At 42.0% G+C, this 288,358-nt stretch overlaps 3 protein-coding genes and 2 long non-coding RNA genes across 12 annotated transcripts in view; 1 reads left to right on the top strand and 4 right to left on the bottom strand.

Annotated features, from left to right (window-relative positions):
• Window positions 1-4,080, bottom strand: part of LOC139747622 (uncharacterized) — a 212,106-nt gene extending 208,026 nt beyond the window's left edge. For both annotated transcript variants that reach the window (XR_011712424.1, XR_011712423.1), the window contains exon 1: window positions 3,893-4,080. This is a non-coding gene — a long non-coding RNA (uncharacterized lncRNA). The remainder of the gene's footprint in view (window positions 1-3,892) is intronic.
• A 6,313-nt stretch (window positions 4,081-10,393) lies between these two features.
• LOC139747650 (trehalase-like) lies at window positions 10,394-119,483 on the bottom strand. The gene is made up of 12 exons (XM_071660215.1): window positions 119,340-119,483; window positions 56,546-56,667; window positions 50,590-50,755; window positions 47,992-48,071; window positions 22,932-23,105; window positions 21,599-21,823; window positions 21,098-21,238; window positions 20,703-20,836; window positions 18,804-19,035; window positions 18,376-18,501; window positions 17,791-18,001; window positions 10,394-15,494 (listed from the first exon to the last, which is right to left on the bottom strand). Exons 1-12 carry the CDS (start codon window positions 119,349-119,351, stop codon window positions 15,270-15,272), a joined length of 1,848 nt encoding a protein of 615 aa, XP_071516316.1. The 5' UTR covers window positions 119,352-119,483; the 3' UTR covers window positions 10,394-15,269.
• Window positions 119,484-142,696: 23,213 nt separating this feature from the next.
• On the bottom strand, window positions 142,697-148,858 carry LOC139747558 (5-hydroxyisourate hydrolase). 2 transcript variants are annotated; one of them, XM_071659967.1, is made up of 4 exons: window positions 148,707-148,858; window positions 146,833-146,981; window positions 145,010-145,145; window positions 142,697-143,436 (listed from the first exon to the last, which is right to left on the bottom strand). In XM_071659967.1, exons 1-4 carry the CDS (start codon window positions 148,764-148,766, stop codon window positions 143,347-143,349), a joined length of 435 nt encoding a protein of 144 aa, XP_071516068.1. In that variant the 5' UTR covers window positions 148,767-148,858; the 3' UTR covers window positions 142,697-143,346. The 2 variants fall into 2 exon arrangements, with proteins under 2 accessions (XP_071516068.1, XP_071516067.1); XM_071659966.1 differs by lacking the exon at window positions 148,707-148,858 and adding an exon at window positions 148,561-148,684.
• Window positions 148,859-152,073: 3,215 nt separating this feature from the next.
• Window positions 152,074-269,250, top strand: LOC139747631 (uncharacterized). Of its 6 annotated transcripts, none has more exons than XM_071660128.1 (16): window positions 152,074-152,377; window positions 212,521-212,595; window positions 226,859-226,936; window positions 234,025-234,086; window positions 236,051-239,272; window positions 239,533-239,730; window positions 243,701-243,875; window positions 244,297-244,555; window positions 244,693-244,842; window positions 246,465-246,644; window positions 247,526-247,668; window positions 248,916-249,051; window positions 250,511-250,678; window positions 251,743-251,966; window positions 265,803-265,962; window positions 266,437-269,250. In XM_071660128.1, exons 4-16 carry the CDS (start codon window positions 234,032-234,034, stop codon window positions 266,488-266,490), a joined length of 5,124 nt encoding a protein of 1,707 aa, XP_071516229.1. In that variant the 5' UTR covers window positions 152,074-152,377; window positions 212,521-212,595; window positions 226,859-226,936; window positions 234,025-234,031; the 3' UTR covers window positions 266,491-269,250. The 6 variants fall into 6 exon arrangements, with proteins under 6 accessions (XP_071516229.1, XP_071516227.1, XP_071516231.1 ...); XM_071660130.1 differs by lacking the exon at window positions 212,521-212,595 and having other exon boundaries at window positions 152,076-152,377; window positions 236,051-237,367; window positions 239,084-239,272; XM_071660127.1 differs by lacking the exon at window positions 152,074-152,377 and adding an exon at window positions 206,147-206,383.
• On the bottom strand, window positions 268,560-285,889 carry LOC139747633 (uncharacterized). The gene is made up of 4 exons (XR_011712426.1): window positions 285,749-285,889; window positions 284,746-284,867; window positions 284,325-284,376; window positions 268,560-273,095 (listed from the first exon to the last, which is right to left on the bottom strand). It is a non-coding gene; the product is annotated as an uncharacterized lncRNA (long non-coding RNA).
• Between the last annotated feature and the right edge of the window lie 2,469 nt (window positions 285,890-288,358).

Here is a 288,358-nt window from a genome sequence, read left to right as displayed (position 1 = left end):
TGATAGTGGTATGATTAGGGTTCGTTGGTTAGTTGTACGACTAGGAAGTGTTCGTTAGAGATGCGATTTGGGTTCATTAGTTAATAATAGGATTAGTGTGCATTAGAGTGCGTTGGTTGAATGTATGGGTAAAGTATATTTAGTGACAGTATAACTTATGTGAGTTGGTTGGTGCTATGACGTAGGTTGCGTTACCTAGTGGTATGCTTAAGGTAGGCTGAGATGTGGTACGAAAAGCGTTCGTTTGTTGGTTTGGGCTGTGGTGAGGATGGTCGTGTGGTGGCGGTACGGCACTGGTGGTGCTCTTGAACACGTGGTAGTATGGTACTAGCGATGGTCCGGTGATGGTGGTCGTGATGATATGGTACTGGTAGTGGTGTAGTATTGGTGCAGGTGGTGGTGTGGTGTGGTGGTGGATGTGGCGATGGTGGGTGTGGTAGAGACGACGTGGTGGTTGTGGAGGCAGTCGGGGGATGATGCTGCCCAGCCCAGCGCCTCCCTCACTCCCCAGCCAGGTCCTGCTCCCCGCCGCCTCAGGGTGCCGCTCTTCCTCCCTCCCTCCCTCAGTCTTCATCTCCCTTACTATTATATGTATATATGTGTGTGTGTGTGTGTGTGTGTTTGTGTGTGTGTGTGTGTGTGTGTGTGTGTTGTGTGTGTTTGTGTGCGCGCGCAAAGAAAGAAAACTGTAAGATCATTCGTATATTAGAGCTTCAGAACAAAGTACCTCGAGTTAGGCAAATGAGGGCTTGATAAAGCTATATAAACAGCACATTAAGATAAGTCATCCCATGAATACATTCAGGACATGAACGCAAGAAAAATAGAAAGCAATTTACAATAAAAACAAACTGAATACATAATGAGAAATAAGTGCAATGAATCTAAGACAAAATATAACAAGTAAAAACGTTTGAATTCCGAGGTCATTTATTAGTGAACCTGTGATAAGGTTTTTCATGAGAACCATGACTATAAGAAGGTAGGACTGTATAGATCAAGGGGCAAAGACATGTGTGAGGCGAGTTGTTGCCGTCAATGACTGTCATTCTACTAACATGCAAACATACACTGGCTGTGTGACTTGCATGTGTGTACCTTGCATGTTAATGTGCCCAGCACTCCATCACATTTATATGTGAGAACTTGCTCGTGAGCATCTTTGTATCAGCTGAATTATATCTTATGAAAGACCCAGATCATATAAGACGTAGAGATTAGATTATTTACCGGAAATTATCATCATTTACTTATATCATTAATTGCTATATATAGTATAAGGTATATGTCCTTAGATGTATAAGGTAATATATCCTTAGATGAGACCTACTCTAGAGTCATGAGCAACACTCGGTAATGTGATCAAGATACCCACAGTTCCATCCATGGAAGAAGCGAGTTTCCATCCCTCACTGTGGGCTGCTCCCTCCCACAGGGGAAAAAATATTAGCAGGAAAATGCGGCAGTTCGGTCTCCATCTACTTCGATTACGAGAAGTCTAGCTCACTGATGACCTGCCATTGGCTGGGAGGGGAACTGATGCTGCCTTTATAATGCCAATTAACCTTTTCCTACCTGGAAAAATATATTTTTATTCCTCCCTAACTTTCTCTCTCCCTCTCGTCTCATGATCCGCTTAACCGCCATCTTGCGGGGCCTATGATCCAAGATAAACGTCTGAAGCTCATTTTTTTCCCCAGTGTAGGTACGGCGAAGTCCTCGTTTGAAGGGTAAAAAAAAAGACTAAATCTGTCTATAAAACACAGTGGGGGTCAGCCGATGTGAGTCGCATATTTTTCCACGTATTAGTCAAAGCAGAAACATAATCATCAACGTCATGTCTCATTTCTTTTTTCCCAGTGTCAACCTTTTTTTTCCAGGGTTAAATTCACCCACTCCAACGTCCACACTGACCTTTCTGACCTTATCATTCTCGTAATGAATCTTATTACTATACTCTTTCTCTTTTTTCTTTTCACTGGGAATTATATGTTTCACTGCATGACAGTGTCTCCCTGTGCAACGAAAGTAACACAGGGGAATTGTTCCCCTATGAGACCATTTTTCACTGCATGATTGTTTCTTTATATGTTTCAGTATATGACGGTTCCCTGCATGACTATATGTTTCACTGCATGATATGCCTCCCCGTATAACTGTATTTCACTGTATGGCTACGCTAATCTGTTCGACTACGTTCACAATATGACTATATCACTGTATGTTTCACTGAATTACTGTATGTGTTCCTCTACGATTGTTTCACTGTATAGCCATAAGCTTCTAGCTTGAGTGTGGTGCTTCACTGTATATTTCACCATCTTCATATTTTCGTTGTGTTCTAGATTAGCATCAATTCTATCCATGGATTAACTCAGAATCTCTTGTTCACTTTTCTTTTCCTCTAACTTTCGTTCACTCTCCGATAAATATGTTACACGATTTTTTTTTTGATAAATAGAAAACCTAAATGAACGCTTATGCATCATCCACGTTCACTTCTTATTAAAAAATCTCATAATTGAGAACGTTCAATAAAGGCTGACTATCATGTACCGACCATCCGCCCATTAACGCTAACAATCTGCCCATCATTGTTAACTATCTGCCCGTCACTGCTAACTATCCGCTTATCAGTGTAGATCCTCCTCCTGTCAGCGCTAACTGTCTACTCGTGAACGCTAACTATGTGCCCGTCACTGCTAACTCTCAACCCAACGACGGTAACTATCCGTCCGTGGACGCTAACACCGCTAATCGTCACTAACTATTCACCCTTCAGTGCTAACTATCCACATCGTCGAAAGTAACTTTCCGCCCATCGATGCCAGCTGTCCGACTATCGGCGCTAACTATCCTCCCATCACCGCTAACTATCCATCCACCAACGCTAACGAGCCACCCACCGACGCAAACCACATTTCCATCTACACAAACCGCCCGACCACTGTCGCAAACCACACTCCCATCAACGCTAACCACTGGCCAATTGACGCAAACCACCTGCCCATCAAGACTGACCACCCGCTCATCACTTCTAACTACCCGCTCATCACCTCTAACCACCCGCTCATCACCTCTAACCACCCACCTATTGACGCTAACAACCCTCCCACCATCAACTTGCCAACCGCCCACCGCCGCCCATTGTCTATTAACCAGTATCAGGTACTCGCCGCCCGCCACCCACCTACCACCCATCCATCACCCTCCCTCCTCCCGCCCACCCAGGCCGGAGATATACCAAGTCCCATAATTAACAAATTAGGTGAAAAGCGGATTATATATGAGTATTTCATTACAAATTGATTGGCAAGCAGGTATTTTTCCCCCGACCTGATGTACCGAGCCCAAAAGAATACTCTTAATAACTCTGAATTAATTAAGTTATAAAGGACAATGAAATACCCACTGTTACGAATGGTAGAAAAATATATATTGTATTTTATATGACATTTGGGATACTTTGAGCAGCATTAACCTTTTTTTTTCCACAGTAGTTAGATGCTGGGCTGTGAAAATATTGCTTCCGCTCCATATCAACAGCAGGACGTAAAAAGCAAACGCTATATAACGTAAGTCAGCGATAAATATGGCAGTGAACGAGTAAACAGGGCGATATGTGGGGTTCGGGCGAACCCACCGAGTCCCCCCTGCGTCCGAGGGGTCGCGCACCTCTCACAGAAAACGCGCATCGCCGGCCTGGAACTGGACGGTGGCCAGCGTGCGTATCCCCCTTGCAACAAAATCAATATGGTCAGAGTAAGGGGGCAACTGCCGCGCTCACCACATACCCCTTCACATCATCCACAACCAAAAAAGTCATAACTCTTGCTGCTACAACCCCTGAGACTTAAAGGATAAGAGTATTCTAAAACTTACTTGAACTTACCTTCCTGGAAGGCTGAAGAGTGGGTGGCGGCGGGTGACAGCGAGGCGGAAGAGACGGTACGGAACAAGCGGTAATTCAACTGGACTTCAGTTCGGAGATCCAGCTCTGCCGAGCGTCAGGTTGAGGGCGTGACGTCACCCAGGGAGCTGCTGGTGACGTCACGAGATGTAAGGTGGTTGAGGGCTCGGTCTGGCAACGACCGCTGGACTGGTCTCAGCGGCCGGGGACCGCCTGTGCCTGGAACCAACACATGCGTGGGTTTGTGCACCTCCACAAGAAATTTATAGGTTTTTTTCCTCTCTCTCTGTCTCTCCGTGGCTCTGTGTGTTCAAGCTTCACACCTCAATATTTCCTTCTTCTTGATCATTGTCTTAAAAATGTCTTAGAAGGATGACAGACGACGACCCGGCATCATGCATTATCACCTCCACTAATGATAATACTTGGTCGTATGATCCATCACTGACAGACAGACAGACATACAGACTAACAGACAGACAGACAGACAGAAGATGTTCAACAACTTCTCGTAGGACCAGGAAGACGTTGGGGTGTTCGCCAGTTCTCAGAAGCCACGTACCGAACAGGTAACCTAAATGGTCGACAAATTCAAAATATTTCTTTATTGTTAACTTGACCAACAGTGTCGACCTACCCAGCCCCACCATCCTCCACACATTCCCAAGACAATGTCTACTTTGAGTCCTTGTGAGAGTGTGCTTCTCTATCACCGTGGGTTAGTGAAGACAAACCATACAGATGGTAATTTATTGCTCAAAATAGTCATTTTTTCCTTAGCAACTGAGAATTCGATCTTAGGTCACTAATAAGAAAGTAGAGTATGTCTTAATTATGAAATTATCGTCTCTCGCTTGCTGGTAATCACTCCTGGTGTCTTTCAACCATCTCACCACACTGATGAAAAGGTCATTTTCTCCAACATGTCATTCTGGACGCCCAAGATGGCGCAATTTTTTGGCGGGAAGCAGCACGTGGGACGGGAATTTTCCGAGTGGAATCCTGCCGGAGATTTTAATGCTGATATTTTTGTCGGCTGCCTGATGAGGTGGCGGTAATGGCCTGCGATATAATCATTTATAATTAGCATGTATTTACTCTAAGGCGAGCTTGGTTTCTTTGATGCCTTTTGAAATCAGCCTGCTATCAATAGAGGCTCTTTGATGTATAATTACCTGATATAATTAGATGTGACACGCTACTTGCTCATAGAAAATGTACGTAATGACCGTTTTCTCTGATGCTCGATAAGCCTGGGGATACTCCAGTATCTTGGCTGCATCAGCGCCAACGTCGCAGACATCCTTCTGTTGAGGAGGATCCTTTTAATCTAAAATACGAAGAAAATGTCGTAACGGAAATGAAACACAGAGTTGATTACATGATAGAAAATGATCTTGTAATATTTGTAAGACAGCGTTGACTGATCAAAGTTATACGTTGTATGACATGGGTTATGATTTGATCTGACGGGAAATACATATGTGTAATTTAGCCTAAGTAAAATTGCATTTCATGAAAGAAAGAAACTGAACTGCTTATTCCAATGATACGCATTTCAGACAATACACTCAGCCAATGAAAAGCAGACAGAAGGAATTAGTTAAATTGATACCAAATATTTTTCCCTTCACCCAAAAGCAAAAAATTCTTCTATAGTTTAGTGGAGACAATCATGTAAGTCCCTTAAGTATTCATAACATTCTTTAAAATCAGAATCTGATCCTAAGATGTTTCATCATTACCAGTCTTATCTAGTCATCTATAGATATAAATCATTATTTTTTTCCTTACACGTTTGTCGTATATTTCCTTGTTACGTTTGGTTGTATTTACATAGGAAGTATCTATCGTCGTGGAGTCAGTGACGTTCGTTAAGGAGATAACTTACCGTAGATTTCGTCATGAACTGTCGTCTGCAGCAGACATGACTTGTGTGTCATACTTATAGATATATAGTAAAAAATAAAATGTTATTACTATCTTAGTGATGAAGTTGTACCTGTTGTATGATACGTGAGTTAGATCAGAATGATTTCTTCCTCATCTACGAAATTCATGATTTGGTCAATATGTTGAGATGCTGCATGGCACGAGTCTTCCAAGGTAGATGTATGATATACATATTCATGTATGCGTCATGTTCACTGGCATGACTCTTACCCACGAGGGTGAGCGTGAGAGTCTGAGTTGTTAGTCAGTCACGATGAACAGAGGGAACACGTTGGAGTCATGTCCACCAGGAGGTGAGTGGTGACGATACACTTCTGTGGTGATGTAGATATCTCGTTGCTCGCGTAGTCTTGCGACGCAATCATGAGGTCGTCTGCATGAGAGGTCGTTCACATGGTGTCTTCCTCGGGGTTGAAGGAGGCAGAGGGTGGTATACATGCAACCCACCCAGCCCCCACCCACCTCTCCTTCTTCCCCATCACCTCCACCCATCACTCCCCTAACCTCACTCGTCTTCCACCTTGAGCGAAAGGCCCCTCCAGTAGGATTCTTCCCTAAATATTCCACAACCTCGTTGTCTCGCCACATTAATAAATTTCTCAGCAATAACTGGAGCTCCAGGAGGCCTCAGTAGCTCTCAGAATTCATGAGGGACAAAACTTAGGGGCTAATTGGAATTTTAGATCGACCTTGGTGTCGGGGGAGCCATATTATTCGTCAGAGGATAAGCTTGTGGGTCTGGGCCAAACGTCCCTCCATTACGACGAGGTATGAACCACCTTATCGCCAAGTTATCGCTCGAGTTGTGTTATTTTGGTGATTCTGTGTCTTTATCTGTCACTCGGTAAAGGAACAAGAAAACAATTAGGTGGATGTGAGGTCAGGTCATTCCCCAGTAGGTTCGTCAGGTCTGCTGGACACAAGTGTCTGAGTTCTGTAAGAACCTTCAAGAAATGGGAATCTGCAGTGTAGAACTCCCTCCCCGTACAGAACACGAGTGCACTTACAAATAGGTAAACACACACACACACACACGCACACAAAGAGAGAGAGAGAGAGAGAGAGAGAGAGAGAGAGAGAGAGAGAGAGAGAGAGAGGAAAAAGAAACAAACAAGCATAGACACAACAGAATGTATCAGCAGTTTGGAAACGTCACATTAGTAGCTGAAGAATCCTGCCGAACCTAAACCTAAAGATCAACTACAGGAATCTACGGTAAAGTAGGTTAGATTCTGTAGCTGTGTTTCTCTTTCCTAAGTTTCACTGACAATGGATCCTGAGTGCTGGAACTCTCCAAGAAACTTTTGTAGATCTTCAAGCTTCCCTGGTGGATTTTAGAACCTTACTCGTCAGGTGTTCAGCCAGAAATTCAAGTTCCTGTTCGACTTATGTCTTACTTGATTTGTTCAGCTGATCTTTCTTGGTTCATATACCGCCCTGTTTACTTGGTTCATTAATTTGTTGGTTGATTCCATGTGTCCCCGACCCTATCCCACACGAATCACTCAGACACGTCAGATGAACCCCAAATATGGCTGAGTCGTGTCACACAAGTTGTGAACAATCATATCACGTCTCTTATACCAGTGTTAAGTACGCACGATGTCAGAGTGAAAAAGAGATGTAGCACTACATCTACAGTCATCCGTTGCTCCCTGGTTGTAGAAACATTAATACAGATTCCAATATTTCTCTATACTTTGCATCCTTCCACATAAACACTTGGAGAGTCCAGGAGAATCACCTTTTTTTTGTAAAGTTGTGGGTATTCAGTTCATATCATGGAATGCCAGTAAAACCCCAGTGAAAGAACAATTGATTTCAACACTTCTGTTCTTGTAACTCCTCGTCATTTATTTTGTTCCTAATCTTTGAATGTGAACATAAAAAACTCGGAGAGACTGATCTTGCATTAACAAGAATTATATCACATGATCGAGGTTAATGGCTGGTCTATACATTTCTCTATAAGCGAGAAATGTATAGCGTAGGTTTCATCAGGTAAACTTTGTTCATTCGTCTTGAATAATCAAGAGTTGATAAATGAAACTGGACATTCAAGGTTTCTGTCATTCTTACTGACAGTCATACACGTATATGGAAGGACCTTGACAGTCATAAGAAACATCACCAGTGACCTGAGACAATGATGCATTCGTTAAAGTGAGACGTGGTCATCTGAGGCTCGGGAAGCAGTTCTTGTTATTGAAATTTTACTTGAATGATTCCTTGGTATAAAGGTCTTACGTCAGTTGGTATACCATGCATGGGGCAGATAGTGGGACAAATGTTGGTAAATACTACATTGTGAAAGGGGAAATGTTTGCCGAAGAAATAATGTGCATTTGATGTGAGAGTTTGAGAAAAATGATAGTTAGCAAATGGTATTAGTGACAGATGCGGGAAACGAGACAACATATGATGAGTAAAAGGAAATAAAGATGATAAGGACAGTTATTGATATATCGAATCGAAAGTAATCAATGTATTTGATATGTCGGTAGGAGAATAGATGGATTGGATCTATATTTTCGTGTCTAATGAACTAATTGGACACAGACATCACTCCAACCATCGAGGTAAAGCATAAACCTCTTGCCAAAATTAAAACTGGTACTGAGATAACATGAATGTACAATCAACAAACTCATTAGTATCTGCTTATTTACTTTATTATCTTCATAGTATACGAAATGCCTTAGTAAGTAGTATGCGAAATTATGTTAGAGTTCGAGTAGTCGTGTTATGCCTTTTTGAATAGTTAGTCCTAAAACCATTTTCTATATCAACATTTCGTTCATAGAAAATAGCTTTTATGAGTAACTTAGGTAGATGTCTTTATCTACGTATTATCACTTAAACTTATTTTACATGATCCTTAATCTTAAAGATTTGATATGATATCCACCCTAATTATCATGATGCGGCATAAATTGTATTTAATTTGTATTCAGTACCACTAGATGAACGTTTTCATAACACAAACAGTTTTGTCATGCAGTTGGAAGATGATGAAGTAAATAAATACCTTCACAGTTGCCCATAATCATTGCAAATTGAACTTCAGAACCTCACGCTACTGTCGATTTAGTTCATCAGGCACTGAAATTTAACACAAATTTGCATAACAGATTGTATGAACTGACTTCTTCGAAAGTCTAATTCATGCCGTACTCAGCAAAGCTTGTTACTGGACACCTAAATTGAGACAAATCTATCTTCGAAGGTATTTGAACTGACAGTTAATTGTAAGGGCAATTTAGTCATTTTTGATCGAAATCCCATGTGGTTTAGCACTGCTCAAGCGAGTAAAGTCGTGGAAGGAATAATGAGAGCAGACCAACTCACTCTTTGCACCTGAGGTGAGACTGGATGCAGTGAAAATATTTCTCAGTAAATCCAACAAGATTTTAGCAAAACAACAGGAAACTTGTTCATGATGGACGACGGTATAGTATATGGGGCGATGCTCAAGACGTGCCGAAAAGGAAGAATAGTAGAGAGGGTTAATACCTAATGTGTGAAAGGCAAGACGTAGGTTATGTAATCATTTTAGTACATATCGCCTGTTTGTCGTCCATTGACCTATTCCTGGCGCCTCCCACTCCCTCTCTTATAATGTTATGCCATGAGGATCTCCCTTGCTCCCATTCACATGTGGTGTCAAGTGGTAAGAGGCATTTTGTGCCCTTCACTTGTGGTATCAAGTGGTAACTGACTGTGTTATTGCCTTTCATTTGTGATATCAGGTGGTGGGTGGCTTTGCTGCTGTCCTCCACAGATGATGTCAAGTGTCAACAGACATTGTTGCTATCTTTCACTCGCAGTGAGTAGCGCCACTACGGCAGGTTTGGCATTACTCAGGTGCAGTCTGAACATGTTCTCATCGTTGGTTGTATGTTTATGGTGCATATAAGAACGTCAGGAGTACCATTAGCTGAACGATGGTCTAGACGGCCTTGCATGGGATACATATGTCCAGTAAAGACCTTAAAGCGTGTTAGAAATGTCTACGTTTATGATTCATGATTCACTACATACAGTGGTAATCTTCACCAGAAGGAAGAGAGAGAGAGAGAGAGAGAGAGAGAGAGAGAGAGAGAGAGAGAGAGAGAGAGCACCATTGACAAGGTTTGCCAGAATAGCAGGGTTAACGTGTGCTTAGATAGAAGAAAAGAGGGAATGAGAATGGTTTTTCTGTTAACAGTTTACTGAGGATATTGTGTTTAAGTTCACTTATCTTTCCGACGTCCGTTTGTGCCTCCCTCAGGGTAACTGGTCATCCCTAACCTTCGTCAGTCTATCGTTTTGGTTTCAAGAACACCTCTTGCCCATATCAGCTCCCACGGGCATTGTGTACTTGCATGTACTTGCATGGCAGCAGAGTTATTGATAATGTAGGAAATAGATATCTTATTCATTATAACCAAACAGCTATATAATCATTTTGATCTGATGCATCCTTATAGAATAATTTGAATATATGTTTTATGGTACTACTTTAGTCAGGGGTTAATTGAAAAACGAAGCCAGAAAATTTAATATTTCATTCTATATTCCTCTTTCCGACATACACATAATATGATATACTGGTATACTAACAGTCAACATAAATCAGATATACACACACCTCAATATATCAAATAATATGTCAACTTCACTAAAAGATAAGCAGTGAACAAGTACCTTCATCATTACTACCATAATCTGTTTTCAGGGAAGGAGAATGCTTTTGCTGCGCACGTTACAACAGCTATCTACAGTAATATGAATTATATAAAGCCAATGAAGAACGAAATCATTTTATGGTATTGTAATAGTGAAGGTCGCGTATCACTGCTGCTAGCACACAGACGTCATCATACACCGCACGACCACAACATCTTTAAGAAGTTATAATGTACAGGACATAGATACACTTATATGTAGAAGGCAAACTCGAGTCAAACCTTGTACTCACATGGCAGCACCACCGACCAAGGCCCTCAAGAAATTTATAGGAAACGCTACTTTGTTTTCATAATTTAGGTGAATACAGACGCTTCCCTGGTACAAACTTGAAGAATTATCTATACATAGCATGTGTAAACATGACATGACATATGAAATGTGAGCTATTGAGAGGATCGGTCTGTAGCCTGTACTGGGTCACTGCACAACTCAACTCGAGCATATCTGCTGCATAAAAGTCATTTTACTATCACACTTTTACCTTTCAAATAGGAATCCCACAAGATATCACGATTTTAACCTCATGTTCAATGGTATAACAATAATAGTTTTTGAACTATTCAAAAGAATTATACTGACTATGACTTCAGAAGTACACAAAGATAAACTTTCTAAGCCAGACTGAAGAATCCATGGCTTGGTTGTTAGTGTAGAACAGCAAGTCCCTAACACAGCTACCTTACATATACCAACCAGAGCTGTACTATACCAACACATGAGGACTCCAGTCACCCATAAAGCTACATTACATATTTTTCATTGTTACCACATAGAATAATGAAAGACTACACACACACACACACACACACACACACACACACACACACATACACACACACACACACACACACACATACACACACATATATATATATAGTTCATCATAAATTGCACCTTCTTGATATTCAGCGTTAGTGCGGCTCTTGGACATGTTCAGCTGTAGATACGAGTTTGTTACATAAATGAAACGTAATACTAGAATGGTGGTTGGTGCCTTAACAAGTGTGTTGTGAGCACTATACTATCCTCCACGACCATTTACTTATCAGAGCACCAATAACCAGTCTTAAATTCATTGCAAATAGTCAAGATCTGATCGTGTGTAAGCACTTCAAACCAGATCCCATAAGACAACACTACATTTTTTCTGATATCTTCTGTGGCGAGAGGCTTTCTGCACTGGAGAGTGTAGTGTCTCAGCTCTCACAATGAATGAAGAAAATCAGTCAACCAGACTTAATCTGATAAGTCTAACTTAGCATAATTTGTTTTAGTGAGTTAGATTTGAGAGGCAGTCCAATATCAAAACATTAGCAACACTAAAAGAAAATACAGTATGCCAATGATTGATCATTGAACCCTTGAACATACAGCCATCATCAACTTTCAAAACGCTCTGCGTCTTCAATGACCAAAGGCTTTACTATCCTGGAGTTTGAAAAGCCTATGCCACATTCCTGGAATGTCCGGGATAGCCATCACTGGCGCTACCTTGGCTTGGTTATCAGTCATCCAAATTATCAAACATCTTCAGTGTTGTATGCATATGACGAACTATAAATGCTGCTCTTTTCAACTTCCGTCAAAATAAGATGCTGAATACATCTTCCACTGGTATCAAACAATTGGTCTGTGACATGATTGAGAGACAGAAGGAAACAGTACATCATACTCCAACCTGTCATTTGCTTACAACACTCAAGGTGAATGAATCAAGCGCAGTAACATCAAAATATATCATACAGTAATGAAACCCCACTAATATAAAATGTTAGAGTCTATCAGAGACTATGACAACGATTTAGTCTGACTAGGATCACAATCAGTGTTTGATGATGACCCGGGATGAATCAAAACATTGCCTAATGCATGTCGGTTTTTTATTTGTGGACTCTGTGGTCCATTCCGAGGGTATTGAAATCTATGGACATCTGACTTGAATGTTATACATCTTTTAAACTACATTTGGTTCTTTTCGCCTTCCAATGAAAAGCTCTTTGGCATGTCGTGAATCACCAGGTTGTGAGAGGATTGGTCCTAACCTCACATGGAAGGTTATATCCTATTAAAGTACCAATTATCACAAAGTAACTAAGGAATCATCTGTATGTGCATGTGCTTGGATGATGCTGCTTGTCCATATGCAAATGCACTTATCTGTGTGTGTATGGCTTCATAATCAAATGGATAGATAGGTGGTGAAGTGGATAATATATCAATAATTGTCTAAGTTTCTGAATAAATGCTATGCTTGTATAATATACACACTCTAGGGAATTAATGCGCAAATTAAAGAAAAATCAGAAGTTTCAGAGACAATAAAAACAATGTTATTTCAAGTAGCTCTCAGTAAATTCTACCTGGAAAGTCAAGGAAAGCACTTGAATGGTACGCTTTTCAGAGTCATCAACTGGAAGTCAGAATATCATCAGCAAAACTCTGGAAAAGACTTTCGAGGCTAAAAAAGTCATCAGAATATGTGATGTCTCATCATAACTTCTCCAAAATCTTTTCAACAGATATTCACTGATTTTGGCCTTTTATTAAGAGAATAATTCAGCCAAGTATATGATCAACAGTTGTTTTCATCATGTCTGGCTTTCTTAAGTACTGAAAAAAAATTGAATTCATTCAAAACAAAAATCGAGAAAAGTCTCATTCAAGAGTCATTATCAACAAAGTGTAGTGAACTTTCAGGTTCTACCATGGCACTTACTAGTGGGTAAGTGATTTCCTGTGACTTAAAAGACTCTCAGCTGATTCCTTGGCTTGAGTGGTGCCGTTTAGATGAATCCTGACATCTAGTGTGAATCGCCTTAACAAGATCCAGATGACGAGAAAAAGACTTTCATTTGTCATCCAGAAGGCATTCAGAAAACATATATGTGGAGAAAAAGAAGCATCTCTACTACTCTGGACATTTAGCTCTTAACAGCAAGAGATCTGGACTTCAGTATTACATTCCCTCTCATATCAGAGTAAATGTGAGGTCGTGCTCCTTAATTAACATATGACTCGTATATAACTGAAGGATAATGATTGCCTTAATTCTAACATAGTACAGCTTAAAATCATGCTGGAGTGTTGACATAGTCCCATAATATAATCTTCTATAAATTATGAACTTAAAAACATCACATTTAGAGATCATACACGACTGAATGAAATGAGAAGTGAGGTATGAAGAGGGGGTTAGAGAGCATCATAGGTAGTATTCATACGACTGGATCAAATGACAATGTGCAAGATGACAATGCATTTTACCATACAAATAAGTATTTCATTTTCTCACTACCATGTTTCCATTTAAAGAAACAGAGATGAGAGTTTGATCTTCAAGAGAAGGCAGATTGTCACACATATTCCACACTGAAATATGATGCAATATGAATTTCTGTCACCTGCTGTAATGGTTTATATGTTCATTATCTTGGTTCAAAAGAATCCTAAAAGTCTTCTGTGTTCATTGGCGACCAAGGAATGGGGAAAGCTGGAGAGGTAGAGGGATAGGAATTCCGTGGACGAGGACTGTGACCTGTCCAAAAGTTGTATGGGATGTAGTAGGTGTTTACATCCCACATGAGGAGGAAAGAGGCTTACTTTCCCAAAATATTGACGGGTGTCTCTCAGAGGCCACAGATTCATATCCCGAAGTAGAGAAACTCGTAATGAAAGACACTGATTAACTTGAGATAAGAACAGGTATCGTGCATCATTTACAGCGTACACAAGCACATACATATTAAAAGTAGTTTCAAATTTACAAAGAAAATTAAAATGTACATTAAAGCCCATCCTTAATACTTTGAGAACCACTTTTTTTTTAAACACCATCATCCCCTCACCTCTACAGGAATACCATATATTGTAAGAATTATATTCTTTTTAACTTAATGCAGATAAGTTTACATTATGAATCCACGGTTATGTGTATAATCCCTTAAGAGAGTTTAGGAGATGGAGGAAATAAGTCACATTTATGAACAGTGGAAGCTGAGATCAAAACTTTGGGCCACTCTCCTCAACACATCACAGAACGCTTGGCTCGGTATCAAGCTGTCTTCAGTGTTAGGAAAATAGAATGAAAATATGATAAACACGTCAAAAGAAACTGAGTTTCAAGCGTTATTTTGTCACTGTTAAATACATAGTACCATGAGAATCGAATTATTTTCATTTTGTCTGATCTCAGATTCCCTACATAGTAGAGTTATGAATAATCATCCTTAAAGTTATCTAAATTCCATTCTCCCCCAAGTCTTATCCAAAACAATGGAACACTTGGTTAGCAAAATAACCTGTAAAGAGGGTTGAGTCCACCACTACAATCTTTGATTTTGAGCTGATGTGCCTACTCGTGGATAAATAAAATCTTGACTAGTTGTAGGTAGTAAGTGAGAGGATGGAAATTGAAATAATCATTACCTACAGAAGGCGGCTCATTTCAGATGAAATATAATTTCGTTACCTTTACGCATCTCGAAACAAGTTCTTCTAGCATACCCACCCACAAGAATCATCGTTGACTGAGGCAGGGTAACCACACCCACTGTCCTCTGCTTAACTGCATCACACACTTGAGCATCATCACTTCTACACTGAGGTCCAAGTGGCCCTAATCAATACTAGAAGAACATCATCTGAGGGACAGATGCAGTCGAATGAATCACTCCTTTTATGATGAACCAGAAAGATGTCGAATCCACAAGGGCAGCAGGCTCACAAGGAGCATTACCCCTAAGGAGGCAGCCTTAGGTGCTGCAGATCCTCCAGTGGTGGCGGTGAGGCGATCGCCAAAGACATCCAGGAGACGAAGAGCAACCCCATTGCTCCAGCCAAATCCAAGTTGGACATCATACTCTCCACCACCTCCTGGTAGGCCCACTATGGTTACATTATACTGGGGAGAGGCAAAACATGCAAGAGTTTAGAATATCCTTGCCATCGCCTGTTAGACCATCTCTGGTACACAACCAATACACTTTGCACATTGTATGTCTGTTGTAATGATTCCTGTCACAATTATGTCTAGGGGTGCATGGGTGAACAGTAAACCACCTGTTTGATAAGCAGGTGATAAGTCATGTCCCTATCAAAGTTGTCTTCTTGATAAGTCATAACATAACACAACTATGTTAAGTTATACAGAAACATAAACATTCTCCATTCATCCACGAATTTCTAGATTTGCTCATTATTTGCCGGAGATACGCTGAGTTTCCATATCATAACAGTAGCATAGATTCATCACCCATTACTTTGGACAGCCTGTATCTGTACTCACATGTTCTCCCTGGAAAATGATGATTAGTAATTTGGATATTTGGTATTAAAGAAGTGACTATAAGTAAACATCCTCATCCCTCGACCATATCAGGCCAGGCTTAAGATCAGATTTGAGAACTTGAAATATTTGTATTTACTTTATCTATAGCAGCAACTCGATGCCCTAGTCATGGTCATCACTTATACAAGAGTCTCTTGCCGACTACGGAATTATGTTAGCGGATGATTATGTGGCTGACAAAACACTGGTTAAGAAGGTAAATGGCTAGTGGGAAATAGGGAGTTAGAGGGCCTATTCAGATGCCCAATTCAAAACCAGAGGGGATGAGGAGAAAGGGGAGACAGAATTGAAGATGGAAGGACAGAGTGGAGAAGGGTTTGGGTACTGAGGTTGAAGATGCAGGAAGGTGCAAGGCATGAAAGGAAAAGTGTGAATTGGAGCTATGTAGTGTATAGGAAAAGACACGTTTTCATTGAACTTTACCAGAGGGATCAGGGGAAACCATGGAAAGATCTTTGGGGCCTGGTTGTGGCTAAGAGGCTATGGTTTAGGTGCATGACACATGACAGCTAGAAAATGGATGTGAGTGAACGTGATTATTTCCTCGTCTGTTCTTGGCGCTAATACTTACCTAACTATCTATACATACATCTAAACCTCTCACTCAAGCTGCCGGAAGTTAGTCGAAAGATAAGATTAAAAAAATAGAAAAAAATTGGTGATATTATTCATGGATGAATTATGGTGTCTTGTTATTAATAACTGAAGTGTTGTAACAGTTGATCCTACATTTTACAGCTGCTGATATTGCTACTTTAGCTGCTTTTATAACTGCTAAGGTGGTATTGCTTTTGCTGTTATTGCTGTCATTGCTTCTGGTGCTGTTACCAGTGTCTCTGTTGATGATCATCATATTCTTTACTATTGATGATTATTATTCTCGTGATGCAAGAGTTGCTGCAGAGAGTAAGTGTTGCTATCTATGGTCGCCGGTCGCACCAACACATCTGCTACTTTATGATAGCAATAATGTTGCTCTTGTTGTTGCTTTAACTACTTGATATCATTTTTTAAGTTTTACGAAAGAGGTTTTTGTTATCCTTTGATGAAAGTGACTGTGAAGACAGTTACTATGCAATCCTTAGCATTTTAGGGCCCCCTAAAATATTTCTGATACTTGGAACTGATGTCTGATTTTACCAGAGAAAATGCATTTATGATGATTAATATAAAGATTTTATACATCTCTGTTTACACTCACCTAATGTTTCCAGTACATCTTTCATAGTTAAGATTTTCTCCTTCAAGAGATTAATGGGACTGATCTTGTCTGAATAACAATGCCGACTGGAGAAACTTAACATCGAGAAACTCTAAACTATCAGAGCCTTGATCCTCATTGTCACTAATGACCACGAGCGGCTTTTCCTTAGAATCCAACAATGCTAACAATAAACCATATCAATATCCATGGGGCAAATGATCAATAGATGCCATTATGATAGCCTGGAGAAGACTGAAATATGAATAGTTGTCTTCAACCCCTAGTGGAGGTCCCATGTAGAATGCTTCTTATGATACGACACCCCACCTCGGATGTCTCCTCATAGAGACTTATGAGGTGTGACTTCTAGGATGTGCCCTTTATATAGGGAATGATTTATGATAATGTGAGTTTGATTCAGTTTCTGTTGCCACACAAATGTAACATGACAGTGAAGTACTGAACGAGTATTTCCTTTGTGCAGGTACAACACTAGTCTATGTTTTCTTCCATGAGAAGCTGATCCAAATAAATGACTGAAGAGTAAAGAGATGATACTAATGCCCCTTAACGAAATCCTTGTCCATGTGTGGCAGCAGAATAACCAAAGATTCTTCACAAAGATTTTTCAAAAAGTATACTTACTTTCTCAAACATGGCATGGGGCTTGGACTGCTGGTAACCAAGCCAGTTGGTCCTTATCCATTTCTCGGCCAAACTAAAAGATAAACTATCAGCCTCATGATGAATGGAACGTGCTTCATAAAGTCCCATGATGGTTATATGTTGCAAAGGAGCCCAGGCGTTGGGGAAGTCCCACTGCTGTCCACTGTTCTCCAGAGACGTGGGCACGCCACTGGAGAAGGAAAAGTAATATTCATATAATCATATACGTCTGATAATCCTAACTAACAAGACAACAAAAATGGCCCATCTTATCACTGCCATTGTATCATGCTACTTAAATCGATGGCAGAAGTATATCATCATAGTATTCACACTTCAGATATTTACATTAAGCAACAGAAAGGGAAAAACAGTAACTTCACTAGAAACAAGTTTTCGATTTAGATTTCCATCCTATACGAACACTGTCCAATATATATGAATAAAGGTGTGAGTTAAGGGTAAGATAATGACTAAGGCTTTAGATCAGGGGATAGGCCTTGAGTAAGTGGCCTGTAAGATCTTCGTAGCTTGTCAAGTTACAGAATCAACTTCGCTGCTCACCCATCATAGTTGATGATGCTCTTCTTTTTCAAGTAGTTGATCACCTTCTCGACAGTGTGGGCACGGGAGTCCTCCTGGCCATAACAGCCACTCCATATGGGATGAATGTTGGACAAGTAGAAGTACCTGAGCAAGAAATGTTGATCGGTATCATGAGTATCACTGTCCTTCACTTAGTGTTGAAAGTCTGACATGAAGTGAGACTGAGAATGTGATGATAAAGACTCATGCAAGAACCGAATATTGGAAATGTTTATCTTTACAGCTTCACTTTGGTATCAGAATTTTGAGAACATTGCTCGATACTACAAACACATTGGTTTGATCTATATTCTAACTCATTGCTTCAGTATGGAACCTTGAATAAAGCAACTTATGCATTCTCTAGTTTTGACATCGATCTTAATGTCTACATATTGTATGTTTACCTTCTCTTTCCCTCTGCCTTCAGGTCATAGTCATACCAAGTTCCATCAGTTTTATCCCAAAATATTTTGGCCATGGTATCATTCTTCTGGTCAGCCACATCTTCATAATGCTTTTTCTTCGTGTAGTTACCCAGCCGACTGTAGAACTGGCTAAGTGTGCGTGCGTTCATGCACAGAAGGCTGTTGAGATCCACAGGTACAATAGACGTCACTTTCAAATCCTTCATTGTACCTGAAAGTGAAGTCTGGGTTAGGAGGAATATTGGAAACCAAAGAATTTTTTAAAGTTGCAGTAGAGTGTAAGGAGACACCAGCATGTTCAAAAAAAATCTTTTTATCCTCTTGAAAGACAGGAAATTACTCCCTCAAATGGGAGATAAGTTCAAATGAAATATAGTTTTGCTGATACTTATTTTGTATTGACTCGATCATAGCCTACTTCTCTCTAGTAAATGAATTCTTCTGAAAATCTACGACTGAGAAATATTGAACTCACAAGACGTTGCTGTGTGGTTAAAGTCGTTTTCTTAATACTTATTTCATCAGTAGAGAAATATGACGAGTTTCCTTATCTCGCTATTTCTTTGTAAATCGGCAAATGGGAACACTTCATTTATATTCTTTTTTGTTGGTATTGAATCCAAAATGGAAAGAAGAAAATCCAAAGTTGTATCAGTGTAATATAATCATATATAGGGTCATGAGGAATCCTGTAATATAATAAGATAAAAAGCTTCACTTACTTTGAGTGATATTTTATGTTCATAATTCCACAGATACATGGACGTATATTTTCTATTTGGATAATAACAAGTTAGAAAGGATGAACATATCAATACTTTACCCGAGTTCCTTGGAATCCTGTCTGGGGATAATTCCTCCTCACAAGCCCACACGATCAATATTAATATTATCAGTAGAGAGGATTTGGCTTGCATCAACCACCGACACAAAAGGGAAAGTGCTAGTATAAACACACCAACTGTAATGAGTGCAGGCATGCCATAGGTCAACACGAGCAGTAACAATCCAAAAGATGGTTCAGAAGAGTCAGTAAGGCATAGGCTACTCTAACTGGCAGGTAGGAGGGTAAACATTGACAACTAGTGCTTCAAATATTATATATTTGTACTGTCTGAATCTCTGTCATGAATATATTACACATTTCTTATTGATTACATATCTTTTGCTGTGTAGTCAAAGTCTTCCCATCTGCCTGCCATACCCCAGAACAATGCATTCAGTCATTACACATATCGTTATAGAGGAAGTTAGAGTATTTACAGAAAAATTAAGATGTGTTAAATACCAAACTTTTACATCGACTCTCTCAGTTCTCCATAATTCATACTGATCTGATTAATGAAGATGGCATATCAATAAGTGGAGTAACTTTAAACTTCTTACGTCTTGTAGTAATTGAATAAATTAACATGAAAAGGAGTGGCTGAGGAGTGGATGCTACAGACACAGCAAATGTGAAAGCCATACTCACAAAATACATGAATCTTGTTGGTGCATTGCATGCAGAGACTCTTAACCATTGAACAAATGATTATTACTGTACTGTACAATAATTTGTATGTTAAACCCTTATCTGCCCTTGTCAGAGCAAATTATTTTCTTAATTTATCAAAATTTCCAACTTAATTTCCAATTATAACCTTATCACTGTTAATATTTTGAGGTTTGTGAAGTATATCATCGTTAGTAAATCCATATTTTCAAAACATGCAAAACATGAAAACAATTTTCTGAAGTAAACTTTTCCCACAATGCCATTTCCAGCATATGCAGTAAGCTGAAATGATTACCTTGTTAATAAAGTAATATGAAGTCAAGCTGACACCCAGGAAGTTTTGAGTTATCACAATGTAAAGACTGCAGCCAGAAACACACCTTTATTTGTGTTGTTCTTGACAATCCAACGAGTCGAGTAGTCCCAACCAGATTCTGCACCAGACTTCAGCTGCACATAAATATCCTCCTTCTCCTCCTCTGAAACCAGTTGCTGAGCAAGATGGTAGTCCTCTCTGAAAAAGCCACTTCAGTAGCACCCACAACTCATTTTCTAATGAGACGTAATAATCTAGGACACACACAAGTATGCAGCATACAACCTAAGTTGTTCTACATGGGAAAAATAGATCATTATATATAAACATGTGAAGTATTTCACACGTTAATGAGGCCTTCGTACATATAGTGGTAACCTAGCCTAAAGACTCTGGAAGAGGGAGTCATATACAGCTAAGGTGGCACTGAACACAAACTCAACCTGGTATGAACTCTACCTGTATGACTCTGGTCTGGGCTCCCCAACATCGACTCGATACTGAGCTACGGTGTGAGATTTGCCCTCGCGATCCTTAATTTCAATGGAGCGTTTGTTTTCCCAGAACAGAAACTCTCGTTCTAGTAGATCAATATTTCCCCTGTAAACATGCAAAATGAAGATCATTTATTGTGGGCAGAGATCTTGATTCTAGAACCCCCGGGGTATTGTTGTATGCTAAAGGAATTCGACAAGTTCCACAGCCAGACTTCTTAACGTTAGGCGATGTAAGACATACGTGTTAGTTTGAATTATTGATTGTATTATGTAAACAAAGGTAACAAACCATAACATCAAGTCAAGAAGCTTTGTGCTTCGCGTCCTGTTTGCATATTTTGAAAGGATTTGTTTATCTTATTGTCAACAGAATTTTCCGCAATGACAATTTTCCAAAGTTACTCTATAATTATGCAGACTTTTACATAAGCTTTTGCTTTATTCTTATCTCGTCGTCACCCACCTGAGGAATTCGAGATCATGCGTCTGGTCCATGTAAAGCTTGACCATGGGAATGAGGTAGGGTGGCTGACTCCTACGAGTATAGTACACTCGGCCACCATTGGGAACCATGCCGTACGTGTCAACCATCTTCAGGAAATTATCCAGCATTCCTTTCACTGTCTTTGTCATCCCTGACAGCATCAGTCCATCAATGGTCCAGTAAGAATCCCAGTAGTAGAATTCCCTGAGAAAATATTCATCGTTACTATATAGTTTTCCACCGAAGGAAGAAAAATGAAACTGAAGAACTGATGTAAAATATCACGTCTTAAAAATTTCAAGAATATGTTGTACACACTTCAGGAATCTCCATCTAGAAGAGAGGGACAACTCATCCTCTTCATAGAATACCATTCATTATGAGATAATAGCTCCACAAATGTGATACACGAGTTTTGAAAAGAGACTATGTTCCCTAAACCTTTATGAGGGTAAAACTTGAAGGTCATTTGTGGTAGGATTGTCATAGAAAACTCTCAGCGAATAATTTCTGCTGCAGACACCCATAACAGGAGAAATGATTTGCCAGAGAACATTGTAATCAGCAACCAGTTGTGATGAGACAGTCCATGAGTCGTTGATGTGTATGATTCAGAATCTTGAGGGATAAATGTATGTGTGTGTCAGGGAGTTGAGGGATATGAATATGTTCAACAATCTTAAAGGAGTTGAATTGATGTATCAGATGATTACCAGAGGGGTATGTGCGCATCATCGAATTTAATCTGTTGAATGAACTCTTTACAGGATACATGTGAACTGAAAGTCACTTTGAGGGATATAAAGTTTTTAAGATCTTATAAGGTGTTTGAATATGTGTGGATGTAACCAAGGCAAGAAGAAGGTAGAGATAGGTAGTATGTTTGAGGAAAGGCACCTGGTTGTTCTGGCTCTGAGTGAAAGAAGGTTCAAGAGTAAAGGGGATGAATGGTCAGAGAATGTCTCGGGGCTACAGTCAGGAGATTGTGAGAGGGCGAGAGCTTAGAAAGGCGAAGCATTTCTTCAGAAATTGATATGTGAGAAAGAGTGTAAGGAAGTGGACTGCAGAACTGGCTTCAGTAAAAATGAAAGATTATGTGGATCATCTTTTCATCTTCCCATGCTGTTATCCCCTCATACATTTGACTCTTTCCTTTATCATATAGCTTCATCGTTTCCATCATTCCATCTCCAACAACACTTATCTACTCTTTCGTCAGCCAGTCTTTCACTGAATCATTTTCTTCCTTTACTCCAACACATCCTGCTCTTATCAACCCTTATCTCTTATCTCCCCACATCCTTTCCCCCACCTGAACCTTCCTCCTGGAATGATGACTGGGTTGGGCACGTAGATCTGGGAGAACTTTTCTGGTTCTTGTGACACTTCCAACGAGATCTTGCGACCCAGCTTCTTCCAGAGCTCATGCAGGCTACGACCCCATTCCTCCAGGTTTGGATCTTCCACATGCTTCAGAAACTCAGGGCTGGAATGTAGAAAAGTGTTACTTGCATTGGTATAAAGTGGGCATGATAGCGTATGGAGACGATACACAGATCACAAGCAATGGAATATTTGTCATATTTTATTCATAATAGAAAGTGCAATGGTGTTACAAATGAACGAAAACATTAGAGATGTTAATTATGGTGAGAAAAAATATACATTATGACTCCTGAATACACACAGGATAGAATCATTGTTGATTTTATGTTGTGGGAGAGAAATGTAATTTACTGATTCTTTGGGATAACCAGAATACTTTTTTTATTGAGATTAATCCTTATGGAGATCCACAATATGTCGTGTTTCTTAGCTACACATCAGGGAGAACCAAGGTGGACTGTGCTTCTTATGTATGCACGAGGGATGGTTATTGTAAGTTGTACTTCACGGATGTCCGTCAGGTGAAACCATGATGCATCCTGTTCCTTAAAAGTACAACAGAGAAAGCCATGATATATGTGTCTCATGCACGTATGTACACAAGGGCCAACCTTACTAAACTCTCTCTCCTGTATGTGCACCAGGTGGAACCATGACACATCGTTTCTCTTAGACATATACTAGAGAGAGCCAAGATACACCTTGCCTATTGGATACCCTTAAGAGAGAAGAGATAAGATGTGGTACAGTGTGTCCTCTGGGTGTACATAAGAATATTCAGTAATGTGCCATGTCGCATGGATGTTTGAAAGAACATTCTTATGAGGATGTACGTCAGGTAGATCCATGATATATGGTTTCCTGGAAGTATGTTGAGAACCATAATATGTTGTTTTGATTAGATATACACAAGAGAGGGAGTGTGTGTGTGTGTGTGTGTTCGTGTGGGGGAAGAGAATAAATGCCCATGTATCTCCTGCGTGTCGTAGAGGGCGACTGAAAGGGGCGGAAGCGAGGAGCTGGAAATCCTCTCATCTTGTATTGCTTTCCAAAAGAAGGATTAGTAGAAGGAGGCAAGCTCATTCGTCTGTTCCTGACACTACCATCTGCAAACTTCAGATTTAAGCAAATGTATCACTGCTCAGCACAATCTTTCCAAACTTATGTTAGGTTACGTTAGGTCACTCTACACCTATTCAAACTTCACTTCTGCATGAGTTCTCATTTATCAAAAATATAAAGAAATAGATTATATTCACTTGTCTTCACACATCCAGGACAGTGTCAACATACGTTCAGTAAACGTTTCACCAACGACAAAAACGTTCATTCACGACGACTGACGCGCACACACCGTGATCAGGCAAACATTGACAGCAAACATTCATAAACATTTACAACAAATGTTTTGGAAGAGAAAATGAAATCCTAAACACAAGCATCCTACGCTCACCCAGAAACATCAACATAGTCATATGACAGATATATGTGTATCATACCAGCAGTTGAGACAAGAACAAATAAAGCATAAATAACGACAAGAAACTTCCGGACACCATCATCAGCTGGGCTAACATTAAACAAAAACAGTCCCAGCAGAAAAACAGACGTGAATGATAACACCAAACCTTTTTGAGCGATGTCAATAAACAATTTCAACTATGTAATTGTTTCAAACAAACAATCGACATGTTGCACAAACGTTCGAATATAGGTATATATATATATGTGTATGTGTGTGTGTGTGTGTAAACGTTCAGGCACTGATTGTATACGTCTGAAAATGTCATCATACATTGTCAAATTTTGAAAACGACTCTCATGACACTGCTGAAACATTCACAGTGTTCATCTTCTCTTCGTTGGTTTGACATCTTTGAATATATCTGGACGACGACCCAAGGTCTTGACTGACCAAAGCTCTTGTAGGTGATTTTCTTCCTGTCATGGAAGAAAACATCTTGAGTCTTCGTCGTGGACGTACACTTATGGTGTGCATGTCTAGTGTCAACGATTGAAAATAAAATCATTTCTAGATTTTCTTTTTTTTGGAATGTATGGAAACAGTTGCCAGTTCGCTACAAGATTTATTCGGTTGGCGACTGATATACATAAGTGAAATATCCGGCAAAATTCGCTTGGATGGTGTTGTACCTAGTATTGACAAAATATGAACAAACCAGTGTGAATGTTTGCTCGAATTCTGACATTGCATAATATTTCCCTGTTACTGTACACATGTGTTGACTTAAAAACATCATTTGACTTATCTGTTTATTGTTGTTGGTGTAAACAAGGAGGTGGAACAGGGAATCACAGGTGATGGAGTGTTATGGATTTAGTTTCAGGAATAACGATGAGGCCACTGCTCGTCTGCCTTGTGAACAGTTACATTGTTTTTTCTATTTTTCTGATTATGTGTCAGCTGATGTGGCTGACAACGGCATATTATGCGTGAAGGATGAGCTATGAAATATTATTCGTGTGAAGTCAAAAATATCATGTGATTGTGGTTGACGGGATATTTGTAAAAACAGACAAACTATAAATATATATATATATATATATATATATATATATATATATATATATATATATATATATATATATATATATATATATATATATATGTGTGTGTGTGTGTGTGTGTTCAGAGAAGCTTAAACCGATTTTCCTATCAATAAGTATAAAGATCTGAGCTTTAAAAAGGAGGTTTGATGCTATCACAATGTTATCATAATTATTTGCGTTTCTCTTCTCGTTTATTTATATGCCCAAAAATTCAATTTAATACATTATCTGAAGGTCAACTGGCTTTGATATACATCAATGGGAGTCTGGGCTATTGCAAATAACATTCCACGTCCGGATTCATGCTAAAAATGAAAACACCTCATGCATATATGTATATACATATATATGCAGAACATCTCATTATAATACAACATTGCGATATATTGTAGGACACAACCACTCAACCATTCGAAAGTTTTTGCGACGATCTATTGTTCAAGAACGTCGTTTTCAGTGCAGGCAACTCCCAGTTGTACGTTCTCTCACGTTCAGGTCCTCCTCTAGAGCAAGTCCTCTCCTGAAGCAGGTCCTCTCCTGAAGCAGGTCCTCTCCTAGTCCACAATGCTTCCCTTGCCTCATGCCATGCTCCAGTTTCAACAGGAAATATCTTCCCATAAACATATCTTCTTCTTCAAAAAAAAATGATCAGTCCAGTTTGTATACAGTCACTATCATCTATCCTGAGTACACAGACCATCCTGTAGCATACACAGGCCCCCCTGTAGGTACACGCAGACCCTCCCGTAAGTATAAAAGAACCATCCTTCCTGTATACTATGTCCATCCTCTCTGTATACAATGCTCAGCCTAACCAGTATTGATTTCCAGTAAACTATATTAGTGTCAATATCGGCTGTGTCAATACAGCTTTGTTAGCCTCGTTAGCTTCGTAGACTTCGTTAGCTTTTTTTTTTTTTTTTTTGCTTGAAGTGATTCAGCTGGGAGGCCAGAACGTTTTCCTCTCTCATGGCTCAGACACCAAAGAGGATTTATATCAGTCATCCCCAAGTGGGGCAATGGTCAACGAAAGTTGTGTTTAACTGACTTATCGCAGGGCCTTGGTTGACGTATGTATCGTAGAGCCGAGGCTTGCAGACATATCGTACAGCCGTGGCTGACGGACGTAACGTAGGGCACTAGTTAACGGACGTAACGCAGAGTCATGGGAAACGAGCAACGTAAGATAGTAACTGACGGATGTAAGGTAGGGCCGCTGCTAATGGATGTAGTAGAAGACCGTAGCTAAGCGGTGTAACGTAGTAGACGTAAAGGGAAAGATGTAACGAAATACATAAAACGTACATTCCTTATATGACATATGTTCAGTAACTGTGAACTTGAAGCGTGTTGAAGTCGGGGCTCAGCTACAGTCTTGTGCTGAGAAAAACGTGTCAGCATGTGTATCTATAGAGGTACAAGGGGTCAGCAGGAACACGAGGTGTCAGAGGTGTTCAGGAAAGAACACAGGGTTATGAGAGTGTTCAGGAGGGAACACTGGGTCAAAATGGGCGTGGTCCTGGAGACAGAGGAGGGGAAAGGGAGGGAGAGAGTGGTCATACACCAACAAAACTTTCCTACACTGCACCCAACACACTTCATAACCACCACGCTCGAACCACAGCGTCCTACATCTGCCACAGCATCTCTCTTCCACACCACTGCCGCCATACTGACCAACCAACACCACAGTGTACTCTATCCTCATTATGCCCATCCCCATCATACTTCCCCAACACCGCCACCACACTCTCCACCATGCAAACCCACCACTCCCTGACCACATAAAACATCAATACCAAACTCCTCGCGTTACCTACCGAAGGATGTTCATCAGGGCAGAACAACAGCATCCTGACGTCATCTGCTTATGTGGTCTGACAAGTGAGTTATCACTTTACCACAACTGTCTTGTTAGCCGCTCCTGGTGAGACCCTCTACCACCTCCTGATCGACATGTGATACAGTAAGTCGAAAGGACTTTCACTCTGCAGCTGATATGAAGGAATTTTGCAGGCAATATATATATATATATATATATATATATATATATATATATATATATATATATATATATATATATATATATATATATGTATATATATACAAGGAACAATCACGTTGAATGGTGACAAGCCTACAGAATTCACTTGCTGTATGATGCATTTCAGATGAAGTTTGATGGATAAAACTGCAACAACTATGTGAATGGCCGAGTTTAAAGGATCGTTGCATTATGATATTTTAACAATGAACATGAACGAAATTCAAAAAGTTGAAATTCGCTGATAAAATGTCTGGGTAAATGGTACAGTATTACGAATGACGAATATATATATATATATATATATATATATATATATATATATATATATATATATATATATATATATATACTAATCCCCTATGGATAGGGGAGAAAAAATACTGCCAACATACTCCCTGCGTTTCGTAGAAGGCGACCTAAGAGGGGCGGGAGAGGATGGCTGGAAATCGTCCCATCAAGTGTTAGTTTCCAAAAGGAAGAACAGAGCAAGGAACCAAATGAGGATTTTTTACCTCTATCGCTCTGTCATCTGATCTTTACGCTACCTTGCTCACGCGGGAAATGGCAAGCATGTTTATAATATATATATATATATATATATATATATATATATATATATATATATATATATATATATATATAATAACAATAATAATGATAAAGATTTCAGCAATAACAATGCTTTTGGAGAAAGGCAGTACGTGAAAATGTTTTGATAGGAAAAGGCATGTCCCAAGAAATCATTTACAGTGTTAAAGTGGAATTATGTGAACACAATATGGTAACATTTGTTCTGAATGGGCGCCTCAAGATGTGGCCTAATGAGATGCAGTATTTTTCTTTTCATCTATTTTGCTATCGCTTATTGTTGCCTTCTGCATATTTTCTCTTTATCAAAAGTATTGCACGTTAAAGAATGATAAAGTATAAAGATAACAAAATTGTTACAAAGATTACTTACCATAGTTTGATGAAAATAAAATGTAAACTATTTCCTTAAATAGTGGAGTTTGGAACATTTTCCATGAATGAGTTTAAAAGGTGGATTGATACTACCATGTTTATATGATGGCTTTAATAAAAGTGTTGAATGGCAAAATTGAGGTCAATAAGTTTAAACCTTTATTGTTTACATTATATTTTCTCAACAATAGAGAATGTAAAAGGAGTTCTAGAGGTGGAGTGCTGGAGGTAAAGTTGGAAGGGTGATGGAGATGTTGTAGAAGTTGTTGAGCGTGGATGGAATTTATACTATTGGAAGGTAAGTTGAAGAGATCACAATGTAAGAGGAGTGGCGATATATGAAAGTACTGGAGGTAGAGTGTTAAAGAGATGATAGAATTGTATGAGTAGTATTGGGAGGAGTATTTTGGAAGGCGAAATATTGGAAGGGGGGCGTTATTTGCCATTCATGTGATGCCACAGGGGAAGATAATGTTTAGATGAGAATTTGATTCATGCAGAGACATAGAGTATAGTGCGTTATTAGGTATGATGAACCTATATATATATATATATATATATATATATATATATATATATATATATATATATATATATATATAGATAGATAGATAGATAGATATAGATATATCTTAGTTGAAAGTTGTCTTGATTCACCGTAACACAGTATTCGATATCATCTTTTTCTCCAATCTTTGAATAATGATGCTTTCTGTACTTACAGTAGTATTCAGAGAAGCTCTGTAAGTGATAGCTTGGTTTAAAGGCAATGAGTATCAATGTCACCAAAATTACCCATGCTATTATCAAGAATTGTTTGAACTTAATATGGCAACACTTAGTTAAATGGGCGCCAAAATACGCAGCCTGACGAGCTGCAGTAATATAAGTGCAATGTTCTTCCTTTCACTAATTTTGTAATCATTCATAATTGCTTTTCGACCATCGCTTTCTTTCTAAAACCATTGTATTTTAAAAATAATGTTGGTAAGAAAGTGATTAACATAAAGCAATGCTGAATTATTATAAAATTAATGAAAAGAGAAACGTTGCACCTCTATTACTGCAGCTCGTCAGGCTGTCTATTTTGGTGTCCATTGACGAAATGTTGCCATACTACGTTCACGTAATTCTTCTTAATAACAAAATTAATCTGTAGTTTTGATATCAATAATACATATTTCCTTTAAAGCAAATTATCTGGTATAGAGCCTCATAAACAGTAAACACAAGAAAAATAAATCATAGCCATTACTTTTTTGTAAATCAAAAGAAAAAAGTTGTAAACACGCCTCTAAGTAAGTGATTTGTGGCATGTTTTTTAAACACCTTTAAAAGGCGGATTTACTACGTGTTTACATCAGGGTATTTAATAATGATGTTGAATGGCAAATTTAGGATGAATGAATAAGATTAGATTTTAATGTTTTTAATACGTCTCCTTATAGACATCTTGAAATCAAAGAATGATAAAGGAGTGATGGAGGGAAAATGTTGGAGGTGATATTAGACAGAGTGTTGGAGATGTTAGAGAGGGAATGTTGGAGATGTTGGAGAGGGAATGTGGGAGATGTTGGAGGAGTGTTTAGAGTGTTGGAGTTATATTTTGGCAACTGAATGCTAGAGTGATGAAGCTGGAGTGTTGGAGATGTTGGAGAAGGAATGTTGGAGATGTTGGAGAGGGAATGTTGGAGATAATGAAGGAGTGTTTAGAGTGTTGGAGTTATACTTTTGGAAAGTGAATGCTAGAGTGATGAAGCTAGAGTGTTGGAGGTTGGATGTATCATGTCTTTACTCTTAACAGTCAGCCAGGAACATTTTAATCTATCAGTCCTGAGGGCAGGATGAACAACAAGGTTGATTGTGAGCCGACTGCTGCGCCCAGGAATCGAGCTCGGGCGGGCCCGCGAGTTAATTATGGTCTGTAATGCTAACCACTTTGTTTGTTTGTGTGTGTGTGTGTGTGTGTGTGTGTGTGTGTGTGTGTGTGTATACGTGCGTATACATATATAGATGGCGGTGTTTTGACGCTGTATTGACTTAACAGAGCCTTGGGAAATTTGGCTCGAATGTAAAATGGATGAGTATACGCTGCAGACCTTGCAAAATATTTTCAAGGAAAAATCTTGTATGGGTCGATCATTTCCAGTATAACTAAAACTAATGATATATTGCCACGATAATGCTTGAAGAATAAGTCTCGATAATAGCCCGATCAAAGTGACCCTAAACCAGTAACCCGAACCCAACACCAAATGAACTTTATTAAAATCAATTAAACTTAACTGGAACCAATTAAACTTGAACCAATTAAAAGTAACTGGATCCAAAAGGGACCAATTAAAAGTTGTTAGATCCAACAAAAGTTTCCCCAAACTAGGCATTTTACATTTTTTTTTTTTAAGGAGATAGATTTGTCATTACAATAGATATATAAACTGAGATCTCACGCTAGTGGAACGTAGTCATAACTGCAGAACTGTAGATGGCAACTGTCAGATGTAACTTTTAACTACAGAAACGAACAGTAACTACTACTAGTGAAACATCATTAATACAATCAAATTTAACTAATACCAATGAAACATACCGAAAACTTGTTACTAATCAATTGAAAACTTAAAGTTTAGGAAGTGTAAGTAAAGCCAATCAAACGTACTTAGAACTAATTCAACCTACAAAAAGATAATTGACACTTATCTGAAACAACTGAAACCGTAATAAAGTTAGTAAGGTACTGTTAGAGACCAATAAAATCCTGATGAAACCAGGAATTCTCTGAAGCCAGGATAACGAAGCAGAAGCCAATGAAACGTATCTGAAGCCATTGAAACGTAACCGGAATCAGTCATACTTGGCCAAAGGCAATAACCGTTCACAGTGGGGAAGTAAGGCGACGGGAAGAATGTTCATTGGCGTCAGATATATAACACCACGGCCACTCAGCAAGCAATGGTCTCACTAGGCCACTCATTGAGCAATGATCTCACCAGACCACTAGGAAAGCAACGGTCTTGCTAGGTCACTCAGCGAGCAAAGTCGTATCTGGTCTATTTGGTTCATTACCGAGTTTTAATCTTGGGTTAAAATGGTCCTCCAGACACCAGGGAACACAGAGAATAAAGGTTTCACCAAGTCACTCAGCGTACATATGTTTCACTTGATCACTCAGCAAGTAATTATCGATGATGTGATATCTTATTTCGCTACTAACTGGGCAAATATCGAATCAGACGAATAACAGGGAAATTCTTCATTTACCCGACCATTCAGCAAGCAACAAGTCGACTCACCCAGCCACTCAGTAAACAAATGTCTTTACAAGTTTAATGAGCGACAAAAATATTCCTCCCAACGACCTGATGCCACAGTAACGACACGACCCTTGGGTATGATGATCTAGCCTTTCATCTTGACCCTTAATGGTCAGGGAAAGGACCAAGCCATGATACCCAAAGATTGTACCGTCGTGCTCGAGGGTGGTACCGTCATGTTCAAGGGTGGTACCGTCATGTTCAAGGGTGGTATCGTCATGTTCAAGGGTGGTACCGTCATGTTCAAGGGTGGTACCGTCATGTTCAAGGGTGGTACCGTCATGTTCAAGCGTGGTACCGTCGTGCTGAAAGTCTGACGCTTAATTCGCGTCCTTGCACTTTATATTGTGGTATTCTCTCAGAACAAATTTTTTCTTCCTTGTGGTTTACGAAGATTAGTCTGAATAGAAGTGTTTTGGCCGAGTGTCTGATGGTCTGCTTGTCAAGCGTTGCATCCGCGAGGGACTTGGCGGACGCGGTAGCTGCCAGGTGTTCCCATGTGGAGCCTGAGTGACATGCATGACTCAACCGACGTTGAATTAACTCGAGACGTAAAGGGACTTACAATAGTCTTAGAAATATCGGGAGTAATACTCTAAAGGGAAACTGACAGAGAGAAAGTTAGTTTAGATTTTGGAGAGTTTGTGCAAAGGTTTCCATGTGTTGAAAATAAGGATCACCAAACGTGCTGGTGCCACATATGGCAATAAGATGATGTTTTGTGACGAAGAATATTTACTGGAAGGCTGATTACAGTTCCTGACTCAGCTGAGGAAGGTTGTGTGCCGGACGTTCACTTCTTGCTTTCCTCATCACATCATACTTATGAACCCAACAATTTTTGACGCGAAGCAGAAATTCAGCAGAAATCTAAGACAGAAGTTGACAGCATAAATATCCCACGGAGGACTGAGGTACAGTCTACCACTACCTGTACAGCATAACTGATGCGTCTTCATAATTCATATTCACTAGTGATTCTCAGGTATCCTACAGCAGGGAACGCTGAGCGTAAACAAAAGCATATACGAGCAATATTCTTGGTGTTGCTTCCAGTATAGGAATACAATATATTCCCTTGCCACCCTGAGAGCTGCTCTATAATCAAAATGAATCGTATCGTATCTGACCGTCTCCTGTATGAAAATTTGATATTACATAATTGATTCTATGATAATGAAATGAGGAAAAAAAAATAATGTCTTCTCAGAGATGAAAATCATGTCAGTCAACAGTGGGCGTCAGGAGTGATGGAGAACCAACTCGCTTGATATAGCTTGACGCTAAACGTTACGAACCTAAAATGACTTTTTATTCCCTGGAAAATATAATTCATAAAATATAATTCATGAAATATAATTCCTCAAATATAATTCCTGAAATATAATTCATGAAATATGATTCATGAAACATAATTCATGAAATATAATTCATGATATGTTTTGATAATGATTTTGCGGTGTGATTAGTTACTGTTCTATTGATGTTAAACGTCGATATAATTGTCTTCAGACAAAAGGCTTCCGAGTCACATGTTCTACCTCGTCTGTAGCGGAAATTGCTCAGCAGGCAATAAACATTTTCCTAATTCATATTCATGGGGAAATCAAAAGCCAGCCAAGCATGAAATTCTCGTCTTTTTATTTCTAAAGTGAAATTCAACAGTCCAATTAATTACGATGCACTTCCATTCATTTCCTCCTTTGAAAACTTGGAATTGATATCAGAAAAAATATTCTTTACCGTCAGACAGACAGATACTGACTTACAGGTGTGTACTCCGTTATCTTCAGGTACATATTTTATTGATTTACAGGTCCATGCCTCGTTAACATACAGGTTCATGCTTCGTTAACATACAGGCCCATGCCTCGTTAACATACAGGTCAGAACTAAATCATCTTACGGCTATTTTGGTTAACTAACAGGTGTGTACTTCTTTAACTCACAGCTCCATACTTCGTTAACTTAGTGGTACGTTCTCCATTAACTTGAAGGTAAGGAATTCATTAACTTGCAGATACGTTCCAAGTCAACTTAAAGGTTCGTAAAGGGAATGATCAGAAGTCTTCAGGTAGAACTAAGTATCATTAAGACATGTAGGTACTGGAACTTGGTCATAAGGAGAGAGTAAGACTTCAAGATTTCTAACACCTACTGAGGGTAGAGGGACCCGGAGTTCCCTTTGGTCTGTGGAGGAAAGTTAATGAATAGTTTGAGTTTAACTCTGTCGTTTGTCGTCTGTGGTCAAGCACTGGAACAAGAGATATCGTCCTGTTGGTTTCCATCTGCAGTTATGCGTTGATCTTCGTGTCTTGTATCCTACATTCCAATGTTTCTCAACCAGGTTTCCCCGAAGCCCGAGGGTACCACAAATTTCTATGATGAGAAAAGAAAAGAAAATTGAAGCTCTTTCACCTTCAACAGAGTTGTTGGTTGCCACAAAGTCAGTCATAAACCTACGAAGCTCTTGGTCAAGAAAGAGATGGAAAGGATGTTCTCAGAAGATCGGGAGTCCACAAAATATTACAAGGTTTCTCGTCCAAGATATTGTTGAAAAACGTTGCTGTTTACAGAAACCAACACACACACACACACACACACACACACACACATTCATAAAAAAAAGATTTATCAAATCACATATATCATTTCATCAAAAGATCTACAAAATTCTTTTATAAAATGCTAAAATACTTTTAATTATTAAATTTCGTTTCCTCATCAGATGTACAAAAAATTTCATTAATTGTTTTCCAAAATGATTTTCACTATCATCATTTTATGCCACTTATTCTTTTCCGTAATCAGAAGAAAATTCTCTCTCTCTCTCTCTCCCTCTCTCTCTCTCTCTCTCTCTCTCTCTCTCTCTCTCTCTCTCTCTCTCTCTCTCACAGTCTGACAGTCTAATGATTCCATTATCTTCTCCTGTTGTTTTGATCGCCACATTGCAGCAGGGGACAAGTTCTGTCTGGCATATATGATCCTACGATGACAAGTCTACATCATCATCTGTGATCCTCAGACCGTAGCACTGATCATGCTGTACGTTGTGTCGGAGAGGAAAGTCGTACCCTTACGCTGACTCCATCTGGCCTGTGTGTGTGTGTGTGTGTGTGTGTGTGTGTGTGTGTGTGTGTACGGCAATAAAGCATCATAATAGGAAGCCAGTCGCTAGCGGCAGCGATTAAAACGAGAATCACGTGCAACAGATGCCATTCAGTGACCATGATGGAATGGAACGAGATGCCATCAGTAGGAGGCTCAGGGGGTGGGGGGACGTGGTGGTAGTGGCAGGTAGTGGTGATGGTAGTAGTGGTTGTGGTAGGTAGTGGTGGTGGCGGTAGTGGTGGTCTATTTTGGTAATAGTGACGGTTCTTTTAGTGTCAGGAATAGGTGAGAGAGGGAAGAGTTTGTGTACGAGTGGTGATGGGTGAGGTAGATGAGGTAGATGAGAGGGACATTAGGGTTGAAGGTATAGGAAGGAAGGAAGGGGGAGAGAAGGATGGGGGATTGGGCTTGAGAGATGGGGGCTCGTACGGCGGAAGGGGAGGAGGTGGTGGCAGAGCAGTAGAATGAAAAAGAGGGAAGGAGGGAGAGGCTCACTGAGTGCAGCGTGAAGAGAATGTTAGACACATATACGACTCTTACACATAGCTACGTGGCACATTTTAACACACACACACACACACACACACACACACACAATATTAAAACAAGACACGAATGTTTGACGCCAACAATCATTTTCAAGAAATCAACGTCTCACGTCTGATAGTATTACCAAGTGTAAACATTTAAGTTTCCTGGTATTGGCAATAACGCCAGATTTATCCCATATCTGAGGTTCTCTCGTCGATCTCAGGCTTTACCACGGGAACATTTCGTTTTATTGCAAAATGTGCGGAATTCTGACTTTATCTCCTCCATGATTAAGATGTCCTCGGCCGCCCAGAGTGTGGAAGGCAAAAGTTTTTTTTTCGGGCAATGTGTTGTGCGTCACTGATGTTGTCAACATTACACTGAGTCTGTAAGTGACGTCATGTGTCATTATGGTTATCGTGCGCAATACACAATCATCAGCATCGTCATCATTATGATGGGCGTCAGCAGGAATCATCATTATCATTATCATCATTATCATAATCACTATCATTATCATCATTATCATAATCACTATCATTATCATCATTATCATAATCACTATCATTATTATCATTATCATAATCACCATCATTATTATCATTATCATAATCACTACTAATTCTTTATCATCCTCATCATTTCATCATTATTACTATCGTTAATATTATCATGTTATGTTATCATCATTATCATTATATTTCCAACATAAATTCAGGCACGTCCTATCATCCTGACCTGCGTCTCTGGGTATTCGCTCAAACGTGACCAACGTGGAATTGCATTCCAAAAATTCCTAATCCGTTATTCAAGAAATTCCTGATCTCGGTAAAAATTTTGATAAGCATAATTTTTCTGTCTGGAATCATTTACATATTCCTGTTTCTTTGGAATAGCAAAAGACCACGTCAGGGCAAAAACTGACGTCATGGTCAAAAACCTTCTTCAGGGACCAGAAACTTGCGTTTGAGTCAAAGCTCCACGTCAGGCCAAACCCCACCCACGTCAGAAGAAACTCACGTCAGGAGTTAAAAGAAAATGTGAGACAAAAACCTGTGTCATGGACAAAAACCCACGTACCTGTAAGATCTGCCCACGAGGTACCTCCAGCCCTTCACTAAGAGGTACCTCCAGCCTCAGGCTTTTGAGGTAACTCCAGACCACCCATCCTCCCCAGAGAGGTAACCTCAACTTCTGGCCACAGATCAACCCCAGGCCAAGCAACCACAACAAACACATCTAATAACTTTTAATGTTGATGTAATTACATTATCATGAAGGCTATTACCCCGATACTTGTCAAATTCAAGCATTAAAAGATGGTATGAATATAGCAGGAATTACTATGACCTGCCCTGGGACCTCTCATTATATTTTGGCCAGGTATTGTTCTCTCTCTCTCTCTCTCTCTCTCTCTCTCTCTCTCTCTCTCTCTCTCTCTCTCTCTCTTCTCTCTTCTCTCTCTCTAACTAGAAGAAGCAGGCGCAGGCAGCCTATAGGAAATCAATGCACGAAAGAACAATGTCAAAGAAGGAGGGAATCCGGCACCAGCTGGGAGATAAATGCCGTGTATTTCCTGTATCGATTCCCTCCCTCTTTTTCGGCGGAAGGGAGCGAAGAAAGGAGGGAGGAGGTGGGAAAGAGATGTGGGAGGGGACGTGGAAAAGATGCCACTACAGAACCGGGAGGGTTGCGGTCTTGTCAGAAAAAAAAGGGTCATCGGCGATGTCTGAGGGAGAGAGAGAGGGAGAGAGAGAGAGAGAGAGAGAGAGAGAGAGAGAGAGAGAGAGAGAGAGAGAGAGAGAGAGAGGAAAGTAAAAGGCGAGAGCAGGGGAGAAGGACAAGAACGGGTGAGTAGTAGAAAGAAAATGTGCAGTGAGTCACCGGAGGAGTGAAGGTATTGAAAGGAGTAAGAAGGCAATATATATATATATATATATATATATATATATATATATATATATATATATATATATATATTCAATGCAATGTCAATGTATTTTCAGATGACAATAAGAGAAATAATGAAATGATGAACATAAAGATTTTCCAACAAATGATATAGGTGTTATGACTTAAAATATCTTTAGGATTTATATCTAGAAGGTAAAAATTTCTTGCAGTCTAAAAATAAGTTACTTAATATTCATAGAATAATATAACAGGAAACGAGATATCAGAAGTAGTTTGAAAATATTCTTAAAATTTTCTTTTTACCTAAAATTCAGAAAAAGTCTGAAAAAAGGTTTTAATGAATATGATTTGTCTACATCCCAAGAAACGCTAAGCATTCTTTATGGATCTAAAGCCAAATATATGTATGTAGAGAGAGAGAGAGAGAGAGAGAGAGAGAGAGAGAGTTAGAAAGGCAAACCGAGAGACAGCACAGAATTTGAAATTACTTCAGATTCATAGTCTATGAAAATTTTATGTAATCTTTCGATTTTTCTCTGATGATAGACAGCCTATTTACCTCCTGGCTGGACCTGGAAGCCCTTCCAGAGCATAACCACGAACTTCCATGATTTTTCCAGCAGAGCTTCTCCTGTTTGCAGAAACTTATAATTCATTCTCTTGTCGTGTTCTCCTGTGACGTATTTGACCTAATTTCTTGAGAATTATGACCCAGCTTGAGACACGATCTCTGAAATCTTATGAAAATAAACAGAAACATCACGTTTGTGTGTGTGTGAGAGAGAGAGAGAGAGAGAGAGAGAGAGAGAGAGAGAGAGAGAGAGAGAGAGAGAGAGAGAGAGATTTAAAGCAACTTTCATGGACCAAAGCTGTGTAAAACCTGCATAACAATGCATACCAACTTTTTTCTTTGTTCTGCGGCTATAACGATACTAATTCCAGGTGTATCACATACGAGCACTGGACACTGATGATAATAATGAAGCCAACTGGAAATAACATGAATGAAGAACCTTTCTTTGGTTGTTGATAGAAACAATAATGATGACATACTTCTAGTAAGGTTCCAGTTATCAAGAACATTTCAGGAACAAGTGTCTGTAATCAATGATGCATAAAAAGCTATGACAAGAGAAGATTCCCACCAAAAAATGAGTCGACATGCTGTCAGCTCTCTAAGATTTTCGTTCTTTCTTTGATTTTTCGTTTGGCCACCGTAATTACAGACGCTTCCACGTCAGCTGGCTGATGCTTGTAAAAAAGAAAAAGGTTTACCTTGCGTCAAGGTCCTACTCAGCTTTGAAATGGAGAAGAAAAGAGTGAGGAAAGTAAGAGGGGATGTGAGAGGGCAAGTTAAAGAGTGGCGGAGGCAAGATGATGGTTAGGGAGGTAAGACATGGAGGAAGAGAGGCCAGATAAGAGGTGAATGGGCAAAAGAAGGAGCCGGAGGAAGGAAAAGTGGTGGAGGGAATGGAGAGAGAGGAGGTAAGAGGAGAAGAAAGCGGGTGCGGGGGCAAGTTAGGTCAAAAGAGAGAGAGAGAGAGAGAGAGAGAGAGAGAGAGAGAGAGAGAGAGAGAGAGAGAGAGAGAGAGAATCACGATATTATGAACTAGGAAGATGGGGGTTACTGGAGGAGTGCTGATACTGTTCACTGAGTGAAAAAGAAAGATAGAGGGATGTAAACGATGGGCGCTCTTGTTTTCAGAGGGGTTGGCATCCGTAAAGCCTTTGTTTACAGAGGGGGTGTGATCGCAAGCCTTTGTTTACAAGGGGGAACGATCGATGAAAGCAATTTAATGAGGGGAATTGGTCAGCAGAGTTGGTCTGTATGTACAGAAGGAGTAATCAATGACACCATTAAGTAACAAGCGAGGCCGCTGTTTATACATCGACGAGGCCGGTATCTACAGTGTGGATATGATCAGTTAGGAACCATTAACGGATGTAAGGAGACAAGGACCATAACGTAAGCAGGTACATGTGGGGCTCCATGATCCATCCGACTCACTGTAGTCACGACTGCTATGTTAATCTTTCACTGAGGATCTTATGCCACTTATCCTGAAACTGTAAGAAAAAAATCTGAATAGAATCAGTAAAGATGTAAAACCATTTGATTAAGACACCGTTAGGACGATTTTCTCCGAAGCCTTCCAGGTAAAGACCTAATGACTACATGCTGACGAGCCTCGGTGCTGATGAAGACCCGCACAACGAAGCTATATGCCTCTCATTACAGACACATTTACCTACACTATATACGCTTCAGTAAAGTAAACACTGTAAAACACATGAGGCTAATTACCTGTCGTAAATCCATTAAGGTATATTGTCCGTGATTTACTACGTAAACGTTTTCATTTAATTAGTTGTGAAATAAAAGTAGTCTAGATCCGGTGCCATGACCCAGCATAGACCATAACCCCACACCCGACACAACCATAACCCCACACCCAACACAACCATAACCCCACACCCAACACAACCACAACCCCACACCCAACACAACCACAACCCCATGCCGCATACATCCCCACACCACACAAAACCACAGCCTCCCGATAAACAGCGAATCTCGCAAACGATACAAAATTCTGGAAACCTCACTGGGTCATTGATTCCCGTCCCTGTGACAGTGGGTCAGGGGGGCGCCTCCCCATCCTCCCGCTCCCAACCACTCCCCCTCGCATCTCCCCTCCACTCTCCTCCCACAACCACCCTCTCCACACATCCCCCACCACTCCCCCCTTCCCCAGTCCGCCCTTCCAACCCTCGGCCATTCATAAAGTTGCACGTTTCGAAGAGCAGGAGCGTAGGTGTTGGTGTGGTCGAGGGGGTAGTGGTGTGGTGTGGTCGAGGGGGTGGTGATGTGGTGTGGTCGAGCGTGTGGCCGAGGATGTAGTAGGTCTGGTCGAGGGTGTAATGCTATGAGTCGGTGTTGTGTCTGAAGCTGATGTGTCGTGGACAAGATGTAGACATCTGGTCGACTGCGTAGTATTATCAAAGTCTCTCCTGGTCGAGCATTTAGTCGAGTCCAGAGTTTTGCCTCAGTTGGTGTGTAACTCCACGGTCGAGGGAGTAATGAGGTGTATTAAATGAGCTTGTTACTCGTTACTCCATGTTAAGACAAGTAGTTAGAACAACAGGGAATAGTAAATGTATTAAATGATGTTATTACCAGTTATTCCCTTGTAACAAGTAGTGCAAGCAACGGTAACAACCTTTGCATTAATAAAATTGGAAGAACTTGTTGACCTCCTCTTCCTTAATAGTTTGGATCCACCTGGTCCTACGTTATCACTGGAACAGGTCAGGCGCCAACGACCTGACAAGCAATCAGTCAGCTTGGCGTCTCACGTCTTCGTAACCATATGTCTCAGACATGCACCAACCACCTTTACTGGAATATAAAGCAAGACTGACACTGTACATGTACCCTCAAGTCTTCCCTGCGTCGTTAGAGCAGAACTTTCCTAATACAACGGTGCGTTAGGTGGGTAATTCCCTAATTCACCACAGCAGCCGTCATGGCGCTACAAACTAGTAAACATCAAGGAAATTACCCAGAACAAAAATCCCTCTGAACGCAGCCATCAAGCCATTCTCTTTTTTTCCAAGGATCCCAAAACTTATGTTTCTAACACAGATCGTGAATATACTGACCATTAAACACCCCCAGTGGTTTTTTGTGGATGAGACAAAGGCTCTTTCTTTTTTCTTTTTTTCTTTTTTGATGATGATGATCAGAAGCCACAGTTTCACAGTCTATGTTCTCCACTCACTGCTCGGCCAACCCTTGATGGAAACCTTGAACGATCAACGACTATGTAATTACACATCTGGACGACAACTATGTGTCCATGCGGCTGGTTAACGAGACAGAGTACTGAAGGGTGAAGCTCGTCACTCTACGACGGTAGTTCTGAGAAACGCTAATATGTCGAGGGTCCGTCATTCATTAGTGGTTGAAAAAACAGGAACGGCTAACCACCCTGGATCATTAGTTACGCCAGGCTGTCAGTGATTTAGTACTGACCAGGTGATGTAATTAGTGTAGTTACGCTCAGGTGGGAGACTACTCCGAGGGTATTTTGGGGATAAAGGGTGTTAAGGGAGTTAGAGAGAGCGCTGGGGTTAAGTAGGTGAAAATGAAATTCAAATTGGTGTTAAAAAGGAAGTGCCAGAAGGTAATGTAGAGGGGTTGCAAAAGTGATAAAGGGGTGTTGGGTTGAACAGCAATGAGGGAGGTAGTGTTGGAAAAGGATGGAGAGGTGTTGGTGAGGTATTGGTGGGGGTGAGGTCTTGACAGGTGTTGATGGGAGTGTTGAAGGGCTGACGAATGGGCTGGGAGGATGAGTGCTGAGAAGGTTCGTGCTAATTCTCCATAACTCGTTTAGTTTTTACTTCCATTATCGTATTAAGTCTTATCATAAGCCATGGGAAAGTACATCTTGTCGCGGTGCCGTCACCGAGATCAGGGAGTCGAAGGAGGGCGTATGGGTGGCATGGTCCAGGAGACCATGAAGAAGGGGAGTGTTGTGGTAAGGAAGGCCTCCAGCAGATGGTCTGGTGGCGGCAGGTGGGCTGCAGAAGGATGCACTATATCATAACGCAGCTCAAGAGACTGCTGGAGGGTGGAGGAGGTTATAGTGTGGAGTGCGGATGCTGTTGTGGACGGCGGCTGTCGGTGATGCAATGGAGGAAGACAGTGACTGGCAGAGAGGGTGGCGGGTGACAGAGTGGGTGGTAGAGGGGGAGGCGGAGGGTGGCAAGCCGCCCTCTAGCGGTTGGGAGTGCGGCTGCGGCAGCGGTGTTAGCTCTCAGGATGACGGATGCTCCCGGACACGGGGCCCCCGGGAGGTGTAGTGGCCCTCCTGCATATGGGAGACTCCACATTACCCCATTATCAAGAACCATTCCTCTTGACTGCCCATCTGCCGTCCCTAACCTCTCCTAACACGTCTCCTACAACCTGTGGCGGCTTGAAACATCCCCACCCCTTCCCCTACAACCACTGGCTATAACCCCTGCAACACCCTCCCCCACAACTGTTGGCTCCACCATCTCTCTGCCCTCCCCCACATGTGATTCAGCCCGTCAACTCCCTCCTCCCTGGTTTTCCCCAGAAAAGCTCTTCAGCATTTCTCGGTTTTCCACATGTGCAACGAATGGCCACGAGAGGCCGGAAGTTCTTCAAACTGGGGCACACCGACCCCCCTCCGGCTCAGATCATGGAAGGTCTGCTGTAAGTCTTGAGATAATACCAGCAGGAGATAATGAGAACGGAAACCTCCTGAGATATACCAAGGAACCTTGTTTTAAAAGACTGTTAAATACTTGAAAAGAACTCGGGGGTAATTAACAGACCGTAGTAACAATCATCGAACTAAACCTCTTTTGATCATCTATTAACAGTACTGGGCTGCTGTCTGAGTAACATATCTGTTTGATAATGACTACAGCATAATTGCCTTTATGGCCATTATAGAGCAATGAAGTCAAGAAACGTAGTGACCCCAGTATGTCTTCCCAGCGCCCGGGGAGTTTATGGTGAGGAGGAGACCCCTGCTGTGGGGAGTCTCGCTTGGTATGATGATCTAAGCCCCCCCAGGCACAGGCCCCCAGCTGTGGGGGGACCGGAGTCTTGCAGGTCTCGTCTGGAAGTCCCGAGTCTCTGCAAAATGTTAATTGACCCGGTATACAGTACTAAGTAGACGCGCATACAGACACAAGGCATCGCTAACCCGTCTTGCCTACACTGCTGAATGCACACGTACACAGCCGTACACAGATGGATACTCGAGAAGTTGATAAAACACTCGTAAATTCACAAAGATACGCAAGAGAGCACACACACACACACACACACACACACATATATATATATATATATATATATATATATATATATATATATATATAAGTGTGTGTGTGTGTGTGTGTCAGTGTGTCTAAGTATAATGATACGATCATAGATTGTTCAAATATGTAGCTGAACTGTAGGAACATATATTGAGTTAGATATAAATAAAGATTCATCTTTTTACGCACACACACACACACACACACACACACATACACACACACATATACACACACACACACACACACACACACACACACACACATGCAGACATTGACAATACTGAAATACAATTAAGTCCTGAAGAATGCCTGTATTCAAGAGGACAAGTACCCTTGTGCTGATATGAAAGGCCGATAAGAGATAGAATATATACTTAACATCCCGACTTATAGAACTACCTTATTCTTCCCTCTTGGCTGTGAGTCTCTGGCATACAGCAGACGTTAAATTGCATTAGAGTAATCTCCTCTTTCATTTCTTGGTGTAACCCAATAAGGTATTATGACTAGATATCCTCTCTGGTATCTTTATCTCATTCATGTCAGATGGTTTACCTCTTACGATGGAGGGAGGCTGAAGGCTGCCTCCTTCTTCGTTAGATTAAGAATTCACTAAATTTCGGAATATTGCTGAGGAGCTCGACACGAAAAGAAAGCAAAACAAAAAATCAAAGTCACTGCACTGTAACAGAGTTGATTAACAACATGTCTTTTCCTCCATTAGTCTATTTAGTCCATTAAGGTTTGGTTCCAGTGTCTTAATGGGGTGTGTGTAGGAGGTTCCCAAGAAAACCTTAGCCGCCCTTCCTCCATCATTCTCCATCAGACGCCGTCAGCTGCACTCACCACTAGGGACAACCTACACCACATCATACCTCCGCAATTTTCGCCTTGCACTGTCTCGTCCTCCTCCTCCTCCTCTACCTCGAGTGAATCATTGTTCAAGAGTTTATTGAGGTGTGTGTGTGTGTGTGTGTGTGTGTGTGTGTGTGTGTGTGTGTGCGTGTGTGTGGTAACTTTGTGTAAGTGCACACAAAAAAAAAAACATGAAATATTTGTGTACCTACGTTCAAGGACTCTAATTAATGGGAGGATTCCTCATATTTTTCAGAAGGATCCTGAACGTCAGAAAGGGATCTCGAAATTATTTAAAGTGGGACTACCCACTCTGAGGGAAGACCTCAACTCCAGCAAGATGATCTGGAAGTCTGAGTAATACTCGTAATTCTGAAAACCGTATGAGTCATCTTGATTTTCTCGGGGTCGGGGAAAATAAAAGAGATTAATGTTCACGAAGGAACATTTACGTCGGATATCTTTTCCTGGTGCCTTCCTTTCCTCTTAAGTTACCCATCGCAAGTGACCCTCAACACATCAGGTTAACTCCTGGTCAGCCTCCACCGCCTCCAAATTACCACGGGCTGTTCACGCCAACTTTTCGTGGACAGTGCGAATCGCATTTCCAGCCCGACTCTTGCGAATTGATTAGAACTTTGAGCCCAACACCCTAAGGCACTTTAGGGAGAATTGGCACTGTCGCTGGGGCAACTGTGCCGGATGTTCTAGAGGGTGGAAGTCCTCAGTCGTGAGAGAACTACGGAGTCAGGAGAGTTACTCCTTTATAACTTGTGCTACCACCTTTCCCTCGGCTCGCAAACCTCGAGAAAACTCCTCCGCGAGTCTGACATACCTGTATGGGAGGCACAGGAGAAACATGTTTAGCTTCCATTATCGTTCGTGTACTCGAGTCTCCTGGGGACCACCATTACAATGTATAGATATTGACTAACCACGAATGAACTCACTTATTGTAAACTTGAAATAGTCGAGGACATAGATTAGATAAATTAACTGCTTTCTTCGGCCGGGGGCTCACGTGTGCGTATAAGAAACGATGGTAAATTTCTGTGAGTTTTCCGTCCAGTCTGAGCGTCAGCAGGAGTCTGTAGGAGCCACTAGGGCAAAGCAGACGTCCCTAAGTGGCGACAGTTTCCCTGCTCCTCCTGCTCCTGCTGGCTGCTTCCATCTGGATAATGTTCCCGCGAGGACGCAACACTCGTCTGCACTTACTACCTCATTAAGTATATATTAGTTATTAGGTCTGGAAAGAGCATTACATCTGCATACACCGAGGATATGTTTACACATGTAAGTCCTTGTCTACATAGACGAAGACAAATACATGCAAGGACACACATATACGTGTAGATATTTAAGATACACACACACACACACACACACACACACACACACACACACACACACATATAAATGTAACCAATAAAGGCTGAAGCCACACAAGTTGCTGCCTGACTCTCTAAATACAAGAGATTATTTGCAGATCAGAACTTCCTAAGTCTCCCTGATTGGTGCCGAGACTTTCAGGATTGGGTCTCCGTCTGGTTCTTCCCTCCAAGCCTCAGGTTTCCCAAGACCCGGGTATATGGCGAGGAGGATCAACTTCTCTTAGTCTTCCCAGTTACTGAATTATTTGACTTGCAAAATCTCGCAGTAACGTAGCAATATGTTCTTACGACATAAATGCAGTTACTAAAGAACAGAGGAGATAGATATAATAGATATCAGCCCATGGCAATACCTTATCATTATAAGTTTATTGTGTTGCCTGAGCATGGACCGTTCTCTACGGCCACTCGTAACTCTCACTACTAATACCGGGTTGAATAACAAATCTTGCTTCAATTTCGATAAAAATATGTCTGACAGTTGAAAACACACCCTTACGGCTGGAGGATAGAAGGGCGTTATTACCCTGACCCGCCCAGGAGTAATGCATCCATTTGTTGGTGGTTGCATTTGTTGACTGTCAGGGAATAAGAGAAATAATAATACAGGATAAGGAGACTACGAGGAGGCAGATCCTGCTCTGGTCTCTCGTACCCTTCGCCTAGACGATCCGATCACCCTTAGCATCGACCCTCTGACGTTCGTCTGTTATTGTGGCTGATTCCACACCTTGCGTGGTTTCTGATGCTTCTCGCTGACCCTCGGGGTTTCCTCTCGCGTCTCTCAGCAGAGGAAAAAGTTTCTCTCATGTTTCTGTTTCATGTTATGGTTTTTCTTTTCCAGTTTATTCGCTAGTTTCGAGTTTTACTGTTTGTGAACTCACTCGTCCTGTCTCAAATTCTTCTTACTTCATCTCGTTTTACCTAAAACTTTAATACTCTCTCTCTCTCTCTCTCTCTCTCTCTCTCTCTCTCTCTCTCTCTCTCTCTCTCTCTCTCTCTCTCTCTCTCTCTCTCTATCGTCCTCTCTCCTGAACCGGAGTAACCCCAGACACGACTCCCTATAACCCTACATTTTTGGGGGGGTTCCTGACAAGACATTCCCTCCCCCAGTATCCTCCAGTGGGGCTTAATGATTCTTGTGAGCATAGTTAGAGGGAGTCCAGTGGTCTCAGCCGTGGCCAGGGCTTTGTGCAATGCACGACCGGTGTTGGTCAACGTACCCTCTCTCTCTCTCTCTCTCTCTCTCTCTCTCTCTCTCTCTCTCTCTCTCTCTCTCGACTCCTTAGGAGTGTGAAGTTCCTTGATGAGTGTGTACCACTATTCCAGCAACAGACGATGATACAACCTCGCTGAAGGTGACTTTTCACTCGCGGCGTAACCATAAACAGGAGGAGTCTGGTAATGCCTTTATATATATATATATATATATATATATATATATATATATATATATATATATATATATATATATATATATATGTGTGTGTGTGTGTGTGTGTATGTGTGTGTTATTTATCTATTATATTTATCTTCATGCTTGAAACGAGGGTAGAGCTATTGACCCTGAATCTACTTCATAGATACCTACTCTACTTGTTCTCCGCAACCCACGAGTCGGGGAAAAAAAAAGGTGTTAAGGATATTTCGCTACCACATAATGCAAGAGAGAGAAGCAATGACCCAAGATGTAGGAGTTATCCTGTTGAGGCGGAAGGACCGTAGGATACCAAGTTCAGAGCCTGCAGCTCTAAGAGTGGAGGATGACTTTGCAAGATGCGTGGCGCTTGTTGCAGTGGGAGGATGAGAATATCAAGCAGACACGCCACGCAAAAACTCGAAAACGCTCATACTTTATGGACGGTTGAGAAGGCCACAGACTGGGCTGGGCTAGGCTTGGGGTAGACACCCGTGGGTTGGGCTGGGGAAATACCCGTGGACTGAGATGGTGGAGACGACCACAGGCTGGGCTGGGTGAACACCTATAGGTTGGGTTGGGAGAGAGAGAGACGTGGGCTGGGCGTCTCTTCACTCACTACCATCAGAGAAAATGTTGCTAAATCACCAATCAATCAGACGACGTGTTCTAAACTATAGAACCAAATAGCACGCAGTTGTATCATAAATCTATCAGGAAATGATAATCATATATCAACGTATCATACAAAATGCTCTGAAGTCATTAAATGATCAAAGCAATTGCTCTGAAATCATCAAACAGTCGAAGAAATTATCCTGAAATCATTAGACATTTAGAGAGAATCTCCTGAAACCATCCAATAGCCAAGGAATATGTCTTGAAATCACAAATCCAGCGAGAATGTCCTAAAAACCAACAACCAATCAGAGAGAGTGTTCTAGAAACATCAGCCAATCAGAAAGAGTGTTCTAAAACCACCTGCCAATCAGAGGGAGTGTACTTACTCGGTGTCCCAGTCCTCGGGTACCCAGGGTTCGAATTCAGCTCCGGGGTCGTGGAAGTTCTCCGTGACGAAGTCTTGAACCTGAGTCCAGGAGAAAATATGTTACTAGACACAGGGGAGCGACGAGGGAAGGTCTAGGAACGTATAAGAATGATGAAAGCTGGTGAAAGGCAGGGAATAGAACGAGGAACAGAGATAGAAAACAAATGGAAGGAAGGAAGACTATGAGAGAAGACAAGAGGATAAGGAAGAGTAGAAAGCAAGAAAAAAGAGGAAGTAAGATAAATGGACATCTCTATGATGAAGGAGGCGATCTTGGGTAAATACATTAAAGGTAATGCACATCCAAACAAATTATTTGATAAAGTGGGCCACAACCAGCATTACAACGTTGCTCCACCATTGTTAAATCGTTGTATGTCTTGGTGGATGGCAGTATCATGCAAATGTTAGCTGTACGCCAGCTCACGGGGCACGAGCAGTAGAGTAGCAATATCTAGCTTGGCAACACTAACGCCTAAGCACAAGAAAGGTTACACACAAGCGTCCAAACTTTGGCCTTTATAATGATGATGTCATGATCTCCTACGATAAGACTCAACCTACAATTACCTATTCAGTAGCTGTACCCGCATGATCACAGCCTGATAGATAACTGTGAGCCTCATACCTCATGACTATGACTGCAGCAAAACGACTCTGATCTTGGGGACACTAATCTCAAATACGAATGTGCTCGTTAACCTCAGTGTAGTACCGCTAGACCAGTAACTTTGATTCGTCCAAAATCTCCTAGATTTTTTTACCTTCAGTGTGCAGAAACATCCCCGTCTTGGCAACACTAGTCCTAAAACTGTCGCCTAGACCCTAACTTGGCAACACTGGCCTCACAACTGGCCCCGAGACTCAGTTCGACACCACCACAAAACAAGGTGATCAGACTGCTAACGAGGGAAGAGCCAGCGTCTCCCCTTGTTTGTTACTTATACAGTCAACGCAACCATTGGCAATTAAAGCAATTAGCGTTTGTAATTGGTCTAAGTAGCTCATTAACTACTGACACTTGCCGCGCGCAGATGTGACACCACCATTTATACTACGACAGACTGGGAAGAGGAGCGCCAAGGGTAGCACCACTGGGGAGGGGGCGCTGGGATCAGGAGGGTGATGCTATAGGATCAGCGGGGAGGATGTTATGATCACTGGGGAGCGTGCTAGAATCATTAGAAGGGGCGCTAAGATCAGGAAGAAGATGTTAGGATTAGCGGGGAGAACGCTAGAACCAATGAGGGGAGGCTGAGATCAGTGGGGATAAGTGATGACTAGAGAGGAGGGTGCCAGGATCAGTGGAGAATGCTAGGATCAGTGGAGAGATGCTAGGATTTGTGGTAGGATGCTAGGATTAGTTTGAAGGGTATAAGGATCAGTGGAAAGTTGATAGGATCGTTGGAAAGGATGTTAGGATCAGTAAGGAGGATGTGATGGTAGTGTTAGTTCACAGGCACAACAGTATATTGATATACGACGTGTTGTTATCTATTTACTACATCCGATAATGTATCTACGGTGTATTTATTTCCCTAACATCAGTTACCTGTACACCACTAATGAGTTCCTCACGGTGCATACTCTTAGCTTATTGGAACCTAATTAACTATTCATTTGCTTCATTATGCCAGTGAACATCGCTTATAGTAATACTGATCCTTACTCAGTGACTTTTAAGTCCATTCTAGTGGAGTATCTTATCATCCTCTATCTTATCTTAATATAAACTCGTAAGGTGGTGTAACGCTGGTTCTTGTTTAATCATCTTTATTTCTTCGTTATAATCAATTAACACTTTTCCAGAAACAAAAGCTATCATTTCTTAGCACCTGTTTCGGATGGCTTATCACATGTGCTGTGTTAATCAACTGATATAAGTCATCTCAGTTAATTACTCTCACTTTAAGCTGTGTTGATCTGGCTCTCCCCTGAACCTCTCCCTGACTTCTTCCTGACCCCTTCCCTGACCCCTACATTACCCCTTCCCTAACCCTTACCAAAATTTTCCCCTTCCTAATCCCTCCTTTTTCACCAGCCTAACTCCTTCCTTCCCCCTCCGTGACCATTCTCCTACTGCCACTCTCCTGACTCCTCCTTACTTCAGTGATCAACAGTGATCATTCCCTCACTATCATCACAGGTTTGATAACTTCACGTTCCCTGTCACGTGATTTTTGTTATGCTTTCCCTTAATTACCTGAACTTCATCCTAAGATTCTTTATCACTGATCTACTTAACCGAATCTTATTCTCAGTATCTTTATCTCGAATTTGATTCTCTAAACCTAATGTTTCGTATCTTTTTGACTGGTTTAATCAGTTCCCTCTCTTGTTTGAAATTGCATATCTCCCCAAGACATATTACGAGTTAATGACTACAGTATTGTTACCCTCTTTCTACTGTGGGAATCTAAAGCTACTTAGACATCATTTGAGTTCAAGTTTAACTCTTCCTAATAATTATTTTCTTGAGTTAATATCTCACTTCTTTCTGGATGTTGCTATTATTCTTTTTCTTACCTGGGCCCCTCTGACCCCAGATGTATCTTACCTCATCTTTGCTTGGCGTGTTATCGGTGCGGTTCATCAGGTCCTGGAAGGCTGCGAGCGTCAAGTTAGGTGAGTTCTTGAGGGTCATGTCAACGAAGTGCTTCGAGTCGTTGTGGATGTGGGCCATCTGGATGGTGTGCAGAAGGCTCCCATGGCAGTAGATCTCACTGAACGAATGAGAGGAAAGAAGGATCAGTCATAATGGTTTAGGACGTTCGTGAAGGAGAACGCTTTGGGCTGCGAAACAAGACAGAGGAAAGGAGAAAAAACATTAGGTTCTCAGTGTGAAGGATGATAAGAAAGACGTAAAGAGGGAAGAAAAAACTTCGAGAACGTAGCAGCTCCTGTAAGAGAGAACAGATTCCGATTGTTATGATCGGCAGGAATGTATGCATGGCATATGAATGGCATCCGAAGGACGCCATCCGAGGTGTATACGGAATGATAATCATATATCAATAGATATTGTTCATAAAAGATGACATTTATACTTCTAGGATTAACAGAATGAGAATCACTAAGGATAATCCTTCGAAAAGAAAGGATCCGAACTCAAAATCCTCCTCCATGACATAACTAAATTTATGTTTGTTTGAATCTTATATTTTCACAATAAAGCTTCCATCAGCTCAGCAACGAGAGCTACTCTGAGATAACGCTAACGCAACAAAATGAAAATACTTTCATTATATAGATATTCCAGACCTAACACTCGTCCTGCGTGCGTCGCAAGAATACAGCGTCTAGCGTGAAGACGTGATGGTGAAGATTGCCTCAACTGAATAATATAGTTACCCTGACGCCTACATCACAACGGTATATACATCCTGGACCCTGTATTACCATGACACCTGCTACACTCTGGCACCTCTTACTTCCCTGCATCAACACCGCCATGACATCTGCACCACACTGGTACCTGCACCACAATGGCACCTGCTTCCCTGTGGCACCTGCATCAACCCGGCTCTCGTATTGCCTTTAGCGCCTGCATCACCCCTAGCTACTGCATCCCCTTATGTAGGGCGACGACCTAAAACTACAGTGATGCTAGAGAAGGACAGATCGAATGACTGTTTCAGCTTAAGGCTCCGTTCATAACTACCTTCCCCAGAAGACACCAAACCGGTCCATAAATTTATGATGGGTAGAACATTGTCTCTCTTGCTTCGTCTGTGTGTGCGCTGGGTGGCCGGGTGTGTGAATGTTTCTGGTATGTGCTGGACGTATACGTGAGAGATGCGTATTTCAGTTTGTATGCCAGTTTGTATGTGAACGTATCCCTGTAAGTTATTCACAGACGTATGCCTGTCTGTATGGTCATGTGAGGCACTTGGACGCCCAGAAGGGGGTCCAGTCCAGGCCTCCTCCTACTTCTTCTTTGTGAGAAAAATCCTCCGTTATCAACTGACTCTTCCTCAGTCACGGGCAAGGTCTCAGCAACCACTATCTCGCAAAGTTAGTCTCAGTCACCTCTCTCTCTCTCTCTCTCTCTCTCTCTCTCTCTCTCTCTCTCTCTCTCTCTCTCTCTCTCTCTCTCTCTCTCTCTCTCTCTCTCACACACACACACACACACTCCTTCCCTTGTTGTCCTCATGTTTAGTTTTTAATAATTGAGATAGTTTGGAAGATGAAGACAACATCCAGAGAACTGGTTTGAAACTGAAGCTAATGATATAACCACCACGATACGAACCTTACCCAGCCACATGATGGTGTAATGTAGGTAACACACACACACACACACACACACACACACACACACACACGTACACACACACACACTTACACACACTTACACACACACACACACACACACGTACACACGCACACACACACGTACACACACACACACACACACACACACACACACACACACACACACGAACCAAATCCTATGCCGGCCACGCGTTGTACAGACGGGAGGAAGTTGTCAAATATTTCTGTAAACGTCCCCAGCCTGAGGTTATCGTGGTTGTAGTTTTTCATGGGCAACGTTAGGGAATGGCAGACAGAAGGTTGTAGGGAAACCGTCCGTGTTCTAGGAAACGAAGAATGGCGATTCGATTTTCATGATACGCGCATTATCCTTGTGACCATCACTCTCCGTTGCCACAAAACACCTGTAAGATGAAAGCTAAAAGGATGTTATATTATCGAACGACCCTGACGGATGAAGGGATTACACAGATGTGAGTTTGATAAGGTGAACGCAGATCAGTTGAGCCGCGTCCTCTGGCCGGGGATGCATAGCACTAGTTAGAACTGGTGATGATAATAAGCATTACAGTGTGTTATATCCATCATCCTTAGGTCATGTGTTGGGGAGTTATGTCCCTTGTTCATGAGTAATGAATTAAGGACTTGTGTCCTTCATCCATCATGGGGTTTCCCTTCGTCTATTGGTCATACATTTCGGACTTATGCTGCTACATGTTATGTTAGATACAATGGTAACCGTATGTAGCATTATACACTGTAGAGCTGTGGTGTTATCATCTGGATCACCGCGGAGTACAGTCTTGATACCACCCAGAGCAACACGTCACATAGCAGTGATCCTATCGCCCACAGCATCACGTGTGGCATAGCCGTGATATCTACAAGAACAGGACGCACTGCACCACAGCCGTTCTAGCATCGGTATTGCCACGCATGGCGGGGCCGTGGGACCATGCAGAGCACCGGGTATTTTACTGGGAGGGAGGGAAGGAGGGAGGGAGCGGGTATGTGCCGGGACGGGAAGTCGTGCAGGGGTACCAGTTGGCGGGGAAGATGGTCCCGCCCCGGGGAGACATTCTTCGTCTGGCGGAGATGACAGTGTTTGAAGGAACGCACGACCGGAGCGCTGAAACGCAGACGAAACAAAAAGGTAAGAACGCATTAATTAGGATCTCAGACGTGCACGCACATAGACGTCTCACATCAGCAGCGTCACTCCTGAGCGTCGAATGGACGTATATTTCTAGAGATAAAAAGAGAAGAACGCTATCATAGACGCTCAAGAAGTTGCAAATCTTCAAGTGAACACAGACGCTCATGAGGATAGATTAAATTCATGGGAAAAATGGGCACGTAACTCAAACTACAACGCAACAATCAGACGCAAAGACGAAATATGTTTTAGACGACACGTGAAGTTTTCCTGCTCCTCTCATCATGCAGAATTACCATTATTGTCAGGGAGGCGAGTCTTGCAGCCCCCCACACCCCAACACTGCTGCTCCTCATGACCTATTCCGACACTGTAATTCAAGTTTTTCCCCACCTCACTTTTTGGTCCGTCTGGTCTGATGGATGAATGTGTCGGGGTATAGCGTCAGAATGATGGAAGGTTGATTTTATATAATTGTTAGCTGGAGTTATGGTTCATCTTGATCTTACATTCTTATGGTCCGCTTGAACTGATTCTACTGTTTGAATGGAAAGTTTCTTTTTCGCTTTCCCACGTTACCATTCACAGAAGCTTCTGACCTGAAACCCATTATATATATTGCGTCCGAGGATCTCTGCCAACAACCAATCAATGACTTTTTGACAGTTAACCTCATCAGAACCAATAATCTACTTGGGCTCTAGTGGGTATCTTATCGCATGGGAGACAGTGGATGTAACCTGAGAGGCAGCACCGCGATGCTGAGAGACAGTAAAACAATAAAACAAACCATTTTATAATTACTCAGAGGAAACCCTATCAGAGATCAATCTATTACTCCGAAAATGATTAATGCCAGTAATTTTGAAAGTAAATGTCGACAATTTTTCAGATCAAAACAAATTGCTAATTAATCAGTCGATTTATTTATGGAAATGTAGGAAATCTCTCACTCCGGACATCCCCTCTAAAATTAGGTAATTTTACAGATTTGTTTTGTTGTTCCTTCTCCACTCCAGTTAAGTTTGGTGATTTTTAACATTAACTGGCAAAGTGTCGGGTCAGGGTTTATGATTCCTCGGATCCAGTGTTGTCAGCTGTGAAGCAAACCCACATTAGCAGCAGCCGAAAATGTTAGTCTCGTTTAATTAACAAAATTCCATTTAATTAACTCACTGAGCCGGCGTCTCCAGCGCCAACGTAATGTTTTCAGGAATTAATAGCGGACTCTTGCCTGGTTTATGTTGATGCTGGTGCATTATCTCCGTCCTCCGGGTCCGCTCAGTTCCTTTCGACACCGTGAGAGGAGGTTGTCTCAACGTGATGAGGTTGAAGTCGGGTAGATGCTACGAAGCTGAGGTCATTCAGATGTTGCAGAGCTGAGTTCATGCAGATGGTGCGTGAGGCTGAGGTAGTTTAGATCCTACGAGGTTTGTTTTATCTAACTACTTGGAGACTAAGATATGAAACGAACTCAGCGTTTCAAGGATGGGAGATTAAGCCAACTCTGACTCCAAGGATGAAAGATCTCCCTCCCAGCCATGGCTGAGAGATAAGACCGTCTTCTCCCTTACCAAGACTGAGGAATAAGGTCGCTTCCAGAGCGAGACACTGATACCATCTCGAACACGGACGTATCGAAGATGAGCTCCAGAGGGTCTTTCTCCCTCTCCACAGATTTCCTTCAAGATAAATGATTCTTGCGGTATTTTGCTTTGATTTTCTATCAACCTTGTCTTTCCCTTCCATCTATAAGTCCTATGGCATCTCTTATACTGCTAGCCACATCCTCACATCTGCATTCATGTCGTTTAGTTCATTTTTTTTAATCATAAACTCTACTACCTTTTCTCTATTCATCGACAAGGTTACTGTTTACCTATAACTGCTCTGTTAATCCGCTTTACCATCGTGGATATTGTTAACCACGTTGTACCCTTTCATTCTCATTTATTCATCAATCTTTCTATCAGTTATTCATGAAGTGATTTTGCCATCTCGACTCATTCCATCAACTTTCCTATGACTTCCAGTCATCAGCTGTCCCGTCAACTACCTGGTCATCAATAGCACCTTCTTCTCGTCTAACGTCAGCATTGTCTTCAAGTTCCTCGACGAGACACAACTCCACCTCCACTGACTTGAGTCAATCCTTCTCAAGTACATCCAGAACCCTCCATGAAGAGTGCCTCACGCTCTCCTCTCGAACCTTTGTTCCTGAATCAATAATCTCCCACAGTGGTCTTGGTCGAACCACTCAGCCAGGAAGTACTTGACCGAGCCCATGATGTAAACATCACTCCCCTTGAGTCACTCATGGTCATGCCACAACGTTGACCAGTGAGCCATTCTGAGGGCGGCCTCAAGCTCTAGTTTACGTAATACTTGGGAAGCTGTCAGGCACTTCATCTACTCCATTAGTGCTGAGGAAGGGTCCTTGACGACCTGTACATCAGAGGTTCACTTCACCTCGTCAAGATAACCAGATCATGTGCTACTGGCTCCTGTATAGATGTACGTGCATCACAATCCCGCGTGACACTGCTGCCTGCAGGACATTTACTTTAAGATACGTCATGTTGCCATTCAGGTAGCTAGCTCATGCTCTGTCAGGTCCCCGGGGCTGTATGTGGAAAAAGGAAAACAGAAAATCTTGTCTATTCTTTCTATCTTTCATGTCTTTGTTTGTCTAGAATGTATCTTTACCCCTGCTAGCATTTGTTGTCACCTCCGTCCATATATTTTCCAATAAAACTGTCTGTCCATCTAATGATATATCTATCTGTCTATATATGCATATCTGTATCCACAGTTATATGAACAAACAAAAATATGGAAATCCATATATATATATATATATATATATATATATATATATATATATATATATATATATATATATATATATATATATATATATATATTTTCTGGGAAAGAATAAGATCCTCCTCACGGAACTCACAACCTTACACATCCTTCACAACATCAGCCCCTCACCAGGGAGGGTGTTGCCAAGGGTGTTGTGTGTGAACCCCTGGCTCAGGGGTTTCCCCGGAGCTGGGTGGAGGAGAGGATGCCTTACCTATCGCAGGGTGGAGGGAGGTTTTGCGCCAACACCGGCGGCACCATCACGAACATCGCCACCGCCAGCACTCCAACACTCCTCCACCACCTGGCGCGTGGTCTCTCCATCGCCAACACTACCTGCAACACAAGACACACATCATCTGAAAGGTCGCTTCTTGCGTCGCGCAATTTTATTTTCACATTGGGTTCGACCCCCACCTTATTTGTTCTGCATTTATATACCGCGTGCGTTTGTTTTTCACTTGTTTACCCCGCATGTTTGACTTACAGTATAAAGCAAAAATACACCAACAACATAGAGGACAGAACTGTGTTGTGTCGAAACCCGGAGGAAACTTTGAAATATCTGCCCAATAGAAACCTGCGGTCTCTTGCGAGGTTTCTAGTTAGTTCTCCAGATTAGATAAGAGCAGTAGGAAATATCTGTCTGAAAATCTGTCATGGAAAGAATTTTGTGAGAGGGTTTTGGACTTCGAAAATTCCACCAAGGAAAGAATGTTAAGAAAGTGTATTGAATTTCAACTGTTTTGATACGCACTTGTTCATAAAATTTGTCTAACACTATAAGTCAAGGTTTTAGAGAAGCTTCTTTTCATATTAGTCAGTTACAAATAGATATTTTAGATCAGTTTAGACATAGATGTTTTAGAAGCGTAACCAGAAATTTATTGTTTACTAGCCCGACGAAAACCCACAAGTGGGTCAGGACTGGCGACTTTAAGATTAAGGACGAAAAATTTTGAAATCAATTGTATCTTCTTATCTTCCAACAGAAACATTAGACGAACCAAATATGTATACGTTCAGATGTTGAGACATATTGTATGTACAGATACATGAGATCAGTGTAGGAACTTAGGAAAATAAGAACACACACACACACACACACACACACACACACACACACACACACACACACACACAAAAGCCAGAAGATTGGTAAGTGTGAATGTGAGATAAAGGAAAGGAGAGAGAGAGAGAGAGCAGTTCAGAACAACTTTTTGCAGCCTGTACTATGTTCTTTCATACTCTACAAACTAAAGCGTTGAGAGGTTTCTGAAACTAGAAGGTTTCTAACTTAGAAGATGGCAGGCATCTTGAACATGAACCTTGCCTTGAGTTACTCTACATCAGATAATCGAGAGTACCAACACGTTTATAGCTTACGTCTAAATAGTTATTTACCTTATTACGAGGAAGGATTTTAGTATCACCCAGAAAAAATTTCTTTAATTCATGGATGGTCTCTAATGTCGTCCAAGATGGGTTCTCTATCCTCATTCATGATAAGATTTTCCTCTAATCTTGACAAGGTTTCTATGTTGATCCATGAAAGGTTTCGAGTAGAATCTACAGATGGTTTCTACTCTGACACATGGAAGATTTTTTTTTCATATTTGACATGAGCGATTTCTTTGATCAACTATGTCTCTTCAATCGATGATTCACCTCCTTTTCTGTGGTCTAACGTTTTCTTCAACGTTTCTGCTGCCGATCGTTTGTTTACATATCTGAAATTGACGCTTTTTCATATATCTATACGTTTCTCTCGTGTCCTTACAAACCCCTTGTCCTCTCCCAATTTCCCTCGTGTCCTTAGAGAGGCCGGTGGTGGAGCCACAACGTCTGTGAATGTCCTTGGGTCACGCCTCCCGCCCACCACACAGACCTTCAGAACGGAAATATTCTCATCCAGAGATCCAAGTGTGGTCGTGTGCGTTGTCTGAGGGTGGCTGTGTTCTCTTAAGTGACTTTGTTAAGTTGCTATACAGGGATCTGTAGTCTGTTAAGATGCTATACAGGGATCTGTAGCTCTGTTAAGATGCTATACAGGGATCTGTAGCTCTGTTAAGATGCTATACAGGGATCTGTAGCTCTGTTAAGATGCTATACAGGGATCTGTAGCTCTGTTAAGATGCCATACAGGGATATGTAGCTCTGTTAAGATGCCATACAGGGATCTGTAGCTCTGTTAAGATGCCATACAGGGTGCAGGGTATCTTAGAATATAATATGCAGCATGGGGTGGCTATGTCCTTTCGTTATGCATGGTATCGCTGTAAGGTTGCTATGTAAGGCTCAGTTATACAGCTGTGTAACTGTGGTTGTTCTACATACTGACGGTGCGGTGCTCTGCTCGCCTGCTGTTGACAGTTTGCGGCGTAACATCTGTGAGTATGTGGGTGTGGCTACGTAAGGTCGCAATATACATTTGTTTGATTCCGATAGTCTATCATGTGGATATATCTGGTCCTTTACCAGAGCTGTGCGTGCTGCAATGACACTATATTCTCCCTACAGACTGTTGAGGGGTAGCGCTTACGTCACACTATGTAGGTTATAGCTCTACACGTCGTCTGTGCACGATAGTGTGACTGTTCGTTGCCCATGCACGGAGTAGCAGCTTTCTGACGTCATAATGATGTGTCCCTTTAGGTGCGCCATGCTCAATAACACGACCGTAAAGCCCTTGAGCACGACAGTGCGACCTTTGTGTACAACGGTACGAGCCTTGACCATGACGGCGTGATCCGTGATCACGTTGGCCTATGATGTGGCTCTCAAGCGGTTAGCTTGGAATACCAGATCATCATACCCAAAGGTCGTACTCCATGCTCAAGGATAGTACCCTCGTGCCCGAGGGTTTTAACAAATATTGACAAAAAACAATGCTTCTCTTACGTAGAAAAACGTCCCTTTCCCTCACACACACACACGCACACACACAAACACACCCACGCTCACACAAACGCCATAAAATAGTTTAGTTACAGAGTTACTGGAGAAAACTTGTAATCCAGGAAAATTCATAACAAATAAAAAGACAATATCCCTGCCCTATGAATGGCCACTGAATGACGTAATTTCCATGGTAACATGGGAGGCAAACACGCGTTTTCTATTGTATTGTGGTCGTTGCAGGGGAAACTATAGCATTAGCCGACGCCCATTGCATTTGTCGCAGGGAGTTACGTCCTTAACCTTAATATGAGTTTGGGCTCCTTCCAAAGCCTCGGCATAACAAGAGTGACCAGTTTTGCGCTTAACATAGTACGTGACACCCTGACAAACCTGCCTAAACCAGGAATCAAACAGGAAAACCCGGGTTGTGCAAGGTTCCACAATGACGATATGAACTAGGAAAACTATTGTCCAAGACCTCGTAAAGAGTTCCGCTAGAGTTAATGAAAAACTCTTTATACTATCTACCTTTAACATATTTCATTAATCTATCTATCTGTCTCCTTTTAGAGAGAAGGTGGTTTGGATAAGTCTAAGAAAGATGACGCTCTTAAGTGGACAAGAATGTGATCCACTTATAAGCAAAGTCCCGTAAGTGAACGACTGTAATAAGAACTGGACTTATTACGTTTCATGCTTTGAAGATACTATGTACATGCGAACAACATTTATTACTCTTTCGTTAAATATATAATGAAATTCCTTAAAAATATCTTCATTCATTAATAGTCTCCCCAAGCCCACTTGATCTGATTGCTTAGGTTTAGCAGAAGTTTACTTCTCAGAATTCATGAGAATTAGCAAAGAAAAATACAAGCAAAAAAAAAAATTTAGTCGAGGCAGAAAAAAGAAATAGAAATGAAGAGGAGAGGAGCGGAATAGATGTGAGATTAATTCAGAAATTGTCGTAAGCAATGGAAGATGGTATGATATGTAAAGAAATAAAGAGAAAGGAGTGGAATCAAGTGACGACAACAAGCCTACATACACGTCCTAGAAACAGTCATACAGTCATCAATGGAAAGGTGAGGTATAGGTAGTCAACACGTGCATCAAGAGGAGAGGGAGGTGAGGTAAAGGTAGTCGATACGTGCATCAAGAGGGGCGGGAGGTGAGGTAAAGGTAGTCAAGACGTGCATCAAGAAGGGCGGGAGGTGAGGTAAAGGTAGTCAAGACGCATCAAGGAGGGCGATAAGTAATAGAAACTCTTGTCTCGGCTCGGGAGTGTCAGGCGTGACGTTGCAGAAGACAGTAGTGTTGACTGATGCTAATGTCATAATTTGAGTGGGTGACTATAGCGCAAATACAGGAGGGAAGAACAAATAAAGATGATAACAGCGTGTAGATGACAGCTGTATGGTCTTGAAGAAGAAATGAAAAAGAATATTGAATAATATGGAGAAGAGATACTTGGGAAAAAGAGAATAACAGATAAGACAGAGTTCAAAGGAAATGTGTGATGCGGAAGGAAATTATAAAAAGACAGAAAGGACAGAATGAATGTCTCTTTTTGTTTGCTTGGAAAAAAGAGGAAAATAATCAGCGAATAATTCAAACCAATTGTGCCGAACAACTGAGAATTCATCAGGAATAATCAGCCAAGAAGTTACATAATATTGTTCCCTTTAACCAATTAAACTTAAACCAAACAATATTGGTGTGCCTCATCTTAGCTAATGAGGGAGGGCAGGTCACATCTCCGGGGTGACAAGTGTGATGCAAACCCCTGTTTCTTGCTGACGGAGCCAGGCCAGGGAAGATCTGGTCATATCCTAATCAGGAGCCTCAAACTGGGACAAGGGCCTTGGAAAATGGTCTGACGTCACTGCTTTTAGAAAGATTTCATCGTGTTCAGAGTAAAAGTAATCGAAGTTCAAACTCCGTTGATGAAAGGTTATGGAAGGAGAAGCAATATTACTTCCTGGTAATAGTTTATATTTTCCAGATTTTGAGCACACAGAACATGCAAATTATATCCAGACTGGCTACCGTTTCGAACAAGTATGAGATCCGATACTTAGTAAATCTAATACTTCTTCCCCAAAACTTGTCCAAAATTCAGATTTAAAACTTGTACAAGTATTCAGTCGAGTTTTAAACAAATCGCAATCAATTTGAATCCATTTCCTGGTAGCAATATGTTGCAGTATTCACTGTATGTATTACCGACGAAGAATGATCAAGACTTTGTGTAGACTTCGATGTGTGTTGATAACATAAAGAGAACTGTCACCTTAGCTTTGCCTCCCTAGAAACCGGATTCTATGAGTCTAGAGAACCCAAAACCATTCCCTAGATGAGGAGCGTATCTTGGATAATCACATGTTTGCCAAATGGCGTCCTAGCTACGTCTCTTCGTTGTATATCAACTGACTGTTATATTTCTCTCTTGTGTCTCGCCTGATGATATGACTATTATACGAAAGTGCAATTGGGAACTTATCGTGTTTCATTTTCCTCGTGGATTCAGGAATATACTTGATCACGCGCAAAATTGTGATCCTTTCCAGTATATATATATATATATATATATATGTATATATATATATATATATATATATATATATATATATATATATATATATATATATATGTGTGTGTGTGTGTGTGTATGAAATAAATCAAAATTACGTAGTATCACCATGTCTGACTCACCAGCTCTTGTCACGCGCTCCTTGTCAAGCTCCGTGACGTCACGGCATACGTCATGCCACACCCTACTCTCCGCCAATCAGCGTAAGGGGAAGTCTTAACCTCGGTACAGTATCTGGATTTCCTCACCAAAGACAGCTTACTCAAGGCTCTGTTTTTAGATGATACAAAGCCTGTTATTCTCAGAAAAAAAGAAAATTAGCATTCATTCCATTTTTTCCCCGGTCTTGATAACACCTTTGGTCAATGCGTTGCACAAGAATGGTTCTAAAATTCTTGAAGAGCGAACTTTTGTGTTACATTACGAAAGACAAAAACAACAATCACATCGAATAAAAACTTATAGATTTTACCCAAAGAATTCCCCTGGTTTTCATTTTCTGACTCATATTAACAGTAGAACCTCCATATGTAAATATACTGCAAACCTGAGGTAGTCAATAGGTACAGAAGTATATTTCAGAGGAATACCATTTAACTGAACCAAACGTTCGCTCCCAGCGCAAGTCTTCCACACCCGCAGATGTAAACAATAATAGCGACTGTGTCCTCGGGGATTAATCTAGCCACTGTATCTCGTCAACAGGGGTTCGGATCCGTCCATAATCTGATTGGCTCAACACCTCCAGTGGATGAGGTAATACTCCTGAAGCAATAAAGAAAACTGGTTTAAACCTTCGAGTTACTAGAGAGCTTGGGATAAGTGGATAAATCATTTACTTGCTGGTGAGTCTATGTGACACCTGAAAGTAAATGATTAGGTGTTGCTCAGTCTTGAACGTCGAGGAGGAAAATATTTTTTTCACATGAGTCACGATGACCGGGAGCAACGGAAGGAGTTGTAGACGCACCTAAGTATTTACGTTATCCTCCTCAGCGAGGGACAGCGTCGTCCTCAGAAGGTGAGACCCAGTGGCTACTGAGATCCCTGAGTTGACGCTGTGAGGGTGGGCGTCCTCTCACCACAGCCTGTTAATATAGGAGCGCTGACCCGATTATTCCAGGTGAAGGCAAGATATAATTGCTAGAGTCCTGCCAGGCGCTGGGAGGGAGAGCTGGGAGTGATCTCTTCCAGGCACTGGGAGGGAGAACTGGGAGTGAGAAAGGATAGGTTGACGTGTGGACTAACATATATATATATATATATATATATATATATATATATATATATATATATATATATATATATATTATAGCCATTATCTGTCAGCACTTACTCTTGTATTTGTTGATGTTATCACCTGCTTTGTCACTATTATCATTTTGATAATACCTTACAGTGGTTCCGTGGGCTTCTCTCTGTCCCCACACCACGGTCTGGGACCAAGCTCATTTTTTACTGAACCAAAATTGCTGCAATTATTATAATCATGAGGCACAAGTATGATATTCTCATAACATGACATTCAGAATTAGTATTTGAGTAATATGTAAAGAGCAAGTGTGATGACTGCACTGTGAGTGTATTAGTAATAATGATAGTAATGATAATGATAGTATTATTCTTGTACTATTATCATTGTCGTTATCATTATCATTGTCATTATTATCATTAGTCATTATTATTATCATCATCATTATTTTCATTATTGCCCTTTAGATTCGCAAACAATACCAGCATAACTTCGCTAATTTCTCACTTCCCTGCGACATACCAAACTACTGCGCATTGTATAACTCCCTCCTGACGCTTGCACTGAATTTATAACAGACGCCACCAGGAGGCGCTTGTCAGGTCAGCTCTGGTACCAGGCTGTAGACAGACGTCGTATACAGTCTACATTATTGCATTCGCGTTTGCGCGAACACAAGGGAACGAAAAGAAATTTAGCCTACATCAAAAGCGGAAGTTTAATCGATATTAAGTTGACAAAATATTTCTTACCTGTCTATAACGCTATGAAAGCTTAAGAGTTTTACATATGTGAATATCTTATTACTTTTTTCTTAAACAACCACCTATGGCAGGTAAACACAGCGTCAAGGAATCTATCACTGGAGCGAGAATATATGCAGCAATATTCCCTCAGGGAATTTTGGCGCGCGGCCATGCATTGATGCTGTCCCGTACAGTCCAACGGGTGGGATAGTGGGAGGAGAAGAGGAGAGAGGGCTGGGAGACTGTTGTGATGTGCGGGATTTTACTGTTACAGTTAACATTCACCTCGGGTCATCATCCTTGCTGTGTCATCACCATCACCAGCCAGCACTCCCATCAACCCTCACCATCACGATTCATCACTATCATGAACCATCGCCATCACTCATCACTACCATCATCACTATCATGAACCATCACCATCACCCATCACTACCATCATCACTATCATGAACCATCACCATCACTCATCACTACCATCATCACTATCATGAACCATCACCATCACTCATCACTACCATCATCACTATCATGAACCATCACCATCACTCATCACTACCATCATCACTATCATGAACCATCACCATCACGCATCACTACCATCATCACTATCATGAACCATCACCATCACTCATCACTACCATCATCACTATCATGAACCATCACTCATCACTACCATCATCACTATCATGAACCATCACCATCACTCATCACTACCATCATCTCTCACCACCAGTCACCACACTAGGTGAGGGCAAGCTCAACACCGCCTACTACTCACCTCGGCTCAGAGAAGGACGGGGCGAGGGCGGAAGGAGGGAGGGAAAGATAATGGGAGGGAAGAAAAACAGAGAAGGAAACAGGGATATATAAATGATAGGGGGAGAAGAAAGAAAAAATAGATGGAGGAAAGAAGGGAGTGATAGATAGATAGATACATAGATAGATAGATAGACAGACAGACAGGTGGAGGAACCGGAGGATGGATACTAAACCTGGCCACATCTGACCTCTTCACTCTCACTCGCCATAAGTAAAAGAAAGAAAAAAATAGTTCCACATCGTCGCTTCAGACGTCGGGAGGGGATGACGTCTCAAAATATCTCCCACAATCCAGAACTGTCGCCCGAGACGTCTTCTTCCCCACGTCCTATGAAAATCCAGGGAGATTTACGTTTGCCAGGAGCTCTGTAAGGGACGCTCGGCCAAATAAACAGACGGAAATAAAAACGCGACCTTTTGTAAATCCATCCAGCGTCTACTACCATCCCACACTCTGTTGAAACGTGACCCGTCCATGTTCGTCTGGTCTCCTTCAGATCAACCACAACACAAACAGGACTACGCATCTATTCAGTGTTTTCCTCAATGGTCGTTATCATATCAAAAAGAATTGAGACTTTATTACGTAGCACGAATGAGGTATAATGATATCTTTCATCTTTGATAGGTTTTTATACATCATGAAGCATATTGCTAAAAGATAGAAAATAGGGAAAAAAATTCCCTAACTTTCAGATCTGTAAGCGACGCGTGAGGGATTTGTTACGGATCCTCAAGATCGGTGGTTGGATTTAAGGTCAGTGCAGCAGAAACTAACAACTACATTCCAGAATGTGAATGGTTTACAGCCTTTAATAGAGCCTTTAACTTATATCAACGTCAATGTTTATGGACAATGATAAACATCTATACTTTCACACGAATATAATTTTGTAGAACACGTTTTATTGTTTTTTTTTTTGCATTGCTTACAAACGCATATACATGTGCTTGTACATATTACACAATACACACATCCATGAAGAAGAGACTAGAACACTACACATACACACGGGCCGACCTGTGCCAGTAATGGCAACCAGAGACCAGGTGTAAACTGTGTCCTCGTAACACATAGATAAAGATAAACACACACACACACACACACACACACACACACACACACACACACACGTGTTCGCATGCATCGGCAACAATATAGAGCATTGGTTTACCTAATAAATTATATGTAAATAAAACTATTATTATTTATAACAGGAACGCTCGGAAAAATTTCCACATGGACACCATCGCTGGCATTGCCAACACAGGAGTTTCCGGCTAATGACCACTCCCTGTGGCAACTAATTTTATGCTACAATGAAATGTTGTTTGTACGAATCCTGTTGATATTTATGGCAACAAGGATAACAAAGCCCGTTTTATATGGGATTTATCTGTAGAGAGACTACTGTGTTGAGTGGGACGTTGTGGTGTGTGTGGTGGTGTGGGACGTTGTGGTGTGTGTGGTGGTGGTGTGGTGATCGTGGTGGGTGAGGTAGATCTGGTGATGCGGTGGATATGGTAATGTTGTTGTGGTAATACATAGTGAGGCTCTCCCGTCCAAATGAACTATGGTTCCGCTCTTATATCTGAGACCATAGGCAATCACCAGACGTACCGAATTCTTCTTAATTGTTTTAATATTCTACTAAGACTCTCGGATTCGCATATATTCACTTATGTAAAAGGATTCAGGTTCGTTTCCGTTGTGATGGGTATTAGAATGTTCGTCTTTTATTGGGGTAGGTTCAAAGACATACATCCTTTCTATGACCGAAGGATATCGATGTAGATATCCGTTGAAATCTGTGCTAATGTCTTCCTACACATATTGCCTCACTCCCACGTTACCCCTCTTCCTACGTTACACCCCCTCTCTATGTTGACCCCTTCCCACGTAACCAAATGCCTATCCCTACAGTGACCCATTTCAGTATCGTGACATCAGCGCACACATTAGTCACCGAGATCTCGTTTCCCTTACCGATATGCTCTCTCTCTCTCTCTCTCTCTCTCTCTCTCTCTCTCTCTCTCTCTCTCTCTCTCTCTCTCTCTCTCTCTCTCTCTCTCTCTCTCTCTCTCTCTCTCTCTCAGCAGAAGAATTCCCTGGAAATTATCATAGCATCATGAAGACATCCTCACGGCCTTATTACAGCTTCCAGAAGATCTAATTCCCATTAATTCCGTGTCGCCGTCTCGAGATTCAACATTGCCTGATTTATTCCATGGGCCATCTGCCTGCCTCCACATCGTCTTATCTGGGTTCCGCTCACAGGCGGGGATAAGGTCTTTGAAAATGTTGAGATTAATGCTACGGGGGGGTAATCTTGCTGGATATGTCGCATGATACAGCTTGGTAATAGTAGGTGGTTATGAGACCCTCTTTATGTACAGAACGTGTCTCAAAGTTTACAGAACTGGGGCTCTTTCCTACGACTACTACTACTACTACTACTACTACTACTACTCTCTCTCTCTCTCTCTCTCTCTCTCTCTCTCTCTCTCTCTCTCTCTCTCTCTCTCTCTCTCTTCGTTTCTTTCTTCCGTTCTCTCGGTACACCACTGAACGTCTTTACTAGGATAAGAATGGAGTCAGAATTCCTTTCCCATCCACTCCTCCACCTCCTTCTCCTCCTCTTCTTTTCTTATTCCTTTTTTTCGACATCTTCCTCCTCCTTTTATGATTTCCACACGTAAAGAAATTGCCAGAGGTAGGAGTATTCAGACAGGACTGGTAGTTGAGGCAAGATCTTATAAAAGAACCCTAGAATGACAATAGGAATAGATTTATCTGCTTGTCACAGTGTTAAACTGCTGGGCCGTGAGGACATACCTGTATAGGTGGCACGGTGATGGTAGTGATGGTGGTAGTGGTGATGGTGATGGTAGACATGGTGACTGATAGTCACTGCTGTGACGACGATCGTGATGGGTGGGAAGGGTGATGGTAATGGTGATGATAGTTCAAAGGATGATGATGGTGGTGATAACAAAACTGGGAAGGATTGGAGGCGTTGATGATGGTGATGGTGATGGTAGTAGATGGTGATGATAGTGATAGTGTCGTAGATAGTGATGAAGATGAGAAGGAAGTATGCAATATAGAGTAACGACGACGGTGGGAGACACAACACTGATGAGTGATACCATGACACTAGGAAAGATGTGAGTGATGATGATGGAAGAAAATAGGACGAAAAGAAGAAGAAAACAGATCATCAAGACCAACAAAAGAATAAGAAGGAAGACATGTAAGAAGTCGTTACCATAAACGATAAAATCACTGTGAAAATAAAAGCGAAGAAGAATAAATGGGAGAAGCTAAACATGAGAGGAAATATGATAAGACAAGCAACAAAAGCTATATCTGTCTCAAAGAAGGAAACAAAATCTGGATAGAGTCATACAATCTATAGGGAAAATCAGGGAATATCCATTGCTTGTAGGTTTTCCCTGGTTGATGTCCCTAGTTCCCGCTCGTCAGGGAATTTAAGCCCCCCACAATGCCAATACTGAGGTCGCACATTTTCCCCGTGTCAGCTGAAAGTCTGATAAGGCCTCACATATTCACAAAATTCTTCTACGTCTCCCCCTAGTGTTATCTGTCTCCATCACGGCATTTCCTTCGGTTTTGATATTTCTTATATATTACTATGATGTTGTTCCAAAAGCCATTTTCTACAGGTAAGGAGAAATACGCTAAGTTTAGCTGTTCCATGTCATAGTGTGAGAAGCAAAGCTTTGCTGTACTCGTCACTCCCTCGAGCGTTAAAGAAGCATCATACTCTGTAGACATTCTAATTTCATACATTCGCTAACAAGAACCGATATCATCAGTTCAAAATAAAGCTATTCTAACATCTTAGATGAAGCTATTGTATTCTGACATCCTAAATGAAGCTATTGTTTCGTAATGTCTGTTGTAAATATATTGTATTGTGATGTCTGTAATACAGCTATCATACTTGCTGATAAGGTTTTTATATGACTACAATGTCCTGAGGCTAATATGCATGTTAATGATACTTTCAGAGGTAAGATCATCACATATAAAAAATTATACAGAAATCTTAGAAAATGAAAATAGAAAATGCATATAAAAGAAAAAGAAAAATACTTTCTTAGATCTTTTCCCATATGTGCATGGCATTCTTAATACATATATGCTAACTTCAAAATAATGAACGAGCTTTCCTGCTTTCCTGGAAATGTGACGAAAATATTGTTGATATTCTTGCAAAGAATATCCAGAAATAACGCCTCAGGAATATCCTCAATGGCGTGGAATAAAAAACAAGGTATACCACTTGTCGGACACAATGGTAAGAAGGGTGAAACGCCACACCCTGCAGCCGGAAATTTGATCTGTATAATAATAATGCTTGCCTCAGTACCTTGTCACGTCCTTCCTTCCCTGCTCTGGCCAGGAACATGGCACAGAGAATGTAGAGGGTTAACAAGGCCACAATGGAAGCAAGGAAAGAAAACAAGAAAAGAAAACAAGGAAGATGGTAATGATGATGGTCATTGTGGAGAGAGAGAGAGAGAGAGAGAGAGAGAGAGAGAGAGAGAGAGATAGTTGCAGCTTCGCATAAATGTACTGTGATATATAGCTGAACAATAATATCTCACGCCACAAAAAGTGCTGCTGAAGGTTGGAAAGTGTTGTTGGAGTTCGGGAGGTGGTAGTGTTGGAGGCTGAGTGGTGTCCATGCCAACAGTATGTTGGAGAGCTGATGACTTAGACGTAAATCACAGCCCTGAGAGGTAATGTTAAGGACCCGGAAGTGGATGGCATGAGTATTCAAGTTGCGCTTCATGTTGTAAGGTAATGTTAGAGTCTCGGTCGGGTTGTGGTGAAGTTCGGAAAGTTGTGTTGGAGTCTTGAGAGTCTTCAGGATGGAGTCGAGAAGCTACAGGAGGCTTGGTGGTGGTGGTGGTCATGGTAGTGGAGAAGGTAGTGATCTTGGGAGTCGGGCCACAGAGGTGGGTGAGGTTGGTGGTGGTGTTTGTTATGATGGTGCTGTTGCTGGTGGTGGGGTGGAAATAGTGGTGTTGTAGGTCAGGTCGTGGAGGTCGGTGAGGCTGCCAAGATAGCGTGGAGTTATTGACAGGTGTCAAGGGGCCAAGACAGCAACACCACATGACACAAACCAACCCATTTCCTTCAAGTAAATATTGTCAAGAAACTAACTTGATATTGATTATCATTCGCAAACTACTTGCGAATAATTTTTCAAGAAACTAACGAGCTCCAATTCTGTCTGAATTATACAGAGAACAGCTAAAGCCAGTCTGTACTGTGACACAAATAAAAGCAAAAGAAAAATGCAAACGTTTGAACTATCGGAAGCTGTTGGTGAGGGGCACAGCCGGGCCCACACGTAGAATAAACGTCTCGCCTTACAGTTCAGTATACTCAAGAAAATGTAGCATGATATACCTCATGTGACGATATGATATATCACAGTTTGTAGCTGAGTATGGAAAGAATAAATCCGAAATGATAATCGACGACCTTAGAGAACAGATAGTAGGAGCGTAATTCCGAAAACGAGAAAATAGATCACATTAGTGAAACACATGAAAAGATTTGTGGTTCGTATTTCATACCAAGAGGGACGCATATTGCACCGTACCACGAGTAATGCCTCTAGAATATAGTTAGAATAGAAAGAATAAACTTTAGAAATTGAAAAACATAAATCACCAATTAGAGTTCCAGGATGCCATTGAAGAAAATCAGACACCATAATACGAGAGATGTGTTTACATGCAACAATAATACGAGAGATATGTTTACATGCGTCACAAGCTTTAAAACTGTCGACATTACCCAGAGGCATTCCGATGACTTCATTTCCCAATACACGAAGATTATCTGTGTCGTCAGTAAACACAAATATAAGCTAATCTCTGCCTGATATTTGGTTATTTCTTCATGAAAATTGTGACTCTAAATATGGCTCCATAGCCGTCCCAGCAGCAGACGCTTGTTTACACAAGACCTTTCGTGTGTCGTCGTCAGCTGGCCTCACAAAAGGGGTTTCATGGCGGGGTCGATACCTGACGGAAAGGTGACGTCGGAATCTCTAGCACCTTTGCTTGAGTTTGGGAAGAGGAGGAGGAGGAGAAGAAGGAGGAAGAAGCAGAGAAGAATGTTTTGAAGTGAGGCGAAGGAGGCAGGGCAAGGTGGTCTGAAGCCTGGTGGGGAAGTTGTAATGAAGTGGCGTCGAGAGACGGGGCTACAGGCACGCGCCCCGGGAAGTATCTGAAGGCTGGCAGGGATTTTGGGGCAGGGTTGTGACTGGGTGGGGGGGAGAGGGAATCAACTCCCTGCCCCTCGGGCGCTGCTGGCAAGCATGAGGAAGATAAGGGAAACGTGGAGGAGATGAGATGACCTCATGATAGGAAGCAGGAGATAGGCAGGGGAACGAATGATAGGAAGAAATAGCTATGAAGATAGTGAAACAGAGGTCATGTGAGGTCAGGTGTGTGATGGAAGATGTGGGTGGCGTCCCATGAGGGCAGGTGTAGGACAGAAGGGTTGGAAGGGTTGGATGGAAGGGTTGGGAAGGAGAAAAATTGGTGACAGGTGACAAGAGATGGTGATGATCAGAGATGACAGAAATGGAAAGGAAAGTGAATGTAGTGAAGTGTGGTTGTACCTGATGCAAGGGACTCCCTGTTATCTCCCTCCAGGAAAATTTGCCATAAGACAGAGCTTGAGAGAAAGAGACGGAAGAGAGAGAATGACAGGGAGAGAAAGGGATTCGCACTCACATATTCTTACATGTTAGTGTACATTAATGTAATCATTAAAGGCAATCAACTTTGTCCTGATTTGCAAGCAAAGTTGGAAAATTATACTCCAATGGAATTTCTGATTTCTTGTATAGATATTTACAAGTGAAGATCAGCGGATACTCCTGTGTCACCTACACAGCTCCAGAGAAACAAGACCAACACCACACACAGGAGGCGGCCCCCGCCACCCGCTCCACTCGAGCCAACCTTACCGACCCGTGCACAAACCCACAGAAGACCACATACAGAAGCTATGGTGGCTGTAGTGGGAGGGATAGTGGTTGTGATGTTAGTGGTAGGGGATAGTGGTGCAAGTGTCACTGGCTTTGGTGTTAGTGGAAGGGTTAGTGGGGCTCGTGTTCGTAGGGACGATAGCGATGTTGGCGAGGGAGGGGAGTTATACAAGTAAGATTAAATAAATGATTCGTAAAGAAGGTAAAGTGAATAATGGTGGGACTAATTTTTCTGTGGGAGAGGGGAATGAGGCAAGGCACAAGGAAGAGGGTAGTGAGAGAGGAGAGTGAGGCAAAGGACGAGGGGAGGGTTGTGAGAGAGGAGAGTGAGGCAGGCAAGAAGGGAAACATGACACGAGGCACGACTGGCAGAGGGAGGAGAAAAAATTAAGGAGTAGAGGGAGAGTTTATATTTCATCTCATCAATAACTCTCTCTGTAAAAAAAAAACTGTGCTCTGACAACGCCTTTAACAAAGTCTTTAAGAATATACCACAAATTTTTTGCGTCTCGTCAGCTGAGGTAATATTGATCTTAAGAACTAAATTGTCTTTTAAAAATCACAGAGGCATCGAGATGTTTATGGACGGTGACATACATCCTTCATATCATCGAAATCATTATGGTTAAGGGACCCGGAATCATAGTGGTCTAAACTGAAAAAAGAATTCCCTGCAAACTACTTTGAATCAAAGTATAATTCGGGCACATGGAAAAGTATTGAGAATATATATTGGGAGGATTACATGTATAAACTTTTATATTTCTCTCCTGGGAAGAGGTCGACAGGAATACTACCCGTGTACCCACTGAACATCTGGGAAGAGGTCGACAGGAATACTACCTCTGTACCCACTGAACATCTGGGAAGAGGTCGACAGGAATACTACCCGTGTACCCACTGAACATCTGGGAAGAGGTCGACAGGAATACTACCCGTGTACCCACTGAACATCTGGGAAGAGGTCGACAGGAATACTACCCGTGTACCCACTGAACATCTGGGAAGAGGTCGACAGGAATACTACCCGTGTACCCACTGAACATCTGGGAAGAGGTCGACAGGAATACTACCCGTGTACCCACTGAACATCTGGGAAGAGGTCGACAGGAATACTACCCGTGTACCCACTGAACATTGTATGTGGTGACTTAACACATGGCGGGAGTGGGGGCAAACTAGGATCCCTACCTTCATTTATCTTCACTTACTCGAGACAGGACGAGAATATAGAGCCCAACGAGGGATTGTCCTTGTAGGTTTAGAATGTGTTGTCTGAATGTGTTTGGCTGTGACCATGACGAAAAAGAAGGAAGAGATATACCAAGTTTTATGTTTGAGGAGAAAAACCTGGATCTTCTGGCCCTCAGGGGAGATAAGTTTAAGGGAAAGAGGTAGCTTGGATCAGAAATATTCAGAGGGTCAAGTCTGGGGTTAGCGAGAAGGGAAGAGCGTAAGAAAGGATGGCACTCCTGACGAGGGAGGAGCTGTGTTACCGTAGTGAAGAATGTAAAGAAGTTGATTTATGATTAATGTGGGTCTCCACCACACTCTTCACCACAGCCCTCACCCCAGCCCCTATCCACAGCCTTCACAACAGCCCTTACCATAGCCCTTGTCCCAGTCCCCAACAATAACCATCACCATAACTCTTACCACAGCCCCCACTATAGCCCTCTACCCAACCCCCATCCCAGCCCCCAACCCCAATCTCCGTCCCAGTTCCCACTAAACACCTATCCCTGCCCCCAGCCCAGTCCCTATCCTAGCCCCATACCCAACCCTTACCCTAACCATTGCCCTTGCCCCCACTCCAAACTTGTCCTCAATCCTTACGTTAGTCTCCTCCCCAGCCCTCAACCTAGCCCTCAAAAAAGATAAAATATCCCGAGTTTCCCGCAAACACATATATGAAAAGTAAATACAAACTCGTGGGCGAAAGCCAGTCCTAACCCACGGAGTATGTTGTGGCTGAAAGCAATAACTTCAGACTACAGACTTTCGACCTAAGTGCACCGTGGAGAGGAGGCCGCCTTGAGCTGGCCCCTTCCGGCTCGGTCCTGAGCGAGCCAGGAGCAGGGGTCCCACTGGACCTTCATCCCAAAGGAATAAATTAGGGGAAAGCAAACTTGTGTCTCCCTACGAGAGAAAAGATGAACCTTTGTGTGAGTTGTACCTGGGGAGGAGGGTGTGTCTCGGGCGGTGGTGAGGGGCAGGGGGTGTCTAGCGTGCTGGGAAGGGGTACTTGAGTGCCTTAGGTGACTGTCTTTCGTCTCAGGAGCTGCTTGAATAAGATGGGTCAGTCACGTAAGACGCGACCTCGGAATCTTCATTGTTTTAACTCTTTCCTGACGAATGTTAGTCTGGATGGAAGCGTCAGCCACAACGTAACCTTAGTTGCGTCATCCGTCGCGTAACTTGTGTTACGTTAGCTGTCAGGTAGTTTTTTTTTTTTTCGGCCGGTGGTCAGATAGCCTATGTTGTATCAGCTGTGTGGCATTGCATGTTGCGTCGACCCTCACGTAGTCTGTGTTGCATCAGCCGTTAATACGTCTCTGTTCTGTCAGCCGCCACCAAGTCTCCGCTGCGTCCGCCGTCAGGGAGTTTGTCGTGTAGGTCGACACGTATCCTCCAGTGCGTCAGCTGCCACCAAGACCGTCACATCAACTGTTCAGACATGTGGTGTATCATCCGCCCAGGCACTTGGATTACATCATCCGTGCACACCTGCACGACCCACCTGAACATAAAAGCTATTTGTCTGTTAACCTGCTTGAGTGTAGTATGTCTATATTACAGGACGATCGAGGAGTGTAGCTAATGCTGGGTACAATGAGCGTGACTTGCAGTACCATGACACCACATAGTCATCATGAAATAATCTAAAACGAAAAAAGAAATGAGTTAAAATCAAAACTTTATGTAAAGTTTAAAAAGTAAAAGTGATGTGGCTAGAACTTACACATCATACTGAATTCTTTTAACAAAACTGTGAAAATTTACCTTTAGCAAAAAAGTTAATATCTTACCATAGCGGATCTTAATGACTATTAGTTTGGTAAGTCTTGCTTACGTTAAGCTCGGCTTATTTCGGTTAAGTCTAGGATACATAAGATAGATTTGCTTGGGTTTGGTTAGGTATAATCTTAGGACAACCTCACGAAGGACCATTTCAACTTGGATCAACAAAGTAATCGACTCGATAGTCGTGTAAGTGTGGGCGTGAGAGCAGCACAGGGAGGGCTGCTGGCTCCTACCACAGTCTTTCTGGTAATCCCCAATGATCCCGCCACAGCTCTGAGAATGAGCTGGACGATTCGTTTCTAACGTTAGTGAGTTAAATTTTATTGTTTGGCTGTGAAAGAAGATTAACTTCACCGGTGAATCGGTAAGCTCCATATATATATATATATATATATATATATATATATATATATATATATATATATATATATATATATATATATATATATATCGAAGAGAAACTTGTAGGAACAGAGCAGACACTGGCCAGAGTTAGCAAAACAAAGAATATCTAGCATTTCTTTATGTTAGCTGAAACGGCACGGGCAACTGAGGCCCTAATTATAGGCCATCTCATTAATGATATAAATATGCATATCCTAGCCTAAGTCAGGTACCCATATGAACGACCAAACCCCTAGCTGTGGATGAACAGCTAGGTTAACTGTGGACCGACTGCTACAACCAGGAATCGAACCTATACGCTCGACCCTGAGCGGCCTGTGAACGTCACGGTCAGGAACGCTAACTGCTACACCACGGTTCATCAACATTTTAGCAAGATGAAGATTTATGAAAAGGTTAATCTGTTATCATGAATGATCATAAGTAATGTGGGAAGAAATCGACCCAAGGGAAAGAAAACGTGAGAGGGAGTGAACACCTGGGAAGTATAAACGCGGGTCGAGACGACCGCCGAGGAAGGTGCAATATTTTCCCTCACTCCGGCCGCCACTCCCGGAATTGGTCACCCACAACCACTTCCTTCCTCATTCTTACTCCAGCTATTCCAGTCTCAGCCATTCCTCCCTCAAACCCACATAATTCCTTTTATGACTTATTCCAGATTCAACCACTGGAACCATTCCGTTTGGATCATTTTTTTCCCCTCTAATGTGTCGTGTTTTATTTACATTAATTCCTCACTGTCAGCCCTTCCTGAGACGGATTTAATTTCTTCGACTCCATTATTCATTTTCTTAATTGTTTTGCTTAACAAGTTTAGATAAACAAGACGAGACTAATGTAATAGATTCAGTACATTTTGGCCAACAGCAGACTTTACTCTGAGATGCACAGAACATACGGAACACAGAACATGGAACACGGAACACCTGATATCCTACAGAAAGTAGCTTGTATTCTATGGGTGATGACACATATCCCGGTCTCACAGGGATGGTGTGAATAAAGAAATATTTACAGTTTTTACACACACACACACACACACACACACACACACACATAATAATGATATATGTATGATAATAATGATAATAATAATGCCCTCCAACAGCTAGGACTCAAACCCAGGACCTTTTCCGCGGTAGTTGGGAACGCTAACCGCCCGGCTATGATAGTCGGACCCTTACGAGTTTGGTCCCACAGCTCGAAGAGATAAAATATCGGATAGTATTCTTGAGTTGAAGTATTGCTCCCTGGTGATGCAAGAGTTATCGTCCTCAAGGGGTTCGATTCCCTCTTCGACCATTTGCTGTTTCTGAGATACTATATCATGTGTTGGTGTTAAATCTCTATACGTCTTGTGTGATTCAATCCTCCTCTACTGTATAATGTTCGTAGGTCTTTCTTAGTGTGCAGGAAGCTTACGAATGTTCCTGAAATGTGTGATATTCTGTGATCCTCTTCGTGCTCTTTCATTCATGGATGATTACTGAGTAAATCCTTCCGTTACATGAGCTGAAATCTTCTCATGGTGCGGGTAATTACCCCAGACCTTTCACACGACGGTACATTAATTTTTGAACGTTCTGGGTTTCTTTTTTAATCCTTCGTGATACTATGAATTAATCCATTATGGTGTCACACACAGGTAATCCATCCACACTGTACATACTGTTTAATCCTTTGGCATTGGGAGACCATTAAAGATTGATTCAGTAATAAATAGATAACAAATTCTCTACTCATTGTTTTATCCTGAGTCCTGAATACCTTGTATATCTTTTTTTTTTTTTTGAATTTCCTTTACTTTTCTTTTCTTCTCTTTTCGTTCTTTTTTTCCTACATTAACTTGGCCCGGTCAAGCGGTTGTCGCCAGAGGCCAACAGCCTCTTGGTCAGTGGCCTAGGAAAGCTCGTCTCTCGTCCACTGAACTCGGACTCTCCAAGTCCCTCTCAAGTTCAGGGGGGAGGGGACGTACTGGGGCTAGGAGGAGTCCTGGGTGGAGGAGGACAAGGCTCGAGACCGGAAGGGAATGGGTAGTGATGACGCCATTCCTCTTGCGTTGTTCAAGTCCTGTTACCCTCTTAAGGTTACCAAGTGTTGAATTGCGATACGTCATTACAGGTGTGTGTGTATGTGTGTGTGTCATTACTGTCTGTGTTTTATGGGGGGAGTTTTATACTTATGTACTATGTAGTCTCACCTCCATGTAGACTCATGTTGTTTGTAGACTCATGCCAAATGTTCCACTCACGTCACATGTCCCACATATAATCATCCTTCGCACAGACTTCTGTTCCATGTAGGTTTCTGTTCTTTATAGACTCATGTTCCATTTCAACTCATCTTCCATGTAGAATCATGTTCAATGTAAACTCATGCTCCGTGTGAACTCCTTTTGTGTTTAACATAATGATAACCTTCTAGAGTCTCTAATAATATCTTATCTCGACAGTGCTTAAAACAAAATATCAATGCGGAAAGAAATTGAAAATGGGAAAGATGTTCTTCTCTTATTCATGTATATAAAACTGTGTAATCATTTTTGTTTTTCCTCTACTTGTATTTGCCAAGAACAGTGTTCGCTAATACTGACGAGATTAGAATATAAGAATACCTCTGATATTCTTATCATCATTCTTCCTTATCTGTCATATACATAAAATGCTTTCTGTATGTCCCCAGTTCCGTGTGACAGGTCGTAAGGCTGTGAGACTTATGAAGTACGATTAATGTCTGGCTTATTCAGGCGTGGAATACACACACGGGGAAGAATACAATGCCTGAGGTTATGTATATCATGGTCAGAACTTTTTATGTCTGGGAAGGTCTTCATATGTGTATGTTTTGTATACTTGTGTGTGTATGTGTGTGTATACATATGTGTGTGATCATGTGCTTATATATGAATGTGTGTGTGTGTGTGTGTGTGTGTGTGTGTGTGTGTGTGTGTGTGTGTGTGTGTGTGTGTCCAGGAGGAGTAGCGCTGCCCCATGCCTGACCTTCCCCCTCCCCTTGTGCTACAATACCTTCTAGTCGATAAAAAGCCCCCTCCCACCCTTCAACCCTCAGTCTTCCCTTGTAATTGAAGTGATACACAACACTCGAGGCGTGAGAGAGAGAGAGAGAGAGAGAGAGAGAGAGAGAGAGAGAGAGAGAGAGAGAGAGAGAGAGAGAGGTGGACGCTGTTCCTTGACACCTCCTACTGTCATTCACAATTCTACGCACTTCCTTGGCCCCTAGTGACATCATTCGCAATCCTGGGTCCAGCCATATGCCTCTACTGACATCATTCCTCATTCTGTGTCCCTCCTTGAACGTATACATAACCGAACAACTTTGTGTTCTCTTCTTCGTCAAAGATAAAAACCTTTTTTCTCTTGGAACGATTCAATATTTTTTCTGCATTTCATCTTCAGGAGCAGAACAAACACTGCTTGATATACGAGACGTTCCAAGTGCCTTTGACGAGCCATTTGTTGCTGATTGCCCAAGCATGAGATGATGGGCAGAGCACTGAGCCAGTAACCTGTGTGCCTTCTGTGTAGGCTGATTGCTGATTGGCGAATTGTTCATTAGTATCTAATTGCTCATGGAAATTCACGACTGTTAATCAAAGCCCAGACCATTCCCATCCCGCTCCGACCTTCTCTTTCTACATCATGAAAAGTGACGAACTCTGTTCCTAGGGCTGAAGGACGTGTATGAATGTGTATTATATATATATATATATATATATATATATATATATATATATATATATATATATATATATATATATATATATATATATATTATATACATATATGGGTATATGTAGATATTACATATTTGTTTATCAGTCTCAGTTTCTGTCAATATGTATATGTGTATGTGTGTATGATACTCTACGAATATGATTATTGCCAGAAACATTTTATCTGAGACGAGACTAAATGAAGCTATTTCGAAAGCCCACCAATATCCGTGCCTTCCTCACGGCCATACCCGAGCTGAGGGTAAGCAGACCATCATCTTCCATCACTACACTGACCACGACAGAGAATTTACCCATGTAAACATTCCTATATCTGCTACTTCATTATGTCTTCCTTGTTCCCTTCTTTTCCTCGCTCGAATTACTCCTTCCCTTTAGCGTAGGCTATATATACATTTCTTCATAATTATATGCATCAGCGATACATATATGAATATGCATGTCTATGCACTATGAATGAACACAGTCGCTTATGTATGAACATGCATATTTTTTTCCCGTTCTGCAGAAGTCCTAAATATTCCAGACAGCAGACGCAGCTGCCAGCCTAGGTCACAGTCCAATGAATACACCATTGTGTAGTCACACACACACAGAATACATTATAGATTTTTTCCCTACGTTACCCATCAACTCGGCCTCTGCGGAGAGCAAACTGACTAAGGTTATCCATGTAAGTATAATGAAGGAGAGTTTCACATTATACATCTTCAATATGTTCCATACTTTCACCTCACCCGCTCGTATAAGACGGTGCTTACACACACACACACACACACACACACAACACACACAGACACACACACACACACACACACACACACGCACACAAACGCACATATCTTTCTTTCATACATATTCGCAATTTCCCGCTTCAGCGAGGTAGCGTTAAGGACAGAGGACTGAGCCTTAGAGCGAATATCCTCATATATATATATATATATATATATATATATATATATATATATATATATATATATATATATATATATATATATATATATATGAGGAGCATTAACAAGAGCTGCAGCAAGACTTCAAGAGTTTTCATTAATCACTGATGAGTTAATTAATTATGGCAGGGAGTTGGATGGCTCTTTTAATGACTTACCTTTAACATGAAGTTTGCCCACCAGATTACTCTCGTGCTAACATTTGATCTGACAACTGATGAAGACCTCAACTTTGTGTTGAAAGGAATACTTATCATGCTAATTGTGAACACTTCATTGAAAACATGAAGCTTTATATATCAAATGATGATTTAAGCAATAGCACTGTATAGAAGATTATCATTATTATCATTATCATTTCTTCATCTTCATGATTATAATTAATTTTGCTAGTATTCTTGACATCATCGTTGATATTATTATTATTTTCGTTATCATTATCATTAGCAGTAGTAGTAGTAGTAATAGTAGTAGTAGTAGTGATAGTGGTATCAGTAACAAAGAAGTAATAGTAATATAATCACTCTATTCATTTATCTAAACAATGCTATCATCAGTCATTACAATCAACGTTAAGGTCCCAAATCCTAAGCATCTCCACACATGAACGCATCAAGGCCCCATAACCTCCCACTCTTCTCACAGTTCCGAAATCACTGTAAAGATCTCAGCACACATTGACCCAGGCAGCATCAGAACTAATTCCCACCCCAGTATCTCATAATTCCCACCTCGGGATCTCATAATTCCCACCCCAGTATCTCATAATTCCCACCCCAGTATCTCATAATTCCCACCTCGGGATCTCATAATTCCCACCCCAGTATCTCATAATTCCACCAACCCCATCAGAACTTATCACTCGGAATATTGAAACGACCCATAGCGTATATCACGAGCCAAGATCCCTTACCGCCACTGTTTCAAAATCAGTGTCTCGTATATCTCCTCCCGCGACGCAAGACGTATCGTATCTCCTCCCGCGACGCAAGACGTATCGTATCTTAGTTTCAAAACGGCCGTAAGTTCCAAAAATCAACGCCAGTATCTGATATACAAAGTCTCGAGGCAAACACGCCATATTTTAGCATCAAGCTTCCTGTCATACAAGGATTACAAAATTAGCGTCACTTTCATATATATATATATATATATATATATATATATATATATATATATATATATATATATATATATATATATATATGGCACGTGAAGGCATGCACCCCAACCTTCCATATACGTGGCATTTGAAGGCATCCATAGCATATAAAGGCATACATCTCATCATGTATATTTTCAAGAATTCCCGCCAGAAACGTGAGGAATCCTATCACATATTCTGGATCCCACTACAGGTACAGTGCCATTCATAATATCAAAATCAACTTGAATACATTTGCCCCACGTGAGATCCTATGGTCAACGCTTCATGTATTATACAAAACCACGATCCATACGCCAGCGTCAGCGGTGAAGTCCCTGAGTGACGTAAAAAGAGCGATAACAGAATACCCAAACGTGCCTTACGTCGCGCCCACCACGATCAACAAGAGGTAAATAATCCTAACGAGGTATTTTGTGAGGTCCTCCATCCAAGGCACCCGGAGACGGGAGGAAAGGCTAGACCTCGACACTTGAACGAATATGAGAGAGAGAGAGAGAGAGAGAGAGAGAGAGAGGAGTCTTGTTCTTCACTCAAGGACATATAATGACTTTCCCTTACAACAAATGTATAATTGCTTTACGACTTTAGTTATTTATGTTAATTACGTCAAACTGAATAGAATATACAGGCCATAGCATATTATAAAGGTGCTATTCGCATACCAAAAATACAAGAAGAAATTTATTTGTGGCAGAGAACAAAGGCAGAAGTTGTAATGGGTAAGAATAACAATAGTATCAAAAGTAACTAGCTTAATAAACCTCTGGAAAACAATTTAGGATTAGCACTTGAAACGCTCCACTTTCAGACAAAACCATGGAACGCGCCTCCATGAATAAATAACAAAATATGCCTTTCACTTTTACCTACAGCGGAATGTTTAATTGCTGTTTAAACTATTTCTCGTGTTTCCTGAGGGTGTAAAGAATAAAGAAAAAATGGAACTGAATATGAATTCGAAAATTCCTTAAGTCGGTTATGGTACTGCTGTTGGTAGTCACGTAAGCATCAACACGGATTCATACATCATTCTCGGTTGTGACGTCAGACTCGGTGCAGATTCATATGATAGTGTTAGTGGTGACGTCAGGATTAACACGGGTTATCGAAATGCATATGAGAAAGATTCGTTTCGACTTCATTTACTTTCTACCGCGACTGAGATCTTCACACGACAATTACTGACGAAGCTTCACAAGCAAAGGACTGTGTAAGCCTCTCTCACTTCCCTCACCTTCAAGAGGAAAGAACATCTTACAGTAGACTACGTAGGAACTTTCTTACCTTTAACAGCAGAAAAAGATCTTTTTTTAGAACATGATTTTACTGACATCCTGACCATCCCGGATCATGAGATATCCTGAGGGAAAATCTACCATGACCTGAAGTTCCTCATCTGCAGTAACAACGCAGCTTTGGAGGCAGTATTTTCCTAGACTTTCCCCAAATATCCCACACCACATCTGGCCAGTAACCGTTGCAGCATACCAGCAACTCCAGCTTTACATACTGTGCCTTTAATACACCGGCCTCGCGAAATTACTTACAAAGGAAAAATATAAAAGTTTCAATCGACTTTTTTTTTTGAGTCGTCGACCATTCAAAAAATTACCAGCTGCCTTGATCTAGTAGAAAATATGTCGTAGCTGATGGATCATACTTCATGACTTTTATGTTTGTCCCCCGCGAAAATTAATGAAAACGGAAGCCGCGTTAGCATTTATGATGAGGTTGCATTACCATAACGTCTGTAAACTACTACCATTCATGGTCAGTTGTCGCTAAATGTAGGTTTTGGGACTCTTAATGACGACAATTGCTAGAGGAAGGAGAAGAAAGTGGGGGAAGGAAACGTTCCCAGACCACATTATACTTAGCTTTACGCTTCGACGCTTTCCCTAACCCATAAACTTTCACTTACACCTCGGTTACTTCTCTCTATGACGCCGGCACACATGACCTTTCCTCTTAGATGAGAAGAGTTCGAATCCCGGGAGACATCGCGGCATGAGCGCTTCAAACGCCGAAGTAATGCTGAAGGGAACCCAACCATGGACAACCACTGAGGAGACTGGCTGTCGAGCGGGTCCCTCTGCTGGAACGAAAACATCGCGGGATTTCAAACGCACCAATCAGGAAGAAGTAAACCAACGGACGAGGCGGCGTCCTCCGCGCTGATTGGCCAGCGTCGCCGGCTTTGTGGAGGATCAAAGAGACGGAGGAGGACGGGGCTGCTGAGGACACTGTTGTCCCTTAGGAGGGAAGATGGGAGAGGTGGGTGATGGGGCATGATGGGTGTGAGAGGAGGGGAGAGTCTGGAGGTGTGGTGGGCGATGGGGCATGATGGGTGTGAGAGGAGGGGTGTAGGGCGAAGAGTGACGTGATGGGAGTAGGTAGACCAGGGGTCATGATGGGTCAGTGAAAAGTGAAGGCTCATGACAGGTGATTGTTAATGGCAGGTGAGTGTCAGAAGAGCGGTCATGGATTGGTGATTATCAGGTGAGGGGACATGACACGTCAGTGTAAGATGAAGGGGTCATGAGAGGTGTGCCAGAGGAGTGGGGGGTCACGACAGGTAAGTGGTCATGACAAGTGAGGGAAAGGAGAGAGAGAGAGAGAGAGAGAGAGAGAGAGAGAGAGAGAGAGAGAGAGAGAGAGAGAGAGAAAGAGAGAGAGAGAGAGAGAGAGAGAGAGAGAGAGAGAGAGCAGGAACCTGAGGATTGCTGTAGGTACGTGGGTAGTGTTGTCATGGCTACCAGAGGCCAGAACGCAGGGAGAGGAAAAGGGTCACATGAATAAAGAGTGAGGATAATGAGGGGTGAAGCTGAGGGGGGGGGATTGATGAGGCATGGGTACAAAGAGAGAGAGAGAGAGAGAGAGAGAGAGAGAGAGAGAGAGAGAGAGAGAGAGAGAGCTATGAAACAGAACTTATCCAAAAGACAAATAGAGAAAGATGGCTGATGAGAAGAGAGAAGAGAGGGAGGAGGGAAGGGAGGGGTGAGGGGGAAGCATAAGTAGAGGTGGTGGTGAGGAGAGGCGACCAATACTGGTGGATTATGGCCAGGGGAACACTGAGTGACACAGGCATTACCAGCCTCTCAAACACAGGGCGCTGCTGATGAGAGAGGCCGCCATGAGGGACGTATGGGAGTAATGGAGCCGTGAGAGTACGTTGAGGCTGTGGTGAGGCCGTGATGAAGATAGGGTGAAGCTGTGATGAGACTGTGACGAGGTTGTGATAACACAGGGTGAGATGAGATGAGGCTGCAGTGAGGCTGTGTTGAGGATGTCGTGAGGTTATTGTGAGGATGTTATGGGGATAAACACACACACACACACACACACACACACACACACACATACACGTACGCACAGACACACAGACACGCACGCACACACGCACAGACACACACACACACACACACACACACCTGCTCACTAAGAAGCAGTCAAGAGGAAACAGAATATCACAGGGTGTGATCCTAACAGCGTTGTTTGAGAATATTTAGCGAGAGGTCTGGTGTCTTCCTGCTTGTAAGAGGTGTAGGGACGAGGGAGGGACACCCGTGAGGTGTGTCATATATATCATATAGGCCTGCCATACCTGGGCAAAGACCCTCGGGCTAGTGCAAGATAACATGGACGTGACATCCAGGATGCACGGCTATTGATCTTTGATTCTCTCTCTCTCTCTCTCTCTCTCTCTCTCTCTCTCTCTCTCTCTCTCTCTCTCTCTCTCTCTCTCTCTCTCTCTCTCCTCCCAGCACCTCCGCTAATCTCTTCGTGCTAATTACCTCGCCGTCATCAACTCGGATCTCCAACATTTTCATACAATTTACTGTCTCTTCTCTCTTCATTTTTCGACATGACAAAGCCAGTCTTGGAGGCGTCGCGCCTGGCTGCTTGTCTTTAAGTATGCAGGCAGAGAGAGAGAGAGAGAGAGAGAGAGAGAGAGAGAGAGAGAGAGAGAGAGAGAGAGAGAGAGAGAACACGGGGTCCTATTCACATCATCCCAGCACCCCGACATCAACAGACCTTCCCCTGCCGCGCCTTGAGGTGCACATGACCACAGCGCCATCTTCCAGTCGTGTGAGATTGTGACACATTGTCTTCCACTGCTGTGACCTCAGAACACACCAGAGAGACAACGTCACACAATTCTGTTGGCTTACGACAAACTGAGTCTGTCTTGCAGTGACCCGAAGACTCACCAACTCGAGACATTTTCTTCAGTAAGATTTTTCCAGTATTGCCACAGACTCTGCCGTGAAATCACATCTTTGAAAATATGTCAAGAAATGTTAGAAATTCCGAGGGCGTCTTGCCAGAGAGCACGTACAACAGACTCCGGCTCCTGTGTCGCAAGGTGAGCCCACACGGAAGAATCTTAAAAATACGAGAGTCTAACTTGGTCACAGCACGAAGGTTTCAGCTCAGGCTGACCCACCTGAATATCATAAATCCACCGTCGTCTCTCTCATCACCATCATGTGAGAGATAAAAGTTCAGAATCAGTGAGAATTACCGGATTTTTTTTTTACGAGAATTGGTGGATAAAAGCTATTGGCTGAGGATGAGAATGGGAGACTCATAGCCTGGCAAACCTTCCGTCGAAGTCACGCATCAGAGTCGACACTGTCACTGCAGAAGTCGACGTTGTGACTGCTGAAGTCGACATTGTCACTGCAGAAGTCGACGTTGTGACTGCTGAAGTCGACATTGTCACTGCAGAAGAACAGCTAAGCTGTTCTTTTGCAGTGAGAACTCACTGTACAAAAAATGAGAAATATTTTTTCGCTAAAAGTTTACACTCAAAGATTCATATATTCCAGACGCCTTCTGGGATTCACAAAGTGTCTTAATCATCTCTGAACTGAGTTAGATTTCCCTTATTCTTCGCGCTTGTCTAATAAATTTCAAATTGTTATCTTATGACCTACGACCCTGTGAGCGCGTGTGAGATAAATTTTACAAGTAATGACCTAATTAATAATGTTTCACATCCTCTGAAATTGAGACTCTGAAGAAGAATTTTAAGAGCGTAAATCATGGGTAAATTTACTCTCTTAATTGTGCATTGTTTCTTTTACATCACCAGAGCTTCTTATCCTCCATTACCTTCACCACTCCAACACCTCCTGTCGACTCTCCCCCGCGAGAATCTCTCTCCCTCCTCACTCCAGAGACACCCCTGCCAGTTCTCACCACTCTCACTCACTCCCTCTTCTCTCGCTCCCCTGCCATTGTTCAGCACAATCTGTGCGAGTCCGAACTTATCGTCAAAAGTTTAGATCCAGTAAACAAAGTCTGGTTATTTGTCACTTTTATATATTGTTAACACGAGAGCTGAAGCATCCTCGTACCCTCTCTCTCTCTCTCTCTCTCTCTCTCTCTCTCTCTCTCTCTCTCTCTCTCTCTCTCTCGGGTGGTGTTGAGGGCTTCGCGATAGCTCTGCCATTTTGAATAAATCTGGTCGTAAGTACTGGTAGATAGATACTTTCCCTCTCTCCCTACGTGTCTGTCCTGTCTCATGGTACTCGTGGATACTCTCCTTTTCTCTCACCACCTCCGCCCTCCCTCCGCCAAACCGTATAGACCAATTCCTTGGGTCATCAAGTATCTCCATTAATCTCAGTACGAGAAGAAACATCATTTAAACATCCTATTTTCCTTGGCCTAAAGAAGATTCTTTTACTCCCAAACTCATCGAAAGGAAAATGTAAATTCTTTTACATCTGAGACGGTTGAAAATATGAATAAATCTGATATTTTATATCCAAAGTTACTATTGATTTATCAAGATATTACTGAAATACCGAACCCCGCAAATAAAGACCAGGCATTGGAAAAATTTTTTGTTTCATATCAAACAGAATTCCTCATATCTCGTTTATTCCGACAGTGGATGGTGGAGGTGGTGGAGATGGTGCTAGTGGTCGTGTTGTTGGAGGCGTTGCTGGTTGTGTTGGTGATGGTTGTGGTGTTTGTGTTTCTTGTTGCGGTGGAAGTATTAGCAGAGATGGTAGGGATGGTGAAGACTGTACCAGGAAAGACCATCCTAGTAGCGTTGTGGGAGGCATGATAGAGACGGCACCATTAACAATACAGGTTCAGGTACAAGAGAAGAAGGAAATGACGATAAAGTGTTTGACCATTACTTTGCCTGCTGTGCTATATTGTGGTAAGGGAATGATTGTACTAGTGGTTAAGTAATTAGGGTGTACCGAGCATGTCTCATATCCTACATCATGCCGCCATAGCGTCAGCTGAGACCGTGAGGTATGTAGAAGTAAAGATGTTCTTAAGGCTATTGATGGTAAAGTTAGGGAAAGGTGTTTATAATGATAATGACGATTCTGTAATGTAAATCAGGGAATTAACGTAAGATTCAGGCAATGAAAATATGGATAAGAGCCTCAAACTAAGGGCTTTAGAGTAAGTCTGAAAGCTTTAAACTGACTGATGTGGTAAAGCTTAAAACATGAAAGTAGAACTAAGGATCGTGCCGTCGTGCTCGAGGATCGTACCGTCGTGTTCAAGAATTATACCACCGTACTGAAGAGGTTAAAACACATTACAGCGTCCCATGATAGATTCGAACTCAGTACCTCCACAACACGAGATTGTACTGAAACCATTAAGCCATCGTCGTAACTTGCTATTGAACAAGTTATTGTACATGAATCTTGTTGCGAAAATACCTTGAAAATCTTTTCCCTAATTCCATCAGAGGTTCAAGGTACAAGGACTTGATAAAGTGAGTCTTCAAGTGTAAGTAAATACACATTTAGTGAGGGACTCTAATGATGAGAATTTCATGAAGGTTTAAAAGTGTCTTGTGAGGCTGAGTGTGTGTGAGTGTGAATACTCGGAGCGGGTTTAAGTGAGGGAAAGGGCAAAGAGCAGTACGAGTGAGCTTTCTAAAGTTTTTGGAATGGAGTTGAATATATGATGTGACCAGAGAGAGAGAGAGAGAGAGAGAGAGAGAGAGAGAGAGAGAGAGTGTGTGTGTGTGTGTGTGTGTGTATGTGTGTGTGTGTGTATGTGTGTGTGTGCGTGCTTGCAGGGGGCGTGTATATGCATAATAACCTCCCCAAAGAACAAGCAACGAACATTTCCCATGAATTGCTTCCCGAAGCCCCCGGGAGAACCTTATTATCATAAATTATAATATTACCAGAAAAGCCTCCCTGGCATCACCACCACGCCAGTCTTATGGTGGTGTCTCGCACCATATTACCATAAGGAGGCTTATGACTGCTTTATCAGAGCTCCCACTATAAGACCAAAGATTTTTACACCACGTCGGTTGACTCCACTTAAGAGCGCCTTGTGTCTGTGCTTCTGTGTGCGAGCGTGTGTGTGTGTGTGTGTGTGTGTGTGTGTGTGTGTGTGTGTGTGTGTGATCAGAGAGGAGAGAGCAGCTGAAAGATGACAAGCGATGGAGGGTCATCCTGATATATAGAAGGTCTTCATTTTTCTTAAGAGACCTTAATCTTGCCTCAACCTTCCTCATTCCTCGATACCTCTAGCGCGAGCGAGCGCGCGCGCACACACACACACACACACACACACACACACACACACACACACACACACACACACACACACACCAGGATAAGACTGGCGTCCTCTCCATCAATCCAACGACAGTGAATGCCACCCTAGCCATTTATGCGAGTGCTCCACAACACCATTGGCCAGGTCGTTCCTCTACCAGACAAAAGACTACCGGCTGGACGACCCATCGGCCTGGTCGTTCTTCCAGCAGACAAAAGAGTAGGGGCTGGACGACCCAAGGTGACCTTTGTCGTTCCTTGATTGCTCACGATGAATCTCCTGGGAATTGAGTCTCGTTACTGAGCGGGATGCATGGAGCGCGCGATGCCAGAGTATCGTCATTGTAAGAGCGACAGAACACATGGTGGTTCTTGACGCTGTATACTGTACACTGTGTATAGCTCAGAATATATTTGTACTATATCACTCAAACCCCTGCGCTAGACACTAGAACATTAAGACCATTAGCTTCAACTGTGTAGTTTTTATTCGATTCGTGATACCATATAACACTACCGTATTGAGAACATGATTTTCATATAGTAAAAAACTCACTAAGATCATCAACAACAAGGAGGAACTCTTTCATGATACCCAGGGTACCTCTACGTATACGTATATCCTACAGAGGTGTCCATAAGTATGTGCAGTTATTTATCTTTCTACCTTTTGTGTGGTTGAGAAATGCCTGAGTACTATTCAGGCGGTTAACCTACATGCATCACATTAATGGCAAAACGGAGTTATCTCTTTCACTTGGTCTTAGCTTCGGACACACCAGGAGGAAGCAAGTGAGGAGGTAGGATACCTAACACTACAGCCTCTCCTCCTCATCAGTCTCTGTTAAAGCTAAAGGAAAACAGGCATCGTGGACAGTTTTACTAAACAGGCATTGTGGACAGTTTTACTAAACAGGTAAAACAAGAAGAAAAGTTTGATGGTGAAGGAGACAATGACTTGAAGACAGATGCAGGAGTATAACCACATGACCAAGAAAGTCACAGCTAGAGACGCAGTCTGGGAGGAAGCTGACGGGGAGAACACAGAGGACCATGGAACACCAGAACAAACAAACATGATATAGATTATAACACACAGTATAAGACACAGAAAAGGATGACACACACTCTGTGAACACAGCCATGGGGACACAGAGATGGAGAAACACGAAAAGGAGACGTTATCATACAGAACAGACGGTCACACCAGGTGGACGAAGAACAGAACGTACCGTAACGTAAATATCACAGAACAAATACATACAATAAGAGGAGGCGCTGGCAGAATAGAACGAATACATTCTAAAAGGTAATCATTAGAAGAACAAAGAACATATAGTTAAATATCAAGCCAAAATGAGTCACAAGAGGAACATAGAATAAATCGTACACTGGGGGTACAAGATACAGGGAGGATACAATAATGAAAAAAGAGAAGAAAGCATAAAATACGAGGACACAGATCAAGAGCAGAGGCTCAGAAAACAGAAGAAAGACTCGTGAGAACACGGGCGTGAGGCAGGCTGCCGCTGGTACTGTGCAAGACTGGCACAGAGGACGTGTCATCGACACGCTCTCTCCAGATGATTGAAATTACTTTCACTGTTGGAGAGGCTGGAAGAAGGGGCAGCGAGGGAGAAAGAGAAGAAGTGTTGGAGGAGGAGGGAGAAGGAGGAAGAAGAGAAAGTGGTGGTGAGCCGAGAAAGAAGGGAGGAGACAGAATTGGGGACACGACAGAGGTGGGAAAGAGATGGACGAAGAGGAACGAGGACGACACATTACAAGGAGAAGCGAGTGAAGAGGAATAATTTTAAGAAGAGGAAGCAGAAGAAAACCTAGAAGACAGGTGTGATATGATTTTGCTACGAGTCGTGGCCACAGACAGACATACTGACGGAAAGAAAGATATAGACAAAGAGAAGGAAGACAGAACAAAGCCACAGAGAAAAAGAGAGAGGCAGCGAAAGCGTGGGAAGTCTTGAGATGAGACGGAAGGAAAATGGATGAGTGTAGGTGTAATCCCTAGGGTATAAGAGGAGGACCTGGAGGAAGAGAGAGAGAGAGAGAGAGAGAGAGAGAGAGAGAGAGAGAGAGAGAGAGAGAGAGCCGAGGCGACAGCAGAGTTATGTACCTGAGGAAAAAAAAGGAAAGTGTAGGAAAAAGGAAGAGAACTTTCAGAATAAAAGATGCTGAAACTCTTTGAGAATATTCAGATCTTTTGTTCGTTATTACAGGAAATTCTAAGGATAAACAGGATGAAAATTGCTGTCAAGAGAAACATCAGAGTAGAGACACAGATTGGAATATAGCCACTGTGGCGTGAGAGTAGAGGCGGGACGACAGAAAACATCATAAAGGAAAGAAATACGGACTAAGCTGAAAGAAAAATTGAAACAATAGAGAACAAAATCTTAAGCACAATACTATGCATGTGTGTGTGTGTGTGTGTGTGTGTGTGTGTGTGTGTGTGTTCAGAAGACTGTGGTGGCAGCATCATGAAGGCAGCCAAGCCTCCTCCACGCTTACGCCGAAGATTAAACTCTGGAAGGAATTATTGCGCTGGATTCACTAAATCTGTCTCGTATATATAGAAAGTGAGGGGAGAGGGGGAGAGGGGAGACGGGAGAGGGGCAAAGGACATAAATGAGGGAAATGAGGGATGAGAGAAAGAACTGGGGAAGGTGGTGTGAGAATATGAGGTAGGTCCCTGCAGCTCAGGGTGAGTTTGAGAGGAAATGGTGCGTGTAGTGAGAGAGGGAGAGTGGGAGAGATAGAGTTAAAAGGGATAGGCAAAGGGAGAGTGAATGGGAGAGGAAGAGACAGAGGGAAAAAGTAGCAGTGAGATAGGACTGCTGTAATGAAGAGAGGGATCACAACACCTGCGCATATCTACCCTTCATTTTCTCAGGCATTGTATGAAAACCAGTCCTCTCGACACGATATATATATATATATATATATATATATATATATATATATATATATATATATATATATATATATATATGTGTGTGTGTGTGTATGTGTGAACAAATGTAAACTCAATAAATGCATATTTTTCATACGACATGGTAACGAAATTAAATAATTGCTCATTTGTTATTTTTATACGTTATAACGTCATTCAGCAGTTTTACGTAATGAAGTCTTTATTGTGGTAGGAATACTTGTACGCAAGGAATACTTCCTTTCTTAGTGCCTTGTGAATGCTTCCCTGTAAGAGTAAGTCAAGGAAACTCTTTAGGAAAACAGCTTAGAATACTTCCAAGGTAAAGACTAGAGAATATCTCAACTGTATATTTCCAAAACACTTGCGAACAAAATATCCATAATGCATTTTTTAGAAAATGTCTCATAAATATTCCTAACTAAAATATTACAAGAAAATTTCTGGGCAAAATATCCAAAGTAAAACAAAAAGATTACCCAGTAGAATACCTATCGAGCATTTTCACCTTGAATACTAAAGGAATACTTCCGGGGGATATACGTCGTAAATATTCCTATCCAAAATACTGCACGAAAAGTCCTTGGTAAAATACCTTACGAATATTCTCACTCAAAATACTACAAGGAAACTCTCAGAAAAATACTCACGAGTATACTCGGCCAAAATATCACAGGAAAATTCCCCAGGAAAATACTTAGGGAATTTTCCTGGAGCAAATTACTTTGTGCATGGCAGCAAGGAAAGCTGGAGACATTTTATAGATCCCAGCGCAGGTATTCTACGACAAAAAGAACTGTGGTGTGCAGACGACATTAAAGAGTTTAATGTCTGACGTTTTTATGAGCTGAACGACCGTTTTGTTCAACGCAGTGGTCTCTCTCTCTCTCTCTCTCTCTCTCTCTCTCTCTCTCTCTCTGCTTCGTTGAACAATTTGCGTCTGCTCCGTTGAACTCGTGTGGATGGTGGCACTGTTCAGAAGCTGGTTTTGCGTCTCGCAGTTGTAAGGATGTCTGGTCTTAGGCTGTTTCAGACTCTAGTGACGTCATTCTGTTAAATGCTTCGCCGTTGCGTCTGTTGAGCTTTGCGGAATAAAATGTGCATGGACGTGGACCTGTCTCATCCAGTGAACACGGGGTTGTCTAGTCTGTGGAATCAGTGACTGTTAGATGTAAGTGGCTGGCTCCTCTGTTGAACCCATATACCTCCCTTTAGTTTGTTAAAGGCAAGTGGCTGGTTCCGTCTGCTAGACGCTGGTTCTTCTACGGTGAAAGCTTACTGAGAACTCTCGGTCATCCATATCATCGCGCGCTAGGAATGTCGGTGGTCGGATCTATCGGAAGTCGGGAATCGTGCGTCGTAACTGTGAGGCATCGAGACTGTCGGGCATTTCTGCTGTCGGTAGATCGGAACCACGAAGGCGAGGAGGGGACAAAGGGTAATACCAATAAATCGCACACGGGTGGGGTTAGGAAGTGGTGGGAGGGAGAGAGAGAGAGAGAGAGAGAGAGACCAAGGGGTGATAATGGTGGTAGCGATGACGATGGGTAAACACCGAGTGAAGAGAGGTTTAATGGTGTGTGAAGAAGACGTGAGGTGAGAGGTAAGACGGAGGTGAGGTGAGACAGAAGGAATGGCGAGGCAAGAAGGGTGAGGAAGGGTGAAGTTTGAGACGAATTGAAGGAGTAGAGAGGTTGATGCAAGAGTCAGATTTGAGACAAGACACGAAAGGGGTGAAGTGAACGACGAGAAAGGGTGAATTGAGAAAAGATAAGGGAAGATATAGTTGGAGATAAAAAGGCGAGGAACAAGAAGAAAGAATGAGGAGAGCACAAGACAAAGAGAGAGAGGGAGAAGAAAGAAAAGGCAAAGAGGACTGGAAATACATGGAGCAAAGCAAGATGAAAAGAGGAAGTGCAGGAAAAGGTAGAGAGACATGACGCAAGAAGTATAGGAGTGGAGGAACACACAAGGAATGGTAAAGAAAGAAGAGAAGAAAGACAGGAAAGTCGATACCAATGGGGTCCTCCCTAGTAAGAGTCAGGACATGGGTCAAGGTGAGAGGGACGGGTAGAGGGGGATTACTACACAAAAGACGAGCTTCCTGCAAGGCAGACAATGGAAGACGAACCCTAGACACACATATCAATGCTCAGATTTCAGTCAAAAGGGAAAGTTTCACTGCAGGTGACTGAACAAGATACTAAAAGATGGAATACGGAAATCAATACAGAAATGAAACAGTGATAACAGAATGGTAATCAAAATCATACTAAAACAAGACACATGAACCAGCTATCACAGATATTTATACCATCACAAGAGCATCAATAATTACCTTAAGCAGGAAGAGAAAGATGAAATGTGTCAGAATTTTTGACTCGGCAACTTTGCTCTATAATCCAGGTTTAGGTCCGGTGTTGGGATGAGAGTTCAGGGCAGCCTTTCCCTTGCCTGCCGACCCTGAGTCCAACCATTGCTCCAGCACAAGTTGCTAATACCGCTAAAACTTTGCAAATGAATTATAACTTGGGTAATGAAGATGGGTGCACTGAAATTTGCCTGTGGTTGAGTGTATGAAGGGACCCTTATTTGACTTATATATATATATATATATATATATATATATATATATATATATATATATGCCTTTGTCTTAGCTAGGTACCTATTTTATCGACTAAGCCCTAAGCTTAGATGAACAACTGGGTTGACTCTGGAACGCCTACCGAAAACAGGATTCGAACCAATGCACTCGACCCTGGGTGGCCCGTAAATGCATCATGGTCAGCAACGCTAACCGATACACCACGAAGGTGCTACCCAAGGCCTCTTCCTAAAGGTTCCTACCGCCCAAGGTCGTGCAACTTATGGGAGCAAGGAAAATTGCGCTCCTTTGATTGAGGAGTTCTTTGACAAGACTGTAGTCCCAGTGACACAGCCCCGCTAAAAGTGTAGCCTCTGTGTGCGGTTTATGTGCCTATAGATGTTTCGGTATGTTGGTGTACGGATCTGAGCATATGAATATGTAAAGCAGTTAGGGCCAAGTTTGTATAAGTGGAAGCCACGCTCTCACTGGTTCATTATATAGTTTATGATCTCTCTCTCTCTCTCATCACACGCTGTGATAAACATGTACATGTGTACACAATACACGAGCATACAGACTCCTTCCCTGACCTCGACACACGAGGTCATATCCCCCACCTTGTAGCGAGTTCCTCGGCTAGGTCTCCTCTGACATGGCGCCCCTCCCCAGCCTCAACCCCCCAACTCCCACAGCCATTACTTTGAACGTCACATTCGTCTTTACGTCAAGTAGACGCCACGATTGAAATCCATCAACGCTCGGCTGACAGACGCTGGCGCCTTGGGGTCACATTCCCGCCGCAACAGGGCAGAGCTTCGACGTTAATGGCAGAATCTGGGGAAGGTGAAGCAATGATGCTTACGTTCCTAGTAGTGCCTCATACCTCGGACTCGAAGTAATACAAATATGCGTTGAAAACTACGCTAACATGTGCCTCTAAACGACGCAGGTATGAGCTGACTCATTACGAAACCTTACGCCCAGACAGGACGTAATTATAACATTACAGACGACATGTCTGCTTACATAGCATGTTTACTGTTGCAGTACCTTCAGTGTCATTAGTCAAAGAAAACGGCAATGCAGCTTCATACGTGATTTGCATATGATCTCGTGCAAGACACGAAATTCAACATTCACGGAAGTGGGAAAATCTTTGTTATTCACGATTTACGTACGTATTCAGTATGATGATATACTTAAAAGAAAAGTATGGAGGAAACTGGGACAAAGACATTCAGTCTACAATGGCTTGATAAGTGTATGGTTCACAGCATCGTGACCTCGAACCCCAGACCAGACCATGAAGAGGCCTGCACAAGGTACTTCCCCGAGATGAATACAAATCGACCCAATCAATCAACTCTTAACAAGAAAGCAAATCGGGAAAGGTAACCACGACACCGCCATGTGAGCCGAACTGCCCTAAGAGTCCAAGTCCCGACCATGAAACTTGAGGTTTATGGCTTAAATCCACCCAACCACATAGCATTATCTAGACACCTAAACCCCGTCTGGTCCCTTTGATGCCCAGACTCTAACCGCGAGAGACAGACACGAAGTTAAATTGGACGGAAACGAATTGATTACGGAGAGAAATATTCCTGGACTGGACAGGTACAGCTCTAATTCGTCATAAACGGAATTAATGAAGACACAAATCAAGTCAAGTAGCTAAGATATTTGGATGGAAACCCTGAGGGAGAAAATTCTGGAAGAAAAAGGCTATATAGTATGACGCTCGACCTGACGTTGTCCACGTTGGGTTGACATGCAGGTTACGAAAGCAAACAACCCTCATTACTAAGTACCCAGCTGGGATAATTAGACACTCGTCATGCTTCCAGTGATGGATGGAACCTCGTTAATCCGCTGTACTTCTCTCTCATCCGCATCAGTGACCCACTCGCACCCACCTCGATTGTATGTTTGATTCTACATAGCAGTGGAGGGTGACCTCGTAGTGACGCTTCTCTAACGGTGTTAAAACGCTCATTTACCCGAGACTTAAACGTAATTTATGAGTAGCACACACCATGATGGCTGGTCAATAACGCGTTCAACGAGCTGTGACGGAAGTTGGCCGTCTTAGAAATCGCTGGGGATATCAGGGGGGAGGGGGGGGTGGCTCGTGATGTCATTAGCGACACTTTGTAGTTGGATGCGACGGTGGACGGCCGGGGCGGTAGCCGGAACCCAGCGGGAGTCAGCCTGCCATGGGACGCTTCTCCACCTGCTGTTAATACTACAGCTGCTGCTGCTGCTGCTGCTGCTGCTGTTATTACTCTTGCTGTTAATATTTCTGCTGCTGTTGCTGCTGATGTTGCCATTGTTTTCGCTTTCGCCATTGCTGCTATTGTTATTGCTTTCCCACTGTTGTTATTGCTTTCAAAAATGCTGTTGTTGCAGCCGGAGCTATGAAAAGGCTTTGCCGGAGTTGTTATGTTATTGTAGCGCAAATCTCGTAACGCAGAAAGACCTGGGCAGTGTAGTGAGTCCTGGCAACCTGTGGTTAAGATGTTGTAGATGTGGAAAAAGATTATTGTACTGCTGGTGGAAGTCTCTTGCATTGCTGACGGGAATCTGTTGTATTTTAGAAGAGAGGCAATCGTATTGCAAAGGGGACTGTTAGACTATGGAAGAATAGCTGATCTATTGCTGAGGGAAGGCTGTTGTGTTGCTGATGGGGATGGCGATGTCAATGCTGGAGGAATGCTATTGTATTGCTCCGGGAAGGTTATTGTATCGCTGAATGGAAGATGTGTCGCCAAAGTGTCGATGATTAGATTAAAGCTACAGGAGAGTTTTATTGCAACTGCGAGGAGGCTGTTCTGGTGGTGCAATAAGGCTATTTTAAAGTTACAGTGAAGCTGTTACAGAGTTGAAGGGAAGCTATTTTAAGCAACAGATATGAGGTGTTAGAGTTGTTGCCAGGTTATTTTAGGGCTACAGTGTGGCTCTTTTAGGGCTTGGTTGATGCTATTCTAGAGAGGTAATGAGGTCATTTCAGATCTGTACTGAGGCTTTAAGAGCAGAAGTAGGGACGTTTCAGGACTGTATTAACATAGCTTCACAGCCGAAGTAATTCTATTTCAGGTTTATTGTGAAGCTGAACATAGTTAAGCTGTTAGGGTTCTGTCGAGACTGCTAGGGCTAGACTGGGATTACTGTGGCCTTTTTGAGGTTGTTGGAACCAGAGTAAGGCTATTAACGAAGAGCCTTTTAGGGCCACAGCTGTTCATTTCAGACCTTGGCAGAAGTTTTAAGAGCTGTCGCAAATTAGGTTACGATGAGGTTAATCTAAAGCTTCAGCCATACAAACTTAGGTCTACGGTGAGGTTGTCGTTAGGGCTGTATTGTCGATATGTTGATGGGGTGGCGAGACAACTGGTTACAGAGTTAAAGATGTGTTCCATGTCATGGATGAACGATACAACTGTGGCAATATATCGTCAGAACGTTGACGATTTTCTGTAATCAGGATGCATCAGTGAGGTCGCTGTAGTCTCACTGTAATGTCAGAACTATTGTGATTACTGTATTGTCATTACCAATAATACTTCTGTTACTTTTACCGTTAATGCTAATGTTGTTTTTGTGGTGATTGGTGATGTTTTCGTAGCCGTTGTTGTAGTTACTGTAGATTCTTCTTTTGTTTCACCCGGGGTTAAGGTGTTTATAAAGCAACCTCTGTAGCAGTTAGGAATTTGTAACGACTTAACCATTGCTCAGTAACGAGCAAGCAAACACCTAAATCCCGCTTCCTTTGTGCGCTAGAAGCTAAAACAAGGCCACCTTTACGGCCGACATGGATTTAAACAGTAATATACTCGTAATTAACACGCTAATTACTGCTCTTGAGTCGTAGTGCCTCTGGGGATGTTACCACACACGTTTCTGCTAGGCAAAATTAAAATGCAAAAGAACGCCAAATATGATGTATATCTTACAAAAATGTAGTTTAATAAAAATAGCCAGAAGACATATGACAAACAGGCTCGAGCCATACCTCGGGCAGAACAGCCACAACTTCACACAACAAACGCTCAACACAAAAGCCTCAGCCCCGACCTGACCCAAATAACCATCACTTCAGAGAGGCGCAACGCGAGCCCGCCGCCCGCTTCCAGACAACTGGAGGGGGGTTTCGCCCCTTGTAACTACCCCCCACCCTCCAGCACAGCTGAACAGGCAACCTCCAACCCCCCAACACCCACCCCGGGTTCTAGTCTTCCTTCACCCCTTTCCACAAGTTCTTAACTCATTCCCTGTTCCATTACGATCTTCCTTTGAATACTCCGGAATATTTCACCTCATACTTTCTCCCTCTCTCAACTCCTCTCCCCTTTTTTCATCCTCCAACATCCTCCTTCCTCCTCTCATCTCTTCCTTCTTCCTCCTCCTCCTCCTCCTCCTCCTCCTCCTTCTCTCTTCCTCCTGCCCTCGTGTCACTCTCCCTCTCCCCTTACATTCGTACCGTTAATTCCTTCCGACCATTTAATGTTGGCCCTAAACCCGTCCACACTGTGGCTGCGGCTCAAAGGATCTCGGATGAGGGGTGTTGGAGGGACCCTGGGAAGTGGCGGATAGTGGTGGAGGGGGAAATGGTGGGTGGTTGTGAATAGGGAAGTGGCAGGATAGGGAAGTGGCAAGCCAGTTACGGGTGGAGATGTGTCGGTGAAGTGGATGGGTAGTTGCGAGAGTAGGGAAATGAGGAGAAGGGGTAATGGTGGAAGAAATAACTGACAGGGTGTAGTAGTAGTAGTAGTTGTAGTAACAGGATGGAAACTGGTTGGGAAGATGGGAAAGGGTAGTAGCTGGGAAGATGAGAAAGGCTATTGACGAAGAAGCTGTGGATATGAGATAGCAGCAGGGAGAGTGAGGGTGGAACGGTGGCAGGGCTTAGGAAGTGGCAGACAGACGTATCAGGGTGGTGGCTAAGGTGAGGAAGTAGGGACTATGAGTAATGATGAAGAATTAAATGGCAGGTGAAGGAACTGTGAAGCAGGGATAGAAAGGCGTCCGCTGGCAGAGGAAAGTAAGGGATACCAAGAGGTTTTAGAGGAGGTAGTAGCAGGAGAGTGTCTGGTGGGTTGGTAGTGGCATGGGGGCGTGGACGAAACTGACACACTCTAGTCACCACAATGGAACCTGATCATCTGTCCAAGTGTTGAACACGCAACCATATCACTGTCTACCAGGCATCCAAGTAGACGTTTACTTTCTTCTTTGTATTTCCATGCATCCTTCTCTCTCCCTCTATGCCTTCGTATACCCTTTTCCTTCTATATCTCCATGTCCTCTATCCTCTATATCTCCACGTATCCTCTTCCCTCTATGTTTTCATTCCTTCTCTCCTCTCTAGATTCCCTTTCAGTCTCCTTCTTCTATGTTTCCATTCATCCTCTACTCTCTACATTCCTATCTCTTCCCTCCCATCTATGTTTCCATTCATTCTCTCCCCTCCCTACATCTACAGCTTCGCGACTCTCTCCCCTCTACGCTCTCATTTATTCTCCCCGTTATACCTTTAATTCACTCAATCGTCTCCACACTTTCATTCGTTTTTCCCATCTACAGCGTTGTTCATTTCCTCCCCTCTACACTGTATCCATTTCCTTTCAGACTATTGTTAATTCTCCCTCCTCAACGCATTCATTCACTCGTTCTTGTTTACATCCTTACTTCATTTATCATTACTTCCGCCTTCATTTCCAGATTCTCTCTCTCTCTCTCTCTCTCTCTCTCTCTCTCTCTCTCTCTCTCTCTCTCTCTCTCTCTCTCTCTCTCTCTCTCTCTCTCTCTCTCTCACCAATATTTTTCATATTCCCATAAAACAGTATTTTTTCCACATTTCTCTTCAACCGTAATTGATTAAGAAAGATTCTTGATGAGTCTCTCTCTGATGATATCCATTTTCCTAACGATAGTAAAGTCTGATTTACAAATATCCTCCATTTTCCTTTTTTTTCCGTGTTCAGTTTAAGACCTGGCTTCACTGAAGTTTTGTATTTGTGACTGACGCTTTTCATATAAGAAAATCCATCACCTAACATGTCTTTCAAACAACATATTTTTCAATTACTCAAAACTCCAAATTTTCTTTCCTTATTTCTCTATCTTCGGATCTTTTTCCGTATTTCCTTTAAGACGTATCCTTGATAAGGAAATTTGTCCGTGATTTTTCTGCAGAAAAGACTAGTGATTACCAGTCAAACCTGAAAACTGTTAGACGTAGCAAATGGGGTGCCACAGGGATCAGTCTTGGAGCCTCATCTCTTTATGGTATATGATTATGAGATTAGATAATTAGAGAAAAAAGAGAAAATGAAGAATGAAGGTGGGAGAAAGGCGAACTGGTAAAAAAAAATCAAACAAAAGAAACATTCGTGTCCTGCTATTGCGTCTCCTGGTGACGTTCAACATGCAGGAAGCAGTATTGCAGACGGAGGCAAACCGGCCTCACCTGTCAGAGAGAGAACAGAAATGTCTTCATTACCACTAGACACACCTCAGCCGGGACACGCTGCTCCCGACGAGGTGAAACTGACGCTGTTGTATGAAGCTAAAGCATGTTTTATGTGGATGTAGATACATACATATCTACGTACGTTCATACATACATGTGTAGACAGATTGATATAGGCATAGACAAATACCTAAATATATACTATCGTTATCATTATGTAATCCTATCACCTCTTACAGAGGGCTCCTGCAGTTTCTAGCCTGCACTCCACACTGGAGCAGGGTATGGTTTTCTCCTCAGGGGCCAAGAAGTCTTTCACGATTCTGTACTCTTTTCCGTTCGTGGACAATGATACATCCTCGTCACAGCTGACCTCTTGCTCTCAGTGTTAGCACTGGCAGAGAGAATCCCTTACCATACATACATACATACATGCATACATACATATATACATACATACATACATACATGCATACATATATACATACATACATACATCATACAGACAGTGTGTGTGTAATGAATATTTTTCACTACTATTTGTGTGTTGCTGAGAGTTTTACACTTGTTGCTCAGTTTATTAACCTGTATATATATATATATATATATATATATATATATATATATATATATATATATATATATATATATATATATATATATATATATATATGTGCCATGTCGTCACACCTTTGCGATTAAACACACATACACACATTAACCTAACCCAGGCACCCATCTATTAACCAGAATGAACTCCTGGACTGGATGTGGTCTGACTGCGGCACCCAAGGGTCGAACCATACTGCTTCATGGTCAACAACTCTAACCACTACACCACGGAGGCCCGTGTGTATGTGTGTGTGTGTGTGTGTGTGTCTGTCTGTCTGTCAGTAAAGCCGTGGTGAGTGTGGTTTATTTCGCGCGGATTAATCAACATTATAGTTACCACATCGTATCAGATTGTCTTATATCGAGTTCGTCACCATAAACTGGTTGCTTCACCACCCAAGTAAATTCTACTTTAATTAGAGCCAGCCATATATCATAGGATGTTGGTTTACAGGTTAATGGTATACTAAATGTAGCAGACGTGAGGAGCAGAATATTATGTTAGTGCAAGTAAAGGTAGTTCACAGAAATTGCTCTTTATTTTAATCTTTTGGTTTTCTGTCTCTTAATATGTAATAAGACTCAAAGCTCTCGTAGGTTCTGCCCGGCTTGCAACTTGGATGACATTGAAGGTTTTAATCGGAACAAATTTAACTTCTGTGTCCGCTAAGAATTTAATCAACGACAACTTAAAATCATTTAGAACATCCTTGAAACTGACTGTCGACTGGGTCACTTCCTGAAATCAAAGTTGAAGCTGAAATTTAGAATGTGTCAAAATTTACTGCTCTAACGACAACGATGAATTCAAAGGCGAAACATACTGAAGAATGCTTAGTAGATTATGGAGTTGTCTTTGCTTATCCTCATCAAATAAGAAAAGCCAAGAGACATATATAATGTGTCTAGAGGTTTGCTTGGGGGGCTCCACATGACTACAGGTTTACGTGGAGGTTCCGTTTACTGGGGGATGTGATGGACACCTCAGTGTGTGGATTGATTGTCTGACAGAGTAAAAATGTTTTCCGTTTTTTCTCCGTGACTCCCGCCATGCTATATTCTATATCATTCCTGAGTCTCATTTAGACTGACATTAGATTCCTTTGGAAGTATTTGACTCGTTACATCTTCGAAGTTCAGCGTTATAGTCATCCTCCTGCGACAAACGAATAACAAAAGTATATGTGCCTTGGTATGAGAGCTTCTTGGAACCCAGTACTGCATGAATTTTCCTCTATCTTTCCTAAAGTTTCATCAGGATGTAAATGCTCGTTCGATCCCTGGTCTACGCTTTTGATATGTACAATCCAATTATTTACGTGTAGAAATGCTAGGGACGTGGATACCTCGATGGATGTTCCCATATCAGAGAGTAAGAGCTTCTGGGACTATTAAGACGTATAATCAAACTGGACTGCTGGGATCTGGCTCCGACAGGTACGCTGAGAGATAATCCACCTGGCCTCTCCTTACGAGACTTAATTCAACCCAACTTTCTAAATCCGCCAAGCTCCTTAGCAGTCTTTACTTGCGACGTCTGTTGCGAGGATAAGAAGTTCTCGTTGCTCTGTTGGTCTTATTCGATGGCAAAGAAACGTAACTGGGATTTTCTAACGTGAAAATAATTGGTGAAGCGTTGCTGCGTCATCGTGTTAAGTAAATGACGTCATCTCATTACTGTCACTTTTCCTCAGAGCTGTAGGGTGCCCGGTGACCTGATCTACCCCAGGGAAATGGAAATGGAGTAAAAAGAATGAAACGCAAATACATGAAAAAAAAAATCATTGCTTATTCCCCATGGGTCTTTGAGCTTTCCAAGGTTACATTTTCGGCCTGACATAAGCCAGTATCATATAGCGGCACTTGGCACTGGTGAACTGTGCCTTCTGGCGGCAATGACATCTGTCATAGGCGCTCAGGGGTTTAATGGTCATTAACCTCGAGCACGGCAACACTAGTTCGTGACTCTCAATGGAGAAATACTTCAGAAGATATCAAACTAACCATAAGGACGGCCGAAATCTTGTCATATATATATATATATATTTATTTATAGATAGATAGATAGATAGATATGTGTGTGTGTGTGTGTGTGTGTGTGTGTGTGTGTGTGTGTGTGTGTGTGTGCGTGTTGTAACATATTACTGAGGGAAGAGAGATATGCTGGGCACAAGTGAAGGTCAGCCACAGTCAAGTAATAGCAAGTCTGATTCCGGCTGAGTTCCGTTTGACTTCACATTCATCTCCCCTTCTCCAGGGCAGCCTTGATTAAAGCTGGCTTTGAGATTTGCCCTTGAGATAGTCCGTGTCACGTATATATTCGTGCATCACTAAGATGCCGTGCATATGCTAAAGTATTTCGTAAAGTCTGTATTTATCTCCAGCCATCCGACACCTATTCAACCTCTTCGAATCATCTTAGAATTGCTAATAACCCTGTTTTCCAGACAGACACACTTACCAGTTCCGGACGAGACGCTAGAGAATGCTGCACGACAACAGTTGGACAGTAAACACTGATTCCTCACCATGACCACCAGTCACCTCAGGTGTGAGGACCCAGTAACTAGACCCTGCGTTTCTGAATTCTACACAAAGTTAACGGGCGGATGCTCTCGTAACCTCAGCTGGCATATGTTTCGCATGACCTCAGGGAGCAGGTGTTTCGGATGTCTTCAGTGGGCAGGTGTGTAGCATGACTCTAGCAACATATGTTAGTCGAGTATGACGGTGGTGCACTGTCCTCGTGCATGACGGGAATGGGATATGTTTGTGATGTAATCTGCGTTAGTAGTAATGCTAGTAATGCTGGTGATGTTGGTAATGTTGGTAATGCTGGTAATGTTGGTAATGCTGGTATGTTGGTAATGCTGGTATGTTGGTAATGCTGGTAAGTGACAAAGATGGGCATAGTTAGTGAAGCCAGACGTACGAGGATAATTTGTTTTGTAACGGTGTTTGGTGTTGATCGTGACGGTCATGATAGTGTGTGACGCCATTGGTGTGACGGTGACAGTGCGTGTCACAGACTGCCATATACAGATGCCTCTCAGCCATCACACTCTAACCCGTCCCTGAGGACCTGCGCATTGTGTTGGTCATTGTGCTACACCACACCCTCCGCTCTTGCCTGGTAATACCAGTCTATTCCTCCATTAAAAGTTTCATATAAACAGCCGTCCACTCTCAAGCTATTACTCTATATAAACAGCCACCCGCTTATGGACTGTCTTCCTGTATAAACAGCCATCCCATCCTGGATGGTCCTTTTATTCGTAAAGACAGACGGCGATCTCCAGCCTGGTCCTTGCCTTTGTCCAGGTCGCTACATGATTCTGCAGACCCGCTGGGAGAAGCAAGCGCCTCCTGGTGAGTGGCCATTTCGTCCAGAGCGGCAGCAAGAGCAACAAGAGGCGGCCGGGTGCAGGAGAGGTGTGCAAACCGAGGCAAAGCGAGGGACTCGTGTTAAAGGTGCCGTGCTGGTCCGCCCGCTGCTCCGCCAGGCGAAGGCACCTCCCGCACCCTCATGGCCCGCCATGCACGATCCTCCTGCCCTACTTCCCCGGGCGGCGTCTGCAACATATGGTGGTCCTTTTAAGGGAGGTTCCTCCTCCTGTGTCCTCATGCACGTGTGTGTGTATGTGTGTGTGTGTGTGTGTGTGTGTGTGTGTGTGTAAATTATAGCGTGCACTTGATATACACTTGAAACCTATCCAGTCGTAGATTACGAGTAGAGAGCATCATCTCTCACCAGTGAATCCCCAGACTACCTACATCTCGCTCTGTCGTCACAACTCACGCCCTGTAATTGCTCATTAACATACCAGAGGACCGTAGCCTCACACTGGGGGTCACCCACTGTATTGGTCAGTGATGATGCTTGGGATCTTGTCTTGTGCGTAGCTCTAGTCATACGGCAAAGTGCATAGCAATGGTCAAGCGTACGGCAATACGTGCACAGTGAGGTGTATCGCCGTGTGCTCATGCTGACGCCGTCGAACGATGTGTGGTATAGTTAAGTCACGTCAGTAATGTCGTCATTATAGAAATGTTCTCCAAAAGAGACTACCATATGAATCATTGGGTCATTACCATCACATATACCATAAATTGTTACATCAGCACTCACACATTTCCCACGTATAAATGTGTGGGTGTATGAGTGAATACATGCATATATATAATGAACTTTTGTACTGAATTGGGAGTGAGTTCCACAGGAGTTGGTCCCTATCTCTTGAAATATATGTATGAATATATATATATATATATATATGTATGTATGCTAAAACCCGTATGATTACCATTCAACAGTATACAGCCTATGACCTCGACTAGTGTGTCGCCAGGCTGAGGTAAGACTACGGAACACGTCAGTAATGACAAACCTTTAAAGGGATACAACTCCATCGTATAAGTATATAAATACTATCAACACCATCAGTTAGTTTGTATCATACCTAAAAACCCTTATCTTCCCACACGTTTGGTTTTACATACTCGTCTCCACCCTCTCCGTCTCGCTCTGGGACCGAGCTGAACTGTTGCTCGTCTGATCAATCCGGCTATGCGCGACCGCCACCGGCAGGTCTTCAGTAGATTCCTCGGTGTTTCATGAAATAGTTTTGGCTTCCATTAAGTTGTAATTGCAACGCCAGCGATGATTATACACCAATGAAGGGAATAATTGTAATTTATCATTTATAATGATGATAATGAATCGCTACTAATTATCACGCATCAAATCTTCAACTGTTAATTAGGCATCTCCTAAACGAGACCATTGGAGCCCGTCATTAATCAACCTAGACTCACCCAAAAAGCTTTGTTATCTCATTCAACGTTTAATTAATAACTCACGGTAACTAAATAACTTGCATACTGGATTAATTAAAGATAAACTAATTGGTGTCTTAAACTGCCGGTGTTATGACTGTAAATGCTCGCACAAATTACCGCTATCATCTCTTCAAACGATTGTTAGTGTGTTCCAAGCAAGGGGTAGGTAGCTAGGTCACGAAAGGTCAACTGAGACTGGTCACAGTGTCCTGTCCCTCCTGACATTTACACCTCCAGCTCTGGCCAACAGGTTGACAAAATTCAGCTGTTACCGCTTGAAATTTGCAGCGCTTCAGAAAACATGTATTCTATTTTATCTTAAAATTCAGAGCCGTCATGACGTGTGGGATACAATGTTGAAAATATTACAACATGGATGTTCCAGCCCGCACAGACCTGCAGACCCTGGTGGTTCCAGGGGTCTGCCATCCCTCGCGGATCCAGGGATCTGCTGGCACTCACGGATCCAGGGGTCTGCTGGCCATTACGTAGTCAAAGATCTGCTGAACCTGCGGCCTCCAGGAAGCTGCTGGTCTGGAGCTCCATTATGTATTTGTGTAATCATTTCAGTCTCTGTTTATGTTCATTTGTTTCTCTTGAGTAAGTAGCCAAGACTGCGTGTTCTCACTTCACACTACGCACAGAAAATGGGAAGGGGGTTGTAAACTAAAACCTGTAAAGGTTAGGGTCATTTCTTGAGTGGAGAAAAAAACATTCAAACTCACAATTCCTACCAACTGTGTCTCATTTCCCAAAGGATAGATTTCTTGACCGGTAGAAAATGCTCAAATTAGTTTAGCTTCCCGGCATCAGGAAGAAATTTATCAAAGACGCAGAAATCTGATACCATCATTTAATGTCAAGGGTCTCTCTCTGCTGGGAGATCAACCCGTTGCTCCCTCCAGTCAGCTGTTACCAGTTTTTGGAGTGGCCACTGCACAAACTGTTCTCCTTAACTGCCAGGTTCCTGTAGTTTCTCTAGTGGGCATATGACTCTGTCATCCTTTCCCCTCAGATGTTGATAACTTTTTTCCAGTGGGGATAGAGACACTCCGTTCTCCGTTTTCCAGTGAACGCTGTAATTTTCTCGGTGGGCAAAGACCTCAAACTGTTTCTCTTGTCAGGAGCTGCTTTAGTACAGGTCTGTTTGTGGGTCGCCCAGTCTCTGAAATATGTATTTCCTCGCCTCACTCAGCCAGGACCACACTCTTTACTTTGAGCTCACCAGCGCTGCTTCCTCACAATGGGAAGTCCCTGAGCCGCGAGGGCCGCGTTGACAGTGGTAGGGGGTCGTGCTGACGGCGGATGGGTCGTGTTGATGATGATGAGGGTCGTAGTAATGATGGTGAGGGTCGTGTTGATGGTGATGAGGGTCGTGTTGATGGTGATGAGGGTCGTAGTAATGATGGTGAGGGTCGTGTTGATGGTGATGAGGGTCGTGTTGATGGTGATGAGGGTCGTGTTGATGGTGATGAGGGTCGTATGGGGAGGATCGTCTTCACGGTGATGATGAGGGCCACACTGACGGTGGTAGGGATCTAGGAATAACATCACAGGCACAGAACACGTCTGCCAGAAACACCCAGAGGCCCTCCTGTGGGAGGGTGCCAGATCCCACACCACCTGACGGGGGAATATTGACGAAGCTTCTTCAGGAAGCACCTTCCACCCGACCTCTTCCACACACCACTTCTCTCATCCCGAAGCCGTCTCCCCCACCCTGCTCTCCTACTCCCCATCTTAATCTCCTCTTCCCACACCCAAATCACCCCTTTCTTACCCTGTACCCCTTTAACCCAAGCCAACCCCCTCCAAGATTCCCCTACAGCTCCTCCTTTGTTTGTCATATCCTGTGCCACGTCCCATTTTCTTTATGAAGAGTTTGAAGCATAAATATCCCATGATTTCTATTCATTTCATCCTGTTTCAACACAGGAATGGAAACTGTGTGTGTGTGTGTGTGTGTGTGTGTGTGTGTGTGTGTGTGTGTGTGTGTAGAAAAGTAGACACATCAATACATAGCCTTGGCTATGCATTAAGGTACAGATTGGTTGCATCTACGTTTTGGACCTACCAGTGTTAAACACCGAAACACCTTCAAGTGTTTAAAATCATTCCAAGACCATACACGGTCCTTGCAAGGTACAGGAAGGAATAAGCAACTAAACTGGACTCGACTGTTGTAGAACATTACGACGACATATTTGGAGAGAGCTCCGTTTTCGTTGTTAGTGAGGAGAGTACGGATGTCTGTGGTAGTGTAAACTAAATATGTGGCGGTGATACGAGTGTGTAGCCTCCACACACAACTATAGGGTACATTTGTCAAGACTTTCCTACATATCACAGTTGGTTGTCTTATCTTTTGATGGATATCAGTGAACTCGCAGGCATGAAGTAGATAGTGACACTGTGGGTCACAGGAGTGTAAACATTCTTACTTTACTACCCGGGACCCTTTCTCTGGGGCTCCTGCAGCTCCGAGGCTGCGCTTCACTCAGGAGCAGGGAAATGATAGACTTCTATGGAGCAAGAACGCCCCTGACGAAGCTGTACTCCTTTCCCTCCAGTGACGATGAAATACTCTTGCAGATGCTGACATCTCAGGCGAAATCCAATGACAAGATTATATATATATAAATTGCGTTTAATTCGCCGCGATACATAGAAATCTTTTGTAAACATTTGGGTGGCTACATTTATCAAACACTTACCAATCAATTAACAGTCAACCCTCATCACATAAACAAACAATTGGCTCTGATCACCCTCCCTCACTACAGAGGACGCTGTGGGAAACACGCCATTATGATGATAATTTCAATGGACTGTAGAGAATGTCTGGATGATGGAAGCTGCTGTGTTCATCATACACTCACCATTCATCCGAGTGCCACCAAGTACCCTGACTCTCACACTTCCAGCGGACACAAGGCACTGAGCACTCACTAGCCTGAGCGAGACTTGCTGTTCTTAGGGTCATTGTGCCTGAGACTGTCTCCCTCCTGTAACCCTCGACTCCCTACAGAGACTCCTGTTCTCCTTCACTCATATACAAAATCTTTTTAGTATTATCTCTTGTCTTTTTCCTCCAACTCTCTCTTTAATCTTTTCCCTTCATCTTATTTTCACATCCCTCTTCAGTGAAGTATATTTTTTCTTATTTCCCTTTAAATTGTCGCTCTGTCTTCTGATTTTTTCTATATATCTAATTCATCAGTATTATCTTTCCTCCATTTATGAAGATACCAGTCAAATCTCTCTCTCTCTCTCTCTCTCTCTCTCTCTCTCTCTCTCTCTCTCTCTCTCTCTCTCTCTCTCTCTCTCTCTCTCTCTCTCTCTCATTATAATCCTCTTGTTTCATGATAATCAATTTCCTATTTCAATACCTGTTCCCAAGAAGTTCCTCCAATAACTTTCATACCACCAGCCAATCTTGCAAACATTTATTATGATCTTAATTTCCTTCAGATCCAGTCCAGAGTAAATCAGTTTTCTAAAGCCTTCGGCGCCTTAACCCATTCACCGTGAAACAATACCTAATTTGCATACAATAACAGTCTAAAGTTCATTGTTATGACAAATGTTTCAGCAATGTTGTAAGAAACTATTCCCCTTAATTGTCGCTTTGTCCACTCAACGCAGCTCTCCAACGCCATCAATCTCATCGTATCTACCCATCTTATAGTCTTTTAATCGTCCTTAATGTTTTATCACCCCATTATACTGTGACGATCCTGCTGACGGGTGGAGACGTAGCTCCTCTCCGTCCCTCGTCTCCTGCTGCCGGTGGGCCAGCGATGGTCTCCCCTACACACAACGCTCCCGCGTTCCTCTGGAGGCTTCTGATCACACAACACACATCGTTTCTTCGTGCTTTCCTGCTTGCGGTGGTATAATTCCCCAAACATCGGAAACCTTTCCACGTGCCATTACATCTTTATCATTGCATCAGTCTTCCTATCTATCATTTATCTATCTACTTCCCTGCTTGCCTAGTTACCAGTCTAGCACCTACTCTGTCCATCCAACAACATTGGATATGCAGTTTTTTTCTTCTCCAGGGGCTGGTAGAAAGTGGGATATCTTCCCTCGAAACTTAGATCAACAAATCTATAATGTAAGGGATTGAAACCTGTCAGACCCCTGCATCACCTGATGCATACACCAACACTTATTTTCACATGTTTACAAAATATTTTGAAGCTGTTGTTCGCTTTTTCTGGTTAATGATTTAGTTACGTGTCTCAGCGTCTCAAATAATCTGACATTTTACCATATTCAGCTTCCAGGTTTCATCGTATTTCAATCGTCTCCAAAATGCTAGAGACTAATGTTACCATATTCATAGAAATACCGAAAACAAACGCTATCCATCTCTGGACGTGGAGATGACAGCGTCTCTCAGATACCTTCAGTAATTCCACGAGTCTTTGAAAATCCCCATTCCAGTTTTTCCTAGGAGTTTCTGCCCCTCCATTCCGAAGCTAATTCCAACCCATAATCAATTTGTTTCTTATTTCATAACATAATGTTTTCACATAGAGTTGATTCATTTAACAACTTTTGATCCAATATATTGTGGTGTGTCTCGGTCTTTTACATTTAACGTTTGAACTCCTGTTTTTCGTCATCTACCTTCCTATGATGGGTTCTGGTAAGTGGGTACCTCTCTCTCTCTCTCTCTCTCTCTCTCTCTCTCTCTCTCTCTCTCTCTCTCTCTCTCTCTCTCTCTCTCTCTCTCTCTCTCTCTCAGCACTGCAGCCATGTATCATCATAACACACAGTCATAACAAGAAAAACTTATCCCGTGACCACGCATACCTTGGTCAGTGAAGGAGCCATCTCAACCCTTCTCCCAGCTCCACACCAACCTCCTCCCTCTACTCCCTTTACCATAATAAACTACAACAAATGAAAATAGATAAAGAGAATCAGAACACTGAGAGTAACAGCGAGAAAAAAAAAAATGGATTTGCGGGTTCCTCATGAGGATTTGTGAGTGTGTGTTTCTTTTTAAACATGGCTACTTACTTTTGTTTTGGATTCCAAATAATTTTAGATGAAATGAGATGGAAGAACATGAGGCCTCCGCCATGAAGCACAATCAGGGCAGTGTTGGTGTGTGTGTGTGTGTGTGTGTGTGTGTGTGTGTGTGTGTGTGTGTGTGTGTGTGTGTGTGTGTGTGTTGTTATCAATATTGTTATCGGTATCACTTTAGTTGTCATTGTTACCAATGCTTAGTGTTAGCACTGTTGTTAACCAAGGTTCTTTTCGTCAATGTTGTTGTCGTCACTGGTGTTGGTTAGTCTACCACTGTATTTGTTGTTGTTGTTGTTGTTATTGTTCTCTTTCAGTGAGACGGGACCATAATAGGAGGAGCCGTATGCCACCAAACGTGGGTCCCACCTGATGGCCTTAGACACTCGGCCCAGCAGGCGTGCCCTCACCTCACCACAAGAAGATGCGATACATCAAGTGGCTCTGATGACAACCCTCCACTGCTGGTAGCTGAATACCATTAGTGGGTGTATAATGGTCCTGGTGGTCGTCACCTGCTGCCCTGAGATGTTTCATTGGTGCCACTGATGGCCATTGAGTGTCCCTGGATATCTAATGGTCTCCTCCAAATGGCAATGTACGTTTAAGGCTCGCTACTGACTGCCAGTGGACGCCCAATGGTCTTAGGTGGTCAGCATCTCCTGCCACAGGGACTAAGAGGGAGCTACAGCTCACACAGTGCGGGGTGGGGGGAGGGAGGGAAGCCAAGACCCCCACAGTGCAAGAGGAGGGGAAGCCAAGGCCCCCACAGTGCGTGGGGTGGGCACCAGCAACACAATGCGGGGGGCCCACCACCCAGAGAGTGCGGAGGGCAACCACCCACAGAGTGTGTGTGGGTGTGGGAGTTACGAGCCAGGTGTGTAGGGGAAGCAACAACCCACATGAAGTCGTGGGGAAGAGGAGGAGAGGCACGACCCACGTAGTAAGGGAGGGGTGAGGGAGAACAACCCATACTGCGTGTGTGTGGGGGGGTGGGGTGGGGAGCCGTGGTACGTGCCTGCACCACGACCCAGGCCACGAGGGAAAGACTACAGGAAATTGACAAAGGGATATCAGCTAGCACGGGAAGCCACAGGGAGATTGTGGGGCCCTAGCTTGTCTCACAGGGAGATCATCAGGGCCAAAGATGAGGACAGTGTTGTGGGGCTGAGGTAAGGACAATGTTGTGGGGCTGAGGTAAGGACAGTGTTGTGGGGCTGAGGTAAGGACAGTGTTGTGGGGCTGAGATAAGGACAGTGTTGTGGGGCTGAGATAAGGACAGTGTTGTGGGGCTGAGGTAAGGACGGTGTTGTGGGGCTGAGGTAAGGACAGTGTTGTGGGGCTGAGGTAAGGACAGTGTTGTGGGGCTGAGGTAAGGACAGTGTTGTGGGGCTGATATGAGGCCAGTGTTGTGGAGCTACGATGAGGCTAGTGTTGTAGGGCTGAGATGAGGACAGTGTTGTGGAAGTGAAATGAAGACAGTGTTATGTATTTAAGATGAAGACAGTTTTGCGATTGTACGTGAAACATTCTCTCTCTCTCTCTCTCTCTCTCTCTCTCTCTCTCTCTCTCTCTCTCTCTCTCTCTCTCTCTCTCTCTCTATCTCTCTCTCTCTCTCTCTCTCTCTCTCTCTCTCTTAAACACAACCCAGACTCTACTGAACCTCGGTAATCAATCTCTCAATCAGTATAAGCTCCATTGAGAGGGGTTTCAAGACCATTGTAATAACAACAAAGCGATCCGAGTCTTCACTGCCATCGAGAACGAACCTTTGACCTGAAGGTGATCGCTTAATTACCCTTATCACAGGTATTTTGTCACATCAGAAACGCTCGCCAATCAGACTTCTGGACAATATCAACTCCACCTTTAAAATTAGGTAAAATATTAATCATTCCTGTTTGATTCATAATCTCATGGTACTAATCTTAATGGATGAATGGTCTAACAATCAGAGAGTATTGGCTGTCCACACTTAACAGTGAACCACCAGTGAAGCTGTAGGTTGAGGACCTTACATATCATCACAAACACAGAATTCCGCTTTAGTTTAGGGAATCACGAATTTCTTTTCAAAAATCGGAAGGCAATAAACCAGACTTTCATATGTACCTGAACTGGTGCCTCGGGAGTACAAAGTAAAGTATTTTGAAAAAGGTTTTGAACAGTTCTATTTGGTTGACGATCCTGTCCATCCTTATTCAATGTCACCTATATCTTCCACTCCCTTTTGAAACACTTACGGACCCCTGTGGAATTGTGGTTAGCGTTAATGACCATCAGTCAGTACGGGCCTGCCAGGTCGCAACGCCATGGGTTCGAATCCTTGACGCAGTCATCCCACACCCAACCCAGCTGTTCATTCTCCCCTCTGGGCTGATAGATTAACGGGTACGTGGCTTACACTGGTTTTGTGTGTGTGTGTGTGTGTGTGTGTGTGTGTGTGTGTGTATGTGTGTGCGTTTGTGTGTCTGTGTGTACACATATAGGAGTAAAGACATGATACACGTATTAAAGGATAAGAGACGAGGCAACACGAATGAGAAACTCTCTCCCCGAAACACAGAGATAGTAATCACACACACTCGTACTTATCCTGTTCCCAGAATGATACAGAAAAAATAGCCTTGTACGTTACTGCTTATCAGTTCTTCACTCTAGATAATTAGTTGATTTGCCAATCAAGAATAGCGCCTGTAATCACACCTCCACCCTTATCAATACCGCCTACACCACACTACATTGACGAGTCATTCCCCTGGCATCTTGTGGAATACCTGCAACTTTTAACAATAATCTCATTGCATCTGTTGATGTCCTGCCTGGTGTACTCCTTCTCATACCGCCAACCATATTACCATACATCTTAACTACTCACCATCCCTCCCTCAGACTCATACAGACAGTGCAAGTAAGCTTTAATCCAAGCAACTAACTGGCCATTTCTTTGCATATATTTCTCACATCTTCATTTTTTTACGGTATTCTAACTCTAATTATACTATATACGTTATCCATCTCTGCTGCTCTTATTTTTTTCTAATCTAAACCTAGGAAAACTGTTTAACATCCATGTATTAGAGATGTAACAAGCACTACATCATGCAACCATCTTGGACACCCTATAATTAACTTTTTTTTTCCAGTCACTAGATCTCTCAGTGCACTTTCAGTTCTCCTCCCTTGCATATGTTTTCTCTTAACGTTCGATTTCCTACTCCCATCCTTACTGGTTATCAGTACCGAGTACCAATGAACCCTTGAGAGCACGATGGTACGGTCCTTGAGTATGAAGTAGTTTTTGACCCTATTCTAAAAGGATAGGTCAGAGGCAAGGTCATTATACCCAAGAGACTTATCATCATTAGGTTCACACCTTTTCACTACTCATTACTGAAACTTGTATTACAATGTGGCAAAGAAACTCAATTCAGGGACACTAAATTTGGTCTGACTTTCAACATCCTCCGCCTACATTTATCATCAGATTCCCAGTGTTCTACTCAACTCCTCTTCTGATCATGGAAGCAGCACAGCATCATCTGCACACAGCGACTGTGCCAGCATTCACCCTTCACACAAGGTTCAGTTGCACGCAATCATCACCACCTCACTCATTTCTCATGACGCCTCATACAGAGAAGAGAAATAAAGAAGAATGAAGACATAACACTAGGCTTGAAGGATACTTATATTAACGTCACATAATTACCGGTATTAATCTTTAAAGATCAGAATATGATCAACATATTCTTTTCCTACGTAGCTTTCTCTGTCATTCGTCTACATTCCCTCTTTCCATCCTAAATCCATACTGTTATGCAATCACTCTAATGCTATCACTCACAAGCCCACCACTTACTATGCCATCTATGCTGGAAGGACTCATTCATCTGTAAATTCTAAGACCAATTCATTTTCTCTCCCTCCTCTTAGACTGTCCTATGAACACATGAGAACAATGTAACTTACGTTACTAAGATTCAAATTACTGAAAAGAATATTCGTGAAAGTATATTTCGTCAAGAATGTAAATCTAAGATCAGATCAGCCGAAAAATATCTTTTGATGCATGTATATATTTCAACTCACACAATTAAAAGGTGATCATAAACACTTGACAATTTACATATATGTTGAATTTCTGCCTTCCGACATTTCTTGCCATCCTCTGTGAGTTTTCCTTGCATGTTGCCGTCATATCTATAAATTGCGTCAAACCCATGGGACTGGCCGGAAATTCTCGGCCAGTCATCTTATCGTTGAAAATTACCGTAAATATAATATCATTTTAAAAACACCTGCGCCAAATTCAGTGAGGCAATTACGGTATCTTTAGCTGAGATACGGCGAGGGAGGTACACTTAAGAATAAATGGGGAAAATTAAGGATTCTTGAAAATATTCTACATCAATTTTATATATACAATGAGGCACAATATTGTAAACATATGTTTTCAAATCATGGTCATAAGATTCTTGCTGTAATTAATTAAATCACCTTAAACGTTTTCTTCACTTCAAGACGCAAGACCTTCCACTAATGTAATAGATACTAACTTCCCCAGAACGATTTTGTTTCGTGGGAATTACGTTCTTTACAGAGCTTGGAGGTGAGGCACACACACAGTAACGACTCATGGGCACAGACATGTAGATACTACACAGACACATACACACTCACACACGGACACTAGTACGTACACTCAAACACAAGTAGGTAATTACATGTACACACATATACATTCCTACATTTACATACATGAATACAAACACACGTACTTGAATACACCAGTACACATCAACAGACATGTACACATAAACACAAACACACAAAAAAATACACAAACACAGACTAAAAAAAACATACATCAGACAACACACAAACCCATCTCAGAACTCGGCAAGGAGTACACTCCAGACCATCTTCGCCTCTGCACGTCAGGAAGGAACATCACAAAACAATTGCTATCACTTCCCCAAGTCTGGACCCAGCTGTTCCAGAGGGAGTCCTCAGGCTCCAGAAGAAACAGGTCTGATAAGGGCGCAATAGGAGCCGTAGAAACTAAATGTGAGACTTAGACATTTCCTTCGTGTTTTGCAGTGCCGCAGGGAAGTTTAGATGGTGCTCTCGTTTCGTATGTACATGCAGAATGGTGAATAGTGTAAGGTGTACAAGGGATAGAGTGAATTGGAACGATATATTATACAGGGAAAGACGTGTCAGTAGACTGAGCCAAGGTATTTGAAGCAGCCGAAGTAAACCATGAAAAGGTCTGTTGGGTCTGGTTGTTGAAAGAGGGGCTGTGGTTTCGCTGCATCACATATGGAGAATGGATGTGAGCGAAGCAGGCTTTTCTTCGTCTGTTCCTGGCGCTACCTCACAAACGCAGGAAACGCCGAACAAGTATGAAAAAAACAACGAAGGCTAATTGTGATTACCATTTGAGTGTTACTGAGAGAGTGTTACACTTGTGATGCCCCGTATTATTCAGTGATTCCTATATATCACTTGTCACAATCTCTAACATATTCTTCATCTGATGACTAGTTCCAGATGATGAAACTGATGACAAGAAAATCGATGGAAACTTTGCTTTGAGAAACAGGGACACAATAGGAATTGGTGCAGCATTTACCCCTGTATGAAGCAGAAATATGAAATTAAGAAAAGAATGATCGGTTTATCAACGTTGACGCATCCGGTGGAACGGACTCTTTCAATAGGAATGTCCAACACTTTCGTCAAGGGAGAAAGGAAGAAAATAGTTTATAGATAGATAGATAGATAGATAGATAGATAGATAGACAGATAGAGAGATATCACAGAGACGATACGAACGAACAGACGCCCTTTAACGAGCATACAATCAGACATCGGAAGGACTGCGTCACCCCTTCTGCCACATCTTGGGCCTTTGAGCGACGCGGGTTGCGACTGGAGAATGGTCCGTTCTTTTCAAGAGGACCCGATGACCGACAGGTCTGGGAGTCAGCCAGCAAAGCCTCATCGAAACGTGATTCCTGCCACGTTAGAAACGTCGCTTGCTGGAACTGGGGTCTCGCAGGACACAAAGGGAGGATCGGGAACCCGCAGGACACATAGGGAGCATATGGGGTCCTGCAGGACACATGAGGAAAAAACTGGGTCCCGCAGGACTTGTAGAGAGGAAAAGAGGTCATGCAAGACTCGCGGAGAGGAGACGAGGTCCCGCAGGATACACGGGGTCCCTCAGGATACATAGGGAGGAGATGGGATCCCGCAGGGCACGTGATAAGGATGATGATGGTTCCGATGCATTTTGAGAGCAATTCCTGGTACTCTTTTACATCATACTATCAATGGTGGAGCTAATCCACCCTAGATGCCGGTGGTGGAACTGATCCACCGAATTTACCAGTGATGGAACTAGTCCACCAGGCGTGCCCATGAAGCTAGCCAGGTCCACCTCCAAGACTACAAGTCATGAAGTGTGGTGATTTTGTGTGTTTGTCCTAGAAGGGTATGTGCAGGGCAGTCGAGGGGTGGCTGTTTAGTGTCTTCTGTATGGAAGCTCCATCCTGAATCTGAGGGGTCCTGAGATATGTTGCGTCGATGTTTATAAAGTTGATGAGAAAGGAGTTGTCCAGAGTACAAATGAAAAGGTGTGACTCGTGTTCATCTGCGGAGTGGAGTTTCGGATGTTCGCATGTCTGCTGTGGTGGAGTTCATGACTGGGTTCAGGTGTCGGTTGTTTCGTGTCTGGTGGATCATTTAGATGCAAATGTGTTTTATCAATGTAGTGTTTGCTGCTGGGGACTAGGGGATCTGTGGGTGTAGTTGGCTGATGTGTGAGGATGGGGTGAGAATTTCATTTCAGCGTGAGGGTTGGTGGGTGATTCTGATTTGGCTTGGGCTTTGTCCAAGTATGAGTCTGGAGACATACAGACACATCATACTAAGCCAAGTACTTGTTTATCTTCCAGCTCCGAAGTAAGGATGAACAGATGAGATTGTCTTTGGGCCGCGACAAGGATCCGAATCCGTAGCTATTGTAACCACTGCACCACGGCAGACCGTCACCAAACTCACGAAAATTGAGGAACTCCCTTGTGGTCGCCGGCCACACATAGAAAGTTAAGATAATCTTGAGACTTAGGTCTGGAATGGCACCCATAATCTGACCAGTGGTGGCACGAACGACATCCCTGACTCTACATGACTCTTGCCTCTACCCACGCCCACTGGTGACACGGACGACTCTACAGGACATTCACGCCAACCTCTGGTGGGGACTCTACACGACTCACCCATAGCCACTAACCTCCACCACGCGAGAGAAAAACTACCATTATAAATCCCCCTAACCACCACTGTCCCCGCCAATAACCACTGCTGCCCTCACTACTATCCTAACCATCACTATCTCCACCACTGTCTCCAACACCATTTGTCACCGTCCCTGCCACAAACCAAAACTACCCTCGCCACGAAGCACCACTAGCCTTCTTATTCGCCACACACATCTCCGCCTTTGACCAAATCTATCCTCGCCACTAACCATCACTATTCCTACCACTAACAACTACTATCTCTAGCCACTAATCATCACTCTCCCTGCCACTAGCCATCACTATTCCCGCTATTACCCACCGCTATCCCCACCACTAAGCACCAGCATCCTCGCCGCTATCCCCTACAATCCCCGCCACTGACCTTCACTATCCCTGCCACTAAGCGCTATCCCCTCCACTAGCCCGCACATTTACCCCGCCACTAGCCACCACTATCCTGGGAACCAGCCCCGCCAGACACAGGTCTGACGTTACCTGTACACTCATCACACTCTGATCGCCAGTTAGCGTTGGGCAAGCTGGGCCAATGAACAGGTGAGCCGATAAAACATGCCTGCTCCTCCTTCTGTGCCCTCTGCAAGCACTGCGTCTAGGCCCTAAGGCTCGCGCCAGTTGAAAGCACGTTTCTTTTTTCTTCGTCTTAATGAGTTCGTTCTTATCTCTATGTCCGTTATCGATTTAGTTTCGGCGTGGATTTGATCGCTCTGGTATGCGTTTCCACGGTTCGTTTGCAGTGCTGCGCCGAAGGCCACAAACTGCGAGCCAGGAGGGTGGTCACTTCTGAATTTAACTAAATTTTATGCTTGTCAATGCAGGTGGCAGAAATGCACAGCCCTGTCAAAATTCAAGAATTTAAATTGGTCAATGTCTCTGACAGTACAGCCTCAGACGCCATGCCACCCCACTTAATGTCTTTAAAATGTAGTGAACAACATGCAGAATGATCAGTCTTACCGTTCGAGACATGCAGCTTGAAGATATGGCTTGCAACACTGGGGGAACCACACGAAATACGTCTACCCGCAACAGAGTCTGGGTTGCAACTGTGGCCCGCGGTCATCAGGGTAACTCTCCCAGCTCCAGGTGGGGGTCCGTTTTCTATGTAAGCACAAAACCGGATAGTAATATAATTCTTTTATAGATACCACATTCTCATCATATCGTGGAAAACTTTTGAAAATATATTAAATATAATGACACTCTCGAGTTATTTGAGAATAGAATGTAATAAAGGCGACTCAGTGAGGAGTAAATGATGTTATATTAAAAGGATGATTGGAAACTACCAGGTGAAATGCTGCTTGTGCTTGGTATTACTTGTCCTTATTACCTTGGTTTGCTCTGTTATCCTGCCAGGAGATCTTCCCTCCAACACACGAGGCACGTAACACACTCCCAGCTTGTGGTGGGGTCTCTGAAGGCTTATCGCAATTATAAAAATTATCTAAACAGAACGCGCACTATCGGAGTTTAAAAGTCAAGTTATCTCGCTTTTCCTCGTAAAATGATGGTATCAGATCCTTATTCATGGGAATCCCATTGAATTCAGAATTTATAGAATATAAGACGATAAGGATATCGTATGCAAGAGTGAATTTAGATGTACTTTTGTCAAAAACTTAAATGGTTAAAAGGCGGCAAATGTTGACAGATGCCATCGTTGCAGGGCTTCGTGGAGAGGGGCACCAGCATCGTCGGCCCAAATATTACCAGTCGTCCTCTGACAATTCATTAGTGACGATGAATTACGGATTCATTGTACCAGCAACTTGAAAGTCTTGCCAGGTTTCATTTCACCTTTCAAACGCCGAGTGTCGTGGTGATATCCCCCTTCAGATGGCTAGTGTGTATGTGCGTGTGTGTGTGTATATGTGTGTATGTGTGTGTGTGTGTGTGTGTGTGTGTGTGTGTGTGTGTGTGTGTGTGTGTGTTGGTGTAGGAGGAACGCGCCGTACAGCCTCTATGCCCACACTGGCATATGACACGGCCGGCAAAACAAATATACATTGCACACAAAAAACAAACACTCACAGTCCCTCCCACGGCTGTCGACGTTCCTGTACATTACCATAGACACTTCCACATATTCCCAGCCCCGCTACCTGGGGTTCAGCGGGTACAATGAAATCCCTACGATGAGGAGGACCTGACCCTCTGGTTTTCGAGCGTTTGTTTAAATTATGAGGCTTTACCTCCCTGCGTGATGATGCCTCCCTGCGTGAAGATGCCTCCCTGCGTGATGATGCCTCCTCCGTGCGTGATGATGCCTCCTCCCTGCGTGATGATGCCTCCTCCCTGCGTGATGATGCCTCCTCCCTGCGTGATGATGCCTCCTCCCTGCGTGATGATGCCTCCTCCCTGCGTGATGATGCCTCCTCCCTGCGTGATGATGCCTCCTCCCTGCGTGATGATGCCTCCTCCCTGCGTGATGATGCCTCCTCCCTGCGTGATGATGCCTCCTCCCTGCGTGATGATGCCTCCCTGCGTGATGATGCCTCCCTGTGTGATGATGCCTCCCTGCGTAATAGGACACGAGAGTATAGCTCGGTAACGCTCACAAGGACCCCCAGGCTCGACATATCATCTCTCACAAATTACCCATGGAATTGTTTCGTAATTGAGGCTAAAACTTGGTACACCGATCTCTCTCTCTCTCTCTCTCTCTCTCTCTCTCTCTCTCTCTCTCTCTCTCTCTCTCTCTCTCTCTCTCTCTCTCTCTCTCTCTCTCTCAGTGCAGTCAAACGACCTATAACCCCACCGTCCTCCGTCAACCTTGGCCAGAAATCCTACCACACCCATCCTAGTCTACCACACCCATCCCGTTGACCGCCCCATAACCTTTACCACAGTTTCCCACGCCACAGCGACCACTACACAATCCTACCACAGCGTTTTCCAACCTCACAACACCACCGCATCAGTCCACAACCCCACAAACTACCACCACTACCACAGCAAGATACAAAACCATAATCTACACCCAGAACTAGTCCAACTCCCCACTTAACTACGCCTTACCCAACCCCACCTGAACCAACCCCACCTGGCCCAACCCCACCTGAATCAACCCCACCTGACCCAACCCCACCTGAATCAACCCCACCTGACCCAACCCCACCTGACCCAACCCCACACTCCTGAGTCCCATCTGCAATCCCACCCCGGAATTACATGTCTGAGCCAAGTCTTGCCCGATGTATCTTCTCTTCAAACGCAAAAACTGTTGGTATCTCTGCCTTGGGAATTAATTAGAGACTAATTATCAATAATTCTGGGTCTCCTGTATAATCCAGGTCGACACTAACAGATTCGGATTATTCCATAACCGATTGATCACAAGAGCCACAGCAGGCAACATTGCAGTAATGCATTTTGGATTTGATAACGATATACGTAATGTACAGATATCTGTGATATGAAGATAACGATATACGTAACGTACAGATATCTGTAATATGAAGATAACGATATACGTAATGTACTGATATCCGTAATATGAAGATAAAAGTAAGATCATAGGCAAATGTTTAGATGTAATATGATGATACGACTCCCTCTTCTCTGTTAACATTTCTCAGTATAACAAACCATGTTAACTAAACACAGCTTTCGTTAGTGTTAATTTCTTATCATTAACCAACCAACCTTTAATCACACGTCTCATGTCCAAGGTTATTAATTGGGCTGGCGCAAGGGAATATGCGATACTAATTAGAATAACTGTGAAAAAAGATTAATTAAGTCAGGATTTTTAGATCATTATTAATTTTCTCGTCTAGGATTCATCTTTGGTTCCATCAACTCCCGACAAGGGGAAAAAGTAGAGACAAAATTTTTGGATTTTAATTCGCCTTCCAATTTTTTCATTCTTCGGAACTGATCGATTCCTGGAAAAGAGAAGGAAATCCCACAGAGCGAAGCAAATCAACTCTGACCTCCGTTCTCTGTTAGAGAACAGTTCATTTGCTTCTTTTCCATCAGATTATTCATACGTATATATAGCTATTAGGGCATGCAGGTTTGATGGAGTGGGCACAACGTTGTCATATATCTATAAATCTATAAGCATAATGCAGCTATCCGGATAGTCATGAGGCATATGAAAGTATGCAGTTATATTTTGGTAGAGCTATAATACCATGCAGCTATAATACTTTATGGTAAAAAGTGGATTCACATAATTCATACAAATATGCACATCGGTCTATGTATACTGTTTCTACTACGCCTCGAATCAGAATGACAGAATCCTATGAGAGATTTATCTATTGTTAAGAACCTGAAAATCCCATGGAAACTTTACATACTTCAGAGGTAGTACATCAAGGTCACCCACTGTTGAGACTCAGAATGTCTTATGTTGACTGATCTATGACTAAGAATCTGTGAGTCGCTCATTAACTTCATCTGCTTTTGAGAATCAGTGAATTGATTCAGCTTCTTTGCATCAGGGACGCGCACGCCTTACTTTCATCTGCAGAATAAGAATAAACTAATCACGTGTTACATTCACCGACAGCTATAAGGTTCTGAGATTTTATATACTGAACTCTCACAATGCCGTCTATACCAAATTTTCCTAAATATCTTGTGCGGTGAAATTACTTTGAGCTCGCTGGGGACGTGGTCTGGCATTTCCTTGAATGGTGCCAGAATTGAGTGTAATTAAGAGAAAATTGCTGTAAATTTCTGTGAGCGGAGGTTGTCCGGTTCCGTGGTGAGCAAAGAATGTTCCGTTCCGTCGTGAGCGGAGGTTCATTCCGTTCCGTGTTGCTCTGGAGGTTGATTGTGAATGTTGCTTTGTATTGGTCCTCTGACAGATACTCTCTCTCTCTCTCTCTCTCTCTCTCTCTCTCTCTCTCTCTCTCTCTCTCTCTCTCTCTCTCTCTCTCTCTCCTGAGCCACAGGCATACTCTAGAGAACGCCTCGTTGCAAGTAACTCGATATCCTTTTTTGGCATTGTCTTAGAGGTTTTTATATCTAGGTTGAGCTGACGCTTAGTAACAGCAACCAAACTAAAAGGCTGACCGGAGAGACAGTGTACATAGTGCTGCTGAGGAGAGCACGTGAGCTGGAGGGAGAGGATGTGGACGAGATAGATAGCTGTCTGTTTAACAACTTTGCCTTAAGGCACAGCTCTCAAATGGGAGGCACGAAACCTCAAGGGTGATCACTGTGCGAGAGTGTGAGTCTGTCTCACCTCCCACTCATGTTGAGAGGATAGCGACCTTCCCAGTCCGCTGGGATGTCTGGTACACGAAGCCAGTCCTGTGAGCTGAAGTGCTCGCGTGTCCCAAGGGTCGACTAGGAAGGAGGAGGTGGCAACGGCACATGTAGCCGGTGAAGTGCACAAAATTTCCCAAGTTGAAAAGTTCGAGTTCCAGCAAATCCTTGTGGATGAGGCATTGGTCGAGGTCACCACAGGTCATCAAACAGGACGATATAATCACCTTTATTTTGAATTAACAGAAATTCTCGGTTTTCCTTAAAAAAAAAATCTACATCTTGCCCGATAAAGCATTTATAACACGAATACTAGAACAGAGAATCTGTGTTGATAGACGAGAGAAGACTAACATTCAGGTGGCCAGGAGCCAGGGGAAGAGAGAGAGGTGAACGTTCATGACAGCAAGACTGTGTAATGCGTCCTGCTGGCCCTTGCCAGTCACGATATATTTGGGTGCGTCCAACAGGCCTGGTCAGGTTCCGCAAGTCTCGTCTTCCGATAATGTCTCGACAGTAACGCTAGACAGCTATGATGGAGTGGGCACAACGTCATCATATATCTTTGAATCTATGTCTAATGCACCTCCACAATCATAGTGCATAGCAAAGTATGTAATTATACTTCTGCGGATATATAACGCTATGCAGCTATAATACTTCTTAGTAAGAAATTATATATGATCCATAACAGTACATAGAGTGTCCCATGTAAGCTGTTGATTTAAGTGGGGTTACAAGGAAGTGCACGTTAGCGAACTCCTTCATCCCTCTCTCTCCTGGCCAGATCTTGTCGTTGGTACATAGTGCATCTGTACGTGCACCTACGTACGTGCGTTGTGTGAGTGGGCGATCATCTGGCGGCTTCAGGATGTTGGTAATCCCCTAATGAGATGTGTCGTGCCAACGCGTCGTATCAAGTGGGATGAGCAACAGAACCTTTGGTTATCATCCTCTGACGGTGGAAAAAGAAAACAAATTAAGGAGAATATGTTTGACGGTAACTCATTGACGGTATCAGGAACAGCTTAGGCTGAAATAAAACTCCTCTCTCTCTCTCTCTCTCTCTCTCTCTCTCTCTCTCTCTCTCTCTCTCTCTCTCTCTCTCTCTCTCTCTCTCTCTCTCTCTCTCTCTCTCCGAGTAGTAACAGCGGGCGTCTGGCAAGCTGGGACAACGTCTGATGTAACAGCAGTTGTGGTTTGTGTCGCATTTCAGGCGTCATTTGAGAACTATGAAGCAAGTCTTATTCAGTTCCTTGCCCTCCTTGCTTGCAAATCCCCCACCCCCACCCCCACCCCACCCCACCCCGCCCCACCCCACCCATCCTCTCATCTATCGTGCTCCCTTTGCTTGAGACCTTGTCACTATCCCTTACAACGGAACCCTTCTGCTTGAGGTATTGTCCCCTTCCCCTCGAACGTATGTAGTAACCAAGAAATTCATAATTCTGTACTACGTCTATTGACATAATCTTATCATGACATGTGTTTCGTGATGTATAGTTATAGTAGCTATGGTCCTGGGTGCTCGGTGCCAGTGGCTGCGGCATCGAGCAGGAGCACTATAACACCACTGACTCCACGAGGGCACTGCCATGTCCACAGCTGCCCGAGGCACACCAGACGACCATGCGTCACGCTCGCGTCACCTCATATGATGCATTACGCAATACTCCCTGGGGACCCCATAGCGCCTGAAGGGAGTCCTCAGTTCCTGCTTCCCTACTTGGGCTCCAGCAGCACCAGCACTACAGCTGTAGCAGCATGACCCTGACTGCTACAGTACTGTATCACGACGAGAAGTACAGTTGTTGTGGCGCGTCCTTTGCGGCTGTGGTACTGCAACACTAAGGGAACTACAAATCTATTTTCTCTCGTCGATCGTCAGCTTTCCACCGGCTTATGTAGGAACTTGTAACTAATCAGTCTATTCACGGACGTCCCAAGGGACTCCCATGGTAAGAGTCTACGTAGTCCCAAAGGACTCCCATCGTAAGGATAATGTAACATACTCTCTTTTTTTCCTCCTTTCGCCTGTAATACTCCGGGAGGGAAGGAGGGAGGGAGAAGGGCTTCATGACCTGCTCTGGTTGGATGTGAGTATGGAAGCCACTTGCTTCACCCCAAGTGATGTGACCCGAGGTTAGCAGCTTCCCGTGGTGGTCAGGTTGGGCTCTGACCTTACGTAGCTCCTGAATTACTGTTTACAATAAAATGTTAACAAAGATTGTCTCTTCCTGGCGATCGTAATAACTGGGTAGCGATCCCGCCTAGCACGCAAAGGTCCTGGGTTCGAATCCTCGCTGTTGGAGGGTATTATGTGATATATATATATATATATATATATATATATATATATATATATATATATATATATATATATATATATATATGATTTTTTTTCCTTCTTGATCAACATAAGCGAATCATATTCATTTCTTCGTATTGCCGTCAGTCAACTCCTTATGATGCCCATGATATTTAGCTGATAAGAACGAGAGAACATGTGCTCAGAATATCATAATAAATGTTTTCCTTGACACTGTCTATCAATGTCTTTTACTCCCATGGTAGACATCAATCTCATGAAGTGTTCCTTTCATATCGCCGAATGGAAGGTCGTTGCAAACAGAAATGAATTTTTATAAAGAGAACTACGATGAATGATATTAAAATGACCAACATTTTGTTTTCGTATTGTAATATATATGTTAATTCTCGCGCCAACAACTGATAACTTGGATCACGAGTTTTCCAGATATGATCATTTATTCGTTCGGTGTTTCATAAGTGATCAAGTGAAATGCGAGTAATAATGAACGTTCAGTTTCGTTTTTTTTTTTTTTTCATCGTAAGTAAAGCTCGTCAGCACCCGCGACCCGTCTGGTCTGAACCTTGACCTCAGCCGGGTGTAGTGTGGGAGGTCAGACTAACGCCTCACCTGTTGTCCTTCGTCTTGGTTATGACAGCAAAACATCTCCTCTGGTGTTTAGGACTAGGTTAAACAAGCGTCTTCGCTAAGGCCCTCACGGGTCACCGAGACCCCTCACGGGTCACTGTGACCCCTCACGTGTTGGTGCCAAGCGGTAACACCACAAGCGACAAGTCTCCTTCAGAGAGTCCGGTACATCGTCAGCGGACGGAAGATACTACTAAGTTGTCGAGGTTCTTCCTTCCCCGAAGGACACCACGATCTTGCTCCCTCGTGGAGCGCCACCCCTTGAAAGCGTCCTATAAGTGTGTGTGTGTGTGTGTGTGTGTGTGTGTGTGTGTGTGTGTGTGTGTGTGTGTGTGTGTACATAACAAAACCAAAGCTAACGTAATTCAGCAAAGCCTTAACCTGAACGTAACCTATCATCATAACGTTTTTAACTTAAACATTTTTGTTTCTTGCATCAGGTCAAGGTCAGGTCAACCGTATCTTCACTTTCATCCTCACCAAACACATCTCCAGGACACTCGTGGCACCACTGCCCTTTGACCCAACCTTTATGGATCAGGTGAACTGGGTCAGTAACGCAGCTTCACTCCACCCTCGACACCACTGACTAGCCTTTGATCCTGACCTTTACGGGTGGGTCAAAGGCAACACTAATGACACTGGTCAGCTCAGAAGCAAGAGTTAAGGTCCTGACTGTCTTGTAAAAAACTTAAGAAGGGAGACTTTCTAATAGACAGATGGAAACGAGGGAACAACAGATATCAGATGAAAAGAAAGATCTGATCAGTGTGTATGGACTTAGGGTACGCCTGGCATACGAGAGTGTTGGAGACAAGCTGCGGCGAGGATCATGTGACAAGTACAAGAAGTGAAACCTAGAAAGTCTCCCAGGGTGCACACGGTAACAAGAGATGCTGCAGGGAAGCGGGTTAGACAAGTGTTATACAAGCCCCGTAGTACCATATCTGTGGGGTACATAATATATCGATCTGGACAGGTGCATTAAAGTAATTATGTCTATGAAATGTGATTTTTAACAAACATATGATTACTGTGGTTGTATAAACTGGCTTGGTGTATGTATGGTGTATACACGAGAGTGATGACAAGAGTGAGGGAGTAAAACAAGTGGTGCAATGAACAATTGAGCAAGGAAAAGCAACAGAGAGAAGCGTTGGAAAGTGAGACTAGAACGTTTTCACTCCATCCTGGACAAATGCATCTTGATTGCACTCTCGAAACCACAGCTCTTGACATGACCTTACGAGACAGGTCAAAGATCAGAGTTAACATGCTAACTTTTGAAGAGATATTAGAACAATGCCATGTTGTGTTTAGACGACGTAATGATAACAGCAGTATCGGCCTCTGGATTACAAACAATTGCGACAAAATTCATTGCAGTATGCACAAAAAATAGAATCATAATTCTAAAATAATGTATAGAGAGAACTATGATATGTCTGGCTGGAGGGAGAACTGAGAGCCTACATGAGGTTATATGTTTGTAATTACCCATATGTCATTACGTCTCAGTCATGTGCAGGGAGAGAGCCTTTCGCTGGTGGGGACCCATCTCTTGAATATTCTCTACAGACATACAAATATTTAAGATGTATTTAAGCATACTTTCTACACTGACCAGATCTTCTTTTTATCTATTCTGTTCTCCAGACGTTCTTATACTACACAACTACTTCTTTACGTAGTTTTTTTAACATGTATTGTGTAACCCCTCCAGGAAGGACTGAGAGACGGATGCTAAGATAAAAGAATTTCTGAAAAGCAGAGGAGCCGTGCCGGAGCTTTAAGGAAAATAATGAAAGAAAAAACTTAATGAGCTGTCAGGCTTGGTGAACTCCGTCCAATTGCCCGGCGTAACCCGGACTGTTGCGAAGTGTGAGTCCGCACAGTGAGGAAGGTTGAGGTTACAGAGTACAGTCTGCGAGAGTATAACCTTGCCATGTGTGAACTGGTGAAGTAAAACTTAACTGAACACTACTTAGACCTTTGAGATCAGGAGAATGACTGATTACTGTCCCATGTGGACTCGTAGTAAGCTGAGGGGAGCAGGAACTGCTTGTTTGTAGCGGGGTGGTGTGATATTTAATAAGCAGTGCCGTCGACTGTACATTGCAGGGGGTGAAGGAACATGAAAACTGAGATGGTGGAGGAGGGATAGAAGGCTATTTGGGACGTAAAACTACGCGTAAGATGGGCGTGCTAGGGGGTAGATGGGAGGAAACTTGTGGTGGGTTACGCGTTGCGGGGCGAGAGGGAGAGAAAAGTAGGATACACTTGGACGTATAGAGAGGCAGTACTTTGTGGGAGGCGGGTGGAAGGTATTTTTGACATGGTACAACGTACCAGGGGCCCGGCGTGGAACAATCAGCGCCACGTCTCCCATTCTCATGGTGGCCAAGAATCTCCATACAACAGAGGGCCTTGAGCCAGAGCCGTACACTAATGGATGACGGTGTCATAATTCTCTTTTGACAATAGGCTCACACACTCCACTGAATTCACTCAAGGTGGCTGTTACGAAATCTCTCTGTTGCTCTTGGTCTGCATCTTATCTGAAAGCTGAGTGTGTGTCGTGGTTCCGCTCCCTTTTTGCTCTCTTTCCCTGGGATGGCCCGACCCTCGCTGGTTTTTAACGAAAGGTCGTCAGCCACCCTAGGAAATTCGTAAAACATCATACAAACAAAGAAGCTGAGTAGTGACCTTCTATTATTCGACTTAAACACTTAGACTTTAAGTGAAATCAGTTATATATCATATTCACTGCTCACCTTTGTGATTCTTAACTTTATGAATTAGTATATGGATACCAAACATCCCTTGTGAGTGACCAGGGAATATTGGAGATAATTCTCGATAAAGGAAACAGTCACAGATGCTTTCTTTATCTAGACAATACCAACTACTTATGTTTCATGACTCAGGGTGAGGTGAGACTCGAAGATATTCTGATGATGTTACGTCTCACTCTTGATAACACAAACCTGAGAACAGAGTGTGGTAACGGCCCCTGGCGACGTGGAAGGATTACCTCAAGATTTCAGGTGTCTTTCGCCTGTAAAGGATGAAAGGAAATGGTGAGAACACAGATAAGAAAGATTTTCTATTCAGATGTTTGTGCAGCTGCCTGTCTGCCATGTTCCATACTGTCTCTGACACCATCTACAATACCTCTCATTTCCTGTAACAATTTTTCTATCATGCGCCCCATAACTCTAACAGTCTATCTCTACTACCTCCAGCAGTCTACTATACTCTTTATTACTTTCAATGTCCAGTCATAGTCCCTTCTACTGTCTTAAATGATCTCTTTTCATCTCCCCTCCACTGCGCTCAACGATCTCTCGTAAGCCAGCCTTACCTCCCTCGTAAAAATCTCCTGTAATATCCCCTGCACCGTCCCTGATGTATTCTTCCCTGCGTTAGCCGTAATCTTATGAGAATATTGTTCCCTCCTCGAACCCTTGAATATAAGAACCGGAATCAACCCGGCTGAGCAAACTAAGCCATTGCGCAGAATAAGGGATTATGTACTTGGGTACCAGCGTAATCAAGTATTTCAACCAGAAGGCTGAATTACTATACCTAGAGATTACGTTATCAGAAGGTGAAGATATGGGAAAGGATAAAGGAAGAAATGATATTAGGTTTAACTCGTGTGTGTGTGTGTGTGTGTGTGTGTGTGTGTGTGTGTGTGTGTGTATTCCTGTTTATGTATAACCCGACTGCGTCCATGCTGAACCTTGTGTGTATTTGTGCACATACATATATTTTCATATATGTTCATGTGTTCGTTTGCGTTACGTGCGTTTAGATCTGAGTCCCCGTGTATGTGTTGTGTAGGGAAGGCCAGCCTTTATCTCCTTGTGACTGTCAGGGTGTCCACCAGTTTACGACACCCATGGCACACTTGTGTGTGACGTCAATGACGACGGTCTACGTTACCACAGTGGAACTCCGCTGGACGGAGGATCGAAGTCAGTTGGTCACGAAATTAGTTTGCTTTACTCGACCATACATTGTTCAGGGAAGTTAGATATGTGCTATTTATGCAGGGAGAAGGCAATACCGGGGTCATGTTGCGAGTGGTACTGAGTTTTATATTTGTTCAAGAGAATAATTGGTAGATGCTGGTACGTCTGATAATGAAATGATAAGTTATCCTGCCTTCCTTATCACCCGAGTGGCCTATTAGATAATCACTGTGGAAGGTTAAAACACTCGGAGACATACTGATGGTCGAGGGTTTGTTGAATATCATTGTTGTTCGAGTGTTTGTCAAAGATAAAGTATTCTTCATGAACATGCCGATACGTTTTAGTATATATATATATATATATATATATAGATATATATATATATATATATATATATATATATATATATATATATATATATATATATATATATATATAAACACGAGCTTACACATATAGACAAATCCATCCACACACACGTATAAACATACAAACGCATCAAAACACATACACATCCGATTTCTCATATACGCACGAACGCGTCAACAGACTCACAACCTCCACGCACACATGTCCAAACGCACCCTCTGAATCCCCACTCATAACATTCTCCGGATATAAACAAGGCAAACAAATGAGCAGCGTGAGAGCAGGCGGAGGACAAACAAGAACAGTCGGAGGACAAACAAGAACAGACGTAGGGCAAACAAGGCGATACGAATACCCTGAAACTAATCAAGAAACCGATCGTTAGTCAAATAAACAAAAGCAGAAAGGTATAGAAATGTACTGCTAAGCAAACAATGTTGTTTGGGCATTAGAGAAGATGAGGGGCACAGGGAAAGGTCTAGCAGGGGTAGAGGTCTGGCAGGGGGGAGAGGTCTGGCAGGGGAAGTGACGAGGTAGAGAGGCCTGAGCATTGTACCTGGGTATCTGTGTGGTACACCATCGGCCGAAGCGTACCTGCAGTCAGCCCATCTAGGAGGCAACTGTGGGTACACCAGTGGGCGAAGTGTATCTGACGCCAGTGTACCAACCAACACGAGTGGGTACATTGACAATGATTTCTGGAGTGTGCAACAAGGAGGCCAATAAGCTGGTCTGTCTCAAGTCTAAGTGAAGAGACCAATAAGTCATTCCCAGCCAAAGGTCGAAGTTGAGAGGCCTCAGGCATAAGTGAGGAGCGTCTGGTGTTTTATTCTACGTGCAACAGAAAATGATACTTTATGTTAGAGTCGCTTTTGAAGGGTGCAGGTCACTGCTAGTCACTGCTTTGACCCTTTGCGTGATCCAACAGTGATATCGAAAAGTAATCAATGAAAATTAGAAATGATATTTGAGGACCTGTTTATTAGTTGTGTACTCAAGATTTCCTCTCTTGTATCATATGAAAATGCGGCGCTAAATACAAGGTGAGAATGATTTTCGCTCCTGGAAAAACAAAAGATAAAAGGAATTATCTAGAACTGTGATGACTATCATATGATGAAACAAATTATGAAATCACTGAAATATTTTTTACAAGATATTCCACTTTAAGAGTCGGTGAGATAATGCGATATTTACTGATAACATTTGTGTCAGACATGGCATCGTTAATGAGGCTTCCAAATGCAATTAACGTGTCAGGTTAAAGGCAAGTTTGTGATTTACTGTGTATGCAAATTATCACATTAATATGCACGGCGACCGAGTCCACCGTGGACAGGGTCGTCGGCTCCATGCTGAGGGATGGTAAAGTGCCTGTGTTTCTGAAGAACTTGTCTCTGTCATGCAGACTCGTGGTCACATCTTGGGATGGAGAATATATATATATATATATATATATATATATATATATATATATATATATATATATATATATATATATATACATATATATATATAGAATGTATATGTGTGTGTGTTTCTTGAAAGCATAGTGCTGATCATGTTTGTGTGACCATACTGCATAGGTATCCTTCGCCTCAATCAAATCGTTTGGAGAGCATATGTTGCTCATGTCCGACACCTCCGGTTCACATGCCTTTAACAACCTTGTCGTGGAAGGAAGTAACCAGAAATCTTATTGAGACTGAATAGAAATTGAGTCTGGCAAATTATGAACAATGATGATGCTGTTCCAGTAAACAATGGACTCATCCTAGCAAGGGTGTTCCCTCCTACCTAACTTGTTTGTCTTTCCCGAGTGAAAGGTACGAACTCATTTCTGAACGATGGAACGGCGTGTGCGCATGTCGTTATCGCCAGATCAGCTGATCTTAAGACAGTGTAGAGTGCGTAGTAGTCAGAGGTTATCAGAAGGTGTGGAGGGTTGGCCGAGTGTGGTTGGTTATTGCTTCATGTTAAGAGAGGGTTCGAGCAGGGTGCGATTGTGGAGTGTGTTATACACAAAACCTCATATGGGAGGGAAGTGTGGCAGTGTAGAGTGTGTTGTAAGCCCATGGTAGGCCGGGTGAGGACACTACCATCATATTCTAGGGGGTTCAACGATCTTTAACAGTATCAGAAGATTACGTTTGTACGTATCTGAAAGCTTAAATTGCTGCGTCTTCTTTTCCAAGTGGTGTGCCTTCCTGGAATTCCTCCCACCACTCCCACTGTATGTACCGACAAGGAAACTTTTGTCTTCTGGTTGTGTCTGACGACGTCATGAAGTGAATGTAAGAGAATGTTAACCGCAAAGAAGATAAAGGAAAAACAAGCAAATTCGCTGAATGTGAGTGACATGTCATATTTCAGCCTTTTTGCTGTTACGAATATTTCTCGTGAGACTTTATGGTGAAGTGATCTGTTTGTTACATGATCATTAACCTCTGAGCCGGATTTTGTATCATTCCAGCCACTAATACTCGTTAAGATCCGGGCATCAGACAGAGTAGGTTCCCTTCCTCATCAGAATTCTCATAAACAGATTTGGAACACATTGCAGATTTTCTGGTACGTTGCAAAAAACTCAGGTAACTTTACCCAGCAGTAATTAAGGAGTTTACGTGATACTAATAATGCCTGCTTGTAAGCCTTGTTCGTGAAGTGACTTACCTTTCGCAGATATATCTTAAAAAAAAGTCACATGTAGTTAACTTCATTAATTAGTAACTACTGGAAGATGAGTTTGACAATATATCATGACATACAAAATCAGTAATGTAAAGGGATGAAAAGACATAATAAACATACAAATAAATATAATCTGAATTTTATCCATTCATCTATTCATTATTATCATCATAGAACTATACACATCACTTATCAGTTGACTTCTATTTTTTCTGTATCTTTTATCATGATTATCACTTTCATTTTCATGTTTACATGGGTTATTAGAATTCTGAATCCAGCCAGTGTGGTCAACGCTTCTTGTGGGCTCGTAATAGAGAAACTTATCCAAAGGAAATAGTTCTCGTATATATGTAACCTTTACAGAACGGTCCTTATGTGTGTGTGTGTGTGTGTGTGTGTGTGTGTGTGTGTGTGTGTGTGTGTGTGTGTGACCTTCACAGTTATCCTTTTTCATAACCTGCAGGAAATTTTCCTGCGTTCGACTCGCCTTCCCACAACGTACCATAACCCTCTTCCTCGCTCTCTCCATGTCAGGAGATCGCAACAAATCTCCCTCGTACCTTTTTAGAATATTTAATCAAATATGAATACGAGAATTATATCTTTCCTTACCCCACCCGCCCAACCAGCGAGGGAGGTGATATATCAAGTGTCAGTTTGCACGTCCGCCAGGTCTCGTCTCAGAAGGTTTGGCTAAACCATTACCTACATGACGAAGGGTTCACACAGGATGAGTTATGTTTGGCAAAATTCTCAAGATGGATTCCTCAAATTTCAGAGTCATCTGGCAAACGTGAGGTGAACTCTTCCTTCTAAATGATTCCTCTGTTACTTACATAACTCCTGCAGAGAACATTCGAAAGTGTTTTTACAGACGTAACACAAGAATCTATTTTGTGCATGTCGCACTTCATCCTTTATTACATTACACTGAACTGTGTCTAATGGAAGAGCGTAGCAGACTTTACTGCCATGTGGTCACAGCATGACTAGTGATGACAGTCATGCCAGCTGGCACGACTCAAACCAGCAAGATTTTTAATTGATAGTAAGACCGCCTTTAGAAACCAGCTGTAAGACACCATTTTACTATGACTAGAGAACTTTGTATCATTCTTTTCAAGTCCTTATTGAGTGGAGAGGATACAGCGACGAGGGGCCACGTCAGTGACACCCCCATCGAGACAAGAGACCAGGCGCAGAGTGGGTCTGGGGCCCATGGGTCTCCTATGTTGGAACCCATATCTTCTGCGAGTCAAGACCATCGTAGGATTTGGTCAGAACCCTTCCACTGTGTCTCTGTCACGGGAAGACAGCTGGATGGGCGGAAATGTTAGAGATTAAGACTTTAGAATGTCTGTTGCCTGGTAAACCTTTAGGTCTTCAGCTATCTGGTTTTCCCATGTACGCATGATGCACAGGAGATTACCACTCTTCGCCCAACCCATCATGCAATGAGCCTCAGACGTTGTAGATAACAGACGAAAGATTGAACTTTGAGTCATTCATTGAATATCCGTTTTGTACTCGTAACGTAACGAATTCTTGGAGTGACGCAGATTCATAGCCGGATATCCGAGTATGGTAAGGAACGTATAAGTTGCTAACATGGTGTAATATCTTGGGAAGCAGTACTTCAGTCATTGTTCTTTGATATCGCTGTCACCTAGTATACTTCGTCAATATGATTTTCTACCCATTTCTTCCCTAGACGTCATTCATTTATTACGGACTACGAAATACTAAAAAGAATATGATATCATTTCACTTTGTTGTAAAATGTATCTGATTCTTTTATGGAAGTAGTATAGCTTCTATTTCCAATTAATAAATGTTTCATTTATCACATCTTTTCAAAAGTTTCTCACTGAAACTTTATATCATTCAAATACACCTAGCAGTTCAACAGGAAGTCTGGCAATGAAAACCGATAGCGTAAATAAAAAATCTGAGAACCCAGACGTCATTGTCTGGCTTGGCCACATTTTCCCCAAGATTTCCCGGGTTTGTGAAGGTTTGTGCCCGATGTGAAGGCCGTCCGGAAGGTTACTGGGGGTTTCAATGCACATCACTCGTGCTCCGGGATGATGTTACTACAGTACGGAAGCCCAGTGAAAAGCCAGCGTGAAGTTACTCTCGTTACGCTAGTAACACCAGCGTAACGGTATTCATGAACAAACACCACAAATCCCCCAAAAATACACCCCCTTCCCCCGCCTACCCTCCTCCTTCTTTCATCCACAAAACTCCTCCCAGTCTCTCCTCCCAGCGTCATGGAGGATCAGTTGGGTATGTGTGTCCATTTCTCATGTGTCTGAAAGTCTGTAAAATTGTTCGTGTCGCTTCCTCCTTGTTTATTTCCCTCCCACTCCTCCTCGGCCAGGATATGACATTCATTACGTCTCATTTGGTCAACGTTTCCAAGACGATTCCTTCACATTCCATAAGTTTTCGTCCGTCATATTATTGCTCGGAAGTGGAGGAAGGAACTAAACAAAGGGTTATTACATCAGGAAAACAAACATGCATAGAACAGCCGAGTCAACATCTTGTTAAGGTAAGGTAAACTGCTTCTGCAACTTGCTTTCAACCTGTGTCCTCCAAGGTCCTCTGGCCTTACAAGGATCCTCAAAGCTTGCACTACTTTGCAGTTAATTTTTCTTTTGGCAAAACACAGTTAATGACCTTACTCACTGCTTACTACCTCATTTTGTAACAAATGAATTTAGACCGTGCCACATCAAATACTGAATACTGAATATCTAGTTCACTATGAGACTATAGGCACTTACCAACATCATGATGTGTGTGTGTGGCATCATGCGAGGTATTACCCTAACGTATAGGGCACTCAGGAAGATACCAAGCGATTATATAGGCACCCAGCAATATATCACGCTGACCTGTACCGCAGTGAGCAAGATACCATTCTGAGAATGATGGAACTGAACAAGATATCGTGGCATGCATTAAGTAAGATATCACGTTGGCATGTTTGGCACTGAGCAAGATATCAAGCAGACAATTATGACGCTGGGTAAGATGTCATTTCAGGTACTCGTTGAGATATCACTCTGACATTGGCACTCAGCAAGATGGTTATCATGACAATATTGACAACATGCACGCATTAATCCTGAACATGCTTGTTACCCTTCTGAAATCACAAGTGTAAGATATTCCTCAAATATTTCAGTCATGAAATGTTTAAAAAAAAAATTGCCATCAAAATTTGCAGGAAAGACATTGACAACTCTTCATGATAATGGCGTTACAGTGACGTCACTGGTAACACAAAGCCATCATTGCATTCACATTTAAGCTTTGCTCTGAATATTTCCGTGTGATTTCTTTCTCCCAACACCAGAGTGAATCGATTTCCATTCACTATGAAGGCAATATGAGGTTTAGCTCTAACTTACCCCATATTATGTCGACCTTTACGCGTTTGAAAACCTGTATGTCTTACAACAGATGATCTTTAACGTATGAAAAAAGGCTGGTTTCGACGTCCAGTATGCCGGGTTTTATGCTGGAAATAATCTCGAAGAAAACCCAAAGAGAATAGATTTCTGACTTAGGAAATCATTGATAAAGACAAATCTCTCAGTTTATCTAACTATCGTAACTACTTTTGAATAAGTTTATATGAATGTGATAAGTCGTGGATGATCAAGAATATATTGTCACAGTAAATGATGCCTGAAGGTCAGTTGTTGATTGGTCTGTTGTGAGTGACACAAACGCGAACGTTTCCGCTTGCTTACACCACACGGCAGTCGGAAGTGTTCGTCAAGTGTTGAACACTGGCAGTGTGACGTGTATCTCCCATCTATCATGAGGTATAATTCTAATGTCTAGTACAATTTACAGTCTCTATAACCGACAGCATCAACAGCCTACATTATCTATAACCTACATTATCTAAAATCTACAGTATCTACACACTACAATACCTACATACTACAATATCTGCATCCTTCAATATTTGCATCCTACAATATCTAAAGCTTACAATATCTTTAACCTACAAAATCCACCGACTACAATATTTGCGACCTACAATATCTACAACCTGCCTTCTAAAATCTCAAATCCAGATCTGTTCTGATAATATGTGGAGTTCGTTTTGTTCGCTGTCATTACGTTGCACATTTTATCGTTTGCTTTCGAGCAGTTTGGCTCAGAATGTTCGTTCACCACCAATTAAGGCGAGACTGTTGGATTCTATATCATCCACTCTTTTTTCCCAGTCTTTTTAACATGGGACCCATAGCCTAGGCTCTGTTATTTATAAAAACTCCCCTGTGTATGTTCACACTGTAGAGAAAACCGAGCGCGTCCCACGGTTTATTCTTTTTTTATGGAGTGTTTGGCAGGAGAAAAAAGAATGGGTTGGACAGGGAGGGCAAAGTGGAAGAACAGGAAATAGTTCTAAGGTGTAGGTATGTACGGTGCATTGAAGTGAATGTGTAATTTTTTTGGATACATAATTCTGATGCCATATTCATATAGCCTCAGCGTCCTAAATGTGTGTGTAGTGAGGCTGTATGTTGATCTAGAGAGGAGAGTACTTAAGCTAAGCCAAGAGCTGGTTATTATATGTGTTGATGGATGACTGGAGCTACACTTAGGGCTTTGAGACTTTGTGGGAATCAAATGAATTTCACATCTACGTTGCTGACGAGATCATGAAGATATGTTTTTTTATCATTATCATTATTATGATTATCATTATTCGTTGTCTTATGCTCTTTGCCACATATTCTCTGTTGTTCTTTTGAACATGGTTGTCTGTTAAGGTGTGCGAGTTGGTCGTCAAAGTTTTCATTGTAGAGGTAAATCTAATTACTGACGAATCGTGGTGCTTATTTTGTGCCTTTGGCAGCAGCATCGTACGTGATTTAGAGGCAAGATGAACTGGAACTAGGTAATGGTTCACATAAAAAGGATTGTATTGTGCAACTGTCTCGTTAATATGGTCTATTATTACACCTCATGGATTTAGTGTGCGGCCAAGTATTTGGCTGTCACAATATTCCGATGTTGCAGCAAATTTTCATCTCTTACTGTGTCACTTGACATCAATCTCTCCAGAACCACAGCTGAAAATGCATTTATGTTCGCTTTTATTTTCCAGTCTCATTTATCAACAATTGAGTTTGAATACCTGTAATTGTACAAGGTGGTTGTGTTCAGGGAGTGTGCAGTTCAAAGGTAATATTTGTGGGGCATTTTCTGCATAAACGATCTCTCTGCTTATGTTCCCTACTGGAGGACATTATATACTGACTGCATAAGTTATATGTAGTGTGGGTGACAGGACATTACCTCATGGGTCCTCACTTTGCAATTGATATTCCAGTCATGTTACCGTATTTACGGTATTTACGGCAGTTGTCATAAACAAAATAACATCTAGGTTTTCTCCAGCATGTGCAAATGTATTGCCTTCTACACAGGGCCGTTCATCAATACTTTGTCAAAGGTCTTGTTCATGTTTCGTTGTACAACTGTGCAGTTTATTCACCGGCCTCAGATCATTGCTGTTTCTGAAGCAATCACGCTTACAAAGCTGGTGCTTTACTCCTCCTTTTGCTACATAATGTGGTTGTCAAGACTGTTACCTTCTTGTGGTCACCTTAATGTAAGGTTAGGTAGTCTTATGAATATTTTCCCTGGTAATTCTAAGAGCGAAGTATACTGACAGTCACATTGGTTGGACTCTGGCCTTTCTGGTTTCGGTACTGCTGTTGTTCTAGCCTTCTTGAACCCCCAGGGAAAGTCACCTGTGTTGAGAACAAAGCTTTAGATGTTGAGGCGGGTAGTGGGCGGGCGGCGAGACGAGACCTCTGGTGCACAGACCTCCACGCCTCGCCTACCAACTTGGTCAAGCCCGTCATGCACTCCTGCTCGCCAGTGGTTTGAGCTAACCACACCCCAAAGCATTCAATATCTATTCTCGTTATTTTGTCTTATTTTCAACCTCTTAGGCTCCCAAAACCCAATGGTCTGAGAGTGAGATCGCTTCTGAAGAGATTACAGGTTTCGACATTTATTTTCAAGTTGCATAGGGTGAAGAGATAACAGGTTTCAACATTTGTTTTCAGGTTGCATAGGGTTCTGCAATGTTGTAGGTTCACATAAGGCTATGATGTGTTGTAACCTATCAGGACGACCGCTTGAGAGTTGCAGGAACGTGTGGTGTGTCGAAGGCTGACATTACGGCCACTGCAGCTGACAGCCATAGATGACCTTCAATCTTGTGAAGGTGATGACTTAATATCTGCTTCCTCTTATCCAAGGAAGTCCCCAGGCAGACGCCTTCACGTAGGAGCAAGCACTTATTTTCTGGTTCCTTGCGATTTAAACCATCTACTCCTATATCACTTGGAACTTAAAGGATTTTACATCTTTATAAACATGTTGCTATTATTTCTGACGACAAAGTTACCATACGCCTTGACGATAACCTCAAACTTTCTCCAGGAACTTATATTCTCAGACAGTCATCAATACTACTTCAGCTCTCTCCACGTTTTTTGCTAGTCATATGTCGTGTCAAAATAATCACACTGAGCCAAGCTATTAAGATGTGACATCTTTTAACATTATTCATGAATGACGTATGGCAGTAAGATCATCATAAAGATCTTCGACAAACATTTACCCGGGATTAACTGTTAGTTTCCCGTCCGCGACATAGATTAGTGCGGCCTAAATCTATTGAAAAACAGCACAATGATAAACCTATTGTATTTCATGTTGAGAACATCCTTGCTGGGTATAGCTGATGGTTGAGACGACTGGCGACCGTCAACAGGCAAACAACCAAATCAGACGGACTGATAGTTTTCCAGATCATCATAGCTCTTCCTGTACGTAACGAAGCAAAATCAATTCTTGCTTTCTTTTGGATATCACGAAGTAATGCTCGTAAAATTTAAAGATCTTTCTTATCAATGATATTTGTTTCTAGTTCATTTGATCAAAAGGAGCCATCGTTAATATTTTCCTCATGAGGTCTTTCGTTCACCTTAAGTGACGTGAGAGCAACTCTCAGTCTTGAAGAAAGAGACATTATCTCATGCCGAGTCAAGCGTGTCTCATGGTTTGTGTACTGATGAGAGACCTGTTGTGTGACCCTATGTCATTATGGTCTGATAGCGATTTCAGGGTCGTCTTACAAGGGGTTCTGCTCCTGTCAGTTGTCCTGTAACACACGTAACATCATACTGGATTTCTAGGGGAAACAAACGAGCTGTATATCAATCATTAAGCTAATTTAGTTGTCTATGTCAGATGATAGATGGCTTGTTAAGACTTCGATGGAAAACCTGGTTTCAAGAAGCACCATCACTAGAAAAAGTTCATCCAGTACCGGCACTTAGCTCTGCCATGTAAACTTGTACATCTCAAACCTCCACACCATGAAGTGTAGGAATGGCAAACCCACGAACACAGGGAAAATATTCAGATGCGTGTCATATGCAAAGCAGGCCACCACTGTGTCCCGGGAGAGACCCAGGGACACCACCCATAACGCACTCCCGCCGAGAAGACCTCGTCTGCTTCGTTGTTTCCACATTTTGGAAGCTCTGGAATATGCTCTCTCTCTCTCTCTCTCTCTCTCTCTCTCTCTCTCTCTCTCTCTCTCTCTCTCTCTCTCTCTCTCTCTAGCTACGATAAAACATCTATGTGAAAGAGAAGGAAAACACCTGTATATAAACATCTTTTGTAGTTTTTAAGGGACTTGTGACTGAAAAAAAAAAAAACGCTTTTTTAAGATATCATTTAATTCAGTGATAATCAAACGGTAGTGATGAATGTAGAATTTTTTCAGGTAAATAAATATGATAGGTAGTACAAGAATGGTAGGATGATTTTTTCATAAGAATAATGTAGTTAGTTTAAGTAGGAGAAATAAGTGATCTTGGGCAATTGTCCATATAACTGTGTTGGAATTTTTAAAGAATTTGTTGTTTTCTCCCTTCACAGAGAACTGTGGAAGTATTGCTTTGGACTACTCCTATAGAACAACTCTGAGAGAGACATAAGCCAAGTTAGGTGTTTGTATTATTGTAACAGCCTTAGTATCCCTTTTCTGGGGCTCCTCTGTTTCCTGGCTGCCCTTTAATTATAAGCAGGAAATGAGCTTCTCTGGAATAAAACATTCCTCAGTATGACTACTGTCATTCAGCAACTGACAATGCAACACCCTCACTGGAGGTCATTTTCCACATGGTGTAACCACAAACAAGAGAAGTCTGGTAACACCAAGTGCTTACATATATCTATTTACATATGTTCCTGGGCAGGAAGTAAGTACATATAGATACATGGCTTCAACCCATCACATCCCTCCTTCTACACAGTATAAATGGCAATAGACACCAATAAAGCACTTGACACTGCCCCCTGCCATATACTCTAACAAAAAGATACTCGACATCCCCTCCAAAACAATGATGAAAAGTGAGTGGCCCACTTAACGCCTTCCCACCAAGCAAGTCACCCACAAAGGGTTCACCTCTAAAACTCTTAAGCCCTGCAATTAATTACCCCAAGTAATAGTTCTTCCTCCAACCCTCTTCAATCTCTTCCTAGTTGACTTTCCATCATCTTCTACACACCATAGTGCCTATGGGCTTTGCCTACCAGTCAGTGAAAAAAGGTGTGTTAATTAGCCCCTAATATACCAAGAAAATACAGTGTCAAGTCAAAGCCATATCTTCAGAAGAGAGTCTATACAACTAACATATATATTTAATTAAAGAAAAGCTCCTTCCTCTCATAGCCATAACTACTTACAAAACTAAATTAAGGAATTTTTTGAATAAATGTTGTCTATTGGTCTTACCTTAACCCAAATCTCTAGAGTACTGCTGTAAGCACAGCCTTTGAATTCAATAGCTGCAACAAAAATGAGATAAAACAATGCACATGTTTCCGTCAGTACTTAAAATCTCAAAACCACATGTCTTTGGCTCTCTATACAATATCACTCAATATATCAAAGATGTGTTAGAGAATAAATATGTGGATTCTGCAAACATCTTAAGATGAAAGGAGAATAAAAGTCTCGCTTTACAATATCCACAAATCATTATTGCTGTAAAAAATATAAAATCCATTATGATATAAAACTAAATATATCTTAACTTACAATATTTGAAGATTAACATTATCACAAAGTTTTGATGTCTATTATTAGTGTTCATAACATTTTTTGTAATCCTATCTTCCCATGGGATGATTTATGTTGTCAAAAATCATGAATATGAGGTTGAGTTACAGGGATTTGTTTAAATTTTTCAAAAAAAACAAGAAAGCACCCATAGGTATTTCATAAAGAATGTAATGTAACTTAAACCTCAGAAGAAGACTGCAACTGACAGCCTAATGAACAAACATTTCATCAGTGACATATGAAACTCAACAAAAATGACCTTTATTTTGAGGCAATGGACAGTCAGATAATACTTGAGCTTATTTCACAACAGTCCACTGCTTCTTTATGATTTTTAAACAAAATACACAACACCACTGTTCCAGCGTATGACATCAGATAACATATCAATTTTTTCATGTGATCATATGATTCAACAATATACATCACAGTCATCAGGGGCTTAAGATCTTCTACAAAACACCATCAAAATTTCAAAACAGTAATTAACAAAATCTAGTGCACAATATGCAAATCTACAGAACTAACTTGGACCATCTTCAACATTCAGCTTCCACGATAGGTACTATATCCATAAGGACTTATAAGGAGAGGTACGTGATAATGTTCTTCTGGTTTCTCAATAACAAACACAATCTAGAAGAAAAAGAAAAATAAGAAGAGACTGAAACTAAGACATGTTCAAATACAGCAATATCTTACAAAGAACTATTCATGCATGAAGCCAATCACAGAACTATTCCTGTATCAAGTACTGCAACAGGTACAAATGATAAGGGCACAATAAACTATTACACATATCATTTGAGCATCTATCACCTTTACCTCAACTTTCAATTTCATGGGATGGATCAAGTACAGACAACCTTTCAGTTCATTCGCATATCCTTTACACATATCTTTAAGGTTAAATTCTGTGTTAAACCAGGTCTTTCATATCACTAGCAACAGATATTACTGGACTCTGTGTGTAGCTATGTCACAAGAGAAAAGTCACCTCGTGCGAGGCTGTACCATTGTCAAAGGAAAAAACAAAACAGTCTCATCAAGAAACTTCTTACTCCAAAAGAGTCTATCAATTCCCTGATCCTTATTGAACTGCGGCCTTGAAGCTGCAAAAGCTCCATAAAAGGGGTCCTGGGGCTGTATGATTAACAATCAATTGTTACTAGCACCATTTTCTGAGTGTTCCATTGCACATGAAGTTAAGTTGTCAGGTGATACAAACATCTTGAGCTTCCACTTCAAGACAAAATATCACCAATGCACACAAATAACATTTATTCTCCCAGCTTCCTGAAATGAAATGCTACAAGATTTCATCATTTGACTCACTACATACCTATTTCTTTTACTGTATCTCTATTCCTGTACCATATATCATTATACCATAGGTCTTTACTAATCTCTTCTCAACTATGTATCCTACAGTGCAACACCATCTTTACAGTCTTTCATCCTTGTAACTTGTTAATACTTCCTTCACACTAAAATTCTTATATTCTTAAATGTATCTATTCCCCAGACCTCTACAACGCTGCACTGCTTATTTACCACTGCTAGCGGGTGTGTTTAGGATAGGAAACCCTGAAGACTTTCCTGTTATGACTACCCCCTCAGGGGAAATTCCTGAAAACTGAAGCATCAAAGATAATGATAGATATACAGCTGGATAGATATAGAAGCTAAAAGCAGCACCACTTACTGCAGATCTAAAAATATAAGTACCACAGAGATTGATGATTATAAATTTCACCACTGGAAATTAACTAGCCAGTCTTACACTACTTAACTATCTATTTTTGAGATGAATGAAAAGATTCTCCATCAGATACCTTAATATAAAACATATCTCCAAAGGCAATGTGAAGGAATCAAAAGATTCCACAGCAATTCTGAATAATCTGTAAATAAATCCAGCATATTGGAGTGGCAATCATAAAAAGTCAAAAGGTGTTCCCTGCTTAAATGATGAGTGAAAAAGCAGAAAACAAAAACTGAATCACCAGTGCAAAGGTACATGGATGAAATTCTTAACCTTCTGAAATTTCATGATCTCTAGTGTTGAGGTACAATTAATCCAGGAAGTAAAGACTAGCCAGATAAATGCCTTGAAATAAAATGAGAAACTATTAACAGTGTCAGCCAATACCTCTAAATCATCTAAATCTTGTTTTAGAAATATGAATAAACCAACTTTTAAACTTACCTCAACATATGGGTAAAATCCTTTGGTTCCTACTTGCTTGAAATAATCTCCAGTATCAAAAAACATTTTATATGTTCCTTTAGTGAAGGCTTCTTGCGTGAGAAAGTGTCCAGCCCGACCGTCATTATTTGTAACTCTGGAAATCAACAGGATTCTATGAAAATTTTTATGATGTTACAGTAAATCACACATTCTATTCATCAAATGTCCAATTCTTACTTTAACATCAGTGTGTTACTAATAAAATCTCCACCAAACATCCTCAGAGAGTATTTGAGAATCATTTCTGTATATCTATTATTCAGACTAGAAGACCAAAGTTTACAAGAAGTTTAGTGTTTGTCTACCAGCTAGATAACAGAATTCAATTTGGAGCATGAATATCGGCCTGCCTGGCAACATAAGACACCACTCTCTTTGAATCCAAGCCAATCATCTATAAACTATGTACTGTAATCTCCCATAATATCATAAAAATCAAAGAAGAATCGGCTTAGATAGAACCTGGAAGTTATTTTTGGAGGAATGATAAAGGAAATGCTGTATGGTGAAAAGAAAATATATAATAATTTGGATCTGCCATTGATGGTGGGCTTGGGCTTAAAATAAACTGAGTCAGCACATGGTCTAAAAATCTAGTTTGAATTTGCAAAGTTACCAATCAGATAGGGGATAGGGGAGAAAGAATACTTCCCACATATTCCCTGCGTGTTGTAGATGGTGACTAAAAGAGGAGGTCATGGGGGGCTGGAAAATCCTCCCCTCCTATTTTTACTCTCCAAATCAAGGAACAGAAAGGGGGCTAAGTGAGGATATTCCCTCTAAGATTCAGTCCTCTGTTCTTAACATTACCTTGCTAATGTGGGAAATGGCAACTATGTATGAAAAAAACAATCAGAAACTAAAGAATAAAACATACTTAGGAACACAAGTACTGATGGGTGGTAATGATCAGCCTTCAAAATTGAGCAAAGAATTGATAAATACACACTTTCACCAAGCTTGATAAAGAGAACATAATCCAGGAGAGAAATATCAGAAATTAGTCAGGATTGCATGTATGTATATACTCACAAATACATCTTTAAGCACAATCTTTAACATGTTTTACGAACTGATGTAATGAGTAGTTTCATTAGTTCAAATTGAAAAGTGATCCACCAGTTACTGATACAAAACTAAACAACTCGAGCACATGGACATACATTCTGATATACAATACAAATTTAACAAATATAATGAACAAATCATTAAGCATATCACTATGCCTCCTTAAAATTCCTTATATATGAGCAAAGCTAAGAGCACTTCTGTGAGTAATCTTACAAAATTTGATCAAAATCTAAAATGATTTTGTACTTAAAGATTAGAAGCTAAAGTTTGGAGCATTACATGAACATATGGATGAATACACAAATTCAGCTTAAAAGCAGAGCTGAGGATCAGTTTCATCACTAAACATATGTAAAGGATTAATACATGTAATCTTAAAACACTGCCAATGAACAAAAACTATAGCTCAGGGTATATGTATGGGATATGTGAACATGACTAACACTATTATCCTCATAGACTGAGAAAGGTCACAAGAATTTATCTATAATTAGTCTGTTCTGCTTCTCATCTTCTTAATCTGGAATAAATTCTTGCAGAATTAATAATTCACTGTAATTGAATATACTCATATGACCCTCTGACTTAATACTGTCATGTGCCTCGTTAGAACTGAGATGCATGTCTAAGTGCATGGAGTTTCCTTGTAAAAAAAAAAAAAATTCAGGGTCTTTCCAGGTATATGCCAACCCTAGTCTAACAAAACTCACTTAGCTGCCACCTCCTGCCATTCACCATCTTGAAACTTATTAAGAGAAATCTTCATGTTGGCAGCTGGCTGTCCTGTGGCAGTATCCAACACATGACTTGTCAAGGGGTTGCTGGACATGCTTACTCTTGACACAACTGTAGGTGTTTTCTGCAAGCAGTATTACAATTCATTTACACATTTCTATGCAAAAAAAACAAGCACTTTAACTCAAAAATGGACAAAAGTTCCCTATAGGTAATAATGAACAAGTTAACATACACAAAAATTCATAATAGCTATTCCAGATATATCTCCAAAAGGTAATTCATTTTAGACATGTGATATTCGACGTGCTGTCGATGGATTGAACCAGGGAATGTGAAGCGTCTGGGGTAAACCATGGAAAGTTTTGTGGGGCCTGGATGTGGAAAGGGAGCTGTGGTTTCGGTGCATTATACATGACAGCTAGAGACTGAGTGTGAACGAATGTGGCCTTTGTTGTCTTTTCCTAGTGCTACCTCGCACTCATGAGGGGGAGGGGGTTGTCATTTCATGTGTGGTGGGGTGGCGATGGGAATGAATAAGGGCAGACACTATGAATCATGTACATGTGTATATATGTATATGTCTGTGTATGTATAGGTATGTATATGTGCATGTATGTATATACATGCGTATGTGGGTGGGTTGGGCCATTCTTTTGTCTGTTTCCTTGCGCTACCTTGCTAACACGGGAGACAGCTTTGCATATGTTTTATAGAATGGGTATCCTTCAAATACACTCATTTTCATCCAACAGCATCTGAGATTTCACAACAGGGCAAAAAGTCTGAAATTTCATCATCAAGTATCTTACAATTTAGAGATGTCTGCAAGTGGCAAAACCACATGATAAATAACAGAAACTATCAACTAAGTCACCAGTGTTATGTCAGTTTGATTGCTTTAAACCATAAACATTCAAAGTGTAAGCTTCATCACTCCACCTACACAAAGAAAAGATACACAAAGGATTTATCTTTTTAATTTTTCATGCTTCGGCATGCGTATCTTTAAACTTAAAAGATTCTATCTTCGTGACAGATTCGTTTCCTCCGCTTTTTAAATTACATGTCAAGTGTAGCTTTTTTATAAACTTCAACGTTCCTCGACAACAAAACAAGATCAACAGAGGATCAATTATTTTCATTTCTTATACCAATGCATGTGTCTTTCAATATATAAGAAATCAACGGAACCTATGAAAACCTCATCTATCATTCCCTAATAGTTGACATACATGTAATTCTTATGGTTATCTGAAAAATTCATTATTTCTTTGGTCCTGAGTTTAGATCCAAATCATGAAGGTTTGTATGCTGTGTAAGATTCAGTGCACATAAATGTATACAAATGAGCTTCACTGCATTTTCTTTCATGGAAAGAAAACTACATTATTGATATATTTCAATTATATTACAGATAATTAAGGTAAATGTCCTATCAATGGTAGGTGAGATCTTTATAGATCCTAGTGATTTCACACACCCTTTCATTAATTAGCCCACGACATCCCTTGTCTTCAAAGCCCTCCCCACTATAGTCTTGTTTACTTTCTGAGAATAAAAAGGATCAAATGAAGCTCCATTAGTCCCAATATATTATCCAAACAGTATACTGTCACCGTAAAGTAGATTCAGGGTTATCCCACAAGTAGTTTGTTATGCCACTAAACTGGAATTTTACTAAATCTGTTGTTTCTAATCACATTTTTCCCACTGTCCAAAGCTCTTCCCACATTGTACATTTCACTTAATATTCCTGGATGAGGAGGAATGTTTTTCATGCCAGTCACTATCATGTAGCAAATATCGTTTGGTCTGTGCCATGTAACGAATTAATCAAGCAACTAACCTTTTGTTTGCCCTCCAAGTGACTTTTAATAACTTGCATTCGAGAGCGTTGGTATGGCATCTCCCTTGTTGCTAGCCCAGGTGTTACCAACTCTCATATGAAAACAATATGAAAGGTAAATGATAAAAGATAATTTTCTAGGGTTCGTTACAGAAGTATTCATGAAGCTGCGATACCATAGCCTATTTCTATTAAGAAAAGCTCACCAAAAACATTAAAAGAGCTACTTATATTGTCTTTACGCAAAAATAATTTATGAAAGACCCCCGTGGCAATACTTATTCGTGACTAGAATATAAACAAACCTTCAGAGAAAATTGAAACGTCTCGAGGAGTAGCTATTGTAAACTCTCTCGTAATTTTATTAGCAGCAGACCAGAATTATTCACCAAAATTACTGCTTAATTACCACAAAAATCCTTCACAAATTAGAAAAAAGTCGACACATATCAATCATTTATACTTTGTGTGTTATATCAGTTTGAAAGAAAGTAGATTGCTAGAAGACTTTTACAAAAATGTTGATATGTATATCAGTGAGTACTTAAACCATTATATGCCTTTTTATATTTTGAATAAGTTTGGCAAATAGTTACTTTTCCCGTTCTAGTATGTAAACCAAATTTGTTGCAATTATTAAAAAACGTTTTTTTTATGTCAAAAAAAATTGCAAAGGAAACTCTTACCGCTGTGCTTGCTTTGTTCTTTTAATGTTTTGAGAATAGATGGACCTGTAGGCGAGTATTAGTTCTGCAGATCTTTAACAATTCTAACTCTGTATAGGTTTATTCTCTGATTATGCAAATAGTTACTCATGATTTTTTTGGCGCTGTATTATTTTGATAACCCACATAGAGTGTGCAATAATGTTTATAAGGGAATAAGGGTGATGTCTTTTCCCTTTTGCAGTGATGAGTTTAGATTCATTTTTGAGAACTGGCAATACACCGTTCATCTTGTTTATTTTCTTATCTGATGATCGTCGGTGGGAATTCTTAGGGTTAGATCAAGTTGGTTAACTCCGGTTTTGTCATATACCTTAAGAGGATCTTATATCTAACCCTTGAACTTCAAAGCCCTTGCCCCTTTGGGTTGACTTGATACTGCAGGATGAAGAAATAACTGGATCTGAAACTGCTTGTCCCATAAGAGATAGATTCTCCCGTGTTTCAGCATAGAGTACAGTGACGTAGTGAAACAAACATAAAGTAGCTTAAGGAATGTGAATAGTTACCTTGTTTTTGTATATTGTAATAGATGACAGAGTCCATCTCAGAATCTCTAGTGAATACAATAGAACCAGAATACTTTTCAAAAATTTTACAGGGCAATAAAACATATTAGCGAACGTTATACTTGTATCGAATGTAATCATAGAACTTCCATTACCAATCCTCTAACCTTTCCTTAAGTGAGTTACTGTGCCTATAATTTCCTTCTCTATAAGGTACTGTATAAGAGTTACAGCCTCGGAAAGTTTCCGTCAACTGTACTATATGAACGATGACCAGCAACGTTGACCATCATTCTAGTAAACACGTAATGTTTTGCATGTATGAAGGTTATTATGGTGATTTTTTATTTCATACCCATCCCTCTCCAGTTATCTATTTTCTGTTTCCTCCCATCTTTCTACCCCCGACTGTCTTTACTTAATATGTTTGAGCATGAATTACATTCACAGAAAGAATGGTGCGAGATGAAATCTCAGTAACAAATTGCAATCGTATATTCATGAATTTATAAAGCGCTTAAAAATCTGAGCTAATCCCACATGTCTGTAAGTCGTACGGAAATTTCGTAAGTCTGGCATATGTCTGATGAAGTGTTACGAAGCATTCGTTCATGAACTCCACAACAATCCTACAGCATTAATGCAATGACAAAATATAACTTAAATCAATGTTGTTTTATAAATAGTTTCCTTAACTTGCCAATTCGGCACACACTCAAAGTTTAACATAATACATAGAGCACGAAGCTCCAAATGTATGAAAACTATTGTATTTCAGTTGGTAATAACTGAGAAACATGCTTGTTTTGCAGTAAATTTTATCCTTTCTCTCTTTGGTAAAGAGCTTGGAAGACTGAGAGGGGTGGGAGCGGGGACCTGAAAATCCTCCTCTCCAGGTTTTACTTTTCCAAATGAAGGAACAGAGAAGGGGGCCCGTGAGGATTTTTTACTCTGCAGCTCAGTCATTTGCTTTTGACGCTACCTCGCTAATGCGAGAAATGGCGAACATGTAGAAAAAATATGTATGTATATGTGTGTGTGTGTGTGTGTGTGTGTGTGTGTGTGTGTGTGTGTGTGTGTGTGTGTGTATGCGTGTGTGTGTGTGCATGTGTGTGTGTGTGTGTGTGTGTGTGTGTGAGTGGATACATAGATGGATAGATAGTTGCACGTGTGGAAAGACAGAAAGAGAGATTATGATAAAACTGTTTTATATTGTAGTTGACACGGTTAGGGCAACCAATGAATTTACCAAGAAATGGCGTCTTTTATTGTCTGCTTAAATTCAGGGAACTTTTTCAAAGAATGATTCTTGTTTGAGACTCAACTTTGATTAAAAATTTGCTACATAGAATAGAAAGACAGGGATATTATATATATATATATATATATATATATATATATATATATATATATATATATATATATATATATATATATATATATATATATATTAGCACTTATGGTAGGAAGAGCAAGACAGTAACTCCCTGGACTACAAGATGATAAACTCCGTTGACTTGACAGACTCCTTGTTGGTCACGCCTTGTAACAGTCAAGGTTGGCCTTGCATTACAGGTGACCCATTCTTACGTGTGTGACACTCGTACCATCGGTGTCAGGTTCTCTGGCTGGCGTCTCCGTGCCCTGTAGTGTCTATTTGGCTCTGTGATCGTGCAGCACCAGTTATGGGTCTGTTATGATGTCATAACCTCATGCACATAGCACAAGAATTACCAACATAAGGAATTTACGATCTGTGACAAAAACTCGTTGTAACAACACTCTGCAGCAAATATGATATGTGCTGTAATCCATTGCTTCGTCAGGGAAGTGGCAACCCTGGAGTGTATGACTGGAAACATTAAAATTTGGCAACGGTGTAAGCTCATTATATGAGTTCCAGTTTAAATCCCTCACCTGTGGGGTCACTCCTGTATAGCTCTGGTGTACACAGAATACTCAACATTTCATACTGTTCTCTTTTTGTATTATAGCTCACTGCATTACATTAGGTGAATTACTCTGTGGACACTGAAAGATAGTGGCGATACAGCTCTATATAAGATATTGTGGATAATGCCTATGTGGCATCTGCTTCGTCAGGGGTGATGCGAGGGAGTTTCAGCAGGTAACACAGCCAGTGCAGCCTGGGACGTGGGCAGGGGAGTACACCATGTGCATTTATTCAATAGCTTATCTACCTAATAGTTCTGACTGAACAGTGTACCAATGGTTTACCGGTCTATCGTGATGGTGTGATACAGTTCCTAGCTCTAAGCTTGCTTTACTACATTAAGGTAACTTAACGAAAAGTCGACTTCGGTGTCTTCAACGATTTTCAACCTTGTATGTGTTGACGCCTTAGGTGCACACCAGAGGAAGTCGGTTGTCATTATTGTTTTTCATCCTGGTCAAGACCACAAGTACAGCAGCACAGGTGAGTACCAGAGTAATGATCATCTGAACTTTGGTCCTATGAGAAATGTCGTTATAAATCTTGTGGCTGTAGTGTATATATATATATATATATATATATATATATATATATATATATATATATATATATATATATATATATACATACATATATTAGAATTTATTTCAATGCAGTATTCACATACGTAAAAAAAGTACAATCATGTTTATTTTCCAATTTTCCATTTCATGTTATTTGGAAGACATACTCACCTATTCATCAGTTCACACAACTGTATCCTCCTGTATGCCTATTCGTTGACCATCGTAAATATAATCTGGCCATCAGTATGGGGAAGCAGCCTCAAGACATGGCAACTCGCAGCGCAGGAGTGATAGGGAATCCCCAAGTGACCTCAACGCCGCACCCAGCAAATAGTGATCCAAACTTCAGACCCTGAGCTCTCCTCTCTACCTTCACCCTATACATACCAGAAATATCATCCCAGATATACATCCACCATCTTCATAAACATTTTCTACACACTTCTGATATAAATCTACACATGCTTTTAGCCTCTTAAACATTCTTTGCACGTTTCTAATGTACATACTTGTATCTATTTTGTACTTCAATTCTATACACATTTGCAATATCCATTTATATTCACTTTATTTTCCATCTCTGAACTCCACCAGCATCCACCTACGAATACCAGTGTCAGTAGCCTTTAGCTTTTTAAGTCGAACATGACCACAAGGAGACTCAACAGGGTCGCTCAAATTTCACTCTCTGACGCCCTATATTGACCATAAATGTCAAGCTTAGTCTGCATGTTCTGTGTGGCGTGTCATGGTCTTGCTGGGAGGCCATGTTGCAGTCCCTGTAAACTCTACAAACATAAAAAGAAAGTTATCCACAGAACTCTCAAATCCTTGAAAACTACAAAACATGAAAACCTACATAACTGACAAGTTTGCATAACATAGGTCCACACAGACATGAAATACTCTTATACATAATCTACAAAGCCTCGAATATTTTCATTGTATCTGATTTCAGCTTTTCTTTCAGTAGTTTGTAGCATTTATACCAATGTTTAACCTCCGGTACCACCCCGTCTGTGTGTTGGTTTAACACACAGTGTTTCTATACACTTTGCATTGGTCTTACCAACAGGCAGGTCTCTCCCTCTGAGGATTTGGTCCCATGCATCATATGTTTGTTCTTAATGCACTGTGTGTGTGTGTGTGTGTGTGTGTGTGTGTGTGTGTGTGTGTGTGTGTGTTTCCACCCACTACTATTTAGTTTTGTCTCTGCTGCGTTTGGTCCCATCCATCATTTGATATGCCCCACCTTATGTATGTGGGCCCTGCCCACTGTATGCGTTGTCCCGCCCACTGTGACGCATTGTGTGCTTGATGTTACTCAATGTATATTTGCTGCCTTCTGCTGAAGGTCTTATCCCTGCTTCCGGATTTCTAGAGAGAAAAAGTGAATGGTAGACGTGGATGGAGAAAGAGAGGCAATTGAGCATATATATATATATATATATATATATATATAGAGAGAGAGAGAGAGAGAGAGAGAGAGAGAGAGAGAGAGAGAGAGAGAGAGAGAGAGAGAATAGAGAAGTAGGAAAGGTTAGGAGGAAGGGAGAGCGGATGAGGTGGGAGGCGGGGGAGAAGAGATATCAAAGTTACATTCTTTCCTATTTCAGAAATTTTGGCGCAAGATTTAAACATTGAATCTGGAAAATAAAGTTTGTAACAATGAAGAATTCGGAACACTCGATAAAATGCTGCTAAATAAGATGTATGTAATATAAGATTAAACAGAGAATTTTGCAAAAATGATAGCGTTACCATTCAGGATCTGATGAATTAGACCATATCTGATTCCACTTTACAAAATTTTACCCTGACTTTACAAATTTGACCGAACTCATTCATACCTGCAAAGGACATCTTGTGACGAATAACACTCATATAAGGCGGACTAATGAAGCAGAAAGAAACCATCTTAATTTCCATTTTTTCTTTTCGAGTTGAACAACTGTTGTGCTTCATGATATGTATCCTTAACGTGTGTTCACTTCTCGCTGACGATCAGATCATGTTTATGATTGTACGTGGGCGGTGTGGACTGGCACGGCGGGGCACTGGTGGTGGTGGTGATGTGTGTGTGTGTGTGTGTGTGTGTGCATGTGTGGAGAGAGAGAGAGAGAGAGAGAGAGAGAGAGAGAGAGAGAGAGAGAGAGAGAGAGAGAGAGACTGTCTTCCTACTATTACCTAGGAGAAGATTCTGCTATTGAGCAGGGCTATCATGTTGCACCCTACGCCTATCTTGCTGGGTTAACAGTACTGGTTTCTGTCACCGAGAACATTCCATAGATGTCAGTCTTAAATTCAAATGTATTTGTTTTCAAACAGACAGACAGACACAGACAGTAACTGTGGACACAACCACACACGCACACACACACACACACACAGACACACACACACACACACACACACACACACACACACTTCTTAATAAACGCAAAGATTTAACTGAGATAGAGGATAAAGGACAAAAGTAAGCAGAGACCACGACAAAAAGCTAGGAATGGAGCTCATGAGGTAAGGATGGTTGGAAGAGACTAAACATTGAAACGGTGAATGACGGTAGCTTATAAAGGTTCAGAATGCTAAATGGTGGTTTAGAAAAGATCAAAGAGATGTGGCCTTACGAGCGTAAAAACCACCTCACCGTACTGTACAAACAGGTAATTACAAAGTGGCAGCTAGTTACGTAAATATGAGTTATCACTGTCGCCACCACACACTGCCAGGCTGCTCTTCATTGTAATTCATCTCTCTGGGTTTGAGCAATGGATGGCATGCCTAGTACCACCAGTGGTACCTGTGATCCCCCATCCCCACGCCTAATCCATACCTCCCTCCCCTGACCCCCAACGAGTAAGGTCACTTGACCCCATGATAGTTTGGCCTTGGCCTAATCCCAGTCTCACTCTCCCTTCCATTCGGCTTCCTAATCTCACCCTCCTACCCTCTCCATCTCCTAAACCTCTGTGACCCTTACTTTTGTCTTCCTAATTTTACTCTCTCTCTCTCTCTCTCTCTCTCTCTCTCTCTCTCTCTCTCTCTCTCTCTCTCTGGTTAGAATTCTTCATCCCACACTTCTTGGTCATAGACAAGTCCTATTATACCCATGCTGTGCAACACTGACCCACACTTTCTCTCCTCTCTTCTGAATGAGCTCGAAAACTTTTTTTCATTCAAGATGAAGCCACAACCTTCCACTCACATTTAGAATAAGAAATTTCTTTGCCTCTCAGCCAAGATTTGATCACTATCCATCCCTTCCAGTTATTTAAGCCCACATTCTCTCTCAAACGTCTGAAACGGTTTTACTGTCTTACTGAGGATTAAAATCATTACTAACCTCAATGGAAATTAACTGAGTTTTTTCTTTTTGGAGAGGCTTTTGAAATATAGATAAACCAAACGAAAGTCCTCGGAAGTTTACATCTATATGATGGAGGGGCACGGAGAACATGAACATGAAGAGATATGTGTTGAAAATATAAAGATTCTGGTTAGCTTGTACTAGTCGGAGTATCATTGACCTGAAGACGAAAAAGAACCTGTTTGAAGGACGAGCCTGAACGATTTGCTTTCCCGTCAGCAGAGTAAGGTAACTTTTTTTTTGGCTTATTTTGTTCTAGGGTAAAACTCCAACTAAGTTACAGTACTAGTCTTAATACAGGAATTACTCAACAGATGTGTTAACACTGCTTCTCATTTCCTCGAGGAGACTTTTAAGGTTTTAAAAATCTATGCAGTACTGATTTTCTGAAGAGCAATCATAACTTCCTACCCTCAGACGTAGTGAAGGTGTCTGATAGCGTTGGTTAATGATTAGTCTTAGACAGAGATACGACCGGAATCAGCAGTATGGTTCAGACTTACGGAACCTCAAGGATATCTTATGTCTCTGAACTTGAACAGAGGAACCACAAGGGTTATCATAATTTTCCAAGGACACACTGAAGGGATATCACATGTCTTGGACTCATGAGAGTTACTGGATTACATCTGAAAACTAGTGACAGTGGCATAGATGAGTACAAGGAGAGATGTGTGTCGTGGTTCTTCACATCGCTTTTGGGATGGTGTTGAGGGACCTTTAACCTCGACCTCCAGACCATCACTGGGCTGGTGGCGAGGATCCTTTGTCTTTGGTCTACAGACCACTGCTGGGATGGTGGTGGTGAGCTTTTGTCTTCGGTCTATAGACCAAATGCTGCTGCTCCATCCTTGGTGGGTGAAGACAGCCCCTCATCTGTATGTAAAAACTCTTGAGATAATCTTCCCACACTCCACAGCTGACGCCTTCTGACCGTAGTATGTTTTCCTAACCGAAACAGAGACGTAAGCCACTGAATCAAGACTTCATAGTTTCTTTTAACTTATCAGTCCTGAGGTGGACTGATGTGAACGAGCGTTGATCAGGTCTGGGCTGAGGTCACACACTTTAGCGCTAATTACAGACTCGAGCAAGAAGAGATTTGCATGGGTCACTTACAAGGACGACAATTAGAAGATTAACCTAGAAAACTTAAGAGAAATCTGATAAATCTTTAGTAAGAACATACACATTTACTGAACGGAAAGGAAGTGCATTAATGGATTCGTACATCAAAAAGCCCAAAAGGATGGTTGGGAAAGTTTGCTACACGCTGAGGCACTGCAGTATAATCCGTTAAGTCAAATTCCAGGTTTCGTCAGCAGTGGTATCATTATATATATATATGTATATATATATATATATATATATATATATATATATATATATATATATATATATATATATATTTTTTTTTTTTTTTTTTTTTTTTTTTTTTTTTTTTTATACTTTGTCGCTGTCTCCCGCGTTTGCGAGGTAGCGCAAGGAAACAGACGAAAGAAATGGCCCAACCCCCCCCCCCCATACACATGTACATACACACGTCCACACACGCAAATATACATACCTACACAGCTTTCCATGGTTTACCCCAGACGCTTCACATGCCTTGCTTCAATCCACTGACAGCACGTCAACCCCTGTATACCACATGACTCCAATTCACTCTATTTCTTGCCCTCCTTTCACCCTCCTGCATGTTCAGGCCCCGATCACACAAAATCTTTTTCACTCCATCTTTCCACCTCCAATTTGGTCTCCCTCTTCTCCTCGTTCCCTCCACCTCCGACACATATATCCTCTTGGTCAATCTCTCCTCACTCATTCTCTCCATGTGCCCAAACCATTTCAAAACACCCTCTTCTGCTCTCTCAACCACGCTCTTTTTATTTCCACACCTCTCTCTTACCCTTACGTTACTTACTCGATCAAACCACCTCACACCACACATTGTCCTCAAACATCTCATTTCCAGCACATCCATCCTCCTGCGCACATCTCTATCCATAGCCCACGCCTCGCAACCATACAACATTGTTGGAACCACTATTCCCTCAAACATACCCATTTTTGCTTTCCGAGATAATGTTCTCGACTTCCACACATTTTTCAAGGCTCCCAAAATTTTCGCCCCCTCCCCCACCCTATGATCCACTTCCGCTTCCATGGTTCCATCCGCTGACAGATCCACTCCCAGATATCTAAAACACTTCACTTCCTCCAGTTTTTCTCCATTCAAACTCACCTCCCAATTGACTTGACCCTCACCCCTACTGTACCTAATAACCTTGCTCTTATTCACATTTACTCTCAACTTTCTTCTTCCACACACTTTACCAAACTCAGTCACCAGCTTCTGCAGTTTCTCACATGAATCAGCCACCAGCGCTGTATCATCAGCGAACAACAACTGACTCACTTCCCAAGCTCTCTCATCCCCAACAGACTTCATACTTGCCCCTCTTTCCAGGACTCTTGCATTTACCTCCCTTACAACCCCATCCATAAACAAATTAAACAACCATGGAGACATCACACACCCCTGCCGCAAACCTACATTCACTGAGAACCAATCACTTTCCTCTCTTCCTACACGTACACATGCCTTACATCCTCGATAAAAACTTTTCACTGCTTCTAACAACTTGCCTCCCACACCATATATTCTTAATACCTTCCACAGAGCATCTCTATCAACTCTATCATATGCCTTCTCCAGATCCATAAATGCTACATACAAATCCATTTGCTTTTCTAAGTATTTCTCACATACATTCTTCAAAGCAAACACCTGATCCACACATCCTCTACCACTTCTGAAACCGCACTGCTCTTCCCCAATCTGATGCTCTGTACATGCCTTCACCCTCTCAATCAATACCCTCCCATATAATTTACCAGGAATACTCAACAAACTTATACCTCTGTAATTTGAGCACTCACTCTTATCCCCTTTGCCTTTGTACAATGGCACTATGCACGCATTCCGCCAATCCTCAGGCACCTCACCATGAGTCATACATACATTAAATAACCTTACCAACCAGTCAACAATACAGTCACCCCCTTTCTTAATAAATTCCACTGCAATGCCATCCAAACCTGCTGCCTTGCCGGCTTTCATCTTCCGCAAAGCTTTTACTACCTCTTCTCTGTTTACCAAATCATTTTCCCTAACCCTCTCACTTTGCACACCACCTCGACCAAAACACCCTATATCTGCCACTCTGTCATCAGACACATTCAACAAACCTTCAAAATACTCATTCCATCTCCTTCTCACATCACCGCTACTTGTTATCACCTCCCCATTTACGCCCTTCACTGAAGTTCCCATTTGCTCCCTTGTCTTACGCACCCTATTTACCTCCTTCCAGAACATCTTTTTATTCTCCCTAAAATTTACTGATAGTCTCTCACCCCAACTCTCATTTGCCCTTTTTTTCACCTCTTGCACCTTTCTCTTGACCTCCTGTCTCTTTCTTTTATACTTCTCCCACTCAAATGCATTTTTTCCCTGCAAAAATCGTCCAAATGCCTCTCTCTTCTCTTTCACTAATACTCTTACTTCTTCATCCCACCACTCACTACCCTTTCTAAACAGCCCACCTCCCACTCTTCTCATGCCACAAGCATATATGCATATATATATATATATATATATATATATATTTATATATATATATTGAGAATTTGGCAGTATGAAGAAATGAGGCGTTTATCGCTATCACGGGAACAGACGAACGTAAACAAAGCCGGAGTTAGTGTAGGTGCAACAGGAACATAAGACTTATAACGCAAAGCGATGATATAGATATAAAGAACCGGATTAAGATCATGCTTCCCTATCTCTCGGAGGTACCTTACTGTGAGTCCGTTGAAGTCCCGTTACTAGCGTAGCATTGGTGGGCTCTGTGCCAGATCCCACTCTCACAAGACGCGTGGGAAGCGGACTGGGTCGTGATACTGTGATGCTCAAGTGGAGGTTAAAAGTTGCATAAACAGTGTGTATCTTTCAGCCGTAATAGGAGGCGTAGCTACGTCTCGCTTAGTGCCCTGGGAGGTTTTACAGCCTGTGCCCACACCACGACACGCAGGGCGCCAGCAGACCACATTCTCACATAATCCACCAGATGATGCCCTCACACAAAGGACTTCTCTCCCCTTCCTAGGGTCTTCGTGGCACACTGCTGCTGTCTGGGTCATTCTGGCAGCATAAGGTGATGGGGTGGAAAGTGTCTGTAGCCGGATGCTTGCTTGCGCCACTTATCCTTTCCATGTTTGCTGGAAATAAATGATTTTGAATAACAAAACTTTGTATGGAAACACGAATTGATAAAATAAGACAGAGAGACGTGTTAAAAGTCTGTCGAAGAAAATAAAAATCTTGCAAATATGGATTTTCAGAAACGTGTCATGATAATAATGTTGAAACCAGAACTCAGACTCGACCCGGCCAACCAGTTTTGAGCGGAGAGGTTTCATGGTAAGGGGGTCACTCCCCTAGGTCTACCAGGGTGTGGGGAGAATATCTCTTCATGAGGAGGGATGTAAGCAGCTTCTCCATGAGGTGGATGTGAGGAGGAGGATGTCAACCTCCTGAGAAAGGAATGCAGAGGACTGATTCATGACGAATGCTGGGAAGGGAAGGGACGAAAGATCACATTACAGAGGTCGGGAGGAAATAAAAAGGTCGGGTTTTGATCAATAGGAGAATAAAAGATGAAATACGACCTTTGTTGATGATTGCCTTAAGGAACTTTCCCCCGCTTCATTGCTCTTAACCTTCTATGCATTCATTCTTCAGCAGAGGTAATGGAGGCATATCAAGCTCTGAAATCTTCTCTTGAATAGAACACTGCCCTCGCCGAGCTGCGCGTCATTTCTCCACCTGTCGTTGCCATAGGTAACCTCGGGATATGCAGCCTTCCTCCCTTACCCATCATAACTACGTCCTTCTGTTTAGTCAAGTGAATGAGTCCGCCTCAAGCTACGTAGCTCTAGAGACTTAGACAAGGTGAGGCCTGGTACATGCAGCTCAGATTTGCAAGGCTCGACTGATGGTTTTGTAAAATCCTCTTTTGTTTTCGAAGTTCAGCTTTGATATGGAAGTCTCTTGTTTTCGTAGACTTAGCTCTTATTTCACAACCTTGACCTTTGTTTCAGAAGACTTGGCCTTTAAATCAAAGGATCAACCGATATGTCTTAGGATCGGCTTTTCTATGGCAGGATCAGCTCTCAGTTTGTGGGGTCGGCTTTCGTATTGTAAAATCAATTCTTATATCGTAAAATAAATTCTCATATCGTAGTGTGAACTCTCACATGGTAGGATCAACTCTCATCTCGTAGGATCAGCTCTTATATCGTAGGCTCAGCTCTCATAATGTAGGATCATATATCGTAGATTCGTTTCTACTTGGTGGAATTCAATATCACATATTTGTTGCTGTTCACAATTTCATGAAGCTAAAAACGAGAAACGTGACTTAATCACAGTATCTACGCCTGATTCCTGGAAATTCTAAGATACTGTTAAGCGTGTTGGCTCTCGCCTCCACCGACCAACAGGCGTCGTGATTGTTGCAGCAGCTGACGTGCTTCAGATGTGGCCCAGAAATTATAAGAAAAGTAATCTAAGACGTGCTGACTTTGTGGTTTATGTGGCATTTAAGTATGATGGTTCTATCCACATATAGTGTGTTTAATTTGTGGCTAAGACAGACTGATGTATTATTCAGTTAGTTGACTCATCATAAGTTCGAAGTTAAATGCAGTGAAAAGATTGTCTTATAATTGTCTCAACATGAGTCTGGCATAGTTTACGACACGTGAGTTGCAGTGTCCGTCTGGTGCACCACACATTGTTCACTACTGAGGCGCGTTCTCCAGTGATACGGTAACCTAACTGAGCACATGTCGCCTTCATCTGCTTCTTGTGGGAGACACGATGACTCTGGCACCATAAAATAGATTAAAAAACTCGAATTTCATGTGAAAGTGACTTTGTCGAAGGAAAAATCCTTATCAAGTTATATCAAGGTTTGAATATAAACAGTAAAATTGAAAAAAAAATCGTGATAAAATTGTGTTTTCACAGAGAGAAAAAACAGTGGTGGGTTGTACACTTTCCAATCATTATAAAAGGAAACTAAGTCAATAGATTGAAATATTGAGACAAAAATAGTTCCGTCTCAAGGAACAACCTGAGACACCAATCTCACCAGTGTGACTCCTACAATACTCTTTTGAATACTTTAATTCCTTTTGATATCGGTGACTAATGTGGTATTGCGATACGAAGCAAAAAGATGAACCTCGTTCCATTTATGTTATTTTCCTAAATGATGAAAAAAAACGATCCATATACGTTTTATTACGATTAGAAATCTGAGTTCAAGGAGGACAGCCTTACGTAGATCAGTAAGTGGGGAAATTAATGAAAAAAATAGTTGGTGTCTAATGTTGGCAAGACCAGGGTATCTGCTGGAGTTTACTAATGTCTCCAAGGCCATTCTACCTCAGGAAAAATTAACATACACACACACTCTGCATTATATATATATATATATATATATATATATATATATATATATATATATATATATATATATATATATATATATATATATTTATATATATATATATATATATATATATATATATATATATATATATATATATATATATATATATATATATATATATATATATATTCTATAAAACGTTAGAATAACATCGCGCGGACCTAGAATTCGAATTAGGAAAAAATATGACTTTCACCGCCTAATTCTGGAAGTATGTAATAGGTGGGTGGAATAAGGTAATGGAAAACATCATATTCGTTCACCAGCAGACACATTCGGAGAAAATGGAGTCGTGGTGATTAACACAAGGAAAGAAAAAACGCCAAAAGGATTGTTATGAAATTTGTGGTCCAACCTAACCACACCCCCACCAGTTGCTCCCCCGCCCCCCAGCAGCCTTCCTACACCCCGCCTCCAGTCACCTTCGCGCCCCCAGTCACCACATGTTCCGCGGGAGTCCTCCCCTCCCCATCGTCTCCATACCCCCCACCACCAGCACCAGTGACTCACCACTACTGGTGACTCACGAACACCACCGTCCCAGATCTACCGTGGATCTCGGAGGTGCGACACGAGCGTCCCCCCGCCACCATGGAAACACGCCTTCGCCCACCACTACCACCACTCTTTCCTCAGTCGCAGCTGCAGTCGCTCTGCCCCTCGCCACCGTGCCACCAGTGTTTCAGATACACCTATGTTCCATTCACCTCGGCTCTTGAATTACTTCAGTTTCCTAAAAGACGATGTTACTCAAAATATCTTTGAGTCTATCATATTCTCCATTAGTAGCTCGTCTTTTGTTTTACTCTAGAGTGAATTTGTTTGAGGGCCACCTTATCCTTCGGCTGTTACCTTCCACTCTTCGTGGTAGTGGTGTCTTCAATAACAGTTTCCCTTCCTCATCTTACTTTTGCTTATACCTTTATTCCGACATATGTCTTTATTGTATGTTTCTTCCTCTCTCCTTCTGTTCAGTTTTTTTTCTTCTTTCGCTTTTCATTCATCCTCTCCTGTTCCTCTGTTTCATCCTGTAGAGCTCTTCTCTATTCCTCTCTCTCTCTCTCTCTCTCTCTCTCTCTCTCTCTCTCTCTCTCTCTCTCTCTCTCTCTCTCTCTCTCTCTCTGTTTGTGTGTATGTATGTGTTTTCTCTCTTAACTCACTAGTATCTTCCTGATTTCTTTCCCTTTACTAATCTATCTCCTTCCTTTCTTTCTTCTCCCATGTCCCTGTTTTCTTCCCACTCCCTCATTCCTTTTCCCTCACACCTCCCCTCCCTGGCAGACGGTTGCGACAGGAAATATCGGTCGCTGAAGGTCCGCTGTGAGCCAGGGAGGGAGGGGCAGGCCGGAAATAGGTGATGGCCTGAGGCTACACCGCGTCCCAACATCCGTCTGAACGAGAAGTCTCCAGCGACCAGCAGGGACTCTACCTAGAGGTTTGGATCGTGTGATGGTCAGAGACGCTGAAGAAACTGAACATGTATTCCCCGATTCCCATTTGCTCTCTACACAAACACACCAACTTTACATGACCACATTTCATTACCTGTGCTCCCACCTGGTGGACGTTACCGGCTTCATAAGCCGTATGGAAACCCCATAGGAAGGGATCCTGAGTCAAGAAGATGGTATGAGACACCACAAAGAAGTATCGATACATCGTGGTGGTCTGGGCCGAAAGTGAAGGTTTACCTTATACCTGAAGTTCTGACCTCCATGTGACGGTTCAGACTCAACGAATGTGTAAATTCGTATTTTCTATGAAGAATAGACCTTACATGGATGTTTGAACACTAAGTCGATATCCAAACTCCGTATGGAAGTCTGCAGTCTAAGCAAAGGTCTGAATTCTATCTACAGATCTGAACTATACAAGGAGTGCTGAGCTCTGACCGCGACTCTGGCTTCTACGTGAAGACCCAGACTCTACGTGGCGTTCAGGACACTGCGTACGCCTGGAGTGTGCGTAAAAGTTTTAACTACATTTGTTAGTCTAGATTATAAACAACTGTCTGTACTGTGAGGAGAGGTTTGTAGTTACAGCGGAAGCCCTCGCCTAGTTAAGGTCTGGGATTAGCGAGGGACAGAAGTCTACCTGAGAAGCGGTAGGTTAGTGTGAGTATGGAGATCACCATCTTAAAGTCATGGGTCACAGAAGGCGAAATTCTAATGTCTTAAGACAAAGACCAGGATGTCGTGTACACCCAACAAATGAATCATCTTTACGGATGAGTCCGATGGATTTCAAAATGAACGCTAGAACCCCTGTTGTCTCCTTAGGGTTGGTAAGCGTGGATGAGACAAGCATTTCTTAATGATTATGGTTGCTACTTTGTATAGTAACTACGCTTGAGATGAAGATTAGATAAAATACATTATAACTGTTTCAAACAGTACACTCTACATTGTATACGTTTGTTTTACTCACATTGAGAAACATACATAGGGAAAGCAGGGAGACCACTGTGAGGCAAGACCTTACAGCATTTGTCAAAATCCTTCATCCGTTGTGCCATATTGTCTAACACAAAATTGTAGGGACGGTTGTTTTTGATGGGTGTACGCCCGTGTTATCCCATGGACGAAGAGACATTGGGTACGTCTTGGACATCACAATGTGCGATCAGGACATTCCAGATGTGTCCGGGGACACGAAGGGTGGAAAGTACGTTTATGCTGTCACTGTAGATGTCGTTAATGTGAGGGCAAGAAGATATCTCTTCTCTGTCCAAGGAGGGTGTAGTGATATCATATGTCCTTGGCGACGATAATGACGTAAGGATATATTCGCTCGTCGCTTCTTAACTATTCCTCTGTGAATTCACACAAAAGTGCTTTTGTTGTACATATTGGTTTGAAGAATCAATGCGGGCTACCATTATCCTGTCTCTTCCCTGATCAGTTCTCCGGAGAAACCATTGCTTCACCATTGTCCTCAAAATATGTTCCCATCAGTCCAACCATTCTGAAAAACAACGATTACAGTGGGCCAAAAAGTTGACGCCAACAGGACCCATTGTGTCAGAGCCAAGGACTATAGTGTGAGAGGTCCTGTGACAGTAGCGTGAGGGAACCAAGGACTGTAGCATGACAGAGCCGATGACTGTAGTGTGAGAAAAGAAGGATTGTTGTGTGAGAGGTCCAAGGACTGCAGTGTGAGGTGTGCGAGAGAGCCAAGGCCAGGTGTTGAGGATTCTCGTTGCCTCCCACCCAACCTAAAACCGTGGAACAATCTGCGTGCGAGAGGACGAGCTGGCACTGCTGATGGCGCCACTACTGGTGCTACAGATAAAACCACTGAGGAGGCCACTGTTGGCATCACCACTGGTTACCTGCACATGGGCTGAGGGAAGTAGGAGGAAAGCAGAGTTTGGGGTAAAATATAGAAAAGGGATTTACGGATAAAGTTGAAATATGAAGAGTACAGGAACACTAGACGAGACTAGAGATTAAAAGATCAACGAGGAATAACCTGAAGAGGTTGTTAGTTACAATGACGGGCGGTACAGTAGGTGTGTGAGGGGAGGGAAGAGAAACCCAGCTGGGTGTTGTTATACGAGTTAGTGTGAGTATTACCTTGGATCTTTGGCAGAGCTTGTTGGAAACCATTTTATCATGGTATAACGAACATGATTGTTCTCTTAACTGTATCCCTTCAGTAGAATCTTGTTTGTGCCTAAATGTTTGAGGTGAGTTAGAGAGAGAGAGAGAGAGAGAGAGAGAGAGAGAGAGAGAGAGAGAGAGAGAGAGAGAGAGAGAGAATCTACGTAGCTGTGAGCGCTGTTATGTGTGTACATAACTGGCTGTGCGCCTCTTATAACCTTCGTTGGGGTTCAGCAGAAGGCTGTGTGTGACGCCTGAGGTACCGGTTGTGAAGTATTTACTCTTTATCATTTGTAAACAAACTTATCTGCAGTAAAGTTTCTATCAAGACAAATCATTTCTGGATGATATCATGGAGAAAAAATGCCTTTCACCTCTGTATCATGTTTCCGGGATGTTCCACAGATACAACAGCCATTCACCTGCCGCACCTGTGTGACGTCAACCCACCACCACGACGTCATGCATCTGTGACGTCATCTATATGATTTACGGGTATCCGTGTGAGGCGGAGTCTGGGGACAGGTGACACTAGAGATCCGTCAGATACATGAACTTTTGCCTCCCCAAAAAACTTCTTCATTTCTCACTTATAAGGCCTCACGTCTCGCATATGATTTCAGAGGAATCGGGTGGTGGTGAAACATGTAGGTCGTGCCAAGAACCGGTATGAGGGTGTAGGTGAGAAGCAACGGACCTGGGGTTCCTCTTCAGCAACTTCTCGGCGAGTATGAAGACATACTTGCCTTTGTCTTCACAACTCATGAACCTCTGGTTATAGTATTAACGCACAACCTCCTTATCAATGACATGGATCATTGATTCTAAAACAACATCTGTTTTAGTATCAGTTCATGACGTTGTCGTGTTGTAAAGTAGAGGATTTGTACAGCGAAGGGGAGTGGGGGGTCAAGGAGGTCAGTGAACACGAACGGACTAGCGAGAGGTCAAAGATAAACCCTAAATGTCCGGAGGGAGGACACGGATGACTCTGTGGCATTTCCTCTCACAGAGTTTCGTCAAGAATGTCGCTAACGGAGTCAGAGACCAAGACAGACATCACCGCTCCTTAATATTCGGTGAACAAACACCGTTATGTTGGATGTCACTGACGTACTTCACTTTCGCAAGCTTATATACAACTTAGAACTGACTCTAATCTGGCTGTTTTCTTTGTTCAGTTCGTCCCTAACGCTCTGTTCAGGTTGAAAGTGTAAGATGTGAGATTTCAGCGTGTAAATCTACCTTCAAAAATTCTTTTAGTGTGGAATATGTAAATCACGCACTGGCGAGATGAACCCCAAATAATTGAGACTACTTCTTCATTTTTTTTTTTATCATTTTTTACAGTGTACAAAGTCAATGTGTTACTGAGACTTTTGTTATCAATGTACACAAAATGAGAAGAAAAACAAGCAAGTCAAGTGAATGGTTTAAGCCATAAAAGATTGGAAGTGCCGAAGTAGCTGACAACCAAGAGTCTTGATATAGCCATAAGGGTCACTTGGCCAAGTCCTGCCTGCTCTCCGTTAGCAAAATCCACAAAAGGGAAACGGGATGTCGCTTGCTACATCCGGTTTTCCGGGTTGCATCCCTGGTTTGTTTATGAGTACGTGGTTGTTAAATCCAGGTCGGATAATGGAGAAAGCGGCCTTGGAAGCTCATTTGCTACATACATTTTCACAACATTTATACGTATCTTTGTGTTAGAAGGTGCAGTATGAATATGTAATTAATGTGGTACGTGAGAGAAGGTATAGACCACAGTTTACAGTTGCCTGGGAACGCAAACTGCGTCGAATATAGAAGTCATGTGCACATAATTACCTGCATAGTTCCCTGGCAAGTTATCAAGTTTATAGACAAAGATACTCAGTCAAATTCATAATCGCACAAACGCATCTGCATTCACACACATACCCAGGTATGCACACACATACCCAGGTATGCACACACATACCCAGGTATGCACACACATACCCAGGTATGCACACACATACCCAGGTATACACACACATACCCAGGTATGCACACACATACCCAGGTATGCACACACATACCCAGGTATGCACACACATACCCAGGTATGCACACACATACCCAGGTATGCACACACATACCCAGGTATGCACACACGAGAAAGCATCAGTAGGAAGTAGAGGAGATATGCTGCTGGTCGTTGACCGCCAGTTATAACGGAAGAACTTCCTATATGGCAGCAGCATTAGGGTAGGAAATCCTCAGGATGCGACTAGTCTTATCAACCATAATGAAACCTCTCGATTGTCTGTTTAAAATTCACAGGAGAAACGATGATATAAACTTTTATTTCTCGTTTCCCATGAGAAGCGTCTGTCCATCAGTACAAATATAGTTCTATTAAAAAGAATTGAGTGTGAAGTAGTGAAATGAAGTAATACAAAAAGTATGATAATTGTTATCTTTCTTAATAACAGGAGACACTATGCTGTTCTCATATTGTCTTCACGGTCTGTGGACAGTCATGGTGCATCAAACACCCCAGGTCCTTCACCTGAGGTGCTCATTGCACCGTGGGAGATGAGGAGGATGAGGTATGGGAAGACTTTTAATAATAACTCATGACTGTAAGATGATCTTGTATGACTCATGTGTGTGTGTGTGTGTGTGTGTGTGTGTGTGTGTGTGTGTGTGTGTGTGTGTGTTCTGCTACGTGGATATAGGTATTTGCTTGTTCCTGAGTATATGTTTATTTGTTTGTCTTTGCACGTGCATATTTTCCTTTACCTTCCTGTATATACGTACCCATGTATGAGTCCATACTTGTATCTTCCGTGTGTATTTTTCCGTGTGTTCCTGTACGTGTTGATCTGGCTGTGCGTGGTTGATAACCCCTGTGTTCACATGCGCCTCCAGTCATAAACCTCTCTGAGAAAAGTGTTGACAAATGCTTCTCATCATGTCCACGACTGTCACTATTTGCACCTCCTTAATCATTTGTAAAGTTGACATCTATTTGTCTTTGTTATATATATGTTTTCCTACTCTTACCACACTAATCTCTGAGTCTGACCTCTTCCCCCGTCACAAACGGCTTCGCAAACAAACCCAGTGTTCCGTTGCTGCTCGATTTTCTTCGTATTCCAATGAAGTTACTTCGTCGTGAAGTACGTGCTCTCGCGTTAGCTTCCCATCATCTCTCCTGAACCACCTCCAGACCTGCCAGGAAGAGCGTAGATATGGTTCATCCCACGGGAGTGAGGGTGGCGGAAGTGGCTGTGTTTAAGGGAGTCGTCGGTGGCTTCCCTCGAGTGTGCCGTAAAGATTAGCAGTTCCGGTCGGAGGCTGCTGGTGTGTTAGGAGGGTCACGTGGCACGTGGCAGGAAGCGACCCGCACAATACCACAGGTCACGATGTCACACGAGGAAACCCTGTCAGTCCTTCATGGTTTTTCGATCCCTGTTTTCTGTTGCCTCAACCCGTTATCTGTGGCTTCTGGCCGTTCACTGTTGCCTTTGATTATCTTCTGTTGATTAAATGATCATATTCTCGCGTCAGACGTTTTTATTAAGCTTCCAACTTATCTGTTGCTTTCCATCTTCCTCGTTTTCTGCCTCACTATGTAATCATCTCACATCTTGTGATGCATAAGACGTTTTCTGTCAACCTGTTTTATCGGATCCGTTTTTCGTTGCCAAAGTTTTTGTTGTTGTCTCATCTGTTTTCTGTTGACTCACCGTCCCCTGTCATCGTGCTCTGCGTCCAATGTGTCATTTATTTTTTTCTTATCTCATCATGTGTCTCATCTCAGAGGTTTCACTTATCTCATATTTCGTAATCTGACTGATCCTGATGTCGTACGAATTATTCCTCCCATTTTCTTTTATGATTTATTTTGCGTCCTACAACCCATATTCTTTCACTCGTTTTACTGTTATCTCACCCATTTTCTGTCATCTCATTTGCTTTCGGTCATTCTACCTAAAATCTTGTTCATCATGTATTATTTTTTTTGGCATCATTTCTCTGTTCTGTTGCCTCATACACTCTCCCACCTCACTCTTTGTCTCGATTTCTGAAGTATCACACCTTACCTATTCTCTCTTAATTTTCATATATTTTCGCCAGTTTGTTTTTCTGTATTACAGAAAAGGTTTATACATTCTGGAGTCTGAGACGAAGCGTATGATTCGTGTTCATTTATCACGTGGACATCTGTTAGGAATGTTTACGTTTCATTTTTTCTTCTCACAGCTTCTCTGTCTTGTGTTATTTTCTTCTTTATTCTTCCTTCTTTTCTGTAATTTAGTCATTTCTCTTGTGCGCTCTCTCTCTCTCTCTCTCTCTCTCTCTCTCTCTCTCTCTCTCTCTCTCTCTCTCTCTCTCTCTCTCTCTCTCTCTCTCTCTCTCTCTCTCTCTCTCCTCACCTCCCTTAGGTTTTTGCTTCTCTTTAACCTGCCGTTGTCTCGGTCACTTGTCCGCATCCTCAGCGCCACCCACCGGCTCAGCCTGGAACAGTGGGGCTTCCACAGGTCGTGTGGTGAGGAGGGAGGCTTCGCAAGGATGCCTCCGAGCGGTCCTGTTCTGCCACCTCCACAACGGGTTTAGTGAGCAATGAAGCGGCAGTTCTGGACCTAAATTGGAGTCAGTTCAGATTGTGCCAGTTGTCTGTTTTCTTTCCAAGACCACACTAGGAGGACACCGCATGTGCATTTTTCACGGGTATGGATTATTCAGTAGGAAGAGTAGGCGACAGGGGGATGGGATATACTCAACCCTTGAATCTAAATAAATCCATCTTGAGCACAACAACCATGATTTTGACACGTGTCTCTTTTTTCCTCTCGAATATTTACACAGGAATTGGATCCTCAGCTTGATGCTGGAACCCACTTGGGACAAAGCTAAGTATGACGGCAATGCACAAGCAACTCCCACTCTCTGCTTTCACCCGACGTCCTGCCAACATGATTTCTCTATCAGACTTGTGAGTTTTCCAACTTCTTATCTTCGGTGCATCAGCGAAGCCCTATACCGGCATTTGCTGGTCGAGTGTTGGATGCCTGATTGGAAAATTACGTAACTGCTGATCCTCAAGATGAACAGGTTCTCTCTCTCTCTCTCTCTCTCTCTCTCTCTCTCTCTCTCTCTCTCTCTCTCTCTCTCTCTCTCTCTCTCTCTCTCTCTCTCTCTCGTAATTCGTCAGCGCTAACGCGCACAGTTCTCAGTGCAAGAGTGATACAATAAGTGTAGCACCTGGCTTCCCAGCCAGACAAGGAAAGCTGTGATCGGCTTAAGCAAATACGTTAAGCATCGAAGAGAACGTAGTGAGTGTGCTCCTCCGTCATGCAGACCACAACAACATAGACTAAACTCAGAAAAAAGACTTGTCTCTGTGGGTTTGTGGACGTTGGGGGGGGACTTGTGTAACTCGGTCCGCGGTAACACCCCCTTTCCCCCAACTCCCTCCATCTCACATTCTCCACTTCCTTACCCCCATCACTCACCCCTTCCTCCCCTTGTCCCCCCCACCCCTTAACCAGCCTCTGTCGCCATACTACGTAATTGTTCTCGCCTTGTATCTATTTCCTTCACTTACAGAGGTCCGCATTGATACCCACTGTTGTTACGTGCCTTGAGAAAGCAACCAAAGTGTGCCACAGAGAAGGACATTATCATAGGCCTCAAACTTATGTTCGTGATTACGTCCTCACAACTGTCCTAATCAAGTTTGTTGAGGCAGTTGTGCAAGAACTTCTGAACGTTAAGAAAATCTATTCAAAATGTACATTTGAATGCATCTGTGGGAGATTCTATGTCGTTTTCAAATTTTTCACATCTGTGGTGCTCCATCTCTGGTCCGGTGTTGGATCCTCCATCTGTGATCGCAGTGTGGGACATACTTGTACTTAACGCGTTGCGACTGTGGCACCTTCGGCTTCAGACCCAGTAACTTCTCGACCCAAGTCCTTGTGCAATCCTCCCATGTCCCTCAGTAACCTCATGCACTGCCTGGTGATTGACCTCCAGCGACCCGGTGATCACCACCACCGTCACTGTAACAGTTGACCTCCAAGTTGGCAACACTATGGCTCCAGTTGTCATGTTTTGTGTTGTTGTTTACATAACACTCATCTGATGAGGTCGCTGGTTGGTGTCGCAAGATGCTGTGTCGGTAATGAAATCTAAATCAAGAACAAGACAATAGTCGAGCTGAGGTGCAGGAGGCTTGGACAGTGAAAGGTTCGAGGGGGAGAGACCAACGGTGTAGGGTCTTCAGGGAGAAAGGAGGAAGGTATGAAACGGGAGGAGGTAAATAGTAGGACTGGAGTTGGGAGGAAGTTAAGAGAGATGAGTTTAGGAGAGGGGAAAGTGAGTGGCTGGAAATGTATAGGGGGTAAGGTGAGATGGCGGTGACGGGGAGAGTATAATCCTGAACGTAGGGGAGAGAAAGTGAAAATTAGTCTCGGGTGATGGTGTGGAGGGCGTGGAATGGAGGCAAGGAAAACCTAATATCCTCCAGGGGGATGCCAGGAGCATGCTGGTCCCTCTGAAGATCTAGACTGTTATTGTCTTTTTACTAAACCGTCGAGACTGTAAGATAGACTGACGACTGCCAAGATTTTGAGCGATAACTTCATTCACTTATTTTTTGTAGATCTTACATTTTGTCCTCCGGTACTGTAGTTCAGATCAGTTAGATCTGCATATTCGTTTTGCATCATCTACTAGTCTACGTTTCCTATGTTGAGATAACTGGGGGTAACAAAGTTATCTACTTAAGTATAGTCATGATACGTCAGATCATAAATCTTTATAGTTAGACACAGGATAGCAAATAAGGTTAGAATCTGCCTTAAACACTGAGATATAAATTACTGAGGGATGTTAACCAGGCAAGACGTCATGTTTTGAGACGTGCGAAGGATGTCCAGAGAAATAACATTCTCATATCCGACATTTCCTGGACCAAAGTGACATGTCCTCGATAGTTACATCACGCTCCCCAAGACCACCCATCCTGCCCTGACTCTGGACACAGACAGCCTTATATCTCTCACTCACGACACATACATCCCGTCCTGACTGCGGATACATACAGTCTCTTCTGCCTGTTGGCACATGAAACTTGTTTTTTACTGCAGAGACATTCAGTTGTTCTGATTCTGGACACTCAGACACATGAATTATGTATTGTGCTCGTCACAGTTGTGGATCCGATGGGCGTGTTTACCTTGACTATGTGGTGTGCTTCCGTTATTCCCTGAGGTATGAGCGTACATATGTATATGTCACTGAGTTACACACACACACACACACACAAAAAAAAAAAAAAAACACAAACACACACACACACACACACACACACACACACACACACACTCACGGACCAAGCACCCTGGTTGAGGAGTGGATGTGCCCGAACGCTGACCTACATCGCCAAACAAAACACCGAATTAATTAAGGCATAACACAAGTCTAACAGCTTAGAGTGGACCAGGAGACTGGGTTCATAGAGCGGAGAGAAACTCAGAGATTCATAAGTGCTCTTTTTTGTGACAAATAATCTGGATGGATACTGGTTTAATCAACACGGGAGTATGTTGGTTTAACCCCCTGGGATATGTTGAAGAGGACCCTTGATGATGTGGTTTAACCCTTTGATTATGTTGGTTGAACCCTTTTATTATGCTGCCTTAACCCCGTAAGGGTGATGAATCAACCCTTTCAGTACTATATCATAACCCTTACGTATGATGACAGTTCCACGGTACGTTAGATTAACCTTCTGTCTTGTTTTGCTCTCACCATATTTACATCATGGTTTCTCTCTGTGAAAATCTTAGAAAGTTATTCAGTGTAGTTGTCTCTTCTTTAAATGGTGTGATTACGGACACAGGCGTCGTTTTCTTTGGTATACACACACACAAACACACACAGCTTGCTTCACTTAGATCATCACCAGAATAACAATTAAAGCAGAGAACATCAGGTTGCAACAATTGTCTCTCCCTCCCCTGGTTCGCCGTCACCTCGTCCACCAGCAAAAATGCATTCTTGTTGACCCCGATGACCTCCCTCACTCGAACTCTCTCACCATCTACCACCCAACCCACCATGATAACCCCCACCCCCTACCCACGCCACACTGTGCCAGAGGTCATTACGAACAGACGAGGAAAAATCATTGCAACCATGAAAACGACTTTATGGCATCTGAGAGTAAGGGAATAATAGGTATGACGGCAGCACGTGGGTTTGACTCCTAATGCATTTAGTTATATTGTCTAATATATAATCTAACTCACATATACAGATAAAGATAGAAATGGTAAACGAACAGCTGGATAGACAAAGCATAAATCAAAGAGAACAAAAGAAATGCAAAGATAGTCCAGAAAGAATAGACAGAAGGTTAGGTGGATAGAGCCAGTAATGGTTCAGAAGCAGGCGCCCAGGGTGTGGCAATTGTCCACATTTATCACCATCAATGAAAGCTTTCGCATTTCACGTATGACGTATCAGAGGAGCGTATTAGCGAGAGGTTATCATGCGTTAAAGTGGAACCTCAGGTTTCTAGTAGGTGATCTGGTATCAGTGTTTCTAATGGTACGGTACCGGTACGTACCGGAGGAGTCAAGGCGTTTGTTGTTGAACTTACACAGTAGCAGAGTACCATCACTGGGAGTCACCAAGTGACACGGTACTGAGAGTCGCGAGGCAGTAGAATACCTGGAATCACTAAGCGGTGCAGCGGGTTGCCAAGTGGTGTAATACTAGGGGATACCTGGTAGTACCACACTGTAGGTAATTATCTGATATCATACCAAGCGGGACAGTACAGGCTTCACCAAGTTTTACGTTACCGCAGGTACAAAGAGGTACAGAGTCGCTTCTCCTGAGCGAGGTACACACTGCCAGATTCGCCTCGTTACGTTTCCCTTCCCGGGTCATCCTTGTGGGAGGTGGTCCGCCCACCCCGTCTTTGTTCTTAGGTAGTGGTGGGCGGCAAAGCTTGCTTTTTGTGACCCACCAGACCCGCTCACCAGTTTCTTGTTGACGCTCTCCCTGGTCTTTCCTCTTGACCTCTGACCTGTTCCTGAAGACGCTCTATTATGATCCTCCTTTGTACGTGATACAACAAAAGTCTCTTCTCATTGGCGTTGATCTCTCATCATTTGTATTCTGACTTACGATCTCCTCTTGCACATACTTTCCTCAGATCCCTTCCTGTAGACTCTGATCTCTTATGTTCTATTGTCGATGTTCTTTTCTAATCTGTTCTCGTAGACCGTAACATCTACATCGTTCCTGTAAGTTGCCTTCTGTGATCATTTCTTGTAGACATTAATCACTAATTTCCTCATATAAACGCTCATTCGTGGTGTCTCCCCTTATCATCTAGATGCTGCTTCCTAAAAGCCTTTGGCCTCATTTTATGAATCCTTCCCACAGATGCTGCTGTCTGAGGCATTAGCTTTCTTGTTGCAGATGCTGTTCGCCAAGGAGATCTGGCCTCTCCCGTGAGAGAACTTCGACTCACAGTCTCTTTAACAATTTCAGATTTTTAGTTTCCTTTTTTGCCCAGGTTTCATAATTATGTCAAAACGTTAGGAAAACTTTGGCGACAAGTTACAGTCGTCGTGTATTTCCTCTGCATCAAAGCAACAGAAGCTCAGATGAAGGGCTCTCAAGGCTCGCTCTTTCCTTGGTTCATGAGTGACCTCCTGGGTTATGACCCTAGTGACCTGGTGAAATTTGAAGACCAGTTTATTCAAATGATAATCAATATTTAGCAAGAGCCAAACTTGATGTAGTTCTCTATGTATCCTATATATATATATATATATATATATATATATATTCAGGAGGCTTAGCTGTATAAATTACAATCAGATACTCAAACCTAAAAATTGTTGAATAACTAATTTCTATTTAACACTGAGCTCAGAAATTGGATCTTGAAAGTCACTGAAATTCAGCAGACTATCAGCATCTTAAGGAAGATCTACATCAAAATGACATTTCATTTCTACTATGCTACTACGTGTGACCTTCACATACCACCAGGGGGAAGAGACGTGGCTGAACTGGCCTAGTTGCTCCAGTTTAGTAGCTCGCTACTATTCTTGTCGTCAGCTGCGGGGGCGCTAAGCAGGAACTATGTAGCTGTTAATTCTGATGGTAGTTGGTGGTGTGGGTAGGAGGGGAGAGGCTCACACCAATAACTTTTATTATCATTATCAAATAACAGTTGGAGGTGGGCGTTTTCTTGGGGTTGTTTCTCAGTTCCTCAATCATTTTAAAGTATTCGTCTTAGTGAGGTAACTCTCGCAAGTGGTGGGGTGACAGAGGGTGGACACAGCCGCTAGAGGAAGCACCTGTCTCAACCAATAAACCCATTACAGTTCATAATTGCCCTCCACCGAGGTTGCCAGAGGCCAGCTAGATGCCATCTGCTGTTAGCTCTGATATACTGTCGCAAAAGCCTTGCAATAGACCATCAAAAATATATAGTTTTGGCCGGAAAATTCGACACGTTCATTTCTTATTTTCTCAGTGATAACTCGATATCTCTGGTGTGATGACATGACTCTACAGGCTTCGAAAATCTTCTGTATTAGAATCTCTCTGATTGGTTAGCTAGTATGTGGATATAAAATTTCGCTGGTTGACAGTAAACTTCGATATGTAGGTTAAGAAACTTATCGTTTTGGTGTGATTATCCCGCCATCCCATATGGTTAGAGTGACCTACATAGTGGGATAGTTTGGCTGACGTTTGGCGAGGAAGGAGGCCAGGGATCCTGTCCTTGTTACTGGAAATGAAGGATCAATCTTCTTTTATGTTGCCTCTCGCCATCCGTCATGTTCTTTCGGGCGGCCATTGCTTGTGTGGTTGCCTGGCTGCCTGCATGTGTGTGTGTGTGTGTGTGTGTGTGTGTGTGTGTGTGTGTGTGTGTGTGTGTGTGTGTGTGTGTGTTCTACAGGGAAGGAGTTCTGTGTTCGTAGGAATCCGAATTCTGAAGTTTCTGCCATCATACATCTTTCTGAACTGTTGTATGCTGACTACATTCACAGGCTCATGACTCAGATTATTCCATTCATCCAGTACACTTGTACTGTAAAGGTAAATTTCTGTATCTTGTTCGAAAAAATACTCATCATCTACGTCATCAAGCTGGTTTGAATACTCAGAGGTTTTGATCAGGTCACCATCCATTCTTCTTTCCTCTGTGGTGGATAAATGGAAGGTCTCTTGCCTTTCTCGTCTCTTTTAGTTCATGTATCATTTTTGCTGCTTTCCTTTGGACAATTCTAATAATTCCTGATACTTCTTTAAGCGCGATAAACAAAATTGAGAAATATATTCTAGTTTTGGCTGATGTAGGCTATGACCAGCTTGCTAAATGTCTCCTTATCCAGATATTTTAATGTTGTTCTGATATTTTCCAGCAGGCAGTTTGTCTCCTTAACTAGTCTAATGTGGGATTCTGGCGACAGGATAAGGTCGATGTCATCTCCCAAGTCCCTCACACACAGTGTCTGAGGATGTGCGTATGTGTGGGTACGAGTTTGCAGACTTTCTTGCACTGTGCTGCATCTGTACACACTGTAATGCTCTTGCAATTGTATGAGTGACTGCTTGCGTCTGATACTTCCTGTGTGTTTGTGATATATCATCTTGTGCCTCTCAGAGCACCCGCGAAGTTTTCAGTTTGCTTTTGCATGTCTAGGTTTGTTTGTTACATCCATGTATGTGTCTGTGTGTAAGTGTGTGTGCATGTGTGCCTGCCTGGGTGTGTATGTCTGCTTGTGTGAGTGCCTGGGTGTGTATGTATGCTTGTGTGAGTGCCTGGGTGTGTATGTATGCTTGTGTGAGTGCCTGGGTGTGTATGTATGCTTGTGTGAGTGCCTGAGTGTGTATGTATGCTTGTGTGAGTGCCTGGGTGTGTATGTATGCTTGTGTGAGTGCCTGGGTCTGTATGCAAGCCTGTGTGAGTGCCTGGGTGTGTATGTATGCTTGTGTGAGTGCCTGGGTGTGTACTTGACCGAATATAATGACCATTATAGCTACTTAACTTATATCCTCCCGAGCCTCTTGTCATCTCGTGGTTCTGGTATTGTGTACAATTGTGAGTCGTTGAGCTTCTCTGACTCCACCTGTGTCCAGACATCTGGTGTCCGCACCTACCACTCCCTCCTGCCTGCCTGCCCACACGTGATGTCTGTCTGCCTGTGCGTCACCCACTCCTGGCCTTAACTGTGTCAAGTATTCACTGGCACTTGTATGAAATTAGACTCCTATGTTTGCTATAAGTCTGAATTATTTTCGTAAAATAGAAGAGCAAGTTGTCTTTGCCTTTCTTTCTCGAACATAAAGGTTCTTTTTGGGGGGATATAGAATATATCCATTACTGTAATTCAAAATAGGGTCCTGATATAATCGGTAAGAATATTGATATATATCACATACACTCGCACGGATATACCTCCAAATATAACACATTCGTCGGGAAATATGACGTCATGGGCGGACGATCATGCAATGGATGATAGTAATTTACCGCATGTAAACCTTAATACCATCGAATCCTGAATGGAGACAGATGATCAGAGGAAACCACATCAAGATGTGTTGACAAAGCTGATGATATATATAGTAATAATCTGACACCATCTCTCTGTTTACCGTCATTATTCCCATCCACAGGTGATGGATGGATCTGTTGTACATACAGATAACAAACATCATCATCTCATGCAAAGTTTATCGAAAAAGAAACATATTAACCGACAGCAAAAGAAATGAATTTAAATCAAATTATCGTGAAAGAAAAAAAAATGGTGATGTCTTTACTGTAGATTACAGAGAGGACACCACAGAGACAATGCAGGACGTATGTAAGGAAGGAGCAGTGGACTATGCAGGATAATGTTGGCAGAAACGTATGCGAAGTATAATTTGGATTTGATTCAAAATGTGACCAACATAAAGGAAAATCTCACGAATTGACAGAGTCTGAACACCCCAGAATTTCTGTGATATAAACTTTGAGCCGAAAATTATTTTCTTTACATTTTTTCTGCTAGTTTGACAAATTGTAAGTTTTGAGAACTTCTAAGAAGGTATCTAAGAAGTTTGAGAAAGTTCTTTTCTTCTGAAATGGTTAGTCTAGTCTCAGGGTTGAAGATATATAATGAGAGTTTGTGTAATTCGGATTTCAATGTTGATGTATTTGGCCCGAAGACACTGCACTGTTACGAAACTTGATATGTTACACAGACAATGTAATTTTGCATTACTGAGGAACATAGATGTTAAAGAGGGTGTTGACCAAGTGTATATGAGCGTGTTCTTTAGACAGACGCATATGGGAAGCGGAGAAGGAGGGAGTAAGGACTGATTGAGGAGGCATGTGTACACATGAGATCATACGTGGAAGAAAATGTGGATACTGGATGTATGTGTATCGCACTTACGATCTGCAGGGAGTGTACTGCACACGCGCTCTGCAGGGAAAGTAATGTAACACCCAGGGTTTGTTAGGGAGAATAGTGCAACACTCGGGGTCTGCAAAGGAGAGTAGTGTAACACCTCTGGTCCGCAGGGAGAGTAGTGTAACACCTCTGGTCCGCAGGGAGAGTAGTGTGACACTCCCAGGGTAACCTTGAGCCCACACTACTTGTTATATACTTCCTGTGAACACTTAGTGGTCAGACCTCATATGCGGGCGCCAGGTGCACATACTGGATACACCAACACGGTTGGTGCACAGGATCCCTGAACATACAGGGAGGTGCACACGCTCTGGTGCACAGGACGTCTGAACATACAAGGAGTTGGGTTCGCTCTGGTGCACGCAGTGGCTGGGTGTAGGCTGGAAACACAGATGGGATTACACACCATAATCAAGTTTATACACTTCACTTATTCCCTCGCGTTCTTGTATCCCCAGATGACTCCCCTCCTCCCTGCACCCACAGCTGCTGGTAAACCCAGGTTCCTTCTCTCCTCCCTACACCAACACTTACACCTGCCGATACACCCAGGTCTTTCCTACACCTACACCTGCCGGTACACCCAGGTATTCGCATTTATATCTGCTGGTTCATCGAAGTTCCTTCCTTACTCTCTACACCACATGCACTCATAACATGTAAGTCTCACATGCACTCTAGACACGCGGAGAGAAAGAGTGGTGAGGGAAGGAACAGTGAGGGATGGGTATAGCGATGGTGTTAAGAAGGGAAATGGTGCGGGGGCGGAGGCACTCAGCAGCGTGACGGGTGTGAGGGAGGAGGGAGGAAGGCCTATCACCATTAAGGAGTGTGACGGAGGGGAGGAGAACGTTAGCAGAAGGACTGGCAAGGGAAAGGAGGTAGGGGGAACCCGTGAGAGGCGCGGCTCGTAAGGTCGTCGGCACCAAATGACTAAGGCGCCAAAAACACGCTTCCAGAAAATCACCCACATACATCAGCAAACCTGTATCATGCGCCCATACACACCTCAGCTCTCATCCATTTCAAACTATTCCTTATCCCTGTTCCATCCCTTTTTTCCTTTCCTCTAACCACCATATTAAACAAAACAAAAAATTCCTGCTGGATTAAAAGTGGAGGGTGGCCCGTCAGCAGCAAGGTTAGTGAGGGTGGCCCGTCAGCAGAATGGTTTGTGAAGGAGGTCCGTCAGCAGCAAGGTTAGTGAGGGAGGTCCGTCAGCAGCATGGTTATTGAGGGTGGGGATCCGTTAGCAGCGTAGTTTGTGAGGGGGTCCGTTAGCAGCATGGTTTGTGAGGGGGGGTTCGTCAGCAGCATGGTTTGTGAAGGGGGGTCCGTCAATACTAGGCTAGTGAGAGGGAAGGAGGGTACATGAACAGCCGAGCGGGCGTGACGGCAATGGTGGTGGTGGTGGTGGTGTGGTGGTGCGGTCAGCGGTGTATGGCCGACTTCAAGGTCTTGCGGCGAGGACTTACAACGAGCGGACGCACCGCCGCCCCGCCAAGCTGCGGCCCCACGTGTGCCCCTCCTGGCCACCTGACCAATTTCCTGATGTATTCTCGTCTTGCAACATCGTTTGCATCGCTCATATACGCTCGTCTCCTTAGCTGTGTAGGTGAGGATGTACTGCAGACCGGTTCATCCCAGATACGTCATCGATGAGGCATTATGAGACACTGTTATCTATATCATAATCGCTGAAGAACATAATTCACTTCATTCAGAATGCAGCCCCTGGCTGATGGGAGTTCTTCCAACCTGGACCACGTGCTGTCTTCCCAGGCTCTTCATGGACACCACAATGCGTTAGCTGACGAGCCACAGTAACACACTTGCGTGTTCCACTGCCCTCATCAACTTTGCTGGCCAATCGCTCTCTCTGACTGATGTCGATTAATGATCATTCTGCCTTCCTCTTGATTGCTAATCAACTGGACTTTCTGTAGTAAGGTATCCATGATGTAACTATGGATATCTGTCGTAAAGCACTGGTATTCAGGCTACAACGTACTGCTCGTCATTAAATAAGGATCACGTAATGATGGTGAGTGCGTCGTGTGACGCAGCGTGGCGAAAGGACAAGTAGAAAATGATGACGTAAGGTGGAGCCAGGTTCAGGCAGCTGGTAAGCGGCCTGTGGTCAGTGAGAGGCAGGGAAGGGAATGGTGAAGAGAGAGAGAGAGAGAGAGAGAGAGAGAGAGAGAGAGAGAGAGAGAGAGAGAGAGAGAGAGAGAGAGAGAGAGAGAGTCCAGCTCGAAGGGGAAAGGTATTTAGGAGGAGCCTCTGCGGTGGGAGGAAATTAGCGAGATACAGTATACCAACAAGGGAGTGAAAGTAGACGAGACAGGGTATCCAGAGGCGGCGAGACTGAAAGGCGACTGAGGATGTATTATTAGAGAAAGCCTTCCTCTCAGACCAGACTTTGCAGAACTGTTAACCGGATCTGGGCACTTTAGTAACTATTATCAACATAACTAACGAGTGAGGAACCAGTCGACTCCCTCAGCGAAGTTTCAGAATCTCGATCATCTTATCCACCAGGAGGCCCTTCAGGTAAAGATCGAGTCTCCAGCTTGATAACAGAAGCTGTTCAGGAAACACAACCAGGGGAGGCAACACTGGCACCTCAGAGTGGTGGTAACACGTGCCTCTGTGGAACACGGAAGAGGGACGAGTTGCATCGAATTACTACTGTTGTCCATGAATAAAATCTCAATTTTAATGAAAACAGAAAGAGGCACTTCCGCTGTTAACCCCGGAGCAGCAAGAGAAAAAGCAGGACAAAGATTCTGATCCAAGTTGGGTGCAACCGAGCCATCATCATCCTAAAATTTATGGAAGAGTTCCAAGGTTGCAGTGGCTTCCTCTTGAATGTTGTTTATAACCTGCATGATACAAGTTCTCATCCTGCCAAACTTTACCAGTTGCATATATATATATATATATATATATATATATATATATATATATATATATATATATATATATATATATATATATATATATATATATATATTCCTATGAGTCCACGGGGAAAACGAAACACGAAAAGTTCCCAAGTGCACTTTCGTGTAATAATCACATCATCAGGGGAGACACAGGAAAGACATATAACAGTCAGTTGATATACATCGAAGATACGAAGCTAGGACGTCATTTGGTAAACAAATACTTGTGCTATCGTGTATAAAATGGTTGATATCATGTGTACAAGTATGATATAACAAGATGAATCATCACTCGTGTGACCAACTGAGCCTCTCATCAAGGCCGTAAGGCAGTGGTGCCGCTATCGGCCGCTGGGGGTTTTCATCACTCCTACACTTCAACTTACCTCATCCTCATCCTCTCTCCTACCCCATACTCTTCCCTACCTCACTTACGCTGTTTTTCCTTCATCACTTTTCATCTCTGAATCCTTTCCAGATATCGCTTCCCTTTCCTTTTCCACCAACACATGTCAGCTCCTCCGTAAGGGAGACAGGATGGCCACCTTCCCTGGGGCTTCCGGGAAGAGCGGATTGGACGTCGCAGCTCTTGGGCAACACCAGCGTTACTCCTTATGTAACGCTGTGGTCAGACAGCCACGAAGTTGTCGACACACAGGGAGGGGTAGATGCGAAGTTGTCGACACAAAGAGAAGGGTAGACAAGAGGCTGTCGACACCCAGGAAGGGATAGACAAGAAGGTGTCGACACCTAGGAAAGGGGAGAGGAGAAGCTGTCAACATCTAGAAAGGGGAAGAATTGGGTCTGTCGACACGGGAGAGTTACAAGTACGCTATGAACCAGGGCAGTTGTAGAAGTATTCATCTCCAAAATGATTAAAAACGACAAGCGTCTGTTGAGTCGTCAGGATGAACATTGAAGTGACTGGAGCACGTTTGGCATAGTTGTGGTCTCTGAGCTGATTACCTGTAGAACTGGTCGCCACAGGTTCTCTGGTGATGGAACAGCTGACGCGGCCAAACGTAAACACTGGAAGGACGTATTATAAACCTCAGGCACGTGATACGTGCAGCTTGGAAATTGATTCAGGCCAGCTCTTTGCTGTGATTGGTCGAGATGGAAATTGCTTTGATGCTGACTGTCCAAAGCGTGCGCACGTCGTTCTTCCGTTGCGACATGTCTACGTTAACTGTTACAACGAATTACTGAAATACACTATTTAACTCGGGAAGCATGACAACCTGTGTAGTTGTTTGCAACAGTTATCAAATCATATCAACAGTTTGGTCCATGATCACTACCCTATCCAAGCCCGACGTGTTCATGGGGATGAAGGGAGACTCGAAGTGGGATTGTACCTGGGATGAAATTGAGGTTAGAGCAAAGCCACAGGAAATTGCTTTCATGATCCTAATGTGGCTTAAGAAGAGGAAGATTAGTGCAATCGGGAGGTGTGGTAAGGACCATCGAGAATGACCCATCTGAAGCAGAAACTTTATTTTCAGCAGTGTAAATACTCTAACAAGATCCGAGTTGTATCAAGTATTAGAGTTTGGTATTATAATCAAGCAGATGGAAGATACGTGAACAGCACCCCACAATACACCTGCGAGTGTACACACAGAGGAACCACTCCCTTTGCGCATACCTGATTGGAGTCACTGTCCACTGTTCTCAGTGGTAACCTACGACACCATCCCTTACCCTCCTTGTTAACTGTGATTCGAAGAAAGTGAGGAGAAAGCCTCATACAGCGAATGTTCCATGGCGTTGCCTACATGTAGACTCATTTATCACGACGTTGCAATGGTCTTATTTAACATGAACTCTTAATTTTTGACCATCATTGATAGTTCTCTTGGATCAGATGTCATGAAAATATGTTTATGACAGGACTGCGTTGTCACACTCAAGAAATCATCTCGCCTTGAATCTCCTAAAACAAATAAAAGAAAATACACCAAAATCGGGGTCAAATCATTGTATCGTACACATCTAATATGAAAGGCAAAAAACGTGTATCCTTGAAGTTTCGAGGGAAGATTACCTCTCATTAGAGATAATGTTCACATCATCCAAATATCATGGATTTACCGAGCAATCTCCCTTCAGCCATGTTTTGAACATTTCAGAGAGAAGCTAGAAACAAACCCACTTACTATCACGTATGATTTAATGAACAATGAGCTGAATAAACCTGCTTCTGATGAACAGCGACTGAACAAAGTTATTCTCAGATGAGGGAAATACTTAAAAGCTTCGACGGAAGAATGTATAGAGACGTGAATCATCATAGAACGGGAAGTAGAATCTGGTTGAGAATAATGTCAGGACTGAAGCTGTGGCAGGCATAAGTGACGGCATCACCAGATAATGAAGGAGCACCTCTGGTCGCAACCAGCAGTGTGCAGGATGTCGAGATCGAGGTCATGTACGAAGTAATTTTTTCGGAATTGAAAAGGCAATCCAGAAAATTAACACGAACAAAAACACACATATTGTTCTCTGAAACTGTGTAGATTTGTCTCCCATTTTTCGCCTTCCTTGTCACGTACCGCCGTGGTTTTTTTCGTAGACCGCGTTCCTATACAGATGTCGAGTACTAGTACTTTCACGTCCGCAGCCTGACTCCTGGTGATGATTAACTATACGAAGAAAACATTGCTAAAGACTTTCCCTTCACTTTTTCTCTCTTTCTGTGGATTGTGTCTTACTTTCTCTTTCACTGTCAACTCACTTCCTTCTCTATTGTTCTACCAAGTTACCTAAAAATGCAAGATTTTTCTTATTGAGCAGCATAACGTCTCGGCTCCGCACGACACTTTGCCTGATACCCGGTTTTGTGAGGCAATCTGCCAGCGGCCCAGAACTGCTCTGCTAAGTACACTATTCCTTGTTGCCATAACGTCTGTGACCTTTGCCCTGTAACCTCTGAAAATATGAAGGCCAAACAAGGGAATATCCTCGACTGGATTATGTATTATTCTTACTTGATATATTCATGTATCTACGTGCTCAGTGAAGGATCGTATTAACGCACCTTGGCGGCTCCGGTAGTTATTGAATATGATTGATGAATACTCCACCAGGACGTGGAGGGTGATATGGGTGCTCCTCAAAAGGGTTATCATGGTGTTAGTAAAGAGGTGATAGTGTGAATTACTCATTTCTATATATGGCTCAGGGAAACGGGTCAAATTGAATATTAATCTAAATATTCCAAAACCAACATGCACCTCCAAGTTCCTACCAGTTAGTATCACGTCATAGTTTTTACACACACACACACACACACACACACACACACGCGCGCGCGCGCGCGCGCGCGCGCAACCTAAATTGGTTCAAGAATTAAAACTAATTTTCAAGAATGTCATCTGTTACAATTTTGAGGATACTTATGTGATACTCCACAGAATGCTGCATCAAATCGCTGTACATCAGAACAATTTCCTCTAACAAGCAACACACGTTTAGGAAAGTGTCCATCACCAGCTGTTCCAAGAATCACTGTCACCAGCTGTTGGAAGAATGAGAACCATTATCTGCACCATCTGCCACGAGGACCACCGTCACTACCAGAGAAAAGTTAGAATCCCTCGCTTGACAAACTGTTATCAGAACCACTCCATAGGAGACGCCAGCTGAGAGAATCACTACTATTGTCACCATCTGTGAGAAATGTTCGCTGAGAACACCCTGAAGAACCCTACCCTGGGAGTGTTCTTTGCAAACGAGCCTCTGGGAGTGTGTCATGGGATCAAATGTGCCCTGGGATCATGTGTTCCCTGAGAGCGACGCAGATAGCTGGGTTTGGCAGGCAGGCAGTGGTGCGGGTTGGGTAGCCGTCACTTGAGACCAGAGGAAGGGGCGGCGATGACCAAACTGACCTCGATGTGCCCGGCTGGTGGTCTCTGTGCCTAACTGGTGGTCGCTGTGCCTAACTGGTGGTCGCTATACCTAACTGGTGGTCGCTGTGCCTAACTGGTGGTCGCTATACCTAACTGGTGGTCGCTGTGCCTAACTGGTGGTCGCTGTGCCTAACTGGTGGTTACTGTATGTGACTGGTGGCATATTCAGTGTACCTGTGTTCGATCGATGAGCAATATAACTGACTGATCGTGACAACATATGACTTTCGTTGACTCCACCTGAGTAGGTCACGCTACATCCGAGTGATGGTCACTATATTCGAGTGGCTATTCCTGTATTCACCATATCTGACTGTATCTGTTGCCAGGACTGAGTCGTGCGTTGCATTATGTAATCTAGCGCCTGTAATTTGCTAGCATTCCAATATGGTAGCGGTAAAGTATAGAAGCAAAACGATGTATGTAAGCGGTAAAGTGAGAGGGAAATGATATTCTTCTAAGAGTTACAATGAGACGTCCAGTAACACGTAGAAGTACCCCCACCACTGCATTACCTCCGACAACAACTTCTAGCAACACCCTCAGTATTAACCTGGCAACACCCATTTGAAACACCTCCAGAGGTGACCACAAACAACATCCCAAGCGAAACTGCTTCAGCGACACCAAATAAATCTTTCCAGCAACACCACCAAACGAAACTTCCGAGCAAATTTGATTCAAAAAAATCCCAGAAATCATTCAGTGATATCAGTGGCAACGCATGCAAAACTATTCCAATTCCTATTATCAAGTTAATAACGAAATGGAATTTCCTTGAGCTATACCGTGGTTCTGAACAAGATTCAAACCTGCATCACAGAGCAAGGGAATCGCTTGCCTCATCGACAGGTGGTAAACAATGTTGAATACATATTTCTCAAGATACAAAGTTCAACAGGTTTTTCGTTTTTCTGCTCGGCTGCGTTCGAGCCAGAGGACCTCTTGAACAATGAAAGAGACCCCATGTTAACCTTCTTCCTGCCACCAGCCAGCTCTCACCATCCTAAAATCATGAGTGGCTGGCCGGTGGAACTTGAACACTCGTTGTTAGAGAATGTCTTAGTGCCTACAGACGTCACGTCGTGTGGTTGTGCAAAGGTTCTGACCAACTCCTTACACAGGCGGCTCTTGCGACACTTAGAAAAGTGATGTGCCACAAGAGGGACTGGAGATGTCTTGTTCCTCGGTCGATGCATCAACTGATTTCCTACGACAAACCGTCCCTACTTTAAACACAAATGAATGTATATCTTTTGTATATGAGAGAGAGAGAGAGAGAGAGAGAGAGAGAGAGAGAGAGAGAGAAGAGAGAGAGAGAGAGAGAGAGAGAGAGAGAGAGAGAGAGAGAGAGAGAGAGAGAGAGAGAGAGAGAGATCCTAAACCCGGGACTGAATACAGAGACACGTAGTATCTGGCTTCTATGCTTTGTGTGTTGTGACGTAAATTGTGGTTCAGGTTCCGACGGTTTGAAGTGAGACGATAGGCGTCACGGTCGACGGGGAAGCCCGCTGCTGGTGCCGCCGTTGGTCGTGTGTGTGTGTGTGTGTGTGTGTGTGTGTGTGTGTGTGTGTCTTGCCCCCCCCCCTCCCCATTTACCCCTCCCTCAGGCAGAGCTTTGTCTCGGCCGGGATTTTTCCCGCTGAGTTTATTCTTGATGTGTTGTCATGTTGGATTCCTTGCACAGGTCTTGTGTTCAGAAGGCTACACATTTTGCTCCTAAAACTGTGTATATGAAGCTTTCTCATGAACATGCACCTGCAGGCAATGGCCCTCGTGCCACATACGCATAAATGCGTTCACTGAAGACATGCATGGATGTGCGCTAGCGTGTAGGACGGTCTTACATGAACCATTCCCTGCTGGAACGTGTGTTAACGTCAGGAAAACTATAGCTGTACCATGGCCACTTACTGTAAGTCTCTCTCTCTCTGATCCACACATACTCCCAAAGTGTGTATGTATATATATATATATATATATATATATATATATATATATATATATATATATATATATATATATATATATATATATATATGTTAGTATATGTATGTATGTTACTATTTGTGATTTAAGAGGACAAAGTTTTTAGACTCGTGTTGTCTCTTGTTTGTATGTATGTACGTATTTTCTATCTGTCTATACATTTATCTATATATCCAACCTAATCTATCTATTCATCTATCTATCCATCAATCTATCTATCTATCTATCAATCCATCCATCTATCCTTATCTAAATATCTATATGTCTCTCAGTCTAATCTGTCTGTCTGTGTCTCGTTTTATCTATCCTTTTACCCACCTGTTCATCCGTCCATCTACCTCCCTACCGTCTCAGCACTGTAGAGGCTTCCTGCTGCTGTCTTCTGAGGCCTACCCTCGGCCACTAAGGTCTGCTAACACGATGTGTTGAGCTGATCCGGTTAGTCATGAGGCTGGAGGCCGAGCACACCGTACCCGGTAGTGACTCCGGAGGCAAGACAGTGCTAATCCTCTTAATATTTTTTGCTGTTGTGTCGTGACTCCGGGTCTCTCAGTGTGGGTGAGTGAGGGAGTTCCTTTGTGTGTGTGTGTGTATGTGTGTGTGTGTGTGTGTGTGTGTGTGTGTGTGTGTGTGTGTGTGTATGTTTGTGTGTGTATGTTGTGTGTGTATGTGTGTGTGTGTGTGTGTGTGTGTGTGTGTGTGTGTGTGTGTGTGTGTGTGTGTGCTAGGGTGACTGGTATGATTAACTGAAGAACTTATATGTTAATTTCTGTCAATTCTCGCCTTATGTTTGGAGAAGAGGCATAATGCTTAATGCTACAGAGGAAAGGTATGTTGCTAAATAATTGATTTAGATTTACCATTAGGATCTGAATGAAATGATAAATAATAGTCATAAATGATTGACAGACTTAACATGTTACGTCTGACAACTTTAAGTACATTGAATACCCATATGACTGAGCTTTCATCACTGTTCCAACCTGACGCAAAGAATAAACACAGTTATTTTCACGTGATGTTATGAGGAGGCGAGCCAGACGCCGGGATTCAAGAATCGACCGTTTTTGGTGAAAGATAATTTATAGTTAAGCTTCCTTAAACACTTCATGACATCAGCTGTTAACCTGGCAGTTAGAAAATGTATACACTTATAAAACTATCAGCCATAAATCATATTCTGTTTGACTTTGTTTTTTGTGATAGACATTGTTTTCCCAACGTGTTTAAAGAGCTATTGTTTTCAGGGTGTAAGAACTCTGACAACGGGGTCATCCACCAGTGTTCATTGTTATGATAAGAAATGTGGACCTGAAGGAAAAAATATATCATTGTGGTACATCCTCCCGTCACAGGTACAACGCCAGCGCCCTCAGTCTCTGTCTCTCCCGCCACACCTCCTCACCCTTGTCCTCAGGTACACACTCAGGTCTTGCTGTCTCCCGCCACACCTTGTGCTCGTCCTGCCCACCAATACCCTGTGCTTCAGTCGCTTTTGTGTTGAGGTGACGTCAAATCAGCCTCTCATACCACGACATGCAATGAGGGTTTGAGATTTGTATGTGCGCTCATCTGCGTCATAATTCTGCAAAGAAATTCATTTTCCGAGCATTTTCTTGTGCCTTTCGGAGTCTCCCTGCATACTGTCTTCTACATCTTCTCTATTGTGTTCTGTTTTCCTTTGTGTGCTGACATCTGCTGAGCCTCTTACCCTGTTAGTAATATTACATCTGTTCCTTCATTATAATTTCACAACTTCTGTCTAACCCAACCAATGCACCTTACTTCAGAAATCATTCCGTTCCTTGCAACTCTTCTCTGTTAGCTCTCCTGTCAAGAGTTGACTTTCTTTTTTAGGTAACTATACTAAAAGGTTAAGGTCAGCCTTGATGGAACGTCGTTGCCCTTGACCTAAGTGTGGTTCACGAAATGGTGGTACAAAAAAGTTATGGTACACACCTGTAGAAACTTGTGGGTTAAGAGTTTACTATGTTGTAACCTCAAGCCACTGGAGGCTACTTATACGGTAACCACATCATTTGAGGTTAACTATCGTAACTTCACGTCAGTAGACGATTAACTGCGTCGTAAACTCCTACCACTAGAACATATTAGATGTGTCATAAGAAGAGACTTTAGTATTGAGGAAAGTGGAGTTGAATTTCGAGCGAAGTATTTCCTAGGAAGGCTGGTATGCAGGTAAAGTGAGAGAGGGTGAAAGCATTCCCCTAGGGACTTTGGAAAGCTGTTGGGCAGTACACTTTACAGGAGCAACTTTTTATGCCTGTGGGTGAGTATGTGTATCGACAGGCTGTAGGCTGGCCCGCAGCCTCACACGACCTTAACCTAACCTCAAGTCTTGTGGTCGAGATATTCATTGCTAAGTGCCACGACTGTGGTCCACATACCTCCTCCCCTCCTGTAGGAGTTTTGATTGGCTAGGTCACTTTGATTAGCATATGTCGTCATGAATCATTGGTGTCAGTATATCCTGGGGATAAAGGTGAATCTGTTTTGTGCTTTATTTTTTGTTTGCTTCTCATGTCTGTTTGTCTGCCTCCATGTCATCACAGTATGTGAATCATGTCAGCGACCTCGAAGCTGGTGCAAGAATGTAGAATGTGACATTCGTGCAGTTTAGTGTTGCTATGCTCCTGGGATCAAAGGTCGGGGTCAGGAGGCAATTAGCCGAGACCTGGAATGATTGAGGACCTCGTTGTGTGCTCTTTAGCTATGATTATTGTACTACGATTGGGCTCTGTTGTGAACTAACGTTACTATTAGAAAAGCGAAAATGCATATGAGAACCTCCCATTACTAAGCAAAGTTTAGAATGTATAGTTTCCTTACAAAAGATGCTCGTCTAAGACTTTTGATAGATGTTAAAAACAGTAAGTGAAGAAATTCCACGTCTTTTAAAGACGATTTACATTGTCTTCACACCGCTATTTTAAACGTTTTAATTTGTCATTGATAAACACCGAGACAATTAAGTAACATTAAAAACGTGTTTATATGTGCTGAAACTTATGTTTTGATACGATCTGTTATGTACTAACCAGACTACCTCTCAACAGGTGACTGGGCTTTGATGTTGTTACAAGACAAAAATATGTGAAGACACTGAGGCCCAGGTTGCTGTTTTCTGTCTAACATTTTCCATTTTTTAAGAAACTGAAACAGAAAAAGCTATCATGATAACTATGCGGAAAGAAATTTAGTTTGAAGTGGTTGTTACGGTCCCGAGGTATGCGTCACGTGACGGTAGTCGAGCCGCACGTTCGTACGACAGCCAAGAAAACCTCATAAATTTTTTACGTCTACTGATGACCTGTACCTCATGCATGTCACGCACACTACGGAAAGCGAGGATGTGGCCTGCGAAACTCTGCAAGTACCGGTAAAGTTGCAAGACTTGGCAGTTCCGATGTGATCTTTGATACTTCCGCTGTCTCACGAGGGAAGGCGTGCAGGTTCTTGATTTCAGCAACGGTTCACGTAAGAACTGTGACAGAGGCAGAAATCTGCAGAATTGTTGAGGGCTGTATGTCTTCTCTGCTAAGCTCTACGTCAGTGTGATCTTGTATATATACACGAACGTGATGGGTCTTACTTTCACAGTCTAGGCTTTCGTAGATGGCGCTGGCTGTAGCAAACAACATGACTGACTGAACCAAGGTTGAACCATGTCAAATTTTGGCTCTTTCCCTGGCCTCACAGGTGACTTAGGGACACATTTGTAGTCACACATGTGCTCAAAGAGACGTGTTGACAGAGTTATGCTCACAGTATCCTAACGTCACTTATATGTTCTACGAACTTTGCACAGTAGCATAAGCTAGCGTGCACACACAAACACACACACACACACACACACACACACACACACACACACGTGATCATAAGAGTGTGGCGTGATGAGAGACCCACCCCCTCCCCCACCCACACACTATCCCCCCCACCATTGTGTCACAACCGAGAGTTAACAACCAACTTCCATCTGCCCGCCGCCATCGGCTCCATCAGACGGGGAGATGCGACACCAGACTTATGTGAGATACTTCACATGACTCAGGTCGAGAGGTCAGAGGTAAATGTTGCGTTGATACGTGATTGAATCATGAAGTTCAAAGGATAAGACGGTTCAGGAACTTGTGGTGCGATTACTTACCTAAAAATGTACGATGATTTTTGTCATTACTTCATCTCAACATACGATAACTTCACCTCATCAGCAACCGCACGATGACTTATAGCATACGACAACTTTACCTCTTCAGTAAGAGTATAATGACTGTAGCATACGATGAAATTCCCACCTCATCAAAAGGACGATCACATGGTACATAATTTCTCGTCTTCAGCACGACAAGTCGAAACTTAATCAACGTACACATAAGCTTATGAAACAAACACTTTATCCAACGTTCTCCCTCACTCAATGATGGAACCGTCCCCTTGTTATCATCAACACTTCGACACTATAGCAGACTGGTCTTTATAACTCCGCTGGTATTAACATTTTCATACAACTCTGACTTTTCGAGTGATTTCTATATCCAGCCAGCTTGATGACACTCGACACCTGGCATGATTCAGTCACATAACACTTATCTTTGTTTCTACACACGTTTCACATTTCCCTCTGATGCCATTCACCAGGAACTGTATCCTCTCTGCGGATTTTGTGGTTTTCCGTTCGCCTAAACCTCAGGCAGACTACCAGTCGCATATATACAGTGAGACAGACAGACAGACAGACAGACAGTCAAACAGATAGACAGAGCTGCACACCTCAAACTGACACATGTAATATATATGGTGACAAAACACGCCTTTCCCGATGCTACTTTAAACCTTACCCATCAAAATAAGACTTAGTTAGACACACCTTGTTTCACCCTTCTGACAATATCTCTATATTCGCTGACACACACCAGTCATTACACCTCACTTATACTCCTTGCCATGACCCTGTTTCATGTATCTATAATTTCCAGTAACCTCAGGTTCAGATGCCCTCTACTGCCACACTCAACACGCGAATTCTTTTATATTTTGGTTTCCTCTTTTAGCATCTTGTCCATCATGTTTTAGTAGGCAATGTTATCTTATTCCCAGTATTAGTATATGGTATGTAAGTGTAGCTTGATTTAAAGTAGTTATGTATCTGCCTGCATTACTCACACACACACACACACACACACACACACACACACACGGAACAACATGCGTGTACAACTTTCTCCCCGCAACACACAAAGAGTGTATCGTACACAAACACGAATGGGGCCCTATGAATGCAGAACTCCTTCTTCATGTTGTATCTGAAGAATGAAAGGTGTTATGAATCTTCGCAGTTTCCCGCTACGAACAGACAGCAAGAGCGCGAGTGTTATGGATGCCTCTCTCCGCTCTATATCTAACAGTCGACTGGACCGTTCTTTTAAACACACGTTTAATCGTCGATCTTAACCGTTGTTTTAAACACATCGAGTCGACCAGCCGCTCCCTTAACCGTTCTGTTATTGTAAACAATCTCCGCCAACCCTTGACTTGTTTCAGGTGTGTGTGTGTGTGTGTGTGTGTGTGTGTGTGTGTGTGTGTGTGATTACAGAGGTAATACGGGCGTAGGCAGAACCTCGTCCTCACAGCACCATGATGATCCAGAGAACGTGGCCGGCGAAACTTCTCACCTGAGCGTCAGTCATACCTTTCCCAAGTTAACTATTTACCGCCCGTTATAATCATCCGAGATAACCACGCCTGAAAATGATTAATTTCCTATATCACGCTCAGTGTTGGAGAGAGAGAGAGAGAGAGAGAGAGAGAGAGAGAGAGAGAGAGAGAGAGAGAGAGAGAGAGAGAGAGAGGCTTGTGGTGAAAGCTCCCTTCATCATCACTGGATCTATTGATATCGTGTCAGTGCGGCGGAGCAAGAGGTGATGAATGAGTCATGTGATCATGTGCTGGGGTTGGTGCTTGTGGAGTTAAGCCTGGTGGACCCTACGCGCGGGCGAGTGAGTATGGGCGTGGGTGGTAGTGAATGTGGGCGTGGGTGGTAATGAATGTGGGCGTGGATGGTTGTGAATGTGGGTGTGTGTGTTATTAATTGTTATTTTGATGGTTATTGAGGTAGTTTGGTGGAGAACAGTACCACAACAGACTCCCTCACCTCACCATTCATGTAATATCCCATTTTGTATGTCGTCCTAGCTATCATCTTGAGGTCATCAGGTTATACACATAGACCTCTGCTCATGTTACAACGTACTTGTCTTGACATTTGGTTGTGGTTGTGGGTGTGGGTGTGGGAGGTGATTGGCACGTGGTTGTAGGCGTGACGATATACAGAAAGGTGTTGTATAACGAACGCAACGCTTCGTTACTAAGTATAGTAATGTCACAGAGTTCGTTAAGATGCTCGCTCACGGACGTCACTATACATATATTGTAAACTGTAAACAGACTGTAAACTAAAACAGGCAGACAGATAGATGACGAGCTAGCATAGAAATAGACAAGCAAATAATGAATTAACAAAGACTGTTAGACAGGATTTATGCATCATATCACTCTATATAACTTTTTTTCCTAGTAGTATTCGCTGTGAATAAACTAGGAAAAGGACATTTGTCTCAAAAGTTATCTGACCGAAAGAGACATACGTCTAGGTTAAAGATTAACATGCCAGCCGTTAGCCAGACAGACAGACAGACAGGTAGATAGACGGACATACATGTATGTAGAATGATGAAGAGCAGTGGAAGTGTAAGCAGTGTGTGGTGTAGATGAGGCCAGAGACATGGAGGAAGGCTGGTCCTCAAGGATGCCAGCACTCTATCCTTCACTCACGTCCTCGAATCCTTCGCGTGGGAAAGCTAGGACGGAAGAGGAGAGAGATGCCAGGTAAAACAGAAGAAGAAGAAAGTAAACGCAGATAAAGTACAGATGAAATGAAAAAGGAAAAGGGAAACATGAAGAAGGAATGGATGAACAATTGGATCTAGGTAGTGAGAAATGGAGGAAAGGGGGAACAGAGAGAAGAGAGGAGATACGGAAAAGATAAGGAAGGTAATGACTCAAGATAAGGAAAGCGAGAAACTAAACGATATCAAACGAAGGGACAGCTAATGAGGGTGACTGTAGCTCGAGATATGTTGATTGTGGAGGTACTTGTGACACGACTGTTTCTATGCAGTGAGACCAGGAGATACCTGCGTCCCTTGAGAGGGGGGGGGGGAGAAGCAGCTGCCTGAGTGCACCTAGTGGCGGAGGCCAGGTGACTTCAGTTCCTCCTGGGTGAGAGACCAGGAGACTGCTCCTCCTCCTCCCTCTGGGTGAGGATGTTGAATCCGTAACCGAGGACTGGACGCCTTCAGAAGCAACTAAATGGTAGGTGCACCGTCTAGCACTGACTGAAGCAATGCATGCTTTCCCCACGATATCTCACATTTACGTGAGGCAACACAAACTCTCTCTCACGCTCACCTTAAGCAACACATTCTTCCGGATTCTCACCTGACGTAACATACTCTTACCCACACTCGCCTGTAGCAACACATTCTTCTCTACGCTCGCCTGAAATGGCCAAGCCTTCGTCAAGCTTACCTGAAGCAACACATTCCTCTCTACAGTCAGTTAAAGTAACACAGTCACAGCAAATATCACCTGAAGAAACGCACAGCTTCCAGGTTTTTAATTTGCCTTCAGATGGAGGTCATCGATGACTTTAAGCTCATTGTCACTAAAGACAGATCGACGCACTTGGTGTGCCTTGTATTAGAAGAGTTAATTATGATTATTTTCTTCGTAAAAAAATCGTTTTCCGCGTGATTTCGTCACTAATGACGTGACAATAGTGGAAACTGAATAAAGACGTGTTGCGGTATGTGCAGTCGTGCTTAGAAACCCTCTGGACATACACGTAGTCACTGAAAGTGACAGCCACTGACACCAAGGAAACCCACTGCAAGTACGTTTTCACATAGGCATTACAGCCCTCAGCACCAAGATGATGCTATGTGCCTCATGTGGCGGCTAAGGATGTGGTAAAGTTATTAAGGTCGTTCATCTACTCAGTGTGACATGCCAATTGTGGCCTTAGAAAAACAGTGCCAAAAAAGGCCTTTTCTTGATTGTGTGTTACTGTTGAGGTGACATCAGCCAGCTGGATCTGTCGACCTGACCTGGATTACATTCTTATAGAGGAATGTACAGCACCTTGTGTCTTCCTTCATGTTCTCACGTTTTAGATGTCCATTATTCTTCTTGTCTATCTACACACATGTCTGTGTGTAAGTACGTGTTTGCACGGTACGAGAAGGGAGTTCTACACGAATGGGGGGGCCCCATCTTTTGATTTTTCAGCTTTAAGGCGCTCGCGCGCGCGCGCGTGTGTGTGTGTGTGTGTGTGTGAATATCTATTTTCTGGTAGCAAGGAAACTGTCCTCGAGAATCCCTTTCTTCAGTTACTAAGGGAAACAGTTACCTAAACCGCATTACAGTCAACCACCAGAGACTTTGCCTCTTACATTCCGCGTCACACAGCCATTATCATTCCCCTGCGTTCATTGCGTCACGCTGATGATCGGATTCAGTCAGATTCCAACCATTATCATTCTTCTAATCATGCAGAAAATGTGTCTTATCAAAAGTCGCGAGTTAAATCTTTATTGCATATCTTTCTTTTTCGTACGTCTTGTGGTTGAAAGTGAATAACACTGTACATATTCTTCTCTTATGATAAAGGAGCGAGCATGACGCAATAAAAACGGAGTTCCACTTTCTCAGCACACGTACACGAACGCTGATGTGACGTCACACGGAGTGCCAGGCAGCGACAGTCACGCCCTAGACGTAGTCAGGTACACCTGTCCTCTTCACCTTTGTTTACCTCCAGCACATACGTATGTGGCTTGCTGTGTGGAGTGGCTGTGGTAATACAGTCACGTAGGAACTGCTGAATGTATGTTTATATGATCATAAGAGCTTATGTATTGGTAGTTTTGTTGACGTCATACAACAATAATCACGCACCTTGTCACTGGAAGCCACGTTATTACAAGTGCATATTCTTCTATGTTGCTTAACTCAGCGTTTGTTACCATGGAGTGATCATCATGCATTCTCCGTTCGTCTATTCTTGCTTTTCTATTCGGCTTCCTGGACACTTATTCATGAAGGGGGTCAAGGCATTCCATTCCACAAACCAGAACTCTACAGTGTGAACTCTCTCATTTGTAACTATCGGACCTCCCCCACCTCCTCCTGCACATCAGCGGGCCTAACGGTACGTCTTAATGAGAATCTGTGGCACCAAACACCACCTAGTTACAGGTCATACTTCCTCATCCTGGCCTGTTATCACTTCCTCACCCTGGCCTGTTTACACTTGCACACCCTGGTCGGCTTACGCTTCCTCAATCTGACCGGTTCACACTTCCTCACACTGGTTTGTTTCCATATACTTCATCCTAGGTGGTTCACACCTCCTACCCCTGACCGGATCACACTATCTCACACTTCCTCTCACACTGAGTCATGGGTTCGCCTGGGAACGTTCTCTCTCCTTGCAGGAAGTGCCCGTCTTCTCTCAAGGAGTTATTGTGAAACCAAGACCTCATCCTTCAAATATCATCTTGATTGATATGTTACTGTGCTTATATCTAGCTGCAGCTTTACATATTCTCGTAGTTTAAGGACTAGATAAATGCATTTATAAACCATTGCTTCACATATTGAGTCTTCTGATGTACCACAAAAAGTTCTGCCTATGTTTGACATGAAATTATATGGAGTTACCTGCATTAGAGAGTATTAGATTTCCTGCTGGTCTGTGGAAGTTATCATTAATTCTTTCAACACAAGTTTGTGAGAGTTCCTACATATGTTACGCCAGGGTCATATCCATACCATCGACACCACGCTAGGCCACGCATCTCTCTCTCTCTCTCTCTCTCTCTCTCTCTCTCTCTCTCTCTCTCTCTCTCTCTCTCTCTCTCTCTCTCTCTCTCTCTCTCTCTCTCTCTCTCTCTCCTACTGATGACCTGCGTTCAGGGCCGTTTATCTCGCTGTGTACATTCTTGCTTCATTTGTTTCTAGTGTATATGTAAACAGCGTGTTCCCTCCCGCCTCACCGTCTTACCCACCAGATGTGTGAGGAACACACTTTCTCGAACTTGATATTTCATCCCAGGGTCATCAACACTCACTGATTTGCACATTATTTTCTTGTTATTCTGTTCATGTTTTTTTTTTTTTTTTTTAGATTTCAACTAATTTCCTCAGTGTGACGAAGCAGCGTTCTCTTTCTTTTTTCACCTTAAAGGAATGTCCTATCATCATTTACAGCTGCATTCATATCACTGCCTAAGGGTTGGTGCCAGTATGACCTAGTCTCTGCGGTATGGTGCAACCTAAAGTATATGCTAAAGGACCTCCCTGACCCAGGTCGTCCGCCCCAGCACAGGGCACACCCAAACTTTCCTACTTCCGAGGAATTCTGTGTTTGCATCACCCTCCGTAGTCTTCCTCGTCCATGCCCTGAAGGACATCTGTAACCCAGACAGTGTTGGGTGGGACGCTGATGACTGAGTCCTCGCTCTCTCGCCTTCGTTTTCGCAATAAGTCAAACGTCAAGGTCCTCCGCTCAACTGCCGACGTCCAGCAGCGTGTATGTTGGCAAGGTTCAACGGAGTGGCACTGTCTGGGGTTACAACAGGAACCTGTGATACACTTGTGCAGAGATCTCCATCGTCTTTTCTACCTACTCTTTGTGAGCCTTGCTTCTGGTCGTGGTTTTGGACGCCATTTCGACTGTGATCTTTTTATTGTTTCATGTTTCAAAGTAGTGAGTTATTCCTCCTCTTAAACTTTCTCCCTACGTGTACAAATCTATATGATGAGGTAAAGACTATAATGCTATTTTTCTATTCTTCTTTTTCAATTTCTTCTCATCGTAAGATACCGAACACGAGCATTGGTGCCCCTAATCAGGGTTAGACCTGCCTTCACAATATTTCCACATGACACGACAAGTATTAACTTACACATAAATCCCTGACGGAGGATGAGCTTCTGGGATGTCTATCAGATTGCTGCCCCAGCCTGGCCATGAACCCCGTCTTGCATATTCTGATTACCGCACCACGGAGGCAGTTTCATACATATCGTTTTGTTTTTTATGATTTCATCTATTTGTGTGAATGAATCCTTGAGCTGCCACCAAAGTACCTTGGAATGTACAGACCCAACGACCCTAGAGCTGCATACTCTTCATATACACTGTTATCCACTGTCCGTCACCAGCAGTAAGTTAGAGTTGCCAAGTATCAACACCGACACAGTTCCCTGTCACCTAATTATGGTATGGTAGTTGAGGTGATGCGTTATTGCAAAAACCTCTGTTTACTGTTGTTTACAATGTGAAGTACTTTTAGGGATAGTTAGGATATCCATCAATATTTCTAAGCGATGATAAAGAACTAATTGAACATTTGTCCATATAATTTTATCATGAAGGTGAAGATTTTTGATGTGTAGATGCGACAAAGTGAACGAGTGTAGGTACTCACAGCGACGGGTGAGATCATTGAGAAAGATCTTTCACTGGGCGGGAACTCAGGATCTTTGCCATGGTACTACGAGCCTGTTCCGTCCGCTATATATAAGAATGACCAGAATTAGCAGGAATCACGTACTTGGAAAGCATCGAATCCAGTCCAGCCATACACCAGTATGAAGTCTCATCAGCACTAAACACATACATACTTCAATTGATAAATTACATACATTTGTGGATCTGTCAACAAGCTCTTGATTTAGTAGGGGTGGCCTCCTAACCTGTTGCCCATTGTACTGTTATACCGCGGTGGTGTTGGAAACGGAAACGTTATCACGTGAGCTACCGGAGTCAGCAACCACTGTCCTCATCGTCTACTTTAAATCCCGACATTCGCTAGACGCTAATCGTTCTCGCTTAGACATTTGTCATTAACTGTTTGTTTGAGAATTTGAAGCCTCAATAAGCCCAGGTTGATGGTTTTTCTCTACACCCCTGGTTGGTGGTTGGTCAACACCCCTGGTCGACGGGTGGTCCACACCCCTGGTCGACGGTTGGTCCATGCCTCTGGTTAGCTTGCAACGCAACAAGGAAACAATTTCTGGCCCTCGACTGAAGCTTTCCTGATCGTTCTAGGTCAGGATCAGGTGGCGACACAATTCAGTCAGTGCCACACTGCTCTTATATGACTCATGTTAGCAAGAACTCGTACCTTAAGCACCTCTCTCTTCTGCCCGGAGGTGAGGTGTGGAATATACATATGCCAGTGTACCAAAGTATGCATCACCAGGGTTACCGTAGCATACATCACGAATGTACCGTACCGTAGCATACATCACGAGTGTACCGTACCGTAGCATACATCACGAACGTACCGTACCGTAGCATACATCACGAATGTACTGTACCGTAGCATGAATCACCAGGGTGCCATAACATACACCCCTAGAGTACCGTTCCACACATCACTGTTGTACCGTATAGTGTACCATCCACCAACACCACGACTGGCTGTGGACTTTCTAATGTACACAGAACAAGTGGCAGTGAGGCCGGTCGAGCAGAGAACCTGTATAGGTCCCTTCCTCCACTTCTATCTTGTGGCTTGGTGGGTAGCACTGTAATCGTCGCCAGTGTTAAGGACATGAATTCATGGCTTAAAAGTACATAAAGAACTCGATTCCCATATTTTCGGTACAAATGGTTTAACTTGGCAATCAGAGAGAAGGACAACTTCTTGTGTGAGAGAACTGTATAGTATTCCATTGTTCTGTAAATAAAACTATATAATTTTTCAGTTTTAGGAGACAACTGTATTATACTTTATTGTTATAAGGCAGAACTTTCCTGTATTTCACTATTGTGTTACAAGTGTGCTGTATATCACCTTTTTTGTGGTAGAGCTGTGTTGCATTTTAACTAAAGTTTGCTGAAAATTTCTATCAGTGAGATGTGGTGACTCTATTCTATTCTACCATTGTCTGGTAGAATTGAGATGTATTTTCAAATTGTTTGTTAGATTGCGTTGTATTATTTCAAAGTTGTGAAGTCAACTGTGTTGCATTTCTTTACTGTGTTGTTTGTTGCATTTTAGTAGTGAATAGTAAAACTGTACCGCATGTCACTGTCACGTGGTAGAAAGTGTATAGTATTTCACTTTTGTGGTAAAACTTTGGTTTATTTCCCTGTTGTGTTCGAAGTGGCACTCCTCCTGTTTTTGTTAGGTAGACTTCACTTAACTCTTCAACGGTAGACTGTGATGTTACTAACTTGTACTTAGCTGTGGCCTTGTTGACTATACTCTGCTAAACTGCTGCAATTATGACTCACTTGTTTTGCCAGTTTATGAAATGCTGGAGTGAAGTTTTAAAAGTATGTAAATGGTACAACGAGGGCGTGATTTACCGACGGATTAGGGTGTGTGCGACGGTGGGAGCGAGAGAGTGCGGTAGAGTGTGACCTGTGGCTGTGACTCATGGCTGAGGCCATGCAATGACCCAGAGTATGAACTCCCATTATCATGCAGAGGTCTAGAGTGCTAACTTACATTATCATGACATCAATGATCATGCAGTAATCTACAGTGCTAACTCCCATGATCATGGCACATATCTCACCTAGTAGCCCATATGTGAACGGTCTATTACCATAGCACCATGGAACATGCAGTGGTTTGAAGATCCAGCTCCCATGATCATGGCCTCGTGTATAAGGAAGGTCTTGACGGATGAAACATGATGATGTCTCATCATCATCATAGTCTCATAGCTCATAGCCCCGAGTGAACGCTCCTATCATTTTCCTATGACTTTCACGTTGATACATGGGTTAATATTTAGCAAAGTAATTCCACAGATGTTGAATATGACACTGTCCTATTAGGTATTACTGAAGTGCAACGAGGCATTTCCATATATTGATTATCTTGAGAAAACTGGGAAAGTCTTGATGCCACCCAAAAAGTGTTGGTAAATTCCTAAGTTCCGCAGTACTTGTCTTGGACAATATCAAGTCAAGAATAGAAAGATTTTACCTGGAGTGTTGGTAAGATGCTCATGGGTGAACAGGTCTAATCATCCAACATGATAAATCTTTAATGCAAATGGGGTTAACCCTGAGAGCGACAGCCACATGAGAAAGGCTCTATGTTGTTAAGTCATGACCTGATCCTCCTCCTACCTGATGCAGGACCTTCTGTTCACAAGTGCATTATACCCCGCGCTAATTAACGTTCTCTCATCACATACTTCATAGCTTGGGTGTGGAGGTGGGTGGAGGTGTTAGTATATATGTGTATGTAGGAGGGAGGGGTAAGGTAAGGAGCTGATTGGGGGTCATCGACTGTCTTTGGTCTGTGTGTGAAATATACATCAGTATTGATCAACGGACCATACGAGCGGGAATTAGGGAACCGAAGACCCGCATACGTACTTACAGGTCCATACAGAGGGACACATGTGTATCTATTACACACACACACACGCACATACACACACACACACACACACACACACACACACACACACACACACACACACACACACACTCATACACAACTCCACAGGTAGACCCTGTAGCAGAAAATGATGTGAGTATTTGTTCTAACTGATAAGCTTTTCAGCAGTACTGTTGTGAGATATGGAAGAGATTAACTAAGTTAGAAGTAAGATAAAATCTAACGTTATCACGATATGGCAACTCCTCCATACCGGGACAACAAATAAAGACAAACAAAGCCACATTTCCGCAGCGATTCACAGTTGAGAACAAATGTATTTATGTACCACACTTTCGTGAAATGTTTCACTGTATATCACAAAACACACCAGGTATGTACATGATCTCTTTCAGTCACTTGGTATATGTTTTAGATCCATTAACATGGACGATTTTAGGACTCTTTTGAGTCGAAAAGACGTATGAGAAGTTGATTATATGCGATATTTACATCCCGCAGAGTGTTGTCATATTTCTCGAGACCTCCCCACATGTAGAGAGTCTGCAGGCCTTGATGACACGTCGAGGGGATTCCCTACACATGTGGCGCTCCAGAGATGTAGACGTTGTCCTTCCTTAAGAGAATTCATACAACTTCCAGCCAGTCACTCGAGATAAGCCCACAGCATATCTGACATATGACCCACGAGCAGTCATAAGGCTTGGTGTCCTCTGTAATCATTTTGGAATATGTTCTTAATTAAGTATGTAATGTACCCACAAATATGCAGTTTATCACTAAAGAACACGATCTTTGTTTCCCTGTAATATACGTGCAGATATGTCATTACTCACCGAGGAACACTTGATAAAGACTTTGTTCCACGTCAGTTCAACGACAAATATGCCCCCTTCGTGACGAAGTCTTGGCAGTAGACCCTCTACCTTCTCCACACTTGCTAAGGAAGAGCGGAAGCATACACACCACTCCTTATAATCACGTATATTAAGAATGGATTAAAAAATTAATTAGTCATGGGTCTGTGAGTGTGTCTGTGAGTGTGGGACGCCTCGACATTCACACATTGGTTGACGAAAGACGTATTAACTTGGCATCTCTGGCTGGGAACCTTCCTTCACTGGAGTCCCAGAAACATCTCCGCCCAGTGAATGACATGGATGAATCTTGGATAACAATGAACTATCTTCCTGAGTAAAGACTACTGAAGCTCCTGAGGAAGGTGACGTAAATTCATAGGCAAGATGACACATCCTCCTGACCAAGAGTTAAGCCTTCGAATTGTTATTTTCTGAGTATGATTATTTGTCATGTAATTTTCTTGGCTCATTCTTCATCCGTGTGGTGAATTAAACCCTCAAATAGGATAGCCAAAACCTTCAAGAACGATGAATTAGCAGACTGAGAACGGGTAACGAGTCCCACTGAGGGCGAAGATTTAACAACAATGCCAGAATGCTGTGGCTTGGCCCTTTTTGACCATTGTGTTAAAACCCTGATAATCTGAGGTTGTCCTGTGAGACGTGACTGAAGGAAGCAACAGCTACTGGGCTGTCAAGTGTTGCCATAATGACTTGACCTGCACCTCGAGATTACCTGATTCCTGCAGGTCATGGCAACAGTGTTGACACTAACAGAACTCACATTACATTAGTGTGAATTTACGGCAGACGAAAGCCTCAATAGTTTTCTTATGTTATAGTTTTCCTTATGCAGATACGAATAGTTTGATTATATCTAGCCATAAGTTGGCTAAACTAACTCTACTATGTTGTCTGAACATGGTTAGTTCATTTACCATGGAACTATTAACCATAATTTTTTTTTGTTAATATAGTTTAATTAATGAATTCTGATGGATGCGTCCCTCTTAACCTGGAAGTTCTGTTTATAACATGGCTTTGTTGACTTTTTATGGCTTTGTTGCTTCATCATGACTTCGTCAACATGACTGCTGGTGAAGTGAAGCTTTGTTGACCTAACAGCTTTGTTGACAATATGACGTTTTTTTAACACAGTGACACTGATGTAGAACTTGGATTTGTTTTTCTGCTTAATATTTGTATGTTTTCTTAGCCACCGATTTGTTGTCTGTATTTATGTGTGTGTGTGTGTGTGTGTGTGTGTGTGTGTGTGTGTGTGTGTGTGTGTGTTTACTAAAGATGGTAGTGCTGACCCGGCATGAAGTGATCCTATCATCGTAGACGTACGTACATACAAGTCAGTAATTAGCTCCTCCTCGTAGACTCCCCTGCAGTAGTTTTCTATCGTGTTTTAGTTCAGCTACAGTGAGATTACGTACGCCTCCTGCCTTGACGACTTGCGAATGCCAGATCCATCTAAACAAGGCAGAGTGATGCTTACGAAAACCTTTAAGTTTCATGTATAGTGTACTCCAGTGTTACTTATATCTCAATAAGAGTTAGTAGGGAGAGCATTCCGGTGCAGCTGAGTGGATCTAGAGGTCTTGTAGGTTCTCGCTGTAACGTTATAGAAACGATGAAGATGGTTGGATGCTTTCCACTGTCTTGGACTTGCCGTCTTTCCTCACTCTGAATCTGACTCTGTTCTCCCTCACCCCCAACCAGCCCGTAGACTCCCTCTCCGTGACCTGAACCCTCCCTCACCCGTAACCTCCCTAACCCCGTTAATGATGGACCGCCTCCCCCACCCCTAAACACCACACCCCCGGCGTACACCTCATGTCACAAATCTCGACACAATACGTAACATTCTCGTTAATAATGAAGTGTCTCGTTTGAAGATAAATTGTACCTCATCACACTTATCAGACCTGGATGAAAGATCAGGAAACAAGTCATTAGAGACTTAATTAACACTGGCATTTGATGAAGTCCTTTAGTTTGTCGAAGGAGGGGGTGGGAGGTGGGGGGGCTTTTTGGCCTAGGGCCAATAAAATGACTTTTGTTATCCCCACAAGGAAGCGACGCGATGTGTATCGTGACTCATACATAACATGGTACAACGTGCTTGTTAATGTTGCCATGGTGACGAGGGTCAACCAGGCCCTGCAACGAGCTTAAACAGGATTTTGCTGCGATAAAAGCTGACTTACATTTCATAGTTTTTCTTTTCCGACAGACGTACTAACAGCAACAATCCAGTGCTGCCTCAGTGCCCTTGCTTTAACTGCGGACATGAAATACGAAAAAAAGAAAAAGAAAACACGTTTGTTGTTGTTCACGTCAGGAGGGAAGGCCACTGAGTGAGCGTAAAGAATGTCACAACAGCAAGGGGGCTGCCGTCAGCTGATCCATTCAGTGTCTCACGAAATCTCGTTGTGTGTTGGTAACGTCGGGTCCAGCATGCCGCTCCGTACCGTCAAGTTTTGTCGCTGGTAAATGAAGGTTCCTGCCATCATGCGAAGCGTCAGTGTTTAGTTTCATTACCTAGCAGCCTCTTATGTCTGCCGAGAGTATATGAACCTTGCGATAGACCGGAATATAAAGTTTCGAAGTGGAAGTTGATGCTGAGAGCTGTTGGTGTTTTTAGAAGCAGGTGAGTTGTTACGCCGATCATATTCTGGTCCTACATATAAGGACCAACAGAACAAATGACTGTAGGGTTGTAACAAGTGTGTAAAGCAGTTGTTAAAGGTTAATCATTGATATATTTACGTTCACTTTTGTTAGCATTTACTCCTGATTGATTTGATCAGCTTTTTACTTTGAATAACAAAGATTAGTAAGGAATGGTATGCGAGTGACCTATGAGAATCAGCTTTACTGTCGTCGATCGTACTCACCACGTATCGTACGTGGTGAGTACTACAAGGCGAGCGTGTTAGACCGTCAGTTTTATTTTTTTTTTTTTTTTTTTACAATGACTGCCTCAAGTATCATAACTGCTGCTGGTGATTGCTGTTGTCCTTATTCCCAGGTTTAGTCACTGTTGTCACTTTACCGAGTGATACCATTGCCCCAGGTGTCGACCTATGTAGTCTGTCACTGTGGCACTGTGTCTGGTGTTTTGACCGCTCCAGGTGTTGCCACTGTCCTGGTACTGCTACTTTATTAGTGTTGGCGCTGACCCTTATGTTATCATTGTTTTGCATGTTGTCAATGAAGAGATGTCACTGCTGTATCTATGCCAGGTACTGACAGTATTTGGATATTTGTTCACTGTTCTAGGCAGAGTCAGAACCCTTTGTGTCTTCAGGTTAATATCTTTGTCATACATTTCCTTCCATCGTTTGTCATTTTATGTCGCCATCTATCGTACATGTCTGTTTGTTCCCCCCTCCTCTGATTTATAACTTTATTTACCTGGAACCCATTCCTCCTTACGACAGTTTATTCATATGCGTGAGAGGTCGGCACACACACACACACACACACACACACACACACACACACTGGCACGCATGGCCCCATAGTGAGTCAGCCAGCGGCGAGGGTGACGCCTCTGTGGACCTCATCATCACGTCATAGCTCCCCTTCACCTCAACATTGTATGTTCCGAGCCAGACCAACTTCCAACCAGCCGTTGTGAAGATCTGTAGATAACACTGTGGTGCTGAGGGGAACATCTGCGTAGGCAGTAGTTCTGAGGAAGTGAGACAACCTCGGTGAAAAGGAAATTATTAATATACCTCATTGTTGACGTCATATTCTAGGGTTCCCAGCTGCGTTATTTGTACATATTAAGGTGTATGACATTTCTCAGAAGTAGTGACTCCTTTGTTGCAGCTGCAAGAATTTTTTTTATATAAGATTTGAAATGCCAGTTGCTCTTGTCTTACACTGGAAGAGTAAGAACTGCATGATCATAACCTGCCATGTATGTATTGCTCGTCAACCTCAAGATTATAACAAAGAGTCTCCTGCCTGCTGTAATTCCCTGTGATACAAGTTATGCAACAAACTTGTCACAATGTTTCTTCAAATCCCAGTCACACTGTTGAGAAAGTTTGTGCTCACAATAGGACTTAAGGGCTCTGTGCAACAAGCTTGGGAATAACGTCTAGTTTGTGTTGTGGAGGCTTGTGTAGGTGTAGTAACTTTCCCTCTTCCTACGTCTTAAGTTTGTCCTTTTGTTTTGTCCCAGGTCGACGCGTGGGTATTATTGCCCTTTGACGGTGTGTGTGTGTGTGTGTGTGTGTGTGGGCGATAAGTCGTGAGCTAATGGAAGCAAGATTATTAACTCAGGTTTATGACACTATTTTGATATCTCCTGGTCTTGGATTAATTCTCAGCTCAAAAGTCACAAGTCCCGATCAGACAGTGATCAGATATTAGAGAGGTCACTGGCAAAGCTCGTGAAGCGACTTTCAGAAGGTCAAGGGTCAAACACGGAGTGGAAGATCAACTTGCTTCGGTTCGTGAGCAACTTGCCTCAGTCTAGATTCCAGTGTTCAACATTATAATTTCTCTGTATGTCCGTACGCCTACCTGTCAGTGAATCCTATGCTATTTCCCTTTGTTTGATCCGCCAAACTGTGATTACTGGGAAAATTCTTGGGCGGGTAGGTGGATGAAAGTTACTGACTGCTACGTCTTTGTAAGATAAGCATTAAGTCCCTAGATTTTTGTTTATCAAAGTTTACGTTAAGTTAACTTAGTTCTATTATTGCCTGCGATTATCACTCATGCAGGGGATTTCAATATACACCAGAGGTTTGGTTGGGCTTTACCTAGGATGATCCTAGTGGTGTCAAGAACCTTCTCTTTCTTAACAGATCTGCTTCCAGCAGAGTCTGGTCCAGGAGTCCGCACACAGGCAGTCCTCCTCGCTAGTCAGTGTTTGTTTGAAGTAACACAAGGTACCCGATCAAGTGCCGCAATTAATGATTTACCGAGTATGGGTGTATGTAGGGGGGAAGGAGGTACTTATGGAAGGCCATCTTGAGGTATAGCCTAACCGTTCGTTGGTCGTGGTAGCTGTAGTGGACCACAGGACGTTAGCTGGGGTGTCACAAAACACGAGGAGGAGTCACGGATAATAATAGAGAACACTGGCCTCTAATAGGGATGGGTCACAGTGACGTTAATGGGTGGCTATGTCTGTGATGGGTGACAGATGTTTATGATGGGGGTGTTTACTACAGGTCGCTGGTGGTGGGGTCACAGGACTATAACGGTGGGTATCGCAGGAGACTGATGTCGGGGGTCAGGTGTCGCTTCTCATAGCTCCGCCACACCAGGCAAACCAGTCATGATAGTACTGTACGTTACTGGCGCGTCATGGTGTCAGGAAGCAGGCACTCTCCCTCCTCCCTCCCTACTCCACTTTGGCACTGGTTTCTGCTCTTCCTCCTCCCACTCTCTCCCCTCTCGTGTGGCCGATTAGGGGTGCCGCCTTATCATGACCATGACCTTCAATAGTTCGGTGCCAACAGCCGTGGCACTCTCCAAGGGAGATGTCTACATTCGCGTGCAGTTTATGTCCCACTTACGTACAACAACCGCTCGCCCTCGCGTGCAACAAATGCTCGCACCCGCGTAAAACAAACACCCGCACTTAAGTGCAAAAACCTCACGTGCAACAAACCTACACCCTCACGTGATAGCTCACACACGGTTACTGAATACGTTATTATGACGGTCATGAGCAGTTCGATCCCCACGTCTTTTATTTTAAAGTTTTACCAGACTCGCTGGAGTAACGTGATCCTCTCTGTCATTCCAACACGCTTGGACCTTGGGCCTGTGTGGTCTGTGTAACTCTGTATCCTTGTTCAGCCTCAAATAGACAGTTACGGTCTCAGCAAAACACTTTAAGGATAGATATTTCTTAAGTGAATGTCGTACCATTCGATAGATTTACACGCTCGGTAGTTTGAGTGAAGCTGTATCCAAGGTGACTGTTCATGAGGAGTGAAAATGCCACAGCTCGTCTGGTTGACGTGCGGGTAGAGACCTTCCTGTATGTCCTGATAGAAGCCACATTTGAAGGATTTCTCTACAGGTGAGAACGTATCTGTGTGGGTGATTCTAGTAGATGCTGACTCAGGAGTGTACAAAAAGATATTTCCAGGATTAACTGCGCCATTTCCTTGTGTATAGGAATAGGTAAAGTGACAACGTATTCAACACTAGTCCCCTAGCTCATTCTTTCTGCATACAGTAGCAGACCCTCTCACCATAGTAATACATTCTCTCACTTTTCTACCTTCCGCATTATAATGAAGACCCGTTTATATTACCACTTCATAGTAACATGTCCTACAACAGAAGACACAACTGGAATATGCATCACTAACCCACAAAAAAACTGTCATGCTCTCTGAGTTGTAGTATTATTTTGCAAGTTTGATTGGCAGTAGGTATGTCACACTGAGGTGCCTGGAGGAATTAATAAAGATTAATGTGAAGGTCGCACCACCCTATGGCAGGATGAGGTAGATTTGTCACCACCTGTGGCTTAGTGTGGTAGACCTTGTAGGCTGCTTTCCTGTAGGAGGCGATGATGGGGGCGTAGACTTAGCTACGGAGGGTACCCCTCCACCTCCCTCTACACAGCGAAAACTACCTTATTTCATCGTCTGTGTTGCTGTTGGTTCATTTTGTCGCCTCATATCAGCCTCTGGCGTAACAGTTGTGTGTTCTGTTGAAATATTCTGGGTGTTGCTGTTGCTGTCCGGACTCTTTTGTCATTGTGAGAGACCTAACGTCACTGCCAGAGCTCAATAATCCCACTCAAGACTATGGTATCATCGTGTGATCTCGCTTGTCATTGTCTTCACTCCACCACCACTGCCAGAGTCCACTAGTCACTTTCTAGACTATGCTGTCATCAGACGGTTCCTTCCGTCATCGTCAGTATATGGTCCTTCTTGTCTCATAACTTCATTGTGACGATGGGGCTCCCAGACTTCGTCTGTCTCTCTCGTGAGCTGTGTCTTGTCTGACTATTGTCTGCTTGCAGTACAGACTTCGGGGATTGGCTGTTGCTTCTGCCGTTGTTCTTGAGGCATAGAATCAGGTATGAAGATGACTGACCTCAGTAGACTTTTGCAATAGAGCTTTGATTACGGAACTGACGGAAATCGATAGAGGACCTGGTGAGTGTCGGTGCCTGGTGCCAGTGTTAAGTGTTCATGATGTGATTAGTGAAAGTCAGTACACATTGCGACTGATAAGTGTTAATATAGATACTGTAGTCTGATAATCAAGTTCGATGAGGTCTATTGACACTCGTCTGAGAAGCCAGGTAACGCACTACCAGACAAATATCTTTTTGCGTTTTGTTTAGCTGATAAACATCAACCATGACACGTCACCAAGGTATGGATCAATAGGCACCAGTGTGGTGACACGGTCAGGTGTACTTTGGATGGGTTCTGCTGTATGCTGGGGTGAGTGTCGTATCTTTCGCAAAAATCTGGTAATTCACACTGAGTTCTAGAATTGATGAGGACGTCTCTGGTACTTTTAAAGCGTCGAAGAGATATTGAAACATCCAAAGTATTAAGGCTTTTTTTTTTTGGTACTCTTGGTAATTTTTTTGTAGGTTTTAAGACTTTATTTCAAAGTTCCTGGGTTTATGATACAGGGAAACTGAAAAGTAAAGTAAACATCCCGTGTGACAGATTTGAAAGTATCACATAAAATCCGTCACCCACCCACAACACGTGACCTATCCCAGAACTCAGTGAGGGACGTGAGTTCCACGACTGTTGACGCAGAGGTTTTCTTGGAATGTGTGAACTGGTCGTGCAGGAGGAAAGTAGTAGGTACTGCGGTGCTGAGCTGTTCCTTCTGTACTGTGAGGATCCGACTCCCAGAGTCATAGTAATGTGACCCAGTGACACTGTATCTCACAATGATGGACTCAGTCTGTACCCTTTTCTAAATGGACGTTTATAAACGGACACAGAGACCTGTCTATACATCCTGTCTTTGTCTCGTCCACACTTCCTCAACCCCTCTCTCTCTCTCTCTCTCTCTCTATATATATATATATATATATATATATATATATATATATATATATATATATATATATATATATATATATATATATATATATCTGACACTCACCTTGGAATGCACAGTTTGCAATAAGTTTCAAGATATCAATCACTGTGTTTGTGCTGTGTTTCTCCCCCTCCAGCAACGAGGCGCAGGGTGCTGATCATCGTGGTTGTGCTGGTGGTAGTGGTGGTGGTGGTGGTGGTGGTAAGGGAAATGGGAGTGGTACTAGTTATGCTGGTACCTGGGGTGCTGGCGAGATGGGGAGTTTAGAGGTGTTGCTCAGGATGGAGGACGCTTAACAGCGAACGTAGGGAGTGTGTATTTACTCACGTATGATACGGGAAGGAGAGGGATGAAGGAAGAACCATGGGGACCTACAAGGGGGCGTTCAGAGATGGTTGGGCGTTGGAGCAGCCACTCAAGATGGAGGGGGAGGGGCAAGGTGTGTCTCAGTAAGGGGTAGTGAGTGGGGGGAAGAGGTGTGGAGGGGTGCGACTCGTAGACCTTGACCATTTTCCTTTTGGCCTACCTGGAAATTACCTTCTACGGAGCCACACTGGGACACTCCTATCTTACGTTGAATGGTAGAATTTTTCTTAAATTTAATACATTTTTCGCACCTTTGCATTATGATAGTTTTGTTATGCATCGAGGTCATTGTGGATTAAGAAACCTCCATAAATATTTGCATGTTAACCTAAGTTTGATATTTTGTTCCAGGTATGGTAAACTGTCCTTCAACCACATCTGTGTTTAGAGTTGCCAGCGTCCCTTACACTCTGCCTGAGCTCTGAAGTGAGTGTTCGCTTGTTAGTTACGTTCTATTTATAAAGCCTTGTATCCTCAAGCTTAAATGCACGGTCTGTTATCTTCTTGATCGAAACGGTACAACCCCTTAGCAGTATGACGTTACGACCCTTGAGCACAACTGTGTGATCCTAGGTATGATACACCAACCCATAGCCAACATAGCCGAGGGTTATGCTATTATACTCCGCTGATTAGTCTCTTGAATTATATGATATACAAGATGCTTTGCCACACAACATTGGCTTAAGTATATTCCTTGAAAAATTGCTTAAGGACACCAGTTATGGTACGTTGTATGTGGTCCGAATATGAATTAGATCAGAGTTATGTAATTGGTTGTCATCACTCTGGAGAACTGGATACAGAATATTATTTAGATAAATGTATACATGTGAAGAGAGTACGTGGGAAGGACAAATATCAGGGGATCTGATCGTTTATAAAGAGAGTATCTGCTGAATGACTGTGATAAGATCGTATATTTCTAATCTGTATAGATGGAGACGTTATAGTAAAGCAGGCAGCGTTGGTCTCTTAGGAGTTGTGTATTGTAAATAGTACAAAGGAATGCAAACAGCAGCAGACTATTGTGCCCTTTCGTGGCTGTTTGTGACAGTAGAACAGAAACATACAGCCTTATGATGATAGAGTAAACAATGCAAACAAATTACGTAAAGTGTTGATAATGGATGATACTATGTGTCGAGATACGTAGACGTTTTATGACGTGTACTGACCATGTGTGGAGCACACTATGGTAACCACCCTCCGCCCTGCACCCCGTGTGTGGTGCACACTATGGTCACCACCCTCCCCTCTACACCCCATGTGTGAAGCATAGTATGGTCACCACTCTCCGCCCTGCACCCCGTGTGTGGAGGACACTTTGCATGCCGCACTCCGCCCTCCGCACATAGTGAAACTGGAGCCAGCCGATCATAGGCTTCCAGATCAGGTGTCAAAATGGCTCATTATATCAGAGACGCCGCCCGCGCACCCTGCCTCGCCACACTGTTTACAAAGCCTGTGTTCACGTCAAGTTTACAACTTCCACTGAAACTACTGAGACGCCTGAGAGTCAAGCGGAATATGTTCGACTTGTAGCGAGTTTAGGGCGACTGAGGAAGTAGGTTAAGGCAAGGGAAGATTAGGGCAAGCCTTAATTATCCTTTAATTACGGTGTTAGCAGAACTACGCTGGGGATGGTGTGAATTCTTGACAATTAGGGAGTACCGGAGTGCTCTGGCTTCTGTTTATTTAGTTTATATTTTTTCTCCTGTAATGTTAATCATACATTTCGTTGTATACGAGAATTTATGTTCTAGAACTCAGCTGATGTATTTGTTGCCTTGTTCTCAAACGTGAGTGGTACAGAGGCTATGTCCAGTAGATGAGCAGTGGCCCACGACCCAGTTGTAGACTGTGTTCTGTCCATGGGGAGGGGGTACGTGACCCAATCATAAACTATATTCAGAAGGTGGGTATGAACAGCCTTCAGGTAATTTCCTTTTTCCCTTTTTTTCTAACCCCCTAATTTTCTTGAGAGAGAGAGAGAGAGAGAGAGAGAGAGAGAGAGAGAGAGAGAGAGAGAGAGTTGGTTAGCCAGCTGGAGGGGCTATTGGCGCGGGTAGCCTACGCTAGGGGGCTACTAGCGGAATTAACCTCGACCTACTCCGTTGTGTGTGTCGCCCAGGCGTCAGCACGACCTGCCTGGCTGATTCTTCCTGCTGTGTGTTCGTTCGTCAGTCCGTCCGCCTGTGTGTTTGTATGTCTGCTTTCTCGTTCTTTTTCTCATGTTTTACTCATAACCTTGACACCTTTACGCTCAGTCAAAATACACACCCACACACATATGGACCCGTTCTCTCTCTCTCTCTCTCTCTCTCTCTCTCTCTCTCTCTCTCTCTCTCTCTCTCTCTCTCTCTCTCTCTCTCTCTCTCTCTCTCCTCTCTCTCTCTCTCTCTCTCTCTCTCTCTCTCTCTCTCTCTCTCTCTCTCTCTCTCTCTCTCTCTCTCTCTCTCTCCCTCTCCTTAGGGATGGTGGTGGCGGTGAGAGGGTAAGAGTGCGAACTAAGGAAGTGTTGGGAAGTGAGTGAGGGAGACAGAACCTTGACCCAGGAGCAGTGTCTCGATCTTCTTGTATACTGACCTGATTGTAACATACTTAGTGATGTTCCTCCCTGTCCGAACCAACGGCCCCCACGACCTTAATGACGCCTGTAGGGGTATAACACTACCTTGCTATTAGGCAAGGAAGGGTGATTTCATCAGAAGTGCTGTTACTGGATCTCTTCCACCCCCTTAAATGCGGTTAATTGATTTCGTTTAATCCCTTCAGTGCGATCACTTGATTAATTTTAGCCTTTTAAGTAAGCGATTTAATCCATTGATATGCAGTACCAGATTAATCTCTTGAGGTTAGTTTGATTGCTTGAGTGCCACCTTAATCCACCCAGTATCTGTTTAACTGATAACTTCCTCTGATCCGGGTTTATGTCTAGTGACCTCACTCCCTTGACCTTTTGTCTCGGGTATCAGCCAGTATGTTGGGTCTAGATGAGAGATAATGTTGTTTTGTGTCCCTGGGGGTCTGTCAGCCTCACCAGTCAAGGTGACATGACCTCCTGCTTGCTTAGATCCAGCTGACTCTCTCTCACTCTCTCTCGCAATTCCTGTATTTTCTCCTAACTATCAGACCCCCTTATCATTACATGGTTTACCTTGCGCCATTAGAATGATAGTACGCTAATGGGGTCAGCTTTGCGCCTACGTATGTACATATAACTAGCGTGCGTCCTGATACGTTATTGCATCGATGACTGTAAACATGGTATGATCTAGAAATGTTTGGCAATATTTAGAGAAGATAAACTAGCATGTTTAGAGGTATACCTGACACTTAAGACCAGTACCTGAGGCTCCAGGGGTCTTGTGGGGGCTTAGTATTAACCCAGGTACCTGGTCTCTTGTGACCTATCATAACCTACAGGTAAGAGGTGCTCTATGTCGCTATCAACATCTAAATTATGATGATGGCAAACGTTTGCTTCCTGTTATTATGTCATTAATGGTCTTCCTTGTAAACCGCGCGGTAATTAATGCAAGAAAGGAGATCATTTAACCTATTCCTGTCGTCAAAAGACGTTGAGAGGAAGGCGCCGGGATGCAAGGAAGGTGAAATGAGTTTTCCCGCTGACGCCCTTCGTGCTGTGCTCCGCCCAGCGTCCCGTTAACTCGACGCCTAGTCATCAAGGCTCCATTATGGCAACAATAGGGTGGAAGACGGTGACTGGGGTGGATGCAGGAGACGGAGAGCTGGGGATTAAGTTCAGCGTTGCGGAATAAGACAAAGAGTTCAACTTATATACAACTAAAGGATCCGTAAAGAGTCCATGACTCAAAGACCTAGGCCTTTGTGCTAGATATTTGTATTCATATCGTGTATATTTTTATCAATGGACCATTGTAAGTTCAAAGACAAACTGAAAAAGGTGGGGTCACTTAAAGCAGAGTTGAAGACAATTTGATCAATTTGAGAACACTAGACCAACATGGAGTCTGTGAGTAGATCAGTGCGGTTTCTGTCGATAGACCCAGGGAAGCATTGATCAATATGGACCCTTTCTAAATAGATCCAGATATACAGTGCTCACCAGAGAATATTGATACGCAACAAAATCTGGGGATGAAACTATCAACATGGGATTTCTGTAAGTAGGTCAGAAGTTGTATTGATCTATATAATGTCCCGAGGTGTACTAATCAATACGGTATCGCTGTTAGTAAATCTCGAGATATAGTGATTAAGTTTGGGTGATGTAGCTGTGTGGCGATCAATGTAAGGTCACTATGGGTTAGTGTAAAGATATAGTGATCAATGTGGGGGCCATTCCGTCTAGGTTGAAGGTTATAGCAAGTATATCTTAAGCAAAATTGTCTTATATGTTATATTTGCACCGGAACTGTTTTATTTTTCTGGTAAAAACGAGATGAACTTTCATATCTCTTCACTTTTCTTTGAAAAAAATAGTTTGCCTTGAACACAGTTAGGTGAATGTATTTTTGAATTATTGTGTCAAAATGCAGCACCATACCAAAGGTAAGCCAGCGAATATATTTTTCATTTTCGAGATTTTTATATGCCGCACTTTTTTCATTATGATTTAGGGAGGTTAAGTCCAGATCCTTGGCCGAGGATATCCATGTTGTGTAGCTGAGAGAGAGAGAGAGAGAGAGAGAGAGAGAGAGAGAGAGAGAGAGAGAGAGAGAGAGAGAGAGAGAGAGAGAGAGCGGGTTGACTCCTTTATTGAAGGTTGCGTCGTATAGGAACACAATATTCTTAGTGTGTCCTCCTGGCACGGCAGACAGCCACATGGCTGAGGTATTATATTCTGAAGCTTGCTCATGCATTACAAGCATACGGTCACATGCTTGCTCACACACACACACACACACACACACACACACACACACACACACACACACACATACGTGCACGAAAACAGGTACACAAGTCGCTATGTATGTAAACCCGGTGACACAGACATACAGAAAGCGACTGATGCTAGCCATCGACTCGTCCCATTCCAGGTAGACCCAGACAGTATCCTTCTACACCCAGGAAACAATTTAATGAGCAAGATGACAGGTCTCAGGATGGTTGTGTTTCTGCCCAACCACCACCACCACCATCATCATCATCACCAACAGTCAGTAATCACCACCGCTACACCATCATCACAACCTGACACGCTTGTCTACCACACTGTCTTGTTAAGGAGGTTTGTGCTTGGGGGAAGAAAAGGAGGCGAAGGGTCTTAGTACACTGCTGTCGCTTACGATATTGATCATGGGTCATGTGGGAAGTGAGAAGTGTCCAAGTATAGCAGAACAATATATTATACTTAGCTCACAGGAGCATCGCTGACAATTATCGTCGCCAGGAAGGTTTCACATGTAAGATGACCCCCAGCTCACAGTCTGCTACAGTTGTCCTTTTACTACCGTTACTGTTGACCTGTTGCTTCCGTTAGGGTTTATCGGTCACGGCCCCTTGGGTTCAGATCGTAAAAAGCAACTCATCCACCCAAAAGCCAGAAAAGGATATAAAGAAATCAAGAGCTGTTTTGACAGTATTCACCTTGGGGTTGATATTCCAATACTTATGTCATATCGTGCCAGGTGAGCTCCTTGCGGGTCAGGGAGGGAGAGTGACCTTGGCCTGGCTCACAAGTGAGCGAGGCGGGCCAGTGAGTGAGTAGTGACCTTGGCTACTCTCACATGTTAGCGTGGGGTAGTGAACACGTCTGGATAACGGCGGTTCTTATGACGACAACCTCGACATGACTGACCTTAACCCCCTACAAGTTAAGTGATGTGTGTGTGTGTGATTTCATCTATTCAGGTGTGTGTACCATCTACGGTCTGAAAGCCAGCATCAAGAACAGTCAAAAGTATAAGTGTGTGAAGGTATCTATTAGTGGGAACGTGTCAGAGTGTGGTAATACCCATCAGAACATGTGTGTGTGTGTGTGTGTGTGTGTGTGTGTGTGTGTGTGTGTGTGTGTGTTGTGTGTGTGTGTGTGTGTGTGCTTATAATGATCTACTTATTTTGATAATCAACTTATGTAATTGAAGTTAAACCCACTTGCACCAAGAGACAGTTCTCCGTACTGTGTGCAAATTAGCTAAAGCCGTGTTACTCTGTATGTAATTGTTCTGGAGGCATTTCGTGCGGGTGAGACTCAGATTTTGAAATAGATAAGACCCTTTAACATGTGACCTTGGGAAGGAGTGGGCTAGTGCGAAAACTAGAGTGGTATCTCTCGTGTTATCTTGCAGTGTAGATCCCAGGATTAACAAGGTTTATGTAGAACTCCGACCTTGAAATCACTGGAACTTTTATTAGGTTTACCTGGGATGATAAACCATGAAGAAGATCGTTGTCATGGGTTATCTAATAGTTATTGTTATCATGATAACTGCTGGGGGATTGACCAGGGGAGAGGAGGAACTTCTCTCTGGGGCTTTGGGGACCTAACCTGGGGGTGTAGGTGGGTTCACTAGGGCTGTAGGGGACTTGATATGATTATAGGTCAGTCGGACAGCAACCCTTATATGTTTATTGGTATAGAAACATACAGGATATGTAAACGCTTACACATTTGAAGTCTTACTTGAAGCAAGTACTGTAAACGTGTGTGTGTGTGTGTGTGTGTGTGTGTGTGTGTGTGTGTGTGTCTGTGTGTGTGTGTGTGTGTGTGTGTGTGTGTGTGTGTGTGTGTGTGTGTGTGTGTGTCTGTCTGTGTGTGTGTGTGTGTGTGTGTGTGTGTGTGTGATGATAAACACCTACGTATACAAATGCATAATAATGAAAGACGTACGTTTTTACTTCCTTTGAATGTAAACACAGACACACACACGCACACACACACACACACACACACACACACACACACACACACGGAATTCTCTTTCAAGTATTTGAATGTTTAGTTTGTTACTGTCATATGTAGGTGTCATACTATTTCTTGATTTTCATCCAAATTTTTTAATATTTCATCTTTATGGGATTTGTTTTCTGAGGAAGACATGGAATTTATGAACTTTAAAAGTGAAAAATAAGTTGTGTGTTTAGCAGTACTTGTCTGTTGTCAGAAGTCTGATGCCTTCTACTTCCGTTTATGTTAAGTGTTCAGAAAGTCTGTCTTGCCGTATATCTGCCAGTCTGCCGGGATTAGATAAAGGTCATGTGCCTTCCTGTCCGCTCCCCTCCACAGTGAGAAAGGTCACAGTAAACTCTTGCGATTTATCTCATGGCTTTAAGGACAGTCTTTATGTCTGTATTAACAGGAAACTCTTCAATCGCCTTACTGTTGACACTCTTTCATTTTGTGTTTTCCTGTAAGTGCATCTGCTGTTTTAGATTAATGTTATCTCTTCCCGTACCTAAATATCCTGGAGTTTTATTTCTGTTTTTTCATATACTTTCAAATCCTCCACAATAAAAGATGATTGTTCAATAAGAAAGACTGAAATAATCTTGTTCTTCACTTTTCATATAAATCTGTGCTATCGTCTATGGCTGTAATGTATCTACTCCTTGCATGAATTATCCATTGATGATCTGTCCTATCCAATCTTATTCTGAAATTTGCTCTTCTTATCCCAATTGATCCATCCCTCGTTTGCTCTATGATCTGAACTCCAGTGTTCGAACCCCACATCACTCCAAAAGTTGCTTGATCTCGCCTTTACCACTAACCCTTCTACAAAACCTTACCACTACACCTCTCATCCATTGCTATTACTACTTCAGACACCCCTTGTCATTACCGCCTCCTACCACCTCCTGCCACTACTCCTCTTGTTATCCCACTGTCTTTACCCACCCCCATCATCCTCTGTCACTACCAGCTTGCCTACGCCTGACACATCTCGTGACTCATGTCATTAATGACGTAGGTCACGTCTGCCTTACCTGCGGCCGACCTCCAGTCATTATAGGTCACGTCAAGTGGGCTCAAGGACTTGCAGGAAATGTGAAGGGTAATATTTAAGACCTCACGATTGTGTCACCAAAAGGCTTTTGACCGCATGATGTTCTTGCAGTTTTATAAGTAATGCTCAGAAACGTTTGAGGATAAGACTAAGACATATCTAAGCAATAAAACAACAGAAACTAAACCATCCAAGTACATTAACATATAGACTCTGTTGCTCATATAACTCTCATCAACTCCAAAGTTCAACAACACCAGATTTACCAACATACTTATATAATCTTTACTTTTTTATGTTTTCACATACGATACAAAACGGAGTGAACAGCAACTTGTTGCTAGCCATTAGATCCATCAACGCTAAGGGGTTTGCCATGTGTCCTTGGTGAGTTTCATCACAAAAACCTTCCCTGAGATCAGGGCATCCGGGAGGAATATGTAAACAATTATCCGATGACAATGGAAGAGTGAAAAAGAATTGTCAGTTGTACAACTGTCTGTACTGAGGAGTAGTATTGAGAGAGAGAGAGAGAGAGAGAGAGAGAGAGAGAGAGAGAGAGAGAGAGAGAGAGAGAGAGAGAGAGAGAGAGAGAGAGAGATTCCAGAATTCTCTGTAGACTTTTGGTAGCATTTATGAGCTGTTTCATTTCATATACGTAGTGCACAAATGATTTAGGAGTCTTAAGTTGGTGTAGTCTCTGTATGTAGTCGACTTGAGACATCTAGATGCTATTTAGTTTCTGCTGTTAGTTGGAGTCGATGTGTAGATGGTGAAGTCTTGTTCATATTCGTATTAGGCAACAGCCTGAGGGGTGTAACATCCTCCTGGTGAGGTCAGAGGTTATTTGAGTCTCTCCTGATCACCTCTGCTTTCCTACTGTTCTTGCCTCTGGTACCTTTCATGCTCCAAGATATTTCTGCCTCTCTATGCCACTATTATCGTCTTATGCTCCTGTTACTTCTACTGTATCATCGTTACTGTCTTTATGATTACCTTTATGTGTTACTTCTATTATCGCATGCTGTACATCGATTTCCATAAGCCCTTCTCTTTTTGTTCCGTAATAATCATTCTTGCTGCTGTGCTGTTGCTGTTACTGCTGCTGCTGCTGCTGCTGCTTGTGTAACAGAACATCTACCTATCGTGATGGCATGCAGAGGGTTGGGCTTCAGGCTAAAGGTAAATGTTTATAGGTATTTAATCACTCCATATTAGCTGGATCCATCACATGATGACGGCTATGGATTTATACATATAGTTTTTTAAATGTTCTAATCTAGGTCATTATAGGCCCTACACCTGCATGTGTACACACCTGTGGTGGATATCTGCACCGGCTTCACTGAGGAAGTTCAGGGAATAAATATCCATTGAAATTTGATGTGTAACTCATACTCACGTATAATTTTCAGGTGCGATGATTACGTGTGTATAGTTTTGTTTTCTTAGAATATGTTTTTTTATGCTTTATCATCATGTTAGTGATGCTACAATGCTGTTACAAATTAGACAGCACGGCACTAGTTCACGAATTCAGAACAGCAATCGCCTTATTTTTTCAAGTGTGACCATTTCCTTTTTTTTTTTCTTTTGCTTTTCGAACGCCATTTACTCTATTGAGGAGTTAAAGCATTGTTCACACGTGTCTCCCTCAACTCTGGCCTTTGGTTCAAGGCTCGATGTTTTATGCATCATCAGAACGGCCTTGGGTGCTGTGTTTGGCGGTGTTCGTCCCAGCTTCTGTTGTTGAATTTTGTTATCTGTTGTTATCGTACAGTGTTGCTGCTAGTATGAGCTTCCACTGTTGCTCTCGTGTGTGTTACTGTCGTTGTTCGTTTCGACAGTGGTCTGTCGTTGTTGCTTTTGCCCCCAGTTTCCCGTTATAACTTTGGTCTACCGTCATGTAACCTCCTGTTGTAACAGTAGACTACTTGGTGCACCTGTTGCCTGTCTGTCTATTATCTCCGTCGCTCTCCGCACCGGATGTGATCCATCCGCCATACCCCCAGACCCTCAAGTCTCTCACTAGGCCCTCGAGTTTGGCCTCTTGAGCACAACGGTACGACCCTTGAGCACAGTAGCATGACCCTTGAGCACAGCGGTACGAACCTTGAGCACGACGGAACTACCCTTGAACACGAGGGTTCGACGTTTGAGCACGATGTTTCGACCCCTGAGCACATAGGAACGACCAACGAGCTCTACGAACCTTGGGCAAAAATCGACGTTACAGTAGTTGAACACGATGGCCTGTTATGGGTGTGCTGTTCGGTTGAGGTTTTCGGGTTACAGCTTTGTGGTTGTTGCCCATCTCATCTGTGGTGTTGTCAAATCTGCTGTGGTGGTGTTATACACGCTTTAGTGATGTCAGAAATGCTTGGGCGGCGTCAAACATGATGTGAGGATGTCAGTCATGTTGGGGTGGTGTCAAGCTGAATGCGGTTGTGTCAGATATGCTTGGGTGGTGTCAGACATGCTGGGTTTGTCCAACATGTTATGGTGGTGTCAGACACGCAATGAAGTGGCTGTTAGGGAGGCTGCGGTGCCAGATTATAACAGTAGTGTCAGACCCGTTCTGGTGGTGTTGGATGTGGTGGTGGTGGTGGTGGTGGTGGTTGCTGCGGTGTAGTGTTACTGGTACAGCCGCTGCCTCGGGACCGTTACCGCAAGAAATTTCAACGGGAGCAGCTCAGTCAGGCGACGGCAACGGTCACCGAACGGCGTGCCCGCAGTGGGTGGCCTGTGGGCGGCTAGTGTGTGGTAGGAGACTCGTGGATATGAAGGGATTTTGGAATTTGGGTCCTCCGAAGTACGTGTGGGCGACGGGAGAGTGGGTAGTGGGAGGCTTGTGGGTGGTGGGCGACCTAAATGCGGTAGTGAACTGGTAGGAGGTAGATGAAGAATGGGCTGATAATTAGTAATTGGCTCGTGGGTAATAGTTAGTGTGGGTGCTGGGTATTGGTTTTCTTAAAGTGATTCACCCTGAGACTGAAATCGTATACAACTGCTGAATGAGGTTAGAACGCAGGTGAAGATAGCTGCTAACTTCCAGCTAACAAGGATCACACAGAAATGATGAAACCTGGAATGTTAACGGGATAATTTCCTTCCTGAAGTGTTCATGTCTGAGTTATGCCTGGAATACATCTATGTCCGGCCTCAGTGTCTGGAGGTGTAGTGTGTGTGGTAATGAATACATAGTCACTCTGGAATGTGACTGATATGACTCTGCCGTCCTGGAACTATTATAGAGACCTGTGTCTGCCTGGAATGTGTCATTAATAGCTGTGTCTCTCTGAAAAGTGCCTGGAATAGCTGTATCCGTCTGAAAAACGTAGATTACTTTGCCTGGAATATATTTGTAACGACTATGTCTTTCTGAAATGCTTCTGGAAGTCTGTGTTTGCTTGAAATGTATTTGGAATGGCTGTATCTGTCTGGAATTTGCTTCAGAATGATACTTTTACTTTGAATGTACCTGGCGTGGCTGAGTTTCTCTAGAATATATATCTCTATATCTAAGTCTGTGTGGCATGTATCAAGAATCATTACCGCCCTTTGACGTGTGTCAGGCAAGGTCATGTTTGACTGGAAAATGTCTGGAATGCACAAGTCCACCTGGAATGTGCCAGAAACAGCAATAATGTGGACTTCTTCAGTATGGGTATATACCTTTATGTCTGCATGTAATTTGGTTGGTGTAGTTATGTGAGCCAGGAATGTGTAGCAAATAACTATATCTTTCTGGTTTACCACCACCGAAGTAATCCAAGATCGTATGAAGTTTTCATGTGAGCACTAGCGCTAAAGTTGATATAAGGAAGCAGAGATTATTGGCTTGTATTGAGGTAGTTAAGATGTGGCAACGTTTTGGCATGGATTAGTCAGTAAGCGTTGGATCGATGATGTGTGATTCAGCCAGTAGCGGTCTCGAAGCCTGAGGTTTATTGTAAAAGAAGTTGGGATACCATTGCACACTGGCTTCAGCCTTAGTTTATGATGGTCTTTAATGTTTATGGCTATAACTGTTTATCTTTTGTAACAATCGAACAGCACAGAATAAAGCCTAAAAGAAGATATAATTCAGAAGAATTCAAATAACAACAGAACGTTCGGTCCCTTCGAAGTCATGATTAACGAAGGCTCATCATGTTTATCTGCTTAGATATTCTTCAGTCAGTTAATTCCAGCTGATTAAAAATCACCAGACAGCACGTCCAGTTAACGGACATCGAACCTAGTTTTTTAGTGTTGGGAGCAGCTGGACTCACGTGCTCCACGTTAGCCTTCTAAATATAGCGTTTGAAATGACTTTCTTGTACCGTTGAGGTGTGCGTTCATGCTGTTAGTGTGCTGTGTTAATGCCGTTGGTGTGCTGTACTAATGCTTTTGGCGTGCTATGTTAATGCTGTTTGCATGTTGTGCTAGTGCTATTGGCTCGCTATTTTGACAGTGTCAGTGTACTGTGCTAATGCTGTTGATGTACAGTGCTAACGCTGTTGGCATGCTGTACACGTGCTGTCACTGGTACAGTAATGGTTGGTTGGCTGGCTGTCTAGCGTGGCACTGTTAACAAGAAAACCATGAGAACGCTCCGTGTTTTAGCACTGTAGTGATGTTGCAAGGTTGCTTTGTTTGTGCTGTGGTGGAGTGATCCTGATGCTTTGTTAGTACTGTACTGGTGCTATGCTGGTGAATTGTCGGTGCTATGCTGGTGCTGGGTTGATAGTCTGTTTTTACTTTTCTAACATGTTATGCTGTTACTATTCTGGTGTTGTTATGCTGTGCTGTGGTGTGCATTGATGTTGTGCATCTCCTTACCGTCCATATAAGTAATTACATGTAATTAAGTACACAAACACAGCTCGCCTTCGCCAGCAACAGTCTTCCCTCCGTCACAGCTGAGTGGATCACAAACTATTGTGAAGTTTCGCCAATCAAAAATGTGACTGGATATGAGCCCCTCTGCCTCCTCCATCTCCCTACTCCCTCCATTATCTTGCCACCTCCTTCCCTCCACCTCTTTCATCACACTACTTCCTCCATTTCCTATCTCCTCCATCACTCTATATCATCTACATATCCCTCCCTGCTCCATCCTTCTGCCTCTCACTCCTCTCTCTCCTTCCCAATAGCCAAGACGCCGCTCGACCAAGGGTTCTGGGTGAAAGTTTCCCGTGATTCAGGCTGTGACAGCGTTGCCACGCTGTCTGAGGACGTGACACCTTCTGTCATGTGTTGGGAGACACAGCCCATGGCGGTGGCCTAGGTTCCATGAGCGTCATGACTTTAGCAAAACTGACCACCAGGTTCGCATCTGTTATTATAGTTATCATAGCTTCACTTTATAGAGCGATTGTCGGTTCATTTCCTGGTGCCGACATCACAGTATCGCAAGCTCCGTTCTGGCTACACTGTCCCTGGGACATCACGGTATCGTGGCTCCGTTCTGGCAACTCTGGTGTTGCATGAGTTTTACTTACGTAATTTCCTCTGATCTTTCTATAATGATTTTCTAGTTGGATCCAACACTCCTTCATCACGCTGGGTTCATTATGATCTTTCATACCATGTGGGTCGTAGGGACTCAGAATCGTTTTTCAGAAGGATTATTAGTCTTGCAAAGTGAGAAGAAAGAGTTTCCGAATTCTTACTCCAGGAAGACAAGGAGGGATGGGAGTGGGAGGCGCCCTGAACCTCCTGTGTCAGAGAATATAAGAGGAAGGGAGAGCCTCTGAACTCTCATTACAGGAAAGAGAAAATAATAATTAATTGGACCAAGAGAAACTGCTGTCTTGCCTTAGCCACGTGATCCATTTTCTTTTGTGTATCTCTCGTGGTGTCATTTGTCTGTCGTCTTCACACAACAGTGGATCTGATGGATTTGGCACGAGATGAATTGGCTGTTAACCACTTCTAATGGTTCTCTGTTGACCCCCGGCATCATACATCTGACTGAGATTCACGACTGTGAAGGTTTGGAGGCGATGGAGGTAAGGATTTTGTAGGGATTTTGAAACTGTGGATGTTTAGAGGCTTGCTTGAGGCTTAGAACTGTGGAGGTTTGGAGGCTGAGGGGATTTAGAGGCTTTTGAATGATTGCATCTTGCTAAGGTTTGAAGATTGATGGGGGAAATAGGAGAGAGAGAGAGAGAGAGAGAGAGAGAGAGAGAGAGAGAGAGAGAGAGAGAGAGAGAGAGAGAGGAATGTCATTGGTGCCTGGGCTTGGCTGGGCCGTTACGCAGGTCAGGCATGAGCTGCCACGGTAGAAGTGTTGGTGATGAGTCCATCATTACCTGATGCATGGTACCTGATGCACCCTCCACCCACAAGTGTATGCCGCCCTCCGCCCACAAGTGTACCTCCCTCCACCCACACTTGTACTGCCTCTCACCCGCACGTGCACCGCCCTCCACCCATTTGCCCTCCATCCATTTGCCCTCCACCTCCGCCCACTTGCTCTCCACCTCCGCTTACTTCCTATGCCCTTTAACCACCCAATAATTCACACCTACTCCCACTACCCATCTACATCACGGTCATCATCAACACTGATATATATGCTCCTTACTTTTTCATTTTGCACAATAAATTCATTCATGAAGAAAAACTAAAATATCCATTCATAAAACATCGTTGCTCTTGAATATCCTCTTTTCTATTCACTTACATTAAGAAGTTCATAAAAGTACATGACAAAAATTCATTTTTTTCCTGTATGATTAATGTATTTCTCTTTATTCCAGAACATCACAAAGATTGCCTCACGAGAGCTTGAAAACTCCTCCCAGATGCGAGCTTAAGGAACGTCCACAGTCTGCAAGGTAACTATGATCATTATTACCAAATATTTTTCTATCGTGATTACTGTATGATGGCATGTCCCACGTATCGAATAGGTTGATCGACATGTCAAATGCCAGTATCAATCCCTGCTTCTCTGCTTGCTCAATAACACCTTTTTCTGTATCATGTTCTCCTCCCACTCCACCCTGAACGCATTACACAGACCCTCCCGCCGACGCTGTCAAATGCTATTTATCAGATTTATTTTCCTCCACTCAAAAAAGTTCATTATATACTGTTTTGCTTTCCCAGTATCTCCCCAACTATCAGGCTCCAGGGAGGGGCCTGAGCCACATAGCCACGCTCTTCTAGAACTCCACCCTCCTGGCCCTCACTTTGTTCCTTTTGTAGTCTTTGTAATAGTCTAAGTCACCGCCCTAACATAGATACAGATAGTTCTTACAGTCATCACTAACACATATACTTCTGCATTAAAGATGCAGTTGTCGCAGCCACCACTTCACAGGCACACACTCTACGATTCTCTCATATACGTGATGGAAGCACCTGGCTCTCTTCGCCTCCGCCACTTCTCTCCCTTACCTCCTTGCTACAGACGCTTGGCATCTCCTTCTAACGTCTCATTTAATGTGAATGTACCAGAAACACCCTCTTTTATCCCAGAGTCTTTCGCCACCAAACCTTTTATGGGCACAGGAGTTTCCTGAGTACCTTTCATCTCCAGATGCTGTTCATAACATTACTTTCACATGTATATACAAACCATGCTGTGCAGGCGGTAATCTACCATCTGCACTTTCATTGTATATCTCCACACTACGGTCTTCCCTCAGTTACTAACTCACCTGCCGTCATTGTTTGATTCATAAAGCCATATTTGCTTCCTTATTTGCTTTATGTTCCTCTCTTTTCCAACTCCTTGACGTACACTTCCCGATTTCATCGTCAGTTAATGCCACTACGTCTCTTCTTTGCCTCCTACAGACTGCTTACGTCCATGTTCCATTATGCTGTTCTTGATCATGTGATGATTGTGTATACTTAACTGTCAGTTGAACCCTCATCGTTCTGTACCTCATCGTGACCCATAATAACCTCGAAGTCATTAACCTGCATTTCTCCACGTAGTCTGTCCACTCACACTTCCCACAAGCTGCCACATCATCCGTCTTTTGTCTCTACCTTTCTACTGTCTGAAGCAGATCCGTCACATCCACACAACTCATCATATACTTCCCACTCTTGACGACTGCCCGCGAGACTCAACCCAGACTCAAAAGAACACCTGTGTGTGTGTGTGTGTGTGTGTGTGTGTGTGTGTGTGTGTGTGTTTGTGTGTGTGTGTGTGTGTGTGTGTGTGTGTGTGTGTGTTTACGTTACTGATTAACACATGAGGGTCACTTACCATGGGGCGTGATGTGCCGCACACCACAGGAGGAGGCGCCCTAGACAAAACCCGGATGGGGTATGTTGCGCCTGCGGCCGCGGTGTTGTCAGAACGGAGCAGGTGTTTGCATTACGGTTCTCGCAGTTGTTTCTCAACGGCGACCGTAATCTATTTCCTCCGTCGGCCACAGGCATGTGAACTGGGGAAATTCTTATATCATTCACCATTTTTTTGTTTTTCAACATCTGAGACCAGACGAAGGGTTTTGAACCTTCTTCGGAATTAGTTTTTAACGTACATCACATTCATTCTTGCCTCATATTCCTCCCTCATACTTCCTTTTGCACTTCTATGCTATTGGTTGACCAGAGGGACTCAGGAACAAGACAAGACGATCATTAGAAGTTCAAGGTACATGAAGAGTCGCCCAATAACGTAACTACTTAACTCTTAAAAGGATCCTAGGAGAGGCGATGTAATTCAAGGATACCTCTGTGTGCCAGTCTGGGCCCTAGCTTCCCTGATGTACTTACAGACGACCTGAATCTTAAGATATCTCAGTACGGTTTCCAGGTATTCTGATGACGCAATAGGTTCCTCTGTAATGATCTCTGTGTATGTGCCACTGTTCACCACACGTGTTCATAGTTTACCTCAGTTTGCACTCATTATACATACGTCCGGCGAGTACACAGGGTCTTCCTCTGTATGAGGTTATTTGATAAAGACAAACATATGTTATACTGCTTCGTTTGCTCGTCCCTCACAGACACTTATACTCATTCAGCGTCGTACTCGATAACGTATCCTACACATTCTTACTTCATACACAATCATTGATCATACTCGTGCAATACGTAATGCTCCATCTTGTACAACGCTCTTTCTTATATTGCACACGATTACGTGTCGTACTCATTCATACGTCGCACGGTATCATGTATCGCATTCGTTCATACTCTGTTCACGATGATGCATTACATTCGTTCATACGTCGCTCACTGTTATATGTATATCTCGTCCATGCGTCCCCGAAGCCCTAGTTTCGCGAATGATTCCATTTCCTGCCTCCCTGACCGATGCGCACGCAAGCTGTGTACCTCGCCCATGTCTACATATGTACGTGAAATATACATGTGCTCTATATGTTTAGACCGTTGGTTACATGCGTACATCACAGTGATTAGTGATCCTGCCATTTACACTCACACAAACTACATCTCTTCACTCACTTCGTCACGCTCACACTCTTAAACTAATTGAATGTCTGTTACCCTAAGTCACATACTGACAGGGGAGGAGGCGCGGAATCGCATCGAGACTTAATAGGAAATCTGTTCGTCACAGATTGTCGAAGCCTTTGTAATCCTGTCATGGTAAGTGTGGGTAATTACACATACTTTGGGTTACTGGTGATTCCCTGGAATCATCTATTGGTAGAATTCGAGGTCGGAGTTCGATTCCCAGAGTTAAGCATACAATGAGTGTTGGGGATAGGGGTGTTGCTGCCATGTTATGGTAGTTTTTATGATGATGCTTTTGTGGTGGAAATTGTATAGTGCTCTTGTGATGGAGATTGTGTGGTGGTGCTATTGTGGTGGAGCTTGTGTGGTAGTGCTGTCGCTGGAATTTTAGCTGGACGCATCTGTGGTGCTGTTGGCGTTGGTGGTGGTGATGCTCTTATAGCAGTCCAGTTCTGCTGGAGCTTGTGCGGTCGTGCTGTTTTAGAGGTATTGTTGTGACAGAGCTGTTGGTGTGGTGATTATGATAATGTTGTGGCAGTGCTATGGGGTAAGATAGGCACTCTGCTGGTAATATGGTTGTACTGTGGTAAGGCTTGTACTGCGACGCAGCTGTGTTGAAATTAGTGCTATGACAATGTTGAGGAATAGCTGGCATTGTAACGGTGCTGAGGAGTAGCTGGCATTGTGAAGGAGCTGTGGTGGAGTTGGCACTGTGACGGTGCAAGAGTTAGGGCGGCCGATACTGACTCAGGACCGGGGGAGGTCGGGATGATAGTGCCGGTGCACGGATTACCCCTCACCCTCCTCACCACACACCATCCACACACACACACACACACACACACACACACACACACACACACACACACACACATACAGTCATTATTTCTGATCATAAACTCCACTTCCTTTTACATGAGGTGGATTCACCCACACAGTATGAGGCGACGGACAGTCTCTCATGCTTATTCGCCTCACTCAGAAAGATGAGTCGCGTAAGACACTTCGACATTTCCTCCCTCACACACACTTGAATTTCCCTTACACCTTCATACATGATTATACTACCATACACCCTCGCCCATCTACACACACAGTTGCGTCTCCGCCGCACAAGACCTGTAGTAACTTCGAGGCACCGTGTACAGTACACCAAGCCCTCAACTGTTCACTAATTGTATTTGACTGTCTCTCATGATCAGCCTCTTCCCGTCGTCACTTGCAACCGTACTGTTGAAACCAAGTACGTCTAAAATCATGATTGCAAGTTCTGTTTCTTATCATGGCTTATGAAAGTAAGCATAGGACGTACCTCTGGCAGTCCTCGGGTATTCAATTTATCTCTGTCTTGGCAAACTAAAGCTCTGTATCCATAGATGTAGGAGATGGAACGATTATTTCATCACCAGGGCTTCTTGCAACATTATGGACTAACTTCTTCCTATTCGCTAAAGCTCTCAGAGCACGTTTGATTCTTCTCCCTTCCAGCTTCATCTTTCTCTCACGTAATCGTGTTGATTACTTTTCCCATGTATCTAAACTCCCTCACATACTCTGGTCTTTCCTTGATTCAAACTCTCATTTGACTGGCACTGCCCATCTCTTTTACTAACTGAAACCTTGTTTTTATCTTCATCAACTTTCAACATCCTCCTCCTCCTACATTCATTACTAAAGCGGCTTCCCATCCTGTCCAAATGTTCTCATCCGGCTGTCAGAACAGGTTCATCGGTATACTACAGCTGTGATAGACTCCATTATCTTTCAACGTTGCACAATCACATTTTTCTTCGGACTTCTTCATGAACTCACGATTTGTACCATTAGGGCATCACTGGTGCCAAAAACCACCATCACCATTATTTATGATACAGTGAACTACCACTTTCCCTTATACCAGTCACCCAAATTACTAGAATTAGACATAAACAAGTACGCTACTGATGTCATCATCATCACTATTCATACACACTACTACACCTAAAGTACCACCATTACCACCATCCCTATCACCACTTCTCACAGCCATAACCATAGCCACCGATCATCAATACCATACGTTCCACCACCACTACCGTTCCTGTAACTACCACCTTCTCTCACTACCATTCCTGTCACCAGTTCTTACAACCATGACCACTACCTCCACTCACCACCGGCATTCCTACCACCTATTGTTCCACTTACCACTAGCATCGCCCACCACCCACCCCACCACCATTACCTCCAGTATAACCACCATCACTTTACATCGTAGTCCCTAAACATGAATTATGGCCGAAGTGCCCAACAAGTACATCCCTCGGAGGGCCAGGTGTTGCCTCGTCCGCTAATGAGGAAATGTGCACTCGTGGCCCCTCGTCCCCCACCTACCCACACACACACACACACACACACACACACACACACACAAGCACTAGTATGTTTTGGCACCTTTGCCTTCAGAGAGGGAAACCTGAAAAAACCAGCGCAATCGCCAACTTCCTTATTTATTTTGTGCATGTAAGTTGTCGCGTCTAACAAACGCTTTGTCACGCTGCATTATCATTCACTGTAGCTGTATTGTAATTACTGAGCACGACGATATGGTCCTCGAGCAAGACGATACAGTTCAAAGCCCAAGCCATCATACCCAAGGATCGTACCGTAGTGTTAGTTCCGTGATGATCAAGGATCGTACCGTAGTATTAGTGCCGTGATCAAGGATCGTACCGTGGTGTTCGTACCGTGAGGATCAAGGTTCGCACCGTCAGCCTCTGGGGTTTAACTGATGACAGCCTCTTAAAGGAAAAATCTATTGTTCAAATTAGGAGAACCGCGAGTAATGAGTTCCACAACCTTAAGCTCTGTGGTATGGCCAAGTGCTTGACTCAGATCACTCAGTATTACACCAGAATATCATTGTTGCGGTGAGCCCACATCTCCAGTCAACCCTGTAAGGCGAGTCGACCGTAGCCCACTAGTGGCTCACCTCCTGTTTGTGTGTGAATGTTATTTTATGAGTGAGTGGCTACCTGCTAGTAATAAGGTAATAGACCTTGCCCTCACCACAGCACAAGGCCATACCTGGGCTGACGTGGGCGTAGATCGGCTTAATATCTCTATGATAACTGGTGCAAATGGAGGTATGAATGCTTTGTCGAACTTTACGTGATAATGAGTTTGTAAGTCCACATTGAAACTCCTCGAATGCCTGTTTCTTGAACCCTATATTTGTAACCATTTCCAAATACGGGATTACAGTTGCAGATTGTGAAGTGCTTAACCCCAGGAAAAGTCTGAACATTTCTTAATTACACAAGAAACATGCCAACCTTAAGCACATCATGTGGTTACACATCATTCAACCTCTCCCTGCCATCCTCTTCAGGGATCTCATCCCTCGACATCATCCTCTCTCTGAGACCGTCATCCAGGGAGTCCACCCCCCACGGCCCCAGACCCCTGAAGTTTATATGCACCCAGTGCCTATCCACACATTAGGGTACCCTGCTCCCTCCCCTGACGCCCACCGGAAAGCCCTCCCTCAGTCTGGCCAGATTGCTTTATATAAGACTTCCTTTCCTTGGGAAGTACGTGGCGTGAGTGTACCCACAACCTCTGCCTGAAACGTTTGATGTTTCATGTGGACTGATTGATCAACAACCAGTTTATCCACTCTTATTTTCTTAAACTTTTGTTGACCATGAACGTGTTAAGATGTTTATATATGTAGTAAACCTTCTTGAGTTGTGGATGCCATTGGGAATGTGATTTAAGAGTGAGGAAAATTTACTATTTTTGCCAATACACATCCTTTACGATATGCAAATGAATGCATAAGTGAAAAAAGTAGATGAATGGATATAGATGAGTGAACGATATATATATGTCTATATATATATATATATATATATATATATATATATATATATATATATAGATAGATAGATAGATAGATAGATAGATAGATAGATAGATAGATATGAGATATAGATATGAGATATGAACAAATTCACATTTCGACAACGAGTCTTTAAACAACACTCCAGCTTCATCTTGAGTGTGTGTAAATTCGGCGCGTTCAAGGCTCCTCAGATGACAGTCATGGTCAACCTTGAGTGCGTCAGGAAATCCTGATCGTCGCTGATGTCTTGTAGTTGCTTATGATGTTGATGACTGGCTTGGGATGCCAGTCATGGTGTCAGAAGCGCAGTTGAGTTTATCTAAGTCTGTAGTTTGACTGGGCTGTGCACCACCTATGCGTAAACTTGATAGTTGTGATAGATCATTGTGATATCATATACTGGATTACCATCAGTCACATTAGTTTACATGAATTACTTCTGCCCGGGTGGACAGATTTGATAGTCTCCCTATATAAGTTATATATGTTCTCATAGTGGTATGTGTTGTTTCATTTCTTTTTCTTATTGTGGGATTGTCAACTGGTCAGCGAAGCTCACGTTGATAATGTGATGTTTGTCTCCCACAGAACTACGATGCCGCCGACAACCACAAGATGGCTCAGCCTTCTCCTCATCCTCCTTGTCCACAGTGAGTCGTTGATTTATATTTCTATTTGGCTACAATGTATTCGACTGTGTATTTTATGAAGATATGAAAAGTCCAGACAACTGAAATGATAAACAGTATAATCCAAGGGAACTTTTATTATTCATTATTCACTTATCAAGACTTACTATAGGTGGAGACATAGAGACTTACACAGCATATAGATATATAGATGTTTAGTACAATATAGATGTATAGATGTCTAGTACATATAGATATTAGAACCTTATAAACAAATGAACACAGCAAACAGGGGTCACAGTAATGTATACAGCTAGTGGTCACACAGATGCATATGCAACAAGGAGATGTACACAACATGCAGACATAGATACACATACACAGCATGCAGACACAGAGACGTACATATCAACTATACGTACACATATGCAAGCACAACATGCAAAAGGTGTGTGAAAGTTAGCCTGCGAGTTTGTTATTGATTTCCTTCAATCACGCAGTTCGTGTGTACCCACACGTACAGAACAACAATTTACACTCTACGAATAAACGTTCGTGTTTCACGATAGTCATATCTACGAATTACATTTACTCCCCGCCATAGAGCTAATGACAGACAGAATACCTCGTCCGTGAGGGCGAGGGGAAAGTATTAAATGTATTTCATCACGAACACTACATCTGTGTAACGCTACCAGTGATAACATTAAAAGTCCTTTCATTTTAACAATGCTATAGATTCGTCTCGACGCAAAAGAAAATTACCCTGTTGTTCTTCTCTACAGATTTTGAGCTATATATATATATATATATATATATATATATATATATATATATATATATATATATATATATATCGCTACCTCGCTAACGCGGAAAATGGCGAATTGTATGAAAGAAATATATATATATATATATATATATATATATATATATATATATATATATATATATATATATATATATATATGTGTGTGTGTGTGTGTGTGTGTGTGTGTACGATGAGCCCTTGTCAGCATCCGTGTACGTCAGCGTACGGACGAGTCAAGAGCTGGAGGCGGGTCATTAACCCCAGTGCTGGCGTCCAAGTCACACCTGTGCACCATAACCTGCCCCAGGACAATATCCCTGGGCCTCCCATCTACCCCCTCCTGGCCTCCTAGGGAAGTGAGGAAGAGGTGCACAACTCGTGTCAATACAAGTATAGAGAGCGTCACCTGCTGGCTCGCTTTCCCTTTCACATACACTTTCCTTCCTTAAATATGTTGTTTTGTCTTGATCTCTCTCTCTCTCTCTCTCTCTCTCTCTCTCTCTCTCTCTCTCTCTCTCTCTCTCTCTCTCTCTCTCTCTCTCTCTCTCTCTCTCTCTCTCTCAGTCCCGCTGAACCACCATTTTAACTACCACACTTCTAGTTTTCCTTCTGCAGAACCCATCGTTTAAAGGACCAACTTCAGCCACATATTCTAAACAAAAAAACTAATATTATACGTTTATTTACATTTCTATCCTTTTTTATCAATTTCAATCTTCGAATTAATCATTTTAAACTTTGTAACAGATCACAACAATACTGAAACGAAAAAACTTAGAAAAGTGCTGTCATGATTGAACATGTATGTGTTAACAAATAGATCACAAACACCCACACACACACACACACACACACACACACACACACACACACACACACATAAAGAATGGTAGACATGGCTTCACAAGTATAGAACTCCCAGTACTGTACATTTGAGTAATTACACAAATACAATTAAATAAAACTGGACATTATCACAATATATGTATATCACTTATCCATCAATCACTTAATATGATGCAAAGTATATCTGAGACCAGGATGCATTTTGTGGCGACTTTTTACTCTAGATATGTTACACGTGTGAGCAGTCAATCTTCCAGAAACGTATGTACGTGGATGACCTGAGCCTCCATAATCTAGAGGTAGATTTACGTTTTCTTTCTTTTTCCAGGTGTGAGAGGTCAGTTGAGTGTTGGCGGCGCTGACGCCTTCCTCCCTGATGATCTGGATGCTGCTGACAACACTGATATAGTTCCAGGTATTTCCTCGTTAGGTGACACTGTTGCCGCTGACACTGATGCTAACATTGCTGCTGACGCTGCTAATGCTGCTGACACTGACGCTGCTGAAGTTGCTGATGAATACAGTTTGCTTGGAACCGCTGATGGCGATGATTCCCAGCCCACAACAGCCACCAGCATGCCTCCAGAGGAAACGACTCTTCCTGACTTTGATGATCTGGTAGACGAACTTGCAGTAACAACAGAGTCTAGTGGTCTGACGGAGGATGAAATGAGCACCAGGACAGGGGAGATGGAATACCCTGATTATTCTCTTGACTTTGACACCACTTTGAATAGTGAAGGAGAAAGGGAAGGAACCACTTCAGCTGTACCGCAGCTAACACGTCGCATTGTTTATTCAGGAGGACCATCAGTTACTCCAACCATCCCAGAGTCATTACTGCCTTCCAGCCGTCCATCATCAGTAGTTCGTGGTCTTGATGAGCCCTATCCAGATGACTGGTTGCCCAATTGGCCTTCAGAACTCCTGGAGAACAGTGACAGGCCAGCTCGGAGGCCAACAATAAGATTTCCAACCGAGTCTCTGCAAACTGTTTTGGCCCCAACTCCAACCCCTTCGTCTGTTACTGCACCCGACCCCTCGCAAGTGCTGTCCATTGTACCATCATTCACCGTCAGTAAAGTGCCTATCACACAGTACTTCTTTGACTTAGCCTCAGTGACACCAACGCATGTTCCAGGACCACTCTTTGAGGAAGATGACTTGAACCAACCTCAATCAGGATTATCCTCTGGTCTACCTGACATGAACCAACCTGTCACTGAACTTTCTTCAAGCATACCAGAACTGCAGTCAAGCGTCTTTATAGAGGCAGCAAGGCCAATTACCATCACCCCATCATTATCTGAATCTCTTACATCGGCAGTAACAGAGGCAGGAGTCGTTGTCTCAACTAACAGTTTGGCTGCTACACCTGTCTCTAATTCATTCACTTCAGCTTCTACCACACTTGATGGGCACTTAGAGAAAGAAGTCATAGACAATAACTTAGACGAAATGGATAGTGCCAGCACAATCCTCACAACCGAGGCTTACCAGGACAGTGATCTGGAAACCACAGGACCAAGACTTCCAGAGGGTGATCCTAAGTCCCCCATAGATGATCTTGATTATTATGAATACACAACAACTGACGAAATCCTCACTGAAACTTCATCTACAGACGTTGCTACAATGATGCCAGGTATAGATGAACTACAGCCAGTCTCCTCACCCGCTGCTTCCTCTGTTCAAGCTGTTTCTGCTATTGACAGTGAGCTAGTGACTACTACAAGCTCAAATACCTTGCGTAGTATTAAACCATCTTTTATACGTACTTTGCAGGCCACAGAACCCTCTAGAACCCCTTTGTGGATGCTTCTGTCGCATTCATCTCCTACTCGTACTGTAAATACACAGCTATTGAATACGCAGCTAACCTCTTTAGTTGCTAGTACCGCAGCAGTTGACACAATGCCTGCTTTAGCCACTACCCCATCTCCCAGTGAGGGGAATTTAAGTGATCCCCCAGAAATAATTATCTCCCCAACCCCTGCACTTGAACCCTCTACACATAGCAGCATAATGCTGCCAGAGACTCTTGTGCAGTCTCCAACAGCTTCTCTAGACGATCCCAGCACTGAAAGCTTACAAGATAGTGGTACCCCAACTGATGTCACCACTAGTCCTGTACAGACTGAATCTACAGTTAGCACCACAAGTATTAGTGCCTCTCCTATGCCCACTGTTCCCACACTAGACGATGTAGAACCCTCCACTCTGGAACCTCCTAATGATGACAGCCCGGATATAATTCTAGGAACTGACTCACTGAATGATCCTTCAGATGAAGTTTTTCATTTAGACACTGTTTCTTCAACAGAGAAAATCCCATTCACTCCAGAAACAACTGAGAGCACAGTTGATCTTACAGGTGCTATGTTTAATCAATCCTCATCACCCCATTTGTCAGAAGGAAGTACCCTGGAAAATGCAACAGAATCAAACCATGTGACCTCAGAGGAACCACTTATGATTACCTTATCAGAAGATTCCTCCACTAACCCAGATTCCTCCCCAAACGAAGGAGAGGTAATTTCCTTGATCAGTCCTGAAGAAGTCGATAGTGTAGGTCCTCCATCTGATAGTGCCACCTGGACTCCCGTTTTGGAACTGACAGGAAATACTGTTGAGACAGTGTCTATTACCTCCCCATCTAGCGTGATACCTACCACCTCAACAGTCTCTCTGATCTCCCCAGAAATGACAGGTGGTTTCACGCCAATAAGAAGTGAAACTACTCATTCTAGCCTTATGTCCCATAGTGAAGTAGTGCCTAAGAATAGCAGCATGTTTTCTCCAACCTCTGCCACTGAATTAGTTAAAAGCACCATCACTTTTACTGCACCAATTGATGGCTCCAGTACACAGCCTGCACACTTACCTTCCATCACCGATCCCCCTGCTGCTACCACTGTGCAAGAAACTGACTTCGAGTCAGAGAGTGTTATGCCCATTGACCATTTTTCTTTTGGTGAACATGTAACCCCAAGTGTGATTACAGAGGATGAAGCTGTATCCTCTCCTACTGTGTTCCCCACAACAGTTCAAACATCCTTAAAAGATGAGACTGATTCTGCATCACTCCTTCCAGTATTCACTGAATCAATACCCACCCCTTCATCAGATACTGTTGTATCTGAGGTAGAACCAACATTAACAGAGAAGAAAACTGAACCTACTATTATAGTAACAGAAAGACTACCATCTTCCCCAACTGTTTACACTCCAGAATTATTCCCTAGCTCTTCTGGTTTCTCTGTTTCAGCTAACCCTTCAGTTACAAAGATTACAAATATATCTTCAGTTCCTCCACATGCTCCCATCATCCCACAGTCCTCAGATTTCCCGATTACCCCAGGTGACCCCATTTCATCAGCATCTGTAGCCATTCTCCCGACGACTTCTGCTGATCCTGCCTTGGACTCATCAACCTTGGTTACCCCAACAGCCACAGATGACACTTTTAAAAATTCTACACAAATCATACATTCAGATGAACCTGCAGAGGGTAATGAAGAAGGCACACATGAAGAACCTGCTGAGAAAGGTGAGAATAACATCAGTCTACTTTATATCAAGGAGCTAGTTTACAAGAAAACTAAAGGTAGAATATTAAACAGTCATATCTTAATATCATAAAAGGTATCAAGGGATGTAGCAAATAATTGATCCTTTGAACGATTACTTACAAACTTTGAAAACAACATTTGAAACATAAAAGACCGAGGTCTGTATTTGCTATGAATGTTTTGTTGCTCAGTATTCTGTTTCCAGAAATATCACCCAACTTACTTTTCTCCTCTAAAGAAGAATCAGCTGTAGAAGAGACCCCATCTTCATCTTCGACAACCAGTGTCCCCTCGCCTGTAACAGTAACAACTCCAACTACCATAACTACAACAACTACAAAGACAAGTACAACCAGAATCACAGCTCCACCAGCAACATCCACTTCATCAGTTCCCACATCTACGAGCGAAGTGCCATCCTCTGTGAGCCCAACTGGTAGGTTATGAAAGTAAAACTAATTTGTGATGAGCTACTTTGCATCACTTAATCTTAAACATCTATGAATCATATCTCACTGATTTACTCTCAGTGAGTAATTCTAGCTCTTTTTTTTCAGATTCTGTGATTTAGTTATAAGTTGCTGTACTTCACAAAAGAGACTTGGGCATATTTTTTGTTTTAGAATCTATTTGTTCTTCATGAATTACTTTGGTTTATTTTGTATTTTACATTTTGCCATACAGGCCCATTTTTTTTATTCAGAATCTTTAGCCTTATCAGTACTCAGGAGTCTGCATTTTCTGCATTTTTAGACTACTGCCATTCTTTCTAAAAACAATGATATTTGATATATACATCCTCTGGCAATATCTGTATTTTAAACCATATTTATATTTAATGTATTCATGTAAATTTTTGGGTTCTCTCTGTCTACTTCCACAACTTTGCAAGGATTTACTTGTCAAGATATTGCTCCAATATCTGGGTTTCATAATGTAAAACGTTTCAATTAGTTACAGGTTCCTTTGTCATTGAAGTTACTGTTTCAATAGTTTCTGATCACTTTTTTAATCAAACTTTACTGTTTACAATTCAGTCCACCCACGCAAATATACATACCTATACATCTCAATGTACACATATATATACATACACAGACATATACATATGTACACATGTACATAATTCATACTGTCTGCCTTTATTCATTCCCATCGCCACCTCGCCACACATGGCATAACAACCCCCCCCTCCCCCCTCATGTGTGCGAGGCAGCGCTAGGAAAAGACAACAAAGGCCCCATTCGTTCACACTCCAATTTGGTCTCCTGCTTCTCCTCGTTCCCTCCACCTCCGACACATATATCCTCTTGGTCAATCTTTCCTCACTCATTCTCTCCATGTGACCAAAACATTTCAAAACACCCTCTTCTGCTCTCTCAACCACACTCTTTTTATTTCCACACATCTCTCTTACCCTTACATTACTTACTCGATCAAACCACCTCACACCACATATTGTCCTCAAACATCTCATTTCCAGCACATCCACCCTCCTGCGCACAACTCTATCCATAGCCCACGCCTCGCAGCCATACAACATTGTTGGGACCACTATTCCTTCAAACATACCCATTTTTGCATTCAGAGATAATGTTCTTGACTTACAAACATTCTTCAAGGCTCCCAGAATTTTCGCCCCCTCCCCCACCCTATGATTCACTTCCGCTTCCATGGTTCCATCCGCTGCCAGATCCACTCCCAGATATCTAAAACACTTTACTTCCTCCAGTTTTCCTTCATTCAAACTTACCTCCCAATTGACTTGACCCTCAACCCTACTGTACCTAATAACCTTGCTCTTATTCACATTTACTCTTAACTTTCTTCTTTCACACACTTTACCAAACTCAGTCACCAGCTTCTGCAGTTTCTCACATGAATCAGCCACCAGCGCTATATCATCAGCGAACAACAACTGACTCACTCCCCAAGCTCTCTCATCCCCAACAGACTGCATACTTGCCACTCTTTCCAAACTCTTGCATTCACCTCCCTAACAACCCCATCCATAAACAAATTAAACAACCATGGAGATATCACACACCCCTGCCGCAAACCTACATTCACTGAGAACCAATCACTTTCCTCACTTCCTACACGTACACATGCCTTACATCCTCGATAAAAACTTTTCACTGCTTCAAGCAACTTGCCTCCCACACCATATATTCTTAATCCCTTCCACAGAGCATCTCTATCAACTCTATCATATGCCTTCTCCAGATCCATAAATGCTACATACAAATCTATTTGCTTTTCTAAGTATTTCTCACATACATTCTTCAAAGCAAACACCTGATCCACACATCCTCTACCACTTCTGAAACCACACTGCTCTTCCCCAATCTGATGCTCTGTACATGCCTTCACCCTCTCAATCAATACCCTCCCATATAATTTACCAGGAATACTCAACAAACTTATACCTCTGTAATTTGAGCACTCACTCTTATCCCCTTTGCCTTTGTACAATGGCACTATGCAAGCCAATCCTCAGGCACCTCACCATGAATCATATATACATTAAATAACCTTACCAACCAGTCAACAATACAGTCACCCCCCTTTTTCAATAAATTCCACTGCAATACCATCCAAACCCGCTGCCTTGCTGGCTTTCATCTTCTGCAAAGCTTTTACTACCTCTTCTCTGTTTACCAAATCATTTTCCCTAGCCCTCTCACTTTGCACACCACCACGACCAAAACACCCTATATCTGCCACTCTATCATCAAACACATTCAACAAACCTTCAAAATACTCACTCCATCTCCTTCTCACATCACCACTACTTGTTATCACCTCCCCATTAGCCCCCTTCACTGAAGTTCCCATTTGCTCCCTTGTCTTACACACTTTATTTACCTCCTTCTAAAACATATTTTTATTCTCCGTAAAATTTAATGATACTCTCTCACCCCAACTCTCTTTTGCCCTCTTTTTCACCTCTTGCACCTTTCTCTTGACCTCTTGCCTCTTTCTTTTATGCATCTCCCACTCATCTGCATTTTTTCCCTGCAAAAATCGTCCAAATGCCTCTCTCTTCTCTTTCACTAATAATCTTACTTCTTCATCCCACCACTCGCTACCCTTTCTAATCAACCCCCCTCCCACGCTTCTCATGCCACAAGCATCTTTTGCTCAAGCCATCACTGCTTCCCTAAATACATCCCATTCCTCCCCCACTCCCCTTACCTCCTTTGTTCTCACCTTTTTCCATTCTGTACTCAGTCTCTCCTGGTACTTCCTCACACAAGTCTCCTTCCCAAGATCACTTACTCTCACCACTCTCTTCACCCCAACATTCTCTCTTCTTTTCTGAAAACCCCTAAAAATCTTCACCTTCGCCTCCACAAGATAATGATCAGACATCCCTCCAGTTGCACCTCTCAGCACATTAACATCCAAAAGTCTCTCTTTCGTGCGCCTATCAATTAACACGTAATCCAATAACGCTCTCTGACCATCTCTCCTACTTACATACGTATACTTATGTATATTTCGCTTTTTAAACCAGGTATTCCCAATCACCAGTCCTTTCTCAGCACACAAATCCACAAGCTCTTCACCATTTCCATTTACAACACTGAACAGCCCATGCATACCAATTATTCCCTCAACTGCCACATTACTCACCTTTGCATTTAAGTCACCCATCACTATAACCCGGTCTTGTGCATCAAAACCACTAACACACTCATTCAGCTGCTCCCAAAACACTTGCCTCTCATGATCTTTCTTCTCATGCCCAGGTGCATATGCACCAATAATCACCCATCTCTCTCCATCAACTTTCACTTTTACCCATATCAATCTAGAATTTACTTTCTTACACTCTATCACATACTCCCACAGCTCCTGTTTCAGTAGTGCTACTCTTTCCCTTGCTCTTGTCCTCTCACTAACCCTTGACTTTACTCCCAAGACATTCCCAAACCACTCTTCCCCTTTACCCTTTTATATATATATATATATATATATATATATATATATATATATATATATATATATATATATATTTATATAGTTTTTAGTCATTTTTTATTATCTCATTTACTGTTAGAAATAGCCTGAAAGGAAGACATTAGTCTGTCGTTTGTATTCCTTTGTAACACCCATACTGCTTTATCAAACATGCCAAGACTTTGATAGGCACTCTTGATGAGGTTCCTCAAGCACAAAGGGAATATCATCTTCATAAGATTGGATACTATTTGTAAAACCTGATTCTAGTAATGCATCACATATGTTTGCATTTGAAGCTTTGATATTTATAGAAGTCTGACAATGCTGTACCTCTAATAACACATTTGATAGCATGGACAAGCACATGTAAGCTATTGTTATTTTCATAAAGGTGTAAATGTTCTTCTCATAACACAATGACCACCTGCTTTCAACAGAGACTTTACCATCCCTCACAACCACCATGATCCTCCCGAATGGTACCGTGGTGAAGCATCCTCTACCTTACATCAGGGCCCTTGTAGCTTACAGCAGTGGGGAATTCTGTCAGCACAAGCACAACTTCCGTTCCATGCTTGCTCAGTGGATCAGTCAGCATCTGGATGGAAAAGCGTAGGTGTTCTTGTAATATTGTTGCTTATATTAGATAAGGTTGTTCTTATGCTTTGTGAACTTTAGTGTGAATGTGCAAAGATTTGCCAAGGCTTAGCTTGGAACAGACATATCAGTGACAGCCCATTCTTGGGAATGACATTACTGGCACAGGGTGACCCAGATGTAATCATAGTGTAGTAGGCTCTTTAAGGTGGATTTGTGTTATGTGTAAACGTAATGAAATACTTTACCCCAGATGAATTCAGTTCATGTAAAATTGCTAATCATCTCCAAATGTATGCTTTATACTGTGATAGAAATTGAATATAATAGCAGTATGTCATTGTTCTAGGTTAGCTACTGAAGTTTGGAAAATTTTATTATGCTTCTTTTAGATAGATATACATATTATTTTCCTTTTCTGTATGTTTAATTGCAGGCACGTAGAGCCTCATGAAATTGAGTTCTTCAACATGCCTGAATGTGACACAACAAAACCACCTACAGAGGATCATATTAACCATTTTAACGAAGAGATTGAAAACAGGCTAAACCTTTTAGAGGAAGATGATGAACAGACAAATGTTTATTTCTATGTCACTAGTTCTGGTAAACTTGATCCTTACTTGACTGAGCAGTTCCCTCTCTTTCCAATGGATCTTGAAATCAGTGAAGACCTGGCCTACCTGAAAACGAAAGTAAGACTTGCATATATATAGTGGGTTCTGAAGGACGACCTCCTTAATGATATAACTTGCCTTATTAATAAACTGATGATAGAAATTTCAAGTAAGTATCCTTAACATGAAAATTATTCCATGCTTTCAACCCTTAGGTATCACAGTTGGAGTTAGTGCGGGCTGATGGTTCCACCAACTCTGATTTGTTGATGGAAGAAGAGGCATCCGTTGGTACTTCTGTCATTGTCATCATTGTCATCTGCAGCATTGTTGGAGTCACAATTATTGTGGCCCTCCTTTTCTTTGTAAGTCGATTACACTCATTTGCTGGCAGTGAGAAATCCTCAACATATAGCGGTTGTTTCTGTTTAGTTATGCATATTGTTCTAGCTACTCATTACTAAAATGCTTTCCTCTTATTAGCTTGTCCTGTAGCATGGGTTTTTATACATGGAGGAAGAGTATTTCAATAGCCGAACAGAGTCTTGCGACTAACTTTTTATTGTGACTGTAGAAACCCTGCAGAGAATATTAATCAGGACATTAATGGTATTATTCATCTGCAATTTTTAGTCTTTCTCCTAAAGCTCAAGAAAAATTCATATGGGGAAAGACAGTGCATATATTCTAAGTACCCTTTACATACCTTGCAGTAAAGCAAACCATGAAGAGATCCTTCTTTCATCTGAAACCTTCAAAATCCTAAAACTTCTACGGTGGCAAATTATCAAACTCTTCATGTTGATGACCCAAAGATAAATGGAAATTGTAATAATAATGATGGAGGTATTCTCAATCCATTTCATGGAGCTCCTCTCCCTCTCCTGAGATAAACATGAATCCAACCCGCACCTTCTCATAACACTAAATAGTCAACCACTTCCACTGAACAGAGCTACGGTCATATGTATCACATATAACACATGCCATTTACTCCCCACACAACAAAAGCTATAAACAAACTAAGAAACCTCAGAACACTTACTGGCACCAGTTTTGGACAAGGAAGAAAATTCTTTAGAGCCTCTTACATACAATTCATTAACTTCACCATAAACTATGCCTCATCCACCTGGTCATCCAACGTTTCAAATGCAAACATAACAAAGCCACAAACCACACAAAAAAAGGTTCTTAGAACAATCATGAGCTACCTACAAATCACAAACATTCAACACCAACGAAATTAAAGAAATACTTTTAATTCATTCTCCCATATTTGGACTTCAATTCCTTGTAATAGCACAGACCCATCCCACTCAGATTACTCCATAACCAATCACCAACCCCAAAGTAGAAACAAAAAACTTATCCCTACCCCACACTTCAGCAACTTATACCTATAGGTCCACTCCACCAGAAGTACACCCATCTGAAACTACACTATCCCATCTCCATCCAATCCTTCACCCATTTCGCCAACATTACTGAAGACACTAAACATTTACTCCTTAATTGTTCTGCCTTCACTTCACAGATACACAAACTTCACTTCTCGACCTGTGGTCTCCACTAGTAGACAAGGTCAGTAATTATCGGAGGGGAATCTAGATAATGAAAGGAGTCAATTAAACATTGCATGACTCATGGAGCATAAGCTTCATAATAATCAGTCACATGACGCACATAGCAGTAAAAGTGTTAAGAGGTGGTTCCTGGCTTTGCTACCATAATCAAGTTGCTTGCTATTGGAAATTGGTGATTTATGTTATTCTCTCCTCAGCTTTTCTTTTCTGATTCTTCCATAGATGATGCTGTGATCTATAATGGCTACATTAGGTTTGCTATGATTAAAATTGGAGTGTATTTGTTCCCTACTTTATAGCATTAAGTGTTCTCATTTTTTAAAAGTATATTTTTAGCTGCTTATAATTTTCATAACCAAATTTGAAATAACTGAGCAAAAACATTTCTAATTCTCCATCAGATGGTTGTAAAAAGGCGTGGTTCCACCAACAACTATTATGGGCGACGCTGTACACCTGTGAGCATGGATTCATATAGTATGGACAGTGTCTCTGTCTATCATTCTTTTAGACGTAAGAGCAAGAGAAGAGCCTCAGGCAGGTCTGTCAAGTCATACTTAAATCAGGCTTTTGATGATCCGGTAAGATTCCTATATAGTACTGTTAAACTTCTTCAATGATGATTTTGATATACACAGTTTTTTATGGTAATTACGTTGCTGATATTCATATTTCCTAGCCTTAAACTGAAAATATTTTTAACTGAACATCTTTCTCAATTTTTAATATCTTTCTAATATTGAGCTTCAATGAAAATTGATTCTGCTTGATGTGAACAATGGCTACTGTTCCCCAAATTGGAAAACTTTGGCTGGAAACCATAAAGCAGACACAGCATTAGATATACATTACTATCATATTATTCTGTTCCAAGATATTATTTTTTATCTAATTTCAGTAGGCTATTCTCATGTGTTTACTAATAATATTCATCCCTTTTGAGGCAGAGTTTTTTCAAGTAAGATTCTGCATCTGAAGAATTTGGAGATTAGATTATACCTTCTTAAAAATAAAGTTTGGCAAGTCACTGAATTTATGTCTGTTCATAGTGATGGAACATTCTCGAGTTACAGATGTGCTTTGAAAGTTAATGTATAATTTGTTAGAAATTCTATCAAATGTAAAACTTAGCTTTGCATGCAGAATAATTTTTTAGGGTAGAGATGCTTACTGCCCAGTAACCCAAATCTAAACAGAATATTCTCTAGATGTGTCATATGTTGCTGTTTTGTGATCATTAATTGTGTTTATGTAGTATATGGAGGGATTTTATAAATATCCTGGAAGTGTGTTTCAATGTATGTAGATATGCTACAGATATGATAGACCTCATTTGTAGTATATATCAAAGTCTTTAGGTGATAATATAAACAAGCACAAACCTATTTGAGAATATCAAAATATAGAAAACAAAAATGGAAGTAATGCATATTATTAATGCACAACTGGTTTTATCTATCAGAATGGACCTTCACGTCCCCTTAACTTTGCTAAGTTGACCCACTTCATCTCTGACATTGATGGTGTGTATGAGGAGTTTGGTACTATTCCTGTCAACATGCCCAAATATGATGAATTGCCAGTTGGTGTGGAGGACAAAAATAGGTGAGTTTACATAATTCATGATAAATATTTGGATGAGTGAGAAAACAGTATTGCTTAACACACTGTTCTTTTGATGACTAGTATTAACCTATCTAGATGGGGAAAATGAGCATGGTAACCAATTAGAGGTATTTTGAAGTGCTATCTTGAATTTGAAATGTAAATGCTACATCTTGCCAGAAAATGATAACAATAAAAGTTTTTTCAACTTATGTAGGAGTGTATGAAGACAATATTTAACTTATAACGTGAAATTTGGTGATCTTAGAACCAGAATTGATAAAAGAAAATGTAGGAAGGCATGAGATTAAATCCATGATGAACAGAATGGTATGGTTATATGAGATTGTTATATGGGATGAGGAAATTGATAGAAAGAGGCATAGATGAATGCCTGTTGAGATACAACAGTATGTCCATGTTGAACATCTAGCAAAGATGTTAGTGGCACAGCAATGTCATGATTAAGGGTATGAGGAAGAGCTAGAGTGTTAGTGCGGGATGGGTTCAGTTAATGACCTGATGAAGCCATGAGAAGTTCTAGATTGTATGCTGTTAAAGTACCTTACATGCAAAGATGGAAAGGTGAATCAAGATGCATATTTCACTTAATGGTCCACGTTAGTAAGCAAGCTGAATAATTATGGTACATTTTGTTTGAATAGAAAAGTCTTATAACTTTCTCACAGTGTACAATAGTTGAGATTATGTATTGATGGGCCTGTGCTTGTGATTGATTTTATACCTGATATACTTCAATCTTTGGTAAAAGGAGTTATAGATAACAAATAAACTAGAAAGAAATTGAGTCCAAATGTTTGATCACATTAATAACAACGCTGAGAAGCTACTTCCTCTCATAGACGAGGGGGCATTTCCAAACCATAGAAAATATAAAGAAAATTATTTAATACCCTCCTTAGGGACCTAAAGGACATGAGTGTGATCAAAATGAATTTTTTAAAACTGCTATGAACAAAACCATTTAGGATATTTGACCAAGCCCATGGATCCCAGAAATCAGGAATTTTTTAGGTATGCTCAGTTAATATGCTGGACAATATGGAATTATAAGAAAGATTTCAATATACCTGTAGGATTAGGTCCTGGAAGCTCAGCTGAGAGTCAGAACCAATTGATTATTCTTTAGCAGATTTTATTTTTATTTACTGAATACCACCTTTGAATATGAATATTTTTAGATTCTAAACTTTTGTCATATGTGCTAATCTACTATCCTTTGATAGGTATGCAAATGTGATACCTGTGCCAGAGACACGAGTACTCCTAAAGCTACTCAAGGATTGTCATAACTCTGAATACATCAATGCCAATCATGTTCGGGGTGCTAGAAATGAATCAAAGTACTACATTGCTACACAGGTAAGTTGTTTTGTTAATAGTACAGACAAAGTAATAACACCCTGCAGATCACTATAAGCTGACATATATCTATCTTTACATTTAGCTAGTCAGTTGCAGCTGTTATATATATTCTTAGGTTTTCTTAATGTGTAGAATAGATGTTCCTTATCATGAAACTCTCATAAAAACACATCTAATGATGTTATTGGTTAGATCACTGTCAAAATGAATAACATCATCCACTCTTTAGATACAACAAAGAGTCGAGTCATCTTTGAATTCTAGGAGAAAAATAGATAAAAGAGATCATAAAGTACAATTCAGAACTGTGTTATCATTACTCTAGGCCCGAGAGTCATGGTGTTACCCAATCTTTATCCAGAGGCTCATACAGCCTTAGGTGGCACTAAATGCAATAGCATGGAAATATGAACTCCTTTGATATGAATTCTTTTCACTCATCGTGTAACCTCAAACAGGGAGACTCTGGTAACACTATTTCTACAATATAGATTATATAGAAATCTTATTCATTCTGTGCAGAAATCATTAGGTGTCAAAGATTACAGAAATACCATCAGAAACTATTATATAATTTGAAAAGGCTTGCCATTCAAGCCCTCAAATAGTGAACTTTATGAAGATGCAATCTAAGTGAGACCTCGTAGCAAATTTAAAAAGTCATATCTTAAACAAAGATGGAGGATGAGGCACATCCAGATTAAGAATGGTAAAACATTGTCTGATATGATCAAGATAGGCCTGCTTGAAAATACGGTACAGCAATGTATAATGTATTCACCATTACTGAGGTGATGCAGATGGCATTTATCATTTAAGTTTTAAAAGTTACAAATTTGATGATTACTTAGATGAACAGATGGAATACTTACTTTTCTGATTTAAGCTAGATGTAATGAAAAGAGGGCCTAAAAGTACATGCATATATCTTTATGCATAAGTAGGTATCTAGGTTTCAGATTTTTATCAAAACAGGGAAATCCTGGTGAACCTTTCTAGCACAATGAGACAACCTTAGCCCATATTAAAGATATAGGATGATTTTTAAACACTTTCAATGTGTCTTTGATAAGGTGTGTATTGAATCCATGAATATCATGAATCATATGTATCAAAGAAATTGCCATACCCATTTTTTGACATTTGGTTAAAGGTCGTAGTTAGATACTTCAAACTCAGTAAAGGACATATCTATTTGTTTCTTTCGTACACGTTTACCATTTTCTGCATTAGAGATGTAGCACCAGGAACAGATGAAGACAGGCTTCATTCACTCGCATCCATTTTCTAGAACATACAGTCAGTTGGATACCCAGTAGTTATGAGACTTTCCAAGAAAGTCATAATCCACTTATTGTGCAGCACCATATTGCATGTAACATCAGGCAAAGTTTTGCACATATTTCCAAAAAGTGTAGATTCTGCATTCATTTCTAATGATTTATGAATGTTTCAGGCCCCCTTAGATGATACTGTAGCTGACTTCTGGAGGATGATATGGGAACAAGAAACAAAGGTAGTAGTGATGCTAACAGATTTTGTGGAGAAAGGCATTGACAAGTGTGCAGATTACCTCCCACCTTCAGAAACATTAGATTGCCACAGATTATATGGTGATTTCCAGGTCAGTTTGATACTTATGATATTTCATAATTACTTTCTAAAAATCATTGTACCACCTGTTTTATTTTTTGCAAATTTTATGGGTAACAATTGATATTGCATTACTTTTAAAATGCTATATTGCATTTTTCTAGGCCTGATTTGCTAACTGAAGATGCACAAGTTTACATATTTAATCCGGATATTTTTTAGACCATAAACCAAGTGGAAACACAATATGATAACAAAAATCTCCAAGCCATCACAAAAAATGGATTGTTGTCCTATTAAAGACTGTACAAGTACAGATTTTCATTTTTAAACAAAATCAATAATTGAAAGAGAACACTTCTTTTGAAGTCATATTTATTTTCTGAGGCGTCAGAAATGTTTAGCATTAGATTGTCTGTACATGCAGAAAATTCTTTATGACTAAATAATTTTCAATATGCAGATCCGACTAGTCAGACAAGCAGATAGTCAGAACGTTAAGGCATGTCGAAAATTTTATGATATAAAATTAAAATGTAAAGCTGGTAATTATTTCTATATCAATACAAACACATTGAGTATATTTAAGATATCAGCCCCAGGCCAAGTGTCAGAACAGAAAAAATTCTTATCCTTGAATAGGAGGGTTTAATACTCAGAGAAGGCCAAGTAGGCTTATTTAGTCTCATATTGTGTGTTGGATTCTCATGATATATACTTGCAGTGCAATCCTTGCTGAGGAAGAAAAGATACTATCATTGCTTCATTATCCTGAACATTTTTCAGTGTTTTCAATATATCTCCATCATTGCCAGTTTATGACACTCAGTTTTTAGATAAGTAATTTCTTATCCTCCAAATGGTTTACTCCTATAGAATTTTTGTTGACTTTAGCCATATTGTTTTGAAACTTGTGGATATAACATTAGAACTAATCTTAACTTGTGATTATTGCATCACTTATCTATTGTGCCTATTGCCCTGATTATGTCTTACACAATTGTTCTCTATTTTTTTCACCCTTGAAGGAGTTTGAACATGGATTCAAATCAAATTAGTTTCTATCCAAATTTGTATTCCTTGATATTTCCTCAGGTAACCCTCAAGTCTCGAGACATGAGAGAAAAATTTGTGGTTTCAAATGTTCAGCTCAAGAACCTGGAAAATAACCTAGTGCGTGAGGTTGCCCATATGTGGTTCACTGGATGGCCTTCATCTGGAGTACCCAATGAAGAGACGGCATTTATATCCTTCATCCTTGATGTAAGAAGGACACGTAAAAAGCTTAGGGCAAAGGGTCCTGTTGTTGTACACTGTAGGTAAGCAAAATGAAGGGATTCTTGATTAAATATTTTTGTTTATCCTTTAAATAACAATAGCATGAATGGAGGAAAACCTATCTAAAAGTACCAACAATGAAATTTTGCCAACATGCAGCATGTAGTGCTTGTCCTGTAACTTTTTTGACATTAACAATAGTGTTTTTCTCTACTACCAAGTGTATCATACATTTTATTCCTGGGTTCATCTGGAACTGGTTTTAGTCATTTTCAAAGATTCCTATTAATTTTTCCGTTATTATTCCATGTAGATATCTTATTTTACATTGCAGGACTTTAAAATGCTTTTCCATCTTTTTTGTTATCGTACCCTTTCATTACTTAGTCAAACCACCTCGCACCATATATATATATATATATATATATATATATATATATATATATATATATATATATATATATATATATATATATCTGGGGATAGGGGAGAAAGAATCTTTCCCATGTATTCCCTGCATGTCGCAGAAGGAATCCTCCCTCCTGTTATTAATTTTTCAAAAGAAGTAACAGAGAAGGGAGCCAAGTGAGGATTTTCCCCTCTAAGGCTGCATCATTCTATTCTTAATGCTACCTTACTAATGTGGGAAATAGCGAATATGAAATATATATATATATATATATATATATATATATATATATATATATATATATATATATATATATATACATGGAGAGAATGAGTGAGGAAAGATTGACCAAGAGGATATATGTGTCGGAGGTGGAGAAAGAATACTTCCCACGTCTTCCCTGCGTGTCGTAGAAGGCGACTAAAAGGGAAGGGAGTTGGGGGGGCTGGAAATCCTCCCCTCTTCTTTTCCCCCCCCCCCCCCAAAAGAAGGAACAGAGAAGGGGGCCAGGTGAGGATATTCTATCAAAGGCCCAGTCCTCTGTTCTTAATGCTACCTCGCTAATGCGGGAAATGGCGAATAGTATGAAAGAAAGAAAATATATATGTGTGTGAAGCGTCAACCCTACTGACCATTTGTACTCGTACAGGAGAGAAACCATATTCCTGTTCTTTTTGTCCATGCCATGATTCTCATAGATCAACTTTTCAGTTCCACATGTTGAAGCATCAAACATGATTATGTAGCAAATGATGATTTGATATATGTCTGCCATTTAGGGCTGATGTATAGGAAATGTAACTTGAAAATAATTGAAACCTTAAGAAGATTGCCCTTATCTTTATTCTTGGCTTGTTGCCTGCGTTGCTGTACGTCAGGTTTAATGTCTTTCTTGATATGTAGTTACTATACCTCTTTTTCTGATATTTTACGTTATTTAGGGTTAATAAGTTTTTCAGTATCCTTTTGGTTACCAGTAAAGATGTCAAATTCTTTAGGATAAGAAATTTAAGAATGATAGAAATTGATAAAGAATTCATGTGCATATATATATATATATATATATATATATATATATATATATATATATATATATATATATATATATATATATCTAACGCGGGAAATGGCGAATAGTTTGAAAGAAGGAACAGAAGAATTGGGCCAGGTGAGGGTATTCCCTCAAAGGCCCAGTCCTCTGTTCTTAACGCTACCTCGGTAATGCGGGAAATGGCAAATAGTTTGAAAGAAGAAAGAATATATATATATATATATATATATATATATATATATATATATATATATATATATATATATCTCCCTTACCCTTTCATTACATACCCGATCAAACCACCTCACACCACATATTGTCCTCAAACATTTCATTTCCAACACATACACCCTCCTCCATACAACCCGATCTATAGCCCATGCCTTGCAACCATATAACATTGCAGAAGCTACTCTTCCTTCAAACGTACCCATTTTTTCTCTCTGAGATAACGTTCTCTCCTTCCACACATTCTTCATTGCTCCCAGAAACCTCTCCCCACCCTGTGACACTCCTGCTTCCATGGTTCAATTTGCTGCCAAGTTCACTCCCAGATATCTCAAACACTCCACTTCCTCCAATTTTTCTCCATTCAAACTTACATTCCAATTAACTTGTCCATCAACCCTTCTGAACATTTGTACTCATACAGAAGAGAAACCATTCAAACTTACATTCCAATTAACTTGTTCATCAACCCTTCTGAACATTTGTACTTATACAGGAGAGAAACCATTCAAACTTACATTCCAATTAACTTGTCCCTCAACCCTTCTGAACATTTGTGTTCATACAGGAGAGAAACCATTCAAACTTGCATTCCAATTAACTTGTCCCTCAACACTTCTGAACATTTGTACTCATACAGGAGAGAAACCATTCAAACTTACATTCCAATTAACTTGTCCATCAACCCTTCTGAACATTTGTACTCATACAGGAGAGAAACCATTCAAACTTACATTCCAATTAACTTGTCCCTCAACCCTTCTGAACATTTGTACTCATACAGGAGAGAAACCATTCAAATTTGCATTTCAATTAACTTGTCCCTCAACCCTTCTGAACATTTGTACTTATACAGGAGAGAAACCATTCAAACTTACATTCCAATTAACTTGTCCCTCAACCCTTCTGAACATTTGTACTCATTTTTTTTTTTTTTTTTTTTATACTTTGTCGCTGTCTCCCGCGTTTGCGAGGTAGCGCAAGGAAACAGACGAAAGAAATGGCCCAACCCCCCCCCCCCCATACACATGTACATACACACGTCCACACACGCAAATATACATACCTACACAGCTTTCCATGGTTTACCCCAGACGCTTCACATGCCTTGCTTCAATCCACTGACAGCACGTCAACCCCTGTATACCACATGACTCCAATTCACTCTATTTCTTGCCCTCCTTTCACCCTCCTGCATGTTCAGGCCCCGATCACACAAAATCTTTTTCACTCCATCTTTCCACCTCCAATTTGGTCTCCCTCTTCTCCTCGTTCCCTCCACCTCCGACACATATATCCTCTTGGTCAATCTCTCCTCACTCATTCTCTCCATGTGCCCAAACCATTTCAAAACACCCTCTTCTGCTCTCTCAACCACGCTCTTTTTATTTCCACACATCTCTCTTACCCTTACGTTACTTACTCGATCAAACCACCTCACACCACACATTGTCCTCAAACATCTCATTTCCAGCACATCCATCCTCCTGCGCACATCTCTATCCATAGCCCACGCCTCGCAACCATACAACATTGTTGGAACCACTATTCCCTCAAACATACCCATTTTTGCTTTCCGAGATAATGTTCTCGACTTCCACACATTTTTCAAGGCTCCCAAAATTTTCGCCCCCTCCCCCATCCTATGATCCACTTCCGCTTCCATGGTTCCATCCGCTGACAGATCCACTCCCAGATATCTAAAACACTTCACTTCCTCCAGTTTTTCTCCATTCAAACTCACCTCCCAATTGACTTGACCCTCACCCCTACTGTACCTAATAACCTTGCTCTTATTCACATTTACTCTCAGCTTTCTTCTTCCACACACTTTACCAAACTCAGTCACCAGCTTCTGCAGTTTCTCACATGAATCAGCCACCAGCGCTGTATCATCAGCGAACAACAACTGACTCACTTCCCAAGCTCTCTCATCCCCAACAGACTTCATACTTGCCCCTCTTTCCAGGACTCTTGCATTTACCTCCCTTACAACCCCATCCATAAACAAATTAAACAACCATGGAGACATCACACACCCCTGCCGCAAACCTACATTCACTGAGAACCAATCACTTTCCTCTCTTCCTACACGTACACATGCCTTACATCCTCGATAAAAACTTTTCACTGCTTCCAACAACTTGCCTCCCACACCATATATTCTTAATACCTTCCACAGAGCATCTCTATCAACTCTATCATATGCCTTCTCCAGATCCATAAATGCTACATACATACATTTGTACTCATACAGGAGAGAAACCATTCAAACTTACATTCCAATTAACTTGTCCATCAACCCTTCTAAACATTTGTACTCATACAGGAGAGAAACCTTTCAAACTTATATTCCAATTAACTCCTCCCTCAACCCTTCTGAACATTTGTACTCATACAGGAGAGAAACCAATCAAACTTACATCCCAATTAACTTGTCCCTCAACCCTTCTGAACATTTGTATTCATACAGGAGAGAAACCATTCAAACTTGCATTCCAATTAACTTGTCCATCAATCCTTCTGAACATTTCTGCTCATACAGGAGAGAAACCATTCAAACTTGCATTCCAATTAACTTGTCCCTCAACCCTTCTGAACATTTGTACTCATACAGGAGAGAAACCACTCAAACTTACATTCCAATTAACTTGTCCCTCAACCCTTCTGAACATTTGTACTCATACAGGAGAGAAACCATTCAAACTTACATTCCAATTAACTTGTCCCTCAACCCTTCTGAACATTTGTACTCATACAGGAGAGAAACCATTCAAACTTGCATTCCAATTAACTTGTCCCTCAACCATTCTGAACATTTGTACTCATACAGGAGAGAAACCATTCTAGACTTATATTCCAATTAACTTGTCCCTCAAACCTTCCAAACATTTGTACTCATACAGGAGAGAAACCATTCAAACTTACATTCCAATTAACTTGTTCCTCAACCCTTCTGAACATTTGTACTCATACAGGAGAGAAACCATGCAAACTTGCATTCCAATTAACTTGTCCCTCAACCCTTCTGAACATTTGTACTCATACAGGAGAGAAACCATTCAAACTTGCATTCCAATTAACTTGTCCATCAACCCTTCTGAACATTTGTTCTCATACAGGAGAGAAACCATTCAAACTTACATTCCAATTAACTTGTCCCTCAACCCTTCTGAACATTTGTACTCATACAGGAGAGAAACCATTCAAACTTGCATTCCAATTAACTTGTCCCTCAACCCTTCTGAACATTTGTACTCATACAGGAGAGAAACCATTCAAACTTGCATTTCAATTAGCTTGTCTCTCAACCCTTCTGAACATTTGTACTCATACAGGAGAGAAAAATTTCAAACTTACATTCCAATTAATTTGTCCCTCGACCATTCTGAACATTTGCATTCATACAGGAGAGAAACCATTCAAACTTGCATTCCAATTAACTTGTCCCTCAACCCTTCTAAACATTTGTACTCATACAGGAGAGAAACCATTCAGACTTACATTCCAATTAACTTGTCCCTCAACCCTTCTGAACATTTGTTCTCATACAGGAGAGAAACCATTCAAACTTACATTCCAATTAACTTTTCCCTCAACCCTTCTGAACATTTGTACTCATACAGGAGAGAAACCATTCAAACTTACATTCCAGTTAACTTGTCCCTCAACCCTTCTGAACATTTGTACTCATACAGGAGAGAAACCATTCAAACTTGCATTCCAATTAACTTGTCCCTCAACCCTTCTGAACATTTGTACTCATACAGGAGAGAAACCCTTCAAACTTACATTCCAATTAACTTGTCTCTCAATCCTTCTGAACATTTGTACTCATACAGGAGAGAAACCATTCAAACTTGCATTTCAATTAACTTGTCCATCAACCCTTCTGAACATTTGTACTCATACAGGAGAGAAAAATTTCAAACTTACATTCTAATTAACTTGTCCCTCAACCCTTCTGAACATTTGTACTCATACAGGAGAGAAACCCTTCAAACTTACATTCCAATTAACTTGTCCCTCAACCCTTCCAAACATTTGTACTAATACAGGAGAGAAACCATTCAAACTTACATTCCAATTAACTTGTCCCTCAACCCTTCTGAACATTTGTACTCATACAGGAGAGAAACCATTCAAACTTGCATTCCAATTAACTTGTCCCTCAACCCTTCTGAACATTTGTACTCATACAGGAGAGAAACCATTCAAACTTGCATTCCAATTAACTTGTCCATCAACCCTTCTGAACATTTGTACTCATACAGGAGAGAAACCATTCAAACTTACATTCCAATTAACTTTTCCCTCAACCCTTCTGAACATTTGTACTCATACAGGAGAGAAACCATTCAAACTTGTATTCTGATTAACTTGTCCCTCAACCCTTCTGAACATTTGTACTCATACAGGAGAGAAACCATTCAAACTTACATTCCAGTTAACTTGTCCCTCAACCCTTCTGATCATTTGTACTCATACAGGAGAGAAACCATTCAAACTTACTCCAATTAACTTGTCCCTCACAATTAACTTGTCCCTTAACCCTTCTGAACATTTGTACTCATACAGGAGAGATACCATTCAAACTTGCATTTCAATTAACTTGTCCCTCAACCCTTCTGAACATTTGTACTCATACAGGAGAGAAAAATTTCAAACTTACATTCCAGTTAACTTGTCCCTCAACCCTTCTGAACATTTGTACTCATACAAGAGAGAAACCATTCAAACTTACATTCCAAATATCTTGTCCCTCAACCCTTCTGAATATTTGTATTCATACAGGAGAGAAACCATTCAAACTTACATTACAGTTAACTTGTCCATCAACCCTTCTGAACATTTGTACTCATTCAGGAGAGAAACCATTCAAACTTGCATTCCAATTAACTTGTCCCTCAACCCTTCTGAACATTTGTACTCATACAGGAGAGAAATCATTCAAACTTACATTCCAATTAACTTGTCCCTTAACCCTTCTGAACATTTGTACTGATACAGGAGAGAAACCATATTCCTGTTCTTTTAGTCCATACCATGCATCTCATAGATCACCATTACAGTTTTGCATGTTGAAGCATCACACGATTATATAGAATATATGACTGCCATTTAGGGCTGATGTATCAGGAAGTATAACTTGAAAATGATCGAAATCTTAATGAATTTGGCCTTAACTCTGTTCTTGGCCTGTTGCCTGCTTTGCTGTGCATCAGGTTTAAAGTCTTTCTCGTTGTGCATTTTTCTGATATTTTACTTTATTTAGGGTTAGGTTTTTCAGTATCCTTTTGGTTACCAGTAAAGTCATCAAATTTTTTTAGGATAAGAAATTTAAGAATGATAGAAAAGCTGATATATTATTGATTAATTCATGTGCATATATTACATATATATATTTTCTATTTACATATTCGCCATTTCCTGTGTTGGCAAGGTAGTGTTAAGAACAAAGGACTGAGCCTTAGAGGGAAAATTCTCACTTAGTCCCCTTCTCTGTTCCTTCTTTGGGAAAAGTAAAAACTGGAGAGGAAGATTTCCAGCCCCTGCTCCCTACCCTTTTAGTCACCTTTTACGACACACAGGGAATACATGGGAAGCATTCTCTCTCCCCTATCCCCAGGGAGAACGTGTGTGTGTGTGTATATATATATATATATATATATATATATATATATATATATATATATATATATATATATATGGGAATAAATAAAGGCAGACAGTATGAATTATGTACATGTGTATATATGTATATGTCTGTGGGTGTATATATATGTGCACATTGAGATGTATAGGCATGTATATTTGCATGTGTGGACGTGTATGTATATACATGTGTATGGGGGTGGGTTGGGCCATTTCTTTTGTCTGTTTCCTTGCGCTACCTGGCAGACGCGGGAGACCGACAAAGCAAAATAAATATAAATAAATATAATCATTATTATTTCTTCTATTTTTTTATTATACTTAATCGCTGTCTCCTGCGTTAGCGAGGTAGGGCAAGGACACAGACGAATATGCCCAAACCATTTCCCCATACCCTCTTCTGCTCTCTCAACCACACTTTTCATTTTCACACACCTCCCTTACGCTTTCATTACTTACCTGATCAAACCACCTCACACCACATATTGTCCTCAAACATTTCATTTCCAACACATTCACCCTCCTCCATACAACCCGATCTATAGCCCATACCTTGCAACTATAAAACATTGTTAGAATTACTATTCCTTCAAACATACCCATTTTTTCTCTCTGAGATAACGTTCTCTCCTTCCACACATTCTTCATTGCTCCCAGAAACCTCTCCCCTTCCCCCACCCTGTGACTCACTTCTGCTTCCATGGTTCCATTTGCTGCCAAGTCCACTCCCAGATATCTAAACCACTCCACTTCCTCCAATTTTTCTCCATTCAAACTTACATTCCAATTAACTTGTCCTTCAACCCTTCTGAACATTTGTACTCATACTGGAGAGAAACCATATTCTTGTTTTTTTTTTGTCTTTATCATGCTTCTCATAGATCACCATTACAGTTCCACATGTTGAAGCATCACACATGATTATATAGAAAATTATTTGATATGTCTGCCATTTAGGGCTGATGTATAAGGAAGTATAACTTGAAAATGATAGAAATCTTGATAAAATTGTCCTTAACTCTGTTCTTGGCCTTTTGCCTGCTTTGCTGTGCATCACTTTTAATGTCTTCCTTGATATGCAATTACTACACTTCTTTTTCTGATATTCTATTTCATTTGGGGTTGATAAGATTTTCAGTATCCTTTTGGTTACCAGTAAGGACATAAAATTTTTTAAGGATAAGAAATTTAAGAATGGTAGAAAAGCTGATATATTATTGATAAAGAATTCATGTGAATATACTACATATATGTATACACATATATATTTTCTTTTATACATGTTCACCATTTCCTGTGTTAGCAAGGTAGTGTTAAGAAGAAAGGACTGAGCTTTAGAGGGCAAATCCTCACTTAGCTCCATTCTCTGTTCCTTCTTTCGAAAAGTAAAAACGGGAGTGGAAGACTTCCAGACCCCTGCTCCCTCCCCTTTTAGTCGCCTTTTACGACACACAGGAAATAATTGGGAAATATTCTTTCTCCCCTATCCCAGGGATAATATAATATATATATATATATATATATATATATATATATATATATATATATATATATTTTCAGCCCCCCCGCTCCCTCCCCTTTTAGTTGCCTTCTATGACACGCAAGGAATACGTGGGAAATATTCTTTCTCCCCTCCCCTATCCCTAGGGATAATACATATATATATATATATATATAGAGAGAGAGAGAGAGAGAGAGAGAGAGAGAGAGAGAGAGAGAGAGAGAGAGAGAGAGAGAGAGAGAGAGAGAGAGAGAGGGGGGATAGGGGAGAAAGAATACTTCCCATGTATTCCCTGCGTGTCGTAGAAGGTGACTAAAAGGGGAGGGAGCAGGGGGCTGGAAATCCTCCCCTCTCATTATTTTTTTTTTTCAATTTTCCAAAAGAAGGAACAGAGAAGGGGGCCAGGTGATAAAGGCCCAGTTCTCTGTTCTTAACGCTAACTCGCTAACACGGGAAATGGCGAATAGTTTGAAAGATAGGGAGGGAGGTAGTATGTTTGAGGAAAGGAACCTGGATGTTTTGGCTCTGAGTGAAACAAAGCTCAAGGGTAAAGGGGAAGAGTGGTTTGGGAATGTCTTGGGGGTAAAGTCAGGGGTTAGTGAGAGGACAAGAGCAAGGGAAGGAGTAGCACTACTCCTGAAACAGGAGTTGTGGGAGTATGTCATAGAGTGTTAGAAAGTAAATTCTAGAATAATATGGGTAAAACTGAAAGTTGATGGAGAGAGATGGGTGATTATTGGTGCATATGCACCTGGGCATGAGAAGAAAGATTATGAGAGGCAAGTGTTTTGGGAGCAGCTGAATGAGTGTGTGAGTGGCTTTGATGCACAAGACCGGGTTATAGTGAAGGGTGATTTGAATGCAAAGGTGAGTAATGTGGCAGTTGAGGGAATAACTGGTATACATGGGGTGTTCAGTGTTGTAAATGGAAATGGTGAAGAGCTTGTAGATTTATGTGCTGAAAAAGGACTGGTGATTGAGAATACCTGGTTTAAAAAGTGAGATATACATAAGTATACGTATGTAAGTAGGAGAGATGGCCAGAGAGTGTTATTGGATTACGTGTTAATTGATAGGCACGCGAAAGAGAGACTTTTGGATGTTAATGTGCTGAGAGGTGCAGCTGGAGGGATGTCTGATCATTATCTTGTGGAGGCGAAGGTGAAGATTTGTAGGGGTTTTCAGAAAAGAAGAGAGAATGTTGGGGTGAAGAGAGTGGTGAGAGTAAGTGAGCTTGGGAAGGAGACTTGTGTGAGGAAGTACCTGGAAAGACTAAGTACAGAATGGAAAAAGGTGAGAACAAAGGAGGTAAGGGGAGTGGGGGAGGAATGGGATGTATTTAGGGAAGCAGTGATGGCTTGCGCAAAAGATGCTTGTGGTATGAGAAGCGTGGGAGGTGGGTTGATTAGAAAGGGTAGTGAGTGGTGGGATGAAGAAGTAAGATTATCAGTGAAATAGAAGAGAGAGGCATTTGGACGATTTTTGCAGGGAAAAAATGCAAATGAGTGGGAGATGTATAAAAGAAAGAGACAGGAGGTCAAGAGAAAGGTGCAAGAGGTGAAAAAGAGGGCAAATGAGAGTTGAGGTGAGAGAGCATCATTAAATTTTAGGGAGAATAAAAAGATGTTTTGGAAGGAGGTAAATAAAGTGCGTTAGACAAGGGAGCAAATGGGAACTTCAGTGAAGGGGGCTAATGGGGAGGTGATAACAAGTAGTGGTGATGTGAGAAGAGATGGAGTGAGTATTTTGAAGGTTTGTTGAATGTGTTTGATGATAGAGTGGCAGATATAGGGTGTTTTGGTCGAGGTGTTGTGCAAAGTGAGAGGGTTAGGGAAAATGATTTGGTAAACAGAGAAGAGGTAGTAAAAGCTTTGCAGAAGATGAAAGCCGGCAAGGCAGCAGGTTTGGATGGTATTGCAGTGGAATTTATTAAAAAAGGGGGTGACTGTATTGTTGACTGGTTGGTAAGGTTATTTAATGTATGTATGATTCATGGTGAGGTGCCTGAGGATTGGCGGAATGCTGGCATAGTGCCATTGTACAAAGGCAAAGGGGATAAGAGTGAATGCTCAAATTACAGAGGTATAAGTTTGTTGAGTATTCCTGGTAAATTATATGGGAGGGTATTGATTAAGAGGGTGAAGGCATGTACAGAGCATCAGATTGGGGAAGAGCAGTGTGGTTTCAGAAGTGGTAGAGGATGTGTGGATCAGGTGTTTGCTTTGAAGGATGTATGTGAGAAATACTTAGAAAAGCAAATGGATTTGTATGTAGCATTTATGGATCTGGAGAAGGCATATGATAGAGTTGATAGAGATGCTCTGTGGAAGGTATTAAGAATATATGGTGTGGGAGGCAAGTTGTGAAAAGTTTTTATCAAGGATGTAAGGCATGTGTACGTGTAGGAAGAGAGGAAAGTGATTGGTTCTCAGTGAATGTAGGTTTGCGGCAGGGGTGTGTGATGTCTCCATGGTTGTTTAATTTGTTTATGGATGGGGTTGTTAGAGAGGTGAATGCAAGAGTTTTGGAAAGAGGGGCAAGTATGCAGTCTGTTGTGGATGAGAGAGCTTGGGAAGTGAGTCAGTTGTTGTTCGCTGATGATACAGCGCTGGTGGCTGATTCATGTGAGAAACTGCAGAAGCTGGTGACTGAGTTTGGTAAAGTGTGTGAAAGAAGAAAGAGTAAATGTGAATAAGAGCAAGGTTATTAGGTACAGTAGGGTTGAAAGTCAAGTCAATTGGGAGGTAAGTTTGAATGGAGAAAAACTGGAGGAAGTAAAGTGTTTTAGATATCTGGGAGTGGATCTGGCAGCGGATGGAACCATGGAAGTGGAAGTGAATCATAGGGTGTGGGAGGGGGCGAAAATTCTGGGAGCCTTGAAGAATGTTTGGAAGTCGAGAACATTATCTCGGAAAGCAAAAATGGGTATGCTTGAAGGAATAGTAGTTCTAACAATGATGTATGGCTGCGAGGCGTGGGCTATGGATAGAGTTGTGCACAGGAGAGTGGATATGCTGGAAATGAGATGTTTGAGGACAATATGTGGTGTGAGGTGGTTTGATCGAGTAAGTAATGTAGGGGTAAGAAAGATTTGTGGAAATAAAGAGAGTGTGGTTGAGAGAGCAGAAGAGGGTGTTTTGAAATGGTTTGGTCACATGGAGAGAATGAGTGAGGAAAGATTGACCAAGAGGATATATGTGTCAGAGGTGGAGGGAACGAGGAAAAGTGGGAGACCAAATTGGAGGTGGAAAGATGGAGTGAAAAATATTTTGAGTGATCGGGGCCTGAACATGCAGGAGGGTGAAAGGCGTGCAAGGAATAGAGTGAATTGGAACGATGTGGTATACCGGGGTCGACGTGCTGTTAATGGATTGAACCAGGGCATGTGAAGCGTCTGGGTTAAACCATAGAGAGTTCTGTGGGGCCTGGATGTGGAAAGGGAGCTGTGGTTTCAGTGCATTATTACATGACAGCTAGAGACTGAGTGTGAACGAATGTGGCCTTCGTTGTCTTTTCCTAGCGCTACCTCGCACACACGAGGGGGGAGGGGGTTGTTATTCCATGTGTGGCGAGGTGGCGATGGGAATGAATAAAGGCAGACAGTATGAATTATGTACATGTGTATATATGTATATGTCTGTGTGTGTATATATATGTGTACATCGAGATGTATAGGTATGTATATTTGCATGTGTGGACATGTATGTATATACATGTGTATGTGGGTGGGTTGGGCCATTCTTTCGTCTGTTTCCTTGTGCTACCTCGCTAACGTGGGAGACAGCGACAAAGTAAAATAAAAAATAAATAATAATAAAGAAAAAAAAAAATATATATATATATATATATATATATATATATATATATATTTATTATTATTATATTTTTTTTTATCATACTTAATCGCCGTCTCCTGCGTTAGCGAGGTAGTGCAAGGAGACAGACAAATATGTCTAAACCATTTCAACACACCCTCTTATGCTATCTCAACCACACTCTTTTTATTTTCACACATCTCCCTTACCCTTTCATTACTTACTCGATCAAACCACCTCACACATATTGTCCTCAAACATTTCATTTCCAACACATCCACCCTCCTCCATACAACCCTATCTATTGCCCATGCCTTGCAACCATATAACATTACTGGAACTACTAATCCTTCAAACATACCCATTTTTTCTCTCTGAGATAACATTCTCTCCTTCCACACATTCTTCATTGCTCCCAGAAACTTCTCCCCACCCTGTGACTCACTTTTGCTTCCATGGTTCCATTCGCTGCCAAGTCCACTCCTAGATATCTAAAATACTTAACTTCCTGCAATTTTTCTCCATTCAAACTTACATTCCAATTAACTTGTCCCTCAACCCTACTGAACATTTTTACTCATACAGGAGAGAAACCATATTCCTGTTCTTTTTCTCCATACCATGCTTCTCATAGATCACCATTATAGTTCCACATGTTGAAGCATCACACATGATTATATAGAAAATGATATATGTCTGCCATTTAGGGCTGATGTATAAGGAAGTATAACTTGAAAATGATCAAAATCTTAATAAAATTGGCCTTAACTTTGTTCTTGGCCTGTTACCTGCTTTGCTGTGCATCAGGTTTAATGTCTTTCTTGATATGCAGAGACTATACCCCTTTTTCTGATATTTTGCTTTAGTTAGGGTTGATAAGATTTTCAGTAAAGGCATCAACTTTTTTTAAAGAAATTTAAAAATGATAGAAAAGATGATGTATCCATTATCTAACTGTCATATGTAATGCACTGAAACTACAGTTTCCTATCTACAAACAGGCCCCACAGACCGTGGTTTCCTCCTGACCACTTCATACCCCCTGGGTCAGTCCAGTCATTCTGTGCCTGCATTACACCCTCCCACATGTTCAGACCTTTAGTACTCAAGACATTTTCCACTCATCTCTATTACGTCTCCCCCTTCTTACTGTAAATTCATTTTATGCTAGTCCAGACTTTGAGATGTACCTTATCAAAACATATTTTTCTTATACAGTCCAGGAACTGGCCGAACGGGTACCTTCTTGGCATGCGACATGGTTATGCGGCAGTTTGAGGACCAGCGCTGTGTAGATGTGCCAAGGACTGTATATTCTATTAGAAGAGATCGAGCAGGTGCAGTACAGACTAAGGAACAGTATGCTTTCATCTACCGGGTATGTATGATTATTGGCTGTTAACGATGATGTAAGTATTGTTATGCAAATAAAAGTAGCAGCATCAAACCTTGGTATCATATTAATTCATTTTGCACTTCTTTAGCTAAAAAAAGAGATGATGATCTACATCAGGTACTCAAAATCGCTGAAGCCTTTGACAATATTGATCTCGTCAGCTATTAGGAATAGACCAGTTTATTTTTCCTTTAGTTGGATTGGTGTTAAGAATGACTTACCAACAAGACTGGTTGAAAGCAACGTCATGATATATGAGTATTTTTATTCCTTTCTGTTTCTTTGTAATGGCTTTGCAAATGTGTAAGTCAGGCAATGAATACTTTTCCACTGTGTCATACACACTTTTCATTGTGTTGTATACACTTCAAATGTTTGAACATGGAATGAGTCTTATCAGGTTTTTGCCTAAATGTTCAAAATATGACTCTAATTGTCTTTTCTGTTTTCTTTCAGGTTATCAACTTGTATGCATCTAAGCTCACATCAGGCAACCTGGATTCCCTTTAGTAAAGCAAAACATTTAATTCATTTTTACCATTTATTCAGTATATTACTGTGTTATCTTTCTCATACATATTGCACTTTATATATTATCATTTGAAGAAAATGAGCACAGAATTTGATATACAGTTTCAAGATGTGCCTTTCAGTAACCAAAAGTGCAATACATCATAAAAATGTTAGTATTCTATTGATTTATAATGCATTATGAAGACTATTTTAAGAAGTATACATAAATGTATATACCATCACATGTAATACTATAATAACTTTTGATTATAGTGTTACTATTGTCATCATATTCATGTATGTAACACTTGCGGAATAAGACAATCATTCATGTACAAAGAAGATTAAGCCAATAGTTGTGCATATTTATTATTATGTATTTTTGTAAGAGTCTTATTTGTTACTTTAGAAGACATAAGAATATTCATCTTCATCTCTTGTGCATACAAATGATATGTATCTAGAATTTAATTCTAAGGTTTCTTTGATACAGTATATCACTAAACAGTTGTTTATCATTCTTAGAAGAAGGCTGTAAGCAGATGTGGGGCATTTAATATCAAAGTGTGATATTTGATGTTTATCTTGCTCTTTCACGAGATGATTTCTGCAACTAAAACAGTAATCTATCCCCTCTGTGTTAACAATAAGCACAAAATCTAAAATGAACTAGGGCTCCAATTTGAAAAAGATTTTATTATATTTTTGTTCAGTTTATAATGCGTTGTTACATCTTTTTCTTTCAATATTTATTTTTCATTATTCAAATGGTTCATGCATGGTTGTGTAGGTACAGTACGTACTACAGTTAGCCTTATATACATATAGCTGAAGACATTCTTAATCATAAAAGCATCATTCATCTAATCAATACAATATTTTTCTAAGGTATCATCGCCTTCTATTCATGCTGCACCATCTGAAAATACTATACTTGAGTATAACTAATAAACTTCTGACAATAAGAAGTAATATCAATAAGCATCAGTTTATTACCAGATGCTATTCAAACTCATTCTTTCACTTGTTCACCTTACTCTATCCTGTATTTCATCCATATTTTATCTGATATATGCTGACATCCCCGAAAAAATAATTCTGGTATTTTGAAATCTAAACCGTCTCATGTCTTATGAAAAGTTTCAGTTCAAAGAATCTTTAAAATCAAAAGGATTATATTTGCACCAAAAACAAAAACCTGCAACTAGGTTTTTATGACAAGTGTGATAATCACTCATAAGAATATCTGTGTATCACACTGATATTATTAAATTTAGTTCTTAGTAAAGAAACCTTCCTGTTCACTCACGAAAAGTCCTGTAATAAGGTATGTTAAAGATTCCTTATTTGATCTTTTGATCTGTCTTCTTTTTGTAACATGACCATATGGAAAAGTGGCTCTTAAGATTCTTTGTAGTGAAGTTAACCTCACCTGTTGTTGTAATGCTTTTCTACACACCTATTTCAGCATCCAAAGTTAATCAAAGCCTAGATATTTAAAACATGATTGAATGAAGATTTTACTTTATAGTTAAAATCAAAGGCATGCAAATCTACCTGTATATGTATGAATGCAATGTATATTTTTCTATAACTTTTAATCATATATTTCATATTTATTAATTCTAGTTTTATATACTAGCTTCAAGAAATAGCAGGCCACATTTATAAACTATGAATGATTCAAGACAATGCTCCATTTTTCATGCAGCACCAAGGGGCAATCATTTAATGCCAAATGTAGTAGTCACAATAATGTGTCACCAGAAAAGACTAATGTAAATAGTTATAAAAAAGTATGCATTTAGTGTTTTCACTATTTTGCTCAGAAATTGATATTATTCTTTACAGAATTTGCTCTTACTGACAGACTTATCATTAAAGAATCACTTTAACTAAAACAAAATTATCATGAATAAAATGACAGTAACCTGTTGCTGATTAGGCATTCAGCGCTCAGCTGTATATGTTACCAGCTAATCAGTTACTGATCAGAGCAGTGATTATTCCACAATCCTTAATGACTGGATGATGTGGAATATGATAGGATATAGACACACCCACAATCAAATAGATATCCAATAAACTTTATTCTACTTGAATATGTCTTTTAAGTTCTCTGGCCAGTTAATTATTTTTTACTCTATTTCCAGTTCCTTCATTGTCATGTGTTGCATATTTCACTGGTATCAATGTAATCAAATTAATGTACAGTGCTCACACTTTAAAACAGAGTCTTATTAAACTTAGGTTTATTGTTTGCTGATATGTGCTTCCCCAAAATGAACAAACTGTGATAATTAGAATTTGAAAACTAGACATAGTGTACATAAGTAAAATTATAGTTTTAATCGCCCAGTTGTCCATGGTTTGAATGGATTTACTTTGTAGTAGTACGTTAAGAATAACTTTTGATAAATGATGAAGGCAAAATATCCAGAAAAAAAGGTTTCACTGATCAGAGGTTTTCTCATTCATGTCTTTAAGATTAGCCGAGTAAACTTAAGCCATGATGACAGAGCGATTTGTCTCACAGCAGGAGTCATGCCTACATTTCTGTAAATGCATTTTACGTTATCTTAAGTGTGTTCGTGTAGTCTGTGGATTTAGTTTACAAAAGTGGATTACCCACGAGTCATTTTTTTTTATATAAACCCAGTGTAAAATAATACCTTTATTTTTTTTCAAGTGAATATTTTTGTCACTAGGGACTTCCTTAGTCAAATTAATGTCTAAACAAATAAATTACCAATGATATTTTTTTTGATAACCCCATATTTCTTTTTTCTACATGAAGTTAGCATTTGCGCAAATAGGTAGTTCAACAGTGGAATACATAGTTTTTCTTTGTCTACACCATTAGTGGATCAAGCAATACAGGCCATGCTCATGGTAAACAGGTGGGCCATTATCATGAGTATAGAAAGATGGAAATTTAAGTATCTAGTGAGAAAAAATCAATTCAATAGAACTACTTGAAATTATTTTCTTGCAGATCATGGTTCTATGGCAGTCAAAGATGAAAATTTTTGAAATACTGCATAGGACAAACTAGACTTATTTCCCGTGCCTTTAATGTCAAACTTACTACCACAACTATTACTTGCTTTCCACCTAGATAGTAGTGAATAATCATGAAAAATATAGTAGTCTTTTATATACCCAATATCTGCCTTAATGAGGTACAATCATGAACAAAGGCCTCGCACACATCCTAATTCTAGCTGTCATGCATAATTTACTGAGTCTGTTTAAGATAATGGTACTAGAAATAGATTGGGGAAGAGCAGTGTGGTTTCAGAAGTGGTAGAGGATGTGTGGATCAGGTGTTTGCTTTCAAGAATGTATGTGAGAAATACTTAGAAAAGCAAATGGATTTGTATGTAGCATTTATGGATCTGGAGATGGCATATGATAGAGTTGATAGAGATGCTCTGTGGAAGGTATTAAGAATATATGGTGTGGGAGGCAAGTTGTTAGAAGCAGTGAAAAGTTTTTTTCGAGGCTGTATGGCATGTGTACGTGTAGGAAGAGAGGAAAGTGATTGGTTCTCAGTGAATGTAGGTTTGCGGCAGAGGTGGGTGATGTCTCCATGGTTGTTTAATTTGTTTATGGATGGGGTTGTTAGAGAGGTGAATGCAAGAGTTTTGGAATGAGGGGCAAGTATGCAGTCTGTTGTGGATGAGAGAGCTTAGGAAGTGAGTCAGTTGTTGTTTGCTGATGATAGAGTGCTGGTGGCTGATTCGTGTAAGAAACTTAAGAAGCTGGTGACTGAGTTTGGTGAAGTGTGTCAAAGGAGAAAGCCAAGAGTAAATGTGAATAAGAGCAAGGTTATTAGGTACAGTAGGGTTGAGGAACAAGTCAACTGGGAGGTAAGTTTGAATGGAGAAAAACTAGAGGAAGTGAAGTGTTTTAGATATCTGGGAGTGGATTTGGCAGCGGATGGAACCATGGAAGCGGAAGTGAATCACAGAGTGGGGGAGAGAGCGAAAGTTCTGGGAGCGTTAAAGAATGTGTGGAAGTCGAGAACATTATCTCGGAAAGCAAAAATGGCTATGTTTGAAGGAATAGTGGTTCCAACAATGTTATGGTTGCGAGGCGTGAGCTATGGATAGAGTTGTGCAGAGGAGGGTGGATGTGTCGGAAATGAGATGTCTGAAGACAATATGTGGTGTGAGGTGGTTTGATCAAGTAAGTAATAATAGGGTAAGAGAGATGTGTGGTTGAGAGAGCAGAAGAGGGTGTTTTGAAATGGTTTGGTCACATGGAGAGAATGAGTGAGGAAAGATTGACCAAGAGGATATATGTCAGAGGTGGAGGGAACGAGAAGTAGGAGACCAAACTGGAGGTGGAAAGATGGAGTGAAAAAGATTTTGAGTGATTGGGGCCTAAACATGCAGGAGGGTGAAAGGCGTGCAAGGAATAGAGTGAACTGGAACGATGTGGTATACCGGGGTCAACATGCTGTCAATGGATTGAACCAGGGCATGTGAAGCGTCTAGGGTAAACCATGGAAAGGTCTGTGGGGCCTGGATGTGGAAAGGGAGCTGTGGTTTTGGTGCATTATTACATGACAGCTAGAGACTGAATGTGAACGAATGCGGCCTTTGTTGTCTTTTCCTAGCTCTACCTCACGCACATTTGGGGGGAGGGGGTGGTTACTTCATGTGTGGTGGGGTGGCGATGGGAATGAATAAAGGCAGACAGTATTTTAACTTTCTAAAATGGGAAACAGAAGAAGGAGTCACGCGGGGAGTGCTCATCCTCCTTGAAGGCTCAGATTGGGGTGTCTAAATGTGGGTGGATGTAACCAAGATGAGAAAAAAGGAGAGATATGTAGAATGTTTGAGGAAAGGAACCTGGATGTTTTGGCCCTGAGTGAAACGAAGCTCAAGGGTAAAGGGGAAGAGTGGTTTGGGAATGTCTTGGGAGTAAAGTCAGGGGTTAGTGAGAGGACAAGAGCAAGGGAAGGAGTAGCACTACTCCTGAAACAGGAGTTGTGCGAGTATGTGATAGAGTGTAAGAAAGTAAATTCTAAATTAATATGGGTAAAATTGAAGGTTGATGGAGACAGATGGGTGATTATTGGTGCATATGTACAGAGTATCAGGTTGGGAAGGAGCAGTGAGGTTTCAAAGTGGTAAAGGATGTGTGAATCAGGTGTTTGCTTTAAAGAATGTGTGTGAGAAATACTTACAACAGATGGATTTGTATGTGGCACATATGGATTTGGAAAAAGAATATCATAGGGCTGATAAAGACACAGCTTTCCTCCCACAGTGTGGGAGGAAAGCTGCTAAAAGCAATGAGATTTTTTTTATCAAAGGTGTAAGGCATGTATAAAAATAGGAAGCGAGGAGAGTGAATGGTTCCAAATGAAGGCCGGTCTGCAGCTGGGGTGTATAATGTCACTAAGTTTGTTCAATTTGTATATAAATGAGGTGGTAAGCGAGGTGAGTGCGAGAATCTTGGAGAGAGTGGAGAGTATCCAGTCTGTTGTGGATGAGAAGGCCTGGGAAGAGAGTCAATTGTTGTTTGCTGATGATACAGCACTGGTGGCAGATTTGAGTGATAAACTGCAGAAGTTGGTTACCGAGTTTGGAAGAGTGTGTGAATAGAGGAAGTTGAGAGTACATGTGAATAAAATCAAGGCTATCAGATATAGGAAGGTTGAAGGACATGTTGGTTGGGGTGTGAGTTTGATGGGAGAAAACTTGGAGGAAGTTTTGTCTTACATACCTGGGAGTGGACATGGCAGCAAATGAAGCCATGGAAGTGGAAACGAATTAGAGGTTGGTTAAGGGTGCAAAGGTTCTGGGAGCGATGAAGAATGTGTGGAAATAAAAAACGTTATCTGAGAGGGCAAAAATGGTTATGTTTGAAGGTATAGTAGTCCAAACAATATCATACAGATGTGAGGCATGGGCTATAGATAAGGCTGTGCGGAAGTAGGTGGATGTGTTGGAAATGAGATGTTTGACAACAGTATATGATGTGAGGTGGTTTGATCGAGTAAGAAATGAAAGGGTAAATAAGAGGTGTGGTAGTAAAAAGACTGGTTGAGAGAGCCTAAAGGGTTTGGATATATGGAGAGAATGAGCGAGGAAAGATTGACAAAGAAGATTTATGTGCCAGAAGTGGAGAGAACAAGTTGAACGTGGAGACCAAATTGGAGATGGAAGGATGGATTGGAAAAGATTTTGAGTGACCGGGGCATGAACATGCAAGAGAGTGAAAGCCATGCACGGAATAGAGTGAACTGGAATGGGAAGAGGTCCAAGGTACACCAGAGGTACCATGGGAGCAGACCCAAAGTACTCAAGAAGTACCTCGAGAGCTGATCCACAGTGCATCAGAGGAACCACAGGATGAGGCCCATGGTACAGCAGGGGTACCCAGAGCGAAGGTTCAAGGTACATCGGCACACCACGACAGCATGGTCCCCAGAGGAGGTGCCCTACTTTCTGCCCGTGGCCGCCGCCACCGCCGCCCAGGCTATGTCCACCACCGGGGTAAGAAGGCCAGTTGTCTCTCGTCGTCTTGCAACACGCGGCGGCCGACCTTCACCTCCGAGCAGGCGGCACTCAGAGCCCCTCCTCCACCTGTCTCAATAGATAGAGTGATTCGCTTTACATGTGGGATGGGAGAACTCCTTATTTGACCTTGTATTCGCTACTTTTAAGTTTACTGGGGTTACAGAGCCTGTATACATACAGGTATAATATGCATAAATGATGTATACTTTGACTGATTAGTGAACGAAAGTTTTTAATGTAGTTATACCAATTCTGGACTTATGCTTCCTGCAGGAATGTGGGGCCATGAAACGGGGTTATCATTAGTGGCTGCCAGTGCAGGTTGACCCACCAGCTCCCGGTCACCTGTCCTTGAACATTTATACTACTCCTCCCCTCCACCCCCTCCCCCCCTTCCTCCCACCCTCACCTACCCTCTAAGAGTAGGCAAAGCTGGGTAAAAACTGGCAAGCTTGAGGCTGACACAAATATTCAAGGCTGGACAGTGAAAAGACCAGGAGTTGCCAGGGATTGCGGCCCCACCCGCCCTTGATTCACACAAATTGGACCAGTGATGTCACCGTTGAAAATACAAAAACTGATTTGTCAAAGTAAATGGACCATAGCTTGCCCACTACCTAACCGTAGCGTAAGAAGCTTATTTGTTCTCAGTTCACCGTCTGTATAAAAATTCAGTGATCAAGCTGAAGGAGCTTTTTATTCGGTGTCTCAGGAACTGTTTTCAAAATCCTTCGGTAACTAATATATTCAATTATATAATGGCTTGTTATGCACAAAACGATAGAACAGAAGCTTAAAAAGGAATAATATTGCAATGATCAGATATAAAAGCAAATATACAGGAAAGAACTAGATAACTGGTCATACAACATCTTAGGTAAACTCCAGGATTATCGTTTTTGAGCAACAGTGAATATGTGTGTGTTGTGTGTGTGTGTGTGTGTGTGTGTGTGTGTGTGTGTGTGTGTGTGTGTGTGTGTGTGTGTGTGTGTGTGTATGTGTGTGTGTGCGGTTTGTGTGTGTGTGTGTGTGTGTGTGTGTGTGTGTGTGTGTGTGTGTGTGTGTGTGTGTGTGTGTGTGTGTGTGTGTGTGACTTTAAATAATGAAACTCATAATAGCAATACTATTACTAATATTGGCACTACCACTACTACGACCACTACAACTACTGCTACTGTTACTACTTCTACTACTGCTATTGAATAATAATGATAGTAATAACAATTAATACAACAATGATAAATGGTATCATTATCATTAGTAATAGTAATAATAGCAGTAGTAAAAAAATTCTGAGAATTCCGTGCAAGACTGCATATTACCATAGATATGACGAATTACATGTAGGTTTGCGGCAGGGGTGTGTGATGTCTCCATGGTTGTTTAATTTGTTTATGGATGGGGTTGTTCGGGAGGTGAATGCAAGAGTTTTGGAAAGAGGGGCAAGTATGAAGTCTGTTGGGGATGAGAGAGCTTGGGAAGTGAGACAGTTGTTGTTCGCTGATGATACAGCGCTGGTGGCTGATTCATGTGAGAAACTGCAGAAGCTGGTGACTGAGTTTCGTAAAGTGTGTGAAAGAAGAAAGTTAAGAGTAAATGTGAATAAGAGCAAGGTTATTAGGTAGAGTTGAGGGTCAAGTTAATTGGGAGGTAAGTTTGAATGGAGAAAAACTGGAGGAAGTAAAGTGTTTTAGATATCTGGGAGTGGATCTGGAAGCGGTTGGAACCATGGAAGTGGAAGTGAATCATAGGGTGGGGGAGAGGGCGAAAATTCTGGGAGCCTTGAGGAATGTTTGGAAGTCGAGAACATTATCTCGGAAAGCAAAAATGGGTATGTTTGAAGGAATAGTGGTTCCAACAATGTTGTATGGTTGTGAGGCATGGGCTATGGATAGAGTTGTGCGCAGGAGGGTGGATATGCTGGAAATGAGATGTCTGAGGAAAATATGTGGTGTAAGGTGGTTTGATCGAGTAATTAATGTAAGGGTAAGAGAGATGTGTGGAAATAAAAAGAGTATGGTTGAGAGAACAGAAGAGGGTGTTTTGAAATGGTTTGGTCACATGGAGAGAATGAGTGAGGAAAGATTGACCAAGAGGATATATGTGTCAGAGGTGGAGGGAATGAGAAGTGGGAGACCAAATTGGAGGTGGAAAGATGAAGTGAAAAAGATTTTGAGTGATTGGGGCCTGAACATGCAGGAGGGTGAAAGGCGTGCAAGGAATAGAGTGAATTGGAACGATGTGGTATACCGAGGTCGATGTGCTGTCAATGGATTGAACCAGGGCATGTGAAGTGTCTGGGGTAAACCATGGAAAGTTCTGTAGGGTCTGAATGTGGAAAGGAAGCTGTGGTTTTGGTGCATTATTACATGACAGATAGAGACTGAGTGTGAACGAATGGGGCCTTTGTTGTCTTTTCTTAGCGCTACTTCACACACGAGGGGGGAGGGGGATGTTATTCCATGTGTGGCGAGGTGGCGATGGGAATAAATAAAGGCAGACAGTATGAATTATGTACATGTGCATACATGTATATGTCTGCATGTGTATACATATGTGTAGACTGAGATGTACAGGTATGTATATTTGCGTGTGTGGACGTGTATGTATATACATGTGTATGGGGGTGGGTTGGGCCATTTCTTTCGTCTGTTTCCTTGAGCTACCTCGCTAACGCTGGAGACAGCAACAAAGCAATATAAATAAATAAAAAATATATAAATATCCCTGGGGATAGGGGAGAAAGAATACTTCCCACGTATTCCCTGCATGTCGTAGAAGGCGACTAAAAGGGAAGGGAGCGGGGGGCTGGAAATCCTCCCCTCTCATTTTTATTTTTAAATTTTCCAAAAGAAGGAACAGAGAAGAAGGCCATGTGAGGATATTCCCTCAAAGGCCCAGTCCTCTGTTCTTAACGCTACCTCACTATTGCGGAAAATGGCGAATAGTATGAAAATATATATATATATATATATATATATATATATATATATATATATATATATATATATATATATATATATATATATTTATTTATTTATTTATTTTGCTTCGTCGCTGTCTCCCACGTTTGCGAGGTAGCACAAGGAAACATACGAAAAAAATGGCCCAACCCACCCCCATACACATGTATATACACACACGTCCACACACGCAAATATACATACCTATACATCTCAATGTACAAATATATATACACACACATACTCATACATATATACCCATGCACACAATTAACACTGTCTGCCTTTATTCATTCCCATCGCCACCTCGCCACACATGAAATACCATCCCCCTCCCCCCTCATGTGTGCGGGGTAGCGCTAGGAAAAGACAACAAAGGCCTCATTCGTTCACACTCAGTCTCCAGCTGTCACGCAATAATGCCCGAAACCACAGCTCCCCTTCCACATCCAGGCCCCACACAGCTTTCCATGGTTTACCCCAGACGCTTCACATGCCTTGATTCAATCCACTGACAGCACATCAACCCCGGTATACCACATCGATCCAATTCACTCTATTCCTTGCCCTCCTTTCACCCTCCTGCATGTTCAGGCCCCGATCACTCAAAATCGTTTTTCACTTCATCTTTCCACCTCCAATTTGGTCTCCCACTTCTCCTCGTTCCCTCCACCTCCGACACATATATCCTCTTGGTCAATCTTTCCTCACTCATTCTCTCCATGTGCCCAAACCATTTCAAAACACCCTCTTCTGCTCTCTCAACCAGGCTCTTTTTATTTCCACACATCTCTCTTACCCTTACATTACTTACTCGATCAAGCCACCTCACACCACACATTGTCCTCAAACATCTCATTTCCAGCACATCCACCCTCCTGCGCACAACTCTATCCATAGCCCACGCCTCGCAACCATACAACATTGTTGGAACCACTATTCCTTCAAACTTACCCATTTTTGCTTTCCGAGATAATGGTCTCGACTTCCACACACACACACACACACACACACACACACACAGTGAAAAGTTTTTATCGAGGATGTAAGGCATGTGTACGTGTAGGAAGAGAAGAAAGTGATTGGTTCTCAGTGAATGTAGGTTTGCGGCAGGGGTGTGTGATATCTCCATGGTTGTTTAATTTGTTTATGGATGGGGTTGTTAGAGAGGTAAATGCAAGAGTTTTGGAAAGAGGGGCAAGTATGAAGTCTGTTGGGGATGAGAGAGCTTGGGAAGTGAGTCAGTTGTTGTTCGCTGATGATACAGCGCTGGTAGCTGATTCATGTGAGAAACTGCAGAAGCTGGTGACTGAGTTTGGTAAAGTGTGTGGAAGAAGAAAGTTAAGAGTAAATGTGAATAAGAGCAAGGTTATTAGGTACAGTAGGGTTGAGGGTCAAGTCAATTGGGAGGTGAGTTTGAATGGAGAAAAACTGGAGAAAGTGAAGTGTTTTAGATATCTGGGAGTGGATCTGGCAGCGGATGGAACCATGGAAGCAGAAGTGGATCATAGGGTGGGGGAGGGGGCGAAAATTTTGGATGAAACTAGTATACTTGTTTAAAATCATATTCCAGCCACTAAGATGAACACTTTCTCACATACTAAAAACTTGTACACCAGTATATATTAATATAATGAAATGGATAAACTTGCTCATTCACCTTGCATGTACAACTGGAAATCATGCTTATTTACTGCCATCATACAGTACCATGTTATTTCTTTATCACTTTTCTGTATAGTTTTGTACATCATTTCTTTAGGGTAAACATCTTTATAAGGTACAACATCCTGATATTTAGTTTTAGAGTGTTCATCACAGGAATCAAGGGACACATCTCAACAGTCACCCCCACCTCAAACTCTTTCCCATGAGCCTCCATTCCTAACAGGTTTTATCAACCATGTGGTATTCCAGGAACATAAACCTAACAGTTGCCAAGGAATCTTTGTACATATACTGTTGTTACTTGACTCCAGCTGCAAGAACACAATGATTCCTTCAACTAGGTGCTATTAATGTCCATGGACAGAGAGAACATGGATAGAGTTGTGCACAGGAGGGTGGATGTGCTGGAAATGAGATGTTTGAGGACAATGTGTGGTGTGAGGTGGTTTGATCGAGTAAGTAACGTAAGGGTAAGAGAGATGGGTGGAAATAAAAAGAGCGTGGTTGAGAGAGCAGAAGAGGGTGTTTTGAAATGGTTTGGGCACATGGAGAGAATGAGTGAGGAAAGATTGACCAAGAGGATATATGTGTCGGAGGTGGAGGGAACGAGGAGAAGTGGGAGACCAAATTTTAGGTGGAAAGATGGAGTGAAAAAGATTTTGTGTGATCGGGGCCTGAACATGCAGGAAGGTGAAAGGAGGGCAAGGAATAGAGTGAATTGGATCAATGTGGTATACCGGGGTTGACGTGCTGCCAGTGGATTGAATCAGGGCATGTGAAGCGTCTGGGGTACACCATGGAAAGCTGTGTAGGTATGTATATTTGCATGTGTGGATGTGCATGTATATACATGTGTATGGGGGAGGGTTGGGCCATTCCTTTCGTCTGTTTCCTTGCGCTACCTCGCAAACGCGGGAGACAGCGGCAAAAAAAAAAAAAAAAAAAAATATTTATTTATTTATTTATATTGCTTTGTCGCTGTCTCCCGTGTTAGCGAGGTAGCGCAAGGAAACAGACAAAAGAATGGCCCAACCCGCCCACATACACATGTATATACATACATGTCCACACACGCACAATATACATACCTATACATCTCAATGTACACATATACATACACACACAGACATATACATATATACACATGTACATAATTCATACTGTCTGCCTTTATTCATTCCCATCGCCACCTCGCCACACATGGAATAACATCCCCCTCCCCCCTCATGTGTACGAGGTAGCGCTAAGAAAAGACAACAAAGGCCCCATTCGTTCACAGTCTCTAGCTGTCATGTAATAATGCCCAAAACCACAGCTCCCTTTCCACACCCAGGCCCCACACAACTTTCCATGGTTTAGCCGAGACGCTTCACATGCCCTGATTCAATCCACTGACAGCATGTCGACCCCGGTATGCCACATCGATCCAATTCACTCTATTCCTTGCCCGCCTTTCACCCTCCTGCATGTTCAGGCCCCGATCACTCAAAATCTTTTTCACTCCATTTTTCTACTTCCAATTTGGTCTCCCACTTCTCCTCGTTCCCTCCACCTCCGACACATATATCCTCTTGGTCAATCTTTCCTCACTCATTCTCTCCATATGACCAAACCATTTCAAAACACCCTCTTCTGCTCTCTCAACCACGCTCTTTTTATTTCCACACATCTCTCTTACCCTTACATTATTTACTTGATCAAACCACCTCACAACACATATTGTCTTCAAATATTTCATTTCCAGCACCTCCACTCTCCTGCACACAACTCTACCCATAGCCCACGACTCGCAACCATACAACATTGTTGGAACCACTATTCCTTCAAACATACCCATTTTTGCTTTCTGAGATAATGTTCTCGACTTCCAAACATTCTTCAAGGCTCCCAGGATTTTTGCCCCCTCCCCCACCCTATGATTCACTTCCATGGTTCCATCCGCTGCCTATTCCACTCCGAGATATCTAAAACACTTCATTTCCTCCATTCAAACTTACCTCCCATTCTCGACTTCCACACATTCTTTAACGCTCCCAGAACTTTCGCCCTCTCCCCCACCCTATGATTCACTTCCGCTTCCATGGTTCCATCCGCTGCCAAATCCACTCCCAGATATCTAAAACACTTTACTTCCTCCAGTTTTTCTCCATTCAAACTTACCTCCCAATTGACTTGTCCCTCAACCCTACTGCACCTAATAACCTTACTCTTATTCACATTTACTCTCAGCTTTCTTCTTTCACACACTTTACCAAACTCAGTCACCAGCTTCTGCAGTTTCTCCCCCGAATCGGCCACCAGCGCTGTATCATCAGCGAACAACAACTGACTCACTTCTCATGCTCTCTCATCCACAACAGACTGCATACTTGCCCCTCTTTCCAAAACTCTTGCATTCACCTCCCTAACAACCCCATCCATAAACAAATCAAACAACCATGGAGACATATCACACCCCTGCCACAAACCTTCATTCACTGAGAACCAATCATTTTCCTCTCTTCCTACACATACACATGCCTTACATCCTCGATAAAACCTTTTCACTGCTTTTAACAACCTGCCCCCCACACAATATATTTTCAATACCTTCCACAGAGCAGCTCTATCATATGCCTTCTCCAGATCCATAAATGCCACATACAAATCCATTTGCTTTTCTAAGTATTTCTAGCATACATTCTTCAAAGCAAACACCTAATCCACACATCCTCTACCACTTCTGAAACCACACTGCTCTTCCCCAATCTGATGCTCTGTACATGCCTTCACCCTCTCAATCAATACCCTCCCATACAATTTACCAGGAATACTCAACAGACTTATACCTCTGTAATTTGAGCACTCACCCTTATCCCCTTTGCCTTTGTACAATGGCACTAAGCAAGCATTCTGCCAATCCTCAGGCACCTCACCATGAGTCATACATACATTAAATAACCTTACCAACCAGTCAACAATACAGTCATCCCCTTTTTGGATAAATTCCACTGCAATACCATCCAAACCCGCCGCCTTGCTGGCTTTCATCTTCTGCAAAGCTTTTACTAACTCTTCTCTGTTTACCAAATTCTTCTCCCTAACCCTCTCACTTTGCACACCACCTCGACCAAAACACCCTATATCTGCCACTCTATCATCAAACACATTCAACAAACCTTCAAAATACTCACTCCATCTCCTTCTCACGTCACCACTACTTGTTATCATCTCCCCATTAGGTCCCTTCACTGAAGTTCCCATTTGTTCCCTTGTCTTACGCACTTTATTTACCTCCCTCCAAAACATCTTTTTATTCTCCCTAAAATTTAATGATACTCTCTCACCCCAACTCTCATTTGCCCTCTTTTTCACCTCTTGCACCTTTCTCTTGACCTCCTGCCTCTTTCTTTTATACGTCTCCCACTCATTTCCATCATTTTCCTGCAAAAGTCATCCAAATGCCTCTCTCTTCTCTTTCACTAATAATCTTACTTCTTCATCCCACCACTCACTACCCTTTCTAATCTGCCCACCTCCCACGCTTCTCATGCCACAAGCATCTTTTGCGCAAGCCATCACTGCTTCCCTAAGTATATCCCATTTCTCCCCCACTCCCCTTACCTCCTTTATTCTCACCTTTTTCCATTCTGTACTCAGTCTCTCCTGGTACTTCCTCACACAAGTCTCCTTCCCAAGCTCACTTACTCTCACCACTCTCTTCACCCCACCATTCTCTCTTTTTTTCAGAAAACCTATACAAATCTTCCCCTTCACCTCCACAAGATAATGATCAGACATACCTCCAGTTGCACCTCTCAGCACATTAACATCCAAAAGTCTCTCTTTCACATGCCTATCAATTAACACGTAATCCAATAACGCTCTCTGGCCATCTCTCCTACTTACATACGTATACTTATGTATATCTCGCTTTTTAAACCACGTATTCCCAATCATCAATCCTTTTTCTGCACATAAATCTACAAGCTCTTCACCATTTCCATTTACAACACTGAACACTCCATGTACACCAATTATTCCCTCAACTGCCACATTACTCACCTTTGCGTTCAAATCACCCATCACTATAACCCGGTCTTGTGCATCAAAACTACTAACACATTCACTCAACTGCTCCCAAAACACTTGCCTCTCATGATCTTTCTTCCCATGCCCAGGTGCATATGCACCAATAATCACCCATCTCTCTCCATCAACTTTCAGTTTTACCCATATCAATCTAGAGTTTACTTTCTTACACTCTATCACATACTCCCACCACTCCTGTTTCAGGAGTGGTGATACTCCTTCCCTTGCTCTTGTCCTCTCACTAACCCCTGACTTTACTCCCAAGACATTCCAAACCACTCTTCCCCTTTACCCTTGAGCTTCATTTTACTCAGAGCCAAAACATCCAGGTTCCTTTCCTCAAACTTACTACCTATCTCTCCTTTTTCTCATCTTGGTTACATCCACACACATTTAGACACCCCAATCTGAGCCTTCGAGGAGGATGAGCACTCCCTGCGTGACTCCTTCTTCTGTTTCCCCTTTTAGAAAGTTAAAATACAAGGAGGGGAGGGTTTCCAGCCCCCCGCTCCCGTCCCCTTTAGTCGCCTTTTATGACACGTGAGGAATGCGTGGGAAGTATTCTTTCTCCTCTATGAGTCAATGGGGAAAATGAAACATGATAAGTTCCCAAGTGCACTCGTGTAATAATTACATCATCAGGGGAGACACAAGAGAGAAATATAAGTCAGTTGATATACACCGAAGAGACGAAGCTAGGACGCCATTTGATAAACATGTGGGAGACCAAATTGGAGGTGGAAAGATGGAGTGAAAAAGATTTTTGAGTGAACGGGGCCTGAACAAGCAGGAGGGTGAAAGGCATGCAAGGAAAAAAATGAATTGGAATGATGTGGTATACCTGGGTCGACGTGCTGTCAATGGATTGAACCAGTGCGTGTGAAGCATCTGGGGTAAACCCTGGAAAGTTCTGTGGGGCCTGGATGTGGGAAGGGAGCTGTGGTTTCAGTGCATTATACATGACAGATAAAGACTGAGTGTGAACGAATGTGGCCTTTGCTGTGTTTTCCCAGCGCTACCTCGCGCACATGCGGGGGTATGGGGTTGTTATTTCATGTGTGGCGGGGTGGTGACAGGAATGAATAAGGGCACACAGTATGAATTATATACATGTGTATATATGTGCGTGTGTGGACATGTATGTATATACATGTGTATATGGGTGGGTTGGGCCATTCTTTCGTCTGTTTCCTTCCGCTACCTCGCTAATGCGGGAGACAGTGACAAAGTATAATAAACAAATAAGATATTTGACAATATGTTCTTTAAAATGATGGCTGACTCTGTTTTTAATTGGTGTTAGATTTTTGGAAGTCAAGAAATGTGAAGAGTTCCATAGATGCTTTGGAGCTGTTTTTATTGTTTTACTTGAATTATAAACTTTTTTCAGATAATGTATATTTCTGATGGTTTCATAAGTTCAGAACTCTTGGTTTAGGGACAGGATACATACTAACATCTCAGAAAACGTGACTCTCATGATGGAATTAGGTTTTTCATTGATTAGCTTTTATATAATACATTTAAAGTGTGTGATTGGTTATTACATAGAAGTTGAAGTGCTTGGGGTTTCACTGAAGATCAGTACCCATCACAGTTTCTAGGTTTTGAAAGTTGCTGTATTTGAGATATTAGAATGTATTGGAAATATCTTTTAGTTCCTCAGGCCAATGTCTGTATAAGGAGATTGATACTTATGAGTAATATTTAGAGCTACAATAGGGTGAACCAGAGACAGTGCACTGAAGCTGCAACTATATGTCAGTAAGAAGCTAAGTACAAAAGTAATAAAACAGTGCTGTTGATAGATGGTGCTCAGTTGTCAAATGTTCATTAACTTTTCAGTTGCAGGGTAGTAATTACACTGTTTCTCTTGTTAGATTTGGCATTGCATTACATGATTACTGTACGGCTGTCATGATGTACCGCATGTTTGTTTCTCAACACTAAAAAAATACTTTGGAACTCTTTACCTCTTCCTGTCTTTCGTAACAGCTATGACCTGACCCTTTTTAAAAGATGGGCTTTTCATTTCCTCCAAATTCAAATTATATCTTTTTTCTCTAACACCCTTCATTTTCCAGTTAAGGCCTCAATTTTATGAACTGTCAGTTGAATAATATTACTGTAAGTTTGAGCTTTATTAGATTATTAGCATACTTGTTTTAACTTGATGATTCATGCTTTATTTATGTATTTATGTATAATGATTTTTCTCAGTAAATCTGGTGGTGGTATGAGTACATTTGGAATGTAGCTAAAGCCCATTTAAGTAAATTTCAATTTTGAATGAAAAGCTTAACCCATTGCAAGTACTTACTTCATCTTCCTGTGTCTTACCAAAATTTGTGATAAATCTCCATCCAGAGTTTATATGAGAAGGGCTGTGATGATGGGTACCTACCTCGTATCCCTAAGTCAGTGGAAATATTGTACTCTTTGTCAACGGGCTATCTGTTCCACACAGCAGTAATGGAGAAGCAATACATGAAACCCTCTTATAGGCGTTTCCTCAAAAGCTTAACATGGAACAGGTTAGTTACTTCATATCTTTTTTGATTTGTTAAATTCTACATGCAATCATGCTTTTTACCTTAACTCAGGAAAGTAGAAGGGAGGCTGTTTTCTTATTTTCGGCATTGGTCCTGGTGGTACAAGAGAAAAAGGTCATTATTCTAGAAACATGTTTAATTATAATGGGATGGGGCATTACATGAGGTATGAGTAAGGTGGCATAGTGACACACTGCTAAAACATGGTGAAACAAAATAGAAATTATGTCAGATGTTGTGTGCAGTCAATGCTGAATTGTTAGCTGAATCATAAGGTACGTTGGACTGAAGGGTCGGATGCTATGTTTATGTGTAGGGGAGGATAGTTAAAGTAAATGCAAGTAAACAAAGGAATTATTTGCTGCCTCTACCCCTTCTTCTTTACTCACTATATTCTAAACAAAACTTTTCTAAAATTTCTCTTCCTCAAGATTAACAGTAATACTTGACAATGGTGCTTACAAAAGTTGCAGGGAAAGCTTCCATTAAAACGGAAGATGAGTGCTGGCAGTTGTACTAACAGGTGTGGTGTGTGAAGGAGCTGCTGGAGTCCCAACAGGACTGCCTAAGTTCATTGGTTCCATCTGTCAAAAATGAAAAAAAAAAGTATTAAATAAAATCACTCACTAATCTTTTTACAATTCAATAATCTATGTACTTTGATACTCAATGTTTTTAATTCATGTATAAGCAAGTTTAGGAGAAAATATAGTCCCTAAATACAATCAATACATATCTAACTTCATATCAATCCACTTTTATTCCTAATACAAAGATGGTAATAAAAAGAAATCTATATACCACAGGTCTACCCATTATAACAAAAACAGGGGAATAGTGCTGCTGAATTAGCTAAAACCGTAAATCATATTCCCACAGGGTTCAGTATGTCAGCTTGTGGGTGAACTGACACCCTACCTACAGCAATGGCAAAATACAACACATGATGCCCCATTTTCTCCCAAAAAATGGCATATTTCTAGTCTCTTGTTTAGAAAATATTCTTAGCTTTTGGAAAGAAGTCAAGTAAAAATTGGGTCAAAGGATCACACACCCTATGGGACTGATTACTTAACAACAACAACACACGAATAACCCATGTGGCAATGACAGGTCTAGGTAAAGGGGTGAAGGTCATATGACAGGTTGGTTATTCAAAATTAAGCTCTGAAAGTCTAACTTAAGTGGAATATTAACTTAACTCTTGGTTCAACATACGAACGGCAGCACCCTAATGAACCCAACTTTCTTTACAGTGATCTCTGCTTGGAGAAAACACGCTCCTAAGCAATTTAAAGATGTGACTTTCGTCGACTGTGATACAATAAAGTCATTTCATTAATCACACAGTCTGTATTCTTATAAAAAGAATATTAAAACTACGGCCTGAAAATCATCCTGAACTTAAAATGTAAACTTATGAACAAGTACCACCAATATGATCTTCTAACAAAACAGAATTTACCTTACAAACGAATCTTTTAATTCCTTGGCTGCAGAGTCTTCAAGCACGATAAAATTTACTCTAAAAAAAAAAGGTAAACACTAGTCATGTGTTTTTTAAAGTTCTCTTCCACCTTCTTCCTTTTAAACATGTCGACCGCAATGGCTGCAGGTACCACAAGCTCAAATGACCTTCTGTAAAATAGTCTAAATTTTCTCTAGTAATCATAGATATAATAAGAAACATCTGACGGACATAAATGATATAATTGTACATACATACTATAAACTGCAACTTAGAATGATTCTTTTTTTATTTAAAACAGATTCTCAGTTGATCTTTTCCCCGTAGATTTTTTTACTATACAAGTCTTTCTGCGAGATATTATTAGTATGATAAGAAATGACAAAGAATATATTTGAAACAAAGATTAGGTAAACTCTAGATAACAGTAGAAGTTCGAGGTATGCATAGAGTAATGATAAATTGATTAGCTCATGCCCAAATACCGGTATAATTGCACCACATTTATATGAAATTTAAATACCTTGAGTTTGAGTTTATATCCTTAAAATGCAAAGACAATGTACATATTTAACTCTTTCACCGAGGATAGCACATAAACTATATGCAAATAATTATTTCTAATGTGGTTCTTATAATGCAGTCAAAATCATTGACAGCATTATAACAATAAATCTAACATCAAAGATCTTAAAAACACATTTACCATTATCAGTAGAGAAGAATTATAATTTAGTTACATAAACATTAATGTCTTAGTATCGAAATCATTTCATATTCAGATGAATCACCATGGTCTTCTGATATTTAACACAATTTCTTTGGGTGGTTCTTGTTATTAATAAATGCATTTACAAAGTGTTGCTTTATCTTTCGCATATCTGTCTCGGTTTCTATAGTACAAGTATTGTCCATATAAGCAGTTATCATGAAATCCTTATCACACACTTCGTTACAACCTTTGATTAAGTATTTACATTTGGCTTTGTTTGTTCTCGTTAAAGAGCAATTCCTTCATGATGTGGAGGGTCATAGGCCTAGCTAATCACATCATCATTTAGGAGGTCTGCACGCAATCTGTAGAGCTTGTCATATCACTGTGATCAACAACTGAGTACGGCAATGGCCTTCCCTTATCTGCTCGAAACATACTGTGAGTACAAGATACACGCCCCCATTGCCCCATCACAGAGATATATTTGCCTGCTGGGTAAAGGGGGAAGCTGTAAGCATTTATGACCTAAAAGCGTTGGCTAGAGTTGCCTGATTAGCTGATCTCATGATCCATCTGGATTCATGTAGTTCGTATGGGTAGTTTGTGCAACATTTCATTCCAATCATGGTAGCTCCTTTTACATCCACTGATTCAGGTAAGTATTTATTCCTCGATGAATGTTCCCTTTCCATAAATGACACTTATTTTTCCTCTTTCATTAGTTCACTTTGACATATTGTATATAATAAAGATACAAAGCAGTGATGAGAGTCAACTGGAAAATCCAGAGAGAGAGAGAGAGAGAGAGAGAGAGAGAGAGAGAGAGAGAGAGAGAGAGACAGACAGACAGACAAACAGACAGTGTGTGTGTGTGTGTGTGTGTGTGTGTGTGTGTGTGTGTGTGTGTGTGTGTGTGTGTTTGTGTGTGTGTGTGTGTGTGTGTGTGTGTGTGAGACAGACAGACAGACAAACAGACAGTGTGTGTGTGTGTGTGTGTGTGTGTGTGTGTGTGTGTGTGTGTGTGTGTGTGTTATCACATGACACAATGGAGTGTTCATGTACCAATTGATTTGTACTTGGATAATATTCATCATCTTCCAGTCGGTCATGTGTATGTAGACGCAAATTCAGTGAATCTGACTTGAACTTCTGTTGAAACAAAGGTCAATAGTAAAGTCTTCACTTTAAAACGAACTTTTGGATACCCTGCATAAAGTGTAGCAACTTAAAATATTCAATTTATAATATGAAAATATTCTATGAATATCCAATTGAACAAAATATGATCCACCCAAACCCAGCCTAGGGAGATCTCAGCCTACAAAAGCCAACATTAACTATCATTTCCTTCTCAGTCTGAATCATTTCTACTTTCTATTACTTCTTGAAGGAACATTTTATATTCATATCCCAATAAAGACTGATTTTAGCCAAATATTTTATGTAATATCTGTGTTACGTAAGATTTAAATGTTTCCTTTAGAAATTTGATATTATGCTTAGCAATCCTATTTACCAATTGAACACAAAATATGATGATGCAAAAAAAATTTAGATTAAGCTAAATCCTGCCTAACCTAACCTTACCCCTGCAATTACAAACCTGTGCTTTTCCGGGCGACGGCAGGCCGGGTCTGGCTGCTTTCCATGATCTTCACTAAAATGATCTTATATGGGTTTTTTGCTGTTAGTTTATGTTTATATCATTTATATATATATACATATATATATATATATATATATATATATATATATATATATATATATATATATATATATATATATATATATATATATATATATATATATATATGTGTGTGTGTGTGTGTGTGTGTGTGTGTGTGTGTGTGTGTGTGTGTGTTTTATCACATGACACAATGAAGTGTTCATGT

This window comes from Panulirus ornatus, chromosome 69, assembly GCF_036320965.1.
Source record: "Panulirus ornatus isolate Po-2019 chromosome 69, ASM3632096v1, whole genome shotgun sequence".
Lineage (NCBI taxonomy): Eukaryota > Metazoa > Arthropoda > Malacostraca > Decapoda > Palinuridae > Panulirus > Panulirus ornatus.
Note: the sequence above shows the minus strand (reverse complement) of the source record. Positions and strands in the feature narration are given on the sequence as shown.

Excerpts from the sequence above, each read along its gene's own strand:
- LOC139747631 (XM_071660125.1), top strand. The coding sequence starts at position 206,352 with ATGCTGAGAGCTGTTGGTGTTTTTAGAAGCAG. Across the intron at positions 239,273-239,532 it reads TGAAGAACCTGCTGAGAAAG|AAGAATCAGCTGTAGAAGAG; the intron begins GTGAGAATAACA and ends TCTCCTCTAAAG. Across the intron at positions 243,876-244,296 it reads CAGCATCTGGATGGAAAAGC|GCACGTAGAGCCTCATGAAA; the intron begins GTAGGTGTTCTT and ends GTTTAATTGCAG.
- LOC139747650 (XM_071660215.1), bottom strand. Across the intron at positions 23,106-47,991 it reads CCCGAGGACTGGGACACCGA|CCCTGAGTTTCTGAAGCATG; the intron begins GTAAGTACACTC and ends TCTACATTCCAG. Across the intron at positions 18,002-18,375 it reads AGCATCATCAACTATGATGG|TGGCGTGCCCACGTCTCTGG; the intron begins GTGAGCAGCGAA and ends TTCCTTCTCCAG.
- LOC139747558 (XM_071659966.1), bottom strand. The coding sequence starts at position 148,653 with ATGATAGTGACTGGCATGAAAAACATTCCTCCTCATCCAGGAATATTA. Across the intron at positions 145,146-146,832 it reads TGGCAGGAGGTGGCAGCTAA|AGTTACAAATAATGACGGTC; the intron begins GTGAGTTTTGTT and ends GTTGATTTCCAG. Across the intron at positions 143,437-145,009 it reads GATTTTACCCATATGTTGAG|ATTGTGTTTGTTATTGAGAA; the intron begins GTAAGTTTAAAA and ends TTTTTCTTCTAG.